This window comes from Pelobates fuscus, chromosome 5, assembly GCF_036172605.1.
Source record: "Pelobates fuscus isolate aPelFus1 chromosome 5, aPelFus1.pri, whole genome shotgun sequence".
In the NCBI taxonomy this organism is placed as follows: Eukaryota; Metazoa; Chordata; class Amphibia; order Anura; family Pelobatidae; genus Pelobates; species Pelobates fuscus.
The window spans coordinates 203,570,534-203,811,226 of NC_086321.1; the positions used below are offsets into that span (position 1 = coordinate 203,570,534).

A 240,693-nucleotide genomic window follows, 5' to 3' on the forward strand; every position below is an offset into this window, starting at 1 on the left:
TTGTATACCTAGATGATATACTCATTCATTCTAGTGAGATTGAGATTCATCACAAGCAAGTCAGGAGGGTTTTGCACAAGCTTCTCCAGCATGGCTTGTACTGCAAGTTGGAGAAATGTAGCTTTGATCAAACCCAGGTAACCTTTCTCGGCTATGTGATCTCTGGGGAGGGATTTAAGATGGATCCGGATAAGCTCCAATCCATTCTAGAGTGGCCTTTACCCACAGGTCTTAAAGCCATACAGAGATTTATTGGCTTTTCCAATTATTATAGGCGCTTTATTAAGGGCTATTCTTCCATTATTGCACCTATCACTAACATGACCAAACAGGGGGCTGATACTAAGAATTGGACTACTGAAGCTCTCCTTGCGTTCAAGACTCTCAAGGAGCTTTTCGCTTCCGCTCCAATTTTAGTTCACCCTGACACTTCTCTGCCTTTTTTGCTCGAGGTAGACGCATCAGAGACTGGTTTAGGTGCTGTTCTATCTCAAAGGTTGGGTGTTGATAAACCATTACATCCATGTGGATTTTTCTCTAAAAAATTGACCGTTACTGAAAGCAGGTATGACATTGGTGACAGAGAATTACTAGCGGTTATCAAGGCTTTGAAAGAATGGAGACATTTATTGGAAGGTACATTACATCCTGTTACCATTCTGACAGACCACAAAAACTTGTCCTATATCGGAGAGGCCAAGCGCCTGTCCTCCAGGCAGGCTCGTTGGTCGTTGTTTCTTACCCATTTCAATTACGTTCTGACTTACAGACCTGGGTCAAAGAATTCTAAAGCCGATGCGCTATCTCGCCAATATGAACCCTCTGCTTCAGTTGAACCACTTTTGTCTTCCATTGTACCCAAATGCAATATTATTGCTAATACCAGTCTCAAAATTCATTCTCCGCTACTTGACCAGATCTTGAAGTCACAACATCTAGCTCCCGGAAACACTCCTGAGGGAAGAAACTTTGTTCCTCCTGAACTTCAACTGGAGCTCTTACAATGTTTTCATGAAAGTAAAATAGCTGGTCATCCTGGTATTCGCAAGACATACTCTCTGATATCCAAGGATTTCTGGTGGCCTTCACTTCGAAAAGATATTGAGGAGTTCGTCGCAGCTTGTGAGACTTGTGCCAAGACTAAACTACCTCATGCATCCCCATGTGGCCTGTTACACCCCTTGGACATTCCTGAGAAACCTTGGTCCTGTTTGTCCATAGACTTTATCGTTGATTTGCCTGCTTCCAAAAGACAGACTGTTATTCTCACGGTGGTGGATAGATTTACTAAGATGGCCCATTTCGTGCCATTACCTAAACTTCCGACTTCCCCTGAATTGGCGGAGATTTTTGCGAGAGAAGTTTTTCGCCTACATGGGATTCCTTCAGAGATTGTTTCTGATAGAGGTTCTCAATTTGTCTCACGTTTCTGGAGATCCTTTTGTTCTCAAATGGGCATCAAATTGAACTTCTCCTCTGCCTATCACCCTCAGTCTAACGGAGCTGCTGAACGTACTAATCAAAAGATCGAACAGTATCTGCGTTGCTTTGTTTCCGAACACCAGGACGATTGGGTCGGTCTGATTCCTTGGGCGGAGTTCGCACACAATAACCTTGTTTGCGATTCAACTCGCTTTAGCCCTTTCTTCATGAACTATGGCTTTCATCCTTCGATTTTTCCTTCGGTTTCCTCTTCTCAGGGGATACCGTCGGTTGATGATCATGTCGCCAACCTGAAGAAATTATGGGATCAGACTCGGCAAATTCTATTACATAGTTCCTCGCTGTTCAAGAAACACGCTGACAAACATAGAAGAGTGGCTCCGGTTTTTGTTCCTGGGGATAGGGTATGGTTGAGTACTAAGAATATTCGCCTAAAAGTTCCATCCATGAAATTTGCTCCTCGCTACATAGGCCCTTACAGGGTTCTCACTCGTATCAATCCGGTTGCGTATCGCCTTGCTCTGCCACCTGCCTTGCGCATTCCTAACTCTTTTCATGTCTCCTTGTTGAAACCCCTCATTTGCAACAAATTCTCCTCTAAGGTCCCCTCGCCTCGTCCTGTTCAGGTGGAGGGTCGGGAGGAGTACGAGGTCAGCTCCATCATTGACTCCAGAATTTCAAGGGGAAAATTGCAATATCTGGTCAACTGGAGGGGATATGGTCCTGAGGAGAGGAGTTGGGTACCTCAGGAGGACGTCCATGCTTCTCGCCTTCGCAGAGCATTTCACCTCCGCTTCCCATCTCGCCCCGGTTCATTCCGCCCGGTGGGCGTATCTGAGAGGGGGGGTACTGTCAGGGTACCTGAGGCCTCTACCTCTAAGGGAGGTAGAGACTTGGTGGTGTATCCGTCCAGGCGAGCTGTTTCCTCCGTTCCTCGCGGTTCATCCAGTCACTTAAACACCGGCCGCGAGGAATCCACGTCCTTTTCTGGCAGGACGCTCAATACGTGACGTCATGACGCTATCACGAGCGATCTGTCACTCAAGTGTCCGATATCCAATCGGTACTTGTCAGAGGCGTGATTTCCATCCAGAGCCAGGGTATTTAAGCTTACTCCTTACTTCAGCTCATTGCCCTGTCGTGGTTCTAGCTTGTCTAGTCACTCAGTGCTCTGGTATTCTAGTTTGCTCTATTGGTTTTGACTCGGCTCGTTGTACTACCCTGCTTCTCTGTTATCCCTTGACCCGGCTTGTCTCTCGCTTATCTGTCTTCTCGTTCCCTCGACCTCGGCTTGTCTCTGACTATTCTTTACTCTCGGTACGTTAGTCCGGCCATTCTAAGGCCCGGTATACGTACCTTTCCACTCTTTGTACTCTGCGTGTTGGATCCCTGTCCCGATCCTGACAGTTACATTTGAAATTGAAATTCGCCAGATTGGTTACGTTGCCTTTGAGACTGTATAGTAGCCCAGGAAATAAATTTACACCCATAATGGCATACCATTTGCAATAGTAGACGACCCAAGGTATTGCAAATAAGCGATGTCCAGTCTTTTTTAGTAGCCATTTGGTCACAAACACTGGCCAAAGTTAGCGTTTGTATTTGTTTGTGTGTGAAAAATGCAAAAAACGCCAATTTTGGCCAGTGTTTGTGACTAAGTGGCTACTAAAAAAGACTGGACATACCCCATTTGCAATACCTTTGGTTGTCTACTATTGCAAATGGTATGCCATCATAGGGGTAATTTTCATTCTTGGGCTACCATAGGGTCATAAAGGCAACGTAAGCAATCTGGCGAATTTTAATGTGAAAAAAATTAAACACAAGCCTTATATTTGACGCTGTAATTTTTGAAAACACCATAAAACCTGTACATGAGGGGTACTGTTGTACTCAGGAGACTTCGCTGAACACAAATATTTGTGTTTCAAAACAGTAAAAAGTATTGCAGCAATAATATCGTCCCTGTAAGTGCTGTTTGTGCGTGAAAAATGCAAAAAACGTCACTTTTACTGGCGATATCATGGTTGTAATACATTTTACTGTTTTGAAACACTAATATTTGTGTTCAGCGAAGTCTCCCGAGTAAAACAGTACCCCCCATGTACAGGTTTTATGGTGTCTTGGAAAGTTATAGGGTTAAATATAGTGCTAGCAAATTCAATTCCCTATACTTTCGGCATGGGTGGTCAGGCAGGTCCCGCTAATTGTAATTAATTAGGATACCTAATTATGTAAAATTATTACATAAATATATGTGTAGAATTAATATATGTATATATATACATATGTGTATATATACGTATATATATATATATTTTTTTTAAATATTTTTATTTATATATAGGTATATATATAGTGATATATACGTATATATTTATGTATATAGATATATATATTATTTCGTTATAAGTGTATTTTGATATAAATATATATATATTAATATCAGAATACAGTTAGAACGAAATAAAACACATCTATATATTTTTTAATATTTTATTTTTAATTATTTTTTTTATTTTATTTTTTTACGTATTTACATATTAATTTTTTTTATATTATTTATAAATATATATATAACAATAATTATATATATATTTAATCAGTATCAGTCTACGTGTAATTTGATATTAATATATATATATAATTATATATATATTAATATTAAAATACACCTAGACGGTGTATGTGTATGTGTGTATATGTGTATATATATACTTAGATCATATATATATAATATATATATGATCTAAGTATATAATTTATTTATTTTTACACTGTTTTAACATTTTTTTATTTGATTTTCAGCCAGCAGGGGGACCAACTGTCATTACAGTTGGTCCCCCTGCTGGCAATGCAGCAGGCAGCTATACCGGCCATGTGATTGTGAGGTCCTCGCAAGGACCTCACTCTCACATGGCCGGGAGGGCTCCTGGAGGGCGGACGTGCCGCGGGGGGCTCCCTGGGAGTCCCCCGAACCGCGATCGCCGGCGTGGGACCGCCAGCGACCGGGTAAGTTACTAAAAACCGGAGGGCGTACTATTACGTCCGGCGGCGTTTAGAGCCGCTTTTAAAAGGACGTAATAGTACGCCCTCCGGTCTTAAGGGGTTAATTGCAACGTTGTTGCACAGTTACATTAAAACATACAGTTATAAAAACATTAGCAGGTGCAAAAGGCCCTGACTATGACATCACTTGCTGCTGCAGCCTTGCACAGGTCAGAGTATTTTTGCGGTTGCCATCTTCAAATGGTCGTATTTTAAAAACTATAAATCCTACAGTGAAGAGCTTTATATTGTGAGAATCACAAGACCCAGACCTACATTTTGATGTATAGTATGTCTCTGAGATATTAACAAGGAAGGCACAGTCGCAGTTTAGAAATTGCCCTTCAAATGTGAGCTTTGCAGAGTGGCGTTTCAATGAATGTCAATGGACTGCGTGAGTTGCAAACAAATGGTCATATTGCGAAAACAATCAGGACTATGGCTTAGCCGTGGACATTTTTAGTGGCAGCAGGGATAGCTGAACGTTTTGATATAAGATTTGTGTAGGTGGGCTTGAAAATGAGGGAGTAGTGGCAGTTTAGAAATCATGTCCTGATTTTTCAGCTTTTGCCAGCTCCCACTCTAGCTTTGCCATTCATTCCTATGGGACAAATTTCGCCACAAGAACGACGATATTCCGAGAACCATTCAGCGAAATGTTCCACAAAGTAATAGCAACGCGATCGGGAACAATCTGCACGTTTTGGTAAATTTTTGTCTATGTAGTGTAAAAACTGTGGGAGGAGTTAGGGTGGCAAATTTGGCTATAATAAGAATAATAATAACTAGAAAAGCTACAATTTCTGGGGAAATTGTGTGAAGTGTTCTTGCCTCCATCAGTAGTCTACAACTAGAGTGGGCGGAGTAACTGTTAGTATTTATTTATATAGCACATTTAATTGCAATGTTGTTGCCCAAAGTGCTTCACAGTTACATTAAAACATACAGTTATAAAAAATTAGCAGGTGTAAAAGGCTTTGTCTATGACATCACTTGCTGCTGCAGCCTTGCACAGGTCAGAGTATTTTGGCGGTTGCCATCTTCAAACGGTCGTATTTTAAAAACTATAATTCCTACAGTGAAGAGCTTTATATTGTGAGAATCACAAGACCCAGACCTACATTTTGATGTATAGTATGTCTCTGAGATATTAACAATGAAGGCACAGTCGCAGTTTAGAAATTGCCCTTCAAATGTGAGCTTTGCAGAGTGGAGTTTCAATGAATGTCAATGGAAGGCGTGAGTTGCAAACAAATGGTCATATTGTGAAAACTATCAGGACTATGGCTTAGCCGTGGACATTTCTAGTGGCAGCAGGGATAGCTGAACGTTTTGATATAAGATTTGTGTAGGTGGGCCTGAAAATGAGGGAGTGGTGGCAGTTTAGAAATCATGTCCTGATTTTTCAGCTTTTGCCAGCTCCCACTCTAGCTTTGCCATTCATTCCTATGGGACAAATTTCGCCACAAGAACGACGATATTCCGAGAACCATTCGTTGAAACGTTCCACAAAGTAATAGCAATCCGATCGGGAACAATCTGCACGTTTTGGTATATTTTTGTCTATGTAGTGTAAAAACTGTGGGAGGAGTTAGGGTGGCAAATTTGGCTATAATAAGAATAATAAGAATAACTAGAAAAGCTACAATTTCTGGGGAAATTGTGAAGTGTTCTTGCCTCCACCAGTAGTCTACAACTGGAGTGGGCGGAGTAACTGTTATTATTTATTTATATAGCACATTTAATATCAATGTTGTTGCCCAAAGTGCTTCACAGTTACATTAAAACATACAGTTATAAAAAAATGAGCAGGTGTAAAATGCTTTGTCTATGACATCACTTGCTGCTGCAGCCTGGCACAGGTCAGAGTATTTTTGCGGTTGCCATCTTCAAACGGTCATATTTCTAAAACTATAAATCCTACAGTGAAGAGCTTTATATTGTGAGAATCACAAGACCCAGACCTACATTTTGATGTATCGTATGTCTCTGAGATATTAACAATGAAGGCACAGTCGCAGTTTAGAAATTGCCCTTCAAATGTGAGCTTTGCAGAGTGGAGTTTCAATGAATGTCAATGGACTGCGTGAGTTGCAAACAAATGCTCATATTGCGAAAACAATCAGGACTATGGCTTAGCCGTGTACATTTTTAGTGGCAGCAGGGATAGCTGAACATTTTGATATAAGATTTGTGTAGGTGGGCCTTAAAATGAGGGAGTGGTGGCAGTTTAGAAATCATGTCCTGATTTTTCAGCTTTTGCCAGCTCCCACTCTAGCTTTGCCATTCATTCCTATGGGACAAATTTCGCCACAAGAACGACGATATTCCGTGAACCATTCGGCGAAACGTTCCACAAAGTAATAGCAATCCGATCGGGAACAATCTGCACGTTTTGGTATATTTTTGTCTATGTAGTGTAAAAACTGTGGGAGGAGTTAGGGTGGCAAATTTGGCTATAATAAGAATAATAAGAATAATAATATATATGTGAGATAACATTAAGTGGTCTTGCTATGCAAGAACACTTAATAATAATAATATATATGTGAGATAACATTAAGTGGTCTTGCTATGCAAGAACACTTAATAATAATAATAATATATATGTGAGATAACATTAAGTGGTCTTGCTATGCAAGAACACTTAATAATAATAATAATATATATGTGAGATAACATTAAGTGGTCTTGCTATGCAAGAACACTTAATAATATATATGTGAGATAACATTAAGTGGTCTTGCTATGCAAGAACACTTAACTAGAAAAGCTAAAATTTCTGGGGAAATTGTGAAGTGTTCTTGCCTCCACCAGTAGTCTACAACTGGAGTGGGCGGAGTAACTGTTATTATTTATTTATATAGCACATTTAATTGCAATGTTGTTGCCCAAAGTGCTTCACAGTTACATTAACCCTTTCAGGACCGCTGACGGTTCAGGGCCGTCATAACGGTCTGGGGCTACTTACCTGATCACCGTCGGTCCCACGGCGGCGATCAACTCTCCTCCCGGTCCAGGGGGACTGCCTGTCTGCCCGGGCAGCCCCCCCTCGGCAGATCAGGACCCCACGGCCATGTGATCACTCGATCACATGACCGCAGTAGGTGTCCATGTGTCTGCCTGCAGGGGGACTGTCTGTGCTGACAGGCAGTCTCCCTGCAAGTGTAAAATAAAAAAATAAAGTTAAAAAAATAAAGCAATCAGTGTAAAAAAATAATATGTGTGTATATATATATATATATGATATATATACATGTATTATATCTTTATATACCTTTATATAATATATGTATATATATCATATATATAATGTCATACTAAGTGTATTTTTATATTTATATATACGTATATTAATATAAAAATACACTTATATTTAAATTACACACGAATATATACAATATATATAATAACTATATATATGGTATATATATATTATAAAATACAAATAATATGTTAATAAAAATAAATAACAGAAAATAAAAATAATTTTTAATAATTAAAAAAAATTATATATATATATATATATATGCAATTTTATTCTAACAGTATTTTGATATTGATATATATATATTTATATCAAAATACACGTAGAATGTAATGATATATATATCTATGTATAAATAAATAAATAAAAATAATACGAAATATACATATGTCCACATACATAATGACATAAATAATTTCATAAATATACACGTAGACGTCAAATATATAAATATGTATATATATTAAAATTATACGTGCGTATTTATGTAATATTTTTTACCTAATTAAGTAATTTTAATGATTGCAATTTGAGGGACCTGCCTGCCAACCCAGGCCGAAAGTCCAGATAATTTAATTTGCTAGCACTGTGTTTAACCCTGTAACTTTCTATGACACCCTAAATCCTGTACATGGGGGTACTGTTTTACTCGGGAGACTTTGCTGAACACAAATATTAGTGTTTCAAAACAGTAAAAAATATCACAGCGATGATATTGTCAGTGAAAGTGAAGTTTTTTGCATTTTTCACACACAAACAGCTCTTTCACTGAGGATATTATTGCTGTGATATATTTTACTGTTCTGATACACTAATATTTGTGTTCAGCAAAGTCTCCTGAGTATAACAGTACCCCACATGTAGAGGTTTTATAGTGTTTGTGAAAGTTACAGGATCAAATATAAGGCTTGATTTTACTTTTTTTTTTTTATTGAAATTTGTCAGATTGGTTAGGTTGCCTTTGAGAGCGTATGGGAGCCAAGGAATGAGAATTAGCCCCATGATGGCATACCATTTGCAAAAGAAGACAACCCAAGGTATTGCAAATGGGGTATGTTCAGCCTTTTTTAGTAGCCACTTAGTCACAAACACCGGCCAAAGTTAGCGGTTTTTGCATTTTTAACACACAAACAAATATAAATGCTAACTTTGGCCAGTGTTTGTGACTAGGTGGCTACTAAAAAAGACTGGACATACCCCATTTTAAATACCCTGGGTTGTCTACTTTAAAAAAATATGTACATGTTAGGTGTGTTTCGGGGATTTATGACAGATAACGGTGTTACAATGTCACTATTGATACATTTGAAATATATATATATTGAAACAGCAATTTCCTACTTGTATTTATAGGCCTATAACTTGCAAAAAAAAGCAATAAAGCATGTAAACACTGGGTGTTTTTAAACTCGGGACAAAATTTTTAATCTATTTAGTTTTTTTCATTAGCTTTTGTAGATAAGTAAAAGATTTTTCAAGTAAAAGTCCAAAAACATGTTTTTTTTTACTTTTTCACCATATTTTTTTTTTTTTAAATACAATATATGACATAATACAAATAATGGTATGTAAAGAAAGCCCTTCTTGTCGTGAAAAAAACAATATATAACTTGTATGGGAACCGTAAATGAGAGAGCAGAAAATTAAAGCTAAACACAAACACCACAAAAGTGTTAAAACTGCTCTGGTCCTTAACGTACAAACATCGCAAAAACAGGCCGGTCCTTAAGGGGTTAAAACATACAGTTATAAAAACATTAGCAGGTGTAAAAGGCTTTGTCTATGACATCACTTGCTGCTGCAGCCTGGCACAGGTCAGAGTATTTTTGCGGTTGCCATCTTCAAACGGTCATATTAAAACTATACATCCTACAGCGAAGAGCTTTATATTGTGAGAATCACAAGACCCATACCTACATTTTGATGTATAGTATGTCTCTGAGATATTAACAATGAAGGCACAGTCGCAGTTTAGAAATTGCCCTTCAAATGTGAGCTTTGCAGAGTGGAGTTTCAATGAATGTCAATGGACGGCATGAGTTGCAACAAATAGTCATATTGTGAAAACTATTCGGACTATGGCTTAGCTGTGGACATTTTAGTGGCAGCAGGGATAGCTGAACATTTTGATATAAGATTTGTGTAGGTGGGCCTGAAAATGAGGGAGTGGTGGCAGTTTAGAAATCATGTCCTGATTTTTCAGCTTTTGCCAGCTCCCACTCTAGCTTTGCCATTCATTCCTATGGGACAAATTTCGCCACAAGAACGATGATATTCCGAGAACCATGTGGCGAAACGTTCCACAAAGTAAAAGCAATCCGATCGGGAACAATCTGTACGTTTTGGTAAATTTTTGTCTATGTAGTGTAAAAACTGTGGGAGGAGTTAGGGTGGCAAATTTGGCTATAATAATAATAATAATATATATGTGAGATAACAGTAAGTGGTCTTGCTATGCAAGAACACTTAATAATAATAATATATATGTGAGATAACATTAAGTGGTCTTGCTATGCAAGAACACTTAATGAAAGCCCTGTTTCTCCTGAACAAAATGATATATAGTAAATGTGGGTGCACTTAATATGAAAGAGGTGAATTATGGTTGAACCACATATAGTGCAAATTCCAGGTTTTGTTTCAGTTTTGTTTTGATCACAACTAGTGATGTACCGAACTGTTCGCGGGAGAATAGTTCCTGGCGAACATAGCGTGCTCGCGTTCGCCACGCCGGGCAAACACATGCGCGGTACGATCCGCCCCCTATTCGTCATCATTGAGTAAACTTTGACCCTGTGCCTCACGGTCAGCAGACACATTCCAGCAAATTAGCAGCAGACCCTCCCTTCCAGACCCTCCCACCTCCTGTACAGCATCCATTTTAGATTAATTCTGAAGCTGCATTCTTAGATAGAGGATGGAAAGTGTAGCTGCTGCTCATTTGATAGGGAAATTGATAGCTAGGCTAGGGTATTCAGTGTCCACTACAGTCCTGAAGGACTCATCTGATCTCTGCTGTAAGGACAGCACCCCAAAAAGCCCTTTTTAGGGCTAGAACATCAGTCTGTTTTTTTTTTTAATTTTATTTTTTTCTGTGTAATGTAATTGCAGTTGCCTGCCTGCCAGCTTCTGTGTCAGGCTCACAGTGGATACTGTGCCCACTTGCCCAGTGCCACCACTCATATCTGGTGTCACAATAGCTTAAGCTTGCATTTAAAACCAATTTTTTTTTCACTGTAATAGATTGAATAGCAGTTAGTTGTCTGCAAGCGTCTGAGTGTCAGGCCTTCAGCATGTACTCTGCCAACCTCTGTCAGTGTACTTTGCCACTCATATCTGGTGTCACAATAGCGTGCCTTTAAAAAGAAAAAAAAAGTTTTTCACTGTAAGCTAATAGCAGTTAGTTGTCTGCAAGCGTCTGGGTGTCAGGCCTTCAGCGTGTACTCTGCCAACCTCTCCCAGTGTACTTTGCCACTCATATCTGGTGTCACAATAGCATGCCTTTAAAAAGAAAAAAAGTTTTTCACTGTAAGCTAATAGCAGTCAGTGTCCTTAAAGCAGGTGTCAGGCCTTCAGCGTGTACTCTGCCAACCTCTGCAAGTGCACTTTGCCACTCATATCTGGTGTCACTATAGCGTGCCTTTAAAAAGAAAAAAATAGATTGAATAGCAGTTAGTTGTCTTCAATCGGGTGTCAGGCCTACATCGTGTACTCTGCCAACCTCTGCCAGTGCACATTGCCTCTCATATCTGGTCTCACAGTAGCTTGCACGCATAGTACCACTAATCCAAAAAAATGACAGGCAGAGGCAGGCCACCCCGCAGGGGCCATCGTGGTTGTGGTGCTGTGATTCCCTTTTGCCCTAGAATAATGCCCAGTTTTCAGAGGCCACGTACCCTGAACTTGAAAAGTTCTGAGGACATAGTTGACTGGCTAACACAGGACACCCAATCTTCTACAGCTTCCACTTGGAACCTTGATGCACCATCCTCCTCCATCCTCCTCCAGCTTAGCTTCGGGCACCTCTCAAGATACCACTCACCCGCCTGCCGCCACACTAGCACCACAGCCGTTTCACTTGGTATGTCAGAGGAGTTATTTACACATCCGTTTGAAGAAATGAGTGATGCGCAACCATTATTGCCAGAGGATGTAGATAACAGGGATATGTCTCAGGCAGGCACGTACGGTGTGATGATGAGGATGTTGTACCCGCTGCTGCTTCCTTTGCTGAGTTGTCAGATACAATTGAAGCGGTTGATGATGACGATGCATCCATGGATGTCACGTGGGTGCCCGCTCAGCAAGAAGAAGAACAGGGCAAAAGTTCAGATGGGGAGACAGAGAGGAGGAGGGGGAGCAGGGGGAGGTCATCACAAGGAGCTAGTGGCACAGTCAGACAGCATGCATCGGCACCCGGGGTCAGCCCGACAGCACGCCAATCAACGCATGCTGTGTCCACCACCAGAATGCCGTCATTGCAGAGCTCAGCAGTGTGGCATTTTTTTGTGTGTCTGCCTCTGACAACAGTGATGCCATTTGCAACCTGTGCCAAAAAAAACTGAGTCGTGGGAAGTCCAACACCCACCTAGGCACATGATCACACATCACAAACGCCTATGGGATCAACACATGAGTACAAGCAGCACACAAACTCAAAGCCGCCATCCTCCTCCGGGTCCAGCATCTTCAGCCACGTCAACCACTGCTGTCCTCCTTGCCCCCTCTTAACCATCCGCCACTCCGTCTCTCGCATTGAGCAGTTCCCGCTCATCTGCCCACCGTCAGGTGTCTGTCAAGGACATGTTTGAGCGTAAGAAGCCAATGTCAGAAAGTCACCCCCTTGCCCAGCGTCTGACAGCTGGCTTGTCTGAACTATTAGCCCGCCAGCTTTTACCATACAAGCTGGTGGAGTCTGAGGCGTTCAAAAAATGTGAAGCTATTGGGATACTGCAGTGGAAGGTACCCGGACGAAATTTCTTTGCACAAAAGGCAATCCCCAACCTGTACTCGATTGTGCAAAAGGAAGTCATGGCATGTCTGGCACACAGTGTTGGGGCAAGGGTCCATCTGACCACTGATAGCTGGTCTGCAAAGCATGGTCAGGGCAGGTATATCACCTACACTACGCATTGGGTAAACCTGCTGACGGCTGCCAAGCATGGAATGCGTGGCTCTGCAGAGGAGTTGGTGACACCGCCACGACTTGCAGGCAGGCCTGCTGCCACCTCCTCTACTCCTCCTACTCCATCCTCTTCCATAACCTCCTCGGCTGAGTCCTCTTCTGCTGCTGCGTCTTGCTCCACATCAACGGCACCCACCCAGCTCCCAGGTACTATTCCACATCCCGGATATGGCAGTGTCACGCCGTCTTGGGTTTGACTTGCTTGAAAGCAGAGAGTCACACCGGGCAAGCACTCCTGTCCGTCCTGAACGCACAGGTGGAAAAGTGGCTGACTCCGCAGCAACTGGATATCGGCAAAGTGGTTTGTGACAACAGAACAAATTTGTTGGTGGCATTGAAGTTGGGCAAGTTGACACATGTGCCGTGCATGGCACATGTGTGTAATCTGATCGTACAACGCTTTGTGCATAAGTACACAGGCTTACAGGATGTCCTAAAGCAGGCCAGGAAGGTGTGTGGCCATTTCAGGCATTCCTACACGGCCATGGCGCACTTTGCAGATATCCAGGGGCGAAACAACATGCCAGTGAGGCGCTTGATTTGCGACAGCCCGACACGTTGGAATTCAACACTCCTAATGTTTGACCGCCTGCTTCAACAAGAAAAAGCCGTTAATGAATATTTGTATGACCGGGGTGCTAGGACAGCCTCTGGGGAGCTGGGAATTTTTTTGCCATGTTACTGGACGCTCATGCGCAATGCCTGTAGGCTCATGCGTCCTTTTGAGGAGGTGACAAACCTAGTCAGTCGCACCGAAGGCACCATCAGCGACATCATACCATTAGTTTTCTTCCTGGAGCGTGCCCTGCGAAGAGTGCTGGATCAGGCCGTAGATGAGCATGAAGAGGAAGAGGAAGAGTTGTGATCACCATCACCACTAGAAACAGCCTTATCAGCATCGCTTGCTGGACCTGCGGCAACGCTGGAAGAGGATTGTGAGGAAGAGGAGTCAGAGGAGGAATGTGGCTTTGAGGAGGAGGATGAAGACCAACCACAACAGGCATCCCAGGGTGCTCGTTGTCACCTATCTGGTACCCGTGGTGTTGTACGTGGCTGGGGGGGGGGGAGAACATACCTTCATTGAGATCACTGAGGAGGAGGAAGGGGAAATGAGTAGCTCGGCATCCAACCTTGTACAAATGGGGTCTTTCATGCTGTCGTGCCTGTTGAGGGACCCTTGTATAAAAAGGCTGAAGGAGAACGACCTGTACTGGGTGTCCACGCTACTAGATCCCCGGTATTAGCAGAAAGTGGTGAAAATGTTACCAAATTACAACAAGTCGGAAAGGATGCAGCATTTGCAAAATAAATTAAAAAGTATGCTTTACACAGCGTATAAGGGTGATGTCACAGCACAAAGGGGAATCTAACAGGGGAAGAGGTCAAAGTCATCCTCCTCCTCCAACGACCACGCCGGCAAGGACAGGACGCGTTGTTGATGGAGGACATGCGGAGCTTTTTAAGTCCTACGCATCGCCACAGCCCTTTGGGATCCACCCTCAGAGAACGACTCGACCGACAGGTAGCAGACTACCTCGCTTTAACTGCAGATATCGACAATCTGAGGAGCGATGAACCCCTTGACTACTGGGTGTGCAGGCTTGACCTGTGGCCTGAGCTATCCCAATTTGCGATAGAACTTCTGGCCTGCCCCGCTTCAAGTGTCCTGTCAGAAAGGACCTTCAGTGCAGCAGGAGGTATTGTCACTGAGAAGAGAAGTCGCCTAGGTCAAAAAAGTCTAGATTACCTCACCTTTATGAAGATGAATGAGGGATGGATCCCGAAGGGACTGACAGTGGGTGATACATTCGACTAAAAAAGGCCTGATGAGATGAGCTGCCTTGGGCTAAAAATGGTCCACACGCTGCTGTATTTTAGCTCTGAATGCCGGTTGACTTGCATGACTTATCCGCCACCAACTAGGGTTCAAGCCGCAATGTTTTAGGGCACTTTCTGCCTGGGAAACAAACATCAATTTTTATGGCCGCTGCTATAGCAGCGGCTGCAACAATACCTAATTTTTTCAGGCATGTGTACATGCCTTATTTTTCGGGCCTCTGGTGCTGCACTGTGGCTTCAAAAACCAAACCAAAAAAAAGGCACATAACAGGGATTAAACTGATAGCAATAGTACTACTTAACACACCACTCCTATCTGGTGGCACATTTGAGTGCACGCGCAGTGCCCCAAATTTGAAGTAGGAGGACCGACCAAGCATCTTTTTCCATCTCCCGCTTCCTAAAATCGATGCCATATACACGTCCCCTGATAGGGCGCCATCTCGTTATTCTCTTGGGCGCCAGCTCGTTATTCTCTTTTTCACTTCACTAGGGACACTTTACTGCACTATGGGCACTTAGACCCACTCTTTGTCTTGCATAGTGTTATTCCTAGCCAGCATCTGTGATGGGAAATCAGGCAGTCATCTAAACGTTTAGATTGAGCTTTAGCTTAGAACACCCTTGAAGGTGTTTAAGGAGATTAGGGCTAGTTTAGAGGATTCTTCTTAGACCTCTCTGAGTCTTTATAGCCCTTCTACCTATCCAGCATTTCTGGAAACTAGCTAAGAGAAAGGGTGGCTGTGTGTCTGTGATACATTTAACTTTATATCACCTTATTGACACTTTATCACTCCGGTCTCCATACTCTCTGCCTATACCCATCTATTTAGAGGGAATTTCCTTGCCCCTGCCAATAGTATATAATAGGTAATAGTATTACCATTATTACACAATTAGCCACTATAGGGGAATGAGTATAGTATCCCTTTGTTATTTATAAATGATACAATAAAGACTTTTGTCCATTACTCAATTTACTTTAACAAAGAGTACTAACCACGGTATTAGGAAGCATTACTCTGCTTTCCCTTTCTCCCTCTATTATAGACCTATGTGTGATAATAATATAAGTATGATTGATTGATCACTATTGAGCAACTCAAACATTTATAGATAGTTAAGATGGCACCGGTAAGCATATAAGCACACATAGCACATATTACTAGATGCAGGCTTGAAGGCCACAATTACTATATGCCGGCTTGAAGGCCTTATGCCACAGCTATTAAGAGCTGACACAGCACTACACCTGTTTATTAAGCTGACACAGCACTATAAGCTGACACAGCACTTCAGCAGTTTGAGAAACTTCTGTTGCCATCAAAAACTTATGTTGCCATCTCTAGAACAGTACAAAGAAAGCATGTAGATAAGCGATAATTAACCGCACAAGACTTGGCATAGGTTCTGGTGGTCCTGAACAGTCTGGCCAACTGCCAGGTCCATCCAGCTGCTTGTATCAAGGTCTTTTGCTGGGCTGCACTGATAAGGAACTACTGTCTGTCCTTGAAGACAGGTATAGAAGACTAAGGGAATCTTGCGCTCACTTGGAGAACTAGCCACCTGTAATGCGGACGCGTGTTACTGGTTTCTGCTGTTCCCAGAAGAGAGGGTCTCTCCGAGTGACTGCCTGAGTTCTCCCCAGTCATGTGTGGCAAGGAGACAACCAAGCTTCTCTAATGGTGATGTATACTTAAGCTGATATATCTAGATACTAAGCTGTTTGAAGTAAATGCATGCAACTACTTAAATGAGAGTAAAACTTACTTTGCTTAGATCCCTTTGTGGATAATAAAGTGTAATGTGAATTTTTATATTCAACTTGGTCTTTGTGTGATTTCTCTTTCCTATAACTCAATATACTCTATCCGAACTGGGTTGTGTGCCCGCCAATATCACTATAAACCTTATTAGGTATTGATTATTACTTTTTGGATATTGGTGCTTCATGAATTTAATGATTAGGCACAACATTTTGGCGCTGCGAGCAGGGTTGAGTATTAATTGAGCAAGGAAACTTGAAATCAACAAGTTAAAATAGTTTAAAATTATAATAGTGTGTTTAAAACGTTGTTAAGAATAGTTAAGATAAGAAAATTGTGTTTAGAAATTGCTAGAACTGTCTATGTAAATCTTGAGTAAAAGGGAAAGTGAAACTAACATTTTATGAGGTTTAATTTCTGCTGCGTCACGGAGGAAAAAAGCTTTTTAAAAGCTATCAGTTTTTTCCGAGCGCTGCAGTCATAGATAAACATTACGGTTTCTAGAGATTCTTTGAACATTGTGTAAACTTGAAAATAGTTACATGACGTTGCAAGAGCAAGATTGGTGAGTGAATGCTCAATCTAATAAGATTGAGGAGTGCTTCTGAAGATTGATTCAAGAATGTATGTTGTGCTCAGTTGGTAGACGCACCTATACACCTTGAGGGTGTGTAGAACGCCAGTGCCTTCTGGGGAGCGTCACCCTCAAACAGGCTAGCGTCCTGAATGAGGCTGAATTGCTGCTAATTTAATAAGCTCAATACCAGGTATTGAGATAAGGTCACCAAAACCACAAGATTGTTTGGGGTGATTCTGACACGAATGGGTGATTGTGCTTGGTCAGTTAACAAGTGCCCCTACGCGCCTTCACAGGTGCTGGAAGCCAGTGCTGACCAAGGAAGTGAATGAAACGGCTGTTCCTGAAAGTGCGAGACTCTTGGCTCGATCATAGACGCCCCTATGCACTTTACAGAGTGTGTAGAAAGCCAGTGTGATTGGGAAGCGCAAACCTGTGGCCAAATTAGTCATTTGGGCAGGCTTGAGTGAAGAATAAAACAATAAGACAGACACTAGGTGTCTGGATTAGTACATATTCAAGTGAAATTAAATAAAACACATAGTACACACATCCCCAAGGAATGCAAGTTTATTCTAAAAAAAACAAACAAAAAAAAACCATAAGAACTTTGCACAATGTTTAAAAACCTTCCCGGATGGGAAGATGAGCCATATGCATCCATTGCCAGTGGATGGGCCCGTTCAGCTGGTAAATGTTATTGTGAAAAAAGTGAATTTGACATGCCTACTAACCTTCTTGCTTGTCTGAAAAAGATTCCAAAAGATAAGTGGCAGAAACGAGGTTGGGTAATACTTAAAACACTTGACGAGTATGCCCACAGGGAATTGCCCGACCTGGGAGACTTGGATTTCACAGACCTAGACGATAGGAATTGACTAGTGAGGCAGGCTTCAGTGATTGACTTTTCAGTAAAAGACCATAGACCCCATTTAAAAATTGAAATTTAAAGGAAAAATACAAATGTTGTAAGGGTTACTGCCCTTGTGGACACTGGAGCCGAAGCCACTTTTAATTCATGGTAACCCTAAGAAATTTGCTGGATTATCCTATGTAATCACAGGTCTGGGAGGTAAGAGGACAGAAGTAGTCCAGACCTGGGTAGAACTGAAAATTGGACAGTTGCCAAAAAGGAAGTATTCGGCTTTAATTGTCCCCATACCCGAATACATAATTGGAATTGATATCCTTAAAGGATTGACCTTACATTTGGGGGATGGCTGTTACAGTTTTTGGATTAAACCCTATATATCAGCCAGACCAGTGGTGGTAGGGAAATTGTTAATGCCCCCAGTGCAACTACCACCCACTACTAAAGTAGTACATATAAAGCAGTACAGGATCCCAGGAGGCCACAAAGTTGGAGAAACCATAGATGATTTATTAAAAGTAGGGGTCCTACGAGGGGTCACTACTGCTTGGAACAATCCCGTGTGGCCAATACGTAAAACAGACCATACATGGAGAATAACGGTAGACTACAGAGAATTGAACAAACACACACCTCCACTGACTGCTGCTGTCCCAGACACCGTCACTCTTATAGAAAATATACAGAAGGGGGGGGGGGCGGAGCCAACAGCTGAACTGAGCGGTCGCAACTCCAGCGAGCTCCGTGGCATAAAAGCTTATTTACGGAAAAAACTACATATATCACCCCCCAATAAACAACAGAAGCAAGCTGATCACCCCAACAATAACGACAGCATGGCGAAGAAGAACAAAAAATTAAAATCGGACGGGACACGTCCAGGCGCAAGTATTGGGGACCTATGGCGGAGAGCACAAGGGGCCCAAGAACCCCACATGGCAGACTACACAGACTATGTAGACAACCTCACTAACTCTGATGACCCATTCTCGGACCAAGAAGAGGTGACCTTACCCGCTTCCAGACCGCCGACACAACTTAAGACACAGTCGGATGCATCACCGGTCACGAAGGCGGAGATGAAGGAGTTGCTGGCAGAGCTCCGACGGGGCATCCAGGCCGACATGGCGGATATGAAGAAAGACATCCAGGGCTTGTCGGACAGTGTGGATGTCGTTGAGCGAGATTCCAAGAGCCACACACAGCAACTCACTGCGCTACAGAGAGATGTAGTCACCCTACAACAGCAGTACCTGAACACAAAATGGCGGTGATGGAAGACACGCGGCGGGCCCAAAACCTTAAGATCCGGGGAGTAACGGACTCTGTTTCAGACGCCGAGGTACCTCACCTCATCCGACGCCTTGTAAGCACGATTCTCCCCGCGAAACAGGCCAAGGGCATAAGCATTGAGGGGACATTCCGAATACCCAAGCCCACGACAGCCCCAGCGACGGAACATTATAGTTAAGTTTCTAAAACGTCACGATAAAATGGCAATAATGGCCGCCACCAGAGGAAACACACCGTATACCTTTGAGGACATGTCCCTCTCATTCTATACGGACCTATCTAGGGGAACAATGCAATGGCGCGCAGCCCTCAGACCACTCACCACCTTACTCTGTGCACACAGCATAACATACCAGTGGCGTCTACCTCGCAAGCTACAGGTACTCCATGGGAACAATACCTACCTGGTTGCCGACCTACTGGAGGCAAAAAAGCACCTAGCAGCATGGGGTCTCCCTCAAGACGCCCTACAACAGCTTACCAAACCCGCCAACACCCATACGTGGAATCCGGCAACCTCCGAGACATTTGTCCCGAGAAGATCTCCCCAAACGGCACAATCAACGAGCGAACATTGAAACCATAGGTGGGCTTCGGGACCCTCGCCTCTCATTTGTTCAGGTTACGGGCCTGTGTGGACTATTATGAGCGCTGTCCATACCAGAGACTACCACCCGAGGAGCACCGGGAACATCGGATGAAAGACAGCAACTGCCTGCACCCCGGTTACCTACCTGGACGCAGAACGAGACGCCTGGCGTTCTTGTGGGGATATAACTGACTGATCGCCCAGGGACACTAACGCCTCCCTTCGTTTGTTTTGTTATCATTATTTGGTTTGTGTTACACATTCTTCCAGAACTCTCCGACACAAATGGCCTAAATATAATGTTTGAGGGCTACCTTACCCGACCACTCTTACGCCTATATGACCCCACCTAGGTTCCCTGTCTAGGACCAGGCTTTTTACATATGCCCATTACCGTAGTGGAACCCGCAGTGCATTTTCATTTTCATAGGCCTTTACTTGTGTCATTCCCTCAGCTACACACAGGTGTTCTCTCCCAGGCCCATAATTAATAGGCCTCCTGAGATGAAAGGCTGCAACTAGATAATTCTGGTACCACTATAGAATAGGGGCAAGATCGCTGCCTCATAGACGGGTAGTCTCTAACTTAGCACCAATATATTAGGCTAAGTCCCCAAGCTGACAATTAATCACACGGAAAGTTCAAGGTCCTACAATACGCAGAATTACTCAAAAGACATCGTGATATAACCATGTTATGTTCCCACTCCGATCGACTGCACTGGACTCTTTTGTTACGTACTTACTGAATGTGTATTAACTGAATATCGTTTGATGTTTGTTAAATGTCTTAAGGTACTACAATATGTTAGACGCATAGCATTCGGGGGTAGCTTGTTTCCCCTGGGCATACTTTGTGCTCAAGCAATTCAGCCACAGGTCTAACTCCCCAGTTACTTATTACTTCTCTAGCCCACTATTACCTCCGCATAGGTTTTGTATGCCACATTCCTCCACTGCACTACTTAAGTCCCTAGCGCAGTCAATATGCCGGGTTAAGATCTTATACCTTAGTTCTTAGCGTAACTCAAATGCCCTGAAAAGCGGAGCAAGGACAAACTCTTTTGTTTTCTGTTTGATAAAGCGACATCACTGTATATATATCTGTGTAGCTCCATCCCATGCCTGCCTAGCATACACCCAGCTCAAAACAATCGCTCAATAGGCTACGTGGGCATAGTAACAACGAGTAGCAGCATTACAATATTTAACTGTCTAGAATGACTCTTCTGTTAGTTCAAGTTATTTATGTTATATAGTTCATCTTGTACCTCTCCTCATCTGACGAGCTGAACAGGACAATCCACCTGTCAAGCGACGATAATATATATATAAAAAAAATTTTGCAGAATCCTCTAAAAGCCTCACTACTGTAACTCTACGATTTAATGCTTATTCATCCATGCTGTTGTGGCATTGTAAACAAGATGTGTTTTTTTCCGTGCACAAATAAAATAAAGAATTAAAAAAAAAAAAGAAAATATACAGAAGCATCCAGGGATCTGGTATGCAGTTATAGATTTGGCTAATGCCTTCTTCACTATTCCAATAGCCAAAGAAAATCAAGAGCAGTTTTCTTTCACATGGTTAGGGAGACATTCACCAGATTGCCACAGGGATACTTGCATAGTCCCACCATCTGTCATCGGCTGGTGGCAGAACATCTTGATGGGGTAAAAATACCGTCAGAGGTGAAAATATCCCATTATATAGATGACATTATGATTCATAGACAGTGTGAAGAACAGTGTCAGCAGATTCTCGAAGAGATCATGGAGCACATGAAGAGGTGGGAGATAAATCCCAGTAAAATACAGGGACCTGCTCAAACAGTAAAATTCTTAGGAATACAGTGGAACAAAGGACACAGAGAAATCCTTCCAAAAGCTAAGCAAAAAGTGCTAGAGTTTAAAACTCCCAAAAGCAAGAAACATGCTCAAAGCTTTATAGGTCTCTTTGGTTTCTGGAGACAACACATACCACACCTGAGTCAGTTACTCTCCCCTTTGTACAAAGTAACCAGGAAAAAACATGATTTTGAATGGGGAGAAGAACAACAGAATGCATTTGAGGGAGCTAAACGGGCTATCCAACAAGCCATTGATCTATGGCCCATACAAGATGTAGACATAGACTTAAATGTATCAGTAAATCAGCAATGGGCTAATTGGAGCCTTTGGCAGAAACAAGGAAGGACTAAGGTTCCCCTTGGTTTCTGGACAAGGAAGTTACCTGAGGCAGGAGAGAGGTACACACCCTTTGAGAGACAGCTCTTGGCATGTTATTGGGCCTTGATACTGAACAGATGACAGTAGGACATACTGTGTTCTTACGCCCAGAGATACCTATCATGCTGATACCGGAGAAACTGACGGAAGCCAAGCACAGAGAGATGGACACAGGTTTCTTCAGGAAGGAAGAGATTCTTTATTCGATTCACCGAACGGGACTCAGAGGGACTAATGTCACCAAAATACAACAAGATCTGAGCCCCGGACAATAGTGTAGGCTCCTTATATAGGAATGTAACTCCTCCCATAATAAGCTCCACCCACACATACTCTTACCCAATCAATCGAACAAGAACTAACTTCCTGTTTGACCGCATGGCTTGCCCAGCACAATGGAGGAGGGGAATACTACATCCGGTCTTCTCGCACATGCTCTGTACACTACTGATTGTATCTTTGCCACGTGCAACCAACCGACCGATACAACAGTATATGCACGTACACATGCCACGTGGTAATCTCGGCCTACTAAATTTATTTTTTAGTAGTGATTCCACCACATTCCCCCCTTTGATGCCTCTGATATTTTCACAATTCCGGAGGCATCGCTTAACCATAGTTTGCATATACCTCAGGTTGCCATGAACCAGACCAGACTTTGCGATCAATGACATGAATCCCTCAACATTCCTCTTCCTGCACTGGTTCTCACTGATTTAGAGCCTCATATCTATATATGGCCATTATCTGTGCAGCAGCCTTTCTGTCTGCTATATTTTCTATAATGCCCTGCACAGACCTAACTACCAAAGGAACAAGACATGGTAGGAGAAGACACAGCATTAAGATTAGCATGACTCCACCTACCAATGCCATAAGTCCTCCAAACTGCTCATACCAATTACCAAACCAACTACTTGGATTATACCCTTTCCATACCTGAGTAGGCACATGCGCTAGTTTAACCATATGGCTAGTAAGCTCAGCTATTGCTTGCCCTTCATCATCTATTTGAAGACAGCAATTGCTTAGGTTAAACTTCCCACATACACCTCCCTCTACTGCCAATAGGTAATCCAAAGCTAATCTATTTTGGTAAACGGCTGTCCTCATCCTAGTATTATGCTTCGCTAGGAGATTGAGCGCTTGTGATGTCTCATTGGTAATTATCTCAACCACTGCCTGTAACCTTATAATACGGTTGAGCATATATATTGGGGTTCTATATCCAAAAGTACCATCCTCTGCCCATGTAGCTGGCCCATAATAATCTATAATACGCTGGGGGGGCCATTCATTATCTTCCCAGGTACCTATCTCTAGGGGGCCCCTTTTCTTCCTATGATTCACATCATATACTTTAACTCCCAAAGTCTCTCCTGTTTCAATAGGCAACAAGAAGAAGGATGGTTTGAGCATACCTAACACACATGCCCCTTCCCAGTCCTGTGGTAACTCCGAATAGGCTTTCTTACCACAGATCCAGTACAAATTTGCCGGGGCTTTCCAACTAGATGTGATAGATCAAACCACACGTCCTTTAAATTGGCATAACTTGCAAACGGGTTAGGTGGTTCTGAGACATTTGAAGCCGACCACCAGGTTGTATTCTTTGTATTATCATCATAAGCTTTTTGCCCTAGACAAGTTAATTCTCCTACAGATGTATTAAACATTATTCCTTTCCTTGCTATGCAAACATAACCTATAATGGAGGTCTTTAATCGCCACTCAGATTTACCTCTAACACTCACTTGATAATCAGTCTGAGAAGATATTAACTGTTCAATTGTCTCAGAACCAGAATACATTACCTCCTTTGCTTCCCAGGGCCATTGGTCTCCCATGTTAGTACCTCCACACACATAGCAGTTGGTCACATTAAGACTACCAGCAATACTCTCAGCTAGATCAATAAACAGGTTTTTAGCATTATGGTGGATCTTATTTTCTACACTCATCTCTTCATAAAAAGAATGGAAAACCTGATGAGTTTGGGATGCTACGGTATCGGTCTCTATCCCTATAAATAATATTGACCCAGGATCCAAACCCGTCCCATATATCTGAAACCCAAATAAGTTTCCGAACCTATCTATAAATTGTTCAGGATTATTAATAAGTATATGGACTGGGTTACACTCCATAGACTTACAATATGGTTTGGTAGGCAACTTAGTAACAATCATATCCCTATCTACTGTCTGTCCCCAAGTTGCCCACCCCACACAAGACCAATATGGACAATAATTATAATCCCTATCTGGGCATTTTGGATTTACGTACTTGTTTTTACTACTGGGACAAATATACTTATCATTAGACTCATACGTTCTCTCCCACTTAAGATCCCCGCATACATTCCACGGTTTTCTACCACTTGATATCGCCTTACATGCATCAAATAGCAGAACACCCGAAGAATGTACGGTTTCTAATACTGTTTTATTTATTAGGGACCCCTGTGGGTCTCCATTCCGGAGGGTCAACCAAATTGTACGGGGTTGATACTCTGGATTGAAGCACTTAGGTTCTCCTACTCCTAAATGGCATACACTATACTCTATACCTAAGTATCTACACCTAGATACATATCCTTTACACTCATATTGTGAATGCCAAATAAGGGTCTGGGAAATATGATTACCTGTTATAGTAGTCTTAATGCAAACCTCACAGCTAGGTGTGTCGGTACCTCTACCGTCCTGAATAATTAAAATCACAAAAATATACATTATCAAAAGCATTTCTTTCGACGTTTTCATCCTCAGTCTTCGTCCGTGCGATGGCACCTCAGCTTCCAGGCTGTAAGGGCTGCAAGGAATGGAGTTCTGCAGGTCCTCTCTTCCCTTCACAGAGGTCCCTTCAAGACACCCTGGCTATGACACGTGGGTAAGTGGTCAGGCTTTATTATGGCCGTCAAAACACTCACTTGCTGATCTCTTTAAACACACTTGAAATCCCGATATCTCCTCGTCACTCCGACTGAGTCGTGCGCTTTAACCGGATCTTGCAGGGATTCTCTGGATCTGTTGTAGCTTGCCAAGAATCTACTGCTGCTGTTTTAACCCTGGAGTGATGAATCCATGGAGTCACTTCAGCCACCTTTATAGCTGTAGGGGTAGACAAAAGAACAACATAAGGACCCCTCCACTTAGGCCCTAACGGTACACTGTTCCACTCTTTAATCTATACTTGATCTCCTGGATGATAACTATGAACAGGGGGATAAATATTCACAGGTAATCTATCTTGTACCCATTTCTGTACCTCCTCCATAGTTTTACCCAACTCTACAACCTGCTGCCGGGTAATTCCTTCTCCCAACTGAATAAAATCCCCCCTTAAGTTACCAAGTACGGGAGGTGGACGCCCATACATGATTTCAAAAGGTGAGAGACCCATCCTTCTGGTAGGTGTACTACGAATACGCAACAGAGCTATGGGCAAAAGAACATTCCACTTAAGCTGAGTCTCTTGACACATCTTTGCCAATTGGTTCTTAATAGTTCTGTTCATCCTTTCTACTTTACCAGAGCTCTGAGTTCTATATGCCGTATGAAGCTTCCACTTAATACCAAGCATATGAGTCAGTTGTTGTAGGCACTGGTGAACAAAGGCTGGACCATTATCCGATCCTATAGAGCATGGTAGTCCATATCGGGGTATTATTTCTCGCAACAGGAATCGTACAACTTCTCCTGCTTTCTCTGTACGAGTAGGACATGCTTCTACCCAACCTGAATAGGTACACACAACTACTAGTAGGTAGCGATGTCCACGGATTTAGGCATTACAGTATAGTCTATTTGAAGATCGGACATAGGGAGTCCCCCCATATAATGGACTCCCGGTGGTTTCACTGGTCCTTGCTTTGCATTATTCTTGGCACATATCACACATCTTCGTACAATGGCTTGAGTCAAGTTGGACAATCTTGGTATATAGAAATGTTTCCTGAGAGATTCTTCCATACTATCTCTTCCAGAATGGGTCCCGTTGTGATAGTTCTGGACAATTTCTACAGCTAGTGATGCTGGAATAACTATTCTTCCATCTTCTAACTGATACCATTTGTTCTCCAGGTATTTCCCAGTTTCAGTCTTTAAACACTCTTCTTCTTGAGCTGTATAAACTGGAGTCCATTGAGACAGTGGAGTCGGTATAAGAGCAGCTATATGTTCCACATACTCCTGTCTTTCTGATTCAGCGGCACGCTTAGCTGCATTATCTGCCATCCGATTTCCTTTGGTTACATCACCATCTCCTTTCAGATGCGCCCGACAATGTATAATATCAACTTCTTTCGGTTCCCTCACGGCTTCCAGAAGTTGTAATATCTCAGCTGCGTACTTGATTTCTTTACCCTCTGAATTCAATAATCCTCTTTCTTTATACAAAGCTCCGTGGGCATGAGTGGTTAAAAACGCATACTTGGAGTCCGTGTAGATGTTCACTCTTAAACCTTCTGCCAATTGTAACGCTCGTGTTAGTGCAATTAGTTCTGCCTTCTGTGCCGATGTTCCTTTTGACAATGGCCGAGCTTCTATCACCTTGTCTATGGTTGTTACTGCATATCCTGCATAGCGAATCCCTTCTTTCACATAACTACTGCCGTCCGTATAGTACTGGACATCAGGGTTCTGGATGGGAAAGTCACGAAGATCTGGTCTACTTGAAAATACTTCATCCATCACCTCCAGGCAATCATGTTGACTCTCAGTAGGTTGTGGCAAAAGGGTAGCTGGATTTAAGGTGTTAACAGTCTCTAAAGGCACTCTTGGGTTTTCACACAACATAGCTTGATACTAGTCATGCAGCTGTTACTAAACCAATGGTTGCCTTTATAGTCTAGCAACGTTTGTACTGCGTGCGGGACTCGCACATAGAGTTCTTGACCCAGAGTGAGTTTATCAGCTTCGGCTACCAGCAGGGCAGCGGCAGCTACGGCTCTTAGACAAGGTGGAAGACCACTGGCCACTGCATCCAGTTGTTTAGACATATATGCAACAGGTCGTTGCCATGATCCCAAGTACTGTGTCAATACTCCCACAGCCATTCTTCTTTGCTTGTGTACATATAAGTAGAATGGGCGTGTATGATCATACAGGTAGATCTAATGCTGGGGCACTCATCAAAGCCTTCTTCACATCTTCAAATGCCTTTTGCTGTTCTGGGGTCCACAGGAAGGGATCGTGTTCTGTACCTTTTATAGCTGCATAAAGAGGTTTCGCCAATATCGCATAACTGGGAATCCATATCCTACAGAAGCCTGCTGCCCCCAAGAATTCCCACACTTGTCTTCTATTCTTGGGTATTGGTATTTGGCATACAGCTTCTTTTCTCTCTGGCCCCATTATTCTTTGACCTTCAGAGATATGGAATCCCAGATACTTGACAGTTGGCTGACACAACTGAGCTTTCTTCCTGGACACCTTGTATCCTGCCTTCCAGAGAATGTGTAGTAAATCATGTGTTGCTTGCTGACAAATTTCTCTTGTAACTGCCGCTATCAACAAATCATCTACATATTGCAATAGTACACACTCTCCTGGGATGGACTTGAAATCCAGTAAGTCTTGACTTAAGGCTGATCCAAATAGGGTAGGTGAATTTTTAAACCCTTGGGACAGTCTTGTCCAAGTCATTTGGCGTTTCGAGCCCGTTACAGCATTTTCCCATTGGAATGCAAAGATACACTGGCTTTCCGCAGCAATTCGTAGGCAAAAGAAGGCATCTTTGAGATCTAAGACAGTAAAATAGGTAGCCCCGCCCGGATTTAAAGCAAGCACGTTATATGGATTGGGCACAACTGGGTGTATACTTACGACCGCATCATTGACTGCTCTCAAGTCCTGCACAGGGCGATACTCATCTGTACCGGGCTTTTGAACAGGCAACAATGGGGTGTTCCAGGGGGAAGTACAGAATTTTAGGATACCATACCGTATGAACTTATCCAAATATGATTGTATGTTCTTCTTGGCCTTTTGTGGGATGTGGTATTGTCTTAAGCTCACTGGATAAACCCCAAGTTTCAGTTCGATTCGAATTGGTGGAATATTGCGAGCAAGTCCTGGTGGGTTGTTCTCTGCCCACACTCCTGGTATATTGAACAAGGATTCATCACTCTTAGGGTTTTGGCTAGTCAACACTGTATAAAGTCGCCACTCTTCTTCCTTTGGTACAGATATTGTCATTATACCTGAAGGTCCATTGAACTTTAAAGATGTTGTTCCATTAGGTAGAAACGTTATCTGTGCTTGTAATTTAGACAACAAATCACGTCCTAGCAGTTGGACTGGACATTCAGGCATATAAAGGAATTGATGTTTCACTACGTGGCCTCCCAATGTACAGAGTCGACTTTTAAGAACCGGTTTAGCAGCACTCCTTCCAGTTGCTCCTATTACGGTGATAGTTCTTCCAGATGGAGGAGCAACTAGGTCAGTCACCACCGAATGTTCAGCACCAGTATCGATCATGAACGCACTCCTTTTTCCCCCTATTGCTACATCGACCATAGGCCCCGCTCGGCCAAGGGGGATGGAGCCCGGTCGGTATCAATAGTCCTCCATGACTGTGTCAGCCAACCCTACAAAGTCCCTATCTTCTCTATCGCGGGGTCTCTGCGCTGCTGGATAGTACCTGTCTCCACTAACACTTCCTCTATTGCTACCACTATTCCCTCCAGGACCTCCTCTACCTCTCGCTCTGCCTCTATAATTACCATATCCTGCCCTAGGCCTGTCTCTCTCATACTGTTCCCTTTGTGGACACTCACTTCTCCAATGCCCTTCTTCCCTACAGTACGCGCATTGATTCCTACTCAGGGGTTCCCTATTCCATTTACTCTCGCCTTTATCCGTTCCCCTATACACTTCCTTTTCCCTTCTATCTACGCCTGCGATCGCTACCGCTAGGATATCTGCCTTTCTACGCATCTTGCACTCTTCCTGCTTCTTTGTCTCGGTTTCCCTATTCATATATACCGTATATACTCGAGTATAAGCCGACCCGAATATAAGCCGAGGCCCCTAATTTTACCCCCAAAAACTGGGAAAACGTATTGACTCGAGTATAAGACTAGGGTGGGAAATGCAGCAGCTACTGGTAAATTTCTAAATAAAATTAGATCCTCAAAAAATTATATTAATTGAATATTTATTTACAGTGTGTGTATATAATGAATGCAGTGTGTGCGTATGAATGCAGTGTGCGGATGAGTGCAGTGCGTGTATGAGTGTGTGTGTGTATGAGTGCAGTGCGTGTATGAGTGTGTGTGTGTATGAGTGCAGTGTATGAGTGCAGTGTGTGTGTGTGTATGAGTGCAAAGTGTGTGTGTGTATGAGTGCAGTGTGTGTGTGTATGAGTGCAGTGTGTGTGTGTATGAGTGCAGTGTGTGTGCGTATATATTAATTGAATATTTATTTTCAGTGTGTGTATATAATGAATGCAGTGTGTGTGTATGAGTGCAGTGTGTATGAGTGCAGTGTGTATGAGTGCAGTGTGTATGAGTGTAGTGCGTGTATGAGTGCAGTGTGTGTGTATGAGTGCAGTGTCTGTGTGTGTATGAGTGCAGTGTGAGTGCAGTGTGTGTGTATGAGTGCAGTGTCTGTGTGTGTATGAGTGCAGTGTGTGTGTATGAGTGCAGTGTGTGTGCGTATATATTAATTGAATATTTATTTCCAGTGTGTGTATATAATGAATGCAGTGTGTGTGTATGAGTGCAGTGTGTATGAGTGCAGTGTGTGTGTATGAGTGCAGTGTGTGTGTGAGTGCAGTGTGTGTGTGAGTGCAGTGTGTGTGTGTGTGCAGTGTGTGTGTGAGTGCAGTGTGTGTGTGAGTGCAGTGTGTGTGTGTGTGAGTGCAGTGTGTGTGAGTGCAGTGTGTGTATATGAATGAAGTGTGAGTGTGTGATGCAGTGTGTGATGCAGTGTTTGATGCAGTGTGTGATGCAGTGTGTGTTTGTGTATGTGTTGGTGGGGGTGGGGGTGGGCATTTGATATATTATTAATTATATATTTTTTTATTTTTATTATATTATTATTTTTTTATTATTATTATTTATTATTTAATTATTATTTTTTTTCGTCCCCCCTCCCTGCTTGCTAGCTGGCCAGGGAGGGGGGCTCCTTCCCTAGTGGTCCAGTGTCATTGGTAGTTCAGTGGGGGGGAGAGGGGTGCTGGCAGAGCTGTACTTACCTTTCCTGCAGCTCCTGTCAGCTCTCTCCTCCTCCGCGCGGTCTGTGCAGCTCCCTCTGTCAGCTCCCAGTGTAAGTCTCGCGAGAGCCGCGGCTCTCGCGAGACTTACACTGGGAGCTGACCGAGGTGCTGAAAGGACGGCGCGGAGGAGGAGAGAGCTGACAGGAGCTGCAGGAAAGGTAAGTACAGCTCTGCCAGCCCCCCTCTCCCCCAGTCTGTATTATGGCAATGCAAATTGCCATAATACAGACTCTGACTCGAGTATAAGCCGAGTTGGGGTTTTTCAGCACAAAAAATGTGCTGAAAAACTCGGCTTATACTCGAGTATATACGGTACCTTGTTTGCTACCTCCATTAGTTGGGTTATGGACATCCCTACAAACCCTTCTAACTTTTGTAGCTTGCGCTTTATATCTCCATAGGCTTGGCTGACAAAGGCAGAGTTAACCATCCGGGAATTCTCAGGAGCCTCCGGATTAAAGGGGGTATACAAACGGTATGCCTCCAATAATCGGTCATAAAAGACACTGGGCGATTCATCACATTTCTGTAATACCTCAGCCGTCTTAGACATGTTAATCGCCTTCTTTCCTCCAGCTTTCATGCCAGCAATAATAGCGTCCCTGTAAGCTTTTAAATGGACCATGTCTGCGCCATTGACATTCCAATTTGGATCGTTGTTTGGATAATGGGCTGCGGCCCATGCTGCTGGGTTGGCCTGATTTTGTGTACGGGCCTCTTCTTCCAGCGCTTTAATTGCCGCTTGATTTATCCTAGTCCTTTCCTCGTTATTAAACAATGTCATTAATAATTGCTGGCAATCAGCCCAAGTGGGATTGTGTGTCTGGACTATTGAGGTAAACAAATCCGTCATGGCTTGAGGCTTTTCAGTGTAAGAGGAGTTATGGGTTTTTCAATTAAAGAGATCAGTGGTTGTAAAAGGGACATAGACGAAGACTGGATCAGCATATTGTATCTGGCCGTCATCGTTAATGTGTGTCGGGCCAGGAGTCAATCGAAGAGGCATTTGTCAGTTGTCGGGTTAGTATGGGGCTTCGTTGAGATGCGTCAGTTAGGGGTTCCGGTCGAGGGGTAGTAAGACAAGGGGATGGGGAAGCTTTACTAGGGGGAAGGTTGGTGAGTAGAATATTCCGGGCCGGGCTAGGAAGAGCCTGACCGGAAACTAGATATGGCGCCAAATCTGGGTATGTGGAGTTAACGGAGGTAGGTACTGGAAGGTGAGGGTTTGAAACAAGGGGGCTGGACTCTGAGCTAGAGGAGGGAGTAGGTGGGGACAACGGGGCAAGGGGAGGAGCGTTTCCAACAGCACCTCCTCTTCCGGTGGAGGAGGAGTAAGGGGGCGGCATGGGAATCTCATACTCAGGGGGCGTGTCCAAAATGGGCGTGATTACGGCCTTAGTGGACAAGCGAGTCCTGGCCACCATGAGGCGACATTGGTCCTCGTGGCATACTCGGATCCATTTTGGCGAGTCATTTACAGCCTGCCTCCAACAATCAATATATGGAAACTGGCCGTAAAGTTCAGGCCTACCTGATACAGCCACGTGTACACGCTGTACCAGATTAGGATCCAAACTGCCACGTGGTGGCCATGCGGCAACCAAAGTAGGCCATTCCCTACTACACAAAGTAGTCAAGCGTGCTGGAGACATCTTTACCCCAAAATCACATGCAGTATATCCCTTTTTAAAGTTTTTTATCATACATCCTAAGGGATCCAAAATCGTCGAATCCGACGCGCCCATACTTAACAATGGAGCGTCGTCTCCAACAGAAACTAAACACACACTCTTCCAACGGTCACACCCGTTCCCTCGGCAACAGCACCACGTGGTACAGTTACTAAGCGAAACGCACACAACAAGACACTCAGGGAATTCCCGTACACACACAGCTGTTACACCAGTCACTAAGTAACTAATACTGTGCCCTTTGGCGAAACTATACGGTCACCCACGCTATAATTCCCTATATCTGAATTACCCGTCTATAACATACCCCAGTAACATCGTCTTTACAAACAGTAGTTATAGTACGGTTAGCATTGGTTAGAATACAATTTAAAGTCACAGTTCAATTAGTAGTGATTATGGTATTAAACATGCAACATAGACGACAATTATTAGTACTTATTTACAGTGTCAGTAATTATACATGGTTATGGTACCGTGCGCTATAATACAATTACACACTACTCACACTCTCCCTAGACGGCAGAGTTCACGCTATCTAGCAAGATATACACGCTACTACAACAATCTTTAGCACATTTACAATTCCCAACTAATCTATTGGCCAGTACCTTGATGGACTACCTAAAACTATCTACATACGTTTTGGTTAGGACTATATTTTATATTTACATTTTAACAACCATTGTTTTGTTTATATATATTAAAGTATACTTTTAAGTTACTTTTTAGACGTACTATTTTCATTTCCTGGTATCCTGTATATCCTTGGTGGGGATTATACCACCCAAGCTGTTTACACCAGAGCAGGTCACATGCTCTGGAAAGTGTAAGTACAATACCATTTATTATCTATTACACCATTGGTACTTACTTCACCATATTGCTGCTATCTTTCTGTTTTTTATACCAACTACGCACAAGGCATATTGAGAACATCTGTGGCAACTACTACTAATCCAAAGACGGGGATTGTACCGTCCAAGCGCTTCACAGTAGAGCTCTGTTATAGCTCATCTCCATGTGAGTGGACTGTACATAGTTACTAATCACTTATTTTTAAGATAAAATTTGCTGTATTGCACTATTATTTTTTGTCTTAATTTCTTTTTGAGGTCACGATTCATTGGAAAATCCAAGAACATATGTATGTATTTTCTGTATATTTTTATTTAAACTAATAGGCGCGGTATACGCCCTTCTTCTTTCTAGTTTTGGTTAGCCACACTGCCCAAGCACCACATATAGCGAACTAGAAGGCGGAATTTACAACAGTACCCTCTTAGTCTATCTACTCTATCAATAGTCTAGTGGGTTCCAAATTTACACGCCTTCCCACTTAGCCAAGATAGGTTGAGATCTAGCGAACCGAATTTACACAAGCGCCGCTTAGTCTCCCGGTCCCTCCGACCTAGCGAACAAAATATACACCCTAGAACGCTAGTCTAGACAAGACACCGGTGTCCGGCTAGGGCTATTTACACCAGAACCCCGCCTGACTCCAAACCAAAATTAAACGGGCTGACTACAGGGCGTTTAATTGAGCGGTGCGCCTTCGCTCCTTCCCTCCACTGGAGGGGGCAGATTCCAAATAACCCCTTATGGGCCTACCGCACAATCGGTATCCAATACCCCTAGTGGGTCCGCCATCTAAAACAGCGGTCGTCTTACCTCCTCGTTCCTGAACCTGAGTTCACACTCATCGACGGGGACACCCCAGCACTTACTACGTAGAGGCCGATGATCTCCTGGACAACAGACCAGTGGCGCCGAGACGAAGGGAGGTCCACGCAGAAGTTCAGGGGTGCAGCCGTAGAGAACATGGGCAAAGATAGACCGTCTCACGCCTCTGCTTCTCAGCTACCGTTGAACGATGAGCTTCCCGGCCAATGCACCAAATGATACCGGAGAAACTGACGGAAGCCAAGCACAGAGAGACACAGGTTTCTTCAGGAAGGAAGAGATTCTTTATTCGATTCACTGAACGGGACTCAGAGGGACTAATGTCACCAAAATACAACAAGATCTGAGCCCTGGACAATAGTGTCCTTATATAGGCATATAACTCCTCCCATAATAAGCTCCACCCACACATACTCTTACCCAATCAATCGAACAAGAACTAACTTCCTGTTTGACCGCATGGCTTGCCCAGCACAATGGAGGAGGGGAATACTACATCCGGTATTCTCGCACATGCTCCGTACACTACTGATTGTATCTTTGCCACGTGCAACCAACCGACCGATACACCAGTATATGCACGTACACATGCCACGTGGTAATCTCGGCCTACTAAATTTATTTTTACCGAGATTCCACCACAATGCAATGGGTACTTAGTTCCCCTAAGACACATAGGATAGGTCATGCACAAGAGTCCAGTATCATAAAATGGAAGTGGTACATACAGGATAGAGCTAAAACAGGAAATAGTGGTACGGCTGTACTACATGAGAAAATTGCAGATGCGCTGATACAAGAACCTGGTTATCTGCCAGACGCAGACAAGCCAGGGGAATCTCCAGTAAAGTGGGGAAAGTCTTTTGCGCAACTAACACAAGATCAAGCAAAACATGCTTGGTTTACTGATGGTTCAGCAAAATACATTGGTAATGAAAGACAATGGAAAGCAGTGTCTTACAATCCAGAAACCAAGAAAATACTGACTACGACAGGAACGGGAAAAAGTAGCCAGTATGCAGAGTTATATGCAGTGTTTCAGGCTTTGAAACAAGAGATGCCTGGAAGTTGTCATATATACAGATTCCTGGTTTGTTGCCAATGGACTGGCCACATGGTTGCCTACATGGCAGTCACATCAGTTCTGGGGAAAAGATTTGTGGGAGCAGATATGGGAGATGGTACATCAAAATGAGGTAACAGTCTTTCATGTTGATGCTCACTGCAATACTGACTCATTGGATCGTCTGTTTATCTCTGTTGCAGACGAGAAAGCCAAGATCTCAGAGGCGTCTGTTGAAAATTCTAACTCACTTTTGGGATTGGCTACTTGGGCCCATCAGAAATGTGAACACTTGGGAGAGAAAGCCACTCACAGGTGGGCACAACAGCGAGGCATTTTAGTGCCGCTTGATTTAATTAAAACAGTAATTTTGCAATGTCCAGTGTGTCAGCATGAGCAGAATAGACATGTACCAGGGATGGTACGAGGTCAAATAAAAAGAGGTAAAGCACCAGGGCAAATATGGCAGGTGGATTACATAGGTCCGCTTCCTATGAGTAAAAATTGTCAATATGTATGCCATGCTGTGGATACATATTCAGGGTATTTATTGGTTCACCCTTGCAAGAGGGCTACCCAAATAAATATTATTAAAATGTTGGAAACCATGATACAGTACTATGGTCTTCCATTACAGATTCAGAGTGACAATGGAGGTCACTTTAAAGGAAAATTGGTACAAGATTTTTGTAATGAAAACAATGTTGAATGGATATTTCACATACCAAACAATGTTGAATGGATATTTCACATACCTTATTATCCTCAAGCAGCTGGTCTGATTGAAAGGGAATGGATTGTTGAAACAACAATTGAGAAAACTTGGTGAAGGGACAATGGTCAAATGGAGAGATAACTTGCCTACAGCTGTGAACATCTTAAACAATAGGCCACTCTCAGATCATGACACCCCCCTCACTAGAATGATCGCACCCAATATACAAGCTAAACCATATGTAGCAACTAACACCATCACATATTGGGAAACAGAGGAGGGAGCCTTGGCACCATACAGGGCTACCCCAGAGGCTGCAGGAATAGACTTGCGAGCCAGAAAGGAAGAAAGACTTAAAACAGGGCAAGTTCCGATGTTCCCCACAGATATAGGAATACAGATACCCCCGGGACACTTTGGACTAATTGCACCTAGGTCTAGCCTCGCCCTTAAAGGGATACATGTAATGGGAGGGGTCATAGACGCTGATTACCAAGGAGAAATAAAGGTCCTCTTGTTAAACCAGGAACCACAAGACTTGCTAGTGCAAGAAGGGGACAGAATAGCCCAATTGGTTATCATCCCCATTTACCAAGGAATAGCCCAATTGGTTATCATCCCCATTTACAAAGGAACAGCCCCCACCTTACAAACAGTAAGAGGAGATAAGGGATTTGGCTCTACTAACCTAAATCCAGGGGCCAAAGTCTGGGTGAGGACAGAGAAAGGTCCCCCAGAACCAGCAGACATTATTGCAACAGGCAATGACAATACCGTGATACTTTCCAAGTCAGGTCATGATAAATGGGAATATGTGCCTTCAGGCAAATGTTATTTGAGAGAGTAAAATGAGTTGTATCTTTACAGGCGAAGCTCATTGGTCCGGCTGTTATTGTGATGACCGTGCTTACTCTACACCCTTTGGTCGGCTCAGATACCAACAATGAGATTGGAGGTTGGGACCAGAGTGATTCCGCAGAGATGAGATGGAAAGAGATCGAAATAAGAGTAACCTGCCTGACCATTAACTGTCCAAACATGCGAGTAAACCTCTATGGAGAAGGCTATTTTAGCCACAATGAAACTGAGTCAATGACCTATATTAAGTTACCAAATGAATCATTTGATTTGTTAACGTTAGAATCTACAACACCCTTTGGCTGCCGCATACTGTATACACCTGTAAGCTCTAATATTTCTTTAGAAGAGCTTACCCAATATTGGGAAAGTTATGCAAATCAGCAGAGCATAAAAATAAGTCATAGTGTAGCGCTAGAAGAGTTTAATTAGGCTTGAATCGGTTCCAGGTGTGAGTGGAGCATAATGGGAATCAGTGGGTAAATGGGTTTTCCCCCTGCTGATAACCTAAATGGTATGTGTAAATGTGTGAGGTTTTGCTCACTGAGTGATCAAGGGATGGAATGTGATAATAATATTTCCTATTAATTAAGTATGATTGATTGATCACTATTGAGCAACTCAAACATTTATAGATAGTTAAGATGGCACCGGTAAGCATATAAGCCCTCATAGCACATATTACTAGATGCAGGCATGAAGGCCACAATTACTAGATGCAGGCTTGAAGGCCTTATGCCACAGCTATTAAGAGCTGACACAGCACTACACCTGTTTACTAAGCTGACACAGCACTTCAGCAGTTTGGGAAACTTCTGTTGCCATCAAAAACTTATGTTGCCATCTCTAGAACAGTACAAAGAAAGCATGTAGATAAGCGATAATTAACCGCACAAGACTTGGCATAGGTTCTGGTGGTCCTGAACAGTCTGGCCAACTGCCAGGTCCATCCAGCTGCTTGTATCAAGGTCTTTTGCTGGGCTGCACTGATAAGGAACTACTGTCTGTCCTTGCAGACAGGTATATAAGACTAAGGGAATCTTGCGCTCACTTGGAGAACTACCCACCTGTAATGCGGACGCGTGTTACTGGTTTCTGCTGTTCCCAGAAGAGAGGGTCTCTTCGAGTGACTGCCTGAGTTCTCCCCAGTCATGTGTGGCAAGGAGACAACCAAGCTTCTCTAATGGTGATGTATACATAAGATGATATATCTAGATACTAAGCTGTTTGAAGTAAATGCATGCAACTACTTAAATGAGAGTAAAACTTACTTTGCTTAGATCCCTTTGTGGATAATAAAGTGTAATGTGAATTCTTATATTCAACTTGGTCTTTGTGTGAAACTCTTTCCTATAACTCAATATACTCTATCCGAACTGGATTGTGTGCCCGCCAATATCGCTATAAACCTTATTAGGTATTGATTATTACTTTTTGGATATTGGTGCTTCATGAATTTATGTAATGATTAGGCACAGCACTATGCTCACTAAGATTTGTAGGTATCACTTTATTATAGTTTTCTAACCTTTTCCTATGCCAGTTTTAGATCTCCTTCTTGGGAGATTTTTTCTTTTTTCAGTTTATTAGCATACTTTCGGGGACCATTGTGGCCAGAAAGAGTCCCTGCGGGTTTTAAAATTCGCCTGCCTATTGAAGTCAATGGCGGTTCGCCCGGTTCGCCGGTTCGCGAACGTTTGCGGAAGTTCGCGTCCGCCGTTCGCGAACCGAAAATGTTGTGTTCGCGATTTCACTAATCACAACTTGTTCAATTGGCTCTATCCTTAAGGGGTTAAGGGAAGAATCTGCTTAATGGGCCGCCTCTTCCACATACCCAATGTGCTGCAGATAAAGGGTTAATAATGTTTTTATGGTAGTCAGACCAGATATCTGTTAATTCTTTTGTCTCATTGCTACCTAATAAAGTAACATAGCATATTATTGTGTAGGTCATTTAAATATTATACAAATGTGTACAAATTTGAACAGTGCATGACAAGTGAACACAATATGCAACAATATTTAAAAATGTGCACATATAAGTCATCTACATCTGGTGTGACAAAGTAAGATGTGATTTTTTTTTAATTACTGTACCTGTAATAGACAGAAGAAATTGAGATTGTGACAGGGATATCATGGCATCATAAACTGAACAATAGCATAAGTACCGTATATACTCGAGTATAAGCCGAGTTTTTTAGCACATTTTTTGTGCTAAAAAACCCCAACTCGGCTTATACTCGAGTCAATAGTCTGTATTATGGCAATTTACATTGCCATAATACAGACAGGGGCTGTGGGGGCTGTAAGAGAGTTTACTTACCTCTCCTGCAGCTCCTGTCAGCTCTCTCCTCCTCCGCGCCGTCCGTTCAGCACCTCGGTCAGCTCCCAGTGTAAGTCTCGCGAGAGCCGCGGCTCTCGCGAGACTTACACTGGGAGCTGACAGAGGGAGCTGCACGGACGGCGCGGAGGAGGAGAGAGCTGACAGGAGCTGCAGGAGAGGTAAGTAAACTCTCTTACAGCCCCCACAGCCCCCCACTGAACTGCCAATGCTGGACCACCAGGGAAGGAGAGCCCCCCTCCCTGCCATGTATCAAGCAGGGAGGGGGGACGAAAAAAAAATAATTAGTAGTAATAAAAAAAAGAGAAATTAAATAATAATACAAAAATAATAAAAAATTAAATTAAATAAATAAAAATAATAAATAATAATAAAAGAAAAATTAAAATAATAATAAAAAAAAAAATGCCCATCCCCCACCAAGGCTCTGCAACACACACACACACACACTGCATTCATACGCATACACGCTGCACTCATACGCTCACACGCTGCACTCATACGCTCACACGCTGCACTCATACCCTCACACGCTGCACTCATACACACACGCTGCACTCATACACACACGCTGCACTCATACACACACGCTGCACTCATACACTCACGCTGCATTCATACACACACGCTGCACTCATACACACACACTGCATTCATTATGCACACACTGTAAATAAATATTCAATTAATATATTTTTTTAGGATCTAATTTTATTTAGAAATTTACCAGTAGCTGCTGCATTTCTCACCCTAGTCTTATACTCGAGTCAATAAGTTTTCCCAGTTTTTTGGGGTAAAATTAGGGGCCTCGGCTTATATTCGGGTCGGCTTATACTCGAGTATATACGGTAATTATGGTGCTTGAAATGTCACTTTATCTTTTGAGTGTAAATAATCATATTGATATTCTTTTACATGTATTATTGATTTTTTAAAATAAATATATTGAAAAAAAATGCTGTTTTCATGGCACATGCCCTCTAACTGAAGTTGCACCCAACCATTGGCGCCATATTCTCAATCTGATGTTAAATATTGGACTTGTGTAGTCTTTCTTTGTCTAGCCCTATGTTCCCTCTCACATTTAAGCCTGAGGTTTTGAAAGACTTGAACCAGGCCTATTTTAGATTCCTGCATAAGGGCTCATATGTTCTACTCCAAAATTCCAATGGAATAATCTTTTTGTATTCTCTTACCAAAGCTCTCTCCAGTAACAAAGCACTAACTTTATGCTGCAAAAGTCATCATTCCTTTCTATAGGAGGTTTGACAGCCCATCAGCTCTCCAGCAGTGGATTTATAAAATAGAGGAGATTTATGATATTGAATTACTTTGTATATGACCACTCCAGCAAATTGTGGTTTTCATGGCTTCAGTACGTTGAGGGGAGGCCCCTGGCAAACATAAGGAAGCTAAGCACTACTCAATTGGTATAGTTAAGAGGTGGCTGGGTGGGACCATGTCAAGGGTTGATGTTCCCCTTAGCCAATCTGAGGTATCTGCGGTGCAAGAAGGGGTGGCTGGTCTTCCCTTGTCTCAAATTGTTCTATATCCTACTGTATTCCCTTTCCTTTCCCCCACTTTTTTCAAGTTTTTTTTTAATTTTACACAAGTTGCCCCTCAGGTTGCTTTTGATTTCCTGAGGCTTGTTAACATACCTAAGGGGGCTATGCCATGTGGCTAACCTGTTTAAGCTTTGTATATTCAATCTCCTATTACTGTGTTTGTCTGTTCCGTTAATTTGGAAAATCTTTGCAAAATAAAGATTGTGAATTTTTTTTTAAATTCCTTCTCATAAAAATGCAACATAATGCATATAATACATTAGTCAAAGCCTGACGATTGCAAAAATTACCTCAAAATAAATTTGCCTGAGTAAGACCCATGATGAAGTGAAACAATTAGAGGTGAGCGAACCCGAACTGTAAAGTTCGGGTTCGTACGGAACATTACGTTTTTTGGACCCCGGACCTGAACATGGACATATCACTGTATGTTTCGGTTGGAGTTCGGTGTTCTTCGATTTAATGATGCGTTTTGAAAGGCTGCAGGTCAGCCAATCAACAAGCGTTTGACTTGTGTGCCCTTTGAAGCCATCACAGCCATGCCTACTAATTGCATGGCTGTGATTGGCCAGTGCAGCATGTGACCCAGCCTCTATATAAGCTGGTTACTTAGTATTATTAAATTATGCCCCTACTCGCTATACCGAGAGTAGTGGCATGTCTATTAAACAGTGAGCAGCCTATGGCTGCTCACTGTTAAAAAAAAAAAAAAAAAGAATTCCCCCCTCCTGAGCCCCCCACTCGCGACGCGCGAGTGGGGGCTTTTGAAATGAAGAGGGGACCTATTGCTGCCCCTGGCCCCCACCCCTGAGCAGTGGGTGGGGGCCCTAAATACCAATATGGGGGGGGCCTAATGTCCTCTCCCCTGGCCCCCACCTCTATGCGGTGGGTGGGGGCCATAAATATAAATTGGGGGGAACCTACTGTCCTCTCCCCCGGCCCCCACCCCTGAGTGGCAGGTGGGGGCCCTAAATAAAAATGTAACCCCCCCAGGTGACTAGGGGTCCCCAAACCCCTAGTCACCCCCTCCCCCCCCCAAAAAAATAACCCCTACCTACCCCCCTCATCCTAAAAATAACGAGGGGGGGCCCTTATCTAAATACCTGTAAAAAAAATAATAGACTTACCAATTGATGTCTTCTTTCTTCTTAACTCTTATGTTTTCAGCCCCAAAAAAGGCCAAATAAAAATCCATAATAACCGACGCGCAGACTGAGCTCTGCAGGACAGGGGAAGCCTTGCCCCACCCTGCAATTAGGCTCAGAGCACTCTGGTGCTCTGGTGATTGGTGGGTTTAAGCCATCCAATCAGAGTGCTCTGACAGGTAAATGAAGAGACTGACAGGTAAGTCTCTACATTTACCTGTCACAGCACTCTGGTTGGCTTGAAATCCACCAATCAGAGTGCTCTGTGTAATTTTACACAGCGTGGTAAAGTTCTTTGGGATTTTCCCACGCTGTGTAATTTGACTCATAACACTCTGATTGGTTACTTAATCCACCAATCAGAGTGCTCTGTGTCATTTTACACAGCGTGGGAAAATTCCAAAGAACTTTCCCACGCTGTGTAAAGTGACACAGAGCACTCTGATTGGCTGGATTTCAAGCTAACCAATCAGAGTGTTCTGTGTCATTTTTCACAGTGTGGTAAAGTTCTTTGGAATTTTCCCACGCTGTGTAATTTGATTCATAACACTCTGATTGATGAATTAAGTAACCAATCAGAGTGTTATGAGTCAAATTACACAGCGTGGAAAAATTCCAAAGAACTTTCCCACGCTGTGTAAAATGACACAGAACACTCTGATTGGTGGATTTCAAGCCAACCAATCAGAGTGCTGTGACAGATAAATGTAGAGACTTACCTGTCAGTCTCTTCATTTAATTGTCAGAGCACTCTGATTGAATGGCTTAAATCCACCAATCAGAGTACTCTGAGCCTAATTGCAGGGCGGGGCAAGGCTTTATAAGACTTACCCCGCCCTGCAGAGCTCAGTCTGCGCGGAGCCCTCCATGGGTGAAAATGGATTTATTTTTTTGGCGAGGGGGGGTGACTAGGGGCTTGGGGACCCCTAGTCACCTGGGGGGGTTACATTTTTTATTTAGGGCCCCCACCCACCACTCAGGGGTGGGGCTCGGGGGGAGGACAGTAGGGCATACCCCCCTTATTGTTATTTAGGGCCCCCACCCGCCGCACAGAGGTGGGGGCTGGGGGAGGACAGTAGGTCACCCCCCCAAATTCTTATTTATGGCCCCCACCCATCGCTCAGGGGTGGGGTCCGGAGGGGTGGAAGACAGTAGGACCCCCATTCCCCTCCCAATTTTTATTTACCTGAGCGGTGGGTGGGGACCAAGGGGAGGACAGTAGTTCCTCCCACATTCTTATTTATGGCCCCCACCCGCCGCGCAGGGGTGGGGGCCAGGGGGAGGACAGTAGCCCCCCAAATTCTTATTTATGGCCACCACCCACCGCTCAGGGGTGGGGGCAGTAGGTTTTTTTTGGGGGGAGGGTTTACAGTGAGCAGCTCACTGTTTACTAGACACACCCCTACTCGCGGTATAGCGAGTAGGGGCTGAATTTACTAATACTAAGTAATCTTTACTTAGTATTAGTAAATTTGTCTGAAAGACCAACTTAGGTCTTTCAGCCTTTTGGTAGATAGTGTTGTGGATCAGAATGTTGATCTTTGTTATATTCAGAGGAAACCCAAATTGTTGTTACAAGTGCACTCGGAGAAGCAAGAATTAGACACCAGACACCTGTTGGTATTCAAAATAAGCCTCTGACGTTTTTTATTCATCAGCTGGGTTTTATACATTAAAAAGTAAGTGCTTACGTGCAAATACTCTTAGAACAAAAATAGCAAGGGAATACAGATAAGACATAGGAATAGGACATAGGATAAGACATAGGAATGAGCGCCATGTATACATAACAAATAAGTTTCTGGGTAAGAGAGAACAACAAGATTAGAGTAGAGACATCTTGGGTGGGGGCTCTCTGCTCCCGGGACTTAGACATATATGGTCTTAAGTGTTGTTCAAGCATCAAGCAATCAATCCTGATTCCAAGTTAGCCAATTTTAATACAGGATATCATTATATGACACCTATAAGCTTGAGCCTTGGAATCGAGATAAATTCTATCACAATCCCCTCTTTTGATCCAAGGGTCACCCAAATGTCCAAGGTATATCCAGGCCTGCTAGCCAAAGCCTGTGGGACTTTCATTTATTGCTTCACCACGGTTCCCTTGGACTGAGCGACCACCAGAATCAGCGGAGGAGAATTCCTTCATTTGTTAGGCGAGGTAACATCATAAAACCTTTCCGAGGTCGGAGCTGGAATGTAAGTTAAGGTACGACCAACAGTAGGTTTGCTTTTACATAGAGAGGTTAGTAGACATGAAAAAAATCTAAAGGTTAGAAAAATAGCCATAATGACAAATATAGCTAATAGCAAAAAGTACAAAATTTTCTTAATTAGTAAAGTCAACCATGTTCCTAGCCCAAATGTCCAATCCCAATCCTCAAAGAAGCCGTTATCTTGTTTGATATCCTGTACTAAGTCATGTAAATCTTTTATATGTTTATGGATCATAGTGCCATGGTCAGATAGGTTAAAACAGCACATACCTTCAATAGCTTCACAGCCTAAGTCATGTTTCATTAGTAAGTAGTCAATGGCTGCTCTATTCTCAAGGATTGCCTTCTTATTTGCCTGGTTGTCCATAAGTAGCTCTTCTAGGGCCTGTGAAGTGGCATTTAAACCTTTTGCAAGGGAACAGGCTACAGCATTAACTACTCGGGTATTATACAGTGCTAAGCCTGGGACTCCTACCAAGGTGTACGCTAGGGCAGAGTATTCGGCTTTGGATAAGAGAGTGATTTCAGAGTTACAATCAGAAGTAAGGGTGTTTTTAACATCTCTCCTGTCTCTCAGCAGTTTGTGTAGCTGGGTGGTTTTAGTGATCAGGTCAGATTTGGAAAACATGGTCATGGTTAGTCGAGAAATTGCACAGGGACCTCCTGTAATGTTACCTGGGACATAAGGCCTGTCACATTAATTGTCTTCAGGGATAGGGGGGGCATCCTACCAGTGGTTTGAAGGCATAAGAATATAGTTGTAGAGATTTATGGGGTCTATGGGTATGTAGGTACTTCCTCAACAGTGAGATTGGTGTGGGGACAGCTATAAGACAAGATTCTATGGCGTTTTCAGTACTAAGGAGAGGGTTGAGGCAAAAGGAGGTTAAATTTAAAGCCTTTGCTATCTGCAACCATATATTTTCCTGCCATGCATTATTATTTTCTGGTCTCAAGTCAGAGTAGCATATCTGAACAGAGCATAATATGGTAAAGGATATGAACAGCTTCATGTTGGTGGATCAGTCGGAGTGACTTGTTTACAGTGACTGGCGTGTATCCACGTGGCTTTTCCTTCTAGTTTTACCGAGGTAGCCGTAGTCAAGAGCACTTGGAATGGACCGTCAAAGCGTGGTTCAAGTCCTTTCCTCACATGCCTCTTTATCACCACCCAATCACCAGGCTGCAGTTTGTGAGTTGCAGAGTCAGAGTCTGGATCTGGAATAGAATCAAAGACTTGTTTATGCACCTTGTCTAATCTTTGGTGTAGGGCCTGAACATAGGCAGTCATACTACCATGCTGCATCTGGAGGGTTTGGGGAAAATAGAGGCCTGTCTTTGGGGCACATCCAAACAGGATCTCAAAAGGGGATAGGCCATGTCTGGAATTGGGGGTGAATCTCATAGAAAAGAGTGCTAGGGGAAGGCATTCAGTCCAGGGCTTCCCTGTGTCTTGCATGGCTTTTGCAATCTTGTTCTTTAAGGTGCCATTTGCCCTTTCTACTTTCCCACTACTCTGGGGGTGATAAGGGGTGTGGAAGGCCTGACTGATCCCTAAGGCTTTCATAATTTCTTGCATTATTTCCCCAGTGAAATGGCTACCTCTGTCACTTTCAATCACTTCAGGTACTCCATATCTACATACCAGTTCCTTCAGAAGCTTACTCGCTGTTATCTTTGTTGTGGCTTTCGACACTGGGTAGGCCTCTGGCCAACCTGAAAAGAGATCAATGCACACCAACACATATTCATACACTCCTACCTTAGGTAGTTGAATATAGTCTATCTGCAGTCTTTGAAACGGGTAAAGTGGCCTTGGTGTGTGCTTACTCGGTGTTTTGACAGCCTGTCCTGGATTGTTTCTAGCACAAATCATGCAAGCTTGGGTGTGTTTAGCTGCTACAACAGTAAATCCGGGTGCTACCCAATGGGTGTTTACTAAGCTGTTCATGTGCATCTTGGATAGATGTGTAGGTCCATGGGCAATCTGGGCCATCATGGGGTACAATACTCGTGGCAAACACAGTCTTTTACCTTTCCTCCACATTTTGTCATCATCAGGTTCTGCATCTTGTTTCCTCCAGAGGTCATGTTCTTCCTTGCTTGCCTGTCTTTGTAAGCTCAACAGTATATTGTAGTCAACGGCGTCATCTGTAAGAACAACTTGTAGGAAGGTTTTACCTTTAGAGGGATGAACTTGAATTGCTGCTTGCTTGGCAGCTTCGTCTGCTCTGTGGTTTCCTCTTGAAATTTCATCTGTGATCTTCACGTGAGCTGCCACCTTGATGATGCCTACTTGAGTGGGTAACAGGATAGCGTCCATAAGTGCACTCACGGCTTCAGAATTCTTGATTGGAGTTCCTGCTGAGGTGAGAAAATCACGAGCCCGCCAAATAGGGCCAAAATCATGGGCTATACCAAAAGCATAGCGAGAGTCTGTAAAAATATTAGCAGTCTTACCAGAAGCCATTTTACACGCTTCAGCGAGTGCCTTCAGCTCTGCCTCCTGTGCAGAGCAGTGAGGAGCGAGTGGTTCAGCTTTTATTATCTCATGTGCAGAGACTACAGCATATCCAGTGTGGAAATTACCCTTCTCATCAGCATATCTGGAACCATCTACAAAAAAACTCAAAATCTGCATTAGATAATGGAGAATCAGTTACATGCAAAAAACCTGCTGTTTCTTGTGCCATTAGTGCTGCACAATCATGGGGTACCTGGGCATCAGCTAACTCATCTGGTGAAAGTGAATTTACAAAAAGATCAGAAGTACAAGTACCATTCCCACTCCCCTCTTTTAAATCCAGGGGAAGTAATGTAGATGGATTTATTTCCATACACCTTTTAAGAGTAACATTAGGTGGCATAAGCAAGGCACATTGCATTCTGAGATGCCTTGCAGTATGTATGTGTTTTGGTTGAACTTGTGACAGTATGCTGTTGATATCATGTGGTGTGTATATGGTCACCGGATTATCTAAAACAATATCAGTGGCTTTGTCCAGGAGGGCAGTAACAGCCGCCACTGCCCTAACACATGAGGGGGCACCCCTGGCAACAGGGTCCAATCTGGTGGAGTAGTAAGCTATTGGTCTTTGTTTACCACCATGGTCCTGTGTAAGGACAGATGTAGCATAACCTGATTGCTCAGTACAGAACAGGTTAAAATTCTTTCTGTAATCTGGGAGACCCAGTGCTGGAGCTGACGTTACCAGTATCTTAAGTGTATAGAAGGCATTTTCTGCCGCATGGTTTAATTTAAATGGTTTGTTTTCGTTGGCAAGACAATCATACAGTGGTTGCATGTAGATAGCTACTGAACGCAGCCAAGGACGACAGTAAGATATCAAACCGAGATACGTGCGAAGCTGGGCTAAGCTGCGGGGGGGTTTAATATTTTGAACTGCAGTCTTTCTACTCTCTGTGAGATGTTTTATGCCCTGGGAAATGCAATGTCCTAGGAAAATAACTTTCTCTACACAAGCTTGCAGTTTCGTTTTTGACGCTTTACAGCCTGCTTTTGCCAGGAATTTCAGCAAGGAGAGGGTGTTTACAATACAAGATTCCATATTATCGCAACACAGGAGTAGGTCATCGATATACTGCAATAAAATTACATTATTTGGCCTCTCCCATTCTTCAAGAATCTGGGCCATTGCCATGCTGTACATAGTGGGTGAGTTTTGTGCGCCCTGTGGCAATACTGTCCAAGTGTACTGTTTGTGTTTATGTGTAAATGCAAATAAAAACTGACTGTCGGGATCCAGGGGGACACTGAAAAATGCATTTGCCAAGTCAATAACAGTAAATACCTTAGAGGAAGGTGGTATTTGTGCCAACAAGGAGTGTGGGTTGGGAACATTAGGGGCAATCAGTTCAGTTACAGCATTAATTGCCCTCAAATCATGTACCATACGGTAAACCACAGGTTTACCTTTCTCTTGCTTTTTCTTAATTGGGTACAATGGTGTGTTACAAGGGGAGGTGGTCTGGACAACTACCCCTGCCTGCAGAAACTCTTGCACAGATTGCGAAATAGCATCTTCCTGTGCTGGGCTTAGGGGGTATTGTTTTTGGTATGGAGGTTTGGCTCCGGGCAGGAGATTCACCTTGACTGGGGGCACAGAGAGTCTGCCTGTATCTGTCTTCCCTGTAGCCCATAAGGAATCAGGGACTGAGGACAAGTCAATGGTAGGTTCTGGCACATGGCTGGGCATAGTGAGAGTTGCCAGAACATTTGAAAGAGATATCATTTGTTTGTCCTCTAAAGGCACAGACAATGTTACTTTTCCAGTGGGGCTATACTGGATATTTGCACTAAGAGCAGACAGTATATCACTGCCTAGTAGATTAACAGGGGCATTAGGGCTGACAAGTAGCCTTGTCACAAGGGCAGTAGAGTCGTGTAGCTTCAATTTCAGCTTGTGGGTAAGGGGAATGTCATTTTCGATACCATCCACCCCTACACATGATAATACATCATTAGATTTCTCATACGGGAACACATATTTTTCCTGTAACATCGATTTAGCAGCGCCAGTGTCCAACAGGAAAGGGACTATTCGGCCCCCAGGTAGTGTAACATCGAAAATGGGTGAGGGTCCTGCAGAGTCAGGGATATTTATAATATGTAGGGACACTGGTTTGCCAATTTCCTATTGGGGAGGGGAAGGTGGTGGAGGTGGTTGGCTGTCTTGGGAGTTATCATTAGAATCCTGGGGTTTTCTATTTTTAGGAGGACACTTGCAGTTACGTTTAATGTGTCCTTTCCTGCCACAATTCCAGCATTCTACCTGCCTTCTGTCTCCGTCAGCTCTAGGGACAGTTACAGCCATTAGAGGTGTGCTCCTCTTTCTAGTATTTAGATTAGCTTCCACTCCCCTAGCCACCTTCACCAGATCACCATAGGTTAAACTTCTCCACTCAGGTCTAGCATTTTGGAGACCAGTCCTTATGGGTATGTGGATACCATCCATGAAGCAGTTAATAAGCAGTCTGGTCGAAGTGGTTTCAATATCTGTGTAACCCAATGCCTCCCAAGCCATCTGTAGTCTGGTGAAAAATGTTTCTACAGGTTCATCTTTCCCTTGTAATATATCTCCTAATTTATGGGCTAGTTCCTCTGTCTTTACCTTAGCCCATTCTCTTATTGCAGTGACATAGCATGCTCCAGATGCAGACTTGGTTCTAAACCATTCATCTGTTTGCATGTTGCTTTTTCTGAGGTTATCTTCATGGGCATCAGTATATTTAGCAATTATTCTAGCCAAAATGGGGCCAGCTTTTAGTGCCACAATCTGTTTTAAATCCATCCAAGTACACTGGTAAGTAGCTTGAATTGTGGATAGAGACTGAACTAGAGCTAAGGGGGCCTTTTCAACATCTGCCAGCTGCTGTATTATTGCCAGTTGTTCACTGGGTGTCCAGGGCTTATATTCTTCCCAGTATTTGATACTTGAGCTCGGCTGTCTGTTCTCATGGTACATGCTCTCAACTTTTGGGTATCATTGGAGTAGAAAATTGTGGAGCTAATGGCCCCACTGGGGTATCTATGGGGGCAACTAGGGGTTCCTTTAAGTCTGGGCTATCTGCCTGCTCTAATGAACCCATAGGTCTTACAGGGGCTGCTAGGGGACCATATGAAGTCCCACTGCGTAATATTACTGGAAAGAGAGGTTTTGATCTCTGTAAAAGGGAAAGCGCCTGTCCTTTAGGGACCAAAGGAGTCCCTGCATTATCCTGGTAAAGGGGTGGGTTTACAAGATTTTTCCCAGGATCCTGCCTACTCTGGGACCCTAGAGGTCCAAAACATTGATAATATGGTACACCTTTCCTGGTGGTTTCTCTACAACCACATTTAGTTAATTCAACAGCAGTATCATGCCATTTTTGTGCAACTTCTACTAAGTTATTATCTTCTAACCAACCTCTGTAATTTGCCATAAATTCACTCCATATATGTGGGTCTAGAGTGCCCTCTGAGGGCATGCCAGCTTTCTTAAGTAACCTCTTAACATTCTTAATTGCTCCTTGTCCTTTGTGATGCTTGACAATAGTCAAAGCCGTAAATCCCCCTTGGGTACTTTCAGAGCTACCCATCTTAAAACTTGTAAGGGTTAATTACTTCCTTACACAAGACAACTGTACAAAAACAGTGTATTTAAACACTTATGACCGCTGCAGTGGAATTTTCACAGTTCTGTCTTCTAAACACAGATCAGGAGATCTGCCCTTGGAGGATTCTAACTCAAATTATAAAACAAATGACAAGGCAAACAATAAAAATAACTTACAACCCACAGTTCTATTCCACTATCTCAAGATTCCTTTCACAAGACATAACACAACCTCCACCTGAATATAACCATAATACCACAGAAAACAAGTTCTTTAGATCAGACGTTTTTAAAATCCTTACCCACCCGGACCGGGGTCTCAAAGAGCACCAGAGAGTCTAAATCATTTATAGGTAGAAAAATAAAAGCTTTTTCTTACCCGCTGCAGCTGATTAACCGTCTGGGCTCCGAGCCAACCCTTCTGGGTCCGGATGAACTGGATTCGTCTGATCCGGGTCACGGCACCAAATTGTCCATTGGATCAGAATGTTGATCTTTGTTATATTCAGAGGAAACCCAAATTGTTGTTACAAGTGCACTCGGAGAAGCAAGAATTAGACACCAGACACCTGTTGGTATTCAAAATAAGCCTCTGACGTTTTTTATTCATCAGCTGGGTTTTATACATTAAAAAGTAAGTGCTTACGTGCAAATACTCTTAGAACAAAAATAGCAAGGGAATACAGATAAGACATAGGAATAGGACATAGGATAAGACATAGGAATGAGCGCCATGTATACATAACAAATAAGTTTCTGGGTAAGAGAGAACAACAAGATTAGAGTAGAGACATCTTGGGTGGGGGCTCTCTGCTCCCGGGACTTAGACATATATGGTCTTAAGTGTTGTTCAAGCATCAAGCAATCAATCCTGATTCCAAGTTAGCCAATTTTAATACAGGATATCATTATATGACACCTATAAGCTTGAGCCTTGGAATCGAGATAAATTCTATCACAATAGCTCCCTGATGCCGTGGGAATTAGGGAGTTATCTACTAAGCGGCTGCTTATTTTATGTATTTTATGTTATTTTAAGTGATTTCCCTATCCACATTTGTTTGCAGGGCACTTGTCATACTTTTACCCCCATTTTACTTCCTTTTCCAGCCCTCTAGCCCTTTCCAGGACATTTTTAGAGGCGTTTTTGTGCCCAAAAGTTCGGGTCCCCATTGACTTTAATGGGGTTCAGGTTCGGGGTCAAGTTCGATCCCGAACCCGGACTTTTTTTCAAAGTTCGGCCGAACCCGCCGGACCCGAACATCCAGGTGTCCACTCCACTCAACTCTAGAAACAATCAAAAAACACATCAAATAAAATCAATCAGGCATGCTGCGTTCTCTAATAGTAACATAATATACAGTATTACTTTATGGAATATGAATGAATGCAATCAATCAATATCCTTAATATGTATAAAACTTCATGAATGAGAGAATGTAGTTTTTTGTAGTCTGAGTGCGCCGCAACTATTTATTCTCTCATTCATGAAGTTTTGGTCACAGCGGCAGCACCTTTCATACAAAATTCAGGTCTCGGGAGTGCCCCCTATCCTTCCTCTGTTGATATTATATTTGGAATCCAGACCAGATTCCTTAGGGGTTAAGCACCCCGCCCAGGCCCCCCCAGCTTCAGAGTCTCCTTTAGAGGTGGCCACAGGTGTGTATATATAGGAGGAGTTTATCAATAGTGGTCACTTTTATTATTTTTTCCAGCTAGCACAGTTATCTGCAATAGTGAGTATACCCATTTTAGCACAAACACATTAACTATTTAGTTTTAACACTGTTTTTAATTGCTTTCATCACTTATGTTTGTATACTCACTATGCTCTTACCAGTATTTAATTTTACACGTTTATTTTTTACACTATTACTATTTATTTGCCCCCCACATTTTAGTGTAGGACCCACCAATAATGGGGTACTTTGAAAGTAGTGGTGGGCTTAACAACATATGGCCATATGGTGGAACCAAATCCCCATATTTATACTTAGATAGGCATTTTAGTAGCCTACTTTGTTTTTTTTTGTAGTCTGAGTGCGCCGCAACTATTTATTCTCTCATTCATGAAGTTTTGGTCACAGCGGTAGCACCTTTCATACAAAATTCAGGTCTTGGAAGTGCCCCCTATCCTTTTTCTACTAATAGACTGATGCTCCTAATTAAAGGCTTCTTGATTCAATCCCTGGACTGAACTGATGTTGCTTGGCAAAGCTGATTGGCGCCAGATAAGACTTTATGGTTAAACTGATAGTTTAGCCAGGGGACCTCATAGCACCATATGGTGAATTCCTGAGTATTCCTTTTTATTCTTTTTCTTTTTTTTTAATTCTTTCTTTTTATTATACATGTAGTAATGAACAGTTACACAGTAGCATGTCATTAAGGGCTTAAAAATCAAGCATTTCACATTTGTGTAACATAGTAGGGAAAGAATACTGCACATTTTGTATAAGAAAAGAGAAGTCATGAACACAATTCTGGGAGATCAAGCAAAAATATTTTAATATACAAAGTATTATTTTGTGGAATACTAGCACCAACAATAGAGCTAAAAACCCAGTGCTGCTAAAATAATCATTTAAGTGTCATGTCACTAAAAACACTTATTACATACGTAAAAGAAAAAAGTGCTTCACAATATTATCATGGCTGGATAGAACAGAATGATGCAGGATTTCATAAACTTGACTGATCACTCAAGCCTCCCCATTTGAAATTATTGTATTTAGAAATTAAACCACCTGATTTGGAGAAGACCGAGATTGTGCATCTCCTGGAACTGCAGTCCTTACATGAACTGGGGACTTTTTTCCTGCCTTCTGATTAGAGAAAGAGTGTCCATTGTTGTTTAAGACTCTCTCTATTCAGAGGACGTTTTTAGCCCACTTTGGATAGCAGGACCACTTAGCTGCTATGGTCATGCAAAATTTGATTGGAACACATGTCACCTGTCAGGAACTCCATATAGCCTATAACAAAGCTATCTGAAAGCTTTGAATGAATATGTATGAATGTGGTACCTCTTGATGCAGGGCTGAATTTCCCATTAGGCAGAGTAGGCATTTGCCTACAGACATCTGGCCAATAGGAGGAGTACCTATTTTCAGCATTTATAATGTGACTTTTGAGCTTAAATAGGCTGGTGAGGAGAGATAAGTACAATGAGCCTTGGCCAGTGCCCTCTGTAGTCCAGTCAGCCTTAATAGCCCCACAGGAACAGCTTTAAAGGGTATAAAACAAAATGCTGTCTCAGCTTTTCTAGTGTGTCAGTATGAGGCGGAACAGGAAGTGGAAGGGATCACTTCCCATCCACCCACTAGTAACCACTCACACAAGAGAATGGGAAGCTCTGCACCCTGTATACTCCTGCACCTCTAGCATCATCTATAATAATGAATTACTTAGATTTTGGACATCGTCACCTAGACATCATGCTAAACAGCCTATTACTATTTTTCTTATTTGTGTAGCATGTGCCCATAGCACATTATATCATGGAATGCAACCAAAGATTTTAAGAATATATATATTATGCACAACCATGCACCTATATAATTTGAAACCTATTAGCTTTTAATACTACATGTGTTAAGAACTATAGTGAACTCCCATTATTTTACCCTGTGAGCAGTTATTGAATATACCTGGTTGGGGTGAAAGGTTATGTAGCTTCTTTAGAGAGCTGTAAAGGGATATTCTAAGCATCACAGCAAATGTATCTTAATGAAGCAGTTTGTTATATATAGCATGACCTGTAGTCTCACTGCCCAAATTGTCTGCCATTTAGGCTCCTGCAGACTCTTCCAGTCTATTAACATAGCAGGTGATAAGGAATTCTAAATTGACCAGGCTGTGCAACATAAGAATTTTAAATATTAGATCTCTCCTTATAGGAAATGTGAGACTGTGTATGTCAACAAAAAACAGAGAACAGAGAAAAGGTTAAAGCAGTGGTTTCCAAAGTGTTTGTTCTTTCTAAAAACACCTTGGAAACAACTGGATAATCCCTAAATACTGGACTGGTAGTCGTGCCTTGATGACTGGTTTGGAAACCACTGGGTTAGAGAAATTCAGTAGCTTGCTCTTCAGTTTGTCCCTGCCCAGGTCTCAAAAATGTTTTTGCTCACTTGTGCCATTACAGAGAGAACTTACACCATTTGCATATCAGACTGATTCTGCCCATAAGGGCAGTCCAGTACTGAAATGCTGGCAAGTCCTAGCCATAGCTGGCAAATCCTAGCCATTGCTAGTCATAGCAACCTACTATATCTATAGCTAAACTGAGCTATGAAAATCACACCACCACTAAACTGATTTTCTTAGCTCAGTTTAGCTACAGATGGTAGTAGGTTGCTGTCACTTCAGCAACTGAAGTATTCTCTGACCTTTACTTATTTATCTACTTTTTTATTTATCTCTCCTCGTCTCCCTGCTTTTTATTTTAAAATATATATTTTTTTTATTTTCAGAGAAAGGTAAATTGGGGATACAGAAAGGAAAAGAGGGGGGGGGGGGACACACATTCAATAGATAAAAAACATGTCAGTGTACAAATTCCAGTCAGAGTTCTTGACATTTTTCTGACAATCGAGGTATATATATATATATAAGCATACATGAACATACATGAGCATCTGTAATGTAATGAACACAGCGTGATATAACCTATTATTGTGATTCAGTCATTGTTATTAACGTAACTTGCTTCTAGTACTCATTGAATTGCTTATTACAATCATGAAATTGCGTATTACAATCATTAACTAGATCAATTTCGTATGTGGCCTATACCAGTTGCTAACTACGTCATGTAGTAATCCTTGTTAATCTTTGTTCACAACTTGCCTCCCCTTTACCACCCATTCGTTCGGATGAGATATACACTTATTCCTGTCTAGTTAAGGGGCCTTGCCTGTCGAAGACAAGAATTTTGTCTCTGTATTCTGGTACTACCGTTGATCTGGATTGTCGACAAAGGTAGTCGAACTTGCATCTATAACTTAGTGGGGGGGGGAGAGGGTATGTAACTAGGGGGGGGGGAGAAACGTATATACCTGTATTGAATGTTGAGAGTGTCTCTCATTTGGGTGAATGGCTAATCAAGTCCATGCGTCTATGCAGTATAGCTGTTCTGCTATGCGTCTGTCTAAGTGTGTTCGCGTATGGTTGTCTCTGCATTGTTCTGGTCAAAGTGTGTCGCCCGTGTGATTTTATAGTCTACCTGTGATATTGATCCCACTTTCGGGGGAGATGTCTATTTACTTTCCGCCTTTTTCAGGTTGTTTGCAATGATAGTGTCTTGTCAGCCACGAAGCCCAGAGTGTCACTGTCTTCTTTGTCTTTTCGGGGGAGTCTGAAGAGAGAGTCTCGTACCGGTAGTATTGGTATATTTTGTCCACTAGTTCTTCATTAGTCGGGCAATACTTAGATTTCCAGTTTAACGCTAAAAGATTTCTAGCCGCCAGTATAATCAAAGTGGCGATTTTTCTGAATTCCAATCTCCAGGAGTCAGGAAATATCAGAAAGAGACTCATTATCGGTGTAAGAGAATAGGTTTCTACCGTTTCGTCTTGTAATAAGGTGTGTACTCGTGTCCAGAGGGGCCTGATCTCCTCACACTCCCACCATATGTGGGTCATGTGTCCCTCGTCTGCACCACATCTCCAGCATTTGGGGTCTATTGCGGGGTATATTTTATGTAGCTTGTGTGGAGTGAGGTACCATCTAAAGACCACCTTCTTGTGGGCCTCCACATGAGAGAAGCAAGATGTGATGCCCCGTAGCACATTCAATGCTTTGAGCCATTGTTCATCTGTGATCTTGGGTATTCCTTCTTTCTCCCATTGTGTCACATATTTAAAAAAAGCTAGGTGGAGCCGTGTTTAAGAGGGTCTGGTAGCAAAGAGATAAGGCCTTAGGTTTCGTTGAGGCTGAGAGACACCTGTTGTGGATTAGTATGACTGTATTATTTTGTGGGGTAGACTCGTCTGTTGGGAATGTGACTTTGGTATTTATAATGCTCTTCAATTGGAGGTATGAAAAAACAAATGAGTTAGGTAGTTTGTATTTCTGCTGTATTTCAGGGAAGGGTAGAATCGTTGATTGAGAGCAGAGGTCGCCGATCTTTTTAACGCCCATAGCAGTCCATGTTTTCAAAGACAGTTATGGGGATATGGTCTCCAATGCTTCCAAAGGTGCATGAGCACAGAAGTTGCCATCTTCGAGTCGGTTAGATCTGATGTTATCCCATATTTTCAGGGTAAGGGCAGAAGTAGGGTATAGTACATTCGTGTTTGGGCGGTATGCCTTTGATGACCATAAAATGTTCGTTAGGGTATTTGGGTGTGATATGGCTTGCTCCATGTCTGCCCATTAAAATGTATTCTTGGGAGCATGAAGTCGGATGGCTGACTCAAGGATGGCCGCCCTGTAGTATGTCAGCAATGTCGGGAGACCCAAGCCCCCTGCTGCCGGGCTCAAATGGAGGAGTGATACCGGTAATCGTGGTTTCATGCCTCCCCACACAAATTTGTTTAGTGTGGATTGGACGGTTTTGAATAATTGTAGTGGAACTTGTAAGTGTAACATCCTTAAGACATACAGAATCTTTGGTAGCAATACCATCTTGATTGTGTTCAGTCTCCCCAACCAGGACAGGTGTACATCCTTCCATTTCTGCAAGATGGAATTACATATGTTCGGTAGCGAGGCATAGTTGAGGGTTATCATTTTTTGTCTATGGAGAGCCAGCTTAACTCCCAGATACGTGACGTAGGTTAGCCTCCAATCAAACTGATATGAGGTGCGTAATGTTGTAGCCATTTGCGTCGGTATATTGATCGAAAGTGCTTGCGTTTTAGTCTTATTAAGTCTGTAGTATGACACCCGACCATAAGATTCCAAGATGGCTAGAAGTCTCAGTAGCGATGCCTCTGGCTTGCTAAGAGATAACAAGATGTCATCCGCGAACATCGCTAGGCGATATTCGTTTGAATGAATTTGAATTCCCGTGATCAATGGATCATGTCTAATTTTATGGGCTAGTGGCTCTAATGAGAGTATAAATAGGAGTGGAGACAGCGGGCAACCTTGCCGCATGCCATTGGTGAGATTAAAGGATTGCGAGACAAAACCTGAGTTAGAGACTTGTGCAGATGGATTACCATATAGTGCAGAAATACCCTGTATAAGTTCCGGAGGAAAGCAATATTTGGTTAGGACTGTCGACATGTAGGCCCAATTAAGCCTATCAAAGGCCTTTTCAGCATCTAAGGCCAGGAAAAGGCTTTCTGAACTGTGTCTCTCTACATGGGATAGTATGTTTAGTATTTTCCTGGTGTTGTCGCAGCCTTGCCTGCCTTTAACAAATCCTGACTGGTTGTTATGTACAATATGGGGTATTATCTTCGCAAACCTATTTGCTATAAGTTTGGCATATAACTTGGTATTGCAATTCAGTAGGGATATGGGTCGAAAATTAGGGCAATGTGTGGGAGGTTTACCCGGCTTCGGTAGTGTAGAAATATGGGCTTTCAACATGTCATTGGGCATGTTGCCTGTACTGAAGTAGTGATTAAATAGGTCCGTCATATAAGGAGCCAGTATGTGTCGAAACGTGTAGTAATAGAGGTTGGTGAATATGTCGGGGCCAGGCGATTTATGTTTTGGTAATTGTGTTATGGTTTGTAGTACTTCTTGAATCGTGAAAGGTTCGGTCAGTTGTTGTCCTTCTGGTGTAAGGGACGGTAGCTGAACATCTCATAGAAAGTCATCAATGTCAGTTTGTTGGGGTGTGTGGAGATCCCTGTCATCAGCTAGGTTGTATAATTTGCCATAATATTTGCCTAATTCTTCCACTATATCTTGTGGGTTGGTAATCTTATGACCTGCTTCTGAGTGGAGGAAAGCTATCTTGGACATTGGCATCCGTGCCTTGAGTTGGGACGCTAAAACTTTGCCAGCTCTGTTACCGTCTTTAAAAAATGTATGTTTCATTTTGGTAAGGAGATATGTAGTCTTAGCTAGGTCCATATCCTTCAAGCGGGCCTGGAGTTGGAGGATTTTTGTTGTGGTGTCATAAGAGGGAGACCTCTTGTTGGTGTGTGTGTGTGGCTAAATCAGTCAGAATTTTGGTATATGTGACAAGGCGTTTTTTATTATAACTAGCGTGCTTGATGAGTTGGCCTCTAAGGACTGCCTTGTGCGCATGCCATAGGGTTTCTACCCCCACCTCTCCTGTGTTATTGTGAGAGAAATACGTTTCTAATTCTGCTTTGAGTTGTGTGATCAGAGTATGGTCTGTCAAGAGAGTATCATTGAGTCTCCAATTTCGTTTGCCAGTTACAGGGTGTTGCATTGTGGTCGTCAGTGAGATGGGGGCATGATCAGACCACGTAATGTCTCCTATGCATACCTTCGTTATTTGTAGTGCCTGTGATTTGGGAATTAAGAATCGGTCTATACGAGAGTATGTCGTGTGGCTAAGAGAGTGATACGTATAATCCCTGTCCAGGGGATTGAGTGCTCTCCATATATCCAAGAACTCATGATCTAAAAGTGTATCTCCTATAACTTTTGCAGAGCGTGCCCTTTGTTTAGATGTAGTTTTTTTTACCTTGTCAGTAGATGTGGTATCTAAATTTGGGTCAAGGAGAAAGTTCGTATCCCCACCTATTACGATATCGCCAAACTTGTGTGCAACTGATAAGGTGAGAACTTTATCTAAAAAGGCCCGCTGGTCTGTCTGTGGGCCATATACATTCACCAGGGTGAATTGGGCATTATTAATTACACATTGTAAAATGAGATACCTCTCATCTCTATCGCCTATTCTTTTTATCAATTGGAAAGATAAATCCTTGCTTATCAAGATCGTCACCCCTCTCTTCTTTGATTTGTAAGTACTGTGAAAACCCAATGGAAAGTGTTTAGAGGAGAACTTGGGTTGGTTATTTTTTGGGAAATCGGTTTCTTGATAGAATGCTATATGTGCGTTATGTTTTTTTGCTTCCGTGAGTGCCATTCTACGCTTGTGGGGTGAGTTTAAACCTTTGGTGTTCAAGGAAAAGATGTTAAGAGACATTAAATTTACACACAAGATTCGTGATATGACGCTTACAGAACTGGAAATTGTCTAGGGCTATAAAGTAGAGGTAATGGCTACCAAAGTGGTGGCAGATCGCCATGTATTCATCCGGTCGCTTATGTATTTTGTGGGAAGCAGCTCGTGTGAACAGTATTGCAAGGGAGCTAGCACAGACAATCGACTTTAGACTAGTGATAGAGTGAGAGTATACATTCTCATTATGCTCCTTCGAACTTACAAGGGAGAAATTATAGAAAAGGGGGAAACAAAAAACAAACAACCAACTATATACAAGAAAAGTGTCTCCAGATTGAGACTTAACCATAACTTGGTCAGTAGGCCAAAAAAGAGCCCATGTGGGGGGGAGAGAGCCCATACTTTGCCTCCGAAGGAGGGTATTTAAAGTACTTCTTTTTCAGGTCGAACACAGTTTGCACTTTCATACATATGTGACTCGTGTCTTGATGGTGGGGCCCAGGAATAGGAGCCCCCCCCCCCCATCAACCCAGCATGTCTGTACAATTCAAGCTTATCAACTTTGTCATCCAAAAAAACATTTAAGTATTAGTTTGAAAATCGGCAAATCTTGGGTTGTAGATATACCCTGACTATGGCAGGGTTAAAGGAAACCTAGAAGCGTTAAGCATATTGCAGTCACTTAGCTGTGGCGACAGTTTGCCAGTTCTGGGTCAGTTTCATCTGGGATTTGACGAAGTATCGACGGGAGAAGGACTCGTTGGTGTTTGCTTCCACGGGCAAACCCCATTCTATCAAAAGCTTGTCTCCGTCCTCTGGTAAGATTAGATTGTGTTCTGTGCTGTTCTGTCGTATTATGAGCCTCGTGGGGAAGCCCCACTTATAAGGGATGTCTGCCGCACGTAGTGCCTTAGTGATTGGGATGAAGGACCTCCACATCGCTAGTGTTGCTGCCGAAAGGTGGTGAATAGTTGAAGTTTGCTGTAAATCCCAGGAAGCGACTGCACTTTCTTTGCTGCCTGCATGATAGCTAGACATGTGCAATTCGTTTCAGTCCGAATAGGAATTCGGATGACTTTCGGACAATTCGGACATTCGGGTACTTCCGAATGTCCGAAGTGCAGAATTGCTGAAGTTGCCGAAGTTTCGAAGTGCCGAAGTTCCGAAGCACAGTATTGCCTAAGTACTAATATACTTACCCAGTGAAAGAAGAAGAATGTTACATTGTATACAATTTTAAATAAAAAGTATACAAACATAGCCAGGATTCACCTGTAAGCATTTGCAACACTTACAACAATCAAGTAACATACATTCATATAAAATGTAAGTTACTTGGCCAGTCAGTTTAATGACTAATGAATAAGTAGATAACTCCCTAATTCCCACGGTATTAGGGAGCTATCTTCTAAAAGGCTAAAAGACCTAAATTGGTCTTTCAGCCAAATTTACTAATACTAAGTAAAGATTACTTAGGATGAGTAAATTATGCCCCTACTCACTATAGCACGAGTAGGGTCATGTCTATTAAACAGTGAGCAGCCTGTGGCTGCTCACTGTAACCAAAAAAAAAAAAAGCCCTCTGAGCGGCAGGTGGGGGCCCTAATGTAAAATAATGGGGGGGGCCTATTGTCTTCCCCCCGGGGCCCCCACCCCTGAGTGGTGGGTGGGGGCCCTAAATCAGAATAAGGGTGGGACCTAATGTCCTCCCCCCTGGCCCCCACCCCTGAGCGGTGGGTGGGGGCCCTAAACTAGAATAAGAGGGGGGGACCTACGGCTGCAAGAGAAGTGCTGAAGTTGCCGAAGTTGCCGAAGTTGCCGAAGTGCCCAATTGCCGAAGTCCCGAATTGTGAAAATCCTGAATTTCGGAATGCCGAACCGAACCGAATTTTTTTCCCATGCACATGCCTAAAGATAGCTTCTTTTGTCGTGTAGTAATGCAGTCTTGTAATGGCATCCCGCGGTACGGTTGTTGGGAGATGTTTAGGCCTAGGGAGTCTATGGATCCTGTCTAGCAGGAGCTCAGATGTTGGGACCTCCGGGAGCAGTTCTTGAAAAAGTGCTTTCACATACTTCCCTAGTTCTGCGGGGTTGATGTCTTCAAGTATGCCACAAATTCGGATGTTGTTCCGTCTATCTCTGTCTTCGTGGTCTGCCAGTTTTGTAAGCACAGAGGTTAGTTTAGCATCCAATGTTTCACAAGCGGAGACCACATTGTTGTGTGCAGCAATTATCTCTTCTGTCTTCGATTCCAGACAATCTGTGCGGTCGCCTAGGTCTTTCACATCCATTCTAATCTCTTTAGTCAGTTTAGCAAAATCTGATTGCAGAGAGGCTTGTAGTTCTGTAAGCATTTTCTTAATTGAGGAGTCAGTAGCAGGTGCTGCTGTAATCGATATGGAGGTTTCGTCGCTTCTCCCAGAACTTGATGCCGGTGATGTGGGCCTACCTGCGCCATCTTGCGCGCGGCGTGTCGGCGGTGATAAGGCCGTAACTTGCAATTCAGCTTGTTTCAGCTTTGATTTTTTTAGCTGGGCGTTGTGACATCTTCCTCGCGGTGACACCCAGTAGCTTAGGTTAGGGACAAATTCAATATTTGCTCGTCTGATTGCTGTGATAAGCGGGCTCTCTCCAGGAGCTGATCGCTTACACGTCCGTCTCTTCAAGCGGTCAGGCCACGCCCCCCGTCTCCCTGCTTTTTCCTAATACTGTAGTACCTTGAGATTCATGGTTCCTTTTCGAAACTCCTTTTAGATATGTTTTTCACCAGTGAGTGTGAACCCTAATTTCATTGAGGAGGTTTCTATGCTTTACAGATACTGACCCCCCATACCTATTAACAGGGTTATCTGAGGAAACTTGTATCCATCTACTTTTACTCTGAAGGCCCTGTGTACTACTTACTTATTGTAATATAGGTCTCTACCACTGTACAACGTTATTTAGCCGTTGTTACCTTGTACATTTGACCGCACTTGTTAAAGTCTGTATAGTACATTGTAGCCATTTCTGGGAATCTCCTCTATACCTTCATCTAATCAGACTACTTTTAGACACCATTTAGAGAGAATGATTGTCTGTAATTTCTTATCTACCAGCTAGTGGTCTCTGTCTTTGGATAGAGCTTCCTCCAGTATATATATTTTTTTTCAAATTCTATATTTGGGTTCATGCCATGGGTAGACTGGTACTACCCACACTGACACTGTCCCATTGAGAGCAGTGCTCCTCTTTTGTTGAGTGCCTACTCTCAGTGAGACAGCACACTTTATTTATTAAGTATTTTGTAACAATATGAGTTGGAGGCACAGAAACAGAGGGGTTGAAGGCCATGCACAAATGAGTTTACATGCTAGAAGCAGTGTGGTATAGTGACATAAAATTATCTTTTAACCTTTTTATTTTCTTAAACCCCTTTTTTTCCCCTTTTCTGCTTTTTAAAGGTTTCTAATGTTTCAATTATTTTATTTAATTAATTTATAATATTTTGATGAATTTACTGTTTACTTTTAAATGTCCTCTTATTAACAATTCAAGTTTTAAAATTTTCACTTATTATATTATATGTATCTCCTTTCTTCTAACAATTAACTGTATACTGCTTTAATTTTATATTGTATATTACTTGACTATGTAGTCTTTTTTAAATGCAAGATCTAATATTCTCGTTTTCCTTTAAAAGACTTTTTAATGCATACCGAGATTTGATAATTTTATGTCAGAAACACTTTATGGTATGGACGTTTATTGTTTCATGACGTTCCTGACACGTCCTAACATAAAGTTTAACTGGAAGTGATGATAGACGTCGGGACGTGATGACGCAGGACACGTCCCGACGTCAAACCCGGAAGTAAAGTGCCGCGAATGCGGCGAAAAAGGGCGCGAGGAACACACTTAAAAGACAGCATGCCAGGGATCACAAGCATCACCTCTGACGAAGGCAGACCGCCAAAACGCATCAGGTGCTTTTTGGACTCTTAACCTTAAGGGACTTTCTTTTATATTTGTTTTAATTTGTGTTTTCCACTGTTTTGGAAGAATAACGTTTGTAACCCCTTGAACCTGCGTTTTTCCATGGGATACAACTACAGAAAGGACCAATAAGAGAGTGATTCAAGGCATGCAGTTTGCGCCAGCTATCTAAGTGGCTCTTTTTATGTGAGTGAGACCAGTATTAGAGTCTTAAGATTGTATTTTACGTTATTACCCTATGTCTCTTCCATCTGTGTTTAATTCCAGATTGTGATCGAGTTTTGGGTAATATTATTATTATACTTTTCGTTTATTTATTTATTTTTTATCTGAGTGCTCTCACCAATTGTATTTTTTATTATCATAGTGACATAAAAGGTAAGGGTAGGGTAGAAAAGTAGAATGCTAGAAAAGTTTTCACTGGAGAGGTACGAACAGAGGATAGACGTAGTCTAAATGATATGCAGTAAGTGGTTTGGGGTGAATCCTTTTACATCTGCCTGAGCTAAGTGCTCTCAGCCAATAAGTGCTGTACCACATGAGCTAGGCTTTACTAAAACAGTTTAAGTACACACCATGGGACAGCAAATTGTAGTAGTTTTGGTGCCAGGAGTGCCTTGGTGCAGCAAACAGTTTAACCTTTTTACCTGGGGTTTGTCTGACACCGTTCTCTGCCTCCACTATAGCTCATTGAGAGGCAGAAAGCTTTCATTAGAAAGGAATTGTGATGATGGACAAGCCAGCAAAACGAATCCTACTATTGGTTACAGGAGGAATCCTGGGGCATAACCCCAATTACATGTATTTAACAAAATAAATGGATTGGGATAACCACTCACAAATAGTGGGTGGATCCCGCTCTCATTCAAGGGAAACTTCCTCAGAATATCAGAATAAAAATTCCATATTAATAGTATAAACCTTTATTGAATCCAAAAGACTAACAAAAATAAAAAACGTTTAAACGCATTGCAAACAAAAAAGTGATAAAGGGAGAAGTGTCACGCCTTTAAAAACCTGGTTAGATCTGTCCTTACTCAGGAATTTGTTGTATACTGTTGTATACTGTATCATGGATTAAATTATTTACTTGATAGTCAGGACAGATCTAACCAGATTTTTAAAGGCGTGACACTTCTCACTCTATCACTTTTTTGTTTGCAGTGTGTTTACACGTTTTTTTATTTTTGTTAGTCTTTTGGATTCAATAAAGGTTTATACCATTAATATGGAATTTTTATTCTGAGGAGGTTTCCCTTGAATGAGTGCAGGTTCCACCCACTATTTGTGAGTGGTTATCCCAATCCATTTATTTTGTTATCTCCTGAACTAAGCCCTGCATTGCTGGGTTAGCACATTGCCTGATATTATCAGGTATCACTCTCAGCCAATCAGCTAAGCCCTGAACTGACAGGCTTAGTTCAGTGAAGATAGCTTCTGGCTCTCACTGAGCAGTGATGGAGGTACCCTGTGAACCCCAGGTAACAAGTCAAAAGAGTTTAAAAAAAATTTTCTAAAGCATTCTTTTACTCCTTAAAATGGGGCGATGTAGCGGTTATGGTGTTTGGCGTTTTACTTTAATTCATATGTTTTTGAATAGCTAAAAACCTATAGGAGTAAACAAAGAGCAGGTAAATGGTCATACAAATGCTGCTAAAAAAACCTGAAAGGACAAATCATATTCTTATAGCAAACATTTGGTTCAAACAGTCTAATCTGCACTGCAGGTCGCCAATTGGCTTCCATTCTTCACCCAGTAACTATACATCATCTTTATTCTAGATGAGTAATTTTAGCCTAAAAATAGCCAACTGCTTCAGTCTCCTAAAACACTAGTCACACTAACGAACATAGTAAAAAAAAAAATAAAGCTTATTCCTAGCCTTTCCTCGGCATGTCTGAAATCATCAAAATAGACGTTATGCGTCTCCATCTTTGTTGCAACTTCCATAGATCTGACAAGATGTGGCCAGAGTAAAAAAAATAAATTACATGGGCCGTGGGAAAGAAAAAAAAAATTATGAAATTTTTTTTTTTTTTAAATGTGTGTTTTACATTACAAAATATAAATGTATGGCAGTGGCAGATTCATAGCATGAGGTTGAATTTTCTTTCTGCTAAATAAGAGCTACATTATATAAAGAGGCTAGTCCTCTACATTGGACACATTATTTAAATAACTCACTTCCACAAATCTCAAGATCAAACTGTGTGTTTCCCCCTTTTCATACAAAATTACCCCACATTAGCCAACACCTCTCTGGATATCACTGAGACAATGTTTCCTCATTAGTATTGGTAACATTCCATGCATAGTATATATGCTATTTATAATTTAGGATCGGTCCAACAATTATAGAAGTAAAGTAATGTCATTGCAGATTCTTAGATAGACATGCGTTTTACTGTACACCCAGGCCAGCTTGTACCCTCCCTCAGCCACCTGTTCTGCGGGTGAAGTCAGCATGGGCGCTGCTAGGAATGGGCTCAGGGTGTGTTGTGTCTGGATGTTCGCTATAGAATGAAAAGAATCCGACCAGAATCGTTACTCGCTCACTGCACAGCATGTCTCTTCCCAGCTCACAGACTGCGAACCCCCGCCTGGCTAGAATACTCTCTGCGCTGTTCTATGGACTCAGCTCCTTCCTCATTGTTTTGGTCAACAAGACCGTGCTCACCACATACAGGTATGATTAAAATGCACTTTACACATGCGGGACTGAATATCTGGTCTATAATAAGGTTCTAGGAATCCGGTCAGTAAATAAGAGTTGCTATGCTCTCTGGAAGTTCCTGAAGAGTACTCATACAGGTGTATATCCGTTTTCAGTGGAATGTATGGGAGCAGTGACCACCAGTACGCAACCGGAGTAGCAGTTTACTATTGACAGGATTACCAAGCTAATAATAGCCATTAACCCATTTAGTGACAGTGAACACAAAATGCTTCGCTTACACATTTTGCACTTAAAGGTTTAAATGGAAAAGCTGCTAATCCTCACCCTCCACTCCCCCCCTCGATAAAAAATATTTGCTGCTACCTCATACTTTTTGTAAAAGGAAACTTATCCTGTAAGTATGCATAGGTAGCTTTATCACTCCCTTTAAATAGATAATACTTAAAATAAAAGATGGGTGAAATTGGAGTTACTGCCAATAAGATGCAAATATGAAAGTCATTACACATGGCTTGGCATCACTGAGGAGAATTGGCACAACTTGCTTCACACCAAGTGATGACTTGAGTAAAACTCCTCGTGTTGATGATTTATTTATTCCTGTACAGCAGTAGTTTATAGATAATCGTCTCCTCCTGGTTAGGGAAAGTCTGTGTGCAGCTACACAACAACGCCCTCAAGGGAAGCGTTAATTGTAACTTTAACGCTAGACGTGTGCATTGGGTTTCAAACTAATTGTGATTCACCAGAATTTTTGGCAATCAGCAGGTCATCCAAATTCTGTAACTTAAAATCACTGTAAGACTGAATTGCAAATTAAACGGAACAGACAATGAATGAGCCGTTTTGATTTTTTTGTGATTCGATGTACCGTTCGTGGCACCACAAAAAGAGATAATTGGGGGGAATAAAGATAATTGATGCTTAGGGGACAGCCACTAAATGTTGATTTTATTCAAAGAGAAAGTGAAAAGTGACCAATAGAGGGGAAAAAGGATAAGTAAAAAAAAAAGTATATATTATATTTTTAATAAATATCTATTATGTTTAAATATTGATTTTGTTTTTCTTTGCTACTCCTATTTTTCCGTCTGTTGGTTACTTCTTATTTGATCTGTGAACCAAATGGTGAGAAAATGCACCTATCCTTGTACCTAGTGATGTCCCAAACGGTTCGCTGGCGAATAGTTCCTGGCGAACATAGTGTGCTCGCGTTCGCCACGGATTGCGAACATATGCGATGTTCGGTCCGCCCCCTATTCGTTATCATTGAGTAAACTTTGACCCTGTACCTCACAGTCAGCAGACACATTCCAGCCAATCAGCAGCAGAACCTCCCTCCCAGACCCTCCCACCTTCTAGACAGCATACAACTTAGATTAATTCGGAAGCTGCATACATTTTTTTTTTTGCATTATTTTTTTTGTGTGTTTATTATACATTATACTCCATAGCCAGTAACCTGTGTTTATTATACATTATCCCCCCATAGCTAGTAACCTGTGTTTATTATACATTATCCCCCCCATAGCCAGTAAAAGCCTTCCCCCGCCCTGCAATTAGGCTCAGAGCACTCTGATTGGTGGGTTTAAGCCATCCAATCAGAGTGCTCTGACAGGTAAATGAAGAGACTGACAGGTAAGTCTCTACATTTACCTGTCACAGCACTCTGATTGGTTGGTTTTTAAATCCACCAATCAGAGTGCTCTGTGTCATTTTACACAGCGTGGAAAATTTTCCCACGCTGTGTGTAACGGACCGTTTTACTTACAAGAGGATAAAACCCAGTTTAGGCGATAATCCCCTTTTCTGGATACAGGCACAGCTACTGCAGAACACCAAACTCCCGATCTGGATACAAGATAACACTCCGAACTGGAACAGCTGAACAAGAAAAGCATACAATCCGCTTACACTCTTGGCAGTCAGCTTACAATCCAATTCCCCCCAAGAACGAGACGACACTTCATTTTGAGGGTTAAACAGGAACTCAAGACTGGGACACCCAGTCTGGCTTTTATTACCAACAAGTACATACAGGACACTCCCAGGGGGAGGATGAAATTAACCAATCACATGGATGTACCTCCCACACATTTCCTCCCCTTAGATTAACACTTAACACAATTATACTGTACACCTTTTTCCCCAATTCCTGGATGTACCCCAAATACATATGCTACACCTCCAAAACAGGTATCCCCTGATAGCCCTTATTCAGGGTGACAACATATGCAAGAATCAGCCCATTCGGATAAATGGTTCAGGAGTTATGGGACTTTAAAGTATTGACCGACCGCATGGGTAAAGTATCCGAAAACAGTTCCATGCATTTTGGCCCTGTGGTCAGTCACAAACAAGGGAATGAAAACAGACGAATTGCCTGTGTTATAGAGCCTGGAGAGGGTTTGAATGAATTCCCTTGTTTGTGGGGTTCTTTCTACCGAACGGCTGGTCATTCGGTAGTTTTTATACGAATTCCTGGAAGTCTGGAGGTCTCAGCGGTGTTTGCCTAGTCGAGTGTCCGATTTCAGTTCCAGACACTCGACGGCAAAACACCGCTGTTCGGCAGTTAAAGATGGCCGCCGCCACGTGGTTGTTTCCCGAATGGCGGCCACCCAGAGGACACATAATACATTACATGGATTGCCAATTACCCGTTTGCAACATTGTTGCAAACGGTAATTGGAGGCACACTTAGTCCTGGGTGGTCTGGTTGTTCGGTAGTTTCCTCCATACAATGAATGGAGTGATTCTACCGAACAATCAGATGAATGCTGTACATATATATAACCCAGGTTAACTGCATACAAAAATACATACATGACATTAAAGTATTAAAGGCAGGATTACTGTACTACGCTCCACAGTCTTAAAGGTGCAGTAGTCCCAAAAGTTCCAATATGTCCATCGCTGCTTTTAAAGGGCCAGTAGCAGCAATATAAATTATACATGCCCAAATATAGTCTTTAAAGTGCAATATGTCCAGGGGCCATAGTCAGCGGGCAGGAGGCTAGCAGCCAGGCTTCTCCAGCCCACAGTGGCGAAGTTGGTTTTGCCACAATTCTCCCCTTTACCAGCTAGACTAACAGGGTATCTGACCTCCTGCCGGTCAGTGCCCTGGTTAGTCCAGCAACCCACCCACAGAACAGAAGTAGTAGAGCAGCCCACCCATAATAAACAGTTACCACACCTGGGTGAGGGAGAATTTTGTCCAAGTTCAGGTGCCTCCCCACGGCTGGGTGAGAGACTGATAGGCTGCCTTGGTGGGTTGCTGAGGGGGCAGAGACCAGCGGTACTCTGTCCTGTTGCCAGCACTACCACGGGAGTAGTCTGGTGGGAGCCTGGCTGCTGGAGACCGACTGTCTCCCCTTTAGATATATCGCTCTGTGGCTGGGGGACAGGACCGACCGTCCCTATCCCTTGTGCTGTAAGTGCAGAGACTACGGTCCCATCTGCACAGATGTGGGGCTTAACATCTCCCCTTGGTGGGTTAGGCTGCCGCTGGAGAGAGGGTGTAACAAGCTCCTCTCTCTGGACGGTAAACTGCTGCTGGGGAGGGGGGTTAGCAGGCTCCTCTCCCTGCCACTCTCTCTGCTGGTGGAAAGGGGGACCAGCTGTCTCCCCTTTAATTCTCTTGTCCGGCTGCTGGGGTGCGAGACTGACTGTCTCTGCTCCCTGCAGGACACACTGCCGCTGGGGAGGATGGACGACACCATCAGCTCCCTGGGGCACACACTGCCGCTGGGGAGGGAGGACGCTGCTCTCCTCTCCCTTCGCTTCACACTGCCGTCTTGGCATCTCACTTTGCTGCTGGGGGGCAGGAACAACAACCTCTGCCCCCTGTAACTCAGCCTGCCGCTGGGGAGGAAGGACTGCACCTTCGGCTCCCTTGGACACACACGGCTGCTGGGGAGGATGGACGACACCATCAGCTCCCTGGGGCACACATTGCCGCTGGGGAGGGAGGACGCTGCTCTCCTCTCCCTTCCCTTCACACTGCCTTCTTGGCATATCACTTTGCTGCTGGGGGGCAGGAACAACAACCTCTGCCCCCTGTAACTCAGCCTGCCGCTGGGGAGGAAGGACTGCACCTTCGGCTCCCTTGGACACACACGGCTGCTGGGGAGGATGGACGACACCATCAGCTCCCTGGGGCACACATTGCCGCTGGGGAGGGAGGACGCTGCTCTCCTCTCCCTTCACTTCACACTGCCTTCTTGGCATATCCCTTTGCTGCTGGGGGGCAGGAACAACAACCTCTGCCCCCTGTAACTCAGCCTGCCGCTGGGGAGGAAGGACTGCACCTTCGGCTCCCTTGGACACACACGGCTGCTGGGGAGGATGGACGACACCATCAGCTCCCTGGGCCACACATTGCCGCTGGGGAGGGAGGTCTGCAAACCCCCTGGCCCGCTCTGATTCCCACGGCAAGTACTCTCGCACTGCTTTCTTCACACGCTGTATTAGATCCTCTGAGAGGTTGGGTCCGCATATAGCCAGCACCGCGGTGACCTCTCTGTCATACGCCTCTTGAGTGTAGCTGGGTGCCATGCTTGCTCTGCTGCAGTTGGTTCCTTGTAGATAGGGGCGCTGTACGGGTGTAGCGGTACTTACCTTATCCGGGGGCCGGACGCGGTCCTCTCTTCAAGCCGCGCGCGGTCCTGCGGCTGCACGAGCCGCGCGCGGCTCGTCCGACTGTTCTGACAGGAAGGCGGGCAGTGACCGCGAGAAGCGGTCACGTGTCCCGCCTGCAGCTAAGAGCGCGCCGCGAATCTCGGGCGCGCTCTTAAAGAGACAGTGGGAGCCTAAATTGCAAAAAGGCTCCCATTGGCTCCTGTCATGCCAATCACCCCATACACTTACCTGTTGGGGGAGTGGAAGTGACAGGAGCCAATCACATTAGTTTGAAGGCTACTTATACTTACCCTTTTCCCTTAGTTCCTTGCCCTATCGTGGTTTCTGCTACAGTTCCCTTTAGTGCTTGTTGTGTTCAGTTGTGTTTCTCCGTATTTGACCTTGGCTTTGTATTCTGACTTCGTTTTCGCTTTATCCTTTTCTGTACTGTTTGCCGGCTTGCTGATTCCTGTGTACCAGTCCCCGGCTAGTTTTCGTTTACGCTGTCTCTTTGTGCCCTTGACCTCGGATCGTTCCTGACTCTGTCTTATCCTATTACGTCGAGTCCGGCCACTCTAAGGTCCGGTAGACGTATCTCTCCTCTGTACTGTCTTCTGTTAGGCTGGATCCTGCGTGTAGGGGTATATACTCGTTACATTACGATAGGGCCTTGGACCCCGCAGATTTAGCTCAACAGATGGCGACCCATGAGGCTAGATTTGTAGAGCAGGATCACCGTATGGATCAAATAGCTCAGGCTCTCCAGACGCTCTTAGCTAGAACCATTCCAGCAACCGCACCTAACCCTCCTGCACCCCTGCTTCCTGAAGTATCGACTATGCCTAACGCTACAGCACATTTAACGCCTCCTCCTAGGTATGGAGGGGATTCTAAGACATGCAGAGGGTTCATTAACCAAATAGAGTTTCATTTTGAAATGTATCCACGTTCATTTCCCACAGAGAGGTCTAAAGTTGGGTTCTTTATGCACCAACTTACCGACAAAGCACTTGAATGGGCAAACCCTATTTGGGAGGCTAATGGACCTATGGTGCATAACTTTCACAGTTTCCTAACAGCTTTTCGCAGAACTTTTGATACTATGAAAAGGTCTAAGAATGCCGCTAGAGCATTAATGAGGGTTAAACAGGGTTCTAGGTCTGTGGCTGATTACGCTATACAGTTTCGTACCCTTGCCTCACAGGTCGATTGGACCAATAATGGGTTAACTACGGCCTTCATGGAAGGTTTATCAGACTCTATATTGGATGAGGTAGCAGCTAAGGAGCTTCCTATTGCCTTAGAGGACCTTATTGACTACCTCATCGATATAGATAATAGGATTCGTGACAGGCTCTATACTAAGAACAGGAATAGACGTTTTGTTACACCTATTCAACCCAGAGTTAATATACCGGAGAGTGTTAAAGTACCTGAAGAGGAACCTATGCAATTAGGGGTTGCCAAACTCTCAGATACTGAAAAATTACATAGGAGAAGGGAGGGACTCTGCCTATATTGTGGTAAGAGAGACCATATGGTAAAGGAGTGTCCTCTGCTCCCGGAAAACTCTCGCACCTAAGACCTTATAGGGGACTGGCCTTGGGTGTGATTTCTAAGTCTCCTACTTTGCCTCCTAACCGACTGCTTCTCCCTGTTTCTTTACATATGGGAGAGAGTTGTATAGTTGAAAACATAGACGCCCTGGTTGATTCTGGGGCAGCCGAGAACTTTATAGACTCTGGTTTTGTAAAGAGAAACAATATTCCCATCAGAGAGAAGGAGATACCCTTGGCCGTTGAGGCCATAGATGGTAGACCATTGATATCTCCTGTTGTTACTCACGAGACTGCACCGCTACACATGTACACAGGGGTTCTACACTATGAAACCATTCGGTTCCAGGTCATCACCTCTCCCTCTTCACAGTTGGTGTTAGGGTATCCATGGTTACGTGCCCACAATCCCATTTTTGACTGGGAGACAGGGCAGATAAAATCATGGAGTGAAGCCTGCCATGAGTCATGTACTATTGAAGTCACGCCTGTGAATTCTATTAACGTTCCTACTGTTCCTCCTTTATCTACGACTATACCCTCTCAGTATTTAACTTTAAAGACTGTCTTTGATAAAAGAGAGGCTGACAAATTACCGCCTCACAGACCCTACGATTGTGCTATTGATTTGTTGCCTGGTACTATACCTCCTAAGGGCAGGGTGTACCCCCTATCGGTTCAAGAAAACCGTGTCATGGAGGAGTACATTAAAGAGTCATTAGACAAGGGATTTATTAGAAGATCCTCTTCTCCGGCTGGAGCGGGGTTCTTCTTTGTATCAAAGAAAGAAGGTGATTTAAGACCTTGCATTGATTATAGAGGTCTTAACAAGATCACCATCAAAAATGCTTACCCTATACCTCTAATAACAGAATTGTTTGACAGGCTCAAACATGCTACGGTATTCACCAAATTAGATCTTAGAGGAGCATACAATTTGATACGTATTAAAAAGGACCACGAATGGAAGACAGCCTTTAACACTCGGTCAGGTCATTATGAGTATACCGTCATGCCATTTGGGCTTTGCAATGCCCCAGCAGTGTTCCAAGAATTTATTAATGATGTCTTAAGGGATTTTATTCACTCATTTGTTATTGTGTACTTGGATGACATTTTAATATATTCTACAGACATTCACGCTCATCACAGACATGTTACAACAGTTCTGAAGACCCTTCTTGCTAATGGTCTTTATTGCAAATTAGAAAAATGTCTATTCGACCAGTCCGAGGTCCAGTTTTTAGGGTATTTGATTTCCGCCGAGGGTTTTCGGATGGATCCCCAGAAGCTCGCTGCAGTCATAGAATGGCCTCTGCCGCAAGGTCTGAAAGCCATCCAGCGTTTTCTGGGGTTCTCTAATTATTATAGACGTTTTATCAAAGGTTTTTCGTCTATAGTAGCGCCTATAACTCGTATGACTAAAAAGGATGGCAATACACGTGTCTGGTCTACTGAGGCACTTCAGGCTTTTGACTTTCTTAAGACTACGTTCGCCTCTGCCCCTATTTTACAGCATCCTGTCCCCTCATTGCCATATATACTTGAGGTTGATGCTTCCGATATAGGGGTAGGTGCTGTCTTATCCCAAAGAGAGTCTCCTGACAAGCCATTGCATCCTTGTGGCTTCTTTTCTAAACAAATGTCCAAGGCAGAGAGGAATTATGATGTGGGTAATCGCGAACTCCTTGCTATCATTTTAGCACTCAAAGAATGGAGACATTTGCTAGAAGGAACTAAGGATCCTATTCTCATATTTACAGATCATAAGAACCTATCCTACCTTAGCGAAGCTAAAAGATTGTCTTCAAGGCAGGCTAGGTGGTCACTGTTCTTGTCTCATTTTAATTATATAATCACCTATAGGCCAGGTGACCGGAACACTAAAGCGGACGCCCTGTCCAGACAATTCGAGACTATTGACAAACAGGAGATTGATGTCACTCCTGTCATTCCCCCAGACAGGATAATAGCAACTACTATATTGTCTATTTCCTCGTCCCTCTTGCAGGCCATACAAGCGAAACAAGGCATGGCACCCAGCGAGAGGCCTAATGATAAATTGTTCGTTGACATTCCCGAGAGACGGGATATTCTGTCACTTTATCACGATACTAAGACTGCTGGACATCCTGGTATTTCCAAAACAGTGTCAGCCGTTTCTCGGTATTTCTGGTGGGATACCTTACGTAAGGATGTTACTGACTATATAAGTGCTTGTACTACTTGTGCATGTATGAAAACCTCTCGTAGAGTTCCTTGTGGGCTGTTGCATCCGTTGCCCGTTCCCGAGAGACCTTGGTCTAATCTATCAATGGATTTTATTGTTGAATTACCCCCTTCGAATGGTAACACAGTCATCCTAATGATAGTAGATCGGTTTTCCAAAATGGCTCACTTTGTGTCTCTTCGCAAGTTGCCCACTTCCAAGGAATTGGCTCTTATCTTCGCTAGAGAAGTGTTTCGATTACATGGTATTCCCTTATCTATTGTATCCGATAGGGGTAGCCAATTTATTTCCAGGTTCTGGAAAGCCTTTTGTTCGGAGATGGGTATTTCCCTCTCATTTTCTTCCGCTTACCACCCCCAGTCTAATGGAGCTGCTGAACGTGCCAACCAGTCTCTAGAGCAGTACCTCCGTTGTTTTGTGTCTCACCATCAGGACAATTGGTCTGACCTGCTTCCTTGGGCTGAATTTGCTCGGAATAATGCCACTCATGATTCTTCCGGCAAAAGCCCTTTTTACGTTGTCTATGGCCAGCATCCCGTTGTTCTTCCGGCTGCATTCTCCTCTCAGGGCATGCCAGTTCTGGATGAGCATTTGGCTGGTTTGCGTAATACTTGGGAGCAGGTTCAGCGTTCTTTGGTGGACTCTGCTGCCCGCCAGAAGGCTCAGGCTGACAAGCATCGCAGAGCGGCTCCTTCCTATGTTGTGGGGGACAGGGTTTTGCTTTCCACACGGAATATTCGCCTCCGGGTGCCTTCTATGAAATTGGCTCCCCGCTTCATTGGTCCTTATCGCATTATACATAAGGTTAATCCCGTTTCTTATGCCTTGGGTCTGCCTAAGAATCTGCGTATACCCAATGTATTTCACACCTCTTTGTTGAAGCCTTACGTACACAACCGCTATACCCGGCATACTCCCCCTCCCCCTCCTGTCTCTGTGGAGGGTCATGAGGAGTTCGAAGTATCTGCTGTTATTGACTCTCGTTTTCTTAGGGGTCGGCTTCAGTACTTGGTACATTGGAAGGGTTATGGGCCTGAGGAGCGCAGTTGGATTTCTGCGGATGCTGTTCATGCTCCCCGCCTTGTACGTTCTTTCCATTCGCGTTTTCCTGCCAGGCCTGGTCCTGCCCGCCCGGAGGGCGTGTCCTCAGGGGGGGGTACTGTAGCGGTACTTACCTTATCCGGGGACCGGACGCGGTCCTCTCTTCAAGCCGCGCGCGGTCCTGCGGCTGCACGAGCCGCGCGCGGCTCGTCCGACTGTTCTGACAGGAAGGCGGGCAGTGACCGCGAGAAGCGGTCACGTGTCCCGCCTGCAGCTAAGAGCGCGCCGCGAATCTCGGGCGCGCTCTTAAAGAGACAGTGGGAGCCTAAATTGCAAAAAGGCTCCCATTGGCTCCTGTCATGCCAATCACCCCATACACTTACCTGTTGGGGGAGTGGAAGTGACAGGAGCCAATCACATTAGTTTGAAGGCTACTTATACTTACCCTTTTCCCTTAGTTCCTTGCCCTATCGTGGTTTCTGCTACAGTTCCCTTTAGTGCTTGTTGTGTTCAGTTGTGTTTCTCCGTATTTGACCTTGGCTTTGTATTCTGACTTCGTTTTCGCTTTATCCTTTTCTGTACTGTTTGCCGGCTTGCTGATTCCTGTGTACCAGTCCCCGGCTAGTTTTCGTTTACGCTGTCTCTTTGTGCCCTTGACCTCGGATCGTTCCTGACTCTGTCTTATCCTATTACGTCGAGTCCGGCCACTCTAAGGTCCGGTAGACGTATCTCTCCTCTGTACTGTCTTCTGTTAGGCTGGATCCTGCGTGTAGGGGTATATACTCGTTACAACGGGTACTGGCGTTGCCCTCACTTTGTAATCCAGGAATGGTGTTGTCTGTCGCTGTCCCTCTGGTTGTAGGAACGATCCCGCCGCTTGCCACCAATTGTAACGGACCGTTTTACTTACAAGAGGATAAAACCCAGTTTAGGCGATAATCCCCTTTTCTGGATACAGGCACAGCTACTGCAGAACACCAAACTCCCGATCTGGATACAAGATAACACTCCGAACTGGAACAGCTGAACAAGAAAAGCATACAATCCGCTTACACTCTTGGCAGTCAGCTTACAATCCAATTCCCCCCAAGAACGAGACGACACTTCATTTTGAGGGTTAAACAGGAACTCAAGACTGGGACACCCAGTCTGGCTTTTATTACCAACAAGTACATACAGGACACTCCCAGGGGGAGGATGAAATTAACCAATCACATGGATGTACCTCCCACACATTTCCTCCCCTTAGATTAACACTTAACACAATTATACTGTACACCTTTTTCCCCAATTCCTGGATGTACCCCAAATACATATGCTACACCTCCAAAACAGGTATCCCCTGATAGCCCTTATTCAGGGTGACAACATATGCAAGAATCAGCCCATTCGGATAAATGGTTCAGGAGTTATGGGACTTTAAAGTATTGACCGACCGCATGGGTAAAGTATCCGAAAACAGTTCCATGCATTTTGGCCCTGCGGTCAGTCACAAACAAGGGAATGAAAACAGACGAATTGCCTGTGTTATAGAGCCTGGAGAGGGTTTGAATGAATTCCCTTGTTTGTGGGGTTCTTTCTACCGAACGGCTGGTCATTCGGTAGTTTTTATACGAATTCCTGGAAGTCTGGAGGTCTCAGCGGTGTTTGCCTAGTCGAGTGTCCGATTTCAGTTCCAGACACTCGACGGCAAAACACCGCTGTTCGGCAGTTAAAGATGGCCGCCGCCACGTGGTTGTTTCCCGAATGGCGGCCACCCAGAGGACACATAATACATTACATGGATTGCCAATTACCCGTTTGCAACATTGTTGCAAACGGTAATTGGAGGCACACTTAGTCCTGGGTGGTCTGGTTGTTCGGTAGTTTCCTCCATACAATGAATGGAGTGATTCTACCGAACAATCAGATGAATGCTGTACATATATATAACCCAGGTTAACTGCATACAAAAATACATACATGACATTAAAGTATTAAAGGCAGGATTACTGTACTACGCTCCACAGTCTTAAAGGTGCAGTAGTCCCAAAAGTTCCAATATGTCCATCGCTGCTTTTAAAGGGCCAGTAGCAGCAATATAAATTATACATGCCCAAATATAGTCTTTAAAGTGCAATATGTCCAGGGGCCATAGTCAGCGGGCAGGAGGCTAGCAGCCAGGCTTCTCCAGCCCACAGTGGCGAAGTTGGTTTCGCCACACTGTGTAATTTGACTCATAACACTCTGATTGGTTACTTAATCCACCAATCAGAGTGTTATGAGTCAAATTACACAGCATGGGAAAATGGATGGATATATATATATATTTTTTTTTTTTTTTTTAATTGCGTCGGTTATTATGTTTTTTTATTTGGCCTTTTTTGGGGCTGAAAAAAGAAGAGTTTAGAAGAAAGAAAACATCCAATGGTAAGTTTTTTTTTTCTTTTTCTTTACAGGTTCTTAGTTAAAGGTCCCCCCTCATTATTTTTAGGGTGAGGGGGGTAGGTAGGGGGATTTTTTTTGGGGGGGGGGGGGGTGACTAGGGGTTTGGGGACCCCTAGTCACCGGGGGGGGGACATTTTTTTTTAGGGCCCCCACCCGCCGTTCAGGGGTGGGGGCCAGAGGGGAGGACAATAGGTCCTCACCCTTATTAGTATTTAGGGCCCCCACCCACCGCTCAGGGGTGGGGGCCAGGAAGGAGGACCTTAGGTCCCCCCTTCCTTTTTAGTATTTAGGGCCCCCACCCGCCGCTCAGGGGTGGGGGCCAGAGGGGAGGACAATAGGTCCCCACCCTTATTAGTATTTAGGGCCCCCACCCGACGTTCAGGGGTGGGGGCCAGAGGGGAGGACAATAGGTCCCCACCCTTATTAGTATTTAGGGCCCCCACCCGCCGCTCAGGGGTGGGGGCCAGGGGTGAGGACCTTAGGTCCCCCCTTCCTTTTTAGTATTTAGGGCCCCCACCCGCCGCTCAGGGGTGGGGGCCAGGGGGAGGACATTAGGTCCCCCCCACCTTTTTAGTATTTAGGGCCCCCACCCGCCGCTCAGGGGTGGGGGACAGGGGGGAGGACATTAGGTCCCCACCCTTATTAGTATTTAGGGCCCCCACCCACCGCTCAGGGGTGGGGGCCAGGGGGGAGGACCTTAGGTTCCCCCCTCCTTTTTAGTATTTAGGGCCCCCACCCGCCGCTCAGGGGTGGGGGCAAGGGGGGAGGACATTAGGTCCCCCTCCCCTTTTTAGTATTTAGGGCCCCCACCCGCCGCTCAGGGGTGGGGGACAGGGGGAGGACATTAGGTCCCCCCCTTATTAGTATTTAGGGCCCCCACCCACCGCTCAGGGGTGGGGGCCAGGGGGGAGGACCTTAGGTCCCCCCCTTTTTAGTATTTAGGGCCTCAACCCGCCGCTCAGGGGGGAGGACGTTAGGTCCCCCACCCTTATACTGTGTGTAATACAGGGATACTGAGTGTAATACAGGGATACTGAGTAATACAGGGATACAGTGTGTAATACAGAGATACTGAGCGTAATACAGGGATACAGTGTGTAATACAGGGATACAATGTGTAATACAGGGATACAGTGTGTAATATAGAGATACTGTGTGTATTACAGGGATACTGAATATAATACAGGGATACTGTGTGTAATACAGGGATACAGTGTGTAATATAGAGATACTGTGTGTATTACAGGGATACTGAATATAATACAGGGATACTGTGTGTAATACAGGGATACTGTGTGTAATATAGAGATACTGAGTGTAATACAGGGATACAGAGTGTAATACAGGGATACAGTGTGTAATACAGAGATACTGTGTGTAATACAGAGATACTGAGTGTAATACAGGGATACTGAGTATAATACAGGGATACTGCGTGTAATACAGGGATACAGTGTGTAATACAGGGATACAGTGTGTACTACAGGGATACAGTGTATAATACAGAGATACTGAGTGTAATACAGGGATACAGTGTGTAATACAGGGATACAGTGTGTAATACTTGGATACTGTGTGTAATATAGAGATACTGAGTGTAATACAGGGATACAGTGTGTAATACAGGGATACTGAGTATAATACAGGGATACTGCATGTAATACAGGGATACTGTGTGTAATATGGAGATACTGAGTGTAATACAGGGATACTGAGTGTAATACAGGGATACTGTGTGTAATATAGAGATACTGTGTGTAATACAGAGATACATGCCACAGTCCAGGTGTTAGTCCCCTTGAAACAACCTTTCCATCACTATTGTGGCCAGAAAGAGTCCCTGTGGGTTTTAAAATTCGCCTGCCTATTGAAGTCTATGGCGGTTCGCCGGGTTCGCCCGTTCGCGAACATTTGCAGAAATTCACGTTCGCCGTTCGCGGAAAATTTTATGTTCGCAACATCACTACTGCTAAATATATACATTATATTTATATTATGTATCAGTTTTGCAGTACTCTGATCAGGGCAGTCTATAATATGAATACTACCCTTGGCAAAGCATTTTATTGGGCCCACACACACACAAACATACTGACATACACACACACACAGATACTGGCATACACACACACATACTGACTGACACACACACACACAGACATATTGACATACACACACACACAGACATATTGACATACACACACACACAGACATACTGACACACACACACACACACACACACTCTCTCTGTTTAAGCATCACAGCGCCCGACAGGGCCCCTGCTGACACATAGTGCATGGGCCACCCGGGGGGCCTCCTTAGTGTGCGGCTCTGTGCAGCTGCACCGCCAAGGTCCATGGGGGCTGTGCAAATTGCGGGGCCCACGGGGCATCTTCTCTGGGGCCACACAGGAGCAACTGGGCCCGGGGCAGCTGCCCTGCATTAAAGACGACCCTGACTCTGATTGCTAATGACATAACAGGAAGGATTAATGAGAGAGTTTTCTGAGATCACTTCCTTATCTATCTCCCAGCACAAGAATCCACACTGGACTTAAGCAGCCCTCAGCAGCTATTGCTGCCCTTTACCTGTACCTGGCCACTGTCCCCACTGGACTACAGGGAAGCCACCCATATTGCTAGATATACACAGAGCTGCCCCACATATACACACACCACCATAGGCGTGAGCACAGGGTGTGCCGGGTGTGCCTGGGCAAACCCTAATCCCCACGGCCCGCACTATGCGCCTCCTTCCATGGGCCGGTGGGGAGAACAAAGAAATCCCTCACTGACCCACAGGCAGGAGAGGACCCTGGGAGCTCTTGCCAGCAGCTCTGCCGGGTTCCTCTCGCGAGGTCGGAGCGTTGCCGCGGCAACACTCAGATCTCGCGAAAGTGAACTCTAGCCCCTTGCGGGTGCAGCAGCACAGGATGTTAACTAAATGCATCCCCCCCACCCCCACAATCACCCAAACATACAGCACACACATACTAACAGCACCAACACACATACATCACCCTTACACATACTAACAGCACCAACACACATACATCACCCTTACACACACAGCACACACATACTAACAGCACCCAGACACATACGTCACCCTAACACACAGCACACACACATATTAACAGCACCCACACACTAGCAGCACCCTTACACATACACTAACAGCACCCTCACACATACACACACACTAACAGCACCCTCACACACACAGTGCCCTTACACACACACACACACACACAGACACACATCACCCTTACACACACACACACACACACACACACACACACTAACAGCACCCTCTCACACACAGTGTCCTCACACACACACACACACGCACACTAATAGCAGCCTCACACACACACACAGCACCCTCACAAATATAGCACTTACACACACACAGTGCCCTCACACAAACAAAGCACCTACACACACACACACACAGCGCCCTCACACACAGCGTCCACACACACACAGCACCTAAACACAGCACCCTCACACACACACACACACAGCAGTGTATGTGTGCGTCTATGTGTGTTTATGTATATGTATGTGTGTGTGTGTATGTATATATATATATATATATATATATATATATATATATATAAATATATACGGCGTGTGTGTTTGTGCTTTAGGGTGCACACCCTTATGCAATAGGCTGAGCACGGCTATGCACACCACCAATCATACAATGTGACATATCATCCGCACACACACTCCACAATCAACCCGCATACAGAATCCACATTCATAGGTATTATAACCAACACCACAAATTACTTTATTAACCTATACAATAGTACAGCCCACATACACACAAATACAATGCTACTAAGCAACTGCAGCACCTATAAAAAGCACAAGAACAATACAGAAATATACACCCCTCAATTAAAATATAAAAATTTTCTGGCACGCCAAGGGAATTAAAGATCTTGTTTTGACACAGTACTACGGAAAGTTTACTTCGCCCTGCCCTAAAGCATTTCAGCTTACTTAAATTATTTGTGTGTAAAGATTGTAACCTATTTTTTTATGTTACATAACTATAGATTTTAATAGAAAGAGGCTCTTAATAAAAAGATGCACTTTTATAAAGTACCCTACAACCTCCTGGCTGTCAATTACTTCCTGGTTTGGTTAGCTGAGAGGAGCTGGAAGCATTAAATTGCCCAGAGCACCTGCTTTGAAATTACTTCTCACTGAGCTGCAATTGGAAGTCTGTGATTGGACAGCCACAGAAAGTGTGGGTGGTGTTAGGTGGGGAGGACTTGCAAAGACTTTTAGACAAGAGAACTGCAGCTTTTGCAGGCTGTTTGTGACATACCACCAATCAAAAATGCATAATTAAATGCATGCATGGTTTCATTGGGGTTATATCTACTAAATGATGATTTATTTATTTTTTATTTGGAAAGTAGTGTCCATTTAATTTTTATTCCCATGACTTGTACTCTTTAAGGGAACATTGTAACATAAAATAAATATATATTTTTTCATGAGTGTTCCTTTTTAGTGAAGATTACACAAAATTTGTGTAAAATAAAATGAAACTGTAATGATGGTTACCTTTATTTCAGTGCCAGGACACTTTTTTCTGATGACCTCTGATCCAATCAAATGCCTCTCATAGACAAGCACTGATGACCTATGCAACACTTGACACTGTCATATCTAATCTAATCTAATGCTTCTAAAGGACCACTATAGTGCCAGGAAAACTCGTTTTCCTGGCACTATAGTGCCCTGAGGGTGCCCCCACCCTCAGCGTCCCCCTCCCGCCCGGCTCTGGAAAGGGGAAAAAGGGTAAAACTTACCTTTTTCCAGCGCTGGGCGGGGAGCTCTCTGCCTCCGATCCTCCTCCGTTCCGCCCCATCGGCTGAATGCGCACGCGCGGCAAGAGCTGCGCGCGCATTCAGCCGGTCGCATAGGAAAGCATTATCAATGCTTTCCTATGGACGCTTGCGTGCTCTCACTGTGTTTTTCACAGTGAGAATCACGCAAGCGCCTCTAGCGGCTGTCAATGAGACAGCCGCTAGAGGCTTTGGGGGAAGGCTTAACCCATTTGTAAACAAAGCAGTTTCTCTGAAACTGCTATGTTTATAAAAAAAATGGGTTAACCCTAGCTGGACCTGGCACCCAGACCACTTCATTAAGCTGAAGTGGTGTGGGTGCCTGGAGTGGTCCTTTAAGCCCTTCTAAGTCTGACAATTACTAGAGGCAAGTTTCCCAAAAACAGTGATGTTGTACATTTTATATGGTTATGTTGATAAGAGATTCCTGATGCCCTTCCATAAGAAGTTATTAAAACAGTTCAAATTCTTAACCTTAATTCTTAGCGCTGTTCCTCACCTCCATTAAGGACAGCTGCAAGCTCTTAGGCAGGAGCTTCCGTTAGCTCTCCTAAGCTAAAACCTGCAGTGCGTTAGCTCAGCATTGGCTAAGAGCTTTGGCAGATCGCTCTCAGCCAATGAGCCCTGCACCGCCAGCTTAGCTCAGACAGAGAGCTTCTGACTTTCTGTCTAAAGTAGTGAATAAGGAAGTAATGATCTGGCAGACCCAGGTGAGAAGTCAAAGCATTTTAAACTGGTTTGAATAATTAAAGTGGGATTGACAGGGCAATCATGGCACCATAACAACTACAGTGTATTGTATTGCTTGATTTCCTTTAACAACTATCCAAATATTTTGAGGAGGAGGTTGACGTGGCTCAATATGCATGACACTAGGCTCACGGACCCTGTGGTTTTAAGGTTTAAATTGTTATTTAGGTGTAATTGTTACTTAGGAAACAGAGTCTATGCTCCCCCTGACCATTTAGTATGTGGTGGTTCAATCTTAGGTCCCCCCCTTTTTAGTATTTAGGGCCTCCACCCGCCGCTCAGGGGGGAGGACGTTAGGTCCCCCACCCTTATACTGTGTGTAATACAGGGATACTGAGTGTAATACAGGGATACTGAGTAATACAGGGATACAGTGTGTAATACAGAGATACTGAGCGTAATACAGGGATACAGTGTGTAATACAGGGATACAATGTGTAATACAGGGATACAGTGTGTAATATAGAGATACTGTGTGTATTACAGGGATACTGAATATAATACAGGGATACTGTGTGTAATACAGGGATACAGTGTGTAATATAGAGATACTGTGTGTATTACAGGGATACTGAATATAATACAGGGATACTGTGTGTAATACAGGGATACTGTGTGTAATATAGAGATACTGAGTGTAATACAGGGATACAGAGTGTAATACAGGGATACAGTGTGTAATACAGAGATACTGTGTGTAATACAGAGATACTGAGTGTAATACAGGGATACTGAGTATAATACAGGGATACTGCGTGTAATACAGGGATACAGTGTGTAATACAGGGATACAGTGTGTACTACAGGGATACAGTGTATAATACAGAGATACTGAGTGTAATACAGGGATACAGTGTGTAATACAGGGATACAGTGTGTAATACTTGGATACTGTGTGTAATATAGAGATACTGAGTGTAATACAGGGATACAGTGTGTAATACAGGGATACTGAGTATAATACAGGGATACTGCATGTAATACAGGGATACTGTGTGTAATATGGAGATACTGAGTGTAATACAGGGATACTGAGTGTAATACAGGGATACTGTGTGTAATATAGAGATACTGTGTGTAATACAGAGATACATGCCACAGTCCAGGTGTTAGTCCCCTTGAAACAACCTTTCCATCACTATTGTGGCCAGAAAGAGTCCCTGTGGGTTTTAAAATTCGCCTGCCTATTGAAGTCTATGGCGGTTCGCCGGGTTCGCCCGTTCGCGAACATTTGCAGAAATTCACGTTCGCCGTTCGCGGAAAATTTTATGTTCGCAACATCACTACTGCTAAATATATACATTATATTTATATTATGTATCAGTTTTGCAGTACTCTGATCAGGGCAGTCTATAATATGAATACTACCCTTGGCAAAGCATTTTATTGGGCCCACACACACACAAACATACTGACATACACACACACACAGATACTGGCATACACACACACATACTGACTGACACACACACACACAGACATATTGACATACACACACACACAGACATATTGACATACACACACACACAGACATACTGACACACACACACACACACACACACTCTCTCTGTTTAAGCATCACAGCGCCCGACAGGGCCCCTGCTGACACATAGTGCATGGGCCACCCGGGGGGCCTCCTTAGTGTGCGGCTCTGTGCAGCTGCACCGCCAAGGTCCATGGGGGCTGTGCAAATTGCGGGGCCCACGGGGCATCTTCTCTGGGGCCACACAGGAGCAACTGGGCCCGGGGCAGCTGCCCTGCATTAAAGACGACCCTGACTCTGATTGCTAATGACATAACAGGAAGGATTAATGAGAGAGTTTTCTGAGATCACTTCCTTATCTATCTCCCAGCACAAGAATCCACACTGGACTTAAGCAGCCCTCAGCAGCTATTGCTGCCCTTTACCTGTACCTGGCCACTGTCCCCACTGGACTACAGGGAAGCCACCCATATTGCTAGATATACACAGAGCTGCCCCACATATACACACACCACCATAGGCGTGAGCACAGGGTGTGCCGGGTGTGCCTGGGCAAACCCTAATCCCCACGGCCCGCACTATGCGCCTCCTTCCATGGGCCGGTGGGGAGAACAAAGAAATCCCTCACTGACCCACAGGCAGGAGAGGACCCTGGGAGCTCTTGCCAGCAGCTCTGCCGGGTTCCTCTCGCGAGGTCGGAGCGTTGCCGCGGCAACACTCAGATCTCGCGAAAGTGAACTCTAGCCCCTTGCGGGTGCAGCAGCACAGGATGTTAACTAAATGCATCCCCCCCACCCCCACAATCACCCAAACATACAGCACACACATACTAACAGCACCAACACACATACATCACCCTTACACATACTAACAGCACCAACACACATACATCACCCTTACACACACAGCACACACATACTAACAGCACCCAGACACATACGTCACCCTAACACACAGCACACACACATATTAACAGCACCCACACACTAGCAGCACCCTTACACATACACTAACAGCACCCTCACACATACACACACACTAACAGCACCCTCACACACACAGTGCCCTTACACACACACACACACACAGACACACATCACCCTTACACACACACACACACACACACACACACACACACACACTAACAGCACCCTCTCACACACAGTGTCCTCACACACACACACACACGCACACTAATAGCAGCCTCACACACACACACAGCACCCTCACAAATATAGCACTTACACACACACAGTGCCCTCACACAAACAAAGCACCTACACACACACACACACAGCGCCCTCACACACAGCGTCCACACACACACAGCACCTAAACACAGCACCCTCACACACACACACACACAGCAGTGTATGTGTGCGTCTATGTGTGTTTATGTATATGTATGTGTGTGTGTGTATGTATATATATATATATATATATATATATATAAATATATACGGCGTGTGTGTTTGTGCTTTAGGGTGCACACCCTTATGCAATAGGCTGAGCACGGCTATGCACACCACCAATCATACAATGTGACATATCATCCGCACACACACTCCACAATCAACCCGCATACAGAATCCACATTCATAGGTATTATAACCAACACCACAAATTACTTTATTAACCTATACAATAGTACAGCCCACATACACACAAATACAATGCTACTAAGCAACTGCAGCACCTATAAAAAGCACAAGAACAATACAGAAATATACACCCCTCAATTAAAATATAAAAATTTTCTGGCACGCCAAGGGAATTAAAGATCTTGTTTTGACACAGTACTACGGAAAGTTTACTTCGCCCTGCCCTAAAGCATTTCAGCTTACTTAAATTATTTGTGTGTAAAGATTGTAACCTATTTTTTTATGTTACATAACTATAGATTTTAATAGAAAGAGGCTCTTAATAAAAAGATGCACTTTTATAAAGTACCCTACAACCTCCTGGCTGTCAATTACTTCCTGGTTTGGTTAGCTGAGAGGAGCTGGAAGCATTAAATTGCCCAGAGCACCTGCTTTGAAATTACTTCTCACTGAGCTGCAATTGGAAGTCTGTGATTGGACAGCCACAGAAAGTGTGGGTGGTGTTAGGTGGGGAGGACTTGCAAAGACTTTTAGACAAGAGAACTGCAGCTTTTGCAGGCTGTTTGTGACATACCACCAATCAAAAATGCATAATTAAATGCATGCATGGTTTCATTGGGGTTATATCTACTAAATGATGATTTATTTATTTTTTATTTGGAAAGTAGTGTCCATTTAATTTTTATTCCCATGACTTGTACTCTTTAAGGGAACATTGTAACATAAAATAAATATATATTTTTTCATGAGTGTTCCTTTTTAGTGAAGATTACACAAAATTTGTGTAAAATAAAATGAAACTGTAATGATGGTTACCTTTATTTCAGTGCCAGGACACTTTTTTCTGATGACCTCTGATCCAATCAAATGCCTCTCATAGACAAGCACTGATGACCTATGCAACACTTGACACTGTCATATCTAATCTAATCTAATGCTTCTAAAGGACCACTATAGTGCCAGGAAAACTCGTTTTCCTGGCACTATAGTGCCCTGAGGGTGCCCCCACCCTCAGCGTCCCCCTCCCGCCCGGCTCTGGAAAGGGGAAAAAGGGTAAAACTTACCTTTTTCCAGCGCTGGGCGGGGAGCTCTCTGCCTCCGATCCTCCTCCGTTCCGCCCCATCGGCTGAATGCGCACGCGCGGCAAGAGCTGCGCGCGCATTCAGCCGGTCGCATAGGAAAGCATTATCAATGCTTTCCTATGGACGCTTGCGTGCTCTCACTGTGTTTTTCACAGTGAGAATCACGCAAGCGCCTCTAGCGGCTGTCAATGAGACAGCCGCTAGAGGCTTTGGGGGAAGGCTTAACCCATTTGTAAACAAAGCAGTTTCTCTGAAACTGCTATGTTTATAAAAAAAAATGGGTTAACCCTAGCTGGACCTGGCACCCAGACCACTTCATTAAGCTGAAGTGGTGTGGGTGCCTGGAGTGGTCCTTTAAGCCCTTCTAAGTCTGACAATTACTAGAGGCAAGTTTCCCAAAAACAGTGATGTTGTACATTTTATATGGTTATGTTGATAAGAGATTCCTGATGCCCTTCCATAAGAAGTTATTAAAACAGTTCAAATTCTTAACCTTAATTCTTAGCGCTGTTCCTCACCTCCATTAAGGACAGCTGCAAGCTCTTAGGCAGGAGCTTCCGTTAGCTCTCCTAAGCTAAAACCTGCAGTGCGTTAGCTCAGCATTGGCTAAGAGCTTTGGCAGATCGCTCTCAGCCAATGAGCCCTGCACCGCCAGCTTAGCTCAGACAGAGAGCTTCTGACTTTCTGTCTAAAGTAGTGAATAAGGAAGTAATGATCTGGCAGACCCAGGTGAGAAGTCAAAGCATTTTAAACTGGTTTGAATAATTAAAGTGGGATTGACAGGGCAATCATGGCACCATAACAACTACAGTGTATTGTATTGCTTGATTTCCTTTAACAACTATCCAAATATTTTGAGGAGGAGGTTGACGTGGCTCAATATGCATGACACTAGGCTCACGGACCCTGTGGTTTTAAGGTTTAAATTGTTATTTAGGTGTAATTGTTACTTAGGAAACAGAGTCTATGCTCCCCCTGACCATTTAGTATGTGGTGGTTCAATCTTAGGTCCCCCCCTTTTTAGTATTTAGGGCCTCCACCCGCCGCTCAGGGGGGAGGACGTTAGGTCCCCCACCCTTATACTGTGTGTAATACAGGGATACTGAGTGTAATACAGGGATACTGAGTAATACAGGGATACAGTGTGTAATACAGAGATACTGAGCGTAATACAGGGATACAGTGTGTAATACAGGGATACAATGTGTAATACAGGGATACAGTGTGTAATATAGAGATACTGTGTGTATTACAGGGATACTGAATATAATACAGGGATACTGTGTGTAATACAGGGATACAGTGTGTAATATAGAGATACTGTGTGTATTACAGGGATACTGAATATAATACAGGGATACTGTGTGTAATACAGGGATACTGTGTGTAATATAGAGATACTGAGTGTAATACAGGGATACAGAGTGTAATACAGGGATACAGTGTGTAATACAGAGATACTGTGTGTAATACAGAGATACTGAGTGTAATACAGGGATACTGAGTATAATACAGGGATACTGCGTGTAATACAGGGATACAGTGTGTAATACAGGGATACAGTGTGTACTACAGGGATACAGTGTATAATACAGAGATACTGAGTGTAATACAGGGATACAGTGTGTAATACAGGGATACAGTGTGTAATACTTGGATACTGTGTGTAATATAGAGATACTGAGTGTAATACAGGGATACAGTGTGTAATACAGGGATACTGAGTATAATACAGGGATACTGCATGTAATACAGGGATACTGTGTGTAATATGGAGATACTGAGTGTAATACAGGGATACTGAGTGTAATACAGGGATACTGTGTGTAATATAGAGATACTGTGTGTAATACAGAGATACATGCCACAGTCCAGGTGTTAGTCCCCTTGAAACAACCTTTCCATCACTATTGTGGCCAGAAAGAGTCCCTGTGGGTTTTAAAATTCGCCTGCCTATTGAAGTCTATGGCGGTTCGCCGGGTTCGCCTGTTCGCGAACATTTGCAGAAATTCACGTTCGCCGTTCGCGGAAAATTTTATGTTCGCAACATCACTACTGCTAAATATATACATTATATTTATATTATGTATCAGTTTTGCAGTACTCTGATCAGGGCAGTCTATAATATGAATACTACCCTTGGCAAAGCATTTTATTGGGCCCACACACACACAAACATACTGACATACACACACACACAGATACTGGCATACACACACACATACTGACTGACACACACACACACAGACATATTGACATACACACACACACAGACATATTGACATACACACACACACAGACATACTGACACACACACACACACACACACACACACTCTCTCTGTTTAAGCATCACAGCGCCCGACAGGGCCCCTGCTGACACATAGTGCATGGGCCACCCGGGGGGCCTCCTTAGTGTGCGGCTCTGTGCAGCTGCACCGCCAAGGTCCATGGGGGCTGTGCAAATTGCGGGGCCCACGGGGCATCTTCTCTGGGGCCACACAGGAGCAACTGGGCCCGGGGCAGCTGCCCTGCATTAAAGACGACCCTGACTCTGATTGCTAATGACATAACAGGAAGGATTAATGAGAGAGTTTTCTGAGATCACTTCCTTATCTATCTCCCAGCACAAGAATCCACACTGGACTTAAGCAGCCCTCAGCAGCTATTGCTGCCCTTTACCTGTACCTGGCCACTGTCCCCACTGGACTACAGGGAAGCCACCCATATTGCTAGATATACACAGAGCTGCCCCACATATACACACACCACCATAGGCGTGAGCACAGGGTGTGCCGGGTGTGCCTGGGCAAACCCTAATCCCCACGGCCCGCACTATGCGCCTCCTTCCATGGGCCGGTGGGGAGAACAAAGAAATCCCTCACTGACCCACAGGCAGGAGAGGACCCTGGGAGCTCTTGCCAGCAGCTCTGCCGGGTTCCTCTCGCGAGGTCGGAGCGTTGCCGCGGCAACACTCAGATCTCGCGAAAGTGAACTCTAGCCCCTTGCGGGTGCAGCAGCACAGGATGTTAACTAAATGCATCCCCCCCACCCCCACAATCACCCAAACATACAGCACACACATACTAACAGCACCAACACACATACATCACCCTTACACATACTAACAGCACCAACACACATACATCACCCTTACACACACAGCACACACATACTAACAGCACCCAGACACATACGTCACCCTAACACACAGCACACACACATATTAACAGCACCCACACACTAGCAGCACCCTTACACATACACTAACAGCACCCTCACACATACACACACACTAACAGCACCCTCACACACACAGTGCCCTTACACACACACACACACACACAGACACACATCACCCTTACACACACACACACACACACACACACACACACACACACACTAACAGCACCCTCTCACACACAGTGTCCTCACACACACACACACACGCACACTAATAGCAGCCTCACACACACACACAGCACCCTCACAAATATAGCACTTACACACACACAGTGCCCTCACACAAACAAAGCACCTACACACACACACACACAGCGCCCTCACACACAGCGTCCACACACACACAGCACCTAAACACAGCACCCTCACACACACACACACACAGCAGTGTATGTGTGCGTCTATGTGTGTTTATGTATATGTATGTGTGTGTGTGTATGTATATATATATATATATATATATATATATATAAATATATACGGCGTGTGTGTTTGTGCTTTAGGGTGCACACCCTTATGCAATAGGCTGAGCACGGCTATGCACACCACCAATCATACAATGTGACATATCATCCGCACACACACTCCACAATCAACCCGCATACAGAATCCACATTCATAGGTATTATAACCAACACCACAAATTACTTTATTAACCTATACAATAGTACAGCCCACATACACACAAATACAATGCTACTAAGCAACTGCAGCACCTATAAAAAGCACAAGAACAATACAGAAATATACACCCCTCAATTAAAATATAAAAATTTTCTGGCACGCCAAGGGAATTAAAGATCTTGTTTTGACACAGTACTACGGAAAGTTTACTTCGCCCTGCCCTAAAGCATTTCAGCTTACTTAAATTATTTGTGTGTAAAGATTGTAACCTATTTTTTTATGTTACATAACTATAGATTTTAATAGAAAGAGGCTCTTAATAAAAAGATGCACTTTTATAAAGTACCCTACAACCTCCTGGCTGTCAATTACTTCCTGGTTTGGTTAGCTGAGAGGAGCTGGAAGCATTAAATTGCCCAGAGCACCTGCTTTGAAATTACTTCTCACTGAGCTGCAATTGGAAGTCTGTGATTGGACAGCCACAGAAAGTGTGGGTGGTGTTAGGTGGGGAGGACTTGCAAAGACTTTTAGACAAGAGAACTGCAGCTTTTGCAGGCTGTTTGTGACATACCACCAATCAAAAATGCATAATTAAATGCATGCATGGTTTCATTGGGGTTATATCTACTAAATGATGATTTATTTATTTTTTATTTGGAAAGTAGTGTCCATTTAATTTTTATTCCCATGACTTGTACTCTTTAAGGGAACATTGTAACATAAAATAAATATATTTTTTTTCATGAGTGTTCCTTTTTAGTGAAGATTACACAAAATTTGTGTAAAATAAAATGAAACTGTAATGATGGTTACCTTTATTTCAGTGCCAGGACACTTTTTTCTGATGACCTCTGATCCAATCAAATGCCTCTCATAGACAAGCACTGATGACCTATGCAACACTTGACACTGTCATATCTAATCTAATCTAATGCTTCTAAAGGACCACTATAGTGCCAGGAAAACTCGTTTTCCTGGCACTATAGTGCCCTGAGGGTGCCCCCACCCTCAGCGTCCCCCTCCCGCCCGGCTCTGGAAAGGGGAAAAAGGGTAAAACTTACCTTTTTCCAGCGCTGGGCGGGGAGCTCTCTGCCTCCGATCCTCCTCCGTTCCGCCCCATCGGCTGAATGCGCACGCGCGGCAAGAGCTGCGCGCGCATTCAGCCGGTCGCATAGGAAAGCATTATCAATGCTTTCCTATGGACGCTTGCGTGCTCTCACTGTGTTTTTCACAGTGAGAATCACGCAAGCGCCTCTAGCGGCTGTCAATGAGACAGCCGCTAGAGGCTTTGGGGGAAGGCTTAACCCATTTGTAAACAAAGCAGTTTCTCTGAAACTGCTATGTTTATAAAAAAAATGGGTTAACCCTAGCTGGACCTGGCACCCAGACCACTTCATTAAGCTGAAGTGGTGTGGGTGCCTGGAGTGGTCCTTTAAGCCCTTCTAAGTCTGACAATTACTAGAGGCAAGTTTCCCAAAAACAGTGATGTTGTACATTTTATATGGTTATGTTGATAAGAGATTCCTGATGCCCTTCCATAAGAAGTTATTAAAACAGTTCAAATTCTTAACCTTAATTCTTAGCGCTGTTCCTCACCTCCATTAAGGACAGCTGCAAGCTCTTAGGCAGGAGCTTCCGTTAGCTCTCCTAAGCTAAAACCTGCAGTGCGTTAGCTCAGCATTGGCTAAGAGCTTTGGCAGATCGCTCTCAGCCAATGAGCCCTGCACCGCCAGCTTAGCTCAGACAGAGAGCTTCTGACTTTCTGTCTAAAGTAGTGAATAAGGAAGTAATGATCTGGCAGACCCAGGTGAGAAGTCAAAGCATTTTAAACTGGTTTGAATAATTAAAGTGGGATTGACAGGGCAATCATGGCACCATAACAACTACAGTGTATTGTATTGCTTGATTTCCTTTAACAACTATCCAAATATTTTGAGGAGGAGGTTGACGTGGCTCAATATGCATGACACTAGGCTCACGGACCCTGTGGTTTTAAGGTTTAAATTGTTATTTAGGTGTAATTGTTACTTAGGAAACAGAGTCTATGCTCCCCCTGACCATTTAGTATGTGGTGGTTCAATCTTAGGTCCCCCCTTTTTTAGTATTTAGGGCCTCCACCCGCCGCTCAGGGGGGAGGACGTTAGGTCCCCCACCCTTATACTGTGTGTAATACAGGGATACTGAGTGTAATACAGGGATACTGAGTAATACAGGGATACAGTGTGTAATACAGAGATACTGAGCGTAATACAGGGATACAGTGTGTAATACAGGGATACAATGTGTAATACAGGGATACAGTGTGTAATATAGAGATACTGTGTGTATTACAGGGATACTGAATATAATACAGGGATACTGTGTGTAATACAGGGATACAGTGTGTAATATAGAGATACTGTGTGTATTACAGGGATACTGAATATAATACAGGGACACTGTGTGTAATACAGGGATACTGTGTGTAATATAGAGATACTGAGTGTAATACAGGGATACAGAGTGTAATACAGGGATACAGTGTGTAATACAGAGATACTGTGTGTAATACAGAGATACTGAGTGTAATACAGGGATACTGAGTATAATACAGGGATACTGCGTGTAATACAGGGATACAGTGTGTAATACAGGGATACAGTGTGTACTACAGGGATACAGTGTATAATACAGAGATACTGAGTGTAATACAGGGATACAGTGTGTAATACAGGGATACAGTGTGTAATACTTGGATACTGTGTGTAATATAGAGATACTGAGTGTAATACAGGGATACAGTGTGTAATACAGGGATACTGAGTATAATACAGGGATACTGCATGTAATACAGGGATACTGTGTGTAATATGGAGATACTGAGTGTAATACAGGGATACTGAGTGTAATACAGGGATACTGTGTGTAATATAGAGATACTGTGTGTAATACAGAGATACATGCCACAGTCCAGGTGTTAGTCCCCTTGAAACAACCTTTCCATCACTATTGTGGCCAGAAAGAGTCCCTGTGGGTTTTAAAATTCGCCTGCCTATTGAAGTCTATGGCGGTTCGCCGGGTTCGCCCGTTCGCGAACATTTGCAGAAATTCACGTTCGCCGTTCGCGGAAAATTTTATGTTCGCAACATCACTACTGCTAAATATATACATTATATTTATATTATGTATCAGTTTTGCAGTACTCTGATCAGGGCAGTCTATAATATGAATACTACCCTTGGCAAAGCATTTTATTGGGCCCACACACACACAAACATACTGACATACACACACACACAGATACTGGCATACACACACACATACTGACTGACACACACACACACAGACATATTGACATACACACACACACAGACATATTGACATACACACACACACAGACATACTGACACACACACACACACACACACACACACACACTCTCTCTGTTTAAGCATCACAGCGCCCGACAGGGCCCCTGCTGACACATAGTGCATGGGCCACCCGGGGGGCCTCCTTAGTGTGCGGCTCTGTGCAGCTGCACCGCCAAGGTCCATGGGGGCTGTGCAAATTGCGGGGCCCACGGGGCATCTTCTCTGGGGCCACACAGGAGCAACTGGGCCCGGGGCAGCTGCCCTGCATTAAAGACGACCCTGACTCTGATTGCTAATGACATAACAGGAAGGATTAATGAGAGAGTTTTCTGAGATCACTTCCTTATCTATCTCCCAGCACAAGAATCCACACTGGACTTAAGCAGCCCTCAGCAGCTATTGCTGCCCTTTACCTGTACCTGGCCACTGTCCCCACTGGACTACAGGGAAGCCACCCATATTGCTAGATATACACAGAGCTGCCCCACATATACACACACCACCATAGGCGTGAGCACAGGGTGTGCCGGGTGTGCCTGGGCAAACCCTAATCCCCACGGCCCGCACTATGCGCCTCCTTCCATGGGCCGGTGGGGAGAACAAAGAAATCCCTCACTGACCCACAGGCAGGAGAGGACCCTGGGAGCTCTTGCCAGCAGCTCTGCCGGGTTCCTCTCGCGAGGTCGGAGCGTTGCCGCGGCAACACTCAGATCTCGCGAAAGTGAACTCTAGCCCCTTGCGGGTGCAGCAGCACAGGATGTTAACTAAATGCATCCCCCCCACCCCCACAATCACCCAAACATACAGCACACACATACTAACAGCACCAACACACATACATCACCCTTACACATACTAACAGCACCAACACACATACATCACCCTTACACACACAGCACACACATACTAACAGCACCCAGACACATACGTCACCCTAACACACAGCACACACACATATTAACAGCACCCACACACTAGCAGCACCCTTACACATACACTAACAGCACCCTCACACATACACACACACTAACAGCACCCTCACACACACAGTGCCCTTACACACACACACACACACACAGACACACATCACCCTTACACACACACACACACACACACACACACTAACAGCACCCTCTCACACACAGTGTCCTCACACACACACACACACGCACACTAATAGCAGCCTCACACACACACACAGCACCCTCACAAATATAGCACTTACACACACACAGTGCCCTCACACAAACAAAGCACCTACACACACACTGTAACGCTCAATTGTTGATAAGATGGAAACAACTGCAGATTTCTGAGTTTGATAATGTTTATTACTTTAAATAAAAAAAGATAATCAAATTGAACTGTCTCTTTAATTCCTGGCAGGTTATAACCAGCAGCGGTGTTTGAAGTTGTTTTAGGATAAGGTAAATTTAGCACAACCAGCGATAAGTTCCAAATTAGGATGCAGATAATTAATAAGTAGGTGTTGGAAACAAGATTATGAGTTGATGTGGAGCAGATAGCGAACCACTTAGATTTAGGATGGATATATATTAAGTTAGAGCCAATCTGGTTTACTTAACTTATGAAGGAGTGATAATCCAAATTGGTGATAGAGATTCCACAGAGAATCGAGGTTGCAGCAGGCAAGAGAATATCCAAAAACAGTCCGAGGTCGTAGGAGAGGAGAAGGAGGGTAAATGATTAAACAGTCCGGGTCCGATACACAGTAGAAGTAAATATTCAGTTTGAAGTTCGCGGGAGCTTTCGAGTTGATCCAGCACTGTGGTGTTGACGCGGACTCTCTATGAACCCTGGGAACGACCACGTCATAGGAGGGGGAGTGGCCGCGCTCCGAGAACCCGGAAGTCCACGGTTAGCGAATGCCGGAAGGTCTGACAGAACCCCCCTCATAAGAAGCAGCCACCGGATGCTGTCAACGAGGTCTGGATGGGTAGCGAGCATGGTACGCGTTGATAAGTCGACGAGCATGCACCGCGGAGGACGACACCCATGAGTCTTCGTCAACTCCGTAGCCCTTCCACCGGACAAGATATTGTAAGGAACCACGATGGATTCGTGAGTCGAGAATCCTCTGAACCTCGTATTCCTCTTCACCTTGTACCAGAATGGGATCAGGAGTGGTAAGAACATCCCTCATGAAAGGGTCGGAGTGGTGTGGTTTAAGCAATGACACATGGAAGACTGGATGTAGTTTCATGGTAGGTGGAAGTTTCAATCTAACCACGTTTTCGTTGATGAGTGACAATATACGAAAAGGGCCAAGGAAGAGTGAACTTAGTTTCTTTGAGGGACGGTTGGTAACAATGTTTTTTGAGGAGAGCCATACTAGATCACCAACCTTGTAAGTAGGGGAAGGTCGTCGACCAGTATCGAAAAACTTTTTCTGAGCAGATGATGCATTTTTGAGGTTATCACGTAACCTGAGGAAGAGGGCAGACATGAACGAGTTATGGTTGGAGACGTATGGATTAGAAGAAGGAAGTCCTTGATCGGGGAATGAAGAAGGATGGAATCCAAAATTTGAGAAGAATGGAGTCATTTTGCTACTAGTGTGTACCGAGTTGTTGTATGAGAACTCTGCCATTGGTAACCACGTGATCCAATCATCTTGTAAATGAGAGCAATAACACCGCAAGTATTGTTCAAGACATTGGTTAACTCTCTCTGTTTGTCCGTTGGTTTGAGGATGATAGGCTGAAGATAATTTACGTTGAATGTTGAGGGAGGAACACATCTCATTCCAGAATTTGGAGGTGAACTGTGTTCCTCTGTCTGATATGATTTCTTCAGGAAGACCATGGAGTTTCACGATGTTGTTGATGAATACTTTTGCAAGTTCAGATGAAGAGGGTAATTTCTTTAAAGGAATAAAATGGGACATCTTGGTGAAACGGTCTACCACTACCAGAATGGTGGTATGATGTTGCGAAGGAGGGAGTTCTACCAAGAAATCCATTGAGATGGACTGCCAAGGTCTTTCTGGAACAGGTAGGCTCAGTAATTGACCGAATGGTGGATGATGGTCAGATTTTGATCTCAGACAGGTTGGGCAGTTTTTTACATAAGATTCTATGCTTCTGTCCTGGCGAGGCCACCAGTAATATCTTTTAGACAGCTCCAGTGTTTTTCTTGTACCAGGATGACCAGCCAGAGGGGAATCATGAATCAAGGAGAGTATCTTGAGGCGTTTGGTGTTGAGAGAGGACAGCCCCGATAGCTGTATCAGAAGCATCCGTTTCCATGACGTAGAGAAAAGCAGGATTAGGTAGTTGAAGAATGGGAGCACTTGTGAATCTCCGTTTTAATTCATCAAAGGCTGCTTGAGCCTCTTCGTTCCAAGCAAAGGACCGTTTACTGCTATTGAGCAGGTTGAGGGGATGAGCAACCTTGGAGTAATTTTTAATGAACTTCCTATAGAAGTTGGCAAATCCCAGAAAACGTTGTAAGTCTTTAGTATTAGTAGGAGTAGACCAGTTGACAATGCAATCTATTTTGGAGGTATCCATACTTATTGAATGAGGGGAGATAACATATCCCAAAAAAGTGATTTCATTGACTTCAAATATACATTTTTCTGGTTTTGCGTATAATTTGTGTGTTCTTAATCTGGATAATACCCATCTCACGTGTTTTCTGTGTTCTTCAAGGTTGTTGGAGTAGATGAGAATATCATCTAAGTAAATGATGACACAAACGTCTAGGAGATCTCGGAAGATATCGTTAATGAAATGCTGAAAGGTTGCAGGGGCGTTACATAGCCCGAAGGGCATGACAAGATATTCGTAAAGACCATATCGGGTTCTGAACGCCGTTTTCCATTCATCATTGGCTTTGATTCTAACAAGGTTATATGCCCCACGAAGGTCAAGTTTAGTGTAGATGGTAGCTGTTCTTAATCTGTCAATCAACTCATTGATCAGGGGAAGAGGGTAACGATTCTTGATAGTTATTTTATTTAAAGACCTGTAATCGATGATTGGCCGAATAGTCTGGTCCTTGTTTCTTACAAAAAACATGCTGGAAGCGGCTGGTGAACAGGAAGGTCTAATGAACCCCTTCCGGAGGTTTTCATCTAGGTATTCCTTGAGGGTTTTTAGCTCTGATTCAGAGAGGGGATAAATATGTCCAAAAGGGATAGGAGCACCAGGAACAAGGTCAATCGGACAATCATAGGGTCGATGAGGAGGAAGTGTCTCTGCTTCCTTTTTACTGAACACATCAGCGAACTCTGAATAGCTGGAAGGTATAGTGGATTCCCTAGTAACATGCAAAATGGGGATGTGTTGTAGACATGTTCTCTGGCAATATGCAGAGTTAAACGTGAGAGAGAAAGGAGCCCAGGTAATAAGTGGGTTGTGAGTCCGTAACCAGTCTATCCCTAATATTATAGGATAAAGAGGAGAATTTATGACATCAAAAACAAGAAATTCAGAATGGAGATAATTAGTAGTAGTCCTTAAAGGGACAGTTTCAAGGCGAATGGGCCCCGAGGAGATTAAGGAGCCATCAATAACTCTGACAGAGACGGAATTACGTTTTTGAACGCAAGGAATTTTATTTTTTGTAACAAAGGATGAGTCCAGGAACACCCCATTAGCACCGGAATCAATAATGGCCTTAGTCGTAATTCTTTCTTTGTCCCACTGTAATATGAGAGAGACAGAGGAAAAATGAGAGGTTGGTTTAGAAGGAAGTACACTCATTACAGTCGTGGTAGAACCATGCTTACCGCCTCTTGGACGTTTCAATAGGGGACAGTCTGGGACAACATGTTCTTGCGAAGCACAGTACATGCAGAGGTTCAGTTGTCTTCTTCTGGTTCTCTCTTCTGGAGTAAGAGGACTTCTCACAACCCCTATTTCCATAGGTTCAGCGGGAGTTATAGGTTTCTCCGGTGCCTTTGAAGAGGTGAAGGGTTTTTTCCATAGAGAGCTAGTGAGTGATTTCTCAGCTTTTCTTTCCCTAAGTCTTCTGTCGATACTGATTGACAGTTGAATAAGTGTATTTAGTGTAGTAGGTAATTCAGTTCTGGAGAGTTCATCTTTGACAGCTTCATATAACCCAATACGGAACTGGTTACGTAGAGTTATGTCATTCCACTGAGTTTCAGGTGCCCATCGTTTGAATTCAGCAATGTAATCTTCAACAGGCCGGTTTCTTTGCTGCAGTGTTCTAATGGTTAAATCTGCAGTCGCTTGTTTGTTTGGGTCTTCGTAAAGGAGAGACATGGCTTCAAAGAATTCATCCAGAGAATCCAATATGGGATCATCATTCTCAAGAAAGGAATGAGCCCAGGCCATGGGTTCACCTCTCAGAAATGAAATAACAGAACAAACTTTAGATCTTTCAGTGGGATATGATCGGGGTTTTAATGCAATCAACAACTTGCAAGAATTGATGAACTCTCGGTATTGGGACCTGTCTCCAGAAAATTTTTCAGGGTTGGAGACAGCAGGGTCACTAGCCGAGTGTGTAACTGTGTGAGGAGTATGGGTTTGCAAGTCCCTTACATAAGTAAGGATTCTTTCATTGGTGATCTGTAGATCTTGCATGCCTTGAGTGAGAGTATCCACTCTTTGGTTTAATCTGGTGATTTCAGAAGTGAGATCTGCTGTATCCATTAATTAGGCTGGATCAATCTGTAACGCTCAATTGTTGATAAGATGGAAACAACTGCAGATTTCTGAGTTTGATAATGTTTATTACTTTAAATAAAAAAAGATAATCAAATTGAACTGTCTCTTTAATTCCTGGCAGGTTATAACCAGCAGCGGTGTTTGAAGTTGTTTTAGGATAAGGTAAATTTAGCACAACCAGCGATAAGTTCCAAATTAGGATGCAGATAATTAATAAGTAGGTGTTGGAAACAAGATTATGAGTTGATGTGGAGCAGATAGCGAACCACTTAGATTTAGGATGGATATATATTAAGTTAGAGCCAATCTGGTTTACTTAACTTATGAAGGAGTGATAATCCAAATTGGTGATAGAGATTCCACAGAGAATCGAGGTTGCAGCAGGCAAGAGAATATCCAAAAACAGTCCGAGGTCGTAGGAGAGGAGAAGGAGGGTAAATGATTAAACAGTCCGGGTCCGATACACAGTAGAAGTAAATATTCAGTTTGAAGTTCGCGGGAGCTTTCGAGTTGATCCAGCACTGTGGTGTTGACGCGGACTCTCTATGAACCCTGGGAACGACCACGTCATAGGAGGGGGAGTGGCCGCGCTCCGAGAACCCGGAAGTCCACGGTTAGCGAATGCCGGAAGGTCTGACACACACACACACACAGCGCCCTCACACACAGCGTCCACACACACACAGCACCTAAACACAGCACCCTCACACACACACACACACAGCCATGGGCGTAGGAACCCAAAAAAATCTGGGGGGGATAGCATTTTTACTCGCCGGGTATATTCTTATTCCGTAAACTAGGAGTTGTTTATCCCATTGTACAGCGCTACGGAATTTGCAGTCGCTATATAAATGATTAAATAATAACAACATTAAAGGGTCACCACAGGGAAGGGGTTTTACTTACCCGGATACAGCGCCGGGATCCTCCTGATTAGAACCACCCCTACCCTTCCCATGAATATTAGAACCACCCCTACCCCTTCCATGCACAAAAGAACTCCACCTACCCCTTCCACGCACATTAACTCCCTACCCCTTCCATGCATATTAGTACCCCCCTAACCCCTTCCATGCATATTAGAACCCACTCTACCTCTTCCATTCATATTAGTACTCCCCTAACCCCTTCCAATAATTTTTCTACCTACCCCCTCCTCCCATCCATATTAGTAGCCCCCCTAAACCCTTCCAATTATTTTTCTACCTACCCCTCTCCCCTATCCTTATTAGTAGCCCCTCTAACCCTTTCCAATTATTTTTCTGCCATGTTAACTAACGCCAGTGCTGGAGTGCCTACATTAAAAGGCCTGCAGGGACAGGCTATAGACACCAGAACCACTACACTAAGCTGCAGTGCTTCTGGGGACTATAGTGTTTCTTTAATGTGAGGTAAATTAGAGATTAGTGCAACGAATAATATGCTAGATTGCCTACTTACAACCAGATGAGGATGATGATGGGCTCTAGCTGCAGTCTGGCTCCACTGGTCTGGTGTAGAACAGGCTCTCTGGAGGCTGTTTGTAACTGTGGTCACAAAAATCAATGTTCTGTGAGAACGGGAAGCAGCTCCATTTTTTGGGGGTCCTTTACACAGCTCAAGGTCTGGATCCCAGGGTCCACCTTCATGTTCCACCAATGAGTTTGTTCACAGGGGGTGGAGTGTGTAGGGGATGTCCTGATATGTGTGTAAGGAATGCATTGTGTGAATCTGTGTTTGTATGTGTAAGGGCTGCAAGGTGTGATTCTGTGTATGTACGGGATGCAGTGTGTGCGTCTGTAAGGGGTGCATTGAGTGTATGTACGGGGTGCATTGAGTGTGTAAGGTTGCATGATTGTGTGAGTGTGTGTGTGTGTGTGCACGGGGTGCATTGAGTGTGTGTAAGGATGAATTGTGTGTTTCTGTGTGTGTAAGGGTGGTATGATTGTGTGATTGTGTGTGTGTGTGTGTGTGTGTGTGGTGGATGTCAATCTCTCTCCCTCCCTTGTCACTCTTTCTCCCCCCCCCTCCCTGCTTCTTTCTCCCCCCCCTCCCTCCCTGCTTCTTTCTCCCCCCCTCCCTCCCTGCTTCTTTCTCCCCCCCCCTCCCTCCCTGCTTCTGTTTCCCCTCCCCTCCCTCCCTGCTTCTGTCTCCCCCCCCTCCCTCCCTGCTTCCTTCTCCCCCCCCCTCCCTCCCTGCTTCCTTCTCCCCCCCCCCCCCTCCCTGCTTCCTTCTCCCCCCCTCCCTCCCTGCTTCCTTCTCCCCCCCTCCCTCCCTGCTTCCTTCTCCCCCCTCCCTCCCTGCTTCCTTCTCCCCCCTCCCTCCCTGCTTCCTTCTCCCCCCCTCCCTCCCTGCTTCTTTCTCCCCCCCCTCCCTCCCTGCTTCTTTCTCCCCCCCCCTCCCTCCCTGCTTCTTTCTCCCCCCCTCCCTCCCTGCTTCTTTCTCCCCCCCCTCCCTCCCTGCTTCTTTCTCCCCCCCCCTCCCTCCCTGCTTCTTTCTCCCCCCCTCCCTCCCTGCTTCTTTCTCCCCCCCTCCCTCCCTGCTTCTTTCTCCCCCCCTCCCTGCTTCTTTCTCCCCCCCTCCCTGCTTCTTTCTCCCCCCTCCCTGCTTCTTTCTCCCCCCTCCCTGCTTCTTTCTCCCCCCCCCTGCTTCTTTCTCCCCCCCCCCTCCCTGCTTCTTTCCCCCCTCCCTGCTTCTTTCCCCCCCTCCCTGCTTCTTTCTCCCCCCTCCCTGCTTCTTTCCCCCCCCCCTCCCTGTTTCTTTATTTCCCCACCCTCCCTCCCTGTTTCTTTATTTCCCCTCCCTCCCTGTTTCTTTATTCCCCCCCCTTCCCCCCCCTGTTTCTTTATTTCCCCTTCCTCCCTCCCTCCCTGTTTCTTTATTTCCCCTCCCTCCCTGTTTCTTTATTCCCCCCCTCCCCCCTCCCTGTTTCTTTATTCCCCCCCCCCTCCCTGTTTCTTTATTCCCCCCCCCCTCCCCTCCCTGTTTCTTTATTTCCCCTTCCTCCCTCCCTCCCTGTTTCTTTATTCCCCCCCCCCCTCCCTCTTCCCCCCTTCCTGTTTCTTTCTCTCCCTCCCTCCCCTACCTATGATGTAGCGTGGCCGAGCGCTGTATAGTCCGCCGGTACAGGTAGCTTTTGTTTCCTGTACCCGGCGGACTAACAGGAAGTGCACACTCAGTGTGCACTTCCTGTTAGTCCGGCCGGGTACAGGAGACAGATGCTCCCTGTACCGGCGGACTATACAGCGCTCGGCTACGCTACAGTGAAGGAGTGACAGGAGGGAGCGCTGAGCGCTTCCCTCCTGTCAGCTCCTCTCTTCATGCTGCGCCCGGGCGGTGCGCTCTCATGGACGCACCAGCCCGGGCAAAGCTGCAGCCGCCTGAGGCTCTCTGCAGAGCGCTCGGGCGGCTGCAGCATCAGGGGGGGGGGCGGCGGAGCTGGGGGGGATTTCCCCATACCTGTCCCCCCCGCATGATTTGCTGGGGGGGATGCGTCCCCCCCATCCCCCCCGGTTCCTACGCCCATGCACACAGCAGTGTATGTGTGCGTCTATGTGTGTTTATGTATATGTATGTGTGTGTGTGTGTATGTATATATATATATATATATATATATATAAATATATACGGCGTGTGTGTTTGTGCTTTAGGGTGCACACCCTTATGCAATAGGCTGAGCACGGCTATGCACACCACCAATCATACAATGTGACATATCATCCGCACACACACTCCACAATCAACCCGCATACAGAATCCACATTCATAGGTATTATAACCAACACCACAAATTACTTTATTAACCTATACAATAGTACAGCCCACATACACACAAATACAATGCTACTAAGCAACTGCAGCACCTATAAAAAGCACAAGAACAATACAGAAATATACACCCCTCAATTAAAATATAAAAAATTTCTGGCACGCCAAGGGAATTAAAGATCTTGTTTTGACACAGTACTACGGAAAGTTTACTTCGCCCTGCCCTAAAGCATTTCAGCTTACTTAAATTATTTTTATTAATTATAAGAGGCTCTTAATAAAAAGATGCACTTTTATAAAGTACCCTACAACCTCCTGGCTGTCAATTACTTCCTGGTTTGGTTAGCTGAGAGGAGCTGGAAGCATTAAATTGCCCAGAGCACCTGCTTTGAAATTACTTCTCACTGAGCTGCAATTGGAAGTCTGTGATTGGACAGCCACAGAAAGTGTGGGTGGTGTTAGGTGGGGAGGACTTGCAAAGACTTTTAGACAAGAGAACTGCAGCTTTTGCAGGCTGTTTGTGACATACCACCAATCAAAAATGCATAATTAAATGCATGCATGGTTTCATTGGGGTTATATCTACTAAATGATGATTTATTTATTTTTTATTTGGAAAGTAGTGTCCATTTAATTTTTATTCCCATGACTTGTACTCTTTAAGGGAACATTGTAACATAAAATAAATATATATTTTTTCATGAGTGTTCCTTTTTAGTGAAGATTACACAAAATTTGTGTAAAATAAAATGAAACTGTAATGATGGTTACCTTTATTTCAGTGCCAGGACACTTTTTTCTGATGACCTCTGATCCAATCAAATGCCTCTCATAGACAAGCACTGATGACCTATGCAACACTTGACACTGTCATATCTAATCTAATCTAATGCTTCTAAAGGACCACTATAGTGCCAGGAAAACTCGTTTTCCTGGCACTATAGTGCCCTGAGGGTGCCCCCACCCTCAGCGTCCCCCTCCCGCCCGGCTCTGGAAAGGGGAAAAAGGGTAAAACTTACCTTTTTCCAGCGCTGGGCGGGGAGCTCTCTGCCTCCGATCCTCCTCCGTTCCGCCCCATCGGCTGAATGCGCACGCGCGGCAAGAGCTGCGCGCGCATTCAGCCGGTCGCATAGGAAAGCATTATCAATGCTTTCCTATGGACGCTTGCGTGCTCTCACTGTGTTTTTCACAGTGAGAATCACGCAAGCGCCTCTAGCGGCTGTCAATGAGACAGCCGCTAGAGGCTTTGGGGGAAGGCTTAACCCATTTGTAAACAAAGCAGTTTCTCTGAAACTGCTATGTTTATAAAAAAAATGGGTTAACCCTAGCTGGACCTGGCACCCAGACCACTTCATTAAGCTGAAGTGGTGTGGGTGCCTGGAGTGGTCCTTTAAGCCCTTCTAAGTCTGACAATTACTAGAGGCAAGTTTCCCAAAAACAGTGATGTTGTACATTTTATATGGTTATGTTGATAAGAGATTCCTGCTGCCCTTCCATAAGAAGTTATTAAAACAGTTCAAATTCTTAACCTTAATTCTTAGCGCTGTTCCTCACCTCCATTAAGGACAGCTGCAAGCTCTTAGGCAGGAGCTTCCGTTAGCTCTCCTAAGCTAAAACCTGCAGTGCGTTAGCTCAGCATTGGCTAAGAGCTTTGGCAGATCGCTCTCAGCCAATGAGCCCTGCACCGCCAGCTTAGCTCAGACAGAGAGCTTCTGACTTTCTGTCTAAAGTAGTGAATAAGGAAGTAATGATCTGGCAGACCCAGGTGAGAAGTCAAAGCATTTTAAACTGGTTTGAATAATTAAAGTGGGATTGACAGGGCAATCATGGCACCATAACAACTACAGTGTATTGTATTGCTTGATTTCCTTTAACAACTATCCAAATATTTTGAGGAGGAGGTTGACGTGGCTCAATATGCATGACACTAGGCTCACGGACCCTGTGGTTTTAAGGTTTAAATTGTTATTTAGGTGTAATTGTTACTTAGGAAACAGAGTCTATGCTCCCCCTGACCATTTAGTATGTGGTGGTTCAATCTTAGGGACTGTAGACCTTTAGTTTACAGTTCTATATTGTTCTCCTGTTTCATTGCAGAGAACTGGGCAATGGCACAATACAGCTACTATGCTACTGTCCAGTTAATGACCTTTGCTGCCCCTCTCCTGAAGGGAGGTCTGCACTTGTTGAGACCATTTCTGGCTACTAGGTAGTGCTAAGAACTTTGTCACAAATGTGTTTAAAGAGATATCAACCTTGATTTTACTCAACTAATACAGTAGTTCTTATGATTCTCAGCACAGTATTTATCGTTGTGTTTTTTGTAGTGTTGTGATTTGTCTGCATTAGAGAGTGTTTGCTCTGACTATCTGTATTGCAATGATATCCAGGCAGTTTGCAGATGCATAGTGAACATGTAAGTGTAGAACATGAGCACTTTGTCAATTATCATGTAATACATCATCATTGCAGAATTTTATATAAAGGTTATTTACTAAAATGAGAATTCAAAGTAAACTTTAATACCAAAATAGCCAAACTGGAATCTCAGCTGACTTAGAGAATTTTCTAGGTTGGGCTATTTTGACTTTAAATTTGACAGCCACATTCAATATGTATCAATTAAACTGTCAGCAGGCTTCTCATCCCCCACCCTATGACTCCTTTCCTGCAACTGTCAAAAATGACCTACCAAGCACTCAAAAAACCCTTCTCTAACAAACTATTTAATTCCCCTTTAACCCTTTGTGTCACTATACCCCACTCCCTCTAGCATGTAAGCTCATTGAGCAGGGCCCTCAACCCCCTCTGTTCCTGTACGTACAGTGATCTGATCTCAATTATGTGTCTGTTAGTCCACCCATTGTACAGCGCTATGGAATTTGTTGGCGCTATATAAATAATAAAATAATAAAAATAATAATAATATAGCACCAGCATATTCAATAGCGCTTTACAATGTTTTCAAAGGGGGACATTTAAGAATACCGGGACAGTTACAAAAACTTACAGGAACAATAGATTGAAGAGAGCCCTGCTCAAATGAGCTTACAGTCCATAGTATGTGGGTCGTAAAACCCAACAGGATAGGAGGTAGCAATCAAACAAGGTGGAGTAAAGCAGAACTGGAGGAGAGAATAGAGTGCTGCCCTTTAGGAGAGAGTAAGGGACAGGTATGTGAGGTAGAGGTTACTCTGGGAGGCCATACGCTTTCCTAAAGAGATGGGTTTTCAGGCACTTTGTAAATGATTGCAGACTAGGGGAGAGCTTGATGGTCGTAGGCAGGCCACCACCCGAGAAGTCCTGCAAACGTGAGTTGCCCGTACGGATGTGAGCAGTGAACAGGAGAAGGTCCCAGGCAGAGTGGAGAGACCGAGAAGGAGCATACCTGCAGATCAGTGAAGGGAGAGCGAGAGCGAAGGGAGAGCGAAAGAGAGGGATCAGTATTAGGAGGAAGAGAGACAAGGAGTTGAGTTTTAGAGAGGAGCTAGAATTGGTCAGTGCTTTATAGGTGTGGATTAGTACCTTGAATTGACTCCTATAGGATACAGGAATCCAATGTAAGGATCAGTCTAGCTGCAGCATTCATTACAGATTGTACCAGGACAATACGACTTGTGGGAAGACCTATTAGGAGAGAGTTACAATAATCCATGTGAGAGATTACTAGAGCATGGATAAGCTTCTTAAGTTTTTAAAGTGGAATCTACAGGATTTTGTAAAAGAGTGGATGTGAGGCTCAAATGTGAGGCCAGAATCAAGTATAACGCCAAGACAGCGAGCTTGCAAGGATGGACTGATGTGGGTACCACTCACTTGAAGGGAGAGCGAAAGAGGGGGATAAATATTAGGAGGAGGAAATACAAGGAGTTAAGTTTTAGAGAGATTGAGTTTCAAAAACCAGGAGGACATCCAATCAGAGATGGAAGAAAGGCAGGCAGTGACACGTTGCAGGACGGTAGGGGAGAGGTCTGGGGAGGAGAGGTATATCTGAGTGTCATCAGCATACAGGGGGTATTGGAATCCAAATGAGGTAATAAGTTTGCCACGAGAGGCAGTATAATGAGAAAATAAAAGGGGACCAAGGACAGAGGCTTGGGGGACTCCAACAGAGACAGGACAAAGGGTGCAAGTATCATTAGAAAAGGAGACACTGAATGAGCATTGATAGAGATAGGAGGAAAACCAAGAGAGGACAGTGTCACAGAAACTGAGTGATTGAAGAGTTTGGAAAAGGAGAACATGGTCAACAGTGTCAAAGGCAGCAGAGAGGTCAAGAAGAATTAGTATAGAGTTGTACCCTTTGGATTTAGTTGCAATTAGGTCGTTAGTGACTTTAATAAGAGCAGTCTCAATAGAGTGGAGGGTAGGAAGCCAGACTGAAGAGGGTCAAGGAGAGAGTTGGAATTGAGGAAGCAAGACGGGTAAAGACAAGTCTTTGCAGAATGTTCGAGGAAAACGGGAGCAGGGATATGGGACGATAGTTAGAAGGGGAGGACTGGTCAAGAGATGTTTTTAAGATGGGTACTACAGTAGCATGTTTAAGGGTAGCAGGTACAACACCAGAAGAGAGAGAGCAGTTGAAGATGTGTGTTAAAGAAGACACAAGACAAGAGGAGAAAGATCTGATAAGGTGAGACGGGACAAGATCAAGTGAGGGACAGGAAAAAGTATGGATGGATAGAAGTTGGGAATCAGTATTAGCTGATAGCTGATAAGTGACCACACCCTTAGCAATATAAAACTTCACTGATGTGGAAACAATTTTTAAAATATGCTACGGAAAACATACAATGTGATTGTTAGTTAAACAAGACATTTGCCCTTAGGTAAAACAATTACCAGGTCCCAAGGACATCTCACTCTCTCCCTCCTACACCCCCCTAGCGGAAAAGGCATGCAGGAACAGGGTTGGGTACGCATCTACCTTAAGCTAGCGCAGTCCCATAACACCTTAGACCCCAAACTGGATCATGGTTTACAAAACAGCATATCTAACTGCCAAACGAGTGGTACGCTTATTGTAGCGGAGAACAGGGGACACTCCACTCCACTATACTTGTTTTTTCCATCTCTCCTTGCAACCTTTTAACTCACTATAATAAAATACGTGATGGCTAAATTAATTGTCCACAAGTATGCACACACGCACTTTATTGAGTAAGATTTCAATGTGTTAAACGTTATCATTCGATGTCTGTTGATGCCAGATTGACATGGATGTTTTACCAATTGCACTGCTATCATGCAAAAATATGAATTAAAAAAAAAAAACAATTATCAGGATATAATAGCTCTGTTTTGATGAAAATCTTGAAACATGAATCCAGCCTTAAAAGGTAATACAAAAATTAGGCTAAACAAACTGGCACAGGAGACCTGTACGACCTGCTCAACTAGGAATGTTCTATTTCTTGATTTCCCACATCAGACTTTGGGTCAGACCTGCAAGCATGTTCATTATAGCAATTCAGCCATATAGTATTTGACATTTTTATCATGGCATGATGTAGCAGCTGCCACAACTTATGAATAAAATGGTTTATTGCTTCCTTTATTGATTTACAAAGACGTGGCACATTATGCTACATCAAAACAAGGAACACTTTAATATTAAAAATGCATGTGTTTTCGTTTATACCAGGGAGCTCCTCGACAGAAGCCTACAAAGCCGCTACTACCTGAACTCCGACCGCTGGACTCTAGAGACAGCCACGCACCAAGCCTGCCACCCTGCTGGCACTAGATAGACACTGTCTTGTTTTCAGCTTAGGCACTACCTTTTTCAAAGCCACTATATGCTATCCAGAGTGTCCCCATGTTGCGTTAGCCCTTTCTTTAATGATGTGCAGAATGTGCTCCCTTTTAATTTCAATTTTCAAGTGGGTCTGCCTGCATTGAGTTTACTTTATTTTATTTCCTAAAGTTAAAACGACCACCTAGCAAGCATGGATGCTGCTCCACTTGGGGGCAAAGGTCGAGGATGGACTCTCGGGCCAAAATTAACCCCCCATATTTGTTATTATTTTTATTTTTATTTATAGTGGCGCCTACCCTTCCCGAACGACGCCAATCTGGCGGGAATCCTAGCGCCCACACACGCAACTACCTACGTCACCGCCGGCACTTTAGCGCTCTAAGAGACACTTCCACGCTCCTGCAGCAAATTCATATTGTATTGTGTTTTTAAGCTGACGTTATAAGTTTTTCTGCTCCATTCACCAGCCTACCTCCAGCTGAGAACACCTCATATCACACTGAGGCATTTCCGTGATTATTCTCACTGGCAGCATTAAGCTGCCTCACCCACACACTCTTCCCCAGAACACATCACTATGCACAAACACTTCACCTACAACCCAGGCGAGCCTCATGACCTACACCATAATCATACCCTATACGATAACGATACATAGCTTAAAACACGATGACAATGCTCTCCACATATGGTTAGTCCGAGTTGTATGTTCTCACTTCACCACACCGTTGGTTTTACTGAGTATCTATCTCTGCCTAATACTTAACAAGTTGCTTACCCAGTGGGTTCTCATCTAAAAAGAAAATGCAACACGAGCCCCAGCATAACATACAGCTTAAACCTGTAGACACAAACTGACGGGTTTATCTTTATCTTGCTTATACCTAGTCGTTACTCTTAATGAGAAATGTGCATTTTCCTCAGGATATATCGAGTTGTAACTTTACGTCTATGCAGGTTTCACAAACTATAGCAGCATGTTAATATTATACCAATAGCTATGAGAGTATTACCCTTTCTCATCTGTAAATAGTTTGTTCTTGCTAAATGTTATGTGATATGTTAGCACTGGACGTTTCTGATTCCATTATGCATCTATATATCCAAAGTTATGCACTACTTAAAAGACGCACCCAACCCATAATTCAATATGTGCCACTTCTTGTGGACTTCATCTTGTAATAACCTATAACAAATATCATAGCAACTAGAAAATTGTTCCTAGCCTGTAGCAACCGTACTAAACCTATCCTTAAGCGTTTGACAAATCGTCCACTAACAAAAAAACAAAAAAAAATGTGCAGATTTAACAATGCTACTTCACTGTATCACCCTGTAACGAATATTGCCTGTTTATGCTGTTGTGGCATACCTGAGCCGCTTGTATTTTACGTATGCACTACAAAAATAAAGAATTTAAAATAAAAATAAAAATGCATGTGTTTATTTTCAGAGGGGCCATCAGACATCTTAGGGCCCCTTTAAAAAAATAGTTTGGGCCCCCTCACCTAGATTCACACTCCTTCCTACACATGATACATGAATTTAAACTGTCATACACTGTTGTAAAATAGGCATGTGCAATTACCAGAATTTACTAATTACATGACGTAAAGTCATGATTTTATAAAGGACACGGAGGCGAGTATTAGGCTTATTTCTTTCTTTTATTCCTCAGCAGCAAAGAAAGCTAAAGTGTTTATTTGTAGAAAAAAACATGCCTAACTACCCTCACAAGGTTAACATGACATCGTTATCTCTTAACCAATAGGAACAGTCCACATCTGATATCCTCTCAGGTAACCTCCTCCTCTTCCTCTTTCCTGATGATGCCGAAGCTAACAAATCACCAGTAGCAATTAACAAAAACGCGCTATAAACCAAAACACAAAAAGGGTGGTAACTGAATTCTTGACGTTGAATCCTTCCATAAGCAATGAGGGATCTTCCGGAACTGATCCTCTTAAACTGCGGGATTAATCACCGTCATCAGTGGGTATCTTTAGATTTTCAGTCTGGAAAGGACAAAGAAAACAAATGGTAAAACATGTCCTTGCAAACTATTTTCATCTTATTATTTTATTGAAAATTGAGCTGTTTATGTTAAACATGCAATCGTTACTTGTTTGATAGATTTACCAACATAAACTATATATCAATGATAACTAATTTTACTAAAGTACCTATTGCGTACATGGGCTGGGATACAAATTTTGTTGTATCTGATCTGGGTTGGCTAATACTCGCCTCCGTGTCCTTTATAAAATCATGACTTTACTTCACGTAATTAGTAAAATCTGGTAATTTTATTAAAGGACACGGAGGCTCCCATTAGGCTAGTTTAAAGCTGTGAAATAACTATACTTGACATGTTCTGTAGGTCGAAAGTAATATTCCTTAAATGTCGATGCCCTAGACCAATCTGCTGTTCTCAGGATGTCTTCTAATTTACAACCTAAATTAAAAACCTTTGAATCCATGGCTCCTCTCGTAGAGTGTGCACCATATACAGTTGTATCTATGTGGGCTAAGGTCATTATCCATTTCACTCATCGGGCGAGAGTTACCGTGGATACAAGATGGTGAGGTTGTTTGATAGCCAAAAACAATTCTGGGTGCATCGGCTTCCTGAATTCCAGGGTCCGTTTCTCGTATTCCTTTAAGCAGATCACTGGGCAGAGTTTACTGTTATGCTGGAATGCTGGATATGAAACTGAGGTAATTGATGACTTCGTACGTCTGGAGATGTTGAATGAAACTCCCGTGGGGGTAAAGGAGCGTGCATCAACGTCCAGCGCTCTTACAAGAGATCAGGCAGAGGAGCATGGCCAGTTTCGCTGACAGTTGTTTAAGTGTGAGAGTGTAAGTGTCTCATTGTGTGGCAAACTTTCCAACAGTTGCAAAACTAAATTGACGTTCCACAGAGACGTGTATCGGGGTTGCGGTGGACAAACAAACTGAATTCCTGGAAGGAGACGGCATCCCAACAGTTGCTGACCTGCCGGGGTCCCATCTATTCCCCGTGTCCTGCTGAGATCGCAGATCTGTAAACGTTGATGGTGCGGTAGGCCAAACCCTGGTTGTACAGGTTGGTAAGGAAGTGCAACAGGTAATTTATAGGAGCACATATGGGATCCACCTGTTGTTCCATGCACCAACTACTCCATCCGTTCCAGGCATAGAGGTAAGAGCGTCTCGTTCCAGGTACCCAAGCTCCTGCCAGTAATTCGATAGTTTCTTGTGGCACCTTTGGCACGATCCAGGGTCCCCTGAAAGCAGCCATGCTAAGAGTTGTAATAAGAAGGATGTGTTAACCAAGGCATTGGGAGAAGTCACTGGCTATCGGGCATCCTGCGAGTTGGCAGATAACTCCAAAGATCCAGTAGGTGCGGGTTGCTTAACAGAGAGAGTCCGCTTGTGTGGGTAGAGAAACACTGAACAGTAAAGGCTCAGACTTCGTATGGTGTCGTTCCAGGCACAACACTCTGTCTTATGTGGGGACACTGTTCATGGGCCGCCTTGTCAGCCAATACTCTCACTGGGCAATGACGTTTCTGATGCTTGGGGATGCTGGAGGGTGAAGGTGAGCGGCCCCTCCACAGCCCCAGGCCTCCTGTAGGGTCTGCATCTGCGCGCCACAGACTCGGGTTCTTGTTTAGGCCAGGTCTTTTGCCTTGTGGCGCCACGGAAGACCCCCTGTGTTTTGCCAGTGGTGACAGGTCTTCCTGTGCAGTGGCCGATGCTTCAGAGGTATCCTCCGTGCAACCCTTGGCCCGGGTGGGCGTTCGGTGCCCTGTGTTTAGTAGGGTTCGCTTTAACCGGGATAGGCTTGCTCCATCTCTGCACCCCCATCTCCTGTGGCTTCTTTCCATGGGTAGGGAGAGGCCCAGCGAGGAGCTTCTCTAGCTGGTCCCAGAAGTGTTCAAAGATTGCTGGTTTCGATAGTCGGGCTGCATCCGGCATGTTGCTGGGCTGGTGTGTCCGTAACCCGGGCTGTAAAAGGTAGGTGTAGTCGACAGTGCTGTGAGTGCCAGGTCGGTGGGGACCGTGATAACCCCCACCGGTCCATAGGGGGGGGGAAAGGTGGCTCAAGCTTTGCCTTGCATTGTGTTGAGACGGCAGGAGAGCGGCCATCTCTCCCGCGCCTGCCATGCTTGTAGGCCGCAGTGACTGGGTGGTCAGAACCTTTGCAAAAGTCCACTTGTGTGGTATCATCCTGCAGGGCTCGGTATCCCAGTTCTCTTGGCAGCCAAAATAAGTAGTGTCATAGCCTCTGCTCAGCGTAAATCGGCTAGATTTGCAGTAAGAAGCAAGAGCAGCAGTAACATGTGTCTGCTCTGCTCTGCAGTCAGGCCCCACCCCCCCAGTCACAGAAGTTAAGCTTACAGGCCTATAATTTCCAGGCAAGGATTGTGTACCCTTTTTAAATAGAGGAACAACATCTGCCTTCCTACAATCCTCTGGTAAAAATTACCTGAAACAAAAGAATCTTGAAAAATTAAATACAGAGGTTCACGTATTTTCCCACATATCTCCATAAGTACTCATGGGTGAATACCGTCAGGCCCTGGAGCTTTATTTACATTAATTTTATTTAACTGCTGTAGCACCTTGTCTCGAGTCATCCAACCACAAGTTATATGCAAGTTTATTGCAGCAATCATTTGCATATCTCTTGCCATAGGATCATCATTAATATTTACTGAAGAAAAATAGTTATTTCAAATTTCTGCCTTTTCCAGGTCTTCATTATCTAACAGACCCATCTCTGTTTCCAGTGTACCTACACTTTCATTTTTTGTTTTTTTAGAATTGATGTACTTGAAAAACATTTTGGGGTTGGTTTTGCCTTCTTTGGCTATCAATTTCTCATTTTCTAGTTTAGCCACTTTAATTGCCTTTTGCAAGCATTATTGACTTCCTTACATCTTGTATAGGATGACTCTGATTTGTCCGATGTAAATGCTTTTTTTTATCTCTTGTTTTACTTCTCTACTAAGCCACATTGATTTCAGTTTTTTTTCTTTTATATGTATTACCCAATGGTACATACTGAGAAATGAACCTTTTTAATATTTGTTTGAATAGTTTCCATTCATCCTCAGTGTTTTTTTCACTAAGGAGTGTAACGGCTACCCAGGTAGTGAGAGGGTATCAGCCGTTGGAGACGTCCTTTTCCCTGGCAAGTTACTGTATAAAAGTAGAGCTGGTATAATCCCATCCACAAGATCCAGAGAGAGAGTCAGGTTCAGCTGTAAAAAGAGCAAGGTAATAATCCAATATAATTCCCTTTCAAGAACGAGACGAGGCTACGTTTTGAAGGGTCAAGTAGAACTGAGTGCTGGAACACCCAGCCTGGTTTTTATTACAGTAGAGTACATACAGAACACACCCAGGGGGAGGTATAAAATAACCAATCACATACATGGTACAACCACCACGTCTCCACCCCTCAGATAAACATGTAACACAATTAAAACATACACAATTTTACTCAAGTTCAGGGGAACAACATATCCAAATTCCAGCTCATTCAGTTGAGGGGTTCAGGAGTTATGGGTCTTTGAAGTTTTGATCGACCGCACAGATTCTCTAGCCGAAAAGAGTTCCATAAGTTTTGGCCCTGCGGTCGGTCTCTGTTCGTGCATTAAAACCCCACGAACTCCTTGCCATCCATAGTATTCCTGGTGTTCGCTGGAATCCCTATGTAAGCTTAAGTATAACTACCGAACGTCCAGTTGTTCGGTAGTTCCAGCACAAAGTTATGGGCTCATGGAGGTCTCAGCGGTGTTCGCCTGTTTGCGTATCCGTTTTTAGTTCCATGCATTCACGGGCAAACACCGCTGTTCGTGCGTAAGATGGCCGCGAACACGTGCAAAGTCCCAAATGGCGGCCATCTATTCAGAGCACAAAGAATTTGTGTGGAATCATACGAACGGCTGCAACAATGCTGGGAGGTAAAATATCAATTAACTGTTCCCCTGGGTGGTCCGATGTTCGGTAGTTTGGGCTGCATTCTCCGGTAATGGCATTTCTCATGAAATAGGTATTCGGATACATCCAACTGTGTTCTGTTACATTATAAGTCCAGGCATACAGCATAGTTCTGTTACAAGGAGTTTATGACAGTCAATATGTTGTAGAGTTGCCCTAATCTTATTGAAATTGGCTTTTTAAAAAGTATACATTTTAGTGTACCCCACGTGCTTTTGCTTTTTTGAGTTTATTAAAAAAAATTACCATATTGTGATCACTATTTCCCAAATGCTACCCCACTTGAATGTTGGTCAAAAGATCAACATTGTTTGTTATAACGAGATCCAGACAAGCATCCTTTCTAGTTGGTGCTTGTACCAGTTGTGACATAAAGGTGTCATTTAACACATTCAAAAACCCAATTCCTCTTGCTGAAGTACTAGTCACTCTATCCCAAAATATGTCCAGGTAATTAAAATCTCCAATAATTAACCTGTTACCCCGATTTGCAGCTTTCCCAATTTGCACTAACAGCTGTTCTTCCTCATTAATATTTACATTAGGTGGTTTATAACATATCCCAACCAATAATTGATTTCCCTTTGTTTGCCCCAAGCAGATTTCTACCCATAAAGCTTCCACATTTTCCTCGTCACACTCAGGGGCGGGCTGGGCCGGGGGACAGGGAGGCAATTGCCCCCCAGGCCGCCCAAAATTATTTTAGGACCGGCCGCGGCGGGCCGGCCCTTTAAATGCTGCAGCCGCCGAGCACTCTGTAAAGAGCGCTCAGACGGCTGCAGCTGCTTTTGCCTCCCTCCCCTCCCCTGTAGGTGGGCGAGCTGCACTCCGGCCCGCGGTCCCGGCCGGAGTGATGGGAAGGTGCACACTGAGTGTGCACTTCCGGTCAGTCCGGCCGGGTACAGGAAACAGAAACTCCTGTTCCGCGCGGAGTTTCTGTTTCCTGTACCCGGCCGGACTGACAGGAAGGTGCACACTGAGCACCTTCCTATCACTCCGGCCGGGACTGAGGGGAGAGAGAGTAAAAAGGGGGGGAGAGTAAAAAGAGGGGGGAGGGGGAGAGAGTAAAAAGGGGGGGAGAGAGTAAAAAGAGGGGGGGGAGGGGGGGAGAGAGTAAAAAGAGGGGGGAGAGAGTAAAAAGAGGGGGGTAAAAAGAGGGGGGGAGAGAGTAAAAAGAGGGGAGGGGGGGAGAGAGTAAAAAGAGGGGAGGGGGGGAGAGAGTAAAAAGAGGGGAGGGGGAGAGTAAAAAGAGGGGAGGGGGGAGAGTAAAAAGAGGGGGGGAGAGTAAAAAGAGGGGAGGGGGAGAGTAAAAAGAGGGGAGGGGGGAGAGTAAAAAGAGGGGGGGAGAGTAAAAAGAGGGGAGGGGGGAGAGTAAAAAGAGGGGAGGGGGGAGAGTAAGAAGAGGGGAGGGGGGGAGAGTAAGAAGAGGGGAGGGGGGAGAGTAAAAAGAGGGGAGGGGGGAGAGTAAAAAGAGGGGAGGGGGGAGAGTAAGAAGAGGGGAGGGGGAGAGTAAGAAGAGGGGGGGTGACAGTAAGAAGAGGGGGGAGTAAGAAGAGGGGAGGGGGGGAGAGTAAGAAGAGGGGAGGGGGGAGAGTAAAAAGAGGGGAGGGGGGAGAGTAAAAAGAGGGGAGGGGGGAGAGTAAGAAGAGGGGAGGGGGAGAGTAAGAAGAGGGGGGGTGACAGTAAGAAGAGGGGGGAGTAAGAAGAGGGGAGGGGGGGAGAGTAAGAAGAGAGGAGGGGAGGGAGAGTAAGAAGAGGGGAGGGGGGAGAGTAAGAAGAGGGGAGGGGGGAGTAAGAAGAGGGGAGGGAGGAGTAAGAGGGGAGGGGGAGTAAGAAGAGGGAAGAGAGGGAGTAAGAAGAGGGAAGAGAGGGAGTAAGAAGAGGGGAGGGGGGATAATAAGAGGGGGGGAGTAAGAAGAAGGGGGAAGTAAGAAGGAGGGGAGATAAGAGAAAGAGGGGGGTAAGAAGAAGAAGGGGGGGAGTAAGAACAAGAGTGGGGAGTAATTAGAAGAAGGGGGTAAGAAGAAGAGGGGGGTAAGAAGAAGAAGGGGGAGTAAGAAGAAGAGGGGGGAGTAAGAAGAAGAAGGGGGTAAGAAGAAGGGGGTAAGAAGAACAAGGGGGGTAAGAAGAAGAATGGGGTAAGAAGAAGAAGGAAGGGGTAAGAAGAAGAAGGAGGGGGTAAGAAGAAGAAGAGGGGGTAAGAAGAAGTAGGAGGGTTAAGAAGAAGAAGGAGGGAGTAATAAGAAGAAGGGGGTAAGAAGAACAAGGGGGGGAGTAAGAAGAACACAGGGAGGAGGGGGGTGAGAACACACAGAGGGAGGAGTGAGAAGAACACAGGGAGGGTGGAGGGGGGATGAGAAGAGCACAGGGAGGGTGGGTGAGTGTGAGAAGAGACCGCTAGGGGAGGGTGGGGGAGAGGAGAGACCACTAAGGGGCAGGGGAGAGCTCTAAGGGACAGAAGGGACAGCTCTATAGGACAGGGGGCAAGACAGGGAGCTCTTTAACACTACACGCACACACACACACACACAATGCATCCCTATACATACACAGAAACACACAATGCATCCCTATACATACACATAAACAGAACATGCTTCCCTTACACACAGAGAAACACACAATGCATCCATTACACACACACAATGCAACCCTTACACACAAAGACAATGCATCATTTGCACACATACACAGAAACATACAATGCAAACCCTTACACACACATGCAAACACACACACTGTTTTTCTTACATACACACAGAAACACAATGCATCTCTTACACTCAATGCACACACATACAGACACACACCTTGCATCCCTTATGCATACAAACACAGATTCACACAATGCATCCCTCACACACAACCAGAAACACATAATACATCCCTTATACACAAATACACACTGCTTCCACTACACACAAACACACTGCATCACCTGCACAAACTGGTATCCCTATACACTACATACCATAAGCACACATATGAGATAACACATAACACATCCCCTACACACTCCACTCCATGTGAGCGAGCTCATGGGTGGGTGGAACATATAAGTGGACTTATGAGTGGGCCTTATGGGCATACTCACCGTCAGGCACTGGGGCCCAGACCTTGAGCTGTGTAAGAGGCCCCAAAAAAATGGAGCTGCTTCCAATTCTCCCAGAACGTTGAATTTTGTGACCACAGTTGCAAACAGCCTCCAGAGGTCCTGTTCTACACCAGACCAGTGGAGCCAAACTGCAGCCCATCATCATCCTCATCTAATTGTAAGTAGGCAATCTAGTATATTATTAGTGACACTAATCTATAATTTACCTCACATTAAAGGGACACTATAGCTTAATGAAGTGGTTCTGGTGTGTATAGCAGGCTTTTTAATGTAAACACACACTGTGTGCAGCACTGGCGTTAGTTCATATGGCAGATCATATGGGTGGGGCATTGTGATGTCACATGGGGGGGGGGGGGGGGGCGGCAAATTTATATTTTGTCTAGGGCGGCAAAAATCCTTGCACCGGCTCTGATCCTGGGCAGGTGCACCAGTCTACTGGTGACCCACAGGAGGGGAGTGCACTGATTGCACTGCACTCTCCTCCTGCCCAGACCCATCTTGACCGCAGTGCAAGTGCCCTCTGCCCCTAATTTACAGTGGCTCACATTCACAACAAGCAGTGCCTAGAGCCCTTTGCAGAGACGGAAACAAAGAGGTTCTGCGGCAGCTGGCCGTCCTGCAAGCATTACATTAAACAGCTGTTCCCCATGCAGCCACAGGTGGCGTTGTGCTGGGAGACTGTGATTACTCTTCACTTCCTCCCAGCCTACAGAGCAGCGCATGGGGGAGAGAGGAGGAGGCATGATTTAATTTTGAATAAATCCTCTAAGCAAACCTTTATAAATTTGGGGGGGATCAGCTCTGTTTCCACAGTTTATTGGTGTTTACTCTCATCTCTGTATTAATATTGAGGGATGTCTAAGTAGTAACATCAGTGTGTGTCAGCAGGGCCAGCCGTTAGGGTGGGCAAGCTGTGCGGTCACGCAGGGTGCCATGACAACAGAGGCGCCCGGCGGCCAACACAGCTCACAAGTTGGGTACACCAGCATATTTAATTTAAACGATTCGCTGGTGGTCCACTTCTGCGCACCAGCAGTAGGTGCAGTTAGATCATATCCTCTCCCTCGTGGTTCCCGCGCTCAGTTAGTGAGTCAGAGCACAGGCTCAGAGATTCTCAGCCTGTGCTCTGACATCATTGAAAGTCAGAGCCGTGAAGGAGCGGGTATGGCAAAGAGCTACTGATTAGCATAACATCAATATCCGTTATAAAACCAGAAAAAGGTGGGCATGGACGGTGAACTGATTTGGTGGCGCAATGGGCCACTTGACTGGTTTTGCCCCCCAGGCCTAAGGCTGCCAGCCCTCCCCTGGTCACACTCCACATGCCTAAGATTTGACTTTAACTCATGGTTGACATACAAACATACCCCATCACCCTTCTTGTTTTTCCTATCCTTCCTAAATAACGTGTAGCGGATGACTTTCAGCGCCCCCGTGTTTTTATAACATGAACTGTAATGTTGACACTGGAGGCTGTGGATGCTGCTCCTATGCGGAAGGAGTTCCCTGAGTAGTTAGCTGCGTTGAGGCCCAGTTGAGTGAGCAAAGACCTGACATAGGTCATGAAGGTTGTAGTGGTGAGTACCGAACTTTGTAATAGTAGTAATGGTTGTGATGGTAGTAAATTATGATGCTGTATGTATGCATCAAGAACCCTGACAGGGCACTACCTGTTGTGCGTGGGATAGTATGGAATGTTTACTGGTATGTGCTGACTGGTTTTGGAGTGAGGTAGAGTGAGGATGTAATGATCCATGTTTTTTGTTAAGTGGGAATAGAGGAGAATAGGAGTAGATTGTGTTGTGTTGGTTGTAGTGAACTCTCTTGGTCTTAGGAATCCATCGAAAGCTATGTATATTGCTGCTTTGATGACAGAATTTTTAGTGGTGTCAAAAGGTTTTAAATCAAGAAGGTTAGACAATGCTTTGAAGATATGGTTATCTATGGGTAGCCTCTGTAATGTACGTGTGGGTTCAGATTTCTGAATGCCTCTGAGTATAGTCTTAATCTGGTGAGAGGCCATGAAACTAGTGTTGTTTGGTTGTAAGATTAGCATATGGTGTTGAATGCCTGTGAGATAAAGTTTGATGGTGTTATATGACATTTTAAGTTTAAGGTGGCAAAAAGAAGCAAAACCCCAAAAAGATGTCATAACAAATGGTTGCATGATGTTATGTTCCAAAAGGAATCTTTTGAATAGTGTAAAAGCCCTGTCGTATGTTTTGTGTGTATTTTTTGACAGTGCCAATTGGGACAGTGTCCTGCTATGATGCATGATGGTGTCTATTCCAGTATTAGTTGTTGAAATGTTGGAGTGGTGGTGGCTGTGAGCTCAGCTGACGGGAGTGCTTGATGAAATGCCTGAAATTTAAAACGAGACAAACTGTCAGCAGCTGTGTTACATATACCTGGAACCAGTGGTGTATCTTGGTTTTGTGCTGCGCTAGGCAGGACAAAACACAGACACCCCCCTGCGCGCGCCACCCCCACCCAACCCTTCCCCCCTGCCCCGCCTTCTAAATACACACACATTCACTGACAGATACGCATACACTAGCTAACAGAAACACACACTTGCTAACAGACACACACACACACACTAACAGACACCCACACACTAACAGACACAGTCAGACACACACACACACACTAACAGACACACACAGTCTGGCACACAGTCAGACACACACAAACTAACAGACACACACAGTCTGACACACAGTCAGACACACACACACACACTAACAGACACACACAGTTGGACACACAGTCAGACACACACTAACAGACACACACACACACACACTAACAGACACACACAGTCAGACACACACAGTCAGACACACACAGTCAGACACACACTAACAGACACACACAGTCAGACACACACACACACTAACAGACACACACTGTCAGACACACACACTAACAGACACACACACACTAACAGACACACACAGTCAGACACACACTAACAGACACACACAGTCAGACACACACACACACTAACAGACACACACTGTCAGACACACACACTAACAGACACACACAGTCAGACACACACTAACAGACACACACTTTAAAGTGATGTAAAGTTATATATAATATTACTGTAATGTAAAAGACGTATGATTGGTTGGATCAGTACGTGTGATTCAACCCGAGAATTCATTACTTGGAAAAGGAAACTGTATCCTTATGTATGTGTCGTAGTTTAAAACACAGAAATGAGGCCTGTAATGTAGGCATAACCAACTTGAATGACATGGATAAGTATGGAAGACCCCTGAAAGCGTGGGAGTCAAAATGATCCATACAGATATGTGAGCTGGTTTTGTATGGACATTAATACAATACTGTTATCTTTAAACAGTAATGGAAATAATCTGTCTATTTAATCAAGCAAATAGTTACCCGAATGGTATATACATGAAATGATGAATGTTATCCACGAAAGGATTTATGCGTAAATCATAGAAAGAAAACAGAAACCCAAGTGAAGGGAAACAGAAGCTGGAACGAATAGTTTAAACGCATTAATTTTATGCGAACAGCAAGTGTGTTTAAGCATATCATGAATAAGTGCCGAATGGCAAAACAACCGAAATGATAACTTGTTTCACTGTAACACGGAACAGTTATATGCGAAATGACCACTTTAACTAATATACTGATTCGCCGAATAACCGTACGAAATGAAAACCGCGAACGGCTTGTTCAATTTGTGACATAACAGGGAAAACCGTAAAGCGAGCACCCGTGCTGTACCGTATGCCGTGGAAACCGATCCTGCCGTGACAGGTAGGTCTAACTTACAGTTTAGGAGTCCCTGGGATGCGATCTACGACGATGGCCGGGGTCAGAAGAAGCTGGACGGACGGAAAGGCCTGAAACAGGATTCCTGGACACAGCTTGGAAAAACTTGTGGATACTGAAAACCATACTGGCTGGTAGACCCTGTCAGGGTTTATTCAGATCCTGAAGGGTCTCCCCAAAGCAGCATGCACCCCAGAAAAACAGTGGATGCTGTGCTCTATACAGCTCTGACTTCCGGTGCTGCATAGAGCTTATTGATCAGTCTGGGGCCACTAAAAATGTCCCCAGTTGACTAACAGAAGGATTTAATCCTGCTCATGCCACAATCTTTTAATAGGTATTTAAAAGCCAATTTAAAAAGCTACTTGCAGCTCTGTCTCCCAGCGCTGCAAGAAGCTCATCAAATAACATGGGACCACTAAAAATGGCCCTAGCAGACAGAGAAGAGCCACAGGTATAAATTGATACCTGAGGTTCTCCACAGAGTGTGTGCATACAAAGTGTACTAACACCCTCTAAAATAAGGTTGATTCCATGAATGTACTCACAGCAAAGCTGATTGAGTGCCCTGCTGAAATGCATAATACAGTATTTGAACATAAACACATGGAAAAATGTTGCTTGCTCATGTCTCGCCTGTACAGTTAAGGTTGTGTTCAAGTTTAAATTTCAGACATAATACATGGTCTTAACAGTATATTAATTTTCAGTAGTGATGTACCGAACTGTTCGCTGGTGAATAGTTACCGGCGAACATAGCATGTTCGCGTTCGCCACGGCGGGCGAACACATGCGCGGTTCGATCCGCCCCCTATTCGTCATCATTGAGGAAACTTTGACCCTGTGCCTCACGGTCAGCAGACACATTCCAGCAAATTAGCAGCAGACCCTCCCTTCCAGACCCTCCCGCCTCCTGTACAGTATCCATTTTAGATTCATTCTGAAGCTGCATTCTTAGATAGAGGAGGGAAAGTGTAGCTGCTGCTCATTAGATAGGGAAATTGATAGCTAGGCTAGGGTATTCAGTGTCCACTACAGTTCTGAATGACTCATCTGATCTCTGCTGTAAGAACAGCATCCCAAAAAGCCATTTTTAGGGCTAGAACATCAGTCTGCTTTTTTTCCCCTGTGTAATCTACTTGCAGTTGCCTGCCTGCCAGCTTCTGTGTCAGGCTCACAGTGGATACTGTGCCCACTTGCCCAGTGCCACCACTCATATCTGGTGTCACAATAGCTTAAGCTTGACATTTAAAAAGAAAAATGTTTTTTTCACTGTAATAGATTGAATAGCAGTTAGTTGTCTGCCAGCTTCTGTGTCAGGCTCACAGTGGATACTGTGCCCACTTGCCCAGTGCCACCACTCATATCTGGTGTCACAATAGCTTAAGCTTCCATTTAAAAACAAAACAATTTTTTTCACTGTAATAGATTGAATAGCAGTTAGTTGTCTGCAAGCGTGTACTCTGCCAACCTCTGCAAGTGAACTTTGCCACTCATATCTGGTGTGACTATAGCGTGCCTTTAAAAAGAAAAAAGTTTTTCACTGTTAGCTAATAGCAGTCAGTGTCCTTAAAGCGGGTGTCAGACCTTCAGCGTGTACTCTGCCAACCTCTGCAAGTGCACTTTGCCACTCATATCTTGTGTGACTATAGCGTGCATTTAAAAACAAAAAAATGTTTTCACTGTTATAGATGGAATAGCAGTTAGTTGTCTGCCAGCTTCTGTGTCAGGCTCACAGTGGATACTGTGCCCACTTGCCCAGTGCCACCACTCATATCTGGTGTCACAATAGCTTAAGCTAGCATTTAAAAACAAAACTATTTTTTTCACTGTAATAGATTGAATAGCAGTTAGTTGTCTGCAATCGTCTGGGTGTCAGGCCTTCAGCGTGTACTCTGCCAACCTCTGCAAGTGCACTTTGCCACTCATATCTGGTGTGACTATAGCGTGCCTTTAAAAAGAAAAAAAGTTTTTCACTGTAAGCTAATAGCAGTCAGTGTCCTTAAAGCGGGTGTCAGACCATCAGCGTGTACTCTGCCAACCTCTGCCACTGCACATTGCCACTCATATCTGGTGTCACAATAGCGTGCATTTAAAAACAAAAACTTTTTCACTGTTATAGATTGAATAGCAGTTACTTGTCTTCAAGCGGGTGTGTCAGGCCAACAGCGTGTACTCTGCCAACCTCTGCCACTGCACAGTGCCACTCATTTCTGGTCTCACAGTAGCTTGCACGCATAGTACCACTAATCCAAAAAAAAATGACAGGCAGAGGCAGGCCATCGTGGTCGTGGTGCTGTGATTCCCTTTGGTCCTAGAAGGCCACGTACCCTGAACTTGAAAAGTTCTGAGGACATAGTTGACTGGCTAACACAGGACACCCAATCTTCTACAGCTTCCACTCGGAACCTTGACGCACCATCCTCCTCCAGCTTAGCTTCGGGCACCTCTCAAGATACCACTCACCCGCCTGCCGCCACCACCAACACTAGCACCACAGCCGCTTCCCTTGGTATGTCAGAGGAGTTATTCACACATCCGTTTGAAGAAATGAGTGATGCGCAACCATTATTGCCAGAGGATGTAGATAACAGGGAAATGTCTCAGGCAGGCAGCATTACACACATGGACGTACGGTGTGATGATGATGATGTTGTACCCGCTGCTGCTTCCTTTGCTGAGTTGTCAGATACAAGTGAAGCGGTTGATGATGACAATGCATCCATGGATGTCACGTGGGTGCCCGCTCAGCAAGAAGAAGAACAGGATGAAAGTTCAGATGGGGAGACAGAGAGGAGGAGACGAGTTGGAAGCAGGGGGAGGTCATCGCAAGGAGCTAGTGGCACAGTCAGACAGCATGCATCGGCACCCGGGGTCAGCCGACAGCACGCCAATCAACGCATGCTGTGTACACCACCAGAATGCCGTCATTGCAGAGCTCAGCAGTGTGGCATTTTTTTGTGTGTCTGCCTCTGACAACAGCGATGCCATTTGCAACCTGTGCCAAAAGAAACTGAGTCGTGGGAAGTCCAACACCCACCTAGGTACAACTGCTTTGCGTAGGCACATGATCGCACATCACAAACGCCTATGGGATCAACACATGAGTACAAGCAGCACACAAACTCAAAGTCGCCATCCTCCTCCTGGTCCAGCATCTTCAGCCACGTCAACCACTGCTGTCCTCCTTGCCCCCTCTCAACCATCCGCCACTCCGTCTCTCGCCTTGAGCAGTTCCCGCTCATCTGCCCACAGTCAGGTGTCTGTCAAGGACATGTTTGAGCGTAAGAAGCCAATGTCAGAAAGTCACCCCCTTGCCCAGCGTCTGACAGCTGGCTTGTCCGAACTATTAGCCCGCCAGCTTTTACCATACAAGCAGGTGGAGTCTGAGGAGTTCAAAAAATTTGTAGCTATTGGGACACCGCAGTAGAAGGTATCCGGACAAAATTTCTTTTCACAAAAGGCAATCCCCAACCTGTACTCGATTGTGCAAAAGGAAGTAATGGCATGTCTGGCACACAGTGTTGGGGCAAGGGTCCATCTGACCACTGATACCTGGTCTGCAAAGCATGGTCAGGGCAGGTATATCACCTACACTGTGCATTGGGTAAACCTGCTGACGGCTGCCAAGCATGGAATGCGTGGCTCTGCAGAGGAGTTGGTGACACCGCCACGACTTGCAGGCAGGCCTGCTGCCACCTCCTCTACTCCTCCTACTCCATCCTCTTCCATAACCTCCTCGGCTGAGTCCTCTTCTGCTGCTGTGTCTTGCTCCACATCAACGGCACCCCCCCAGCTCCCAGGTACTATTCCACATCCCGGATACGGCAGTGTCACGCCATCTTGGGTTTGACTTGCTTGAAAGCAGAGAGTCACACCGGACAAGCACTCCTGTCTGGCCTGAACGCACAGGTGGAAAAGTGGCTGACTCCGCAGCAACTGGATATCGGCAAAGTGGTTTGTGACAACGGAAAAAAATTGTTGGCGGCATTGAAGTTGGGCAAGTTGACACATGTGCCGTGCATGGCACATGTGTGTAATCTGATCGTACAACGCTTTGTGCATAAGTACACAGGCTTACAGGACGTCCTGAAGCAGGCCAGGAAGGTGTGTGGCCATTTCAGGCGTTCCTACACGGCCATGGCACACTTTGCCGATATCCAGCGGCGAAACAACATGCCAGTGAGGCGCTTGATTTGCGACAGCCCGACACGTTGGAATTCAACACTCCTAATGTTCGACCGCCTGCTCCAACAAGAAAAAGCCGTTGATGAATATTTGTATGACCGGGGTGCTAGGACAGCCTCTGGGGAGCTGGGAATTTTTTTTGACACGTTACTGGACGCTCATGCGCAATGCCTGTAGGCTCATGCGTCCTTTTGAGGAGGTGACAAACCTAGTCAGTCGCACCGAAGGCACCATCAGCGACATCATACCATTTGTTTTCTTCCTGGAGCGTGCCCTGCAAAGAGTGCTGGATCAGGCCGTAGATGAGCGTGAAGAGGAAGAGGAAGAGTTGTGGTCACCACCAGACACAGCCTTATTAGCATCGCTTGCTGGACCTGCGGCAATGCTGGAAGAGGATTGTGAGGAAGAGGAGTCAGAGGAGGAATGTGGCTTTGACGAAGAGGAGGAAGACCAACCACAACAGGCATCCCAGGGTGCTCGTTGTCACCTATCTGGTACCCGTGGTGTTGTACGTGGCTGGGGGGAAGAACATACCTTCATTGACATCACTGAGGAGGAGGAACGGGAAATGAGTAGCTCGGCATCCAACCTTGTGCAAATGGGGTCTTTCATGCTGTCGTGCCTGTTAAGGGACCCTCGTATAAAAAGGCTGAAGGAGAACGACCTGTACTGGGTGTCCACGCTACTAGACCCCCGGTATAAGCAGAAAGTGGCGGAAATGTTACCGAATTACAACAAGTCGGAAAGGATGCAGCATTTGCAAAATAAATTAAAAAGTATGCTTTACACAGGGTATAAGGGTGATGTCACAGCACCACGGGAATCTAATAGGGGAAGAGGTGAAAGTCATCCTCCTCCTCCCATGACCACGCCGGCAAGGACAGGACGCTTTACAGACGTGTTGTTTATGGAGGACATGCAGAGCTTTTTAAGTCATACGCATCGCCACAGCCCTTCGGGATCCACCCTCAGAGAACGACTCGACCGACAGGTAGCAGACTACCTCGCCTTAACTGCAGATATCGACACTCTGAGGAGCGATGAACCCCTTGACTACTGGGTGTGCAGGCTTGACCTGTGGCCTGAGCTATCCCAATTTGCGATAGAACTTCTGGCCTGCCCCGCTTCAAATGTCCTGTCAGAAAGGACCTTCAGTGCAGCAGGAGGTATTGTCACTGAGAAGAGAAGTCGCCTAGGTCAAAAAAGTCTAGATTACCTCACCTTTATTAAGATGAATGAGGGATGGATCCCGAATGGACTGACACTGGGCGATACATTCGACTAAAAAAGGCCTGATGAGATGAGCTGCCTTGGGCTAAAAATGGTCCACACGCTGCTGTATTTTAGCTCTGAATGCCGGTTGACTTGCGTGACTTATCCACCACCAACATGGGTTCAAGCCACAATGATTTAGGGCACTTTCTGCCTGGGAAACAAACATCAATTTTTATGGCCGCTGCAACAGCAGCGGCTGCAACAATACCTAATTTTTCAGGTATGTGTACATGCCTAATTTTTCGGCCCTCTGGTGCTGCACTGTGGCTTCAAAAACCAAACCAAAAAAAAGGCACATAACAGGGATTAAAAGGCACATAACAGGGTACTACTTAACAAACCACTCCTATCTGGTGGCACATTAGATTGCACGCGCAGTGCCCCAAATTTGAAGTATGAGGACCGACCAAGCATGTTTTTCCATCTCCCGGTTCCTAAAATCGATGCCATATACACGTCCCTTGATAGGGCGCCAGCTCGTTATTCTCTTGGGCGCCAGCTCGTTATTCTCTTTTTCACTTCACTAGGGACACTTTACTGCACTATGGGCACTTAGACCCACTCTTTGTCTTGCACACTATTATTCCTAGCCAGCATCTGTGATGGGAAATCAGGCAGTCATCTAAACGTTTAGATTGAGCTTTAGCTTAGAACACCCTTGAAGGTGTTTAAGGAGATTAGGGCTAGTTTAGAGGATTATTCTTAGACCTCCCTGGGTCTTTATAGCCCTTCTACCTATCCAGCATTTCTGGAAACTAGCTAAGTGTCAGGATCGGGACAGGGATCCAACACGCAGAGTACAAAGAGTGGAAAGGTACGTATACCGGGCCTTAGAATGGCCGGACTAACGTACCGAGAGTAAAGAATAGTCAGAGACAAGCCGAGGTCGAGGGAAGGAGAAGACAGATAAGCGAGAGACAAGCCGGGTCAAGGGATAACAGAGAAGCAGGGTAGTACAACGAGCCGAGTCAAAACCAATAGAGCAAACTAGAATACCAGAGCACAGAGTGACTAGACAAGCTAGAACCACGACAGGGCAATGAGCTGAAGTAAGGAGTAAGCTTAAATACCCTGGCTCTGGATGGAAATCACGCCTCTGACAAGTACCGATTGGATATCGGACACTTGAGTGACAGATCGCTCGTGATAGCGTCATGACGTCACGTATTGAGCGTCCTGCTAGAAAAGGACGTGGATTCCTCGCGGCCGGTGTTTAAGTGACTGGATGAACCGCGAGGAACGGAGGAAACCGCTCGCCTGGACGGATACACCACCAAGTCTCTACCTCCCTTAGAGGTAGAGGCCTCAGGTACCCTGACAGTACCCCCCCTCTCAGATACGCCCACCGGGCGGAATGAACCGGGGCGAGATGGGAAGCGGAGGTGAAATGCTCTGCGAAGGCGAGAAGCATGGACGTCCTCCTGAGGTACCCAACTCCTCTCCTCAGGACCATATCCCCTCCAGTTGACCAGATATTGCAATTTTCCCCTTGAAATTCTGGAGTCAATGATGGAGCTGACCTCGTACTCCTCCCGACCCTCCACCTGAACAGGACGAGGCGAGGGGACCTTAGAGGAGAATTTGTTGCAAATGAGGGGTTTCAACAAGGAGACATGAAAAGAGTTAGGAATGCGCAAGGCAGGTGGCAGAGCAAGGCGATACGCAACCGGATTGATACGAGTGAGAACCCTGTAAGGGCCTATGTAGCGAGGAGCAAATTTCATGGATGGAACTTTTAGGCGAATATTCTTAGTACTCAACCATACCCTATCCCCAGGAACAAAAACAGGAGCCGCTCTTCTATGTTTGTCAGCGTGTTTCTTGAACAGCGAGGAACTATGTAATAGAATTTGCCGAGTCTGATCCCATAATTTCTTCAGGTTGGCGACATGATCATCAACCGACGGTATCCCCTGAGAAGAGGAAACCGAAGGAAAAATCGAAGGATGAAAGCCATAGTTCATGAAGAAAGGGCTAGAGCGAGTTGAATCGCAAACAAGGTTATTGTGTGCGAACTCCGCCCAAGGAATCAGACCGACCCAATCGTCCTGGTGTTCGGAAACAAAGCAACGCAGATACTGTTCGATCTTTTGATTAGTACGTTCAGCAGCTCCGTTAGACTGAGGATGATAGGCAGAGGAGAAGTTCAATTTGATGCCCATTTGAGAACAAAAGGATCTCCAGAAACGTGAGACAAATTGAGAACCTCTATCAGAAACAATCTCTGAAGGAATCCCATGTAGGCGAAAAACTTCTCTCGCAAAAATCTCCGCCAATTCAGGAGAAGTCGGAAGTTTAGGTAATGGCACGAAATGGGCCATCTTAGTAAATCTATCCACCACCGTGAGAATAACAGTCTGTCTTTTGGAAGCAGGCAAATCAACGATAAAGTCTATGGACAAACAGGACCAAGGTTTCTCAGGAATGTCCAAGGGGTGTAACAGGCCACATGGGGATGCATGAGGTAGTTTAGTCTTGGCACAAGTCTCACAAGCTGCGACGAACTCCTCAATATCTTTTCGAAGTGAAGGCCACCAGAAATCCTTGGATATCAGAGAGTATGTCTTGCGAATACCAGGATGACCAGCTATTTTACTTTCATGAAAACATTGTAAGAGCTCCAGTTGAAGTTCAGGAGGAACAAAGTTTCTTCCCTCAGGAGTGTTTCCGGGAGCTAGATGTTGTGACTTCAAGATCTGGTCAAGTAGCGGAGAATGAATTTTGAGACTGGTATTAGCAATAATATTGCATTTGGGTACAATGGAAGACAAAAGTGGTTCAACTGAAGCAGAGGGTTCATATTGGCGAGATAGCGCATCGGCTTTAGAATTCTTTGACCCAGGTCTGTAAGTCAGAACGTAATTGAAATGGGTAAGAAACAACGACCAACGAGCCTGCCTGGAGGACAGGCGCTTGGCCTCTCCGATATAGGACAAGTTTTTGTGGTCTGTCAGAATGGTAACAGGATGTAATGTACCTTCCAATAAATGTCTCCATTCTTTCAAAGCCTTGATAACCGCTAGTAATTCTCTGTCACCAATGTCATACCTGCTTTCAGTACCGGTCAATTTTTTAGAGAAAAATCCACATGGATGTAATGGTTTATCAACACCCAACCTTTGAGATAGAACAGCACCTAAACCAGTCTCTGATGCGTCTACCTCGAGCAAAAAAGGCAGAGAAGTGTCAGGGTGAACTAAAATTGGAGCGGAAGCGAAAAGCTCCTTGAGAGTCTTGAACGCAAGGAGAGCTTCAGTAGTCCAATTCTTAGTATCAGCCCCCTGTTTGGTCATGTTAGTGATAGGTGCAATAATGGAAGAATAGCCCTTAATAAAGCGCCTATAATAATTGGAAAAGCCAATAAATCTCTGTATGGCTTTAAGACCTGTGGGTAAAGGCCACTCTAGAATGGATTGGAGCTTATCCGGATCCATCTTAAATCCCTCCCCAGAGATCACATAGCCGAGAAAGGTTACCTGGGTTTGATCAAAGCTACATTTCTCCAACTTGCAGTACAAGCCATGCTGGAGAAGCTTGTGCAAAACCCTCCTGACTTGCTTGTGATGAATCTCAATCTCACTAGAATGAATGAGTATATCATCTAGGTATACAATGACGCACTCTTGCTGAAATTCCCTAAGAACCTCGTTTATCAGATCTTGGAATACCGCTGGCGCATTGCATAACCCAAAAGGCATAACAGTATATTCATAGTGACCATATCGAGTATTGAATGCCGTCATCCACTCATGTCCCTGCTGGATTCTCACCAAGTTATATGCCCCTCTGAGGTCTAACTTGGTGAAAATTGTAGAGCCCTTCAAACGATCGAAGAGTTCGGTGATCAAGGGAATCGGGTAGGCATTTTTAATGGTTATCTTATTCAAGCCTCGATAATCAATACAAGGTCTCAAAGAACCATCTTTCTTTTTAACAAAAAAAAATCCAGCCCCGGCAGGGGAGGAGGACCTCCTGATGAATCCCTTGTCTAAATTCTCGTGAATATATTCCTCTAGGACTGAGTTCTCCTTTATAGATAATGGGTATACATGACCTCTGGGAGGCATGGTACCAGGGAGTAGGTTAATTTTGCAATCAAAGGACCTGTGTGGGGGTAAGGTATCGGCTTTCTTTTTGTCAAATACTGCCTTTAAATCTAGATACTGAGGCGGAATTTGTGTCTCTGTAGGATTGTCAGAGGTATTCGATGTATTAGTTAATCCAAGAGGTAAGACCTTCCGCAAGCATTTTTCTTGACAATTCTCTCCCCACGAAACTATCTCCCCTGATTCCCAATTAATAATAGGGTTGTGTCTCCTCAGCCAGGAGTACCCCAGGACTATGGGAATAGACGGAGAAGAGATGAGCATTAAGGATATATCCTCTTTATGCAGGATGCCAACAGTCAAGTTAATCGGTATGGTCTCATGGAAAATAACAGGCTCAAGTAATGGTCTACCATCGATGGCCTCGACAGCCAGAGGTGTCTCTTTTAACTGGGATGGAATAGTATGCTTGGCAGCAAAACCCTGATCTATAAAGCTCTCAGCAGCTCCAGAATCGATTAGTGCCATAGTCTTAACTACTCCCTTCTCCCACTTTAAAGAAACGGGTAACACAAGCCTGAGCTCCTTGTAGTTGTGAATAGAGGACAAAGTAGAAACACCCAAGGCCTGTCCTCTAGAGGAACTTAGGTGCGAGCGTTTCCCGAACGATTGGGACAATTTAGGCGTAAATGACCCCTGACTCCACAATACATACATAAACCCTCCCTTCTCCTGTACTGTCTCTCCCTTTCAGTGAGATGAGTGCTGCCTATCTGCATAGGTTCAGGAATACGTAAGTCTTCGAACTCAGAGATTTGAAAGGTAGGCGCTAGTTTAAAGGAGGGTCTACGGGTCCTATCTCGAGTGTTCTGCCTCTCTCTTAAGCGTTCATCAATACGAGATATAAAAGAAATTAAATCTTCCAAATTTTCAGGGAGTTCTCTAGTAGCGACCTCGTCAAGAATTACATCTGATAACCCATTCAGAAACACATCTATATAAGCCTGTTCGTTCCACTTAACTTCTGCCGCCAAGGATCTGAACTCTAGTGCATAATCCACAAGTGTTCGATTGTCCTGTTTAAGGCGCAACATTAATCTAGCTGCATTGACCTTTCTGCCAGGAGGGTCAAAAGTTCTTCTAAACGCAGCTACAAAGGCATTATAATTATAGACTAGTGGATTATCATTTTCCCATAAAGGATTGGCCCATCTCAAAGCTTTTTCAATGAGCAGAGTAATAATAAATCCAACCTTTGCTCTATCTGTAGGATAAGAGCGGGGTTGTAATTCGAAATGGATGCTAATCTGGTTTAGAAAGCCACGACACTTCTCCGGTGACCCGCCATAACGTACTGGTGGGGTAATACGGGAAGAAGCACCTACAGTGGCTACCTCTAGACCTGAGACTGCAGGAGAGATAGAAGGAGTACGTGTCTCCTCAGGTGGATTACTAGCACGAGACAAAAGTGCCTGTAGTGCCAAAGCCATCTGATCCATCCTATGTTCCATGGCGTCAAACCTGGGATCCGAAGAACCAAGCTGACTGTTTGTACCTGCAGGATCCATTTGCCCTGTCGTAATGTCAGGATCGGGACAGGGATCCAACACGCAGAGTACAAAGAGTGGAAAGGTACGTATACCGGGCCTTAGAATGGCCGGACTAACGTACCGAGAGTAAAGAATAGTCAGAGACAAGCCGAGGTCGAGGGAAGGAGAAGACAGATAAGCGAGAGACAAGCCGGGTCAAGGGATAACAGAGAAGCAGGGTAGTACAACGAGCCGAGTCAAAACCAATAGAGCAAACTAGAATACCAGAGCACAGAGTGACTAGACAAGCTAGAACCACGACAGGGCAATGAGCTGAAGTAAGGAGTAAGCTTAAATACCCTGGCTCTGGATGGAAATCACGCCTCTGACAAGTACCGATTGGATATCGGACACTTGAGTGACAGATCGCTCGTGATAGCGTCATGACGTCACGTATTGAGCGTCCTGCTAGAAAAGGACGTGGATTCCTCGCGGCCGGTGTTTAAGTGACTGGATGAACCGCGAGGAACGGAGGAAACCGCTCGCCTGGACGGATACACCACCAAGTCTCTACCTCCCTTAGAGGTAGAGGCCTCAGGTACCCTGACACTAAGAGAAAGGGTGGCTGTGTGTCTGTGATACATTTAACTTTATATCACCTTATTGACACTTTATCACTCCGGTCTCCATACTCTCTGCCTATACCCATCTATTTAGAGGGAATTTCCTTGCCCCTGCCAATATTATATAATAGGTAATAGTATTACCATTATTACACAATTAGGTCTCTGAGGACAGGTGTCAATCCATATCTGCCAAGTGACCCTATGTAGGGGGAACAGTCCCTATTCTGCTCTGTCAGTGTGTATCAGGGATCATTAGGATAGGTGTCAATCCATATCTGCTAAGTGACCCTATGTAGGGGGAACAGTCTCTATTCTGCTCTGTGTCAGTGTGTATCATGGTCTCTGAGGACAGGTGTCACTCCATATTTGCCAAGTGACCCTATGTAGGGGGAACAGTCTCTATTCTGATCTGTGTCAGTGTGTATCATGGTCTCCTAGGACAGGTGTCAATCAATATCTGCCAAGTGACCCAATGTAGGGGGAACAGTCTCTATTCTGCTCTGTGTCAGTGTGTATCATGGTCTCTGAGGACAGGTGTCAATCCATATCTGCCAAGTGACCCTGTGTAGGGGGAACAGTCCCTATTCTGCTCTGTGTCAGTGTGTATTTTGGTCTCTGAGGACAGGTGTCAATCCATATCTGCCAAGTGACCCTATGTAGGGGGAACAGTCTCTATTCTACTCTGTGTCAGTGTGTATCATGGTCTCTGAGGACAGGTGTCAATCCATATCTGCCAAGTGACCCTATGTAGGAGGAACAGTCCCTATTCTGCTCTGTGTCAGTGTGTATCAGGGATCCTTAGGATAGGTGTCAATCCATATCTGCCAAGTGACCCTATGTAGGGGGACCATTCCCTATTCTGCTCTGTGTCAGTGTGTATCAGGGATCCTTAGGATAGTTGTCAATCCATATCTGCCAAGTGACCCTAAGTAGGGGGAACAGTCCCTATTCTGCTCTGTATCAGTGTGTATCAGGGATTCTTAGGATAGGTGTCAATCCATATCTGCCAAGTGACCCTATGTAGGGGGAACAGTCCCTATTCTGCTCTGTGTCAGTGTGTACCAGGGTCTCTGAGGACAAGTGTCAATCCATATGTCAGGTGTCAATCCATATCCATTGTGATTTAGTAATGTTAGGTGATTTCTGCCCTTTATGGATTAAAACCAGACTCTGCATCAACTGTGTAATTTTCCATGGGAGTTTTGCCATGGATCCCCCTTCCGGCATGCCACAGTCCAGGTGTTAGTCCCCTTGAAACAACTTTTCCATCACTTTTGTGGCCAGAAAGAGTCCCTGTGGGTTTTAAAATTCGCCTGCCTATTGAAGTCAATGGGGGTTCGCCCGGTTCGCCGGTTTGCGAACGTTTGCGGAAGTTCCCGTTCGCTGTTCGCGAACCGAAAATTTTGTGTTCGTGACATCACTAATTTTCAGCTAAGTCCTTTTTAGTTTTTCTGTTGAAAGTGAACTGAGTTAGCCTGAACACAGGTTGTGTGTTAGACAGCTCCGTTGTGAAGGGTGTTATATGTATTAACATTCATTGGGACTTATTAGGCACTGATTGCAGACCACTCCAAATTATAAACAGTTTGTAGGACATGGTGTTATTCAAAGAGGTCCTCTATATGTTTGGACTAGTTTTGTTTTTTTCATCATACAGTATATACTCTTAAAGACTAAATGTATGTCATTCTTCAGAACTGAATTGATTACTTTTATTAATGTTATATAAAGCATAATTAATAACCTGTAAATTGAATTGTCTAATATTGATTTTTTTTTGTGTGTGTGAAGGTTTCCATCATCAACATGTCTTGCAATTGGACAGGTATGTCTTATTTAGATTATCATTGATAGAAGTGTGTTCTATTAGGAGATATTCCAGCACTCCTCTTTTATACGATGCTTCCATTTGAAATCTATATATATGAAATATAATAAAACAAATGTTTGGCTTACTACAGCATCTGGATATGGACCATATGGAGTTTTGTAACATCTGTATATTTGCATAGTTGTCACTTTTATCCTACCCAAAAACAACACATCAGAGCTATGATTATCTCACATCCCAAAATTATCTAAATGTAATTCCTACACTTCGTACATATAGTTCCCCTTTAGATTCCATTTGGTTTTTCCTCTGTAATGTTTTAACTTTTACACTTATCACCTGACTCTTCATATCATAATGTCATGATTTACATGACTTTGTTCTTGCTATGTCATTAACCTCTTTACCCGCATACCATTTAAAACCTTATTATAAACAATTTAACATTTTGCATAATTTCATTATTTTACCTTTCCCCCCCAAAAAAAACACTCTTCCTTTTTCCCCTTACAATCTTTTGTTCCCCTTCTATGATTATATCCAATTTCCTTAAGACACCATCATAATACCAGCCACGTCATGTAAAGACAAAATACTTTCTACAACATACACCAGACGCAATTGAATTCTTTTTGGATAAAAATGTTTTTTTTAAATAATTACAATTGGTTTGAAAATATGTTCTAATTATTTATCTACAAAACTTCCCATAGACTTTAATGGTGATTTCTGTAGATAAATCCTTTAAAGAGTTTTAACAGATTGTGATCATATGGAAAGCATGTTCAAAATAACTAAATTTAGGCCATTGTTTGCAGTCATAAAATACTTGAAATACTGGTGGGACATGATTAACTTAATTCCTTCTTTCCTTCACCTTATTTTTCTACCCCCTCTCCATTTTTTTCCTATTCCTCACTTTCCCTGCCTGTGTTTTTTTTTTTCTCAATAAAGAGACAATTGTTGGGAATTTAATGTGAATTCCACATTTTAGGGCAAAATTCTGATTCAGCCATTTTGTTCTATAACATTAAATTTAACTTTTGATTCCTAGTAATTCATGTTTATTAACTAACCTTGATTCTCTTAGTGTATGGTTGGATGTTTATTGCTGGCTTTGATGTTTATGATGGCATTGATTACACTCAGTCATCCCAACATCAGAATTAAACAAGCAGCAAGTATATAGTATTTTTTTCCCTTTCTAAACGTGAGCATGAACATCATTAATAGAGTTGAGCGAACATTAAGATTTTTTTGATCCCGAAACCAGACATTTCAGTAACAGTTCGGGTTCGAGTTTGATGTTTGTCGATTTAATGGTGCGTTTTGAAAAGGGGAGAGGACAATAGGTCGAGTGGCGGGTGGGGGCCCTAAAGTAAAATAATGGGGGGGACCTATTGTCCTCCCCCCGGCCCCCACCCCTGAGCGGCAGGTGGAGGCCCTAAATTCCAATAAGGGGGGGACCTATTGTCCTCCCCCCTGGCCCTCACCTCTGAGCGGCGGGTGGGGGCCCTAAATTAGAATAAGGTGGGGGGACCTATTATCCTCCCCCCCTGGCCCCCACCCCTGAGTGGTGGGTGGGGGCCCTAAATTAGAATAAGGGGGGGGACCTAATGTCCTCCCCCATGGCCCCCACCCCTGAGCGGTGGGTGGGGGCACTGAAATAGAATAAGGGGGGCCCTAATGTCCTCACCCCTGGCCCCCACCCCTGAGAGGTGGGTGGGGGCCCTAAATAAAAGTTGTGGTGGGACCTAATGTCCTCCCCCAGCCCCCACCACTGAGCAGTGGGTTGGGGCCTTAAATAAAATTTTAGCCCCGCCCAGGTGACTAGGGGTCCCTAAACCCCTAGTCACCCCCCTCCCCCAAAAAATTAACCCCTACCTACCTCCCTCACCCTAAAAATAATGAGGGGGGGGACCTTTAACTATGTACCTGTAAAAATAAAATAAAGCTTACCATTTGATGTTTTCTTTCTTCTAAAATCTTATTTTTTCAGCCCCAAAAAAGGCCAAATAAAAATCCATAATAACTGACACACTTAAAAAAAAAAAAAAAACACTAATAAAAAAAGCGCAAAAAAAAATAATCCATCTTCACCCATGGAGGGCTCCGCATAGACTGAGCTCTGCAGGGTGGGAGAAGGCTTATAAAGCCTTGCCCCGCCCTGCAATTAGGCTCAGAGCACTCTGATTGGTGGGTTTGAGCCATCCAATCAGAGTGCTCTGACAGGTAAATGAAGAGACTGACAGGTAAGTCTCTACATTTACCTGTCACAGCACTCTGATTGGTTGGCTTGAAATCTGATTGGTTACTTAATCCACCAATCAGAGTGCTCTGTGTCATTTTACACAGCGTGGGAAAGTTCTTTGGAATTTTCCCACGCTGTGTAATTTGACTCATAACACTCTGATTGGTGGATTAAGTAACCAATCAGATTTCAAGACAACCAATCAGAGTGCTGTGACAGGTAAATGTAGAGACTTACCTGTCAGTCTCTTCATTTACCTGTCAGAGCACTCTGATTGGATGGCCCAAACCTACCAATCAGAGTGCTCTGATTCTAATTGCAGGGCGGGGCAAGGCTTTGTATGCCTTCTCCCACCCTGCAGAGCTCAGTCTATACGGAGCCCTCCATGGGTGAAGATGGATTATTTTTTTTGCGCTTTTTTGGGAGATTTCAAGCCAACCAATCAGAGTGCTGTGACAGGTAAATTTAGAGACTTACCTGTCTCTATCAGAGTGTTATGAGTCAAATTACACAGCGTGGGAAAATTCCAAAGAATTAAGTCTCCCCCTAATTGGTATTTATGGCTCCCACCCACCGCTTAGGGGTGGGGGCCAGGGGTGAGGACATTAGGTCCCACCCCCCAATTGATATTTAGGGCACCCACCCACCGCTCAGGGGTGGAGGCCAGGGGGGAGGACAATAGGTCGCCCCCATTATTTTACTTTAGGGCCCCCACCCGCCGTTCAGGGGTGGGGGCTGGGGGAAGGACAGTAGGACCCCCCCTTATTCGAATTAGGGGCTCCCACCCGCCGGTTGCGCACTGTTTAATAGACATGCCCTTACTCGCGGTATAGCGAGTAGGGGCATAATTTACTAATACTAAGTAATCTTTACTTAGTATTAGTAAATTTGGCTGAAAGACCAATTCAGGTCTTTCAGCCTTTTAGTAGAATTCAGGTCTTTCAGCCTTTTAGCGCTCTAATACCATGGGAATTAGGGAGTTATCTACTTATTCATTCCTGTCATTACATTGACTGGCCAAGTAACTTACATTTTATATGAATGTGTGTTACTTGATTGTTGTAAGTGTTGCAAATGCTTACAGCTGAATCCTGGCTATGTTTGTATACTTTTTATTTAAAATTGTATACAGTGTAACATTCTTCTTCTTCCACTGGGTAAGTATATTAGTACTTAGGCAATACATTGTACTTCCTTTTGCAGCCCTCTAACCATTTCCAGGACTTTTTTAGAGCCATTTTAGTGCCTAAAAGTTCAGGTCCCCATTGACTTTAATGGGGTTCAGGTTCGGGGTCAAGTTTGAGTCCCGAACTCGAACTTTTGCCGAAGTTTGGCCAATTCTGGCGAACCCGAACATCCAGGTGTTCGCTCAACTCTAATCATTAATGTTCAAAAACAGAATTTCCCAGGTTATAGGTTGTTTTCTAGAAGCAATTATGACAACGCTGCTGGAGAAAGTCTTACTTTGCATCTGACTTCCTCCACTATAAATGTATGCTCCGCTCCTACAGCCTGGCTCTTTGCACTGCAAAAGTAAACTACTTTAACACTGTCCCATCAACCCAAACACCTATTTCAAACTTTCGATGCTTTTCTTCACCCTTTTACACCCCCTCCTTCTACCACCTTGTCCTCCACAAAATTTGCATCTCACTTCACTGAGAAGATCTCTACAATCAGGGAAGAGATCGCTAATTTCTCTCCTTCCCTTACCAATACATCACCCAACCCCACGCCGTCCCCCATTCTACATTCATTCACACCTGCTACAGCAGAAAAGGTTTCTGCTCTGCTCCGGTCCTCCCGCCCTACCACCTGTTCCCTCGATCCTATTCCCTCGTATCTCATCCACACTTTGTCTCCCTCTCTTGCTTTACCTCTCAATAAATTTTTCAATCTCTCCCTTTCCTCTGGCACATTTCCCTCACCATTCAAACATGCAACTGTAACCCCGATTCTGAAAAAACACAACCTTGACCCCAACTCCCCATCCAACTACCGCCCTATCTCGCTACTGCCATTTGCCTCCAAGATCCTCGAGAGAGTTGTGTACCCCAGATTGACTGACTTTCTCGAATCCAACTCTCTGCTTGACTCCCTTCAGTCTGCATTCAGCATTGGTCATTCTGTCGAAACGGCTGTGATCAAAGTATCCAACGATTTAATTGCTGCTAAATCTCACGACCATTACTCTATCCTGATTCTCCTTGATCTTTCTGCTGCCTTTGATGCTGTTGATCATCAACATCTTCTTCGCAATCTCTGTACTTTTGGTCCATGGAAAACTGCTCTCTTCTGGTGCTCCTCCTACCTCTCCCAGCGCTTTCAGTGTTTCTTTCTCTGACTCTGCCTCTTCCCCCAACCACTCTCTGTCGGCGTCCCCCAAGGTCCTTGGTCCCCTACACTGCCTCCCTTGGTAAACTCATCAGCTCCTTTGGCTTCCGTTAAAATTTCTATGTGGATGACATGCAAATCTACCTGTCTTTTCCTGTTTCTCTCCGCCCATCTTGACTCATGTCTCTGACTGCCTCTCTTCAATTTCAAACTGGATGGCTGCTCACTTCCTTAAACTCAACCTGTCCAAAACAGAACTTCTGGTCTTCCCTGCCTCAAGTGTTACTACTCCCGTGTCTGTCTCCCTCCAAGTCAACGGCGCTACCATCCCCTATACCTTGCAGGCTCGCTGCCTGGGTGTTCTTTTTTACTCCAACCTCTCCTTCACCCCTCATGTCCAATCAATCGCCAAATCCTGTCGCTTCCATCTCAAAAACATAGCGCGCATCTGCCCCTATTTAAACCTGGATGTGGCTAAAGTGCTGGTCCATGCTCTTGTTTTTTTCTCGCCTTGACTACTGAAATTCCATTCTCAGTGGTCTTACATGTTCCCAGATTGCACCGCTGTAATCTATAATGAATGCGGCGGCGAGGCTCATTTTCCTGTCCGCTCGCACCTCCCACACCTCCCTGCTCTGTCAGTCCCTGCATTGGCTTCCAGTTAGATATAAGGCTCAATTTAAAATTTTGGTGCTTGCTTACAAGTCCCTATACAATGCTGCTCCAACCTCTCTAATATACAAGTATGTCCCGTCGAGGCCCCTACACTCTGCCAGAGACCTCTGTCCATACTCCCACCTCTATCGCTCGCCTCCAAGATTTCTCCAGGGCTGCACCTCTTCTGTGGAACTCCCTTCCCTTCTCCGTCAGACTTTCAACCAGTCTCCACTCATTCAAAAAATAATTGAAAACTCACTTCTTCAAGAAAGCATATCAATTAAACTGTTAGCAGGTGTGACGGACCGCTGGCACTCCGACCGAGTACCTCCGTCAATCGATGCTGCTAGTGCTTGTCGAGGACTCCAAGCACTCCACCAGACACCATAAGCACTGCATACCCCACTTAGAGCGATGCAGCTGCGCCGGGGTCTCGCCGTCCTCCACCCACCATGGATCCAAGACCAGGATCCAGCTTCCAGTGGGTAGACCTCTCCTACTCCAGAGAACGTAGCAGGAAGAAGCTCTTACAAGAGCTTATACTCAGGGGAGTATTGTGATTATAGCAATCCCCAAGAGTGTAGTTATCCCATCCCCCAAACATGAGTCAAGGCTTCAAGAAGGGGTCAAGCAGGTCTGTTTAATGTAAGCAAGCATTCACAATTTATACAATTCCTCAGGCCAGAGGCACACATGCCCAAAACAGTTCCACAGATTTAGGCTGTGCGGCCGGTCTATCTTCTGCTCTATCCTTGACATAATTGGCTTAAGTGGCTGTGGTAACTTAATTATCTCCAGGTACAGGAAATAGCTCTAAGTCAGAAACTGTTACAAAAAACACATAAAAATACATAACTCTTATACTACAATGTTTAACCTATATGTCCAACATATCCCCAGATAGCTTGGATCTGAGCGCTCAATATGTCCAATGTTAAAAGTGCCCTATAGGGGGCGGGGCCAGGCCGCCGAGCTGAGCGGTCGCAGGACAGCTCGGCTCCTGCAAATAGAGGCACAAATAGCCTACTAATCGTGATTCTTGGAGAGATTTACCGGCAAAAACTGCGACCCCCGGTGCTAACGGGCTGCCTGAGCTGAGGAGAGGCTTGCTCTCGAAAGTTTTAGTCCCTCGGAGGATGGGGCCTGCTGCTACAGGCGGGACCTATGCTGGCAGTGAGTGAAGCGGACGACCGCCGCACCGCTATCCTGCCTGACGGAGCCCGACATGCGTGGAAGGCCTGCGGACCCGGTCCTGTTCCCCCCCTATGGACTGGGGGGGTGATCCCGGTCCAAACCAAGCCAAGCCACGCTTACCAGCTCACTATACAAGCACCGACATGCAGCCCGGGACCCACACACAAGATGGCGGAGACCACGTGCGCAAGACCTGCACTCTCGGACGCAGGACGACCTGCAGCCACCAACTGCTCTGGCACACAGGGCACTACCAAGTACGGGCCCACGATGTATTACCCGATCTTTATACTATACTAACTAGACTAACTAAGCCTGCTACTCTATAATAAGTGCTTATTGTATTACCATTAACGTTATCACTATGCATGCCACTCTGCTGTCTCTTATTCTGTAACACTCTTGGATTCGGGCAGCTATCCTCATGATGATCCTCGAGCTATTCCTGTTATTAAGCCTGGCACAAATTCTCAGCGTGTTTTAACTTATGTTTTACTATAACAATTATTCGCCTGTTACTGCTAAGAACCTACGCTATTAAGCCATGTATATCATACGTAATGTCCATCACCTTGACCTCTTTACTTTATTTTGTACCCTCTAAGTTAAGCTTGTTTATATAATATAAAACGAGGCTGTTAATCTTAGGAGATATTGCAATTTGTTATGATGTCTACAACCTGTATAACCCCTGCAAGTCTCCCTCTCTTTATTCTGTACCACCATAATCACATGCCTCAATAAAAGAAAGATTGACAACAACAAAAAAAATGCCCTATAGTACAGGGAAGGGTGGGGTCAGAAAATAGCAAGAGCTGATGGGAGATTGAGGAGGGACAAAGCAGACAGTTTAAACTGGCCTGGCAGTGTCCCTGGGACAACACCCTGCTGGAGAAACAATAGGACAGGAAAAGGGGGAGGGGAAGAGGCACATTTTCCCATGGATTTAAAGGGGCAGAAAAAGTGTTTTAAAATCCAATATGCCCAAATAGAGCTTTTAAAGGGCAATACATCCCAGGCGCCATAGTCACAGGGCAAGAGGCTGGCAAGCAGGCCTCTCCAAGTACAAGTGGTGAGGTTTTTATCCCTCACACCCCATGACTCCTCTCCTGCAACTGTCAAAAATTACCTATTAAACCCTCAGTGAATACTTTTCTAAAAACTTACTTTGTACCCCTACTTTTACCCTTTGTGTCACTATACCCCACTCCCTCTAGAATATAAGTTCACTGAGCAGGGCCCTCCACCCCTCTGTTCCTGTACGTCCAGTTGTCTGGTTACAGTTACATGTCTGTTGTCCACCAATTGTCCACCAATTGTACAGCGCTACGGAATCTGATGGCGCTATGTGAATAATAAAATAATAATAATAATGACAAGGGAAAAATAGGTATTTTTCGTTGTTTCTTCTTAATGCTTCTGAAATTAAAATAATGTTACACAAATTGCAAACATTACTAAGCTTTTTTAACTTATTCTTTGCGTCATTTGCTTTATACATTGTTTCATACACTGTTTTTTTTTTCTAGATGGGGATTACAATCTTACTTTTGTACATAGGGAAACTATACAATATCATTACTTTTCCTGATTTTGACAGGCAAATTCCAAAAAAGGTATGTCATGGTTTGTTTGTTTGTTTGTTTGTTTTTCAGTTTGTGTTGTCATTGCATTACAGTGAATACGATTGCTTGTTTTTATTAAAAACAATCATATTGTCAAACAGTAGATCTACTTACCTGTACTAGTGCAATTAGAGCGTGGCTGTAAAGCGAAAAATAGCAGGTATGTATTTTGCAGCATTGGGTCACATGTAATGGTAAATGTCATTATATATTGTGTAGATTGATGATCTGAACCATAACATTTGGTTTGACCTGACTGTCCTTTATTAAAATTCCTGATACCTCTTGGATATTTTTTAGTTTGTTGTACAGTTTATATACAAATTCTTGTCAAAAGTATAAAAAGAAAAAAAAAGTGAATTCTTTATTATATAATTGACAATGCATAATGATTTTGTACAAGATTAATGCTAAAAAGCTTTGCATTGAGTGTATAAATTGCAGTGGAAAAAAAAGTTTTTTCTTTACTGCAATCAAAGTGGAACGCTTGATAATATACACAGGGTTCTTCACTAAAGTCAGAATTAAAAATGAATTGAAAGTAATTCCAATTTAAGGCCAAAGTAGCCGACCTGAAAGCATAACTGACTTAGACATTTTTGCCAGTTCTGCTATTTTGGTCTTAAATCTGAAATTCAAAGAAAAACATGTTACTTGCGCTCTATCCTTTATCCCTATGTATTTTTAAAACAAATGGAGGTCTTTTAGTTACCTCCAATGGCCATGAGAGGATTGAGCCCACCTGCCACATCAAGGCAGACCCCCCCTAGGTGGGTCCTAACTCTAACCATTCACCTTGCTTCCTTGAGCCTCTGGCAAAAATCTCTAATGAGACAGAAAGGGGTATTTTTTATATACACCCCTACACATTATTAACCCTTAATAGGGAACACATGGGATGGGCGGCTGCATTGTAACAAGGCTGAGTAATACAAAAATTGGATACAAATGCAGAAAGAAAAGTCCTGCGCTCAACTCCCATCACTACTGGGCGGCTGCAATGACTACAGTACACATCAGCCCCAATATATAGTAAAAACCAAAGAAAAACATGTTACTTGCGCTCTATCCTTTATCCCTATGTATTTTTAAAACAAATGGAGGTCTTTTAGTTACCTCCAATGGCCATGAGAGGATTGAGCCCACCTGCCACATCAAGGCAGACCCCCCCTAGGTGGGTCCTAACTCTAACCATTCACCTTGCTTCCTTGAGCCTCTGGCAAAAATCTCTAATGAGACAGAAAGGGGTATTTTTTATATACACCCCTACACATTATTAACCCTTAATAGGGAACACATGGGATGGGCGGCTGCATTGTAACAAGGCTGAGTAATACAAAAATTGGATACAAATGCAGAAAGAAAAGTCCTGCGCTCAACTCCCATCACTACTGGGCGGCTGCAATGACTACAGTACACATCAGCCCCAATACATAGTAAAAACCAAAGAAAAACATGTTACTTGCGCTCTATCCTTTATCCCTATGTATTTTTAAAACAAATGGAGGTCTTTTAGTTACCTCCAATGGCCATGAGAGGATTGAGCCCACCTGCCACATCAAGGCAGACCCCCCCTAGGTGGGTCCTAACTCTAACCATTCACCTTGCTTCCTTGAGCCTCTGGCAAAAATCTCTAATGAGACAGAAAGGGGTATTTTTTATATACACCCCTACACATTATTAACCCTTAATAGGGAACACATGGGATGGGCGGCTGCATTGTAACAAGGCTGAGTAATACAAAAATTGGATACAAATGCAGAAAGAAAAGTCCTGCGCTCAACTCCCATCACTACTGGGCGGCTGCAATGACTACAGTACACATCAGCCCCAATACATAGTAAAAACCAAAGAAAAACATGTTACTTGCGCTCTATCCTTTATCCCTATGTATTTTTAAAACAAATGGAGGTCTTTTAGTTACCTCCAATGGCCATGAGAGGATTGAGCCCACCTGCCACATCAAGGCAGACCCCCCCTAGGTGGGTCCTAACTCTAACCATTCACCTTGCTTCCTTGAGCCTCTGGCAAAAATCTCTAATGAGACAGAAAGGGGTATTTTTTATATACACCCCTACACATTATTAACCCTTAATAGGGAACACATGGGATGGGCGGCTGCATTGTAACAAGGCTGAGTAATACAAAAATTGGATACAAATGCAGAAAGAAAAGTCCTGCGCTCAACTCCCATCACTACTGGGCGGCTGCAATGACTACAGTACACATCAGCCCCAATACATAGTAAAAACCAAAGAAAAACATGTTACTTGCGCTCTATCCTTTATCCCTATGTATTTTTAAAACAAATGGAGGTCTTTTAGTTACCTCCAATGGCCATGAGAGGATTGAGCCCACCTGCCACATCAAGGCAGACCCCCCCTAGGTGGGTCCTAACTCTAACCATTCACCTTGCTTCCTTGAGCCTCTGGCAAAAATCTCTAATGAGACAGAAAGGGGTATTTTTTATATACACCCCTACACATTATTAACCCTTAATAGGGAACACATGGGATGGGCGGCTGCATTGTAACAAGGCTGAGTAATACAAAAATTGGATACAAATGCAGAAAGAAAAGTCCTGCGCTCAACTCCCATCACTACTGGGCGGCTGCAATGACTACAGTACACATCAGCCCCAATACATAGTAAAAACCAAAGAAAAACATGTTACTTGCGCTCTATCCTTTATCCCTATGTATTTTTAAAACAAATGGAGGTCTTTTAGTTACCTCCAATGGCCATGAGAGGATTGAGCCCACCTGCCACATCAAGGCAGACCCCCCCTAGGTGGGTCCTAACTCTAACCATTCACCTTGCTTCCTTGAGCCTCTGGCAAAAATCTCTAATGAGACAGAAAGGGGTATTTTTTATATACACCCCTACACATTATTAACCCTTAATAGGGAACACATGGGATGGGCGGCTGCATTGTAACAAGGCTGAGTAATACAAAAATTGGATACAAATGCAGAAAGAAAAGTCCTGCGCTCAACTCCCATCACTACTGGGCGGCTGCAATGACTACAGTACACATCAGCCCCAATACATAGTAAAAACCAAAGAAAAACATGTTACTTGCGCTCTATCCTTTATCCCTATGTATTTTTAAAACAAATGGAGGTCTTTTAGTTACCTCCAATGGCCATGAGAGGATTGAGCCCACCTGCCACATCAAGGCAGACCCCCCCTAGGTGGGTCCTAACTCTAACCATTCACCTTGCTTCCTTGAGCCTCTGGCAAAAATCTCTAATGAGACAGAAAGGGGTATTTTTTATATACACCCCTACACATTATTAACCCTTAATAGGGAACACATGGGATGGGCGGCTGCATTGTAACAAGGCTGAGTAATACAAAAATTGGATACAAATGCAGAAAGAAAAGTCCTGCGCTCAACTCCCATCACTACTGGGCGGCTGCAATGACTACAGTACACATCAGCCCCAATACATAGTAAAAACCAAAGAAAAACATGTTACTTGCGCTCTATCCTTTATCCCTATGTATTTTTAAAACAAATGGAGGTCTTTTAGTTACCTCCAATGGCCATGAGAGGATTGAGCCCACCTGCCACATCAAGGCAGACCCCCCCTAGGTGGGTCCTAACTGTAACCATTCACCTTGCTTCCTTGAGCCTCTGGCAAAAATCTCTAATGAGACAGAAAGGGGTATTTTTTTTTTTTTTTTTTTTTTTTATATACACCCCTACACATTATTAACCCTTAATAGGGAACACATGGGATGGGCGGCTGCATTGTAACAAGGCTGAGTAATACAAAAATTGGATACAAATGCAGAAAGAAAAGTCCTGCGCTCAACTCCCATCACTACTGGGCGGCTGCAATGACTACAGTACACATCAGCCCCAATACATAGTAAAAACCAAAGAAAAACATGTTACTTGCGCTCTATCCTTTATCCCTATGTATTTTTAAAACAAATGGAGGTCTTTTAGTTACCTCCAATGGCCATGAGAGGATTGAGCCCACCTGCCACATCAAGGCAGACCCCCCCTAGGTGGGTCCTAACTCTAACCATTCACCTTGCTTCCTTGAGCCTCTGGCAAAAATCTCTAATGAGACAGAAAGGGGTATTTTTTATATATACACCCCTACACATTATTAACCCTTAATAGGGAACACATGGGATGGGCGGCTGCATTGTAACAAGGCTGAGTAATACAAAAATTGGATACAAATGCAGAAAGAAAAGTCCTGCGCTCAACTCCCATCACTACTGGGCGGCTGCAATGACTACAGTACACATCAGCCCCAATACATAGTAAAAACCAAAGAAAAACATGTTACTTGCGCTCTATCCTTTATCCCTATGTATTTTTAAAACAAATGGAGGTCTTTTAGTTACCTCCAATGGCCATGAGAGGATTGAGCCCACCTGCCACATCAAGGCAGACCCCCCCTAGGTGGGTCCTAACTCTAACCATTCACCTTGCTTCCTTGAGCCTCTGGCAAAAATCTCTAATGAGACAGAAAGGGGTATTTTTTTTTATATATACACCCCTACACATTATTAACCCTTAATAGGGAACACATGGGATGGGCGGCTGCATTGTAACAAGGCTGAGTAATACAAAAATTGGATACAAATGCAGAAAGAAAAGTCCTGCGCTCAACTCCCATCACTACTGGGCGGCTGCAATGACTACAGTACACATCAGCCCCAATACATAGTAAAAACCAAAGAAAAACATGTTACTTGCGCTCTATCCTTTATCCCTATGTATTTTTAAAACAAATGGAGGTCTTTTAGTTACCTCCAATGGCCATGAGAGGATTGAGCCCACCTGCCACATCAAGGCAGACCCCCCCTAGGTGGGTCCTAACTCTAACCATTCACCTTGCTTCCTTGAGCCTCTGGCAAAAATCTCTAATGAGACAGAAAGGGGTATTTTTTATATACACCCCTACACATTATTAACCCTTAATAGGGAACACATGGGATGGGCGGCTGCATTGTAACAAGGCTGAGTAATACAAAAATTGGATACAAATGCAGAAAGAAAAGTCCTGCGCTCAACTCCCATCACTACTGGGCGGCTGCAATGACTACAGTACACATCAGCCCCAATACATAGTAAAAACCAAAGAAAAACATGTTACTTGCGCTCTATCCTTTATCCCTATGTATTTTTAAAACAAATGGAGGTCTTTTAGTTACCTCCAATGGCCATGAGAGGATTGAGCCCACCTGCCACATCAAGGCAGACCCCCCCTAGGTGGGTCCTAACTCTAACCATTCACCTTGCTTCCTTGAGCCTCTGGCAAAAATCTCTAATGAGACAGAAAGGGGTATTTTTTATATATACACCCCTACACATTATTAACCCTTAATAGGGAACACATGGGATGGGCGGCTGCATTGTAACAAGGCTGAGTAATACAAAAATTGGATACAAATGCAGAAAGAAAAGTCCTGCGCTCAACTCCCATCACTACTGGGCGGCTGCAATGACTACAGTACACATCAGCCCCAATACATAGTAAAAACCAAAGAAAAACATGTTACTTGCGCTCTATCCTTTATCCCTATGTATTTTTAAAACAAATGGAGGTCTTTTAGTTACCTCCAATGGCCATGAGAGGATTGAGCCCACCTGCCACATCAAGGCAGACCCCCCCTAGGTGGGTCCTAACTCTAACCATTCACCTTGCTTCCTTGAGCCTCTGGCAAAAATCTCTAATGAGACAGAAAGGGGTATTTTTTATATACACCCCTACACATTATTAACCCTTAATAGGGAACACATGGGATGGGCGGCTGCATTGTAACAAGGCTGAGTAATACAAAAATTGGATACAAATGCAGAAAGAAAAGTCCTGCGCTCAACTCCCATCACTACTGGGCGGCTGCAATGACTACAGTACACATCAGCCCCAATACATAGTAAAAACCAAAGAAAAACATGTTACTTGCGCTCTATCCTTTATCCCTATGTATTTTTAAAACAAATGGAGGTCTTTTAGTTACCTCCAATGGCCATGAGAGGATTGAGCCCACCTGCCACATCAAGGCAGACCCCCCCTAGGTGGGTCCTAACTCTAACCATTCACCTTGCTTCCTTGAGCCTCTGGCAAAAATCTCTAATGAGACAGAAAGGGGTATTTTTTATATATACACCCCTACACATTATTAACCCTTAATAGGGAACACATGGGATGGGCGGCTGCATTGTAACAAGGCTGAGTAATACAAAAATTGGATACAAATGCAGAAAGAAAAGTCCTGCGCTCAACTCCCATCACTACTGGGCGGCTGCAATGACTACAGTACACATCAGCCCCAATACATAGTAAAAACCAAAGAAAAACATGTTACTTGCGCTCTATCCTTTATCCCTATGTATTTTTAAAACAAATGGAGGTCTTTTAGTTACCTCCAATGGCCATGAGAGGATTGAGCCCACCTGCCACATCAAGGCAGACCCCCCCTAGGTGGGTCCTAACTCTAACCATTCACCTTGCTTCCTTGAGCCTCTGGCAAAAATCTCTAATGAGACAGAAAGGGGTATTTTTTATATACACCCCTACACATTATTAACCCTTAATAGGGAACACATGGGATGGGCGGCTGCATTGTAACAAGGCTGAGTAATACAAAAATTGGATACAAATGCAGAAAGAAAAGTCCTGCGCTCAACTCCCATCACTACTGGGCGGCTGCAATGACTACAGTACACATCAGCCCCAATACATAGTAAAAACCAAAGAAAAACATGTTACTTGCGCTCTATCCTTTATCCCTATGTATTTTTAAAACAAATGGAGGTCTTTTAGTTACCTCCAATGGCCATGAGAGGATTGAGCCCACCTGCCACATCAAGGCAGACCCCCCCTAGGTGGGTCCTAACTCTAACCATTCACCTTGCTTCCTTGAGCCTCTGGCAAAAATCTCTAATGAGACAGAAAGGGGTATTTTTTATATACACCCCTACACATTATTAACCCTTAATAGGGAACACATGGGATGGGCGGCTGCATTGTAACAAGGCTGAGTAATACAAAAATTGGATACAAATGCAGAAAGAAAAGTCCTGCGCTCAACTCCCATCACTACTGGGCGGCTGCAATGACTACAGTACACATCAGCCCCAATACATAGTAAAAACCAAAGAAAAACATGTTACTTGCGCTCTATCCTTTATCCCTATGTATTTTTAAAACAAATGGAGGTCTTTTAGTTACCTCCAATGGCCATGAGAGGATTGAGCCCACCTGCCACATCAAGGCAGACCCCCCCTAGGTGGGTCCTAACTCTAACCATTCACCTTGCTTCCTTGAGCCTCTGGCAAAAATCTCTAATGAGACAGAAAGGGGTGTATATAAAAAATACCCCTTTCTGTCTCATTAGAGATTTTTGCCAGAGGCTCAAGGAAGCAAGGTGAATGGTTAGAGTTAGGACCCACCTAGGGGGGGTCTGCCTTGATGTGGCAGGTGGGCTCAATCCTCTCATGGCCATTGGAGGTAACTAAAAGACCTCCATTTGTTTTAAAAATACATAGGGATAAAGGATAGAGCGCAAGTAACATGTTTTTCTTTGGTTTTTACTATGTATTGGGGCTGATGTGTACTGTAGTCATTGCAGCCGCCCAGTAGTGATGGGAGTTGAGCGCAGGACTTTTCTTTCTGCATTTGTATCCAATTTTTGTATTACTCAGCCTTGTTACAATGCAGCCGCCCATCCCATGTGTTCCCTATTAAGGGTTAATAATGTGTAGGGGTGTATATAAAAAATACCCCTTTCTGTCTCATTAGAGATTTTTGCCAGAGGCTCAAGGAAGCAAGGTGAATGGTTAGAGTTAGGACCCACCTAGGGGGGGTCTGCCTTGATGTGGCAGGTGGGCTCAATCCTCTCATGGCCATTGGAGGTAACTAAAAGACCTCCATTTGTTTTAAAAATACATAGGGATAAAGGATAGAGCGCAAGTAACATGTTTTTCTTTGGTTTTTACTATGTATTGGGGCTGATGTGTACTGTAGTCATTGCAGCCGCCCAGTAGTGATGGGAGTTGAGCGCAGGACTTTTCTTTCTGCATTTGTATCCAATTTTTGTATTACTCAGCCTTGTTACAATGCAGCCGCCCATCCCATGTGTTCCCTATTAAGGGTTAATAATGTGTAGGGGTGTATATATAAAAAATACCCCTTTCTGTCTCATTAGAGATTTTTGCCAGAGGCTCAAGGAAGCAAGGTGAATGGTTAGAGTTAGGACCCACCTAGGGGGGGTCTGCCTTGATGTGGCAGGTGGGCTCAATCCTCTCATGGCCATTGGAGGTAACTAAAAGACCTCCATTTGTTTTAAAAATACATAGGGATAAAGGATAGAGCGCAAGTAACATGTTTTTCTTTGGTTTTTACTATGTATTGGGGCTGATGTGTACTGTAGTCATTGCAGCCGCCCAGTAGTGATGGGAGTTGAGCGCAGGACTTTTCTTTCTGCATTTGTATCCAATTTTTGTATTACTCAGCCTTGTTACAATGCAGCCGCCCATCCCATGTGTTCCCTATTAAGGGTTAATAATGTGTAGGGGTGTATATAAAAAATACCCCTTTCTGTCTCATTAGAGATTTTTGCCAGAGGCTCAAGGAAGCAAGGTGAATGGTTAGAGTTAGGACCCACCTAGGGGGGGTCTGCCTTGATGTGGCAGGTGGGCTCAATCCTCTCATGGCCATTGGAGGTAACTAAAAGACCTCCATTTGTTTTAAAAATACATAGGGATAAAGGATAGAGCGCAAGTAACATGTTTTTCTTTGGTTTTTACTATGTATTGGGGCTGATGTGTACTGTAGTCATTGCAGCCGCCCAGTAGTGATGGGAGTTGAGCGCAGGACTTTTCTTTCTGCATTTGTATCCAATTTTTGTATTACTCAGCCTTGTTACAATGCAGCCGCCCATCCCATGTGTTCCCTATTAAGGGTTAATAATGTGTAGGGGTGTATATAAAAAATACCCCTTTCTGTCTCATTAGAGATTTTTGCCAGAGGCTCAAGGAAGCAAGGTGAATGGTTAGAGTTAGGACCCACCTAGGGGGGGTCTGCCTTGATGTGGCAGGTGGGCTCAATCCTCTCATGGCCATTGGAGGTAACTAAAAGACCTCCATTTGTTTTAAAAATACATAGGGATAAAGGATAGAGCGCAAGTAACATGTTTTTCTTTGGTTTTTACTATGTATTGGGGCTGATGTGTACTGTAGTCATTGCAGCCGCCCAGTAGTGATGGGAGTTGAGCGCAGGACTTTTCTTTCTGCATTTGTATCCAATTTTTGTATTACTCAGCCTTGTTACAATGCAGCCGCCCATCCCATGTGTTCCCTATTAAGGGTTAATAATGTGTAGGGGTGTATATAAAAAATACCCCTTTCTGTCTCATTAGAGATTTTTGCCAGAGGCTCAAGGAAGCAAGGTGAATGGTTAGAGTTAGGACCCACCTAGGGGGGGTCTGCCTTGATGTGGCAGGTGGGCTCAATCCTCTCATGGCCATTGGAGGTAACTAAAAGACCTCCATTTGTTTTAAAAATACATAGGGATAAAGGATAGAGCGCAAGTAACATGTTTTTCTTTGGTTTTTACTATGTATTGGGGCTGATGTGTACTGTAGTCATTGCAGCCGCCCAGTAGTGATGGGAGTTGAGCGCAGGACTTTTCTTTCTGCATTTGTATCCAATTTTTGTATTACTCAGCCTTGTTACAATGCAGCCGCCCATCCCATGTGTTCCCTATTAAGGGTTAATAATGTGTAGGGGTGTATATAAAAAATACCCCTTTCTGTCTCATTAGAGATTTTTGCCAGAGGCTCAAGGAAGCAAGGTGAATGGTTAGAGTTAGGACCCACCTAGGGGGGGTCTGCCTTGATGTGGCAGGTGGGCTCAATCCTCTCATGGCCATTGGAGGTAACTAAAAGACCTCCATTTGTTTTAAAAATACATAGGGATAAAGGATAGAGCGCAAGTAACATGTTTTTCTTTGGTTTTTACTATGTATTGGGGCTGATGTGTACTGTAGTCATTGCAGCCGCCCAGTAGTGATGGGAGTTGAGCGCAGGACTTTTCTTTCTGCATTTGTATCCAATTTTTGTATTACTCAGCCTTGTTACAATGCAGCCGCCCATCCCATGTGTTCCCTATTAAGGGTTAATAATGTGTAGGGGTGTATATAAAAAATACCCCTTTCTGTCTCATTAGAGATTTTTGCCAGAGGCTCAAGGAAGCAAGGTGAATGGTTAGAGTTAGGACCCACCTAGGGGGGGTCTGCCTTGATGTGGCAGGTGGGCTCAATCCTCTCATGGCCATTGGAGGTAACTAAAAGACCTCCATTTGTTTTAAAAATACATAGGGATAAAGGATAGAGCGCAAGTAACATGTTTTTCTTTGGTTTTTACTATGTATTGGGGCTGATGTGTACTGTAGTCATTGCAGCCGCCCAGTAGTGATGGGAGTTGAGCGCAGGACTTTTCTTTCTGCATTTGTATCCAATTTTTGTATTACTCAGCCTTGTTACAATGCAGCCGCCCATCCCATGTGTTCCCTATTAAGGGTTAATAATGTGTAGGGGTGTATATAAAAAATACCCCTTTCTGTCTCATTAGAGATTTTTGCCAGAGGCTCAAGGAAGCAAGGTGAATGGTTAGAGTTAGGACCCACCTAGGGGGGGTCTGCCTTGATGTGGCAGGTGGGCTCAATCCTCTCATGGCCATTGGAGGTAACTAAAAGACCTCCATTTGTTTTAAAAATACATAGGGATAAAGGATAGAGCGCAAGTAACATGTTTTTCTTTGGTTTTTACTATGTATTGGGGCTGATGTGTACTGTAGTCATTGCAGCCGCCCAGTAGTGATGGGAGTTGAGCGCAGGACTTTTCTTTCTGCATTTGTATCCAATTTTTGTATTACTCAGCCTTGTTACAATGCAGCCGCCCATCCCATGTGTTCCCTATTAAGGGTTAATAATGTGTAGGGGTGTATATAAAAAATACCCCTTTCTGTCTCATTAGAGATTTTTGCCAGAGGCTCAAGGAAGCAAGGTGAATGGTTAGAGTTAGGACCCACCTAGGGGGGGTCTGCCTTGATGTGGCAGGTGGGCTCAATCCTCTCATGGCCATTGGAGGTAACTAAAAGACCTCCATTTGTTTTAAAAATACATAGGGATAAAGGATAGAGCGCAAGTAACATGTTTTTCTTTGGTTTTTACTATGTATTGGGGCTGATGTGTACTGTAGTCATTGCAGCCGCCCAGTAGTGATGGGAGTTGAGCGCAGGACTTTTCTTTCTGCATTTGTATCCAATTTTTGTATTACTCAGCCTTGTTACAATGCAGCCGCCCATCCCATGTGTTCCCTATTAAGGGTTAATAATGTGTAGGGGTGTATATAAAAAATACCCCTTTCTGTCTCATTAGAGATTTTTGCCAGAGGCTCAAGGAAGCAAGGTGAATGGTTAGAGTTAGGACCCACCTAGGGGGGGTCTGCCTTGATGTGGCAGGTGGGCTCAATCCTCTCATGGCCATTGGAGGTAACTAAAAGACCTCCATTTGTTTTAAAAATACATAGGGATAAAGGATAGAGCGCAAGTAACATGTTTTTCTTTGGTTTTTACTATGTATTGGGGCTGATGTGTACTGTAGTCATTGCAGCCGCCCAGTAGTGATGGGAGTTGAGCGCAGGACTTTTCTTTCTGCATTTGTATCCAATTTTTGTATTACTCAGCCTTGTTACAATGCAGCCGCCCATCCCATGTGTTCCCTATTAAGGGTTAATAATGTGTAGGGGTGTATATAAAAAATACCCCTTTCTGTCTCATTAGAGATTTTTGCCAGAGGCTCAAGGAAGCAAGGTGAATGGTTAGAGTTAGGACCCACCTAGGGGGGGTCTGCCTTGATGTGGCAGGTGGGCTCAATCCTCTCATGGCCATTGGAGGTAACTAAAAGACCTCCATTTGTTTTAAAAATACATAGGGATAAAGGATAGAGCGCAAGTAACATGTTTTTCTTTGGTTTTTACTATGTATTGGGGCTGATGTGTACTGTAGTCATTGCAGCCGCCCAGTAGTGATGGGAGTTGAGCGCAGGACTTTTCTTTCTGCACTTAAATCTGAAATTCACTTTAAAACTACTACAACTTCTCACTTTAGGGATACAATATAACTTTAAAAATGTTTAAAGTGGGATGACAATCGAAAGTTTCTTGCACTCAGATATGTCAGAGCCTACATATAATTGGCTCTGATTTTGATTGTGTTTTTACCTTTAAAGCTGTAAACCACACTTTGATGGAACCACTAAAGGTGCAATATCTGAAATTCAATATGGCAGATATACACAATAAATGTATCCTGCACACCCTATTTAAACCCGGTTTAAAGTTTAAATGACTTGTACTGTCAATTTTTGGGTGGCACTACATTAGCGCTCCACTTTGATTGCAGTGAAGAACAAAATATATTTTTTTCACTGCAATTTATACACTTTTTGTATATAATTTAAATCACTCATGTTCACTCAATTAACTTGTAAATTGTAGATTATGCTAGCTTTAGTGTATCTATAATCTTCATTTTATTAATGACAGGAGGCGAGTATTTGCTTAAGACTTTCTTTACTTAAGCTTCACAGCAGCACTTTTTTACTTAGTAACAGGGCAACCAATCAATAAATGTCCCTCCCTGTGATGTTGCTTCCTCTTTCTGGCAGCGAACAAATAGGAACAGGAAACTGAAAAGGAACCAGATGAGAGATTCAGAATGCCAGACGAGAAAGTTGATGCTTGAGAGGGAACAGGAACGTAAACTTGTCTTCTTGAAGAGCTGAGATGATGCTTGAGATGGAACAGCAACAAGACTTGTCCTCTTGAGGGAGCTTTACGCTGAAACGAGAAAGCAGAGTCGAAACCAAGGATTAATCCGTGAATTGGACTTCAAAATTATGATATCCAGTTGTTATGAATCATATATTATAGCCCGCTTCCAACATAGAGTTAATCTATCCACCCATAGAGTGTAACTCCTAATCCCCATGGTAGCAAGACATAGCTTATTTATTCTTGTCTTTGATGAACTTACCTACAGAGGCGACCCTAGGGGGGGAAAAACGAAAGTGAAGGGTGGGAAATACTCGCCTCCTGCCATTAATAAAATTAAGATTATAGGTACACTAAAGCTAGCATAATCTACAATTTTATAACATGACAGGAGGCTTTGTATTTGCTGTTTTAACGCTCCCCGAGAAGGGCTAAGGAAGCGTGCATAGCCAGACGAAAATAGAAGTTGCGGAACGTCTGTTCCCGGGACCAGTCTGCTGAGTGAAGAATGTCTCGAAGAGAGGCTCCAGTGTTGAATGGTCCCGATGCCGCCGCTCCCCTGATGGAGTGGGCTCTGAAGGAGGCTTCAATCCTGGCCAGGGAGAGCAACCACCTAACCCATCCGGCAAGGGTTATGGTTGACACCGGATTATGTGGTCGGACGTATGAGACCAATAGTTGGCTGGAGGAGGTTGAACGGAGAGAGGAGGTGGGTAATAGATAACGAGAGAGAAGTGATACCACACACAATTTCGGATGGTTAGGGAAGTAAGGTTAAAATACTGAAGAGGAGTTGGATTTTGTCCGTCTGGACACGGAAAAGGTGACACCTTCTGGGGAAAAGTTGATAGCGTCATGGTCAAATGCTCGAACATCCGATACCCGTCGGAAGGACACCAAGCAAAGTAACAGGGTGAATTTTGCTGAGAGTTGACGGAGGGATAGATCCTCCTTGTTCGGCCAAGTTTCTAGGAAACAAATCATGACATTAACGTCCCATAGATGGGAGTATTTCGGTGTTGGGGGGCGAGCCAGTTTAATGCCCCGCAATAGTCTACAAACCAGCGGGTCCTGGCCCACTGGAGCTCCGTCTAGAGGAACATGGGCTGCCGAGATGGCTGACCGGGCAACGTTGATGGATCGGTAGGATCGGCCTAGGTCGAATAGATGAGAGAGGAAATTCAATATGAATTGTCTAGGGGCCGTAAGGGGATCGGTATTCCGTTCCAGGCACCAATTGCACCAAGTACCCCAGGAGGAAAGGTAGCATCCCAGAGGAGTTCCTTAGAGGAGTTCCTTAGATCTCTGCGATTAATTCTCTGAAATGCCAGGTTCCCCTTAACCCCTTAAGGACACATGACATGTGTGACATGTCATGATTCCCTTTTATTCCAGAAGTTTGGTCCTTAAGGGGTTAAAGAGTCCAAGCTACTAGGTGGAGGTGGCCTTGCATTATCATTGGATGAGGGTTCCCTTGAGGGTCCTCTAGGAGATTGGGCCATGGAGGCAGAAGGAGAGGATCTTGGCAGGAGAGGTCCAGAAGATCCGGAAACCATGCTTGGCCCCGCCAGAGCGGGGTGAGTAGTATAAGTGTGACCTGTTGTCTGCGAATCTGAAGAAGGATTCTGGGAATCATCGCATACGGAGGGAAGGCATAGGCTCCCGTCGTTGGCCACCTCTGAAGGAAGGCATCTACTGCCGAGCATTCTGGGTCTGCGAGCCAGCTGAAGAACTGTGGGACTTGAAAATTCATCTGGGAGGAGAATAGGTCCAGAATAAACGGGCCCCTGAGTTTGGAGATGTGGAGGAAAACTGTTCTGTGTAGGCGCCAGTCACTGCCGTCTCTCCAATGTCGGGAGAATCAATCCGCGGTAATGTTCATCTCCCCTGGAAGATATTCTGCCCGAAGTGTGATGTTGCATTGGAAACAAAAATCGTAGATGTCCTTTGTCACTTCGGAGAGGATGCGATACCTGGCCCTGCCCAATTTGTTGATGTATTGGACAGCTGAAATATTGTCCATTCGAAGGAGAATACAACAGTTGGAGAGATGATTGGTCAGACTGCGAATTGCGAACGAGCCTGCGATTAACTCCAAACAATTGATGTGGAGAAAGTGTTCTGCGGTTGTCCATGGTCCTCTGGTGGAGGTTGTATGACAAGTTGCACCCCAGCCCTGGAGACTCGCGTCTGATTCCACCACAAAGTCCGTGGTGGGACCGAAAATTGCCTTGCCGTTCCAGGCAGACATGTGGCGGAGCCACCAGTAGAGTTCCTCCCTCACCTCGGTAGTGATCCCTCTGTTTGTATGATGGATGGGTTCAGAGGAATTGAGCTTTCAAGCGTTGTATGTCCCGATACTGTAGGAGTCCTGTGTAGATTGTTAGAATGGAAGCCGAAAGCAGGCCTACGATTCGAGCTAAACCTCTGAGAGGTAAATACGCTTGTCGAAGCGTCTTGCGTAGTTCCTTCTGATCGCAGTTAACTTGGACTGAGGCAGGTGAAGAACGCAGGTTGAGGAGTCGATCTCGAAGCCGAGAAATTTGACAATTCGGGATGGGGACAGTTATGATTTCTCTTGGTTGATGACAAATCCCAAGGATTCGATCAATGAGGATGCATAGTTCATCCGTGAACGCAGTCTGGATACGTCTTCGCAGAGTAGCAAGAGGTCGTCGTGGTAGATTAAGCAACGAATGCCCCTTTCTCGAAGATGTGCGGTGACTGGCTTGAGCAGTTTGGTGAAGCACCATGGGGCGGAACTCAGGCCGAATGGAAGGCAGGTGAATTGGAAAATCCGGTGGTGCCAATGAAAGCGGAGAAAACGCCGACTGGATGGGTGTACTGGTACAGAGAGGTAGCATCCTTGAGGTCGAGTAGGGTGAACCAATCGCCTGGTCGGAGAATGTATCCCTTCCATTTTGAAATGTCTGTAAATCACGAAGGTATTCAGTTGGCGAAGGTTGATTACTGGGCGGAATTCCCCTGATTTCTTTTTGACCAAGAAGATGGAGCTGAGGAAGCCTTCGTCGAGTGGAGCGAGTTGAATCACTCATTTTGTTAGTAGAGAACGTAGTTCTGAATCTAGAAGAAGACTGAGACTTTGACATTGTCGGATAGTGAGGATAACCTGTTTGAGAAGGGAGAGAATGAAACTCTATGGAATAACCCTGAACTGTGTTTAGGACCCAGGTATCTGAAGACAGCGTCTTCCACATGTCTACACAATGTGACAACCTGCCCGCATAATAAACAGTAGAAAGGTGAAAGGTAGGAAATCTCACCTGTTGGGTATCTGTTGAGTCCACAGGCTCTGTATCCTCTTCCCCTATTCGCCCTTTGGGTGTAAAAGCCCCTTGATTGATAGTTGGGGAAGAACGATGAAGTCAGGGTTCTCTGGCGTTGGCTTGTGGTCCAGAAACGGCTGACTGCACGACCCCTTGTGCAGCCAGCCCTGCCAAAAACCCGTGAGGGTTGATGATGAAATACTCTTTTCATGGATGACTGCACCTTGTTTAGTGTGGCGTATACGTTTACATGTTTATGTAACTCTTTAATATAGGGTTCTCCAAATAACAGACCCTTGGCCTTGGGGCCCAATTCTTTGGTTCCCAAGTCAGCTAACTTGGCATCCATGCGCAGCAGCACTGCTTTTCTACGCTCAGTACAGAGGGATGTATTTGCATTGCCCAGCAGGCAAATGGAGCATAGTGCCCATTCTCTGATCACAGATGGGTCTAAAGGACCTTCATTAGATAGGGCTTCATCAGCCAGCAGTAGTAGAATTTTAGCCAGGGCCCCAGGATATCTAGCATCTTGTCCTGGGTTAGGCGTAGGCTGCGTTCAATGCCCTTTTTTGGGTCACGGCCAGATCTGGCCAGAAATGTGTAGAGCAGCGTATCAAACTCCGGGGTCACAGCGACCTTGTCCGGCAGAGTGGGTCTAGGACATTCGGCTCTTAGGCGTTTGCGGACCTCCCGGTCTAGGGGTCTCCTGATCCAAAAATGGATATACTGGGAGAGATGGTCTGGGAGTGACCATTCAGATGATCGAAGATATCTAATCTGTCTCGGGTCAAAAAGAGGTTGACCAAGCGTATCCAGAAAGGATTCAGCGTCCCCAGAAGGATTCGATCTGGGTATCGTATCTTCGGTTGTGAGGTCTCCCATAATAGTTTGAGGGAGAGGTGCTCCTTTAAAAGATGTCTCAGGCCAGTCCTCCTCATCTTCTGAGGAGTGGTCAGCTTGCCATTCATCTAGGATGGCCAAGGGGTGTAAGTCGAAAGAGTCTTCCTCCTCTTCCGACAGAGTAGGCTGGACGGAGTGTTTCTCTCTAGCGTCCGCCTGTTTGGGGCGTTTCGCCGGTTCTTTCCCCTTGCGTTTGAGTGGTTCTGGCCCATTCCCTTTCCAATAACGTTTATTGGGTTTGGAAGGGTTTCTTTTTGTGGAATCGGAATCCTCCGCATCTTCGTCAGAAAGCGGGGTTTCAGAAATTTTAGGATCCTTTGGCTCAATGGGCAGCACCCGAGCCAGGGCCTTTTCTAGTGAAGTGGCAACAGCCGCATTTATAATTGCTTGCAAGTTTTGATCTTGATTTGAAGCCTCCATAGCAACAGTGTTGGTACCTATGGGGCAGAATAGGCCAGCGTTAGAATGTATTTTAAGGCCGTCTCCATATATCACAATATGTTATAATTCCACAGTGCAAGCTTTAATTGGGAATTTACCCTATATAAATACCAAAGTATTAAGACTCAAATCATTGGTTGAGTGATATTGGGGGTATACCCAATCAAACAGTATTAAAATAATGTATTGTGTATTCAATGTTGAAAAATATAGGTTGTATGCAGTATAACAAATCCCCACCAGGGGGAGTCAGCCTGAATCAGAGATTGTGACTGATGTCCTGGTATTTTAAATTCCTCCTTTGGTAAGGAATGGAGGGAGGTAAGAAACATTTAAATCTGCCACTTTAATATATATGAAAAATATATATAACTGAATAGATACACATGAAATCTGTAACTTGATTTATCTGTGTTAAAAACACTAAACCGTCGCAATAAGCGGTATAAATGGCCGCCGCACGGCCGGAGAAATTGCAGATCGCGGCTCCAAAAAAATGGCTGCTGCGAGCTCGCGCATGCGCACCAGGGAGAGGAAAAGGCAGTTTGGATCTCGCGGAGGAGCGCGAGATCCAAGATGGCCGCCGTGCGCACACAGGGCCGTTGGAGGCGTTCTCCACGGCCCAGAAAGCCCGTGAAAACGGGGCAAAATATGCCGCTCGCTAACCGGGTTTAAATGATGCAGAAACAAACAGTAATCACGAAAAAGGACACAGAAGGAATGAGAAATTAAAAAAGAATGTAATTAAATGCCAAAAGGGTTTGGAGTTAGATGAGGGAAATATATATATATATATATATATATATATATATAAATTGAGAGAAAACTTAGGAGTGGTAGTAGGTATATAAAAAACTCATAAGGCATAATAAAAAATATATAAAAATAAGTATGAGAGAAGCAGATGACAGATAACTAAATAAACCACAGAAACCCACAGAAAGTAGGAGACAGTGGCACTCTGACCTGTAATGGTGTGAAGCAGCAAAGAAAAAGGGAGGGACATCACAGGGAGGGACATTTATACCTTGTTATCCTTTTTTTCTGATTGGTTACCCTGTTACTAAGTAAAAAAGTGCTGCTGTGAAGCTTAAGTAAAGAAAGTCTTAAGCAAATACGAAGCCTCCTGTCATGTTATAAAATTAAGTTAAGCACCTGTATTTACGATCTTTTGATATAATGCTAATTTCTGTTTGCTTTGCTAGATGGTGTAACTCAGCTGCAATGCATAAAAACAACAACCAAAAAAAAGCATATCAACAGCAAATTTATAGATGGCATTGCTGTGTTACAGATTTAAATTATTTTAGTGGATAGCAGAGAGCAGTGCAATTTGCTATTCTCCTCTAATGTGCTAGAATAGAAGTAAAAAATGTAAGTTATTTAAGAAACCAGATCCCACTATTGACCAGGGTGACCGGGCAAAATACCTCCCCACTTCCTCCCCACAGTATGTGGTGAGGGATTAACTGGGTACGTAGGGTGATTGGTGGGATGAAGCATATTATAATAATTGGGGTGGATGGCTCCTCAGCCCGCCACCCCAATATTGTTGATAAAAAAATGCCCAGTCCTCTGGTCCTAATAGGCACAGGACCACAGGGTTGGGGTCGGAGGCAACCACAGTTAGCACTAGTCCTACAGATAGTGCCATTTTAAAATTATCCTTCAGGGAATTCCCAAGGGGATTTACATGAAAAGGCTCATTAGAAAGCTTGTGCTGGAGTAGCTTTAGAGTTCTGAAGCCCAGCTTTAATTTTTAAAACCCAGCCCAGTTTTGATTTATTTTTTCTCAATGTCTATCAGATTCCTAAATCCAAAGATGATTAATGGGTAAATGCATTAATTGACACCGTTAGCAATTCTTAAATGAGTTGCAGGGGCCTGAGCAGATAAATTATCATTACTGGTACCGTCCCCCTTTGGCACCCTGACTTCGATCTTCAGTTCCTGGCATTTAATCCTCTAGGAAAACATGTCAGTGGATTAACAGAGCTGCTTTCATTTTTATAATTCAACAAAGAGATTAACTTTCAGATTTTCAAACCTTTAAAAGGTCATTATATATTCAGTTTCAATTTGGATTCTAAATAGGCTGTATTTAATGGACCTCATATAACATGAATATCAATTGTCCTATCATATTCCAAATAAAAGCAAAATTTATTCACATCTTAAAATGAATTAAAATGTTTACACAAAATAAGTGATCTTATATCTACTATTTAACCCCCTGTTCCTCCTTGTTTATAGAATATAGTGAAAAGCTTTATGTATGTGAAGTGTTCCTTTAAGTTGTGTTGGTGCCGTAGTGTTCCTTTAATGTTGATTATTTCTCAGATCCTTTTTATTGTTTATTTTAGAAATAATCTGCAATTCATGTTTATAAAATATAATGTAATATATGTTTATAAAAGCTCTTTTCAAGTTCTAATTGTCACCTTTTTTTATATTGTAGATATTTCCCCTACCTCTTTTTTACATTGGCAATAATTTGACAGGGTTATCAAGTACACAGAAACTAAGGTAAAAAGATTAGATGAGAGCATTTTATCATGTTAATATTTTCTCTGTTACTTCTCAAATTCTAATATGAAATGGAAAGAGATATAACTTTATTCTTAAAAAAACAAATAACATTTAAAACTTGGCAAAATGGGTTATGGGTTTCCACAGCTATTACTCAAACAGATTTTTGCCTTATATGCAGGTCCCTCGGCCCAGGTGTTACAGGCAGGCTTCATGTCTCCTCCATTAAACTTAACCAATGGAACGAGGCAGAGGTGTCCATTGTCCCCATTGCTGTATGTTCTCGCAATAGAGCCCCCCCTGCAAACCATTTGAAACCATCCTCTTATACAGGGTATTCAAGTTTAAGGATTAGAATACAAAATCAGCGCCTTTGTGGATGATATTTTACTTTATATCACCGATCCTTTAAACACTAAAGAATATGGTCTGCATTCCTACTATTTGTTAAACAATACTAAAATGCAGGCTTTGGGAATAGACCTACCCTCTCAAGTTTTAAATATATTATAAAAAACATATGCCTTTGAATGGAGACGTGATAGCATTAAATATTTAGGGATAATCTTCTCCGGAAGAGAAACAGATCTGAGTGCAGGCAATTATATTAGGGTATGGAAGGAGTGTAAGCAAAACCTGATAAAATGGAGGTCTTTTCCTTACTTGGACCGAAAGAATAGTAACTATTAAAATATCCATACTTCCGAGATTACAATATGTCTTTTGGAATCTTCGGCTATCGATGCCACAGTCTTATTTTAAATCGATTCAAAAGGATATTACTAAGTTTATTTGGGATAAGGGGAGCCCCCAAGTATCTATGAAACTTTTGAGAGCACCGGCTAGGGTAGGAGGATTGGCAGTCCCCGATATTCGCACTTACTATCATGCATCCATATTGGCAGCTGGCATATCGCATTTTTCCAACCATAATCCTCCCCAGTGGGTCCGAATCGAACAGCATATGATGTCACCATATGACATTACGCATATATTATGGCTCCCTAAACAGTTACGACCCCCTTTAAAAGCAGTCCCTGCCCAAATAGCTCTGCTAATACAAATCTGGGATATCCACAGACATAAGCTAAGCAGATACCCAATTTCCCCCGCAATTTCTTATATATTGTATACCTACTTTCCATGCTAAACCATGGCGGGAGAGGGGTCTTACATATTTAATTTATTTTTACGCTAATTCTAGCCTACAGGATTTTCAAACCCATCAATCACTTTATGATATTCCATTGACCTCTCAATTCTCTTATAGACAATTATATTCCTTTTTACAAAAACAAAATACACAGCCTCTTCCTCGCTGTATTATTGGTGAACAACTTACGATATTGGAAAAATTCTGTATTTACAAAAAACCATCCGCATTATGTAAACCAATCTCCATATGTTACCAATTATTATTAGATTATACACCACTTTCAGACTCTACACCAGGGAACCAATGGGCAAATGATTTGGCTATGGAGCTTACCCAGGAACAATGGATTAATATATCCATAAATATCAAGAAATGTATTAAATCCGCTTCACTTATTGAACAAAACAAAAAAAAAATGATTTATAGGTGGTATATGGTCCCAGAACGGATACACAAAATGTTTCCTTCCCTTCTACCCACCTGTTGGAGATGTCAACATAACATTGGATCAGTTATTCATATATGGTGGAACTGCCCACACCTCCAACCCTTTTGGGAGGAGGTACATATATTGTTACAAAATCTTACAAAATTTTAAATACCATATGACCCCCTCTTGTTTTTGCTATTGTACATCCCCCAGATATTCCCAAATACCTTTAAAAACACATTTTTCATACGGTACTGACGGCTCAACGCCTTATTGCACGAGCTTGGAAGACTTCAAACATTCCTAAAATCCAGAAAGTATATTCTGAGATGGATGAGAAAAAGCTTTACGAAGGTTGTTTTACTAACACATACTACTCTACTCAAAATGCTATAGCAAAATGGGATATATGGGACAAGTTGAGATTGGTAAACCCTATATGTAGGATGAAGCAATAACGTATTCTAAAGTTCATATTATATTATCTTAATATATGATGATTTTAGAATATCTTAACATTAATTAAGTCTCATTCAAAGAAACTACTTAGTTATATCGGAACTTGCGACTTATGAGTGTTTATGAGGATCTGTTAAAGTATTGTGTATTACTATGGTCAACTACGTTTTCATGTCTCTTCTAACTGACGGATGGCACTTGGATGTTACCCCCTCCTCCCCCCCCCCATTTTTGTCTTCTCCCCCCCATCCGTATGCTTTCTATAAACGGAATAAAAATTGTCAAATTTAAAAAAAAAACCTTGGCAAACTTACCACTTTTCCAGCTCAAGCAGGTTTGAATTTTCCTCACTCCCTAACAGAGACAAACATGGGGCGTAAAAATAAGAAACTTCACCTTCCAGAGATGCCGAAATTGCCAGACATCCGACTATCATTTGAGTCCTGCAGCCGCGGGTTCATCTAAAATGTCGCCCGCTGCTCCCAGCGAGGAGGAGGCCTCAGAGGCAACCCAAGAGGAACGAGACATGCTCACCTCTCCAGGATTGGGCAAGGTAGACTCGGACAAAGACTCTGATGAGGACTCTTCACCAGTCTCCAAAGGAGACATGATACACCTCTTACAAGACATCCGCAAGACCTGGAAGTCAGACCTCCAAGAGGCATAAATGGAGAAAGGGGAGCTTCGCCAGAAAATCACGGTGGTGGAAACCAAAGACCAAACCCGGGAGGGGCAAATACACACCACCAGGTGGATGACCTGGCCCAGCAAGTGCAGAAACTCTCCCGATATGGGTGAGGGTAGTGCCAGAAACCATCAGAGGGGAAGAGCTGTTGCCCTATATCCAAAGATCGGTGTCCTTACTGGGTATAACAGGAAAGGACACTAAAGGAATGATACTAACAGTATTCAGAGTTCGAAAAGCAGCAACCACCCCACAAGGAGCATCGAAAGATATAATTGCAGCTACCAGAGACATTGTAGTTTGATCCGCCATCTGTCAGGATTACAGAATGATCCAGCACATAGAATTGTGTAACATAGAGGACTGATAGGTAACCTATACCTTAGAATGGCCGGACTAACGTACCAAAGAATAGTCAGGAATAGCCGAGGTCAAGGGATACAGAAAGAGACACAACGATAAGGAAAAGCCAGGAGTCAGGGGTGCCAGAAAACAGGGAAGTCAAAAACAATGCCAAAGTCAAATAACAAGAATAACCCAAATCAATAACGCACTCTCGGACAACCACAAGGTAAACCAAGACAGGGCACTGAGCAGGATGAGAACTGGGCCTAAATACCCCTCCTCTAGATCTGATAGGCTGCAACCGGCCTTTGACCCCAAAGGCAGTTACCAGGTTCTCATTTGCATAATTGCTGCTCAGCATTAATCCTTCAGTGGATTTGGTTGCTGCTCGACACAACTTTTCCTGTGTGGACAGTAAATGCCATTAACCACATTTTTATAAGCGGATGAATACGTGACACCATCATGTCAAAGTCCAGAGAAATGGGCACTATTCGAATTAAAGGCTGCTCTGTGTCAATCTACAGAGACTTTCGGTTTGCAGTGCTAGCAACGAAGAGACTGCCTGCTCCTACTGCCAATAAAACTCAGAGATCTCTCATACTCCAGCGGGGCGCCAAGACCTTCACTCTTATCTCATAAGATGACCCGACGCCCTTCTTGTGAAGACTGAACCACCGACTGTAAGTGCAGATGGCGAAGGAACTTGACAGCACTGGAAAGAGTGTGAGATAACCTCTATTCATATATGACCTGGTACATAAGCCTGTTCACTTATCTTGGTTTATTTTATATTACTTTAATTAACCAGTTTGATTAATTTAGTTTACCTTCGATGGCATTCCCTGACATATTTGTTAGTCCTATTCATGCTTACCGGACAGTTAGACAATACTACCACTTTTCTGCTGATACCACAGAGACAATACCTACAAGTACCTAATGCAGAAGAAGTATAGATGCTTTAGAGTTGCATAATAGACCAGAATACCAGCTTTAGCCTCTACCAACCAGGCCCATGACTGCAGACGCACATTTATGACCTATGACAGCTGATGAAACTAACTTGTCATTCTTTTGTTATACTACGAAGCAGTTGTAATTTTGTATGACACTCGCTAATAAAATACAAATTGAAAAAAAAAACATTCCGGGTATATAGATGTAGCACTGTGCTAGTATAAAGTATAATTTCCTATGCTTTTTTCTTTGCAGTCAAAAATAGCAGTGTTTTCTTGTAGCTCATATGTATATGACTACTAACATGAAAAATAACTATACCTTGAAGTTCAACTATGTTGTACATATAGCATTGTTGCACTTTGACTAAATCAGCATGCATTATCTGCATACTGTGGTAACAAATTTGTATAGACTGGCATTTCTTTCTAGATTTAAATTTATACCCCTATGCTCTACTGGTAATGTGGAGGCAAATGCTACAAGTGTGCTCCCTGCAAGGAATGAGGGCATGTCTTTATCCAGATGCTAAGTGTGCTGTCCTGTTGTACCCAGTATAATGCTGCACAATAGGCAATGTGGGATAATGATTTTAGCATAATTGAAGTGGATTGTGGTAGTAGGTAAGTCTACAGAGGTGGTCATAATCATCATTATCCCTTACCATCTACTTTTCTTTTCATCCTTTCCCTATGTCATAATCTACCACTTCACTGCTGTGATCATTCCTTGCTGCAATGGGCTAGGGACAGTCATTGGGTTATATGAGTGGCCATAATTTTTGCCGCAGCCCTACTTTCTGTTCTAGCATCAGTACTGTTTAATGGTAATGCAGGGACTGCACTGGATTTTATGAGGAATAGTTGACCCCCCTGGAAGGATTTGTTAGAATGTTTTACCTGCATGATCATTTCATTGTCTACTGTATTATCACAGGATCCAGATTCAACAGTTTGCATAGTCCTGGTTTGTTATATGAATTTGTAAAATTTTAATCATTGTTATCTCTGACTATAGTTTGTGGTCTTATTTCCTTTCAGCTTGCCCATGTTTACAGTCCTCCGTACATTTGCAATTCCACTAACGCTCATCCTTGAAATGATTATCATAAGGTAAATATAAATGTGTTTTCTGTTTTTGCATTGTTTGTAAGAAAATACAGTCGCAGAATAAGTGGAACAAGGCTTCTCTGGGTGTCTAGTATTAGGACCTGCAAAAAGTTTTAACTTTTACTGGGCATGAACAATTTCCAGACACTCTGTGGCACAATTTAATACTCAGACAACACAAAACAGGGCTAAGGATCTAGACACCCCAAAATACGGCTAAAGATTACATCACCCCATGGCAGGACTTTGGATTGAACACATATGACTTCTCAAAATTCTGTCTCCCATGACAGCAGTCAGGATTCATATATCTCATGAAAGGATTCAGGCATCCCATGGTAAGCTTCAGAAGATAGGAACACCATCAAAGCACCCAGGATTCACATTCCCAATAATGGGAATCAGGCACTTTGTGAAAGCACTCAGGATTTACAAAACAAAATTCTCTTGTGCTGGAAGGAGGCTCTAGTGGGCCAAGATGTTGCTTATTATGCTTCAAAAATCTGCCTTGGATTTGATCTAATTCTGTGGCTGGTACTTTTCTTGCTATGCTTAGAATTTAGGCATCCCATGACAGATGATTCAGTAAAATGTCCTGCTGTTGAGTGACTATCTATCAATTGTGTTTATAGGTTTCTTTTCAACTAGTGGGTTGGTAAAATACCTCAGTTACACAATAATGGTTAAAGATCTAGAAAAGGTTAAACACCACATTTAATAAGACCTCAAATAAGGATGTGTAACCTAGAAAAAGACACGAGAAACCTAGAATTTGGGGCAATTGTAATCAACAGATTGCACATTAACCTGAATGTGAGCATTTACAAGAAATCTACAGCCACTATGGAATTTCTGTGTGAAACGCAAAGGATAGAAATATTACTACAAGATTTGTTAGATATTGATGGCCAAATGATAGCATGGAAATGACCAAATTACCCAAATCCCAGATTTATACTTTTTTTTTTTTTCATTCTTTATTTTTGTAGTGCATAACGTAACATTCAAAAGTACTTAAACATTTCTTAATAGTATACACATCAGAATAATGGCAGGGTCATATCCGTAAATGTCTAGATTACCGCACTTTTTTCTTTTTTATAACAGGTAGGCATAATATAGTTGTGACAAGGCAATAAAAAGCAAAATATGTAATCACTTGAGTATGGACTTATGTCCACAAGAATACAGAGAACTTATTTTGGCCATAAATCACAACAAGGTTAGTCTAGTCTCAAGATCTGAAAATAGGCGAAAAACAAGGGAAAACTTGGACGAGCGTCAAGAAGGACTTATCATGGTATAATAATGGGCATGGCTAACTGGTCGCCATGAGACAACAACGATGCAAAGCTTGGCTGGATATTTAGGCCCAGGAAGCTCAGCCTAGAAGCGAAGTTGCCTTGCGAGATCAAGTAGCTAAGTAGGGTTGTTACATTCATTTTTGATGTGCATGATAGTAACGAGCAGTCTCGCTATGCCACTATAGCAAAAGCAAGACAAGTATTAACATTACACATAACAGTGTAGGCATATAGGAAGAACTGAGCACATTTTTTGGTTTTAAAAAATCAAGAGGGGTGCAAGTTTAAAACATATATATAGTATAATAGAAAATAATATCAAGTTTGATCAACTAGTTGGTACCAAATAGTTACCGCTGGGTCAATATATGATGTCCTAGCATGAAGGCATAACAGTGAAGGTATAATATTGTCAGGATCGGGACAGGGATCCAACACGCAGAGTACAAACAGTAGCCAGATACGTATACCGGACCTTAGAATGGCCGGACTAACGTAAGTAGTACAGTATAGAATGGTCAAAGACAAGCCGAGGTCGAGGGTAACAGAAGACAGGTAAGCGAGAGACAAGCCGAATCAAGGGTAACAGAGATAAGCAGAGTAAGGTAAACAAGCCGGGTCAAAACCAAAAGGGATAATAGAATACACAAGCACTGAGTGACTAGAACAAGCTAGAACCACGACAGGGCAATGAGCTAATGAAAGAAGCTCTGTTAAATACCCTGTTCAGAGCAGTAACCACGCCTCCAAGGCGTCCTGATTGGTCCTGCAGCCATTGACTGACAGGTTGTTCCGGAGGAGTGTCCTGATGACTACTTCCTGCCTAGATGCTGTAAAAGGCAGTCACTCCCTCGCGGCCGGCCTAGCATGACCGGATAGACCGCGGGGAAGGGAGCCATCAGACCGTCTGGATGGAGGAACAGCTAAGTCTCTACCTCTTTCGGAGGTAGAGACCACAGGTACCCTGACAGTACCCCCCCTCTCAGATACGCCCACCGGGCGGAATGAACCGGGACGAGATGGGAAGCGAGAGTGATACGCCCTGCGGAGACGGGGAGCATGAACATCCTCCTGAGGTACCCAACTCCTCTCCTCAGGACCATATCCCTTCCAATCAACCAGATATTGTACTCTCCCCCGGGAGATTCGAGAATCAATAATAGAGTTAACCTCATACTCCTCCTGACCCTCCACCTGAACGGGGCGAGGAGGGGCTATTGTGGAGGAAAATCTGTTACATATGAGTGGTTTCAGCAATGAAACGTGAAACGAGTTCGGGATGCGTAAGGTATTAGGAAGAGCTAAACGATACGCAACTGGATTGATACGGGTCAGCACCCTGTAGGGTCCAATATAACGAGGAGCGAACTTCATGGAGGGCACTTTTAAACGGATGTTCCTCGTGCTCAGCCATACCCTATCACCTGGAACAAAGACCGGAGCCGCCCTTCTACGTTTATCAGCGTGTTTCTTGACCAACATAGAGTTGTGCACAAGGATTTGTCGAGTTTGATCCCACAACTTCCTCAAATTGGCAACATGAACATCAACCGACGGCACCCCCTGGGAAGGGGAATCCGAAGGAAGAATAGACGGATGAAAACCATAATTCATGAAGAAGGGGCTTGAATGAGTAGAATCGCAAACGAGATTGTTGTGTGCAAACTCCGCCCAAGGAATCAAACCGACCCAATCATCCTGGTGTTCAGAAACAAAGCATCGTAAATATTGTTCAATTTTCTGGTTGGTACGTTCAGCAGCTCCGTTAGACTGAGGATGATAGGCAGAAGAAAAGTTTAATTTAATACCAAGTTGAGAGCAGAAGGACCTCCAAAAGCGGGAAACAAATTGGGAGCCTCTGTCCGATACAATTTGAGAGGGTATCCCATGTAGGCGAAAAATCTCCTTAGCGAATATCTCTGCCAATTCGGGAGAAGACGGGAGTTTAGGCAGGGGAATGAAGTGTGCCATCTTAGTAAACCTGTCAACCACGGTGAGGATAACAGTCTGTCTTTTAGAGATGGGTAGATCGACAATAAAGTCCATGGCCAAACAGGACCATGTTTTTTCTGGAACCTCCAAGGGTTGCAGGAATCCACATGGAAGCGTATGGGGTTGTTTGGTTTTAGTACAAACTTCACATGCAGCGATGAACTCCTCAATATCCCTCCGTAAAGCAGGCCACCAGAAGTCCTTAGAGATCAACGCGTAAGTTTTGCGAATACCAGGATGTCCCGCCATCTTGCTATTATGTAAACACTGTAAAAGTTCCAGTTGAAGAGCAGGAGGAACGAAATGACGGCCCGCAGGAGTCTGTTTAGGTGCTAGATGTTGCAACTTAATGATCTCGGCCAGTAATGGAGAATGAATCCTGAGATTCGTATTAGCAATGATATTGCATTTCGGAACTATAGAAGAAAGAACTGGTTCAGGTACAGTAGAAGGTTCATATTGGCGAGATAATGCATCGGCTTTAGAGTTTTTAGAACCAGGTCTGTAAGTCAGTACATAATTGAAGTGAGTCAGGAATAAGGACCAACGAGCTTGTCTAGAGGATAAGCGCTTAGCCTCCCCAATATAGGACAAGTTTTTGTGGTCCGTCAAAATCGTAATAGGGTGTAGGGTCCCCTCCAACAAATGTCTCCACTCCTTTAAGGCTTTAATGACTGCTAACAGTTCCCTTTCCCCGATGTCATATCTGCTCTCAGGCCCAGAAAATTTCTTAGAGAAGAAACCACAAGGGTGTAACGGTTTATCCACCCCTAACCTTTGAGACAGAACAGCCCCAACTGCTGTCTCAGAGGCATCGACCTCGAGCAAGAAAGGCAGAGTCGTATCAGGATGGACTAGAATGGGAGCCGAGGCAAAAAGTTCCTTGAGAGTCTTGAAAGCACCCAGAGCTTCCTTAGACCAGAACTTAGTATCAGCCCCTTGTTTGGTCATATTGGTAATAGGCGCAATGATAGAGGAGTATCCTTTAATGAAGCGCCTATAGTAGTTGGAAAAACCAATAAACCTTTGGATAGCCTTGAGTCCTTTGGGCAAGGGCCAGTCTAAAATAGATTGAAGTTTTACAGGATCCATTTTAAAACCCTCCCCAGAAATCACGTATCCAAGAAAGTCTACCTGAGACTGATCAAAACTGCACTTCTCCAATTTGCAATATAGACCATGTTGCAGCAGCTTGTGTAATACCTTTCTGACCTGTCTATGGTGAGTCTCAATCTCCTTAGAGTGTATTAGTATGTCGTCCAGGTAAACAATAACACAATCATGCTGAAACTCCCTAAGTACCTCATTAATCAAATCTTGAAATACTGCAGGAGCATTGCATAGTCCAAATGGCATAACAGTGTATTCGTAATGGCCATACCGGGTATTGAATGCCGTCATCCACTCGTGACCTTGCTGGATTCTCACCAAATTGTAAGCCCCTCTGAGATCTAACTTGGTGAAGATTTTGGAGCCCTTAAGACGATCAAATAACTCGGTAATCAGTGGGATAGGATAGGCATTTCTGACAGTTATTTTATTCAAGCCTCGGTAATCGATACAAGGTCTCAGCGTGCCATCCTTCTTCTTAATGAAAAAGAACCCAGCCCCGGCCGGAGAAGAAGACCTCCTGATGAATCCCTTTTCTAAATTCTCCCGAATATACTCCTCTAGAACCGAGTTTTCCTGAACAGACAAAGGATATACATGGCCCCTCGGAGGCATAGTGCCGGGTAGAAGCTTAATCTTACAGTCAAATGACCTGTGTGGAGGCAAAGAATCGGCATTCTTCTTGTCAAACACTGCCCTTAAGTCTAGGTAAAGGTCTGGTATTTGTCTTTCTGTGGACTGAGTAGGATTCTCCGGTATGTTAATATTAGCTAATGGAGAAACCTTGCACAAACACCGATCCTGGCAGCCCTGGCCCCACGAGAGTATCTCTCCTAACTGCCAATCGATAATAGGGTTATGTTTTTTCAACCATGGGTACCCCAGAACTATGGGAACGGAAGGAGACGAAATGAGCAGAAGAGATAAATTCTCCACGTGTAGGATACCCACATTTAAATTAATGGGTATGGTCTCACGAAAGATAACAGGGTCTAGTAGTGGTCTACCATCTATGGCCTCAACGGCCAAAGGTGTCTCCCTTAGCTGGGATGGGAAATTGTTCTTACTAGCAAAGGCTTGGTCGATAAAATTCTCAGCAGCACCGGAATCTATCAATGCCATAGCCCTTACTACTTCCTTCCCCCAAGTTAAGGAAACTGGTAGCAGAAGCCTGTGATCTTTATAATCAGGAGTAGAGGACAAAATAGAAACACCCAAGGCCTGTCCTCTAGAGAGACTTAGGTGCGAGCGTTTCCCGGGCGGTTAGAACAGTTCGAGAGTAAATGACCCTTGGCTCCACAATACATACACAAACCCTCTCTTCTCCTGTGCCGTCTTTCCTCCTCAGAGAGGCGGGTATACCCTATCTGCATAGGTTCAGTAAGCAAAGATATCGTGGAGTCAGGACTTGGAACAGCGGGAGCTAACCTAAAAGAAGGTCTCTGGTTCCTCTCTCGAGTGTTCTGTCTCTCTCTTAGACGTTCATCTATACGAGAGATGAACGAAATTAAATCCTCTAAATTCTCAGGGAGTTCTCTGGTAGCAACCTCATCAAGGATTACATCAGATAGGCCATTCAAAAATACATCCATATACGCCTGCTCATTCCACTTGATTTCTGCCGCCAGAGACCTGAACTCTAGTGCATAATCCACCAGTGTTTGGTTCTCCTGTCTCAGGCGCAACAGTAATCTGGCTGCATTAACCTTTCTACCTGGAGGGTCAAATGTTCTTCTAAAAGCAGCTACAAATGCGTCATAGTTATAAACTAATGGATTATCGTTCTCCCATAGTGGGTTGGCCCATCTCAGAGCTTTCTCAATGAGTAGGGTGATAATAAATCCTACTTTTGCCCTATCTGTAGGATAAGAGCGAGGTTGCAATTCAAAGTGGATACTAATTTGGTTTAAAAAACCACAACACTTCTCAGGAGCCCCACCATAGCGTACTGGGGGGGTAATGTGAGAAGAAGCACCCACTGTGGCTACCTCTAGACCTGAACCGACAGGAGAAACAGGGGTATTACGTATCTCCTCTGGTGGGTTATTGGCACAAGCTAATAGAGCCTGTAGCGCAAGCGCCATCTGATCCATTCTGTGACCCATGGCTTCAAACCTAGGATCAGGAGCAGCCAGCTGACTGTTTGTACTTGCAGGATCCATTGGCCCTGTCGTAATGTCAGGATCGGGACAGGGATCCAACACGCAGAGTACAAACAGTAGCCAGATACGTATACCGGACCTTAGAATGGCCGGACTAACGTAAGTAGTACAGTATAGAATGGTCAAAGACAAGCCGAGGTCGAGGGTAACAGAAGACAGGTAAGCGAGAGACAAGCCGAATCAAGGGTAACAGAGATAAGCAGAGTAAGGTAAACAAGCCGGGTCAAAACCAAAAGGGATAATAGAATACACAAGCACTGAGTGACTAGAACAAGCTAGAACCACGACAGGGCAATGAGCTAATGAAAGAAGCTCTGTTAAATACCCGGTTCAGAGCAGTAACCACGCCTCCAAGGCGTCCTGATTGGTCCTGCAGCCATTGACTGACAGGTTGTTCCGGAGGAGTGTCCTGATGACTACTTCCTGCCTAGATGCTGTAAAAGGCAGTCACTCCCTCGCGGCCGGCCTAGCATGACCGGATAGACCGCGGGGAAGGGAGCCATCAGACCGTCTGGATGGAGGAACAGCTATGTCTCTACCTCTTTCGGAGGTAGAGACCACAGGTACCCTGACAAATATCTGAGCAATACGCCTGAATCTATTGTACTACAAGCACTGTGGGATTCTATATCTGCTGTCTCTTATAGAGACTTTGCTATAAAAAGGTTGCAATTGCTACAGTGAGCATGTATATTGACTGGAGGGTGTTGCCCAGGAAATTATATCAATTGAAAATTCGGACATCAGCTCAAAACATAACATATAAGACAGGCATTTTCACATGTCACATGAACTCAGCTGGGTGGCAGCAGATCATTCATTTTCAATGCTTGGTTCTCAGCCCACTCCTATGTGTGGCAGGCTTGACAGCTATTCAAGGAGATCATTATAGAGCCCCTGCTGTGTTGGGCTGGGGGTGTCCCTTAAGAGGTAGTTCTGAATAAGCAAAATAATATGCAGGTCTCACAGGGTCCCATCTGGGTGGCAGTAGAGCTCCCCTTTCCAGGCTTGTTAATCCTCCAACTTCGATGCTTGGCAAACTTATTAGCTGTTCGGAGAGTGCGCCAGTTAGATCCGTTTTGTGGCATGATTACATTACTCCTGCCCCGGCTCCTACCAGGGGTCGCATGTTGCAGACCAAGGGTCCGGTCCTGCACTCTCCCCGGCGGGAGGAAACGGTGGACTCGTCGCCTGGTTTGCACAACTTATATGCATAGCTTTTAGTAGTAAAAGGAAACCTGAGGGCGCAACCCAAAAACAATATAAGTAAAATATAAATGAAAAGTCAGTTCTGAGGTATTAACCCCTAGTTGTGCGGTCGGACTGTGCTGTGTGTAATTTCTGAGTGGTGCCAGTCCCCGTGACAGTTCACAGCAGTCAGCCTATGCCCATTCTGGAGGTCTGGGATATCAGCCTGAGTTGTAAGTGCAGCGTTTGCGATGTGCTGTTGTGCAGTGGGTCAGCTTGTGGGCGCTGTAGTGCCGCTTCCATTCCTCTGCAGAAGGTTTGAGGCAAGTCTCCTTGGATTTTCCTGCAGGACCGTAGCCTCCACGTTCTGGCTTGGAGGCTTGGGTATTCCAAGCAGTTAACCTGCTTGGGAGAATGGTGGGTTGCTGCCGGCTTTAATCGCCGTCTACGAGTTTTCTGCTTGTGTTGTTGGTGCACTGGGGAATGACTCCTGGCGGCCTGCGGCCTGAAAGGGTGAGTAGGGCGCAGAGCATCCGCTTGTGGTAGAGCAGTGCCCGCCAGAATTCCGCCCTTCTGCCGCATTTGAGTCCCCTGAGCTTCAGCTTGGGGTCTTGGTGGGGGCGATGCCATGCGAGCCTCTAGGTTTGCCCAGAAGTTTTGGAAGTGAATCTCCAGTCTCCGCAGGCAAGTGTCTACAGCGTTATTTTGATTCTGCGTGGTCGGTGTCAGCATAGGCCCATGCGGGAGGTCCTCTGCCATTTTGGTGTAACAAGAGACACAAGGTAAGTCCTCAGAGTTGTGCGATACACAGTGCGGACCGGGATGACCCCCACCGGTCCACAGGTTACAGATTCAGCTCTGCTCGTGGGAATCCACTAAGGAGGTCGGCCGCCACTCCCAGCAGAGACCGCACTAGGCCGCAGGTACTCAGGCTCAAAACTTAGTTGCCGGAGTGTATCATCAGACGCCCGAGGTGCTCTAGAGTAGCTTAGGTGAGTTCAGGAATCGTGTGCACCCCGGAATCGGTAGTTTTCTCGAGAATTAGGCGATCAACGTGAGGAGCCTTCTTCCCTCGCGGCTGTTCAGCATGGCGTCCAAGCCCCGCCTCCCAGATTTATACTTTTATGGATATGGTTTGAATTGTCTGGGTGCTAAACCAAATAGAACATGGTTACATAGTAATCTAGGTTAAAATAAGAACAAAGGCTAACTGAGACGAATAAGAAGGAATTGCACTGATACAGAAATGTTTAACCCCTTAATGACAGAGCTTCAAAAGCTTGTCTTTCACTTAATGACAACGGCATTTTTTGCTGTTTGCGTTCAACTGCAATTTGCATTTTACTAATTTATTGCACCGACGCATATTAAATACCGGACAGAAAGGGCTTTAATTTGATTTAACATATATATATATAAATGCTTATTTATTATTAAAAAATACAGAAAAATGCAAAAAAAATGAAAAATCTTGATTTTTTTACAGTTTTTGCAATAATAATGTGTGCACAATTAGTGCAGGTTAAGGAAAGTAATTAAAAATAAATTCATTTAGTTGTTCTGATTTACAGAATATATAATGTGTCTGGGATTTGAAGTTTTTTTTGGTAGTTACAGGTCACAAAGCACAAGGAGTAAAATAATCTTTTAATGTGGAGCGATTTTAGAATTTGGTATGTTTGTCTTGTAAGCTTAATAGCCATAAAATAAAACAAAATTGCCACACAAAAGTATATATTTATATAAAGTAGACACCACAGGCTATTTACCTAAGGTTGTTTTGAAACTTTCTACGTAGCCATTTCACTGCCAACCTCTGCTAAATATTGGAGTAAAATTTTATTTTTGGGGGGTTTTGGCACACAAACTTATAACAAAGAAATTCTCATGTGTATTTTGTAAAGTTGGTGTGTGCTATTCCTGTACAAAGTTTTACTTTGTATTCAGTTACATCTGCTGAGTAAAATGACACCCCCATTGTATGTCTTTGGCACTATTTTGTGAAGCTACAGTGCCATATAGGAGACCTGTCCTTTTCAGTATTCACAGTCGAATTTTGATAGACGGATTTAATGAGCCTATGCTTCCATTTGGGGTATTATAGTAGTTTGACTGTTCAAAAAAACCCCACAAAGGCCTACCATTTGTAAAGGTAGACACTCCAAGGTATCTCATAAGGTGCACATTGTGCCTTAACATGCCCCCATTATTTCACCAATATATGACAAAGTGTGTGGTAAAAAATAATTTTGTGCATTTTTTACATACGGAGTGCATTTTTGCTGGGCATTTTGTATATTTCATATGTGCCACTAAGTTCAAACCCCCCAAATTATGCTCAGCTAAGTCTTCTGAGTAAAAGGACACCCCCATTGTATGTCTTTGGCACTATTTTGTGAAGCTACAGTGCCATACAGAAGACCTGCCCTTTTCAGTATTCACAGTAGAGTTTTGAGAGATGGATTTAATGAGCCTATGCTTCCATTTGGGGTATTATAACATTTTGACTGTTCATAAAAACCCTACAAAGGCCTACCATTTGTAAAAGTAGACACTCCAGGGTATCTCATAAGGTGCATATTGTGCCTTAGCATGCCCCCATTTTTCCACCAATATATGCCAAAGTATGTGGTAAAAAATTATTTTGGGCATTTTTTTACATACGGATTGCATTTTTGCTGGGCATTTTGTATATTTCATATGTGCCAGTAAGTTCAAAACCCCCAAATTATGCTCAGCTAAGTCTTCTGAGTATAATGACACCCCCAATGAATGTCTTTGGCACTATTTTGTGAAGCTACAGTGCCATGTAGGAGACCAAGCCATATCAGTTTTTACCGAACTTTGAATTTTGACGCTGGGCCTATGTGCAATTTCCAAGCATCTTCGCAGGTTTTATATTCAAACTACCCCACAAAGGCCTACCATTTCTTAAAGTAGAAACCCCAGGGTATTTCAAAAGGCATATTTTGAACCTTAGCGTGGGATCATTTTTCCGCAAGCGTGTACCAAGTGTAGTGGTAATAAGCGTTTTTTTCTGCCTTTTTGACACACAAAGTGAGTTTGCACAGTATATTTTGCAAACCATATGTGTACTACCACTGTATAATACTTCATATGTTGCTCAGCTATGTCTGCTGAGTACAAAAATACCCCGTATGAACCTTTGCCATGTATATGTGGACATCGGAGGGGCACATTTGGGACACAGCCATTCCATTTTTTTTCAAACTTTAAATTTTTACACTGTGCCCATGTCCCATTTTAGAGTATTTTACCAGGCTATATAATCCAAATACCCCATAAAGCCATACCATTTCTTAAAGAAGACATCCCAGGGTATTTCAAAAGGCATATTTTGAACCTTAGCGTGGGATCATTTTTCCGCTAGCTTGTACCAGGTGTAGTGGTAATAAGCGTTTTTTCTGCCTTTTTGACACACAAAGTGAGTTTGCACAGTATATTTTGCAAACCTTATGTGTAATACCGCTGTATAATACTTCATATGTTGCTCAGCTATGTCTGCTGAGTAAAAAAAAAACCCCCGTATGTACCTTTGCCATGTATATGTGGACATCGGAGGGGCACATTTGGGACACAGTCATTCCATTTTTTTTCAAACTTAAAACTTTTACGCTGTGCCCATGTCCCATTTTAGAGTATTTTACCAGGCTATATAATCCAAATACCACATAAAGCCATACCATTTCTTAAAGAAGACATCCCAGGGTATTTCAAAAGACATATTTTGAACCTTAGCGTGGGATCATTTTTCCGCTAGCTTGTATCAGGTGTAGTGGTAATGAGCGTTATTAAATGTATTTTTTAACTTTTTAAAACTTTTTTTTACTTTTTAAAACTATTTTTTAAACTTTTTTTTGCTTATTAATTTTTTAAAGTTTCCTAAACTTTCGTAAAACTTTTTTTTACAGATTTAACATTTTTCTAAGCTTTTTTTTTTTTTTACCGTTAACCCCTAACTAGCAGTAAGCAGCACTAACAGTAAATTCCCCATTTTCCCATAACTCCCACCCACCCCAGCTAGCAAAATATTTAATTATACAATATTTAAATTAGTGAATTAAATAAATTTAACCCCTGAGGGTTAAAAAATAAATAAAAGTTAATCGTCAGGGGTTAAAAAAATTAGATCACAGTATAATACTGTGATCTGTATTTTGATCACTGTAGGCAGTGATCGACTGGCAGGGAAGGGGTTAATTTTTATTTGGACTGGGTAAAGGGTTTATTTTTTTTATTTTTTACTTAAACGTTATTAAAACTTTTTTTAAAATTAATTTTTTAACTTTTTAAAGCTTATTTTAAAACTTTTTTAACGCTAACCCCTAGTTAGCCTAACACTAAATCCCCCAATTCCCCACCCTCCCCAGCTAGCTAAATTTATAATTTTAAAATATTTAAATGAATTAATAAAATAAATTTAACCCCTGAGGGTTAAAAAAAAAAAAGAATTAACCCTCAGGGGTAAAAAAAGATGAGATCATATTAAAATGTAATCCCTGCCAATTGATCACTGTAGTCAGTGATCAATTGGCAGGGAAGGGGTTAATTATTAAAATTAAAATGGGTAAAGGGGGGTGGGATTTTAATTAAACTTTATTTTTTTCCCACCAGGGGGCAGGATCAGCACGGATCCGTCTCCCTGCACTTCACAGTGAACCCGGAAGTGCAGGGAGGCGGAGGTGAGTATACTGAGCACATGTGCCCGCTCTGACATGCTGTCAGAGCGGGCACATGTACTGGGACAGCCCGATCCAGTGCTCCTGGTCTGCCTCTAATACAGAGGCAGACCGGAGCACCATTAACCCCACGATCGCTGCTATTGCGGCGATCTGGGGTTAATTTTACCGCGTGACGGACGAGGTCCGTCACTCGTCATTAAGGGTTTCCCCATCGTCCGTCACTCGTCCTTAAGGGGTTAAACAACAGGCACAACTTTTAAAGGGGTGGTTTTTAGGTAAAAAAAATATCCAGAAAATCTAGCTATTGATGCATATGAAGATACGGTTAATTCAACACAAGACAAACTTATTGAAAGGAAGGAGGTTCAGGATGCTGAAAACAAAAAACCTTGATAATGTACCATTAGTATTTGATTTTAATATCGCACATAAGGATGTTAAAAGGATCATCAATAGGCATTGGCATTTACTAAAAGAAAATACGGAGTTGGACAAAATTATACCACAGAAACTTTTTATAACTTTTAGGGGTGCCCCTAATTTTAATCTTATTTTAACTCATAAACAACCCGAAAAAATTGCACAGAAACATTTTACGAATCATAGAAAATGTATTTATTCCTGTGGTCAATGCACAGGATGTAATATAGTAAGAACAAGACACTAAAGGGTATAAACACATTTAGGAGTAAACATAATGGGAACCAGTTTGATATTAAAGATTTTATTACTAGTTTTACTAGAAATTTAATTTATTTGTTAATTTGTCCATGTGGACAGCAATACGTGGGCCGTACCATACGCCCACTCCATAAAAGAATAGGAGAGCATGTAAATCATATTCTAAGGGGTGTTACTCAACATAGTGTCTCAGCCCATTTTAAAGCAAAACACCATATGGACCCTAAGGACTCATTTTTTTCAGGAATTCAAGTAGTTAATAAACCATGTAGGGGAGGTGACCATATTTAAAAAAAAAAAAAAAAGAATAGAAATGAAGTGGGTCCACAAATTAAAAACCTTAGAACCACATGGTCTTAACATAGAATTTGATCTTTTAAATTTTTTATAATTTTTTATAATGGTTAGGATAATTTTAAATGGTTTTAATGATATGTTTTTATATATATTTATGATAGGTAGAAGGGCACTTAATGATGTTTTATATAAGCACATAAGTTTCATTAAATATGTACTAATCCTATCCCCCCTTTTTTCCTTCCCCTTTTTCTTCTAAGTAGGTATACCTATACATAATATAATATAGTGTTTATATTTGTTTATATTCTATTGTAGAACATGCTTCACAGAAAGTATCAATTTAGTAAGGGTATGATAATGTCTTTTCCAATATGATAGATAAGTCTACAGTGTGTGTGTATTTTATTAGTTTATCTATAAGGTTATTTTTATTGTTTTGATAAGTATCTTTGAACATTTTAGTGAATAATCCCCTATATACTGAATGGAATATGGGTGGTATCCATTATGTATGATAATATGTTCTTTCATTGTAGCCAATTATAAGGCTAGAATTGCGGCCTTTTCGGGCAGTCACGCCCCTTATTAAGACTTAAATTGAGACTGTGGTGGATAAGTGGGCGGATCTGATGAAGCAGAGTGTATTGTGAAACGCATCATCGCGCTCTGACGTCATCACATCATTACGCTCAATGGCCGTAAGCCCCGCCTCCCGGAACGAGTGGTACGAGATTGCAGCCCATTGTGTCTTGTGAAAGCCGGTGCATGACCCAGGGACTTAACCACGTATTAGAGAGGAAGAAGATATATGTAGAAGACTTACCTGCCTGACAGTTGTTTTTAACCCAGAGTGTTAATAAAGAATTTTCGACTTTCACCACAGTTTTAAGTCTGCATATGTTGCAAAAGATGCCTGCACAGTTCAGAGCAGACTAAATTGCTCTACCTTTGTGAGTTCTTTGGTTAATATCCATTTTATTTCTTGTATATACATATTGCCCTATGAGTTTGTGTTTTCTCTCTTTCTATTTGAGATTCATACTGAAGCTTTGACACAAGCAAAAAGGGTTACTCCTAAGTGAGTTATAAAAGGTATTTTTCTAATACTTGCACATTACACTAATAAGTGTGTTTTTTTCACAAGTGCACTTTGTCACTTTGGTCATTCATTATTGCACTAATATATTTTATTATTTTACACGTTTATATGGCATATGGTATTAATGTAAATATCAATTAATTGTAGTCTTAAAGGCACAGCGCCATCTTATTATTTGTTTTTCTGTGTACATAAAATAAAAACATCAAGTTCAACCTTTAAAACCTATTCCTTTATGATGTTGATCCAAAAGAAGGTAAAAAAAAAACAATTGGAGCAATTTCCAGTTATGCCACAAAAAGGGAAAAAATCCTTCTTGACTCCATAATGGCTGTTGGATTTCACCTTTGATCAACATCCTGTTCACATACATATTAATTATATCCTTAAATATTCTGTTTTTGGCAAAAAAATAAAAAACATCCAGGCATTATTTTTAGAATATCTACAGAATCTGATAAGAAAACCTCTTTCGGTAGATAATTCTACATCTTTACTGTTCTTACTGTAAAGAACCCTTTCTTCCAGTCTCAATCAGTGACCTCTTGTCTGTTGTATATTCCTGCGCATGAACAGGTTATAGCCGTTTGTGTTGACCCTGAATATATTTGTATAGTTCTATCATATCCCTCTGAGGTATTTTGTTTCCTAAGTAAACAAATGCAGTTTTTCAAGCCTTTCTTCATAGCAAATGTTTTCCATCCCCCTTATTAATGTTGTAACTTGCCTCTGCACTTTTTCTAGTTCAGCAATATCCTTCCTTAAAATTGGTGCACAGAATTGCACCCCACATTCAAGGTGAACTTACCATTGATTCATATATATGGTTCTACTTCTGCATTTTCTCAAAATGTCATGTTTATATTCTAAAATGTGCCTTTCCCTAATTTAGCAATGTGAAAGCAGTAAATACAGACACAACTATATATATATAGCCATTGCTATTCTCAGTATTAAATGAAGGTCAGTACAGATAATTTGCACACTCACTGTGCCCAAAATTAATATCAAAAAGCTTCCTTGGATATTCGGTCCGGTTATGTGGCTCTGATCAGTTTCCCTTTGTAATTGGGTGATTTTCAGAGATTGTGAATGAGCACAATGACACTCCAATGCTTCATCTGCTATAATTAACTGAAAAATAAGAAATTATAGAATAATAATTGTATGACATAAGTGTGACATAACAGGGGAGAATTTTCAAAGCATTCTTACATTTGTGCACCAATTCTAAAAAGTGGAGTGGAATGGAATGTGTCATTGGTTTTCATGATGATTGTCCTACTTTTAGCACTTTAGACCACTTTTTAGAACACAGCACTTTGATTAGTTTCACACAAAGTAACTAAAGGGATTGATGTCAATGACAGAACAAATACTGATATTCATAAATAATATTTTTTCCAATTTTATTTATGTTTATTATTTATTTTTGTACATGTGCATATAGAATTATTATTATTATTATTATTATTATTATTATTATGATATTTACAATATGGAGTCTATATAGGAGTAGTTATCTAATATTAAATATGTGATTTCTACTGCATGTCTACACTGCATGAGTTGTTTTCATTACGTAATATGCCATTCTTGCTTTTATGTTTTGTCATCAACTGATAATTTTAATAATTTCCTTTCCTTCCCTAGGAAACAGCACACATTTTCAGTTGTGCTGAGTGTTGTTTTCATCATTCTCGGGGCTTTAATAGCAGCTAGGTATGTCATATTAAATGTTTTCCTTTGATATACTTTACATTTGTTCATATATGTTTATGTCCTTTACTTATTTTGTTCCCTTTGCTTTGATCTTTCTTTGTTATGGATCGCAAAAACTATTTACCTCTCTGTTCTATTGATCTGTTTTGAAACTACATCACAACATTGGATCAATTCTCCTTTTCTTTAAATTTTACTGTTTGTGTTTTTTTGACCTAAAAGTATCTTGTTTCGAATTCTTCGCTATCTATTTATAAAAGAAAAAAAAAGCCAATATGGTCATCTGTCAGTGTGTTCACCTCTACACAGCTTAATTTCAGTTGATTTGCAATTTGTTTGATATGAAACTGTAACCCTCTGGTGTGATCATGAAACTTTCTCTGGCCACATTTAATACTTTTCTGGTGCCCCATAGAAACCTTCCTTCTTTCACTGTCTAATTGTCAAAATGTTCATGTGATATTATTGATTTTTTTTTTTCAGTTTTGATCTTTCATTTAACTTGGAAGGATACATCATAGTGTTGTTGAATGACTTATTTACAGCTTTATATGGAATTTATACAAAGGAGAAAATTGATCCAAAGGTATTATCAGGTTTATAATACTAAATGCAGATAGTTTCTCTTCATGAAAATGTTTACAATGCTGCCATCTAGTGGAAGACATTTGTGAAAGGTTCCTTTGATGGTTCTCTGCATTCTAATTTTGTCGTTGGGTAATCAGCATGAGAAATGTCTGCGCTTATTTGCACATTTGGTGCACACGCAAACATTAAACATGTTTTTCTAAAACACCAACAAGAATAGTGATATACACATACATTCTTGAAGTGAGCAATATTTTCTGGAAATGAAATTATGAAGAGAAAAAAAATACCCCAGTTAGAGGTTTTGATGGCTGTTTGGTTGTGGTATTCTTTATATAATGAATCAATAATATTCACAGTGCCATTTTTTTTCAGACCACTGTATGTGTTCAGTAGTCTATCTCATGTACAGTCTACTTGCAATTGAAAAAGATATTTTATTTGTAACATTTACAGTACATGTAGAATAAATATATCCGCATTTGATTGAAAATTGTCATGATTCTTTTCTTTTCGGAGAAAAATAAGGGGACAGGATTACATGGACTTTACAGGTGTTTTTTACATTTAGTGTCACCTACAGTAAGAAATATTTAGACTTTGGACATCAATGTGCCAGCAAACTTCAACCCCCATGATCCCTTGCCAAGTCAATGTCTTTTTGGATGGGGTTTTGTGGGAGTAGTAAGCTAAGAGTTTGATATCTGGTATTGAAAATACTTCTTTCCACACCATTTTTATATGAAAATGTGTAGTACGCTATTGTTATACAATAAATATAAAATCCTATTGATCTAATCAGTGATGTATTTAATTACCTCCTTCAATATCATTCTTTTAGGAACTGGGTAAATATGGAGTTCTTTTTTACAACGCAAGTTTTATGATTCTTCCCACCTTGCTTTTTACTTTATGGACTGGAGAATTTTGGCAGGTAAATTAATAGTTTATTTGTATTGTTAAGTAATTTTAACAAGAAGTAGTAAAGTTCTGTTTTTTATATATATATAAAACGATCTATGAATCAAAATCCCTTTATCTTTAATATTGTATTTGTGACATGCATCATAAACAAAATACATACAGTATTTCACAAAGTTGAGTACACCCTTTGCATTTTTGTAAATATTTTATATATTTTCGTGTGACAACACTGATGAATTGATACTCTGCTACAATGAAAAGTAGTAAGTGTACAGCCTGTTTAACAGTGTAAGATCGCTGTCCCCTTAAAATAACTCAACACGCACCCATTAATGTCTACACCGTTGGCAACAAAAGTGAAATGTCCAAATTGGGCCCAATTAGCCATTTTCCCTCCCCGGTGTCATGTGACCCGTTAGTGTTACAAGGTTTCAGGTGTGAATGGGGAGCGGGTGTGTTAAATTTGGTGTTTTCACTCTCACACTCTCTCTCATACTATGGTATGTCATATTAAAGGAAGCCTCTTCTAAAGATGATACACAAGAAAGCCTGCAAACAGTTTGCTGAAAACATGCAGACTAAGGGCATGGATTACTAGAAACATGTCCTGTGGTCTGATGAGACCAAGATAACCCTATTTGGTTCAGATGGTGTAAAGCGTGTGTGGCGGCAACCAGGTGAGGCGTGCAAAGACAAGTGTGTCTTGCCTACAATCAAGCATGGTTGTGGGAGTGTCATGGTCTGGGCCTGCATGAGTGCTGCCAGCACTGGGGAGGTACAGTTCATTGAGGGAACCATGAATACCCACGTGTTCTGTGACATACTGAAGCATGATCCACTCCCTTTAGAGACTGGGCCGCGCGGCAGTATTCCAACATGATATTGACCCCAACACACACCTTCGAGATGACCACTGCCTTGCTAAAGAAGCTGAAGGTAAAGGTGATGGACTGACCAAGCATGTCTCCAGGCCTAAACCCTATTGAGCATATGTGGGGGAGCCTCAAATGGAAGGTGAGGGTTTGCAAGGTCTCTAACATCCACCAGTTCCGCTATGTCGTCATGGAGGAGTGGAAGAGGACTCCAGTGACAACCTGTGAAGCTCTGGTGAATTCAATGCCCATGAGGGTTAAGGCAGTGCTGGAAAATAATGCTGGACACACAAAATATTGACACTTTGGGCTCAATTTGGACATTTCCACTTAGGGTGTACTCACTTTTGTTGCCAATGGTTTAGACATTAATGACTGTGTGTTGAGTTATTTTGAGGGGACAGCAAATTTACACGGTTATACAGACTGTACACTTACTACTTTACATTGTAGTAGAGTGCCATTTCTTCAGTGTTTTCACATGAAAAGATATAATAAAATATTTACAAAAATGTGAGGGGTGTACTCACTTTTGTGAGATACTGTAATATAAAAAATATATCACAAAACTCTTCAAAAAGTGTGGATTATCAGGGATTCAGAGTGAATTTCAAATTTTAGCCTAGAATAGTCATATTAGAAAATCTCGTCATCAACTGTGTTTTCAGTTTAGCTATGCTGGCCTAAAATTTTAAATTAACTTTGAATTTTTGACACTACACCACACTTTAGTGAAAAACCTGCCACTGTCACATAACTCCTCTCTGGTGAATAATGTTGTTAGCTTTTTCACGACAGGTGTCCACAGAAAATGTTCAGGGGTTAGGAGGCGAGAGAAGGCAAAGCCAAAATGTACATGGGCACAGTCACTCTTAGACTACATTTAAATTAAAGTAAATGAAAATTCCAAAGGGTTAAGACATCTCTTCTCTTTCCTCTAGGCCACAGATGCAATGCCTTTCATCGTTTTTGTCTTCAAAGTCTGTTTTTTATTTTTGTTTGATACTTGTAAAGTCTTTTTCATATATCACATTCTAAATACATAGGCGTTAATATGTAGTTGATTCCCCCTTTGCAATTATAACAGCTTCCACTCTTGGTGTTTCTGTGGGAATTTTTGGCCATTCATCCAGTAGAGCATTTTTGAGGTCAGGAATGCATTCTCCAATCCAGTTCATCCCAAAGGTGCTCGATGGGGTGGAGGTCACGGCTCTGTGCAGTCTACTCAAGTTCTTTTTTTTAATTTAAATATTTTTATTAGTTTTATCACAAAGTATCTTAAACTCATTTACATAGAAAAAAGTAAAATACTTAACAATAATAATACCTTGACACATAATACAAAAATACAAAGACAACAAATAACAAAGACAACAAACAAATTATCCGTTGACAATGTATGAGTACTTATAATAACCCAAACTGGGTTAAAACCATTCCCTTTGTTAGTCTTCATCGATTATTCCCTTCCAAATTCATATGCCATTTTCCCCTTTTTCCCATATCTGTCACAATCAACTGCCCCTAACTCTAGTCAGCATTAGAGCCCAAAATATGGGGAAGCCCTGTAAGGTATACCTATTTTCAATGCAAAGGTTTGGGACACTCTAAATACAGAAGAAAGAGGAAGAGTAAAACAAGTCATACAGACAATAACTATAAAAGAAAGAGAACCCCCAAAAGGCCAACAATACCCATACTTCAACATCCACACACATACCACATACATTGTACCGAGATTCCTTGGGGAGGAGGGCCGACAAGGGGGAATAACTATAAAGAGTTGTGTCTAAGGGTCAAACAACATTCATCCCAGAGAGCCCATCTATACTTTGGGACGATATGAACACCTAAATGATCGTCATCTCTTTCCAATGTCCTATTTCTTTGCATTACTCTTACCACTTCTGACCACTTTGGCAACCTTCCTCCTTTCCAATTTACAGCTATCGCTAAAATATGAAACATAAAAGATTTTAATTATTTTGAGCGGTAACTAGGTAAGAGGTGAAACAGGGCCAATTCTGGTGTTAATTTAATTTTCTCACCTACAATTTGAGATATACCACATTTGACCTCCTTCCAATACATTTGCATATAGGGACACAACCACCACATATGTATTGCTGAACCAGCTTGATTACAACCTCTCCAACAAATTTTGTATATATCTTCTTTTTTTTATTTTCCAAAGCTTAAGTGGAGTTACATACCGTCTGTTTAAGATTTTAAAATACGTCTCCCTATATGAGACATATTTGACTAATTTATCCATTGAGGCAAATGCTCCCAACCACATTTCCATGGGCCATGATTGATTGAGTTCTTCTTACCACATTTTTATGTTTGAAGATTTAATGCCCAAGTCACTATCTCTCAAGAGACTGAAACATTTTGATAGTAAATGCTGCTTATTAGTTGAACATATTATTTTTTCACAGGGGGTCAGATGTCTAAAATCTTTTAAACATAAACTGGACGTCAAAATCTTAGTCTTCACCTTGATATATTTCATCCACATACAATCTAATTTTAAAATTCCAACTAGTAAGTATTCAAATGAGAGGAATTCATTATTTACATATAAGTCACTCAAATATCTGCATCCCGATCTCAATAATCTCTCAAGCAGAGGGGAATGGATATTTTCCTGCAAGCATAAGATGGGCATAATCGGACTAGGAAATGGAACCAAGGTGTATTTATGGTTCAACTTCATCCAGCTTTTAAAACTATGCCATATAATCGATGATTTACTATACACTGTACCAGTGGATAAATCATCTCGGTACAGGATTGAATTAAGGTAGGTTAATTTAAAAAGGGAAGCTTCAATCAAGCCCCAATAGTTATTAATTCCCTCTTCCTCCCATCTCAGCATATGTGCCAGGAGGGAGGCTTCCTGATATTTCTTAATGTCAGGATATGCTATCCCTCCATTAGAGAATTTTGTAACCATCGTTGAAATCTTAATTCTCATTCTTTTATTCTGATGGATAAATACATCAATAACCCTCTGTAAATTATTAAGCAAATAAATGGGACACTGCCAGGGTATGCATTGCATAACATAAATAATCTTAGGTAGTATCGTCATCTTAACCGCTGCTATTCTGCCTGACCAAGATATATATACATTTTTCCATGTAGCCAACACTTGAATTATATTAGAATAAACTAATTGAAAATTAACAGTCACTGTTCTTTTCATATCAGTGAATAATTGTATTCCTAGATGGGTTATTGAGTATTGCCAATTGAATGGATAAAGTTGACTTAAAAATATTTTCTCAGACCGTCCTATATTAAAGGTGACAGCTTCCGTTTTTTTTTACATTTAATTTATAATTAGAAATTTCACTATATTCTATTATAATATCTTGAAGAGCTTTCAACGATTTTTCAGGTTTACTTAGGGTTGTTATTATTACATCATCCGCGTATAGAGATATTACATGCGATTTTTAAATTACTTCAATTCCTGTTATATCTAAAGATTCCCTTATCGCTATCGCCAGTGGTTCTATAATTAGAGCAAAAAACAAAGGGGATAGAGGGCAGCCTTGCCTAGTGCCATTTAAAATATCAAATCTTCCTGACCGTAAATTATAACCCATTACACTAGCACTCGGAAAAGAATACAAAGCAGCAATCGCCTAAGAGGCAAAGTCGCCTAAACCGTATTTTGACAGAGTGAGGAACATAAAGTCCAATCCACCCTGTCAAATGCTTTCTCAGCATCAAGCCCCACAAAGACTGCAGCTATATTTTTATGTTTAACCACTGAGATTATATTTAACAGTTTTCTATTATTATCGGAGCCCAACCTCCCCTGAATAAAACACATTTGATCAAAATTTATTATTTGTGCTTCCAACAGCTCTGAGTGCGCTCGGCCTACTTTTTTAATTTCATTAAATGTTTGACACATGTAACTGGCAATCTCTTCTTGACAGAGTAAATAATATTGATTACTTAAACCATCGGGACCAGGAGCCAAGCCCAATTTCAATTTTGAAATTGCCCATTTAATTTCCTGTTCAGTAATATCTTTATTTAAATTTGCCAACTCTGTTTGAGAAATTTTAGAAAAGTGAATTCTATCCAAAAATTCCGCATTTTTTTTCCACCTACTATCTATATTTGGGGAATTCAAATTATAAAGATCACAATAATATTTCTCAAAACATGCGGCAATATCAGACGGCTTAACATACAGTTCTTTATTATGTAATAATCTATTTATTCTACCATTATTTAATTTTTCTTTAATTATTTAAACCCAGGCTTACTCCGACCAGCCCATGATCCGACCACGTAATCATCCCCATTTCTGCATGTTTTACTTTAGAGATACTCTGCCCATCTACAAAAATATAATCCAATCTACTATACACTTTATGTCTATGAGAGAAAAATGAATAATCCCCCTCTAAAGGATACAGCGTTCTCCAAGTGTCATACAAATTATACTTAAGTAACAACTTATAGAGTTTTTTGGAGTTTTGAATTAAGTGACGATCCGATTTTATTTCTCCTATCGAGTTTCTGTCCACCGTTGGATCCAGAGGTAGATTAAAATCCCCACAAACTACCAAGATTCCCTTAAATTTTTTTTCATTAGTTTCAATTAGTGATGTCCCGAACTGTACGCTGGCGAATAGTTCCCGGCGAACATCGCTTGTCCGCGTTCGCCACGGATGGCGAACACATGCGCTGTTCGGTCCGCCCCCTATTCGTCATCATTGAGTAAACTTTGACCCTGGCCTGTACCTCACAGTCAGCAGACACATTCCAGCCATTCAGCAGCAGACACTCCCTCCCAGACCCTCCCACCTCCTAGACAGCATCCATTTTACATTCATTGTGAAGCTGCATTCTTAGTGAGAGTAGGGACAGTGTAGCTGCTGCTGATTTGATAGGGAAATTGATAGCTAGGCTAGTGTATTCAGTGTCCACTACAGTCCTGAAGGACTCATCTGATCTCTGCTGTAAGGACAGCACCCCAAAAAGCCCTTTTTAGGGCTAGAACATCAGTCTGCTTTTTTTTCTGTGTAATGTAATTGCAGTTGCCTGCCTGCCAGCCAGCCTGTGTGTCAGGCTCACAGCATATACTGTGCCCACTGGTGTCACAATAGCTTGCATTTAACAAAAAAATAAACTTTTTGGACTGTAATATAATAGCAGTCAGTTTCCTTCACGAGTGTGCGTTTCAGGGCCTGCCAGGGCACAGTGTCAATCCAGTGCCACTCATATCTGTAGTCACAGTAGCTTGCACGCATAGTACCACTAATCGAAAAAAAAATGACAGGCAGAGGCAGGCCACCCCGCAGGGGCCGTCATGGTCATGGTTCTGTGAATCCCTTTGGCCCTAGAATAATGCCCAGTGTTCAGAGGCCACGTACCCTGAACTTGAAAAGTTCTGAGGACATAGTTGACTGGCTAACACAGGACACCTAATCTTCTACAGCTTCTGCTCGGAACCTCGACGCACCATCCTCCTCCAGCTTAGCTTCGGGCACCTCTCAAGTTACCACTCGCCCACCTGCCGCCACCACCAACACTAGCACCACAGCCGCTTCACTTGGTATGTCAGAGGAGTTATTTACACATCAGTTGGAAGAAATGAGTGATGCGCAACCATTATTGCCAGAGGATGTAGATAACAGGGATATGTCTCAGTCAGGCAGCATTACACACGTACGGTGTGATGATGATGATGATGTTGTACCCACTGCTGCTTCCTTTGCTGAGTTGTCAGATACAAGTGAAGCGGTTGATGATGACGATGCATCCATGGATGTCACGTGGGTGCCCGCTCGGCAAGAAGAAGAACAGGACGAAAGTTCAGATGGGGAGACAGAGAGGAGGAGGAGGAGACGAGTTGAAAGCAGGGGGAGGTCGTCGCAAGGAGCTAGTGGCACAGTCAGACAGCATGCATCGGCACCCGGGGTCAGCCAGACAGCACGCCAATCAATGCATGCTGTTGCCACCACCAGAATGCCGTCATTGCAGAGCTCAGCAGTGTGTTTTTTTTTTTGCGTGTCTGCCTCTGACAACAGCGATGCCATTTGCAACCTGTGTCAAAAGAAACTGAGTCGTGGGAAGTCCAACACCCACCTAGGTACAACTGCTTTGCGAAGGCACATGATCGCACATCACAAACGCCTATGGGATCAACACATGAGTACAAGCAGCACACAAACTCAAAGTTGCCATCCTCCTCCTGGTCCAGCATCTTCAGCCATGTTAACCACTGCTGTCCTCCTTGCCCCCTCTCAACCATCCGCCCCTCCGTCTCTCGCCTTGAGCAGTTCCTGCTCATCTGCCCACAGTCAGGTGTCTGTCAAGGACATGTTTGAGCGTAAGAAGCCAATGTCACAAAGTCACCCCCTTGCCCGGCGTCTGACAGCTGGCTTGACTGAACTCCTAGCCCACCAGCTTTTACCATACAAGCTGGTGGAGTCTGAGGCGTTCAAACAATTTGTAGCTATTGGGACACCGCAGTGGAAGGTACCCGGCCGAAATTTCTTTGCACAAAAGGCAATCCCCAACCTGTACTCGATTGTGCAAAAGGAAGTAATGGCATGTCTGGCACACAGTGTTGGGGCAAGGGTCCATCTGACCACTGATACCTGGTCTGCAAAGCATGGTCAGGGCAGGTATATCACCTACACTGCGCATGGGTAAACCTGCTGACGGCTGCCAAGCATGGAATGTGTGGCTCTGCAGAGGAGTTGGTGACACCGCCACGACTTGCAGGCAGGCCTGCTGCCACCTCCTCTACTCCTCCTACTCCATCCTCTTCCATAACCTCTTCGGCTGAGTCCTCTTCTGCTGCTGCGTCTTGCTCCACATCAACGGCACCCCCCCAGCTCCCCAGGTACTGTTCCACATCCCGGAAACGGCAGTGTCACGCCGTCTTGGGATTGACTTGCCTGAAAGCAGAGAGGCACACCAGACCAGCACTCTTGTCCGCCCTGAATGCACAGGTGGATCAGTGGCTGACTCCGCACCAACTGGAGATCGGCAAAGTGGTTTGTGACAACGGAAGAAATTTGTTGGCGGCATTGCATTTGGGCAAGTTGACACATGTGTCGTGCATGGCACATGTGTGTAATCTGATCGTACAACGCTTTGTGCATAAGTACCCAGGCTTACAGGACGTCCTTAAGCAGGCCAGGAAGGTGTGTGGCCATTTCAGGTGTTCCTACACGGCCATGGCGCACATTTCCGATATCCAGCGGCGAAACAACATGCCAGTGAGGCGCTTGATTTGTGACAGCCCGACACGTTGGAATTCAACACTCCTAATGTTCGACCACCTGCTCCAACAAGAAAAAGCCGTAAACGAGTATTTATATGACCGTGGTGCTAGGACAGCCTCTGCGGAGCTGGGAATTTTTTTGTCACATTACTGGACGCTCATGCACAATGCGTCCTTTTGAGGAGGTGACAAACCTAGTCAGTCGCACCGAAGGCACCATCAGCGACATCATACCATTTCTTTTCTTCCTGAAGCATGCCCTGCGAAGAGTGCTGGATCAGGCCATAGATGAGCGTGAAGAGGAAGAGTTGTGGTCACCATCACCACCAGAAACAGCCTTATCAGCATCGCTTGCTGGACCTGCGGCAACACTGGACAAGGATTGTGAGGAAGAGGAGTCTGAGGAGGAATGTGGCTTTGAGGAGGAGGAGGAAGACCAACCACAACAGGCATCCCAGGGTGCTCATTGTCACCTATCTGGTACCCGTGGTGTTGTACGTGGCTGGGGTAAGAACATACCTTCAGAGAGATTACTGAGGACGAGGAACAGGACATAAGTAGCTTGGCATCCAACCTTGTGCAAATGGGGTCTTCCATGCTGTTGTGCCTGTTGAGTGACCCTCGTATAAAAAGGCTGAAGGAGAACGACCTGTACTGGGTGTCCACGCTACTAGCTGCTAGCAGAAAGTGCCTGAAATGTTACCGAGTTACTGCAAGTCGGAAAGGATGCAGCAGTTCCAAAATCAATTAAAAAGTATGCTTTACACAGCGTATAAGGGTGATGTCACAGCACAACTGGAATCTAATAGAGGAAGAGGTGAAAGTAATCCTCCTCCTCCCACGACCACGCCGGCAAGGACAGGACGCTTTACAGACGTGTTGTTAATGGAGGACATGCGGAGCTTTTTAAGTCCTACGCATCGCCACAGCCCTTCGGGGTCCACCCTCAGAGAACGACTCGACCGACAGGTAGCAGACTACCTCGTCTTAACTGCAGATATCGACACTCTGAGGAGCGATGAACCCCTTGACTACTGGGTGTGCAGGCTTGACCTGTGGCCTGAGCTATTCCAATTTGTGATAGAACTTCTGGCCTGCCTTGCTAAAAGTGTCCTGTCAGAAAGGACCTTCAGTGCAGCAGGAGGTATTGTCACTGAGAAGAGAAGTCGCCTAGGTCAAAAAAGTCTAGATTACCTCACCTTTATTAAGATGAATGAGGGATGGATCCCGAAGGGACTGACAGTGGGCAATACATTCGACTGAAAAAGGCCTGATGAGGGGGACTACTTAACACACCACTCCTATCTGGTGGTACATTAGATTGCATGCGCAGTGCCCCAAATTTGAAGTAGGAGGACCGACCAAGCATCTTTTTCCATCTCCCGCTTCCTAAAATCGATGCCTTATATACACGTCCCCTGATAGGGGACGTAACAGGGATTAAACTGATAAGAATAGTACTACTTAACACACCACTCCTATCTGGTGGTACATTAGATTGCACGCGCAGTGCCCCAAATTTGAAGTAGGAGGACCGACCAAGCATCTTTTTCCATCTCCCGCTTCCTAAAATCGATGCCTTATATACACGTCCCCTGATAGGGGACATAACAGGGATTAAACTGATAGGAATAGTACTACTTAACATACCTTATAATAACGCAGAGAAAGGCAACGCAGAGAGAGGAGTCTGAAGAAGAGGAGTCAGAGGAGGAAGGTGGCTTTGAGGAGGTGGAAGACCAAACACAGCAGGCATCCCAGGGGGCTTGTTGTCACCTTTCGGGGACCCTTGGTGTTGTACGTGGCTCGGTGGAGGAAGAGACCTTCAATGACATCAGTGAGGACAAGGAACGGGACATGGCTAGCTTGGTATCCAACCTTGTGCAAATGGGGAGTTTGCGGTTGTGCAAATGGACTGTTTGCGGTTGTTTGCGGAGCGTTAAACAGGGAGTTTGGTCTGTCACTGTGAAGCGGGCGTAACCCTTACACTACCTGATCGATACAACATCATACCTGATGTTTTAAAGCAGGTTATTCCAAACAATTTAGGAATGTTAGGTGATTTATGCCCTTTATGGATTAAAACCAGACTCTGCATCAACTATGTAATTTTCCATGGGAGTTTTGCCATGGATCCCCCTCCGGCATGCCACAGTCCAGGTGTTAGTCCTCTTGAAACAATATTTCCATCACTATTGTGGCCAGAAAGAGTCCCTGTGGGTTTTAAAATTTGCCTGCCCATTGAAGTCTATGGCGGTTCGCCCGGTTCGCCTGTTCGCGAACATTTGCGGAAGTTCGCGTTCGCTGTTCGCGAACCGAAAATTTTATGTTCGCGACATCATTAGTTTCAATGTCTAATTAATTTGATTTATCCTTTATTAGGGGCATACATATTTAGAATCGTAAATTTCTGATAATTAATCAAACCTGCCCATAATAAATATCGTCCTTCTTTATCTTTTATGACAATTTCTTCTTTTATTTGTAAAAATGTATTAAATATCACTGAAACTCCTCTAGAGTTACTTTTCACATAAGTAGCACTATAGGGGTTAGAGTAATATCTGTTGCCAAAAAAGGGAATCTTATTAGTTTGCCAATGAGTTTCCTGAATACATATAACGTCTGGTTTACCCCTGGACAAATTTGTAAAAGCTATACTCCTTTTGCCCACAGTATTTAAGCCCTGGATGTTTTGACTAATAATCCTCATATTCATGGAGAGCTATATCTGCCACCAATATGAGGACTTTCCAGCCCACCTCCATCAGCACCTTCCACCCCACATCTAGGAACCTCCCAAAAATTACAACATACACATTCACACCCATTCATCCAAACATTAAACATATATTGTGATAAAATCATCTTCTTTGAGGATCTACCTACTTAGAGAATCCCCACTCCACACTCTACCTCCCTTGTCAGTGGTGGACAAATCTAAGTATCGCCAAACAAACTTGGTTCGAGGCCTCGGCGGGGGTCGCCAATTGAGCCTGCCTGTATGCTTCCTATTCCGCAGCGAGAACAACCTGATATTACGGTACCATTCTTATTCAAAATTACGAGCACAAAGCGGAAAGAGCCACAGCCCACTAAGATGAAGTAAAACATCCACAAAAGAAAGAGAGAAAAGAGAGAAAAAAATAGTAATAAAATCCTTAAAGTTAACCCTCGTGGTTTGGTAACCCCTATCATAGCCTCTTCTCTAAGACACCCTCATCTTGTCCTCCATAAAGTTGAAAGATCTTATATCTAGACATATGGAACCGATTGCTACTTTTAAAACACTAAACCATTGAAATGAAAAAGAAACTACATCACAATTAACATGCTTCCTGGAGATTTACTAAGTATACTAGAATCACAGTTGAATATGTAAAAAAAATAAAAAAAAATTTTTTTATATCTTCCATATTTAAATACCTTCTATAGCAACCCCTATTAATTATGAAAACCTTTTATCCCGTGACAGTGACTTAATCTGTACCATTTTCCAGTATAATATGACAAGTACTATTTTCTCTAATATCATTCGTGGCTTTAAATTTATATCCATAGGGGCATTAAGACCATACAGTACAAACCCAATATTACATGTAAACCTTTATCCAGTGATAATATCTTATTTTGTGACAATTTCCAAAACCATATAGCAAAAGAGTATTATCTCTAATATACTGTATAACTATAAGTTTATATCTGTGAAGGCCATTTAAGGCTATTTAATACAAGCTTAAATCAAAATTAGTGAGGGGTGTTTACACCTCTTTTATACCAAAAATTAAACCTCCCCCCCAAAATTACAACCATAACTCAATTTCCCAATTGTCTCCATTTGGCTATATCTTAGGCATTTACACCTCTTTTATACCAAAAATTAAACCTCCCCCCCAAAATTACAACCATAACTCAATTTCCCAATTGTCTCCATTTGGCTATATCTTAGGCATCCCCCGTAGAGTCTAAATGTTTAAGATACCTTTCCCCCTCTAGGGGAGAATTGATTACCTTCGTCTCCATTCCTTTTTTAATCAATAGTTTAGTCGGAAAGCCCCATCTATAAGACACATTCTTATCTCTTAATGCCTTAGTTATCATTCTAAATTCTCTACGTTTCATAATCACTTCTCCAGATATATCAGGAAAGATTTTCAATTGCTCATATGGTGCGTCAAAGATTTTACATTCAAAGGCTTTCTGTGATATTTTTTGTTTAAGTGTGAAAGAATGTAATTTCACTATCACACCTCTTGGAAGATCTCTTGAAGTATTATGTGATAGCGGTAACCTATGAACTCTATCTATCATATACGCCCTCTCAGAGTCTGATTTTATCAAAGAGTTCAAAAAAGTTATCACATAATCAAGGAGATTCGCCTGCTCCACTGTTTCAGGTATCCCTCTTATAAGAATATTATTTTGTCTAGAAATATTTTCAAATCTACTATATTTTTGTTTCAAACTCAAGAGCTCCTCTCTTAATTTCTGTATTTCTACATTACAGTGAGTCTGTGATTCTTTTAAAGACTCTTGTTGGATACCCAATTCTGTTACTTTTTTTGATACATAGTTACATAGTTACATAGTTCCATAGCTGAAAAGAGACTTGCGTCCATCAAGTTCAGCCTTCCTCACATTTGCTTTTGCTGTTGATCCAAAAGAAGGCAAAAACCCCAGTCTGAAGCGCTTCCAATTTTGCAACAAACTAGGAAAAAATTCCTTCTTGACCCCAAAATAGCAGTCAGATGTCTCCTTGGATCAAGCAGCTATTTCCCCACTAATTAGAAATTATATCCCTGTATGTTATGTTTTTGCAAGTATTTAACCAATTGCAGTTTAAACATCTGTATAGACTCTGACAAAACCACCTCTTCAGGCAAAGAATTCCATATCCTTATTGCTCTTACTGTAAAATAAAATTTTCTTTGCCTTAGATGAAATCTCCTTTCTTCAAGCCTAAATGTGTGACCTCGTGTCCTATGTATAGCCCTGTTTATGAATAGATTTCCAGATAATGGTTTGTACTGGCCCCGAATATATTTGTATAATGTTATCATATCCCCTCCAAGGCGCCGTTTTTCCAAACTAAAGAGATTTACATTTTTTACCTTTCTTCATAACTAAAATGCTCCATTTCTTGTATCAATTTTGTAGCTCATCTCTGCACTTTTTCTAGTGCCATGGTATCTTTCTTTAGAACAGGTGCCCAAAATTGCACAGCATATTCAAGGTGTGGTCTTACCAGCGATTTATAAAGAGGCAAAATTATATTTTCATCTCGAGAATTTATGCCCCTATTTATACATGACAAAACCTTACTGGCCTTAGCAACGGCAGATTGACATTGCATATTGCTACCTAATTTTTTTGTCTATAACAATTCCCAAATCCTTCTCGTGTGTGGTTATCCCTAGTTCATTACCATTTAGGGTGTAAATTGCTTGTGCATTCTTAACCCCGAAGTGCATAATTTTGCATTTTTCTACGTTAAATTTCATCTGCCATTTTAGTGCCCAGTCCCCCAATCTATCCAAATCCCTCTGCAGCAAGGCAATATCCTGCTCACATTTTATTACTTTACAAAGTTTTGCGTCATCTGCAAACACTGATACATGTCTTTCAATGCCCATTTCAATATCATTTATAAATATGTTAAATAGAAGCGGCCCCAAAACAGAACCCTGAGGGACACCACTTACCACTTTTGTCCAGCTTGAAAATTTACCATTTATGACAACTCGTTGTACTCTATCCTTAAGCCAATGTTCTACCCAAGAACAAGAATATTCATCTAGACCAATTTCTTTTAGTTTGAAGACTAACCTATTGTGAGGAACTGTATCAAATGCCTTGGCAAAAGTAGATCACATCCACTGCAACACCCTGATCTATATTTCTACTTACTTCTTCGTAGAATGCAAGTAGGTTAGTTTGACATGACCTATGTTTCATAAAACCATGCTGATTATTGCTAATAACACAGTTCTTGCCAATGAATTCATGAATATTATCCCTTAATAGCCGTTCAAATAATTTCACAGTCACAGAAGTTAAGCTCACAGGTCTATAATTTCCAGGCAAGGATTTTGAACCCTTTTTAAATATAGGAACAACATCTGCCTTCCTCCAATCCTCCGGTACAATACCTGAAACAAAAGAATCTTGAAAAATTAAATACAGAGGTTCACTTATTTCCCCACTTAGCTCCTTAAGTACTCGTGGGTGGATACCGTCAGGCCCCGGAGCTTTATTTACATTAATTTTTTTTAATAGCTGTAGCACCTTGTCTCGAGTTATCCAATCACAAGTTATCTGCAAGTTTGTTGCAGCAATCATTTGCATATCTCTTGCCATAGGATCCTCATTAATATATACTGAAGACAAATAGTTATTTAAAATTTCTGCCTTTTCCTGGTCTTCATTGACTAACAGACCCATCTCTGTTTTCAATGTACCTACACTTTCATTTTTTGCTTTTTTAGAATTAATGAACTTGAAACAATTTTTGGGGTTGGTTTTGCATTCTTTGACTATCAATTTCTCCTTTTCTAGTTTAGCCACTTAAATTGCCTTTTGCAAGTATTATTGGCTTCCTTATATCTTATATAGGATGCCTCTGATTTGTCCAATTTAAATGCTTTAAAAGCCCTTTTCTTATTTTTAATCTCTTGTTTTACTTCTCTACTAAACCACATGGGTTTTAATTTGTTTCTTTTATATTTATTACCCAATGGTACATACTGTGAAATGTACCTTTCTAATATTTGTTTGAATAGTTCCCATTTATCCTCAGTGTTTTTATCACTAAGGAGTTTATGCCAGTCGATATGTTGTAGAGCTGCCCTAATCTTATTAAAATTGGCTTTTTTTTTTAATTATATGTTTTAATATACCCCAAGTGCTTTTGCTTTTTTGAGTTTATTTCAAAAGTTACCATAATGTGATCACTATTTCCCAAATGCTCCCCTACTTGAATGTTGGTTAAAAGATTAACATTGTTTGTTATAACGAGATCCAGACAAGCATCCTTTCTAGTTGGTGCTTGTACCAGTTGTGACATAAAGGTGTCATTTAACACATTCAAAAAACGGATTTCCATAGCTGAAGTACTAGTCCCTCTATCCCAATTTATGTCCGGGTAATTAAAATCTCCAATAATTAACATGTTACCCCTATTTGCAGCTTTACCAATTTGCTCTAACAGCAGTTCTTCCTCATTAATATTTACATTAGGTGGTTTATAACATATCCCAACCAATAACGTATTTCCCTTTGTTTGCCCCAAGCAGATATCTACCCATAAAGCTTCCACATTTTCCTTGTCACACTCCACATGCCTAAGATTTGACTTTAACTCATGGCTGACATACAAACATACCCCACCACCCTTCTTGTTTTTCCTATCCTTCCTAAATAACGTGTACCCATTTAAGTTAACTGTCCAGTCGTGTGTCTCATCCCACCATGTTTCTGTTGTGCCTATTATATCGTATTGTTTAGTGTATGCTATTGCCTCTAGTTCCCCCATTTTGTTATATAGGCTCCTTGCATTAGTAAGCATACATTTAATATTACCATGAGTCATTTGTACTTTTTGTAAATTATCAATATTGCATACCTCCTCTGTTCTGAGCTTCCCCCTCCCCCCATCTCCACCCCCTTTGTTCTGAGCTAAAGCCCATGTCATTTCTATCCTATCTCCATTTTCTAGATTGCTTTGACCCTCCCCCCTACTACTAGTTTAAAATCTCCTCCAACCTTCTAGCCATCCTATCCCCCAGCACAGCAGACCCTCTTCCGTTTAGGTGCAATTCATCAGGACTATACAGGTTGTACCTATGCGCAAAATCGGCCCAGTGCTCTAAAAACCCAAAACCCTCTTTCCTGCACCAAGACTTCAGCCACGCATTGACCTCTCTAATCTCACGCTGCCTTTCTGCTGTATCGCGCGGCACAGGTAATATTTCTGAAAATATTACCTTGGAGGTCCTTTTCTTTAGCTTACTTCCTAGATCCCTGAACTCACCCTTTAGGACCTTCCAATTTCCTCTGACTTTGTCATTGGTACCAATATGGACCATGACAGCTGGGTCATCCCCAGCCCCTCCCAATAATCCCTCCACTCTGTCGGCAACATGCCGGACCTGAGCACCCGGGATACAGCAAGCTGTCCGGTTGAGTCGATCAGAGTGGCAGATTACCCTATCTACTCTCTTAATAATAGAGTCCCCTACCACCACAACCTGTCTAGACTTCCTTACCCTCTTAACGCCACCTGTACTAGAGGGGCTGTTCCCACGGCTGTTAGAAGGAACAGCTTCCTGCAGTACAGCTACTCCTGAGCTGATGCTCCCAACATCTTCACTCAAACGGGCAAATCTGTTAGGCTGCACTAGATCAGGACTGGCTAAACCTTTCCTATTCCCTCCCCCTCTGCTTCCTCGCCCCACTGTTGCCCAGCTATGTGCCTGTTCTCCAACTGTCTCATCTCCTCCCACTCCACTACCTGTACCCACTAAACTCTGCTCAGTGAGCAGCAGACTTATCTCAAAATTATCAATCTCCCTCAGTGTTGCAATTTGCCTCTCCAGATCTCCAATCCGAGCTTCCAGAAAAGCCACTCGCTCACACCCACCACAGAGGTATGGACCCTGGAAAGATTTATCCAGGCATGCATACATGCAGCAGGATGTACACTGAGTAAAACGTGTAATCTTGCTAGCACTCATCCCCAGTTACAAAAAACACAAGTGAGCAAAAACAATATTTACCCTCTTGATTTCAACTCCCATTGTTTTAACTCCTACTTAAAAGAGACTACTTGAAATAGCCTACTTTCAAGCAAACTCCAGTGAGCAAGCTCTGTGAGTCAGTAGTGGGTTTATATTGGCAATACAAATCCCACACAGGTGGAAATTAAGGGGCACTCCCCCTAATTAGCTCAGCAGCAGCAGCACCAACAATGAGGGGAATAGAAACAACACGAGGGGGGGGGGGGGAGGAGGGAAAATGTTTTAAATAAAATCAGCAAGGAGAAAATATAGAAGAAAAAAAAAAGGGACAAATTTTAAATATATCCAGCAAATAAAAAAAAATATATATGTAAAGGGGGAAAAAGTTACAAAAAATTAAAATAAATCAAAACAGCAAGGAGAAAAATAAATTAAAAAGGGTAAAAGTTAAAAATAAAATACAAAACAAAAAATACAAAAAATTTAAACCTGCTTTTTTCCACTTGGTATTAACTAATACCAACCACAGTCCACCAGTTCTCCAACAAACTCCTGTTGTTTTATCTCCTACTTAAGAGAGACTACTTTAAATCTCACTTCTAATTTCCTGCACAATTGAGCTCTTTAAGTCTTTCAATAAATCAATCATTACCTCTTTCATAGAAGCTATCGTAAGCTGTTCCTCTCTTTGACTATCAACCTCGGCTGGTTCATCTACTAAAGAAGACTCAGCTGAGGTCATCACATTATCTGAGTGATCTAAATCTTTTTGCGTCCCCAATGCTAATACAGACTCCTCAGGGATTTGTCGTTTAGCATTAGGAGTAAAATAATGACTTGATACATTTTCATTATCTTACTCCTCTCTTTAGCTTTACCTCTTGCACAAACTTTTTTCCCATTCTTGTTTTTCATTTCAAACCTTTCTTTAACAACAGAAAGATAGAAAAGAAAACTCAAAATAATATTTTACAAACACTGTAAGTTGCAATGGTAAGCCAGTAATATTAGTTACCAAAAAGCCAAAAAAAAAAAAAATGGAGAGGAGACAAAATGAGCTCCAATAATGGCCCAAACACATGTAAAAATAAGGCCTATATGCGGTTTAACAAGAGTTCTAAATAAAGCGGACTATTATCTTCTGCCTTTTTTATTTTAGAATTCCTCATTCTTCCTCTGCAGGCTGTTATCAACTGTCGCAAGCTGTTGCTATTAGCTGGAATAGGAGCCACGTAAAGGTGCCCCAGCACAGTTGAGTTTTATGAGACAGTTAGTTAGTTTTATTTGTTTACTGCTGCTGGATACCGGGAGGGATGTTTTAGGGTAAAGCTGGATGGTTTGAGACTAGATTAGAATCATCCTTTGCCTCCTCTTCATCCTATTTTCTTCTATCTTATCACCCCCTCTCTCTTCTCCCCTCCCAGCTCCGAGTGTCTCTCCACCAGCGGCGTTCAGCAGAGTGCTGGGAACAAGGTGCAGGGTACCGGGTATAGGGGATGTTGTCAGGATCGGGACAGGGATCCAACACGCAGAGTACAAACAGTAGCCAGATACGTATACCGGACCTTAGAATGGCCGGACTAACGTAAGTAGTACAGTAGAGAATGGTCAAAGACAAGCCGAGGTCGAGGGTAACAGAAGACAGGTAAGCGAGAGACAAGCCGAATCAAGGGTAACAGAGATAAGCAGAGTAGAGCAAACAAGCCGGGTCAAAACCAAAAGGGATAACTAGAATACACGAGCACTGAGTGACTAGAACAAACTAGAACCACGACAGGGCAATGAGCTAATGAAAGAAGCACTGTTAAATGCCCTGTTCAGATAAGTTAACACGCCTCCGAGGCGTCCTGATTGGTCCTGAAGCAATTGAGTGACAGGTCGTTCCAGGTTGGCGTCCTGACGTCGACTTCCGGACGTCATGCTATAAAAGGGAGTCACTCCCTCGCGGCCGGCTTTGCATGACCGGATAAACCGCGAGGAAGGGGGAAATCAGACCGTCCGGATGGATGAACGGCTAAGTCTCTACCTCTTTCGGAGGTAGAGACCTCAGGTACCCTGACAGTACCCCCCCTCTCAGATACGCCCACCGGGCGGAAGGCACCAGGACGAGAAGGGAAGCGAGAGTGAAATGCCCTGCGGAGACGGGGAGCATGAACCTCCTCCTGAGGTACCCAACTTCTCTCCTCAGGACCATATCCTTTCCAATCGACCAGATATTGTACTCTCCCCCGGGAGATTCGAGAATCGACGATGGAATTGACTTCATACTCCTCCTGACCCTCCACCTGAACAGAGCGAGGAGGGGCGATCGTGGAGGAGAATCTGTTACATACTAGTGGTTTTAGCAAGGAAACATGAAATGAGTTAGGAATGCGGAAGGCATTAGGCAAAGCTAGACGATACGCAACTGGGTTAATTTGAGTCAGTACCCTGTAAGGTGCAATATAGCGAGGAGCGAACTTCATGGAAGGCACTTTTAACCGAATGTTTCTAGTACTTAACCATACTCTATCGCCTGGAACAAACACCGGTGCTGCCCTTCTACGTTTGTCAGCGTGTTTTTTAACCAGCATAGAATTGTGCAGAAGAATTTGTCGAGTCTGGTCCCATAACTTCCTTAAATTGGCAACATGGACATCCACCGACGGTACCCCTTGGGAAGAGAGCTCCGAAGGAAGAATGGAAGGATGAAAGCCATAATTCATGAAGAAGGGGCTAGAATGCGTAGAATCACAGACGAGATTGTTGTGAGCAAACTCTGCCCAAGGAATCAAACCGACCCAATCGTCCTGGTGTTCAGAAACGAAACAACGTAAATATTGTTCAACCTTTTGGTTGGTGCGTTCAGCAGCTCCATTGGACTGAGGATGGTAGGCAGAAGAGAAATTCAATTTGATGCCTAGTTGAGAGCAGAAGGATCTCCAAAAACGGGAAACAAATTGGGAACCTCTGTCAGATACAATTTGGGAAGGTATCCCATGTAAACGGAAAATCTCCCTAGCGAATATCTCCGCTAATTCGGGCGAAGATGGGAGTTTAGGTAAGGGAATGAAGTGAGCCATCTTAGTAAATCTGTCCACCACAGTGAGGATAACAGTCTGCTTTTTAGAGGCAGGCAAATCAACAATGAAGTCCATAGCCAAACAGGACCATGGCTTTTCAGGAACCTCTAAAGGGTGCAGAAATCCGCATGGAAGCGAATGAGGTTGCTTGGTCTTGGTACAAACCTCACATGCCCCGATGAATTCTTTAATATCTTTACATAACTCTCCCCCGGGAGATTCGAGAATCGACGATGGAATTGACTTCATACTCCTCCTGACCCTCCACCTGAACAGAGCGAGGAGGGGCGATCGTGGAGGAGAATCTGTTACATACTAGTGGTTTTAGCAAGGAAACATGAAATGAGTTAGGAATGCGGAAGGCATTAGGCAAAGCTAGACGATACGCAACTGGGTTAATTTGAGTCAGTACCCTGTAAGGTGCAATATAGCGAGGAGCGAACTTCATGGAAGGCACTTTTAACCGAATGTTTCTAGTACTTAACCATACTCTATCGCCTGGAACAAACACCGGTGCTGCCCTTCTACGTTTGTCAGCGTGTTTTTTAACCAGCATAGAATTGTGCAGAAGAATTTGTCGAGTCTGGTCCCATAACTTCCTTAAATTGGCAACATGGACATCCACCGACGGTACCCCTTGGGAAGAGAGCTCCGAAGGAAGAATGGAAGGATGAAAGCCATAATTCATGAAGAAGGGGCTAGAATGCGTAGAATCACAGACGAGATTGTTGTGAGCAAACTCCGCCCAAGGAATCAAACCGACCCAATCGTCCTGGTGTTCAGAAACGAAACAACGTAAATATTGTTCAACCTTTTGGTTGGTGCGTTCAGCAGCTCCATTGGACTGAGGATGGTAGGCAGAAGAGAAATTCAATTTGATGCCTAGTTGAGAGCAGAAGGATCTCCAAAAACGGGAAACAAATTGGGAACCTCTGTCAGATACAATTTGGGAAGGTATCCCATGTAAACGGAAAATCTCCCTAGCGAATATCTCCGCTAATTCGGGCGAAGATGGGAGTTTAGGTAAGGGAATGAAGTGAGCCATCTTAGTAAATCTGTCCACCACAGTGAGAATAACAGTCTGCTTTTTAGAGGCAGGCAAATCAACAATGAAGTCCATAGCCAAACAGGACCATGGCTTTTCAGGAACCTCTAAAGGGTGCAGAAATCCGCATGGAAGCGAATGAGGTTGCTTGGTCTTGGTACAAACCTCACATGCCCCGATGAATTCTTTAATATCTTTACGTAACTCAGGCCACCAGAAATCTTTAGAGATCAGAGCATACGTCTTGCGAATGCCAGGATGTCCAGCCACCTTGCTGTTGTGGAAACAGCGTAATACTTCTAGTTGGAGAGTGGCAGGAACGAAGTGTCGATCCCCAGGAGTCTGTTTGGGCGCAAGATGCTGAAATTTCATGATCTCGGCAAGCAACGGAGAGTGAATCCTGAGATTCGTGTTAGCGATGATATTACCCTTAGGAACTATGGAGGAAAGGACTGGCTCAGTTATAGTGAACGGTTCATATTGACGAGACAAAGCATCGGCTTTAGAGTTCTTAGAACCAGGTCTATAAGTAAGTACATAATTAAAGTGAGTAAGGAACAAGGACCAACGAGCCTGCCTGGCGGACAAGCGCTTAGCCTCCCCAATATAAGACAAGTTCTTATGATCCGTTAAAATAGTAACAGGGTGTAATGTCCCTTCTAGTAAATGTCTCCACTCCTTTAAAGACTTAATGACCGCTAACAGTTCCCTGTCGCCGATGTCATATCTGCTTTCAGGCCCAGATAATTTCTTAGAGAAGAACCCACAAGGGTGTAACGGTTTGTCCACCCCTAACCTTTGAGACAGAACAGCCCCAACTCCCGTCTCAGAAGCATCGACCTCGAGTAGGAACGGCAGAGTCGTATCAGGGTGGACTAGAATGGGCGCAGAAGCAAAACGTTCTTTGAGAGTCTTGAAAGCAACAAGAGCCTCCGTAGACCAGGTCCTAGTATCAGCCCCTTGTTTGGTCATATTGGTAATAGGCGCAATGATAGAAGAGTATCCCTTAATGAAGCGCCTATAGTAGTTGGAAAAACCAATAAACCTCTGAATAGCCTTGAGTCCTTTGGGCAAAGGCCAATCTAAAATAGATTGGAGTTTGTCAGGGTCCATTTTAAAACCTTCCCCAGAAATCACATAACCAAGAAAGTCTATCTGAGACTGATCAAAGCTGCATTTCTCCAATTTACAGTATAGACCATGTTGCAGAAGTTTGTGTAATACCTTTCTGACTTGTCTATGGTGAGTCTCAATCTCCCTAGAGTGTATCAGTATGTCGTCCAGGTAGACAATAACACAATCATGTTGAAACTCCCTAAGTACCTCATTAATCAAATCTTGAAATACTGCAGGAGCATTGCAAAGTCCAAACGGCATAACTGTGTATTCATAGTGGCCATACCGGGTATTGAACGCCGTCATCCACTCGTGTCCATGCTGGATTCTCACCAAATTATATGCCCCTCTGAGATCTAACTTGGTGAAGATTTTGGAGCCCTTAAGACGATCAAACAACTCGGTAATCAATGGGATAGGATACGCATTTCTGATAGTTATTTTATTCAAGCCTCGGTAATCAATACAAGGTCTCAGCGTGCCATCCTTTTTCTTAACGAAAAAGAACCCAGCCCCGGCAGGGGAAGAAGACCTCCTAATGAATCCCTTCTCTAAATTCTCACGAATATATTCCTCTAGAACAGAGTTCTCCTGAACAGATAAAGGATATACATTACCCCTCGGGGGCATAATCCCAGGTAGAAGCTTAATTTTACAATCAAATGACCTGTGTGGAGGTAAAGAATCGTCATTCTTCTTGTCGAATACTGCCTTTAAGTCTTGGTACAGGAACGGTATCTGCTTTTCTGTGGACTGAGTAGAACTACCATGTGTGTTAATATTAGCCAATGGAGAAACCTTGCGTAAACACCTCTCCTGGCAGTTCTGGCCCCACGAGAGTATCTCCCCTAATTCCCAATCGATAATAGGGTTATGTCTCTTCAACCATGGATACCCCAGAACTATGGGAACAGAAGGGGACGAAATGAGCATAAGAGATAAATTCTCCACATGTAGGATACCAACATTTAAGTTAATGGGTATGGTCTCACGAAAGATAACAGGGTCCAGTAGTGGTCTACCATCTATGGCCTCAACGGCCAAGGGTGTCTCCCTTAACTGGGATGGGAAATTGTGTTTAGTGGCAAAGGCTTGGTCGATAAAATTCTCAGCAGCTCCGGAATCTATCAACGCCATAGCCTTTACTACTTCCTTCTCCCAAGTTAAGGAAACTGGTAGCAGAAGCCTGTGATCTTTATAATTAGGAGTAGAGGACAAAATAGAAACACCCAAGGCCTGTCCTCTAGAGAAACTTAGGTGCGAGCGTTTCCCGGGCGGTTAGAACAGTTCGAGAGTAAATGACCTCTGGCTCCACAATACATACATAACCCCTCCCTTCTCCTGTGCTGTCTCTCCTCCTCAGAGAGGTGGGTATAGCCTATCTGCATAGGTTCAGGAAGCAGAGAGACCGTGGAGTCAGGGCTGGGAAATGCGGGGGCTAACCTAAAGGAAGGTCTCCGGTTCCTTTCTCGAGTGTTCTGTCTCTCTCTTAAACGTTCATCTATACGAGAAATGAATGAAATTAAATCCTCTAGATTTTCAGGAAGTTCTCTAGTAGCAACCTCGTCAAGGATTACATCTGATAGCCCATTCAAAAATACATCCATATACGCCTGCTCATTCCACTTGACCTCTGACGCCAGAGACCTGAACTCTAGTGCATAATCCACAAGTGTTCGGTTCTCCTGTCTCAGGCGCAACAGTGATCTGGCTGCATTAACCTTTCTACCTGGAGGGTCAAACGTTCTTCTAAAAGCAGCTACAAATGCGTTATAGTTATATACTAACGGGTTATCGTTCTCCCATAATGGGTTGGCCCATCTCAGAGCCTTCTCAATGAGTAAGGTGATAATAAATCCTACCTTTGCCCTATCTGTAGGATAGGAGCGAGGTTGCAATTCAAAGTGGATGCTAATTTGGTTTAAAAAACCACAACATTTCTCAGGAGCCCCACCATAACGTACTGGTGGGGTAATGCGAGAAGAAGCACCTACTGTGGCTACCTCTAGGCCTGAACTTACAGGAGAGATAGGAGTAGTACGTATCTCCTCTGGTGGGTTATTGGCACGAGATAATAATGCCTGTAGCGCTAGCGCCATCTGATCCATTCTGTGATCCATGGCTTCAAACCTAGGATCAGGAGAAGCAAGCTGACTGTTTGTACTTGCAGGATCCATTGGCCCTGTCATAATGTCAGGATCGGGACAGGGATCCAACACGCAGAGTACAAACAGTAGCCAGATACGTATACCGGACCTTAGAATGGCCGGACTAACGTAAGTAGTACAGTAGAGAATGGTCAAAGACAAGCCGAGGTCGAGGGTAACAGAAGACAGGTAAGCGAGAGACAAGCCGAATCAAGGGTAACAGAGATAAGCAGAGTAGAGCAAACAAGCCGGGTCAAAACCAAAAGGGATAACTAGAATACACGAGCACTGAGTGACTAGAACAAACTAGAACCACGACAGGGCAATGAGCTAATGAAAGAAGCACTGTTAAATGCCCTGTTCAGATAAGTAAACACGCCTCCGAGGCGTCCTGATTGGTCCTGAAGCAATTGAGTGACAGGTCGTTCCGGGTTGGCGTCCTGACGTCGACTTCCGGACGTCATGCTATAAAAGGGAGTCACTCCCTCGCGGCCGGCTTTGCATGACCGGATAAACCGCGAGGAAGGGGGAAATCAGACCGTCCGGATGGATGAACGGCTAAGTCTCTACCTCTTTCGGAGGTAGAGACCTCAGGTACCCTGACAGATGTAAAGTGAGCTATTCCAGAGCTTTGTCGAGTGCTATCAGGCGCTCTCGTGCATTGTCCTGCTCTCGTGCTCTCTCAGGCAGCTCCTCCGACCTCCGCCATTGCCTGCTAGCGTCCCGCGCTAACTACTTCCTGGGCGTGACCACATGATCCTCATTCCATTCCTTCTAATCCCTACTCAAGTTCATAATCCCAAGCTCATCCAACCATGTCCTTATGGTCCTTGCTTTGTGCACTGAGGCACAGGCAGGCTGGAATAGAAAAGGTCCTTATAGTGTATGAAAGTACTGCTGTTTATTCCAGCTATGGATTTCTTCCAGGACACCACTGTAGAACAGAATACTTACGACAGATACAGGCAACAGAACACAAATTATTAGAACCTTAAGCTAATATATTTTATAAGAAAGTAAAATGAGACAATGGACCTCTAAGATATACACATTGACTAGAACAGGGATAGGCAACCTTCGGCACTCCAGCTGTTGTTGACTACATCCCCCTTAATGCTCTTACACCCATAATGCTGGCAAATCATCATGGGAGGTGTAGTCCAAAACATCTGGAGTGCCGAAGGTTGCCTATGCCTGCACTAGAATCAGAAAATATGGCGAGTGTTAAAACACAGTAATACCTGGAAATGTTGCGTACATAGACAATAAATTTCCTTCTTCTTATTGCAGGCTGTCAGTTTTAGTGAATGGACAAATATCTATTTTACTGCACAATTCATCCTTTCCTGCTTGATGGGGTAAGTAGACATTGCTACACATGTACTAATCATTGTAGCAATGTAAAGAGATTATCTGCATTTTTTTTATCATTTGTACAACAAAATGCTCTTTTTGTGTATGTAGAAAATACTTACTGAAATGGTAATGTCGGCTGATTAGGACTGTTTTCAAATACCTGGCAGTAAATCTCTTCGGCTAGATGGCTGTTGGCACATTTACTAAAAACATGTCTGAATTGTTTGGTCTGAGCATACTGTTTTAATTCCAGCTGTCCGATGCTTTATTCTCATGTACTCCTTTTTTGGTCCACCACAGATTTATCCTGCTATATTCAGTTGTGCTGTGCAGTTACTATACTTCAGCTCTTACAACTAATGTTGTTGGTGCTCTCAAGGTAAGTGGGGAAAAACACAATTATCCATATGATACACCCAATTTTTTTTTTAGCAATATTCTAAGTGTTTTTTTTTATCAACATTCTAAGTTTTTAATGTTGAATAAAATACATATTTATAGCTATAAGCTACTTAGAAAGCTTAAAATAAGCAGGTATCAGAATATATATACTTGTCACAAATTTTTCAGCAAAAAGTCTGAGTAAAGTGTATTGTAGTTATGGTGAGCATACTGCCATGTAAAACGTGCAGTATATTTAACAGACAGTTTCCAAAATGCATACCAAAACAGCAGTGCAGGATACAAATAATCCATCTCACTCATCCAATCCAGTTGTCAATTTACGAATACACAATATGAACAATTTCTTGTTGTCTAAAAAGCAAAAATAAAGATTTATCAAGGCAAAACAGGCCAGATTTTTGGATCCAAACTGCTATATATTGAGAGATGTTCTATTGGTTGGCATGGAGGTTGCACCTTATTTAACAGTTTAAGAGCACCTGCAATTGTTTTGCTAAATCGTCCTGTGATGTTAATTGTTTAATTTAACCCCTTAAGGACGGCGGGCGTTCTATGCCGTCCTTTTTGGGGTGGCTCTACACGCCTAGAACGTCCACGCCGTCCAGGGCACGATCCTGGGGTATGTCTGCTCTGGAAGACCCCCTCTGCCCGATCCGGCCCTCAAGGGTCATGTGATCGTGGGGTCCTTTGCGATCACATGGCCAGAATAGCCAGCTTATACAGTGCCTGCAGGTGGACTGCCTGAACTCTCAGCCTGTTCCCCTCATGCCTGTAAAAAAAATAAAATTAAATAGTCAATAAAAGTTATAAAACCATTTATAAATCAAATAAAAAGTACTTAGATCATATCTATATATCTATATTATGAAACCAGGGGGCTGCACTCACCTGAGCATACATAAATGGGTTGCTGCTGGGGGCCAATTTATACAATACACAAGATCCAGTGCACTCACCTATCCACTAAACAGCAACTTCAATGTTGACCGATTGTATTAGTTTTTTTTTTTTTTTTAAACACCTAAATAATGGGGGTTTAGTTGCATTATATGATTATACATTGCATAAGCCTGCCACAACGTCAATGTACCCCATATTTGGCAGGTCCTACTGAGTGTGCTGGATCTTGTTTATTGTGTGTAATAAGCCAAGTACTTTTATATACACATCCATGAACCATTATTCTAAGTGTATTTTAATATATATATTTTTTTTAAATTTACAAAAGAATATATATATTTTTTCCAATTTATTTATTGATTATTTTTAATATATATATATATATATATATATATATATATAAAATTATATATAAATATTAAAATACACTTACAATGATGTTAATTATATATATATATATATATTAAAAATAATCAATAAATAAATTTGAAAAAATATATATATTCTTTTGTAAATTTAAAAAAAATATATATACCTGTTAAAATTAGTTCTAATGCCTCGTTTCCACTGAGCGGATCGGTTCGGGTTGGTACAGTTTGGAAGGTTTAGAATGGACCAGCCCATTCTGGTGAGCGTTTCCACTGCAAGTCAGACCTTCAGGGCCATGCAGGGTTTAGAAAAAATGCTCTTCCTGTCCACCAATCAATGGATTGTATAGTAGATCCGCCCTAACCGAACCGTTCCATTTTCTATGGCCCTACATCTGAAGCAGGGCCCTGAATGGATCGGTACGGTTCGCTTGTATGGACCACTTTCATAATGGAAACACCCAAAATAGCGAACCGTACCGAACTGAACCGAACCGATCCGCTCAGTGGAAACGAGGCATTACTGTAGTTTGATATTAATATACAGGAAGATGAACCAGGCAAAGATGAGTAGTAAAGTTGTAAAATCTTCTCTTCCGCTCAATGCGTTTCGTCCAGTGGACTTTTCAAAGAGCTGTGTTTCCTCAGCTGTTCCGACTTCTTAAATGTCCAAATTCGCGCTGCTTTCGTTCGTGCGTGCATGCGCATTATGGCAGACGTTACGATAACGTCACCGCGCATGCGTGCACAACCAGCCTGGAACGCAAATAACTTTATTGATGTTCTATGCCGTACTAGACCACCTGATCCGACAGACTACAATGAGCGATCACGCTCACATAGTGGAGGCATATAACGGAGTGTAACAAACAACCCATTCAAACCATCACAGTATCTTTAGTACAATTACAGTGCATTCATTAAATGTATAATTACATTAAAAATCAGTTATATCAATAAACTTTATTTAAATCACTGTTAAATTTTTTTTTTAAAAGATAACTTTCTATATTGGAAATACAAACATGTATTAAAGTGCATATATTGTACCTGAATTATATAATTCCAATTTTAAAGAAACCCTCTCTAAAGTAGTATCAACCTCAGGTAGCAGTGTCAGCAGTTTCCTCATATGTGGTTTATAGGATCATATGCCCACGTGGCCTCACCTATGTGGGCAAAACCGCAAATGACCTTAGAGAACACATGCAGGGTCACAGATCCGCTTTCCGCAGGGCACTACTGAATGGCACAGCTGGCACTCTTGTTGCCCGTCACTTTTTGGAATCAGGACATAATCTCTCTTCCCTTCGATTCATGGGAATTGATCATGTGCCCATCTCCCCAAATTGGGACATTCAACTCCTGAGGTGTGAAGCCTTTTGGAAACCCACCTGGGGATCTCTATCCCTACATGGGATTAAAATAAAAAAAAACCTCACTATACTGTTTTCTCCAAAGGAAATAAAGGGTTTTAACTCCTAAATATCCATTTAGGGTTTTTATAGTATATATATTAAATGCTCTATTAGTGGTTTTTACTTGATGCAACACAACCAGATTGTATTTGTGCAGTATGTGTGGGAATCCAAGGTAAACACCTTCATATATTTTAGTTCTGTTAAATGTTATAATTGCATGTCTCTTTTTGCGATACTGTAACTAAGTCTTTACTAGTGTTGCAACTATGTATCTTAATATAGAGTTGACCGACAGCCTTATTTCTCTTTCCTTGGTGCGGGGACTGCTCGATAGGCATGTGCATTGGGGAAAATATTCGGCTCGGTTCGGCATTCCAAAATTCGGGACTGCGTCAATTCGGGACTTCGTCAATTCGGCACTTCGACACTTGGGAACGTCGGCAACTTCGGCACTTCGCCACTTGAACACTTCGGCACTTCAGCACTTCAGAACTTAGACACTTCGGAACTGTTCTTGCAGCCACTTGGTAGACAACTGCCTAATTCCCACGGTATTAGGGAGTTATCTACCAAAAGGCTGAATGACTTCAATTGGTCTTTCGGCCAAATTTACTAATACTAAGTAAAAATTACTTAGTATTAGTAAATTTTGCCCCTACTCGCTATACCGCGAGTAGGGGCATGTCTATTAAACAGCCTGTGGCTGCTCACTGTTAAAAAAAAAAAAAAAGGGTCCCCCCTCCCTGAGCGGCGGGTGGGGGCCCTAAAGTAAAAAAAGGGGGGAGTACCTATTGTCCTCCCCACCAGCCCCCACCCCTGAGCGGCTGGTGGGGGCCCTAAATAAAAATCGGGGGAGACCTAATGTCCTCCCCCCTGGCCCCCCCCGAGCAGCGGGTGGGGGCCCTAAATACAAATTGGGGGGACCTAATATCCTCCCCTTTGGCCCCCACCCCTGAGTGGGGCCCTATTTTTGGCGCCTCTGACGAAATAGGGCAGTACCCTATGAAACGCGTAAGGCTGTAATCTTTGCAAAGAGAACTGTTGGAGAAAGTATGACTCGACATTCTACAACTGTTGCCTGACGTCACTCTGGAGATTCACCCCTCGATGTGAGGTCGGAGGTGATCTTTCAAAGAACGCGGATGCCGTCCTCACCGGCTGCTGCAATATCGATTTGGAAGGAGAAGATCATCAACCACAGCCATCCAGAAAGACTGAACAGGTTTTATGGTCCTTTTACTTTCTCCCATCTCGGAACAGTTTGATAGCATATTATTTATGCAGTATTTTGATGTTTTGATTATTAATACGGATTTTTAATAATAAAGTATTTTTCCTTTTTTACAAACCATAATTTTCTACAAGTCATCTTTGTTTTAGACGGACTTAATTTTAAGTATCAATACGATTTAATTTGTACATCTATTTTTGATACTACAGTTGCAGTTTTCTTGCAGTCAGCCCAGACTTCTCAGATGAAAGACTGTTTATTAGGCTGTCAGTTCTTGATACTAACAAGCCTAGAGTTTATATGCTGGTGTATGCTCATTTTTATCTTTCCTCCTCTTTTTATATGAAATTAGAGTAATTCATAAATACCTCTATATATTTCCTAGCAGATCAAAGGTGTTTTATGATACATATTCATCACTTTCTGTGCAATATTTGGTTGTTTGCACGCTAGGACTGATTCATTTACAATTTGGACTTTTCATTCAGACTTTTATCCATTGCTGCTATATAGGATTAAGGCATTATATATTGATTTTCTCTTCTTTTGATGATCTAAGAGTATTTGGATTATTCTAACTATATCACTTTTTTGAAGTTTTATATTGCATTTATGTTGATATTCTCGTTTATTATACTGCAATACTTGTCTGATATTTTATAGCTGCATTATCTGATATCTTATTCACATTTTTAAGCTCCTGGATTACTTTATCTTTATAAGAATAAGGGGGGGACCTAATGTCCTCCCCCCTGGCCCCCACCCCTAAACGGTGGGTGGGGGCCCTAAACAAGAATAAGGGGGGGGACCTATTGTCCTCCCCCCCGGCACCCACTCCTGAGCGGTAGGTGGGGGCCCTAAATACAAATTGGGGGGTCTAATGTCCTCCCCCCTGGCCCCCACCCCGAGCGGAGGGTGGGGGCCCTAAATACAAATTGGGGGGGACCTAATGTCCTCCCCCCTGGCCCCCACCCCTGAGCAGCGGGTGGGGGCCCTAAATACAAACCCCCCTCCCCCCAGGTGACTAGGGGTCCCCAAACCCCTAGTCACCCCCTCCCCAAAAAAATGAAACCCCTACCTACCCTCCTCACCCTAAAAATAATGAGGAGGGACCTTTAACTAAGTACCTGTAAAAATAAAAATAAACTTACCATTTGATGTTTTCTTTCTTCTAAAATCTCCTTTTTTTCAGCCCCAAAAAAGGCCAAATAAAAATCCATAATAACCGACGCAATAAAAAAAAAAAAAAACTAGTGCAAAATAATAATAATCCATCTTCACCCGGGGGGGCTCCATGCAGACTGAGCTCTGCAGAGCGGGGGAAGGTTTATAAAGTCTTGCCCCGCCCTACAATTAGGTTCAGAGCACTCTGATTGGTGGGTTTAAGCCATCCAATCAGAGTACTCTGACAGGTAAATGAAGAGACTGACATGTAAGTCTCTACATTTACCTGTCACAGCACTCTGAATGGTTGGTTTGAAATCCACCAATCAGAGTGCTCTGTGTCATTTTACACAGCGTGGGAAAGTTCTTTGGAATTTTCCCACGCTGTGTAATTTGACTCATAACTCTCTGATTGGTGGATTAAGACACTGTTTTTAATTGCTGCGATCACATTACTTTGGTATACTCAAAATGTTCTTACAATATATTAATTAATACACTTTAGCTAATTTAGAACTATTTATTTATATCCCACATTTGGATTCAGTGTAGGACCCACCGATATTATAGTACTGTGAGGTAGTGGTGGGCTCAACACAACATGGCCATATGGTGGAACTGAATCCCCATATTTTGTCTTCTTAGATAGGCGAATTAAGTAGTCTTATGAGACTATTAGTGTATTTTTATGTGTGCGCTGTAATTTAATTTGGGCCACTTGGACAGCAGCTCATGCATTTTGTCTCTAATGGACTTTTTCAATGACAGTTGTCTAGTGGCAAAGTGGAAAAAGAGAGAGGAGCTCACTTGCGATATACAGTCTAATTACAGTTTGTTCTAGGTGGAAAATAAAATGAAGCCAGACCAAGTAATGCAAACAAATGTTAACTCTTTATGGGCTGATCTGTTAAGTAATATTGCAATATGACAGTTTCAAAGTTAATTTAAAAATCATTATAGAACAGTAAATTTTAAGCATTGAAATACCTACTAAGTTTACAGAAGTGCCAAGAATATTTGCTATCCTAATTGGTTCTAATTTTCTAATGACAATTGGCTAAAACAGGGCCCGAACATAGAGTTTATTTCAACATTTATTATGTGACTCACGCCACATATTTTTATTAAGCATAGCTCATGTGACAGGTCAATCTTCATGAAATAGAGTTTCTTATTAGCAAAATGGAGTTTGCATTGTTAGTACAACTACTACAAAATAATAGAGCAGCAGTAATTTATTATTACATATTTGTGGACTAATTATAATAATAATACAAAGCCATATATGAACTAAATTACCCCGTTATAGGTACAAAAGCAAGGATCTGAAGTGTATATAGAAATAAACAAAAACAGGAAAGTAAAAATACCTTAAACTCAGACCCAAGATGCGTCCACTTGTTCATTTAAACCCTTAGGGTCTGGCGTATCCAAGAGGTAGATCCACTTAGATTAGGCTGATAATTTCCTATGTCTCAGAGCTGGATTAATCTGAGGAGGTTTCCAGTGTATACCCATGACAAATAGATTGCATGATATTTATGAATGATAACCCATGTTCTTTGAATCTGAATTTGGCCCACATATTGTAAACCTCAGGGATCAGTTAAAAAGTAAAGTTTTAGATGAAACATGGGATATGATCCTGTACAAAGAAAGATTGAAGCCAGATTGAAAGGTAGTAATATGTGACATGATGCCACAAGTTAGGTATCTTCTGTGTTCATGCCTATTACATTTAAACTTAAATTAGAGTCTAAGGTTAGAAGCCATGAGATCGAGTGAATATGAAGGGACAGTCCAAGCAGCAATGTAAAAGTCCAAAGCCAAGAGTTTAGTTATCAGGAATCCATCCAAAACAATTAAAGATGTTAGGTTTGGTGAGACCAATCTCTTATCTCAACAATGGGGCCCAAAGTGTCAGGTTTAAACAGTAACTGAATAACTACTATCACATACTCTAACCTGGGCACATTAAAAGTGCAATGTGAGAATGACTTTCAGGGCCTTAAGCAGGTAAGCATGAGAATGATAACATAATTTAAAGGAGCATATATACACTATATTCTTCGTGGAACTCGCCTGCTGTAGTTGTTATGTTGTAGTGGGTGAGCAGTGAAAATATTTGTGAACAGTTTTTGATAACTTACCTGGGGATTGCAGTGCGCCCACCTCAACTCCTAATGAGCTTCTGTTTCCTCCGCTGAGCTAAGCACTGCTTACTACTTACTACTCAACTACTATTTACTACTTTCATTTAATATTGCATTTTACATTTTGTATTGATACACACTTTTTAAAATGGATTTATTTAATGTATGTATTTTGTTTTTTAGAATGTATTCGTTGCCTATATCGGTATTATCATTGGAGGAGATTACACTTTTTCTTGGTTAAACTTTATAGGTTTAAATATTTGGTAAGTTTTTTTTTGTTTTTTTTGTCTTTTGTACTGCTTATGTTTAGTGTTTCAATGCAGCCTATATTGATAATATTTAACCTATGTTTGACCTATAATCACTCATTAATGCATGTACTTGTATATTTGTTGTGGGTATATATGTGTGCATATGGGAGAAAAAATATTTTAACACGGATGTATATGGATTACTCACAGTAAAACAGACATTCGCAAAAACAGTAAAACAGACATTCGCAAAAACCAACGTATTAAGTTAAAAGCCCTCTGTCCTTTGATAATAATTATTTAACATTCCTTGTGTTAGACACATCCTTAGATTACATTTCAATCATCTGTTTTTGCATTTTTATCTTTTTATGGGATCGCCCTGATTTAACTACTTGGTTAACTTTTCACAGAACCTGAATTCCATTTAATTCAATGTTTTAAATAGCTTTAAATAGCGTTAGCATTATATTGTACACTTTACATTTAAAGGAAATCCCTATGGCTATGCCTAGGAAGAGCACAGTTAAAAAAAAAATCAGAGCTGCTTTATGTTTTGTCTGTATCAGGGAATTAGTAAAATTACCTGAGAGCCAGGCAGTAGCAATGTTGACACTGTGTTTGACAGAAACCCAGCCATAAGAAGTCTGTTCTGTTTGTCTGGGGTTAGCATGCTGTCCTGATACCAGATGCAAATGTTGCACAAAATTTATATTGCAAGCAAAGAAGAGTATTCTATGTGGTAAACTGACAGCACAAGAAGGCAGCCCTACATTTAAATAAAAAGGTATACATCTCTAAAATAAAATATTTTAAACGCTGCATTTATAAGGCGTTTGAAAGGCTACAGGGACAGGATCCTTGCACCATAACTACTTCAGTAATATGATGTTAGGTGCTTACACTGTCTCTTTAATAGTTTTCTAAGCACCATGACCTCTACTGCTTATTTTATTACTTCTGGTGCTATGAATCTTTTAGTCGTTCCCCTTTAGATGTCAAATGGTGGGCAGTAACAAAAGAAGCATTGAATGAGCTATAGTGGTTTTGGTGCCTCGGGTGCTTCATTTAATATATGTATTATATTTTGTTCTCAGGAAAATGCACATATCTTTTATATTAAATATTGCTTACCTGCCTCTGAATTAGTGATTTGCAAAAGATGACTCAAAGTTATTGATTGGGGCCATAAGGCAAGAAGACGGGATTAGGTGGTTGACCAAGTGTTGTAGAAGGAGAGATCAAAATGTGAAAAGAGGCAATATGAGGATGGAGATTTGCATATTATAAATTAAAAGCAAACCTTATTACACATCCTCAATTAATCCACTAGATTACATTCATACAAAACCTTTAGAGATTCTGTCAATCTGTTAAATATAGGCCTCATGCTATAACAGGACCATTGCATGTATCTTTTTACAGCATGATAGTAATTAAAGGACTACTCTAGGCACCCAGACCACTTCAGCTTAATGAAGTGGTCTGGGTGCCAGGTCCTTCTAGGGTTAACCCATTTTTTTCATAAACATAGCAGTTTCAGAGAAACTGCTATGTTTGTGAATGGGTTAAGCCTTCCCCTATTTCCTCTAGTGGCTGTCTCACTGACAGCCGCTAGAGGCGCTTGCGTGATTCTCACTGTGAAAATCACAGTGAGAGCACGCAAGCGTCCATAGGAAAGCATTATGAATGCTTTCCTATGTGACCGGCTGAATGCGCGCGCAGCTCTTGCCGCGCGTGCGCATTCAGCCGACGGGGAGGAGAAGAGGAGGATCGGAGGAGGAGAGCTCTCCGCCCACCGCTGGAAAAAGGTAAGTTTTTACCCCTTTCCCCTTTCCAGAGCCCGGCGGGAGGGAGACCCTGAGGGTGGGGGCACCCTCAGGGCACTCTAGTGCCAGGAAAACGAGTATGTTTTCCTGGCACTAGAGTGGTCCTTTAAGGGTATTTCATGCTATTCAAGGATATTTTTTTACATGAGAAGAAGCATGTATGCTAAAATGTGTGGTTTTACTAGAACAAGGTTCCTGGTATTTGAAATATCTTTTGTTTATTCCATGAAATACAAGCTTATGAACCCTCCCTCATGTTTGGGGGATTGGAGAGCAATATTCACTGTGGGGATTGCTATAATCACTATACTCACTTGAATCACAACGGTTGCTCTTGTAAGAGCATCCTGCTTCGCTCTCTGGACTAGGAGAGGTCTACCCACTGGAAGCTGAATCCTGGTCTTGGGTCCAGGGTGGGTGGAGAACAGCGAGACCCCAACCAAGCTGCATTAGTTTGTGGGGTTTACGATGGTTATGGTGTTCCAGTGCTGTGCTTATGGTACTCAAAGATTACTAGGAAGCAGCGATTGACGGAGGTACCCGGTCGGGGTGCCAGGCAGTCCGTCACAATAAGTAAATAACATTTTGCATGTGAATCTTAAAAGTTTTTGGCCCCAAATGCTACCCTATGTTATATATCTTTGCTCTTGCAATATAAATAAACACATATTGATACACTAGACATTTGGAAGTAAGATAATACATACATTTAGTATATATATATATTTAGTACATTTTAAAATAATTCACAGCATCTTTTACATTCAAAGCCTGGTAGGATGGCCATTTTCTTTTATTTTCTTCCCCATGTTTTCCAATTTTATTTATTTTTTGTTGGATAAAAGTACTGATTATGGAAATTATTTTAACATGCTTTTCTTTAATTACAGCATGTCAGGTGGCATGTCTTACTCTTTCTTTACATTATGGTCGAATACACAACCCAAGGACAACAAAATTGAGGTCATGGATGCAATCAGCACTCATCATAGGGAAGATGAGAAAAATGCAACATGTGATTTAGAGCAACAGTTACTAATCAGACACGATGACAAATAAGACTTTTTATATTTTAGAATTGTTAAATATTTTAAAATATAAAGTAAATATAATATAAATGGAGCTCTAGAGTTTTTTCTAAGTTTGTGTCTAGTGAAGGCGTCTAGATTTTAAAAAAGTATTCTGTGAAAATAAGAGAACCTGTGGAAAATCTAGAATATGAGGGGTAAAAAGGATACAATGTAAAGGTAAGAAAGGAAATAGAAAACAGAGATATATTCGCTATATGAAAAATATAACTTTCACGTTCCCATGCAGGGTTGCGGGATGCAAATTTAGGGGTAGCAAAAGAGCAAACCTTCAAGAACAGATAAATATTTAAATAAATAAAAAGTGTTACTATACATTAGTGAATAAAAAAAAAACACTTAAAGGGACACAGTTAGCATCTAAAGCATAAACATATAAGCCCATTGCAGTGCATATGGTGTTGCCAGGCTATTGGTACCATCTCCCGTTTCCATGTCAAACCATTTTGAGAAGTTGAACACAAACAGTGAGTCCCAAGGCCATTTTTCCAGTTTGGCCTTTAATTTGAAATTCACTTTAAACTCATAATAATTCTCACTTCAGTGAATAACACTGACATATAACCAAACCGTGTTGCATCAGCATATTTCCTTGTAATTGATCTCTTTCTGGTTTATAAATCCTGCAGTTTCTGAGAGAAAAAGTATTACTTGGAACATTAAAGGACCACTCTAGGCACCCAGACCACTTCAGCTTAATGAGGTGGTCTGGGTGCCAGGTCCCTCTAGGATTAGCCCTTTTTTTAATAAACATAGCAGTTTCAGAGAAACTGCTATGTTTATACTGAGGGTTAATCCAGCCTCCAAAACCTCTAGTGGCTGTCTCATTGACAGCCGCTAGAGGCGCTTGCGTGCTTCTCACTGTGAAAATCACAGTGAGAGCACACAAGCGTCCATAGGAAAGCATTGTAAATGCTTTCCTATGCGACCGGCTGAATGCGAGCGCGGCTCCTGCCGCGCATGCGCATTCAGCTGATGACGTCGCAAGGAAGAAGGAGAGGAGGAGGAAAGCTCCCCGCCCGGCGCTGGAGAAAGAGGTAAGTTTAACCCCTTCCTCCCCCCAGAGCCCGGCGGGAGTGGGTCCCTGAGGGTGGGGGCACCCTCAGGGCACTCTAGTGCCAGGAAAACGAGTATGTTTTCCTGGCACTAAAGTGGTCCTTTAAACAGACTTTCTGTGAAGGAAAATATGAATGAATCCTGCTTATTTACATATGCTTTGTTTAAGCTTATTTTTACACTGGAACATTTTAGTAGCCAAGGAAGAAAATACAGGGGAAAGAAAATGAGTTTCTGGAGTTTTGATACCACCTTGTATTAGATCGTATCCTTATTTGACGATTGCCATACCTTAAGGAAATACTATAGCACCACAGCCACTTCACATTAAAGTGACTATGGTACTTGTTGTAATCCTCTGGCTCTATTTTTACAGTTTGAAACTGAATGAATGTCTCCAGTCGTCAACAACCTGGCCCCTGTCTGTTGCTCAGCAAATGTTTCCATATGTGCAGCAATGTTGATTTATCTCCAGTAATTAACATATTAAAAGCTGCTCTTCATTAAACAGGTCTGTTCATATTATACTTCAATTTGAAATAAAACTCTTAGCAGAAAGGGGTTAATATAGTTTATTCCTATACTTTAAAACCATTAACTCTTTCCTTGGGTGATTACGGTCACACACACATTCCGGCTTGTCAAGACACATGTAATATGGTTTATGTTCAGTACCATGGAGAGTGATTATTTGTGATAGGACACTGAGAATGTTATATATGACAATAGTCTGGTCTCTCATATACCACATAGCAGGATGGTTACATGGAAATTTCAAACACACAACATTGTGTATGCAGCAATCATTTGATCTTTTTCAAGATCTTTGCAAAAGCAAATAGGGCAACTAAATAGGCAAATCATGTGCACGTGGCAAGCAATTGTTGTACTGTGCGACAATAGTTACTCCCCTAAAGGTCTGTATCAGCATGCCTTGCTCTCACAGCTATGCTGATTTTCAGAAGTGCTTACTGTATTTGTTTTGTATTTTATCTTTGTTTTAGATTTTTTTTTATATTCTGTCATCTCCAGTTCCTCCCTTAGATTTTTTATCCATTCAGATATTTACATTTATTACATTGATAGCGCAGGCCATTAGCCCCATGCGTCATGTAGCTGTGGAGGGAGGGGTTTAGGTTTAGTTATTGTTAGTAGCGCGTGCTAGTTAAGTTCAGGGCAGTGATTGGAGGGCAGCAATCTAGGATAGCACGCGACAGTTTAGTTTTATATAAATAACTGAGATACTTCTCAACTCATTTTGACAGGATAACTTAAAGGAGCCAGTCCCACCCATCTTTCCCCTTTTTTCTATCTTGCCGTGGGTGATAGGGTAAGTCACGCTAATCATGCAGCTTTAAAGGCAGATATTTAGAAAGGTGGACAGTCAGGCTATTAGGGCTGCACTGGGATAAGTAATGGTTTAATACTCTGGGTAATGGTTATGCCAAGATTTTGTTAATAATAATTCACTTGTAGAATAGAAAATGTTTTGGTATATGTCAATGTTTGAAAGAACAAGTTGTTTAAATAAATTACCACGGCCTCTCTCCAACCTATTGTGTCATTGTCTTTATTTATCTATTACCGCCTACAGTGCACATGTATTATGACAAACTTCTTATGTCCCTAAATAACTAAAAGAAAGTAACTAAATAAATGTTTACAGAACTGTCACCTATGGAAATTATACTATTGAATGAATAAAACGTTGAAAATCACCTGTAACCTGTGTTCTTTGAAATTTAATTAACAGATGCCCCAGGTTAATCGGAATAAATAGCTCTTAAAATCTATGATACCTATGACATAGATCCAGACTCTACAGGATTGCCAATATAATCACTCCACAACCTCTTCTCCCCTTTCTCCAACCATTGCCTCCCGGTGCGCAAGCCCTGCAGCTGAAATCGAGAGGTTTAAATGCAGATCAGTTGGTCTATGTGGTCTTCCCAGCTTCTGTGTATGGTGGTGAAGCAGGTAAGATTATTGAGACGAACGGTCTGTTTTTAAACACTGACCTAAGGTGAATGTATATGGTAGGAGGATGCCGTCATTTACTGAAGGCTGGGATCAGCTTTTCACCTCAAAACTATTTTGTAATGGAAAACCCATTCTTACTTTAGTATGTGACAGGATAATTCAGTCATATACAGGCACCTTGGGCCAGACAGTGTTTGGAAATTTTGCGGTGTGTATATATATATATTCTCTGTGAATATACTCTTTTTTTTTTCATTTATATATTTTAGTATACTTTAAAATTGTGTGTAGTGTCATGTTATCTGGTGTATGGAGTATTGCGGTGGCCATTTTGGTACACGTTTTTAAAGTTACCTCCCCCTTCCCCCCAGTTTTAATATTAATAAAATGTAATTTTTAAGGGATTTTAACATCATTTTACACATCTCTGTATCCTTTCTCCGCTCTCTTATGCATATTGCATTATACATTTTCTTTTATGTTAATTGAAAAACTGGTCACATGACTGATGACATCTGCCAGTTCTTTTTGAATGTACAAGCTTTTTAAACAGGACAGTTCCATATCTCTGAAAAAGCCTGTGTGAAGGTGTGTGTCACGGGTTTGGGGTGAATGGGCTCAGTATGCCGAGATTTTATATGGTCACTAAATTTAAGGTTTGTATTATAAAACAAATAAGTATAATGGAAAAAGTCCCAATGCAAAATAGAAATGGAAAATAAAGCAATATCTTCATAAGAAATAAAAGTCCTTAAGGTAAAATAACGTATTTTACCAGAGTTTTAGCACTGGGCAAATTATGAAAGGCTTGTTTGAAGTTGTAGCAGAATAGCAGGAGTTAAACCAAGGCTGGGTTAACCAAGGCAGAATTCAGACAGACAAGAGTGATTCAGGAAATCCACCGATGAGGCTGATCAAATTACTTCAGGCAGGATCTGGCTCTGTACTCTAGGGAAACAACAAAACAGCTGAGCACAGACCCTAGGGGTGGTCTGTGCTTGAAAGGGGAATTGTAGCCCTTCCATAAGGAGGGGTCTAAGGACCTATATAAGTGGAAGGCTCTTCTTGGTCTCTAGGTGTCCACACCTCATGTGGGTGGGATGCTATGTCAGTTTGTTGATTTAACTTGCAATACCATGGTGCTTCCATGCTTGCTGAACTGGACTCCCCAGGGCTTTGTCACTCTAAGGGTATCCTGGAGCAGCATGGGTAACACAGTACAGATAATACCCAACATGCCCACAAGAGGAGAGATAGGCATAAGGGCATACACGGTGTGCCTGCCTTCCCCTTCATGTAGCAACTCACATGGAGCGGGCAAGGAGAGAGCGGTGTGCCTTCCACTCATGGCACGCTGCTGAAGTGCTGCAGTACAAGCTGGCAGGAGGGTTTGGCGCGTCCCCCACTCTCAAGATGACGAAATCCATGTGGCGTCTGGTAAATGAGTGCAGCACACCAGCCTCTCCCGGCTTGCTGTGACAATGCTTAATTGTTTGTTTGTTTTTATTTTGGTTATAAATAAAACATTTTTTTTTTAATCAAATTTGGACCTTCCTGTTTTTATCTGGTTTTCTGTTTTACCTGGAGGATTCATACTTCATACCACCGAAGCTATATAGGATTGAGCATAACTTTAATGTGCTCCTCGTCTGTGAGTATACTTTTATTATTATTTTTTTTTTTTTTTTAGCTGTACAGAGAGCAATATCTTCTGGTTTTATTTTCACTTCACATGCTGGGGAACTCTTACTCTGATAAAACAGCATATTGAAAGATACCACTTCTATGAAGCTGACAACCACAAGCTGCTGGCCGGCCTTAAGATACCTTTTTCGAACATAAGATTAAGATCGAGACCAAGATCAGCATATCCACAGACTGGGATTGTGCCATCCTAGTGCATATATCTGGAGCTGATTTTAAGCTCCATAAGATTGTAAGTGCATTTCCTTTTTTTATTTATACTCACCAGCATCAAAAATACTACACCATATTCCGTTTTTGTATATTGCTCACTCTCAATTTAAAGGGACACAATAGTTACCTGAACAACTTCAGCTTAATGAGGTTGTTCAGGTGAGAACTATAGCTCCCTGCAGCCTCTCTCATGTAAACATGCTACTTTGGATAGAGATATTAAGAGCCAAGATTGAAGATGAAGTCTGAAGTCTTCAGATTACAAGGGACTTCTTCACAGAAATGTCCTTAGATGTAACTAGGATATTCTCTTGAACCAAGCGCTTTATCTATAGCAGCTAGGAAAGCATTATGGTTCTGCTTCTGGGATGATGACTCATCCTCCAGTTCTGCCCTCTACGCCATTCTATTTGAAGGGGAGCTTCTGTTTGGGAAAGTTTTTCATGAATCCATTAAAAGGTAGCTGAGGGCTACAAGGTATTCACCTCTGGACTTAAGATCCAAGAATCCAGCTCCTCAGGGTCAGACAGGAGAACCTCCAGTGACCAGCATTTCTGAGATACATGGCATAACTGACCTTGCAGGGTATACTCCAGAGGTAACTCGTGGCAGTTGGTAACCTGCCTTTCAAGGTTCTAATATAGCTATGAAGAAGGTATAGCACTGAAGCTTCAGACCCAAGAGTCTCTATATCAACAAAAGAATTCACACAGATGAATCCAAGGTAGAACACTGAATGAATATGTATGAAACCTTCTGGACAAAGATGTGAATTCTTAGGTCCCTTAACAAGAGCGGTTCCTGGGACAATGTTCGTCTCTCTTCTGATGCTAAAAGTAAAGATATGGAAGTCTATAATGGACCTAAGAAGGGCCAACAATAGGCTGAATAACAGAGCCTTCGGGATGGAGTCAATCAGATCCATATCCCCAGCAATTTGGAAGGACAAGTTCCTTTTCTCTATATAGCTCAAGGATGCTTGCTATCATTCCAATAGTCCTAGATCTTCAGCATTATCTCAGAAGAAAAATTCCACTTAATGCCCTTCCATTTGACCTCACTGCAGCCCCAAGAACCTTATGTGTGCGTATAGTGAAATTGAGAGTCCAGAACACCACCTGGTTCCTTTATCTGGATGCTCTACTAATGGTAGCCTCAAACCCACTGAAGACAGGCGCACAGAGGGTTAGAGTTCTTTCAGAACACCTGAAGTTTGGCTGCTTGATGAATACCAACAAGATCAGTCTCACGCCAGCGCATTGTTGCGGTCACCGGCCCGCCGAGCCTCACGGTCGTGCCCGACCGGCACGACCGCTCCGACTACACGAGCTTACCTGCTCGTCGGCGAGCCGGGAACCGCGCGCGTAGTTCTTCCGGGCATCACGCCCGAATCCAATATGGCGCCGACCACGTGGTCGCGTCTATGGATAGCCCCGCCCCCGAGAATTATACTAACGTGTGCGTGACGTCACAACGTCAACGCACACGCACGTTCTGGGGTCAGAGGTCGCCCTCTGACCAATCATAGCTTAGAGAGGGGTATTTAAACCCCTAATTCACACTAGTACTTTGCCATGTCGTGGTTTCAGTTCCCTGGTTTCCTGAAAGTGCTATTTTCGTGTTTCTGATTTCCTGGTATCCTGATCCTTGGCGTTTCCCTGGTTATTCTGATCTCTGGTTTCCCTGACTTGGCTTTGTTTATCGGTATTGAGTATTTTCTGGCTTCCTTGACCTCGGCTTTCCCTTTGACCATTCTCTGTCTCTAGCGTATTAGTCCGGCCATTCTAAGGTCCGGTTTACGCTCTGTCCTGTTATTTTTCCTTTTCTGACTTATGTATATGTTTACATAGTTTCTGCGTGCTGGACCACATTACTAGTCGTGACACGCATAGGATGACTTTTCTGGGTGGATTATTCTATACTCTGCTTCCCCTATCTCAGGAACAGTTCCACAGATGGTGGAAGTTTTCTATTCCAGTTTCTTCATTGTTGCTTTGTAACAGCAAGAAAGTAGATGCAACTACTAGAAATCCTGGCTTCCACCATCAGACTTGTCAGATGGGCTCAATGGCATCTCAGGATTCTTCAAAGGTCCTTCCTTTCTCAGTTCAACAAGAGAAAGATGAATTGGGGACAGCCACTGATTATGTCACAATCAGTGGAGTTACAGCTTACCTGGTAGCTGTCAGAAAGAATATGTCTGGATACACATTGTCTGGACCATGTTACACAAGGTCTGTAAATAAGGGTAGGAACAATATATCCATCCAATGTTATGGAATTATGAGTAATTTTCAGGGCTTTTCTTCACTTCAGAAGGTTGTTGAAGAACAAGTGGGTCCGGATTTGCTCAAATATCAATGCAAATGTATCATATAAATCATCAAGGTGGGTCTCATAGCCACTTATTGATGAAGCAATTACGGCCCATAAGGAGTACAACCAGGGGCTCAGAACACAATGGCTGCTTACCTGAGCCAGGTAACAGTGGTCAAGGTGGAATGGCAACTTTGTCCTGACATTTCTTCAGGGTTGACTCAGATTTGGCTGATACCCTCTGTAGATCTGATGGCCACTTCTCTGAACTACCAGATCCAGAATCTCTTTTCTCGTTTTTAGGACAAGAATGCTCAAGGTCAGGATACTCTGACTCAAATTTGGATTCTCAGTCGGATGTACATACATTTCCTGTCTTCAACGTTCCTAAAGGACATTTAAAGGAGACAGTGGAAGGCCACGAAGACTCTAAATTCCCATGATGAGTAAGATGAATCTGTAACCTCCAAGGGAAATTCCAGTACGTCCAGACCTATTATTACAAGGTCCCTTGACACACCAAGATCCTTAAGCTCTGGTGTTGAGGCTGGTGTCTCTATTAGTAAAGGCATCCCTAATACGGTCATTGAGATCCTCTTACAGTCCTATACATACTTTACAGATTACAGACTTGGCATGCATTTGTCGGTTGGTCTCAAGAATAGAGGTTGGAATTACTCATCAATCAGGCCTTGATATGGTCTGAATTATAACACTCTAGAGCAGGGCTTCCCAAACTTTTATGGCCCGAGACCCACTTTTCAAAATGGTAATTTTTCGAGACCCACTTGCTTTTAATGCATATTTTAAAAAGTGAACACCATGACAATCAGCTTTAGAGGCATACAATTGGCACACCATAGCAATCCGCTTTAGATGTACACCATGGCAATTGCTTTTAGAGGCATAAATCTGGCACACCATGGCAAACAGCTTAAGAGGCATACAATTGGCACACTATAGCAATACGCTTTAGAGGCATACAGTTGGCACACCATGGCAATCAGTTTTAGAGGCTTACAATTGGCACACCATGGCATCCAGGTGTAGAGGCATACAATTGGAACATCAGGGCAGCTTTAAATACATAAACTTGGCACACCATGGCAATCAGCTTTAGATGCATAAACTTGGCATATCATGGCAATCACTTTTAGATGCTTAAACTTGGCACATCATGGCAATCAGCTTCAGAGGCATACAATTGGCAAACAGTCAGATGCATTAAATTGGCACTCCATGGCAATCAGCTTTAAAAGCATACAATTGGCACACCATGGCAATCAGCTTTAGATGCATAAAATTGGCATATCATGGCAGTTTTAGATGCATAATGTTGATATATCATGGAGTTTTAGAGGCAATAACTTTGAACATCATGGCAATCAGTTTTAGAGGCATACAACTGCTTACTCACAGACTCAGTCAGAATCAGACGTTGTGTCCTGCTCATCCAGGCACCTCACATTGATTATCCCAGTTGTGGAACTAATGTAGAGAGGGCCCTGGTGCAAGTATGTTTTCTGGGCCCCCCTCTAGTGCAAGTGTGGCCAAAAGGTAGATCTCCATCTGTCGGAGAACTTCAACAATGCTATGCCAGCTGGGAATCTACCATTTGCCCATTGTTGCAGGGTTATATTTGTGAGCAGTGTTTGAGCGTTTAAATGTAAGCATGTTTGTTTATTAAAGGACCACTATAGTGCCAAGAAAACAAACTCGTTTTCCTGGCACTAAAGTGCCCCGAGGGTGCCCCCACCCTCAGGGTCCCATTCCCGCCGGGCTGAAAGGAGAGGAAGGGGGTTAAAAACTCCCCTTTCTCCAGCGCCGGGCTCCCTCAGCGCTGGGGACTCTCCTTCTCCTTTGGCCGTCATCGGCTGAATGCGCATACGCGGCAAGAGCCGTGCGCGCATTCAGCCAGTCCATAGGAAAGCATTCAATGCTTTCCTATGGACGCTGGCGTCTTCTCACTGTGAAAATCACAGTAAGAAGTGCTAAAGCGCCTCTAGCAGCTGTCAAAGAGTCAGCCACTAGAGGCTGGATTAATCAATTTGTAAACAGCAATTTATCTGCAACTAATCCATTTGTAAACATAGCAATTTATCTGAAACTGCTATGTTTACAGCAAGCAGGGTTAATCCTAGATGGACCTGGCACCCAGACCACTTCATTAAGCTGAAGTGGTCTGGGTGCCTATAGTGTTCATTTAAGTATGTGTGGGCATGTATGGGAGTATTTGTATGTACTGTTGCCATTGGAATGTAGTGGTGTACTTGTTTGTAATGTTTGCGTCTGAATGCACGGGTGTTTGAATGTAGTGCTGGACTTTAAATGCAGGTGTGCTTTTTGTGTGTAGTGTTGGTGTTTGAATGAAGGGGTGTTTGTATATCATTTTAGTGTTTTAATACATGGGTGTGTTTTTATGTAATGTTTGCGTTTGATTGCAGTGCGTGTGTAGTGGATGCAGTGTGTGTGTGTAGTGGATGCAGTGTGTGTATATTGTGTATATAAAATATACATATACACAATGTGTGTTTGGATGTAAGCATGTTTTTGCATGGAGTATGTGTGCAGTGTATACACATACAGAGACACACAAATACACACATACAGAGACACACACATACACATACTGACACAGTGATACACACACAATGACACTTATTTTCCTACACACAGATACACATACACTCATGTAAACAGATACACACTGACACGCAAATACACACACACTGACACAAAAGGAGACTCAGATACACATACATGCAGAGACAGGTGAGGGTGACCGTGTGGTAGGGAGTGTGTGTGCAGGTAACAGTGTAGGGGGGCAGGGTGAAAAAGGGTTACAGTGGGCGGCGGGCAGGGGGAGAAAGTGTTACAGTGGGTGGGCAGGGGGAGAAAGAGTTACAGTGTAGGGGGCAGGGGGAGAAAGGGCTACAGTGTAGGGGGCAGGGGGAGAAAGGGTTACAGTGTAGGGGGCAGGGGGAGAAAGGGTTACAGTGTAGGGGGCAGGGGGAGAAAGGGTTACAGTGTAGGGGGCAGGGGGAGAAAGGGTTACAGTGTAGGGGGCAGGGGGAGAAAGGGTTACAGTTTAGGGGGCAGGGGGAGAAAGGGCTAAAGTGTAGGGGGCAGGGGGAGAAAGGGTTACAGTGTAGGGGGCAGGGGGAGAAAGGGTTACAGTGTAGGGGGCAGGGGGAGAAAGGGCTACAGTGTAGGGGGCAGGGGGAGAAAGGGTTACAGTGTGGGGAGAGGGGGCAGGGAGTGAAGGGGTTACAGTGGGGAGAGGAGGGCAGGGAGTGAAGGGGTTACAGTGTGGGGAGAGGGGGGCAGGGAGTGAAGGGGTTACAGTGGGGAGAGGAGGGCAGGGAGTGAAGGGGTTACAGTGTGGGGAGGGGAGCAGGGAGCAAAGGGGTTACAGTGTGGGGAGGGGGGCAGGGAGTGAAGGGGTTACAGTGGGGAGAGGAGGGCAGGGAGTGAAGGCGTTACAGTGGGGAGAGGGGGACAGGGAGTGAAGGCGTTACAGTGGGGAGAGGGGGACAGGGAGTCAAGGGGTTACAGTGTGGGGAGGGGGGCAGGGAGCGAAGGGGTTACAGTGTGGGGAGGGGGGCAGGGAGTGAAGGGGTTACAGTGTGAGGAGGGGGGCAGGGAGTGAAGGGATTACAGTGTGGGGAGGGGGGCAGGGAGTGAAGGAGTTACAGTGTGGGGAGGGGGCAGGGAGTGAAGGGTTACAGTGTGGGGAGGGGGGCAGGGAGTGAAGGGGTTACAGTGTGGGGAGGGGGGCAGGGAGTGAAGGGGTTACAGTGTGGAGAGGGGGGCAGGGAGCGAAGGGGTTACAGTGTGGGGAGGAGGGCAGGGAGCGAAGGGGTTACAGTGTGGGGAGGGGGGCAGGGAGCGAAGGGGTTACAGTGTGGGGAGGGGGGCAGGGAGCGAAGGGGATACTGTGTGGGGAGGAGGGCAGGGAGTGAAGGGGTTACAGTGTGGGGAGGGGGCAGGGAGTGAAGGGGTTACTGTGTGGGGAGGGGGCAGGGAGTGAAGGGGTTAGTGTGGGGAGGGGGGCAGGGAGTGAAGGGGTTACAGTGTGGGGAGGGGGCAGGGAGTGAAGGGGTTAGTGTGGGGAGGGAGTGAAGGGGTTAGTGTGGGGAGGGGGCAGGGAGTGAAGGGGTTACAGTGTGGGGAGGGGGCAGGGAGTGAAGGGGTTACTGTGTGGGGAGGGGGCAGGGAGTGAAGGGGTTAATGTGGGGAGGGGGCAGGGAGTGAAGGGGTTACTGTGTGGGAAGGGGGCAGGTAGTGAAGGGGTTAGTGTGGGGAGGGGGGCAGGGAGTGAAGGGGTTAGTGTGGGAAGGGGGCAGGGAGTGAAGGGGTTAGTGTGGGGAGGGGGGCAGGGAGTGAAGGGGTTAGTGTGGGGAGGGGGGCAGGGAGTGAAGGGGTTACAGTGGGGAGGGGGGCAGGGAGTGAAGGGGTTACAGTGTGGGGAGGGGGCAGGGAGTGAAAGGGTTACTGTGTTGGGAGGGGGGCAGGGAGTGAAGGGGTTAGTGTGGGGAGGGGGGCAGGGAGTGAAGGGGTTACTGTGTGGGGAGGGGGCAGGGAGTGAAGAGGTTAGTGTGGGGAGGGGGCAGGGAGTGAAGGGGTTAGTGTGGGGAGGGGGCAGGGAGTGAAGGGGTTAGTGTGGGGAGGGTGCAGGGAGTGAAGGGGTTACAGTGTGGGGAGGATGCAGGGAGTGAAGGTGTTACTGTGTGGGGAGGGGGCAGGGAGTGAAGGGGTTAGTGTGGGGAGGGGGCAGGGAGTGAATGGGTTACAGGGTGGGGAGGGGGGCAGGGAGTGAAGGGGTTACAGTGTGGGGAGGGGGCAGGGAGTGAAGTGGTTACTGTGTGGGGAGGGGGCAGGGAGTGAAGGGGTTAGTGTGGGGAGGGGGGCAGGGAGTGAAGGGGTTACAGTGTGGGGAGGGGGCAGGGAGTGAAGGGGTTAGTGTGGGGAGGGGGCAGGGAGTGAAGGGGTTAGTGTGGGGAGGGGGCAGGGAGTGAAGGGGTTAGTGTGGGGAGGGTGCAGGGAGTGAAGGGGTTACAGTGTGGGGAGGATGCAGGGAGTGAAGGGGTTAGTGTGGGGAGGGGGCAGGGAGTGAATGGGTTACAGGGTGGGGAGGGGGGCAGGGAGTGAGGGGGTTACTGTGTGGGGAGGGGGCAGGGAGTGAAGGGGTTTGTGTGGGGAGGGGGCAGGGAGTGAATGGGTTACAGGGTGGGGAGGGGGGCAGGGAGTGAGGGGGTTACTGTGTGGGTAGGGGGCAGGGAGTGAAGGGGTTAGTGTGGGGAGAGGGCAGGGAGTGAAGGGGTTACTGTGTGGGGAGGGGGCAGGGAGTGAAGGGGTTAGTGTGGGGAGGGGGCAGGGAGTGAAGGGGTTAGTGTGGGGAGGGGGCAGGGAGTGAAGGGGTTACAGGGTGGGGAGGGGCAGGGAGTGAAGGGGTTAGTGTGGGGAAGGGGCAGGGAGTGAAGGGGTTACTGTGTGGGGAGGGGGGCAGGGAGTGAAGGGGCTAGTGTGGGGAGGGGGCAGGGAGTGAAGGGGTTAGTGTGGGTAGGGGGCAGGGAGTGAAGGGGTTAGTTTGGGGAGGGGGCAGGGAGTGAAGGGGTTACAGGGTGGGGAGGGGGCAGGGAGTGAAGGGGTTACAGGGTGGGGAGGGGACAGGGAGTGAAGGGGTTACAGGGTTGGGAGGGGGCAGGGAGTGAAGGGTTTACTGTGTGGGGAGGGGGGCAGGGAGTGAAGGGGTTAGTGTGGGGAGGGGGGCAGGGAGTGAAGGGGTTAGTGTGGGGAGGGGGGCAGGGAGTGAAGGGGTTACTGTGTGGGGAGGGGGCAGGGAGTGAAGGGGTTACTGTGTGGGGAGGGGGCAGGGAGTGAAGGGGTTACAGGGTGGGGAGGGGGCAGGGAGTGAAGGGGTTACTGTGTGGGGAGGGGGCAGGGAGTGAAGGGGTTAGTGTGTGGGGAGGGGGCAGGGAGTGATTAACTCCCTGGGATACACACTGCCGCTGGGGAGGAAGGACGGCACCTTCAGCTCCCTGGGATACATACTGCCGCTGGGGAGGAAGGACGGCACCTTCAGCTCCTTGGGATACACACTGCCGCTGGGGAGGAAGGACGGCACCTTCAGCTCCTTGGGATACACACTGCCGCTGGGGAGGAAGGATTGCACCTTCAGCTCCCTGGGGTACACACTGCCGCTGGGGAGGAAGGACGGCACCTTCTGCTCCCTGGGACACACACTGCCGCTGGGGAGGAAGGACGGCACCTTCAACTCCCTGGGGTACACACTGCCGCTGGGGAGGAAGGATGACACCTTCGGCTCCCTGGGGAACACACTGCCGCTGGGGAGGAAGGGCTGCACCTTCAGCTCCCTGGGACTTACTCTGCCGCTGGGGAGGAAGGACGACACCTTCTGCTCCCTGGGACACACACTGCCGCTGGGGAGGAAGGACGACACCTTCTGCTCCCTGGGACACACACTGCCGCTGGGGAGGAAGGACTGCACCTTCTGCTCCCTGGGACACACATTGCCGCTGGGGAAGACGGACAAAACCATCAGCTCCCCGGGTTACTCCTTTGAGTCCCCGAAACGCACTCTGCCACCGGATAGGGCGACCGATACCTTTGGCTGGATCTGCCATGAACCGCAGGTACTCGTCTACGTGGCTCCTTACCAACTGCATGAATTTCTCAGAGGGGACAAATGTAACGAGAGCCATCCGCGAGGCATACTCTTTGTCAAACGCCTCCTGAGTGTAGCTGGGTGCCATACTTGCTCTGCTAAAGTTGGTTCCTTGTAGATAGGGGCGCTGTACGGGTACTGGCGTTGCCCTCACTTTGTAAATCCAGAGGATGGTGTTACCTGTAGCTGTCCTTCTGGTTGTAGGAACGATCCCGCCGCTTGCCACCAATTGTAACGGACCGTTTCGCTTACAAGAGGATAAAACCCAGTTTAGGCGATAATCCCCTTTTTCCTAGACCAGCAGCTACTGCAAGCACCAATCTCCCGGACTGCAAACTGTACAAATCTTCCAACTCCCGAACTGGAAACACACGAACTCTGGAATCAGCTGAACAGGAAAAGCATACCATCCGCTTACACTCCTGGCAGTCAGCATACAATCCAATTCCCCCAAAGAACGAGACGACACATCGCTTTGAGGGTTAAGCAGGAACTTAGGTCTGGAACACCCAGCCTGCTTTTTATTACAGTTGTGCACATACAGGACACACCCAGGGGGAGGCATAAAACAACCAATCATGTAACAGTACAACCCACACATCCCCTCCCCTCAGATAAACAATTAACATAATTACTACATACAGTAAAAATACAGTTTCCACACATACTCTGTAACTTTAAAACCATACATCACATTCACATAAAAATACATATCCACAATCAATCCATTCAGGGGAACAACATATTAAAAAATGGCATGAATCAGACCAGGGGTTCAAAAGTTAGTAAAAGTATCTTTTGTTCCCCCTGGCTGGTAGTATTTTAATCTGACTCAAACAGTAAAAGTAAAAACATCCCCACAATGCATCCTGGTTTCCTCCCTTCTGCCCTGGAGATAATTGGAGAAGTAATCCAATTATCTCCCAGGTCAAAGACAAAACTCCATTACACATGTGGGGACCTAAATACAGGATTATGTTTTAAAATATATAACGTTACTTTTTATACATTAAACACAGACATGTAACATATCCCCAGATAGCTCAGGACTGCGTGCACATTATTAGGTGAATGGCACGCAGACCACACAAATACAGTTTAATTGCCATGGAGCCAAAGTATTTCCCATAGTCTTTCATTATATGAATAGGCTCCATGGCATGGCTATCTGGGGGTATCACTGCTCACACAGGGCAAGTACCGAATGGCCCCACTGTGTTTAAAGGGCCAGAATGAGTGACATGCACTCTGTTAGGGCCGAATAAGTTTTCTAAAAGGGCCCAATCTCTCAGGGCCATAGTCCAAAGGCAAGAGGCGGGCAAGCAGCCCCCTCCAAGGACATGTGGCGAGGTCGGTTTCGCCACACCCCCCATAGCCAGTAACCTGTGTTTATTATACATTATCCCCCCCATAGCCAGTAGCCTGTGTTTATTATACATTATCCCCCATAGTCATTTATCGTTGGACCTAGGCAGCATGATGTCTTAGGCCGGCCCAGAGAGTGAGTGAGTGAATAATATAATATATATGTTCAGAAATATATTAGTAATATATGTACATCGGGTTCATGCAAAGAGGGTGAAAAGGTATTAAAGAAAAACACATTGCATCAAATTTACAAAGCCAAACTTTTAAAAGCTTTCCTCATTTCTTTCTCGGGATGAGGAATATATCGGTTGTAGACTGAGGATTTACATCTGCCCAATCTTTTAATAATATGCACTGGAGTGTCAGTGTTGAAGGAGACCGAAGCTGCCCCTATTCTAAATGAAAGACCCGAGACATGGATACAACCCAATCTTAGGAGTAGTGTTCTGATGTAGAAGATAAATTTAGCCATAGTCAGAGGGATTCAGTGAGAGTAGTGGTGAAATGTGTGTGGCATGACTGAGTGTGGGTAAGTAAGAGTCAAGTATTTTAACTGGGCACTAGTTGTAGGTGGGATAAAGTGGTATAGCGGATGGATGAGTAGTTTGGTTCGTTTTAGAGGTTTGTAGAGAAAGTATATAGTGATCATGATTTTTAGCAATATCCAATATTTTTAAGGTGGTCTCAAACAAACATAAAATGCTATATAAAATTTGTGGGAATATCGAATAGTCGTGTACAGTAAATCAGAGAGGGCTCAGAATATCGAACCATCGATCGGTAACCTGGATGAAGTAGGGGGTCTATCTGCTTTTAATGAGATAGGATGTTAGGAAAGGTGTGTGATTGGAATAAGTGGTTGTGGCTGTATTTACCTTATCCTGGGACCGACCTGGCTCCTAAGCTTGAGCCGCGCGTGGCTGGATCACTCCTGCCTCCATACGAGCCGCATGCGGCTTGATCTCCTCCTCTGACTTAGCCGCGTGCACTGACCGCAGTGATCGTCACATGGCCCGCCTGGCACTAGGAGCACGGCTCGAGTCACATGCTCGCTCTTAAAGGGGCAGTGGGAGCCAAAAGTTGATTCAGGCTCCCATTGGCCCACGTCATTCCAGCACCCCCACACACAAACGTTTTGGGGGCGTAGGCATGACATGGGCCAATCACTGGTGTAACAGTAGTGTACATTAAAAAAAAAAACTAGAAATTTGACTGTGAAATAATAGCAGTCAGTTTCCTTCACACGTGTGTGTTTCAAGGCCTGCCAGGGCACAGTGTCACACCAGTGCAACTCACATCTGGTGTAGCAGTAGTGTACATTTAAAAAAAAAATACAGGGGGCTTGTTGTCACCTTTCGGGGACCCTGATGTTTTAAAGCACGTTATTCCAAACAATTTAGAAATGTTAGGTGATTTATGCCCTTTATGGATTAAAAACAGACTCTGCATCAACTATGTAATTTTCCATGGGAGTTTTGCCATGGATCCCCCTCTGGCATGCCACAGTCCTGGTGTTAGTCCCCTTGAAACAACTTTTCCATCACTATTGTGGCCAGAAAGAGTCCCTGTGGGTTTTAAAATCCGCCTGCCTATTTAAGTCTATGGCGGTTCGCCCGTTCGCGAACATTTGCGGAAGTTCGCGTTCGCCATTCGTGAACGGAAAATTTTATGTTCGCGACATCACTAATTAAAATCAATAAATCAAGTTATACACACATTAAAACCATACTCAAAATAATTTACAATAATGTGCGTCAGCAGTTCTGGATAACTCCAGTGAGGGGCCCCTCCACTGGAGTAAACACAGGTATGAGGATTTAAACACCTAAAAGTCTGTGATGCAATTGAAACAAGTTATATTAATTAGACCCCCCAAAAAAATACAACAGCAACGGGATATGGAGCTCTAAAACCACCCAGGCTAATGATGCTGCACAGGGGCTCCCAAGTTGGAAAAACTCTGGGAGTAGCCAGGAGCAATTTACCCTGTTCGCCACACCACACGCCTGATTCTGGGAGCACACCAATGAACCTGTCAAAGCTGAAACAAACTGGTGCTTGCTTCGGTCCGTCGTTGTAAAAAAGCAGG

At 43.5% G+C, this 240,693-nt stretch overlaps 1 protein-coding gene and 1 pseudogene across 1 annotated transcript; both read left to right on the plus strand.

Moving 5' to 3' along the window:
- The first annotated feature begins 17,743 nt into the window (after nucleotides 1-17,743).
- LOC134612172 (uncharacterized) lies at nucleotides 17,744-35,555 on the plus strand (annotated as a pseudogene).
- A 29,686-nt stretch (nucleotides 35,556-65,241) lies between these two features.
- LOC134611271 (nucleotide sugar transporter SLC35D2-like) lies at nucleotides 65,242-223,273 on the plus strand. The gene is made up of 12 exons (XM_063454962.1): nucleotides 65,242-65,464; nucleotides 135,883-135,916; nucleotides 143,888-143,974; nucleotides 163,879-163,946; nucleotides 169,025-169,096; nucleotides 185,286-185,354; nucleotides 185,838-185,940; nucleotides 186,784-186,876; nucleotides 212,401-212,468; nucleotides 212,767-212,845; nucleotides 220,292-220,374; nucleotides 223,082-223,273. The coding sequence occupies exons 1-12, from the start codon at nucleotides 65,343-65,345 to the stop codon at nucleotides 223,248-223,250; spliced, it is 1,047 nt and encodes a 348-aa protein (XP_063311032.1). The 5' UTR covers nucleotides 65,242-65,342; the 3' UTR covers nucleotides 223,251-223,273.
- Nucleotides 223,274-240,693: the final 17,420 nt, after the last annotated feature.

What these genes read in the sequence shown, in the direction of transcription:
- LOC134611271 (XM_063454962.1), top strand. Translation starts at nt 65,343, where the DNA reads ATGTCTCTTCCCAGCTCACAGACTGCGAACCCCCGCCTGGCTAGAATA. An exon ending in ACCGTGCTCACCACATACAG is followed by an intron (nt 65,465 to 135,882) that starts GTATGATTAAAA and finishes GTGTGTGTGAAG; the next exon opens with GTTTCCATCATCAACATGTC. An exon ending in CATGTCTTGCAATTGGACAG is followed by an intron (nt 135,917 to 143,887) that starts GTATGTCTTATT and finishes TTTTTTTTCTAG; the next exon opens with ATGGGGATTACAATCTTACT.